The sequence below is a fragment of the Urocitellus parryii genome, chromosome 3 (genome assembly GCF_045843805.1).
Source record: "Urocitellus parryii isolate mUroPar1 chromosome 3, mUroPar1.hap1, whole genome shotgun sequence".
Lineage (NCBI taxonomy): Eukaryota > Metazoa > Chordata > Mammalia > Rodentia > Sciuridae > Urocitellus > Urocitellus parryii.
The window spans coordinates 145,188,301-145,423,405 of record NC_135533.1 but is presented as its reverse complement, the minus strand read 5'-3'; the positions used below and the strand labels follow the sequence as shown (position 1 = coordinate 145,423,405).

General features: G+C 43.6%; 4 protein-coding genes across 6 annotated transcripts; 3 read left to right on the top strand and 1 right to left on the bottom strand.

Moving 5' to 3' along the window:
* The first annotated feature begins 1,830 nt into the window (after positions 1-1,830).
* On the top strand, positions 1,831-6,187 carry Rplp0 (ribosomal protein lateral stalk subunit P0). Its single transcript, XM_026403438.2, has 8 exons — positions 1,831-1,877; positions 2,176-2,277; positions 3,338-3,513; positions 3,624-3,711; positions 3,829-3,975; positions 4,089-4,274; positions 5,266-5,406; positions 5,964-6,187. The coding sequence occupies exons 2-8, from the start codon at positions 2,224-2,226 to the stop codon at positions 6,123-6,125; spliced, it is 954 nt and encodes a 317-aa protein (XP_026259223.1). The 5' UTR covers positions 1,831-1,877; positions 2,176-2,223; the 3' UTR covers positions 6,126-6,187.
* Positions 6,188-8,086: 1,899 nt separating this feature from the next.
* Positions 8,087-70,156, top strand: Gcn1 (GCN1 activator of EIF2AK4). Its single transcript, XM_026403381.2, has 58 exons — positions 8,087-8,153; positions 13,356-13,458; positions 17,795-17,858; positions 18,846-18,977; positions 19,429-19,537; positions 22,882-22,980; positions 23,069-23,203; positions 24,030-24,098; positions 24,243-24,351; positions 25,085-25,159; positions 25,645-25,773; positions 26,299-26,349; positions 26,664-26,762; positions 26,999-27,172; positions 29,503-29,655; positions 31,327-31,419; positions 32,991-33,066; positions 33,211-33,370; positions 34,614-34,803; positions 34,901-35,025; positions 35,828-36,006; positions 36,304-36,397; positions 37,564-37,677; positions 37,796-37,994; positions 38,980-39,135; positions 39,523-39,704; positions 41,049-41,129; positions 41,422-41,565; positions 42,525-42,652; positions 42,817-43,006; positions 43,195-43,265; positions 44,211-44,376; positions 44,705-44,899; positions 45,873-46,119; positions 46,539-46,660; positions 46,983-47,097; positions 47,945-48,124; positions 51,607-51,827; positions 53,234-53,302; positions 53,484-53,622; positions 53,712-53,908; positions 54,055-54,197; positions 55,928-56,045; positions 56,147-56,362; positions 57,598-57,762; positions 59,096-59,257; positions 59,527-59,619; positions 59,883-60,026; positions 60,125-60,394; positions 60,630-60,743; positions 61,195-61,425; positions 63,364-63,557; positions 63,684-63,798; positions 66,182-66,278; positions 66,678-66,826; positions 67,294-67,401; positions 68,715-68,933; positions 69,469-70,156. The coding sequence occupies exons 1-58, from the start codon at positions 8,088-8,090 to the stop codon at positions 69,592-69,594; spliced, it is 8,064 nt and encodes a 2,687-aa protein (XP_026259166.2). The 5' UTR covers position 8,087; the 3' UTR covers positions 69,595-70,156.
* Positions 70,157-79,541: 9,385 nt separating this feature from the next.
* Rab35 (RAB35, member RAS oncogene family) lies at positions 79,542-95,762 on the top strand. 2 transcript variants are annotated; one of them, XM_026403429.2, is made up of 6 exons: positions 79,543-79,783; positions 84,970-85,020; positions 87,773-87,896; positions 92,365-92,489; positions 92,567-92,691; positions 93,755-95,762. In XM_026403429.2, the coding sequence occupies exons 1-6, from the start codon at positions 79,732-79,734 to the stop codon at positions 93,881-93,883; spliced, it is 606 nt and encodes a 201-aa protein (XP_026259214.1). In that variant the 5' UTR covers positions 79,543-79,731; the 3' UTR covers positions 93,884-95,762. The 2 variants fall into 2 exon arrangements, with proteins under 2 accessions (XP_026259215.1, XP_026259214.1); XM_026403430.2 differs by lacking the exon at positions 84,970-85,020 and having other exon boundaries at positions 79,542-79,783.
* A 2,122-nt stretch (positions 95,763-97,884) lies between these two features.
* Bicdl1 (BICD family like cargo adaptor 1) lies at positions 97,885-190,566 on the bottom strand. 2 transcript variants are annotated; one of them, XM_077795572.1, is made up of 10 exons: positions 190,135-190,566; positions 182,634-182,849; positions 123,459-123,575; positions 120,553-120,699; positions 113,437-113,616; positions 112,669-112,887; positions 111,242-111,385; positions 106,339-106,469; positions 100,936-101,056; positions 97,885-98,046 (listed from the first exon to the last, which is right to left on the bottom strand). In XM_077795572.1, exons 1-10 carry the CDS (start codon positions 190,564-190,566, stop codon positions 97,885-97,887), a joined length of 1,869 nt encoding a protein of 622 aa, XP_077651698.1. The 2 variants fall into 2 exon arrangements, with proteins under 2 accessions (XP_077651698.1, XP_026259228.2); XM_026403443.2 differs by lacking the exon at positions 111,242-111,385.
* Between the last annotated feature and the right edge of the window lie 44,539 nt (positions 190,567-235,105).

The following is a 235,105-nucleotide window of genomic DNA, read 5'->3' as shown; positions in this document are numbered from 1 at the left end:
AAGATAGGCATGTCAGAACTTCACCTTTAGACCAGCCTTGCTGGGGGAAAATTTCTAGACACAGAACTTGGGACTGTATACAGTTATAGCCAACTGTTTGTTGGTCATATATGGTCCAGATAAACTCAATGGAAATATCTAACTTGGTCAAGTGAAGAGGGTGAAGATAGGGTGAAACATCCCCAAATTTTTATTGTACAATTATTCAAGTAATACAATTATTGAAATAATTGTTCAACGTAATTATAAGGTAACATTTATTGACTTTCTTCTATCCCAGGAAATATGTTGTCTTAACCTATAATTAATCCTCATAACAATGCTAGAATGTGGGTATAATTATTATCCCTGTTTTACAGTTAAAGAATGGGAAATAGGCGGGGTGCAGGGGTGAACATCTATAATCCCAGTGGCTTGGGAGACTGAGGCAGGAGGATCACCAGTTCAAGTCTCAGCAACTCAGTGAGGTCCTAAAGCAACTCAGTGAGATCCTGTCTCTAAATATAATATTAAAAAGGGACTGGGGGCTGGGCATGGTGGCACAAGCCTGTAATCCCAGTGGTTCGGTAGGCTGAGGCTGGAGAATCGTGAGTTGAAAGCCAGCCCCAGCAATTTAGAAGGTGCTTAGAAGGTTCTCAGTGAGACCCTGTCTCAAAATACAAAATAGGGCTGGGGGTGTGGCTCAGTGGTCGAGTACCCCGGAGTTCAATCCCCAGTACCTAAATAAATAAATAAATAAATGAATGAATAAATGGGGCAGAGGCTGGGGATGTGGCTCACTGGGTTCAATCCCTGGTACCAGGAGTGGGGAAGGGTGCGGGGAACAGGGTCTGCAAGGTGGAATCACTTTTTAAGATGACATCACAGCTAGTAAGTGGCAGAATCATCTAGCTGCAAGTCCTGCATTCATTCATTCAGCAAAAACTTACTATATGTCTGCTACACCTCGCATAGGACATAAGTCTGTGCACTTGTGGAGTTGGAATTCCTGCAGGAAGAGGCAGCCAAAAAATAATGAAATAAATTATATAATGAATGAGAAGATGTAAGTGTATGGGGGAGGGGGCAGAGTGAGGGAGAGTAGGAGTGAGGGTTTTTTTTTTTTTTTTTTTGTAATTTTAAATACCGAAGTCAGTGTATGCCACATTCAGCAGGTGATGTTAGCCTCAAGACTTGGTGTAGGTGAATTCTTTGGGTGGACACTGGCTAGGAGTGGTCCAGATGGAGGAAAGAGCCATGCAAACAGCCCTAACTAAAGTCAGTAGTGCTTTGGAAAAGCAGCAAATTGAGAATGGTCTAGTTAGAAGTGAAAGTCAGTGGGAAAATACATGAGATTATGGGGTGAAGACTGGGTAAATTTTAGGCTTTTACTCTGAGTTAAGTGTGGAGGATTTGACGAGTTTGAGCAGATAAGGACTTAGGTTTTAAAGGATCCCTGTTTTGGTGGAATAGGAGGCAACAAACCATTTTGTTTCTAAGGTAGTTGCTATTTATTTCTCAACTCGTCGTCATACCCTACAGTTTGCCGAGTTGGTCAAGTGGCAATGGGACACACCGAGTCTTAATTCACACAATATAGCTCCTAGTCAAACGTAACTCCACCCCAGCAGGGGGCAGAGGCTCTGTAAAAGAGAGAGCTCTTCCTACATAAGGTAGCGTCTTCCTTAACTACCCTGCTTAAAGGTGGCTTCCGGTTGGCCAGAGTGGCAGTGATGTCATCCAATGGTTGCCTAGATTAGTTCGGCTCGTCCGGATGAGCGCCAGCACCAGCCAATACGCAGGGGTGCTGTCCTCGGCTTCTGATTGGCTCCTTCATTAACATATAAAAGACACGCGCCGGCGTGCGGCCCTTTTCTCGCCAGGCGTCCTCGTGAGAGGTTTGTGCTGCCGCCTGTTCCATGCGGTGGGCTGGTGGCAGGAAGCCTGGGATCTTTGGGTGATCGGAGTGTCTGTGCGCGCGCATGTGTGTGTATGTATGTGGTGGAGCGCTGTTTGGGGACTATGGGACCCCGACCAGTCCCGCCTGGGACCTCGGCGGCGGATTGCGCTCCACAGCTGATGGCGCCTGCTGGTCCAGGCCCGGCGGGCGCTGGCGCGTGGTTAGCACCGCAAAGGCCTCAGACCAAAAGGACAGGTGTCGGGTTGGCGGGGTCTGAGCTCCCTTTCTCCCTTCAGTGACATCGTCTTTAAACCCTGCGTGGCAATCCCTGACGCACCGTCGTGATGCCCAGGGAAGACAGGGCGACCTGGAAGTCCAACTACTTCCTTAAGATCATCGTAAGTGCATAGTGGGCTGTGGCCAACCATCATGTGTTCCTGGGCCCTAATAGGGACAGTCACCTGCCAGGTGCTGTTACTTGGTGACAGCTACTGAATTAGGCAATTTGGGGTATATCTCCTATAGTCTTAATTTCCCCTGATGACACCCCCCCCCCCCGCGCTTTGTTGATGGGAAGGCTCAGGTAAGTCAAATAGTTTATCTTAGCTCATGTCATACTTTGTTCCCTTGCCTACCTATTTAGGGAGATCTGAGACAAGGAGTGACTCATTGTAAAGAGCCATATTATTACACATTTAGGACCTGTCAGTCAAGAAATTCAGTGTCCAGTGACTTATTTTGAATGGCTTTTGAGGTGGGGCTTCCCTAGTCCTAAACTCTGACCGTGTTGCTCTTTAGGAACTAGGCCACATTGTAGAGCTTAGTCTGTATTTTAGTCTTGCACTTTTATCATGAAGGTTTTCAAACAAAAAACTTTAATCTGTAAGTACACAATGTACATTCTACAAGGGGTGTTTTGCAGTGTTTGCTTTATGTTTTGATTGCCTAAAGTCCATGTCATCAGATGATCAACTTATTGGGAACAGTTTTCTGTTAATGCAGCCAGAAACATTTCGCAATTGGAAAAAGAATAATGGAAACTAAATGTGTATTTATTTTTCTTAAAGATTTTTTTTTAGCTGTAGATGGACACAATACCTTTATTTTATTCTTATTTAATTTTTTGTGGTGCTGAGGATTGAACCCAGTGCCTCACACATGCCAGGCAAGCACTCTGCCACTGAGCCACAACCCCAGCCCCACTAAATGTACATTTAAAAAGCTTTGATTAAACATAGAAAGCTAGTTTTTAGTATACATAGCAAGCAAATCAGGATCAAATATGATAGTGTTACAATTCGGGAGGATCTGGTGGGTATGACTGGCCCAATATAGAGGGACTTCAAAAGGTAGGAAGAAAAGAAGATGGAAATGAGTGATTATGGGGTTTAGTTTCTACTGACATTTTTTCTGCCTTCCTTCTGCTAAACTTTGCTTGTTTCTGGCTTGTTTTTGTAGCAACTTTTGGATGACTATCCAAAATGCTTCATTGTGGGAGCAGACAATGTGGGCTCCAAGCAGATGCAGCAGATCCGAATGTCCCTCCGGGGGAAGGCTGTGGTGCTGATGGGCAAAAACACTATGATGCGCAAGGCCATTCGAGGGCATCTGGAAAACAACCCAGCTCTAGAGAAGTCAGTCAATGCTTCTGTCAACTTTGTCCTCCTTTCCTAGTGCCCTTCTCCCTTTTCCTGGAGAAGAATGGTGCTTTCAGGTAACATCTCTTGTGAACTTCTCTTTGCAGACTGTTGCCTCATATCAGGGGGAATGTGGGCTTTGTGTTCACCAAGGAGGACCTCACTGAGATCAGGGACATGCTGCTGGCCAATAAGGTAAGGGAAGAATTAAGTTAGATAAAAAACTTTTTTTTGAGTTTGGCTTCTTAAAGCAAAATTGATCTTTTCCATATTGTGTCAGAGGAGAGACTTTTCTCACTGTTCATTGTTCAGGTTCCAGCTGCTGCCCGTGCTGGTGCCATTGCACCATGTGAAGTCACCGTACCAGCCCAGAACACTGGTCTGGGGCCCGAGAAGACTTCCTTCTTCCAGGCTTTGGGCATTACCACTAAAATCTCTAGGGGCACCATTGAAATCCTGGTGAGTAGACTAGGCTCACCAGTGCAAGCTGGGCATATGGGGGGCTTCTCCTGGAGGCTGTAGGACTGCTGGATATCCAGGTATTAATTGTGCACTGTTACCTTATTCCTCAGAGTGATGTGCAGCTGATAAAGACTGGAGACAAAGTGGGAGCCAGCGAAGCTACCCTGCTGAACATGCTGAACATATCCCCCTTCTCCTTTGGGCTGATCATTCAGCAAGTGTTTGACAATGGCAGCATCTACAACCCTGAAGTGCTTGACATCACAGAGGAGACTCTGCATTCTCGTTTCCTGGAAGTATGTGCTACCCAGCTCCGCTCCTTCCTATGTTAATAGTTGGGAACATGACAAGTACCAGAGTTGGGCAGGTTATTTACTCTTGTATACTGTAAGATTATTGAAAGATTTAATGAGGATAAGGCCTTAGAAAAATGCTGGGCATGCAGTAAGGGTTATTATTCCAGGGCCTGCAATGATGAGACATGAAATTTTGAATAGTGTCATGACTTGAAAGAGAAGTGACAGTTTAATAGATAAAAGTTAACATTGCCAAGTGCCCTTTGTTGGGGATGACTGGTTGTCCTTATTTTTGAGATTGTCGTGCCTAATTCTGCCATTAAAATGTCTTTAAGGAATAATAATGATAGAAGATGTAATTCCTTTTTTATTTTATCTGTGGGTTCTGCATCTATAGGTTTAACCAATTCAGGTTTGCTAAAAAGGAAATACGTACTGAATGTGTGCACACCTTTTTTCCTTGTCATTCCCTAAACAACATAGTATAATAACTATATGGTATTTGCATTGTATTAGTTATTAAAAGTAATTTCAAGATGATTTAAGGTATAAGGAGGATTTTGTAAGTAATATGCAAATACTACACTATTTTCAATGAGGGACTTGAGTATCCACAGATTTTGGTATCTGTGGAGGGGTCCTGGAACCAGTCCTCCGTGGATATGGAGAGAACATTTGTATTTAAAGTTTTTATCTCATATATTGAAGTCAATGACTATTAACAGTTTTTTTTTCACAAAATGGTGACTTTTCAGGTAGCCACCACCAGCATAGTGTATGGAATACCTGGGTTTGGAATAAGTGCAAAAACATTTTATAACTCATCCGTTTGAATTGCCCTGCCAGGAGCATTTGGTGTAAGATGAGATGTCTCCTTTGAGATTGAGCTGCTATGAGTTGTATTTCCATATCAAGCTTTCCTTGGTCTTCACTGTTTTTTTTTCCTTTAGGGTATCTCACTAAAATGTAATCTTTCTCTCTTCTCCCACAGGGTGTCCGCAATGTTGCTAGTGTTTGTCTGCAGATTGGTTATCCAACTGTTGCATCAGTACCCCATTCTATCATCAATGGGTACAAGAGGGTCCTGGCTTTGTCTGTGGAGACTGAGTACACCTTCCCACTTGCTGAGAAGGTAAGATTTCACCCAGGACCACAGCAGGCCTGACAGGGTAACAAACAGTAGCTTTATTGAGTTAGTCCTTTTGTTACCATATCCAGGGGTGCTTAAGCACTGAGCTACAACCCCAGCCTTTTTATTTATTTTTTTGGTACCAGCCCTCTTATGTATTTTATTTGGAGACAGGGTCTCAATGAGTTGCTTTGCACCTCACTTTTGCTGAGGCTGGCTTTAAATTTGTGATCCTTCTGTCTCAGCTTCTGAGAAGCTGTGATTACAGGTGTCTGCCACCACGCCCAGCTCCTTTATTTAAGAGCTTAAAGAGATTGGGGACAAGGGAAATGTATTCTCACTTTAGAAATGATAGGAGATCCAGAGAGGTGGGCTGTGGGCAAGAGCTGGGCCTTAAACTCCCTCATTAGGCCATACCCATGTTCCCCTGCAGGGATTTGACTAGAAAGGCTATACTGGCTTAGACGTTGTAGTTATTTATTTTGAGCCATACAAAGGCAGGAAGCTTGTGGGTAGTAGAGGGGTGTGGATGACCACTTTGACCACTGACTTTTCTTCAGGTCAAGGCCTTCTTGGCTGATCCATCTGCATTTGTGGCTGCTGCCCCAGTGGCTGCTGCTACTACTGCTGCTCCTGCTGCTGCTGCGGCCCCAGCCAAGGTTGAAGCCAAGGAAGAGTCGGAGGAGTCGGATGAGGATATGGGATTTGGTCTCTTTGACTAATCACCAAAAAGCAACAACTCAGCTTTATATGCAAAACAAAGAAATAAAGGCTTACTTCTTAAGTTTCTGAACTCTTCATTTTCTACATTTTGAGATTTATAGTACTTAATGCTAAAAACTAAAGCAATGGTATGAACATGAGAACTTTGTATTTGGAGTTGATAATTGCATTTTCTTTTTGTCCCTTTTTTTGGAACTGGGGATTGAATCCAGGGCATTGTGCGTGCAAGGCAAGTGCTTTCCACTGAGCTACTTCCTAGCTCTGAGGTTGATATTTGGATGGGTTCTTTTTTGAGTCTGAATGAAAATACTGCTCATCTAAGGTATGGTAGTTCCTCCTCATCCACAGGGGATATGTTCAAAACCCTCAGTTTGATGTAAAAAATTACACATATAAGTGTCCCTCAGTATCTGTAGGAGATTGGTTCTAGGACCTTCTTGGATGTGAGTCTGCCAATGCTTAAGTCCTTTAATAAAGTTACATAAAATGGTTAGTATATGACTTATAGACACCCTCCTAACTCTAAATCTCTGGAGTACTTAATACCTAATACAATGTAATATGTATTCAGGGAATAATGAACACATGCTAAATAGAGCCAGCTTTTAAAAATATGTAGTTGGTTGGATCTACATGTGGAACCCTTGAATTAAAAAAAAAAAAAATTTACTTAGTTTTAGGTGGACACAATATTTTTATGTGGTGTTGAGGATAGAACCCAGTGCCCTGTGCACGCTAGGCGAGCATGCTACTGCTTGAGCCACATCCCCAGCCTTGAAGTTTGAGGGCTGATTACAGATTTTTCCTTACAGACCTAAGTTTTCATTTATGAAGTTTGGTACAATTAGAGGTTATTACTAATAAAATGGAACAATTAAGCTATAATTAAATTGGGGCCCTTAAAGCAAAATAAGGGTTACTGGAATATAAACCCTGGTTGTGCAGTGGGTCTTAAGATGGCTGCTGAGGTACCTTCAGTTTGGATAGACTAGACGGATGATTCATGTCCCAGTAGGGAGGGTGCAGTATTCACACTAAACAGCATGCAAGTTAAAACATGAAATGTTTCTGGGGTTTTTCTATTCCATACTTTCAGATAATAGTTGGGGTGGGGGAGAGACTGTTGAAAGCAAAACTGAAGATGAAGGGGGACTACTCTATTTTTACACTAGAATTCTTGTTTACATGGGTTTCTCTAAGGAGTATTTCACTTAAGATAGGCATTCAAGTAATGCCAGGTCAGTTCTGGAGAGCTTACTACTTGGCAATTGAAAGGATAGGTATTTTGTCATAAAGCTTCGAGTTCACGTACAGATCTGTGCCGGATCATGATATATTTGTAACTAGGGCTGCCAAAAAAGATTGAATGCCACTGCTAGTCCTGGACCAAACTAAACTGGAGATCCTCCAGAGAGCAACCATATTGGGTAAAACTGAGGCAACTCGCTAGGGCTTCTTCTACCCTCTGCATTCTCCCACCTCGTGATCTTTACTTTTACTCCCAGTCTAGGCCGTCCAGCAGTTCCCCAGGCCAGGCTTCTCGGCTCCTGCATCTTTCCTTGATGCCTTATCTACCTATTTTCAGGCCCTCTCTAAGTCATTCCCCAAGGAATTGCAAACTCCTCGCGGGCGAGAGACTGGTTTTCGAGGTCTGGGAGCAACATTTGTAGTTTCTCTACGGAATGCAGCCTACCAGGAAGGCCTAAGAGGGGGTGTCCTGGCTGCGCCTGCGGCTCTAAGTGGCTGGGGGCTGCAGGGCGGTCTCACCACGTTACAAATGCTCAGACCCTCGTCTCCCTCCAGGCCAGGCTGAGAAGCTGGGACCCGGGTCGGAAGAACAGACGCTGGCAGCCAGCGCCCTGGGTACCAGAGTCCACAAAAGCTGCTGTGGCCGCCATCCCGCCCGGGGGCGCCAAGGACCCAGTGCGCTCCAGGCCTCGCCCTGCCGCGTGGGCCCCGCTATGACCCGGAAGCGCTCCGGAAGCGGTTCCGGAGTCAGCGCCGGCAGGATGGCGGCCGACACGCAGGTGAGGTGGGCGGCTGCGGGGAAAACGCGGCCAGCGCTTGGGCGCGGACCATAGTCGTCGGGCCAGACCGCTCAACCTAAGGGTGCGGGGTATGGCGCCTGCGGAGGGTGCGGCGCAGGGGGCCTCGGGCCGGCTCCTCGCGGCTCCCGACCCGGCCCGGGCGGCGCAGACCGACCCCGGACTCGGGGAGGCAGGAGCTCCGGCTTGAGCAGCTGGAGCCCTGCGGGGCCTTGCCCTGACCTCTCAGTTGCAGAAGTTCACTTTTCGGAGTCTCCGCTCTGTTTTTCCAAAGCTGTGAGCTCCGGGCCAGCGCCGGGTCTTATTTAAACTTTGTATTCAGTATTTTTCGAGCACCTACTATGTGTAGGGAAATCTTTGGGTTCATACAGATTTGGGTTTGGGTCCCACCTTATCTATTTCTGTGAGACTCGAGACAAGGGACTTCACCTTGCCAAGACTCAATCTTTTCGTCTGTAAGAGGGGATTGAAATGGCACCTATTGTATAGGGTTGTTGGTGAGATTCAGTGCAGTAGTGGAGGTTTGGTATGTTTGGGTTGTTCTTATTAGGTGCAGGGTTACAGCAAGAACTGACCCTATCCGAGAAGAGTCTTGGCACTCTTGAGTGTTAACACCTGTGGGTTTCTTGTAGTTCAGGAAAGACTTGGGAAAACCATTTCCCTCCATCTAGCCTCCTTTGCAGCTGCATTTAAGGGTGAAAAAACAATACCAGGGGAAAAAAGAAACCAGTATTTAAAGGACAATTTAGCTCACTTGATCTCCAATTGAGAAGATTGATGTGTGTGGGTGCTCAGGCTGCGAGGCAGAAAAGTGATCACTTAACCTGAACATTCAGGAGAATTTTAATGAGGGTTTAATTTGTTTAAAGTTATGTTATACTAAATCCTAGGAAGAAAAGTATCTTAGTCTATTGGGTATTATTAGAGGGTGTAGAGGGAATGATATGTTTAATATGTAATGTTAATACTCAGGCGGAAAAGAATCTTTTTCTCTAGAGCTGTGTTGTCCAGTATGGTAGCCACTAGGCATGTGGCTTTGTAAGTTAGATAAAATAAATGAAAGTATAAAATCAAGGCATCTTGGTGCTCACCACTGGATGTGTTATTGTGTATAGTACTTTTTTTTTTCCTTTTTGGTGGGGAGGTATGCTGGGGATTGAACCCAGGGCCTTGCACATGCTAGGCAAGCATTCTTCTACTGAGCTACACACTCAACCCCTGTGCTCTTATACTGTATATAAAGAGGAAGCAAAGTATACTTCACCCTAGGCTCTGTGCCTGGTCTGTATTGTGAATGGGGAGTCAAGGAGTTGGGGGAAAAAAGTTAAATTCAAACTGGATGCATGGTGTATACCTGTAATCCTAGCTGCTTGGGAGGCTAAAGCAGGAAGATTGAAAGTTCGAGGTTAGCCAGGGCAACTTAGCAAGAGCCTGTTTCAAAATAAAATAAAAAGTTGGGCTGGGGATGTGGCTCAGCGGTAGCGCGTTCGCCTGGCATGCGTTCGGTCCAGGTTCGATCCTCAGCACCACATACTAACAACGATGTTGTGTCCGCCGAAAACTAAAAAAAATAAATATTAAAAAAAATAATAAAATAAAAGGGCTTGGTATCTAGCCCAGTGGTGAAGTTCTTGTCTAGCATGTGTGAGGGCCTGGGTTCATCCCCAGTGTTATTTAAAAAAAAAAAAAAAAAAAAATTTGGGACTGAGGATGTAGCTCAGTAGTCGAGCACATGTCTAACATGCAGGTGGCTCTGGATTTGAATCTCAGACACAGACACATACACACACACACACACACATACATTCTCTTTCTCTCATACACACACACACACACACTCTCAACTCAATTCCCATAAGGATTGGGAGAAGGGAAGCAGACAGCAACAGTAAACTTTTGGAAGCTAGAAAGTGTCAATGAGTGGTAAAAGATTTAGCAGATCCAAGGAAATGAATCCTGATCCTAGCAGGTAGGAAAGCTGAGAATCAACCTGAAAATACATTGTAGAATCTCTGAAAGTGGGGATTGATGGTATCAGCTAACCTTGAATCAGGGTTAGAGGAGGAGCTAGGTTGAGGAGGACTGGCTGAAAGCCATGTTCAGATGCAGTTAGATTCCTAGGTCTTTTTTTTTTTAATTTATTTTATTTTATTTTTTTAGAGATTCATTCATTTATTTATTTATTATTTATGTTTTCGGTGGACACAACATCTTTGTTTGTATGTAGTGCTGAGGATCGAACCTGGGCCTCATGCATGCCAGGCGAACCCGCTACCGCTTGAGCCACATCCCCAGCCCCTATAATTTATTTTAAAATTTAACTATATACATAAACACACATTTTAGTTGTCGATGGACCTTTATTTTATTCATTTATTTATATGCCATGCTGAGAATGGAACCCAGTGTCTCACCCATATTAGGCAAGCGCTGTACAACCTCAGTCCAGATTCCCAGATTTTTTGTTCCTCGCAAAAGACTAGAGGTTTTCTCTATGGAGACTGTAGAGCAGAGGACCACTGCTCTGGGAGCACTAGTATAGGACTAATATTCAAGGAAATTGTCAAGAAACTGTCTCTGAAGTGGGGGATGTGTTTCTAACCCAAAAGTTCTCAGCACAGTGGTAAAAATTGACTCAGAACAAAGTACATTATCCTGAAATTTAAGAACCCTGAAGCAAAGAGAAAATCCAGAAGCTTCTAGGGAGAAAAATCAGGTCTTACCCAGAGAATCCAAAGTCAGAAGCTGGACACAGTGGCACACTCCTGTAATCCCAGCAATATGGGAGGCTGAGGCAGGAGGATCACAAGCTTGAGGGCAGCCTCAGCAACTTGGTGAGACCCTGTCTCAAAATGAAAAGGCAGTAGATGTAGCTCAATGGTAAGGTGCCGCCGGGTTCAATCCCCAGCACACACACACACACACACACAACAAAAAAAGAATGACATTGGACTTCACAACCACAACTTGAGAGTTAGAACTCAATGGAAAAATGTCTTCTGTATTCTGAAGAAAAATGAGTGCAACCTAGAATTCTGAGTCTAGACAAACTTTGGTCACCTGTGAGGCGAGAACAGTTTCAGACTTGCAAGAACTCCTCAGAATGGAGGATGTTTATTCTTCACCTGGATAGTAATAAGAAAAGAGTACATTTTCAAGGTGATAAACTAGACTTCAACTGTAGAGGGTCACCTACCAGATTGTGGAAGGACAGAAAATCAAAAGACATTCCTTCAGGAGAATAAAATTTGCTGAAATTCCTGATCTGCTTAAATGTATCAAATTGAAACAACTGAAAGTTTTGAATTATTAGTAAGAATAGATAAAGCAAACTGAAGTGAGGTGAGATGGTTATTAACTCCAGAAAAATCAAAATGCTGGCAGGATAAGAAACAGTTATTTTACCTAGTGTGTAGGAGGCCCAGAGTTCAATCCCCAGCGCTGCAAAAGACAAAACAGTTAATGACATGGAAGTTGAATACCTATATATAACGCAAACACTGACCTCTTAGGTAGTCCCTATGACAACACTGGGAACTTACACTAAGGAAGTGTAGAGAGCCTGTGGTGGGGTCCAAGGAGGAAGGTAGAAAAACAGTGAAACTGAAAAATCAAGAAGAACCAGCATGAGCAACATTGCCTCCATATTTAGAGGTATGGACTGAGGGTAAAGACTGGTTTAAGTTAAAACCATCATTTATATAGAAGTTTGGACATCAGTTTGTTCATTGCCAAGAGAATTAGAACAGGGATTTAAGCAGAAAAAGAAAAAAATGCAGCCTCATTTTATTTCTCTGGCCCCATTGAGTTATACTACTAATGAGAGCTGCCTGTGAAATATCCTCAAAAATACCATGATGGCCCTTATGTGTTACCGTGTCCTTCTCTACTGCTCTCTCATGAATCCACAACCTGCCCACTTTGTGGCTTGTAGAATACTGCTCAGAAGTAGATTTTCTTGGGCTTTCAGAAATATATGCACACTGCTCCCCTCCCAGGGTCTTATGCTTATGTCCCTAGCAGGGGACTATAGCTGTGTTAACTCAGATGACTGTTGAAAGCTAAAGATTTGGCATCAGTTTATGCACTTACTTGGTTTCAGGCTTAGTTTCAAAAATGCAGATGCTGTGACTCTGGGCTGCACTCTGAGCAATGATTTCCCCTCTTGGAGGTGGTTCCTTCATCACTAATGAGATGGGGCTACTGATGCTACTCTTGCAATCTTGTTAGTGTTAGTAACCAGTTTGGGCTCAAGATGAGTAAGTGCTGTGTTTCTTTTTTTTAGTTTATTTTTTAGTTATAGGTGGACACCATATCTTTATTTTCACATGATGCTGAGGATCGAACCCAGTGCCTCACACATGCTAGGCAAGCACTCTACCTGTGGGCCACAACCCCAGCCCAAGTGCTGTATTTCTTTAACTCATTAATTGCCACAGCAGTCATATGAAATAGGTGCTATAATCTGTCCCGGATAGATGAAGAAACTGAAGATCAGGAGGTGACATTATTCGACTTGAGTTTCTACAGCTAATTAGGGGCAGAACTGGGCTCCAACCTTTTAATCTTTTACCTTTAGCCAGTGTACTTGTGCTCAGCTAGACTGGCCAGGATACTGACATTCCCCTGTGAGATGATAAAGTGGGATAATGTAAAAGGAAAATACTGGGCACATAGGCCTTCTCTAGGTTTTGGGTAGTTCTGAAAAGATATTTCTGTCGACAGGTTTTTGCCCCTTGCCTTCCTATTTTGGCCCAAGTCTAAGCAAGGTATATTGACTGATTGGATTAAAATGTGCATCTCAACTGGGCCATGATTTTGTTCCCCAGGAGTCATTTGACAACATTGGGAGATTTTGATTTTCAAAACTGCTTGGGGAAAGGGCTAGGGATATAGATCAGTTGGTAGAGTGTTTGCCTCAAATGCATGAAGCCCTAGGTTCAATCCCCAGCACCACCACAAAGACAAAAACTGCTTGGGGAGGAGAATGACTGCTGGTGGGTAGAGACCAGGAATGCTAGTAAAATCTTATAAGGGGTAAAGGCAACACACTCCCACAAAGAATTATCCAGCCTCAGTGCCAGTTGTGCACAGTTCCAGCACATACACACTCGTGTGCACATACACACTCATTGTTCTGTAGTCTACCTGGTGAAACTGTTTTTGTGGGCTTGGTCTTCACAGGTTTCCGAGACACTAAAACGTTTTGCGGGGAAGGTAACAACAGCCAGTGTGAAAGAACGGAGAGAAATCCTGGGTGAACTAGGAAAGTGCGTTGCTGGAAAAGGTATTTATTTACCATCTTATTGCCTGTATACTATTCCATTTAAAAATAATTTCTTCTTAGAGCTGTGATCTTTTTTTTCTTGCTCTGCACAACTTCTGCCTTCAATTTGTTTTTTATAATGTGCATTGAAACAGTTGAAACATATGGGTTAGTGGAGATTTTTTTCATTCAGGTGTCAAAGCTTTTTATAGTTTTTATACATTTCAATTGGAAATGTTTCTAGAAGATACCAACAATCCTTCTTTCTTTTTGTTTTTGGTACTGGGGATTCAACCCAGGGGTGTTTTATCGCTGCTCTATATCCTCAGCCCTTTATTTTTCTATTTTGACATAGGGTCTTGCTAAGTTGCTCAGAGGCTTACTAAATTGCTGAGGCTGGCTTTGAACTTGTGATCCTCCTCCCTCAGCTTCCTGAGAAGCTGGGATTACAGGTTTGCACTGCTCTACCTGACCCAACAGTTTTTCTTTAGAATATGGGTACAAAAGCATCCTGAGACTTGGAGCACAGTTTTTCTCAATGTGTGTTCATGCAAGTCAGCAAGATGGCAGCAGATGATTGAGCAGTAAAGAATTCCAGTAAATTTGGGAGATGTTTTCTCATACTCATCTGGGACATTTACAACAAACTGTTTTTGAAAAGAACACTTAATAGTGTTCTTTTCTTTCTTTTTTTTTTAAGTACTGGGGATTGACCCCATGGGTGCTCTACTACTAAGCTATATCCCCACTCCTTTTTGGTTTTTATTGAGACAGGGTCTTGCTGAGCTGTTGAGGTCAGCCTTGAACTTGAGAGCCTCCTGCCCCTAACTTCCTGAATTGCTGGGATTATAGGTGGATGCCACTGCACTCTTTTTTTTTTTTTTTTTTTTGCAATTCTGAGGTTTGAACTCAGGACCTTGTAGAAACTTGGTAAGCACTTGACTATTGAATTACATTCCTAGCCCTATTAAGTGTTTTTTAAATACAGTATTTTCATTGAACCTCTTTTTTGCTGAAAACTTACTTTCCCAGGGCCTGGGGAGCATGTGGTGGGAAACGCCAGGCACATCTAGTTGTCCTCATCCTGCCTACTAACTGACAGATCTCTCTATGACCTATGGGGCTGTGTAAGATCATTTTGCCTTCATTAAATAAATCCTCATTAGTTTTTTTAAATTTCGTCTTGATGTGTTTGTTTTATTGTACAGCATTGGTTGTCACAATGTGGTTCCTAGACTGTTAGCATCAGCATTGCCTCAGAACTTATTACAGAGATTCTCAGCTCCACCAGCAACTCAGAAACAATTCAGAAAGCCCTGGGGTGGGTTTTGAGCCCTCTAGGAGATTCCTGATTTGTTCAAGTTTGAGCTATGGCTGTGTGGAACTGGGTCTCCCCTTTTGTCAGCTCCTACTCACATTGGTGAAGAGCCTACTTCCCACCATTCTTCACCCCTGTTGGTTTTTTTTTTTTTTTTTTAAGTTGTCAATGGACCTTTATTTTATTTATTTATATGCGGTGCTGAGAATCTAACCCGGTGCTTCACACATGCTAGGCAAGCACTCTGCCACTGAGCCACCCCCAGCCCACCCCTATCCTCTTTTGATGCTTCTCAACTGCTGTTGTCTGAGCAACATACCCAAGCTTGTTAAAGTGGTGTATAAATGGAGTAAATTGCTGTGTGTGAGCTTCTGAGAACTTTGCCTGTGTATTAATCTTTAGTGTATGAGTTTACGGCCTCCTCAGAGGTTTTTTTCTCAACATGGTTCTAGTTATTAAAGACAGGTTGTGATGTTATCACTGTATGTGTGTGCGGAGCCATAATGGTTGACTCTCCCTGTGAAATGACTGCTGATCACTACATTCTCCACTTTGTCCCAGTTGTTGGGGTGAAGATATGGTGCTAAGGATCGAACCCGGGTCCTGCCCGTGCTAGGCGAGTGCTCTACCGCTGAGCCACAATCCCAACCCCTACTTAGGACCTTTTGAGGGTGGTTTTACTCTTCTGTCACCCTGAAATTCTACAGTTCAGGGTGAGCTGTGTTTGTGAAGTGCTTAGACTTTGATGTATAAGTTGATTGTGGAAAGTTAACCAACTCCTTCATGAAATCATTAATTCTCGGTATTCTTATTTTTGAGTCCAAGGAAAGGCTGTTGTATAGTGAGTCTTGCCTCCATTTGTTATGGTAACAGATAATCAAGTAAGTCAACCAAAGATGGGGTAAGATATTTCCAGCCAGGGTGAGAGGTTGAGGACTTTGTCAGAGCTGGCTAATCCTGGGGGCCATTGGTGCATATCTCCCAGCCCAGCCTGAGCCTGAACCTGAGGCCTCTGAGGCTGCTCTGCTCTCCCCACTCTTGTCTCCATAGACCTGAATGGAAGACTCACTGAGGCAGTGTTTCCTGTGACTGAATTTTTTTTTTTAAACAGGGAGAAAGAGAGAGAGAGAGAGAGAGAGAGAGAGAGAGAGAGAGAGAGAGAGAGAGAGAGAGAGAGAGAGAGAATTTTAATATTTATTATTTTTTAGTTTTCGGCAGACACAACATCTTTGTTTTTGTATGTGGTGCTGAGGATCGAACCCGGGCCCCACACATGCCTGGCGAGCGCGCTACCGCTTGAGCCATATCCCCAGCCCCAATTTTTTTCTAGTTCAATAATCAGTGATGAGAGGCTCAGCTGTGTTCTAGCCATGCCTTTGCCACATACAGGTAGTGTGACCTGCCCTCGTCACTTTACCTCTCTGAGCCTGTCTCTCGTCTTTGAACCTGAGATGGCAGTAGTACCTGTCTCAGGGTTGGTATGAGAAGTAAAAACACACCTGATGCTGTTTGACGCATCGCCTGGCTGTGGTTTGCTTGTAGGGTATATTAGCTGTTGTTCTTGCCATTCTTTTAGTCACCACCTGTTTCTGGCCCTGTTTACTCTCACTCTTTTTCCCTTAATTACTGCCATAGTCCTAAGTCAGACTAACAACACAGTATTAAGAGCTCTGGGAACTTGGTCCCTGTACCTCATTCATTTCTCTTTCCTCATTTGGGTGCCTGGAATGCAGGCACCTTGTGAGCCCTTCATGGATCTCTTGCTCTTGGGGGCCTCCCACTTTTGTCTGCGGTCTCTGGTCTGGCCTGCAGCACTTGTTACATCCTGGCTTCCTAACATTCCTGAGCACTCTTGTTGGATCAAACTGCTTGATTCCCTCTGGCTGGCCTGCTTGGATTCCTGTTGCTCATTTTCTTCACCTTAAAGAGGGCTTATTAATAATAGAGCCCTCTTTGTGGGAATTAAATCAGTTCACGAGTGTGAAGTGCTTAGAGCAGCACTGATGGAGTGCTGGGGGACAGCGGGCCTTCCTTTCAGTGCCCTGCATGTCTGCTCATGTTGCTAATAGCACTGAGCATGTGCTGCCTTCTCTTTGCACGTCTCTATTGACTACTTACAGGCCATCCTTAGGTCCTTTAGACTTTCAGAAACCACTCCAGTTAAGGTCTCTTTCCTTTTCTAGTCCTGGTACTTTAATACTTTCTTTCTTTCTTTTTTTCTTTAGGTACAGGGGATTGAACTCAGGGGCACTCTACCACTGAGCTACATCTCCAGCCCTTTTTTGAGACGAGGTCTCCCTAAATTGCTGAGCCTGGCCTCAAACTCAGGATCTTCCTGACTGAGTGTCCCTAGTAGCTGGGATTACAGAATTGTGCTACTGACTTTTCTTTGAGATAGGGTCTTGCTGAATTGTCCACGTTGGCCTCTAACTTGTGGTCCTTGTGCCTCAGCTCCCCAGGTAACTGGGACTGTAGGTTCACACCACCATGCCTGGATTGTACTGTGTTTTTAACTGTTTATTAGGATGTACATAAAGAAAAATACAAGCAGCTTGCTGAATCATTACACACCAACATGTCGTGTTACCAGTATCCAGAACAAGAAGCAGAATAGTCCAGAACTCCCAGACCTCTGCTCCATGGAGAGCATAGAGTATTTATTTATTTATTTTTAGGTTTAAATGGATACAATATCTTTATTTTACATTTATGTGATGCTTAGGATCGAACCCAGTGCCTCATGCATGCTAGGCGAGCGCTCTACCACTAAGCCACAATCCCAGCCCCAGCATGGAGTATTTTGAAACCACTTGTGCTTCCTTTCTTTCATTCATTTAGCAAATGTCTCCCTAAAGCTTTTCTGTACCAGGCATTTTCCTAGGGTCTGATCTTTTTGTTTTTTTCCTCCTGAGGATTTTATCCCACATGTGGGGAGTGTCAGCGTCCAGTGGCCAAGACCCTGGCTGGCAGAATGCTTGGCTTAAGCAAATGCTCACTTTGTCTTTTATTGATCCATTTCTGTGTGATCTTGGGTTTCAGATCTGCCAGAGGGAGCAGTGAAAGGGCTCTGCAAGTTGTTCTGCTTGACTCTACATCGATACAGGTGAATCCCAACCAGAGGCTCAGTGCCTGGAGCACTTGATACAGAGAGATGGTATGGGGTAGTGGTTAGACCTGGGTCCATATCTAGCTGCTGGGCAAGTTCTTAACCTCTTTGTGCCTCAATCTCTTCATCTACAGACTGGGAATGATGCTGTTGTCTATCTCATATAGGTGGTGGTAGTATAAAGGCATGGAACCATGCCTGCCTCGTCCTAAGTGCTCAGTGTATGCCATCCTTCATCATGCATGCTAAAGCACTTGGCCTGGTTGGAAGCCCTAATATGTGTTCCATGAATGTAGGTGCTGCCCTTATACTCTTTTTTTTTTTTTTTAGAGAGAGAGAGAATTTTAATATTTTAGTTTTCAGCGGACACAACATCTTTGTTTATATGTGGTGCTGAGGATCGAACCTAGGCCGCACGCATGCCAGGAGAGCGTGCTACTGCTTGAGCCACATCCCCAGCCCATTTTTTTTTTAAAGAGAAACTTTTTTAAATATTTATTTTTTAGTTGTAGTTGGATACAATATCTTTATTTATTTATATGTGGTGCTGAGGATTGAACTCAGGGCCTCGCATGTGCTAGGCAAGCGATTTATCGCTTAGCCCAAATCCCAGCCCTGCCCTTATACTCTTTTTTTTTTTTTTAATATTTTTTCAGTTGTAGTTGGACACAGTATCTTTCTTTATTTTTATGTGGTGCTAAGGATTGAACCCAGCGCCTCACACATGTGAGGTAGGCGCTCTACCACTGAGCTATGGCCTCAGTCCCTGCCCTTATACTCTTAATGGTTTATTTGCCCTTGTCAGCTACTTTTAAAACTCTGGGAGGAGGTGGATTTCTCTAGTTATTTCCTAATCCTGTCATCTGTGTCCTCTAGAATATAGTGTGATCATCTTTTTTCTGAGAAAGGCCAGTGCTTGGTTTAAGCAGTCCTGTCCCTGCCCAAGTCCACATACTCACCTTTCCCCTTCATTCTTTCTCTTAGAGATGCAGCCTCCCGCAGGGCCCTGCAGGCAGCCATCCAGCAGTTGGCTGAGGCCCAGCCAGAGGCCACTGCCAAGAACCTCCTGCACTCTCTGCAGTCTTCAGGCATTGGCTCCAAAGCAGGTGTTCCCAGGTAAGCAGTAAAGATTGTGGCTCCTTAGGGATTGGTGGGTCCTGCTCAGGTAGGCTAGGCTAGTGCAGATGAACCTCACTGGCACACCTTGTTCTTAGCTCTTTGCTCTTTGAATGGCCCTTGAGTCTTCTTGGAGTCAGCCTCTGGTGGAGGGAGGAGTGAGGATGGGCAGCTCAGTGGAGAATCACACTTTCCTGAGAAGCAGGGCTGGAAACTGGTGGAAGCAAGGCACTGGACAGGACAAGCCATCCTTTTGTTTTTATGATCGTAAGTGCCAAGAAATGGAACTTTGGTGAATGAGACTTGAATTCTGTCGTTAGTTGTCATAGGTGATTTAAAGGGAGTAGGTTTCTGCCCCCTTTGGTCAAGAGAGGGTCCTATGTACCAGGCAGGGCTGTGGGGGTGAATATTTGTTCTCTGCACTCACCCTCTCTTCCCCTCTCCTCTACAGTAAGAGCAGCGGCTCAGCCGCCTTGCTGGCTCTGACCTGGACCTGCCTTCTAGTGCGCATTGTCTTTCCCTCAAAAGCAAAGCGGCAAGGAGACATCTGGAATAAACTGGTAGGTTCCCAGGTCATTAGAGAAGTGAGGGTCAGCTTTCTGCATGGAGTTAGGGGTGTTTTAGTACCTTCGATGTGGCAAGTGCTCTTCCAGGTACCTGTGACAAGGAACTTGACCTACCCTGAGGCATGTGACTTTTGAACTTGGGCACAAGTGCCAACATAATCATATTCATCAATTCACAATATGGTTTTGAGCTTCTCTTTGAGGTACAGGAGATACAGTGATGCACAAGAAGACCATGGTCCCTGCCTTCATGGCATGTATGGAAGACTTGACAAGCTGGAGTGGGAAAGATAGCCAAAAAGCAAGCAAACCATAAACCATAGTAGTGTAAATAATTTTTTTTTCTTGACAATTATCCTTTTTTTTGTATTTGGATCTCAATGTTGAACTGGCTAGTGGAATAGAATTCTTGCCCTGCCTTTTGGTCCCTAAATTTTCTCCTCCCTTTCACATTCCCTACTTTTTGTTCCCACATGTCTACTTACTAGAGATGGCCTAAATAGGCTAGGTGGGGAGTTTCTTTTGAATGAGTAGTTATGCTTAGTATAGGTCAAGAGAAATGGTTTATGGTTTAATGAAAAAGAATATGAGAATCTTGGTATGGATCTGCTTTTTAGCCATGAGATTTGGCCAAATCACTTTTTTCTGAGCCTGTTTCCTCATCTGCAAAAAGGGAAAAAGTACCACTCACCCACACATCTCTAAGAGTCATTCTTGCTGGGTATGGTGGCATATTCCTGTAATCCTTGCAACTGAGGAGACTGAGGCAGGAGGATTGCAAGTTTGAGACTAGCATGGACAACTTAGTGAGTCCCTGTCTCAAAATAAAAAGGGCTGGGGATGTAGTTCAGTGATAGAGCACTTAGCAAGTGTGAGGGCCTGGGTTCAATCCCTAGCACTGCAAAAAGAAAAGGAGTTATTAAGAGAGACTCAGTTAGGGCTGGGGATGTGGCTCAAGCGCGGTAGCGCGCTCGCCTGGCATGTGTGCGGCCCAGGTTCGATCCTCAGCACCACATACAAACAAAGATGTTGTGTCTGCTGAAAACTAAAAAATAAATATTAAAATTCTCTCTCTCTCTCTCTTAAAAAAAAAAAAAAAAAAAAGAGAGGCTCAGTTAACACATGTGAAATGGCCATAGAAACTGTAGAGTACTTATCAGGTGACTGTAAATGACAAGTGCTGTTAGAAAGCCAGAAGCACCTCTCCATGAAGCAGGCAGCAAGTTAAATGGATAGATGGCTACATCCCTGGGAGCTTATGTAGTACCACACCTCAGGGGGCAGCCATGGAGTAGCCTTCAGCAATTAATTAATGATGGATTAAAACTCTGAAATCTCCCAGGTAGTGTATGTGCTGTATTTGGTGTGAGCTGGGACTCTCTTGAACCCCTTTAGATGGAGTATTTCTTTGTTACTAAAAGAGTTTCTTATAAGATGGTTCATCCTGGGTGAGCTCATGGCTTACCTCCAGTGAATTTTTATAACTGGTATCTGAGGTAATCATCCAGCTTGTGGGATAAAGAGGGTCAGTCCTGGAGTGTTGTGATATGGGAGGAACGCATCAGGTTTTTTGTGGCTGCTTGGTTTTTCTGTGTCTAGAATCTGGATTCTCCTTTGATGATTGGGTTTCATTCAGTTGCCTGAGCATAGGTTTAGGGCCTGTCATATGCTGGCGCTGTTCTCAAAGTGGGGGCTCATGTGTCAACAAGAAGGCAGAGAAGCACCCTGCTTCCATGGAGCTTATACTTTTTTTTTTCTTTTAAACACATTTTTAGTTATAGATGGACAAAATGCCTTTATGTTTTTTGTTTATTTTTTTAATGTGGCACTGAGGATTGAACCTACTGCCTTACATGTGCCAGGCAAGCGCTCTACCACTGAGCCACAACCCCAGCTCCAGAGAACATAGGAGTGCTGAGAGAAGCAGGGTGAGGGAATAGAATGGTTGCAGGTGGCAGGAGGGCTTCTCTAAGGAGGTGTCATTTGAGCAGGGACCTGAGGGATATGAGAGGATAAGCCATATCCAGATCAAGGGTTAGAACATTCCAGGAGAGAGAACAGCAGTATAGTTCTGAATGTGATATCAGCAAACTTAAAAAATTTTTGTATTATCAAAAAGTTCAGAATCCAGCAGGTATAGAAGGTTATATTGGTTACCCTCCAACCCCTGTGCCTAGCTACCTTGGTTCTTTCCCTTAATAATTTTTTGAATACAGGTAAGTTCTCTGTACATGTTTTAGAAAAATTTTTTGTAGTTGTTGTTGGTCCTTTATATTTTATTCATTCATTTACACGCTGAGAATCGAACTCAGTGCCCCAGGCATGCTAGGCAAGCGCTCTACCCCTGAGCTAAGGCCCCAGCCCCCAAATATTCTTTTAAACAAAATGATAGCACACAGTGAGGCTGGGGGTGTGGCTCAAGTGGTAGCGCGCTCGCCTGGCATGCGCAAGGCGCTGGGTTCGATCCTCAGCACCACATAAAAACAAAATAAAGATGTTGTGTCCACCGAAAACTAAAAAATAAATATTAAAAAATATTTTTTAAAAAATAATAGCACACGGTACATACTTTTCTTCTTTCACGTTTTTTAGTCTTAGATTTTGTCCCAGAACAGCATATAGTTTGTAATTACGTAATATATATACCTAGTCCTCTGTTGATACAATGCTACAGTGAATAACTTGTATGTGTGTCATTTTATAAATGGGCAAGTGAAATTCAGCAGCTTTGATTTCACAAGCATATCCATTTTCTCAGGGTGGCAAATCGCCCTTGCTCCCCAGTAACTTTGGGTGTCTTATGAAGCATGAAGTCTCTGAGGTTTTTTAGTTGGGTACCTCTGTGTGCCTTCTGGGTTGGATAATGAGCTTTGTGTTGTCTAGAATTAACTATTTTGAGCTTTACTTTCATAGTGTGTAGCATGGTGCCTGCTGTTTGGTCATTGCACAGCAGGCATTTATGGACTTAATGAAAGAAAGTCAGGGCAGATAAGGAGTATTTTAGACAGGATCCTTGTTTTTCTCCTGCATGGCACGTGTCTCACTGAAATTATGTATTCACTTGTGTCTATATTCGTTTAATATCTTTTTCTTTCTCAGTTCTATCTTGTTCCCTGTATGTCTTGTTTCCTTTTGTCTGAGTCAGAGTAGGCAACTTAAAATATTTATTAAATAATTGCTAGCATAATTAAAGGGCCTAGAGGGGGAGAATCAGGATGGAGTTGAACGGAAGAGGCCAGGATCTAAGGACCTGAGGAAGGTCTCTGGCAGACGGTGAGGGTCACAGGACCTCCACTTCCTTATCACATCCTGACCCATGTGTTTCCCTGTCTTGGCAGGTGGAGGTACAGTGCCTTCTCCTGCTGGAGGTGCTGGGTGGCTCCCACAAGCATGCCGTGAATGGTGCTGTGAAGAAGCTCACTAAGCTGTGGAAAGAGGTGACAGGGCTGGCAGGAGGTGGCTGGCAATCCTTCTTCCATGTCCTTGCTGCCATTTGAGACATCTGACTTCTGCTTTCTTGTTCAGAACCCTGGGCTGGTGGAACAGTACTTGTCAGCCATTCTTAGCCTAGAACCCAACCAGAACTATGCTGGCATGCTGGGTCTGCTGGTACAGTTCTGCACAAGCCACAAGGAAATGAATGTGGTCAATCAGCACAAGGTAAGTGCCAGGCACAGTGACAGTGGGTATTGTTTTGCTTTTGTGGCCTGAGCTGTTGGTCTCATCTCACATTGTTGGTTTTCTCACATGAGACCTTGGCCTTTTGCCATAATAACGAACTTCAGAGAATTGGAAAGTTTTCTCTGTAGTCTAGCTTGTGGTGAATTCTGGTGTAATTATTAGAATGGAAGTTTGCTTGTTCATGCAGGCATTTATTCACCTCCATTGAGCAGTGGCCATGTGCCAGAACTGCCAGGTTCTGGGGATGCAGCAGGGAGTAAGGGAGCTATGATTCCTGCAGAACTGAATCTGAAAAGGAATCTGACAGTAGGTGATGAGCATCTAGATAATCATAACTGTGATAAGTGCTACCAAGGAAAAGTGTGAGAAGCTGTGACACTTGCATTGGGGGATCCTGACTAGGCTGTGGCCCAGGGAACACATCGTGGGTGAAGGAACTTTGAGGGTGGAAGAAGAGTTAGTAGGTGAAGAGATGAGGAAGAGCAGAGAAGTCAGCTGGTGGGGGGAGCATTGAGGCTGATGGGGTTGGAGTGGCAGGTGTGGGTGAGAGAGGTGCAAGGTACAGCCTCCTGGGGGCAGGCAGGGCCTTATAAGCTATGCCACCATCTTTGGATTTTATCCCAGGAGCCATGGAGAACCTTGGAGGGCTTCTAAATGGATTGGAATGATCAGTGGGACCCTGTGCTTACCACTGAGATTTTGGGGTACTGATTTGTGTTTTTTGGGGGCTCCTTCAAGAGGATCTACACTGTAGGCCAGACACTTTTAAAGGGCCAGGGTCCATCCAGATCTTTATGTCCTCTAGAGTGCCCTTCTGGATTTCTACGTGAAGAACATTCTGATGAGCAAAGTAAAGCCTCCGAAGTACCTGTTGGTGAGTGGGTGGTGTACCTTACTCGCCTGGACAAACCTCAAAGTCCCATTTTAAATTATAGGACACAGCTCTGCCCTTTATTCTGTTCCTATTCCCATGAGGGCTGGGTGTCTTGACTCCTTTTTTTTTTTTTTTTTTTTGTAGGATAACTGTGCCCCTCTGCTCCGGTACATGTCCCACTCAGAATTTAAGGATCTGATTCTGCCCACCATACAGAAGTCCTTACTCAGGAGTCCAGAAAATGTTATTGAAAGTAGGTTCCAGCTGAACAGAATGATGGGAGGGGCGAGTTGCTGCATCACCTCTACTCCTGATGATTGGCAGCAGGAAGCATATTCGAGTTGGGAGTGGGAGATGTATTTATTCACTGTTACCTCTTTTGGACCTTGGGAGAGAGATCAGGATCCTTTTCAGAATATGCTGAAAGTCATGGACTTTCTTATTGAAAGAACACAAAAGGGCTGGGGATGTGGCTCAAGTGGTAGCACGCTCGCCTGGCATGCGTGTGGCCCGGGTTTGATCCTCAGTACCACATACCAACAAAGATGTTGTGTCTGCCGAAAACTAAAAAATAAATATTTAAAAAAAAAAGAACACACAAAAACATATCCACTTAGAATGCTGCATATGATTTTAGTGATTTAGGATCATTCAGGTTAAGAACCTTTTCTCCAGACAGTTTGGACTTAGTGTAAAGGTGTCACTTGAAACAATAAAGCGTGAGGGTTGAGTCTCTCCCTGACTCAATTGGTAATGTATTGTTAGAATGTTGGAGGGGTGATTTTTTGCTATTTGGGATGGGATAGCATATAACTTTTTAGCAGAGCTTTGGTTCAAGGGTGTGACTACTCTTTTATCCCTGTAGAGATGAAGGTGGTCATGTTTACATGTGGCTAGAGAGCAGACCTGGTGGCATTTGCTGGGGAGTAGGGCAAAACAGTTCTTGATCCTTGAGACTCACCTGACAATGCTTTCTCTCCCCTTAGCCATCTCCAGTCTGCTGGCATCAGTGACGCTTGACCTTAGCCAGTATGCCCTGGATATTGTGAAAGGCCTGGCCAGTGAGTATCCAGAACTCTGGCAGGCCCCTCAGTGTACCTTGGATTTTGGTTGTATTTGTTACATTTCTTGTTGAAAAGGGAGTAGGGGTCAGCTCAGGTTAGAATTAAGACTTCAGCTGGGCACAGTGGTGCATGCCTGTAATCCCAGCAGCTTGGGAGGCTGAGACAGGAGGATCACAAGTTCAAAGCCAGCCACAGCAAAAGCTAGGCACTAAGCAACTCAGTGAGACCCTGTCTCAATAAAATACAAAATAGGGTTGGGGATGTGGCTCAGTGGTTGACTGCTGCTGAGTTCAATCTCTAGTATCAAAAAACAAAAACAAAAAAAGAAATAAGACTTTAGCCACCTACATAAGTAGGGTTTCTTTCTTGAGGGCTCTAATGCGAATGGATAATGAGTGAAGAGCTGGGAGCCTAAAAGTAACACACTAAGGTATGAATGTTCAGCTGTCTGCAGCCCTTGAGCAATGACTCTGTGTGTCTAGATCAGCTGAAATCCAACAGTCCCCGCTTGATGGACGAAGCTGTGTTGGCACTGCGCAATCTGGCCCGCCAGTGCAGCGATTCCTCAGCCATGGAGGCCCTGACCAGGCACCTGTTTGCGATCCTTGGAGGTGAGCAGGCTTTCTTTGCTCTGGGAATGGCTGAGGTGTGACCCCAGCATTCTCTGGGACCCCAGATCTGGTGGGAACTTGGTTCTGAGTCTGCTTGTGACAGGACCATGTGGCCACGGGGACACTGAAGTGTGCATGTATGATGTGAGCAAAAGTACACTCAAGGAAGTGTAGATGGGTGATCTTAGTATTTTTAAGTATATATTCTTCTGTAGGCATTGCAAAAAAATAAAAATAAAAAACCAACTAAAGGAGATGATATATCAAGGTATTAACAGTGTCTTTTGAGTAGTGGGAATGTGGGTAATTTAATAATTTTTTTTCATATTTTTTGCTTCTCAAATTATTTTCTAAGAACATACTGGTTTTTTTTAGTCCGAGACTAGTAAATGTTATCTTAAACCCAGTTTTACACCAGAAAGGCTCCGTTTGGAGTCTGTAATGTATCATATGTCACCTCTTGACTGCACGGTTGTTGGGAAGTATAGCTGATGTGAACTTAATCCTTTGCTTCTCTCCTCTCAGGCTCAGAGGGAAAGCTAACTATTGTAGCCCAGAAGACCAGCGTCCTCTCAGGTATGGGATTTCTCTCCAGGCCCTAGAAGTGTGGTGCAGTATTGGGTGAAGTCTAACATATCCTTTGAGCAAGCCAAATCCCTTTTTGGATCCTGACATCTCTGGCTGTCTTGACCAGGCCAGTTTGCCTCCCAAGACTCTGCAACCTGGCCAGAGGCTTGGCTGCTATAAAACTCAGCACTGTGAATTGAGGGAGGGTCAGTAATAGACAGAGGAGAGGCATGGCTGCTGGGGAATCTGGTGGCAGTGGCAGGAAGACTTGCCTGATGTGGTTTCTGCAGACAAGAGGGCTAAGCAGGGAATCTGCCTTTCAGGGATTGGAAGCGTCAGTCATCATGTGGTGTCTGGGCCTTTCGGTCAAGTCCTGAATGGGACCGTGGCTGAGCTGTTCATCCCATTCCTCCAGCAGGAAGGTAATTCTGTGCAGCATGGGGAGCATGAGGTCTGGACTCATCCTTAACTGTTGTTTTCCACAGTGGGAGACTTCCATAACTACCTCCTGAAGGCACTCCTCTTTCGGCTGGGAGTAGTCTGAAGTATCTTTGCTTCCTCCCCTTAGTATTCTGCTGGCTTGCTTTCTTGTGTGGCTTGCAGTGATTTGACATGGTTATAACATATCAGACTCTTGAGACTTTGTTTCTTTCTCTAGTTCATGAAGGTACTTTGGTACATGCTGTCTCTGTCCTGGCTCTCTGGTGTAACCGGTTCACTACGGAAGTACCTAAGAAGCTCATCGACTGGTTCAAGAAAGCTTTCAGCCTTAAAACTTCCACCTCTGCAGTGCGGCATGCCTACCTGCAGTGTATGTTGGCCTCCTTCCGAGGTAAGATGCTGCCCGTGGGCCAGAGTCCAGGCCTCCTGCATAGGGGTGACTGAGTCTTCAGGGTATTATCACCATCCTAGGCTTTCCCTGATGGTTCAGTTTGTTCTGTATCATTTCCTCCTGTGCTTTTGGACCTCTTGGTCATCTATAAATCCAGAATCAGAGCCCAGTCTTCACAACTCCTGGCTCCTCCCCTTATCAGACTTTCAAGTCCAGAGGTTTATTCTGAGAGAACTCATATTCAGAACTTGTCATGGCAATGTCTGAGATCATGGAGAAACATCATAAGACTGATTTAAAAGGTTCATCTTCACGTAAACTTTACTCTAGCTCACCCTTTAGTGATGTCATGGGCATCCATTCTGTCCCAAGCAGACCTAGGAGAAAGTTGTGTAGGAGCTTGATCCACAATCAATCTATCTAATGATGATTTGTGTCTCTGAGATAGGCTTGTATTTAAAAAAAATTTTTTTTGTAGTTGTAGATGGACAGAATGCCTTTATTTGTTTGTTTTTATGTGGTGCTGAGGATCGAACCCAGTGCCTCACACATGCTAGGCAAGTGCTTTGCCTCTAAGCCACGGCCCCAGCCCAAGCTTTATTTTTTAAATTATTTTTTTATCTTTTGTTATTAGGGGTGCTTTACCACTGAACTACATCCTCAGCTCTTTTTATTTTTTATTTTGAGAAAGGGTATCACTAAGTTGTTGAGGCTGACCTTGAACTTGTGATCCTCCTGCCTTAGCCTACATGCTGGGATTAAAGGTGTGCACCACAGCACTCAACATAGGCTTGTGTTTCTTTTAAATTATGTTCATTTTAAATTTATAATGAGTTGTGTTTAAAGAAGTATCTAAGAGATTCTGGAACCTCCCTTAGAGAGAAGATACTTTTCTGTGAAAATGTGTCTGGACTGATGAGCTTTTATCCACACATCTCTTTTTTTTTTTTTTTTTTTTAAGAGAGGGAGAAGGGGAGAGAGAGAGAGAATTTTTTTAATATTTATTTTTTAGTTATCGGCGGACACAACATCTTTGTATGTGGTGCTGAGGATCGAACCCGGGCCACACGCATGCCAGGCGAGCGCGCTACCGCTTGAGCCACATCCCCAGCCCATCCACACATCTCTTAATGATTAGTGAAAAAGAATGTGACAGAAGAGATTTAACTCATCTCCTGTGGTGGTTTGTGAGGTTTATGCAAAGCCACAGATAATGCTGATTGAAGTCATAGATTCCTGTGGATGTCAATGTACAATTAATACATTGTCAGTTACCTTAGGGATATAATGGGCTCATATTCTTACATGTATAAAGTATATATTTAAATATCAGTTTGCATTTTTGCTGTATTGATCAGCCTTGATTTTTAGATTGACTTGTTGATGGTAGAGACTGACTTGGTTTAACCTTGTCTCTTCAGCTTGAGTTACTTCTGCAAGTAAACATAGGACTGTGGATGTAGCTTAGTGGTAGAGCACTTGACTAACATGTGCGAGATCCTGGGTTCGATCCTCATCCTGCAAATAAACAAACAATATAAATCATTAGAATAATCATTTTTTGGGTTCAGATGCATGATATTATAATGGTTTTACTATGACATGTTCTGATGTACTCAGCTAGTAATATGAAAACATGAATTTAGCTATAGTTTGAATTGGCTTTTTCCTTTTTAAAAATGGGTTTAATTTATAGATCAGCAGACTAATTCTGGTTTTAGAATTTGGATCCAGGGGTCGTCTGGTATAGGGAGAGCACCAGACAGAAACTGATAGGTTTGAAGTTGGTGCTGGCTCTGTGTCAACTAGCTGTGTGACTTTGGGCAATTCACTTAACCTCTGTTCCAAATCCATCAGGTGAATGGCTGGATAGTTGGATTGATAAGGATCCTTCTATGTCTAAATTTGTGGTTATTAAGTTTGAAATGAGCTCAGATTCTAATTCTAATTGTCTGTAATGTTGGATTTTGGTGGGGTGGGTAGTACTGGTCCAGTTCTTTAGAGATATTTGACAAAATCCTTCCCCCACCCCCCCAGTACTGGGGATTGAACCCAGGGGTGCTTTACTGCTGAACTACATCTCTAGCCCTTTTCATATTTTATTTTTTGAGGTAATGTATTGCTGAGTTGCTAAAGCTGACCTCAAACTTGCAATCCTCCTGTATCAGCCTCCTGAGTCTCTGGGATTATACTCAGCTAGATACTTGACAAATTAACCGAAGGGTTTTAAGTCATCAGGCCTACACCTTGGTGGATAACTGCTTTCTCAAGTGATCTTGTCAGCTCTGGAGGTCAGGATGTTCCTTAAAGTGTATGTCCTCTCTCCATAGGTGACACGCTGTTGCAGGCCCTGGACTTGCTGTCCTTGCTCATCCAGACAGTGGAGAAGGCAGCCTCCCAGAGCACTCAGGTTCTGACAGTCACTGAAGGCGCTGCTGCAGCCTTATTACTCTCAAAGCTTTCGGTGGCTGACTCACAGGCTGGTAAGGGTCCAGAGATGTCCAGACTCTTTTAGTGTCCTTGGGATGAATGCCTTGATGTTTAGGATCATCTCATCAGTTGCAGGGCTGCTTGTCACCTGCAAGAGTGGGGATACAGCCAGGGGACTTTGTCACTGTTCTCCTTTGCTCTGGGACATGATTTGTAGATAATGCCCAGAATGACCTGCTTAGTATTGGGACTTTTTTTGTCTTACCTTCTTATATAGTCATTGGGTAAAATATTCAAAAAGTACAGAAGTGTATAATGTGAAAGTTTCTCTATATCCTTTTCTTCCAGCCACTGTTTCTCCCTTTGGACAACATTGCCAGTTTTATGTCCAGATATAGTCAATGTGTAATGAAACATGCTGGGTGACATACCGTATACATCATATTGTATCCTGAGCTTATCTTGTAAATAATTCCAAATCAGAAGGACAAAAAGATGCTCCTCATTCTTTTTTTTTTTTTTTTTTTTTTTTTGTGGCTACCTAGTTTTTCATGTCTGTTCCCCACTCCCCCCTGCCCCGCCCAGTACTGGGGATTGAACCCAGGGCCTCATGTATGCTAGGCAGGTGCTTTTCCACTGAACTACATCCCCAGCCTATGTTCCATGCTTTCTTTAGTCCACCTTTATATTTGATTTCTATCCCTTAATCAGCTTAAAGAAGGGAAGATTTATATTGGCTTACAATTTTGGAGGTTTTAGTCCATGGTTGGTTGATCTGTTGCTTTTGCCTATGGTGAGACAATTATATTATGGCAGAGAGCAAAGCTTATGTGTACAGCAAAGCTGCTCACCTCAAGGTAGCCAGGAAGCAAAGAAGGGATAGAGGAGATCCGGGGACCCAATATCTCCTTGAAGAGCATGCCCTCAGTTGCCTAACTTACTTCCACTATGAGGGATAGTGAAATCTCCTGAAGGTTCCGTCATCTCCCAATAACACTCCAGATCCAAACTATAGCAACCTGTCATTCTGTATGTGCACATGCCTGAACTTGTTTCTGTGGTGAGAAATGGAATTCAGCTCTCTTGATATGTTATTGGGTGCCCACTGGGTGTATGCCCAGACCTTGGTCTACCTGGAGGATGCAGAGATGAACATGACCTCTCTTCTGCAAATGTCAGGGTGCTTATTACTGTATAGCAGGAGCAGGGAGATGCAAAAATACCTGTGTAGTTTAACACAATATGTGGCATTAGAGCAATTTTGAAGGAGAGATTGCTTTTAATTTAGGGGATGGGTGTTGGGAAATCCTTCAGAAAGTGGAAACATTTGAACTAGAGCCCCAAGGGTCTGGAAAGATTTTATTCTCTCATGAGGGAATGGCCATGTGTGAGTCCAAACAACCCCGGTCAAGGTTGGGCAGGGAATGCCACAACGTGTGAACTTCATCAAGTATTCCAGCTTGGTATCTGGGTAGGTGGAATTTCAGATGACAAGCAGCTCGCCCTGGCTTCTATGGGCAGCAGAGAACCACTGAAGGCTTTCGTACAGAAAGCAGTGCCAGAAGGACTGAGGTTAGTCCTCAGAACAGGAGAGCAGTGAGCCTAGGAGTAATTCACCCCCGTTAGGTCCTTTACAGATCCTGCTCGGCAGCTTCAGAATGGAGGGGCCCCGTCCTGGGGAATATGGTGCACTGCATTATGGGGTGACTATTGGTTTCTTGCAGAGGCCAAACTGAACAGTTTTTGGCAACTGGTTGTGGATGAGAAGAAGCAGATTTTCACTTCTGAGAAATTCCTGCTCATGGCTTCCGAGGATGGTGAGTTATTTGGAGATCTCTCAGTGCGTCTTCAGAGAGTATCCTTCCCTGACCACTTGTTTGGCCAGTCAGCTCTGCAGAAACCTAGATAGAGCAATCAGATCTACAGCTTTGACTGTGGTTGGAATGAACTCATTCCTGTAGGGAGTGTCAGGCTCAGGAAGTGGGGGGACTTTGGTGAATTGTGGAGACATAGCAGTCAGTGATGCTTGTGGAACTGGGATATTAGCTGTAATTATAGCTGATTGGGTAATTGGTGCTGTCTCGAGTTATGTTAAGAGCTGAGAAGCTCTAGTGGAGTGTGGCAGGCTCTACTCCCCCACCAGGAGACACAGAAAGAAACTACTAGTTTCTATCCTGGCAGAAAAGGAACAGTTGATCTCTAAATGTATATGTAAAATTCTAGGTCGCCTTAAGAGGAGTCTGCCACTAATTAGTGATTTGAAAAATCTTTTGACTCACAAATCACAACATCCTATAAATGAGCTACAACTATTAGTCACTTCCCGGCTTTTAAAAAAAAATTAGTTAGCTTTTGATTTGATGGTGTATTCATATAATTCAAAAATAAAAGACAAAGAGGTCTACACTGAAAATCATACCCCTGCTTGGATCTTGGGCTACTCTCTTCTCCTGGCCATCAGTCACCAGTGTTATCAGGTGCTTTTTTTTTTTTTTAATTCCCAAACATTTTTTTTTTAGTTGTAGTTGGACACAATACATTTATTTTATTTATTTTTATGTGGTGCTGAGGATCGAACCCAGCGCCTGCATGTGCTAGGCGAGCATTCTACGGCTGAGCCACAACCCCCCAGCCCCATCAGGTGCTCTTGTGTCCTTGGTATTTTATAAATACACAAGTAAATAACTTTATATGCTAGTTCTCTATTTTCTTTTACACAAATGGTAGTCTGCCTGCTGTATACACTGTGTATCCTGGGCTTGGAAATGAGTTCATGTCCAATATATAATCAGCATTCTTGTTCTTTTTTAGAACTGCATGGTAGGGCTTGGTAGAGTGCTTGTATGGGATGCACAGGGCCCTGGGTTTAATCCCCAGCACCCCAAGCAAAACAAAACAAAACACAAAAAACCCCAAACTGCATAGTAAATCAATCTATCGATCTATTTATTTATTTATTTTTTAGTACTAGGGATTGAACGGTGGGGGGAGGGTGGCGCTTAATCACCAATTTACATCCCCAGAACTTTTTTATATTTTATTTAGAGACAGTCTTCACTAAGTTGTTTAGGACTTTGTTAAGTTGCTGAGGCAGGTTTTGAATTTGCAATCCTTTTGCCTCTGCCTTCTGAGCTGCTAGTATTACAGTCATGTGCCACTGCATTTGGCTAGTAATTTTTAATTATTGAAAAAAGGGTATACTTTTCCACATTCTAAAATGCACTTGTCTATAATAAGCAAAAAGAAAGAAATATAAATGAGCTACAATTTCACATCCAGTGATAATCACGTTTACATTTTGGTGTTAATTTTCCAGTTCTTTTTGAGTGCATATATGCATATGTGTGTACACATGCCTGTTTTAAAAACTGTTTCTTGTCTATTTCAGCCCTGTGTACTGTGTTGCATTTGACAGAGAGACTTTTCCTTGATCACCCACATAGACTCACCGGCAACAAAGTTCAGTATGTGAAGCTTTGCTTATCTTGTCCCTTTGGCCAAACAAGGCAAACCCTGGCAAGAGTCTGAGAAGTGGGGTGTGTAAGAGGGCTGGCTGTAGAAAACCCTGCTCCCTGACCTCTCAGAACCATCTGCCCCTTTGCTTGCAGGCAGTACCACCGTGCCCTGGTGGCGGTACTCCTGAGCCGCACCTGGCATGTCCGCAGGCAGGCTCAGCAGACAGTTCGGAAGCTGCTGTCCTCTCTTGGGGGCTTTAAGCTGGCCTACGGACTCCTGGAGGAGCTGAAGGCTGTCCTTAGTTCTCATAAGGTGAGGACATCTGGACCCTGGAATTGGGCCACTTGAACCCACTCAGCCAACCCTGCTTATGCCCTGGGGTTTTGGCTGGGCGACTCCTGGGCTGTTGTCTCACTCAGATCCTGTGTGATGCTAGAACCTTCTATCCCGCCCCCCAGCTGTGGTAACGTCTTTGAACTTATTTTTCTTTTCAGAGTCTCTTCTTTCCCTTCCCATGTCTCCACCTATTGGGGATTAAACTCAAGGGTGCTCTACGTATGAGCTATATCCTTAGCCCTTTAAATTTATTTTTAGTTTTTATTTTGAGGCTGGGTCTTGCTCAGTTGCTAAGGCTGACCTCGAACTTGGCAGTCCTCCTGCCCCAGCCTACCAAGTTGCTGGGATTAGAGGTGTGGGCCTCGTGCCTAGTCCATGCCTTTTTTTTCTTTTTTTCCTGTGATGTTGAGGATTGAACTCAGGGTTTTACACATACTGGGCAAGTGCTCTACGACTGAGCTACATCCCCAGTCTCCTATCCCTTTTTCCCCCCTTAGCCCTTTAAAAAATTTTTAATTTTTGGACAGTGTCTTGCTAGGTTTCCCAGAATGGCCTTGAATTTATGCTTTCATGCTTTGGCCTCCTGAGTAGCTGGGATTACAGGTGTGTGCTGCTATTTCCAGCTTTCTTCATGCCTTTAGACATGCAGCTCTACCTTTTTCTCTTTGGATGTTTTCACCTTTATGCTTTTAAAGCACTTAATAATTTTTAAAGCATTTTTTTACCCATTCTCCCTTTGATTTTTCACAGTACCTATCAAGGCAGTTGGGATTAATAACTCTTGTTTTGTATGAACTCTCCAGGGTTCCAGGAGCTGAAATGATTTGCCTGGGTCTCCTAGCCAGTGAGAGGAAGACCTCTTTAGGGGAGACCCCAAGGGCCTGACTCCTATTGCATGCTCTTTATCTGTGCTTCACTGCTTTTCTCCCTAAGCTTGTTGGAGGCATGTGGGCGGTCTTACGCCAGGTCTCCTGAACTAATTTTCATTTTATTTTTCTGAAGACTTTTTAGGTGCATATCACAGGTGCTTTACCTTTCCAGGCACAGCTCACAGCCTGAATTTTCCAGTGAAAGAAGCTGGGCATCAGTCCCCCACTCCATCAGGGACCCCAGAGAACAATAGGAGTGAGAGGCGTGGTGTCCCTGGCATATTGTATCCTGGATGCCAGGCCTGCACAGGTCTCTGAGCAGTAGAGACTTACATGTTGTCTCCACACAGGTGCTGCCCTCAGAGGCTCTGGTGACTGATGCTGGGGAGGTGACTGAGATGGGAAAGGCCTATGTGCCTCCACGGGTTCTGCAGGAGGCTCTGTGTGTCATTTCTGGTGTGCCAGGGCTTGAGGGTGACATCACTAACACTGAACAGCTGGCCCGGGAGATGCTGATCATCTCCCACCACCCATCCTTAGGTCTGTGGCCATGGTTGGTATGGGAGAGATAGGGGCTCTGTTGGGCAGGTTGAAAATAGGCTGGGCAGAAAGCTTCAAAGAGCCGTGTCCCCTTCAGTGGCAGTACAGTCTGGACTCTGGCCAGCACTTCTCGCCAAGATGAAGATTGACCCTGAAGCCTTCATCACCAGGCACCTAGATCAGATCATTCCCAGGATCACCACACAGAGTCCCCTGAACCAGGTGATGCATGCATGAGCTGGTTCTGGCCTGAGGTTGGAGATGGGGGATGGACTTCCCTTCTATGGTGCAAGAAAAAGAGGGCTCAAAGAAACAAGAGGAGGAGTAGTGAAATATGGGCTTGAGCTCTTGGTTATATGTTCCAGAAAATGCAAACTGGTTTAAGCAGAAAGAGGGACTTAATGTTTCATATACCTGCACAGTCCAAGGACGTGACTAACTTGCTACAGGGACTCAGCAATGGTACCTTGATACTCAGGTACCATTGGATGGCGTGGGTGTTGTGTTTCTCACTTTGATCCATCTGTCTCTTACCCCTGCTTTCTATGCTGTGAAATCCACTCTCAGTTTTTCTTTTTCTGGTGGCAAAAGAACTAGTTCCAGACTTCTTGTCCCTCTGATGGCTCCAGTGGGAAAAGCATGTCTTTTCTGGTAATGTCAACTGGCATGGGGTCTCATTGCCTCCGGTAGATCTGATGGAGGTCCTGTGCTCATCCCCAAGCTTGTCTTTCTGGTCTGGGTCATGTGCCTACCTCTAGAAAGGGTGAGCACAGCTCCACCTGGTCTATGTAGATTCAGAATGTGAAAAAATTGTATCCCCAGGGTCAGACTATTACTCTGCTGTTACCAGACTGAGGGGTAAATGCTAGCTGAGTAAGGCAGGTATTACAGTCACCTGCTCTGGTGGACAGTGCTCAGAAAGAAAAAGCAGTGGCAAGAAGAAAGGGAGCCAACTGCCAGAGAATGTAAGCATGGCAGGACCCTCCTCTCATGCCAGCTCTGACTGTCTATATCTGTCCTTCAGTCTTCCATGAATGCCATGGGTTCCCTTTCCATCCTGTCCCCGGACCGGGTCCTCCCGCAGCTCATCAGCACTATCACAGCCTCTGTGCAGAACCCTGCACTACGCCTGGTGACAAGGGAAGAGTTTGCCATCATGCAGACCCCTGCTGGGGAGCTGTACGATAAATCCATCATCCAGAGGTAAGTGAGCTATGCTGTGGGTTCAATCGCCTTTCTACTCCAACTCCTAGTTTTCTTGCTAGGAAACGTTATGGAGATACCACTTCCTTTGTGGGGTTATTGTGAGGAGCAAATAAAACCTACTCATTCATTGGGCAAAAATCTGCTGTATTCCAGATCTGGCACTTAGGCCTTGGATACCAGAGTGTATGTAACCTCTGGTGCTGTCCTGGCACACAGTACCTGTAATTGCATAGCTGGCAGGAGGCTGAAGGGACTAGCGGCTCTTTTGTGCTGACTTATACCTCTCTGTTTCAGTGCCCAGCAGGACAGCATAAAAAAAGCCAACATGAAGCGAGAGAACAAAGCTTACTCCTTCAAGGAGCAGATCATTGAGCTGGAGCTGAAGGAGGTAAGTCCAGGAGGCACTTCAGTGTGGCTGCTGAAACTGAGCTTGGTGGTCTCTGTCTGCTGGCTGTCTCTGCTGCACATAGACTGTTCCCTGGATCATCCTCCAGGCTCATTGCACACTCCCCACTTGTCCTAGCCAGCTTCTTCTTCTGCCCCCCCCCCCCAAGAAAATGTGTTAGTTTCTCACCTGTTTCTGTAAAGGCTGGATCCTGTCTTGAGCCCTAACAGCTGGCACAGGCCTGTCCAGTGGAACCTGTGGGGAGTCCTGGTCGATTGGCACATTCAGTTTTGAACAGCTGGTTCTGGTGTGAACAGTGTACACGTGTCACCCTCACCTGTCTCAGACTGTGCTTTGCCCACAGTCTTTTGTAGGCTGAGTTCTTTTCATCTTTCTTATCTCAGCCCACCTGGGCCTTTCTCAGGGAGGCCACCTCCCACCCTGTCCTCTATCCACCTAGCTGTGGTGTAGGCCCTGCTCTCTTCCCAGTTTACATCAGACTCACTTCTTTCATAATATTTCTCATGCTCCACAGGCCTTGTGTCTAGTATTTGTTCATTTGTTTCTTGTCTGCCTTCACCTGCAGATTGTGAGCTCCACAAGGGCAGGGACTTCATCTCTTGCCCCTGGTATCTCTAGCATCCGGAACAGTGCCTGGGGCATGATGTCAGTGCTCACTAAGTACTTGCTGAAAAAGGGAGTGATTTCTCTGCCTTGTCATCTCTGGCTACCTGAGCGGCTTTGTCCAGGCTTCAGTTTATGCTGTGGGAGAGCTGCTGTTGGCAGGATCTGGGCCCAAAGGGAGGCTGAAGTTTTGAATCTAAAGCCATGTGGTCATCAGAATTGGCTTTGGAGTACATTGAGGGACCTTTTATTTCTTTATCATATCAGAAGTCCTCCTTGTCTTTGTTAGAGAATCCAGTTTCAAAAAAAAAAAAAGAAAAAAGAAAAGAAAAAAACCTGCTTCTCTACCTGTTTTAATTATGGAAACATCAAGTGACTGTCGACGTTATAGGGGGTGAGGGAGGCTGCATGATGGGCTCTGGGGCTCCAGTCACAGACGTGGAGCTGTCCTGGTGTTCTCTTTGGAAGCAGGTTTGCCGTCCCCTGGTAGGGTGGCAGGTCTGTTCCCTGGAGATGGAATTGGTTTGCTAACCCTGACCCTTCAGGAGATAAAGAAGAAGAAAGGTATAAAAGAGGAGGTGCAGCTGACTAGCAAGCAGAAGGAGATGCTGCAGGCCCAGCTGGATAAGGAGGCACAGATCCGGAGGCGGCTGCAGGAGGTAAGTGGCTGCCACCACCACACACCATGACAGGAGGGTGCTGGGCAGCACAGGCCCATTCCTTGCTGTCCCCCACTGGAGCCTTTCTGACCTGCCATCCTGGCTACTCTACTTGCAGCTGGATGGGGAGCTGGAGGCAGCGCTAGGACTGCTGGACACCATCCTGGCCAAGAACCCGTCTGGTCTGACCCAGTATATTCCTGTGTTGGTTGACTCTTTCCTGCCCTTGCTGAAGTCTCCCCTGGCTGCTCCCAGGATCAAGAACCCCTTCCTGTCCTTGGCTGCCTGTGTCATGCCCCCTAGGCTCAAGGCTTTGGGTTAGTCCTTGTTTGCTGGCTATGGGGATAAGCCCAGCAATTTGGGAGGTGGGCTGGGGATGCCCCCTAGTGGTTGTGATGAGGCATGTGATGACCTATGCTGCTGAATTTTGTTTCCACATGGAATCCATCAGTGAATCCTCAAATTGGGTATGTTTACCTCCTCTTTACTCTCAGGATCAAGTTGTAGAGCCTGGCCAGTATCTCATCTTTCTGTAGGAGTTTTAAAACTAGGAAGTCAGGTGTTCAGTGGTAGTAAGGTTGGTTTGGTACAATGTGTCCAGTCATTGCAGCTCAGAGCTTCTGAGCAGCTGTGTGTCAGTAGTGATCAGAGATTCCCTGTTACCTTTAGACTTTTTATTTCTTTCTTTTTTTTTTTTTTTTTTTTTTTTGTGGTGCTGGCCTTGTGCATGCAAGGTAAGCACTGTAGCAACTGAGCTATATCCCCAGCCCACCTTTAGCTTTCTGTTAGCTCTGCTCTGAAGAAACAAAGACCAGAGAGGGTAGCTTGGAATTATGGTGGCCTAACTTTATGGGTTGTTTACTGACCTTAAGCAGATTTCTTTCCTACCTTAAAAGGGATGGTCCCATGGGTGAGGCTGAAATCTGTGCATTGTTCTGAGTGGAAAAGTTCATTGGTTGTATGGAAGCTGCCAGAAGCATCACCTGGCTGACAGGGCTTACTACATAGAAGGTGGTAGCCCCATGTGGCTTGAGTTTTACTCTTGGCTGAATAACTCTTGCTCATGCTTCTCTCAGCACATTTAGAATTTCTCTAGTGTCAGAAGGGCAGCTCCTTGCTGACCTATTTATCCTGTGTCACTGTCAGAAAGATCAAATGAGAAATTAGGTTGGAGACATTTTTGTGAAGCAGAAGAGCTTATTAATTCAGAGGGAAGAGGTGTTTCTGCTCTGGGTCCCTTGTTTGTGCCAGGGCCAGATGCTGTGTCTTTGTGTGGGCTAGTCCTGCTGGGTCTCTTTGCAGGCACTTTGGTGAGCCACGTGACTCTGCGCATGCTGAAGCCAGAATGTGCTCTGGATAAGTCCTGGTGCCAGGAAGAGCTATCAGTGGCTGTGAAGAGGGCGGTGACACTGCTGCATGTCCACACTATCACCAGCAGGGTGGGCAAGGGTGAGCCAGGTAAGGGATGACATGGAACCCAGGGCTTAGGGCAGTGTGATCTGGTGTGGGGAATTCTATAGGAGCCATGGCAGTGTCACTGGGGCTTCCTGAGTCTTGGCCCTGAGTGAGTCTTCCCTCCTCAGCCTTGATTTCCTCATGTGAAAAATGAGGGATTGGACTAGTTGGAGGATTTCAAAGTCCAATCCTGGTATTCTGTGAGTCTTTGTGACCCTTTTGAGGGTTTACTTTGGCATCTGCTTCTCTGTTCATTGGCTTTAGTCCTGAGCTGCCAGCCACCATCCCTGCTGTGTGCAGGCATCAGGAGGGTCTCCAAGCTTTCCCCTGCCCCCCTGCCCTGCCGTGCCCTGTCCACAGGATCATCCTGTCTGCTACTTTCTCTGGCAGATGCTGCACCCTTATCTGCACCAGCCTTCTCCTTGGTCTTCCCGTTGCTGAAAATGGTGCTGACCGAGATGCCCCGCCACAGTGAAGAGGAGGAGGAGCGGATGGCTCAGATTCTTCAGATCCTTACTGTCCATGCCCAGCTGAGGGCCTCACCTAGCACCCCACCTGGACGTGTGGACGAGGTTGGCAGGGAGCTCTGTTCTCCCCTTGTTTTGAGAGGCTTTCTCCGGGGAAGGTGCTTGTAATACTTCTTGACCCATGAATAGTTTTGGTGGGAAAGTAGAGGGCATGTGTTTGGTTTTTTTTTTTTTTTAAATTTTTAAAGATGTTGATGGACCTTTATTTTATTCATTTATTTATATGTGGTGCTGAGGATCAAACCCAGTGCCTCACATATGCTAGGCAAGTACTCTACCACTGAGCCACAACCCCAGCCCGAGGGCATGTGTTTGTATTTACACAGCCACATACATGGTGTGACGGGCTTGCTGTTTCTTTTGTGACTCTGGATTTCTGTCTTATGTCAGTGTGTACAGACCTACTTTATTGATTTTACTGACTGTGAGATCATATGCTATACACGCATCATGTTTAACTTTTCACTTATTGATAGATATTTTAAGGTTTTTCCTGTTTTGAGCAGTACTATGATGTGTATGTGTATATATGCCCAGTACAACCAATGTGAGCATTTCTTTTCTTTTTTGGGGGGACTATGGGGGTTTGAACTAAGGGGCACTTGACCACTGAACCACATCCCCAGCCCTATTTTGTATTTTAGTTATAGACAGGGTCTCACTGAATTGCTTAGTGCCTTGCTTTTTGCTGAGGCTGGCTTTGAACTCAAAATCCTCCTATCTTAGCCTCCCAAGCCGCTGGGATTATAGGCGTGTGCCACTGCACCCAACATGAGCATTTCTGTAGGATATATATTGGATGTGGAATCACTGGGGTACATAGCATGTTTTGACTACCCTCTCACTGAGAGTTCCCTTTTCTGCTGGGTGTGATGGTGCATGCCTGTGATCCCAGCAACTGGGGAGGCTGAGGCAGGTGGATCACAAGTTGGGGATGTAACTTAGTGGTAGCGTGCCCTTGCTTTCAGTTCCTACTACCAAAAAAAGAGATGAAGAGAAAAATAAAGAGAAGAGTGAGCTTCCTTTTTTTCAAACCTAATTCAATCTCAGGTAGCATGAGTATTGCTAATGATGAGTGATGTATTTTATTTTGTTTCTTTACTTGTAAAGGTGTAAGTTCTTCATATACTTATGATCCATCTGTATTTCATAGTCAGTGAATTTCTCAAAAGTTTTAGAATTTATTCATATTTAATTCCTAAGGATCATGGTTGACTGAGGTTAGCACCTGTGGAGTTTGTTGTAAACCTAATGAGGTTTCACAGTGTAGTCAGTTATACGACCCAGAATGCTGTCCTGTGGGTGAGAGGATGCCATTGATTGCCCACCAAGGTTTGGTCATGGACCTTCCCCATAGCCTCACCCCGACTCATCTGCTCTTTTCTTCAGAATGGCCCAGAGTTGTTGCCTCGTGTGGCCATGCTGCGTCTTCTGACTTGGGTGATTGGGACGGGCTCACCCCACCTACAGGTAATCTGCTTTTCTTTTGGCTGATGCTGGGACTCAGTTTGTGACCCTGACTTTAGGTCCTAGCATGAATGGTTAGTTCATAGTTCTCTCAGCCCTCACTTTTGAACTTGAGTAAAGCCAGCCTGACTTTCTCAGCTAGTGAGGGGTTTCCCTTGAATCCTGCCACTGGCCTGGTGCCTGAGGTCTTGGGTGGGTGTTCTCAGTTTAGAGCCTTCGCTGGGCACCCCCAGCCCATTGCCTGGTCCCTTAGTAAATGATTTGTTGAACTGAACCAGTGGGTTGATATCTATAGGTGCTGGCCTCAGACACCCTGACTACCCTGTGTGCCAGCAGCAGTGGCGAAGATGGCTGTGCCTTCGCAGAGCAGGAGGAGGTGGATGTGCTACTTTGTGCCTTGCAGTCCCCATGTGCCAGCGTGCGGGAGACTGCACTCCAGGTATGTGCCCCCTCCCTCGAGGGGCCACTGCAGCATCCCTTGTCACTTTGCAAGTGTTTGAGCTATAGGATAGGCATAGGATAGGCACTTGAGGGTGGGTTTGGTATGCTTCTTAAAAAATGAAAAGCTAAGCAGATGTGATATATCACTGTCTGTTTTTTTCTTTACCTTGGAAGACTTTACTTAATTTTGAAGCTGGAATGTGGATTCTGGTATTGTTAAAGGAAGCCTAACTCTCAGCATTAGTGTATTTCCTCACCTGTACAGTGGCTTTTGGACCACAACTCAAGAGTCCCCTTGGAATGATGAGACCGGTTCCCAAATGATAATCTGTAGCCTCCTGCTATTTGCATGACAGCGTTTCACTAGCACTTGGCAAAATGTGAAAAAACATGGCAGTGTGGTAAATTATTTTTACAAATTCAATTAACAAAGGGGATGCACTTTTTTCTGAGCTTTAATCTGTTTTTCTTTTTAAATTTAGAGTTAAATTAGGTTTACATTAAAACAATTCTACCACCATACAAGCATCATTTCACAAAAGACAAAAATTTGGGTGTTCGTCTTTTCTGGTGTTGAATTGATCCTAGGGCTTTGCATATGCTAAGCTTGTGCTATTCCACTGTGCTACACTCCCAAACCTCTCCCCCCACCCCCCTAAAGCTGCCTGAGGAGAGACAGAGCAGATAATAATTTGAGCTGATTCTCAGCAATTTCTAGAGCAACAGTGTCTAGTGGAATTTTGTGCTGTTTTATGTAGTAGCCACCTGTAGCTATTGAACACTTGAAGTGTGGTGGTTACAACTGAGTAACTTAGTTACTTTTCAAATTGATTTAGCTTTAAATAGCCACATTTAGCTAGTGGTTATGTCTTGGATAGTTCAGCCCAGAGAGGAGGAGCCCGGGGGATGTTGGAGGCTGAGCCTCACATGTCCTACCCCTCCCTCTCCCCTTCCCAGGGGCTGATGGAACTCCATATGGTATTGCCAGCACCTGATACTGATGAGAAGAATGGTTTGAACCTGCTGCGGAGGCTCTGGGTAGTCAAGTTTGACAAAGAGGAGGAGATCCGCAAGTTGGCTGAGAGGTGAGAGCCAGTGGGAGACTGCTTTCTCCTGCCCTGTCCTCTCTCCCTTAGGAAATAACCACACCCAGTTTGCTCAGCCTCCAGAGAGAGAAGGACTGGCTGGGGCTGAAGGGGCAGGTGCTGCAGTAACTTGTCTGACCAGCCCTGCCCTTGGTCTGCTGCAGGCTCTGGGCGACCATGGGCCTTGATCTGCAGCCAGACCTCTGTTCCTTGCTGATCGACGATGTGATCTATCATGAGGCAGCTGTGAGGCAGGCTGGGGCTGAAGCCCTCTCCCAGGCAGTGGCGCGGTACCAGCGGCAGGCGGCTGAGGTCATGGGCAGGCTCATGGAGATTTACCAGGAGAAACTCTACGTGAGTGACCTGGGCAGCCTGCTGTGGTCTGGGTGGTGTGACATTATGTTGGACTTTGCCTTGCTCCTGACTACTCTAAAAAGGAGTCTTGGGTCTCATGGTGACTGGTACTGGTTTCCCACCTCACAGTCATGGTGCCAAGGCTATTGGTCTGCCTGGCTGGGCATTTACCAACTTTTCTATTGCAGCGGCCACCCCCGGTGCTGGATGCATTGGGACGAGTTATTTCAGAATCTCCTCCAGATCAGTGGGAAGCCAGGTATAAATCCTGTTCCGATCTTGTTCTCCTGCAGGCTTTCTGAGGTGTAGCAGGTTGGCTGGGGTGGGTGCCATGAGGAGGCAGCATGTGGCAGTGGGATAAGCGGAGGGAGAGAGCTAGACTGCTGTCAGGGAGACTGGAGTTCCAGTGGTGGGTTTTGTGTCAGCTGTGTGCCCTTGAGCATGGTCCTTCTTTTCTCCAGGCCTGTTTTCTCACCTGTCTGAAAGTCACAGTAACAAAACCTGCCTTGCAGGGTATCGAGACTAGTCCATTGACAGTGTGTGAAGGCTCAGTAAATGTTAGTTTCCTTCGCCTTGGTTCCCATAGATAGCAGCTGGAGGGTTAGGCAGGTGTCTGACAGCAAGTGGGACCTTGGAAGAAACTTACTGCCCACAGAGCAGGCTTCATGAAATATGTGGTCTTCTGAATGACAGGCCCTGCATGCTTCACTCCTGTGCTGTTTTGTGTGTCAGTGGGGAGTGGTGTATAGGCCTATCTCTGTTTCTTTGTTTTTCATTCCAGGCCATCAGCTAGGGATAGGACATAGATTCTTTCTCCTGGTGATCTTCTTACTGCTCTGTAATAGTAAAGAACAACATCACTTTGCCTTGGGAGAATATGATCCCTTTTGAAGGCCTTTATCAGTTTCTTTTAACTTTGTCCTCTGACACCCTGCCTTGGAGATAGAGGGGTGGGCATTGTATTCACATGTGGGGAAACAGGACACCTGGCAGTATCAGGTAAACTCAGGGCAGATGGCTTATCTCCATGGGTAGTTCTAGCACGTTGGACAAGCGCTGAGTTGTGGACTCTGTGCTGTGCCCTGCCTTGCCCTGGAAAGGGTTTTTACTATGCTCTGGCTCTCTCTGCTGGCACATATTTCATCAGCACAGGAGGCCCCTGGCTGGCCCTCAACCTGCCCACATGCTCCTGCCTCTTTCCTAGGTGTGGCCTGGCCTTGGCCCTGAACAAGCTTTCTCAGTATTTGGACAGCTCTCAGGTGAAGCCACTCTTTCAGTTTTTTGTCCCTGATGCCCTCAATGACCGAAATCCAGACGTCCGAAAGTGCATGTTAGATGCTGCTCTTGCAACACTCAACGCCCATGGGAAGGTAAGAGGGTTGTGGCTAACTGAGGAGATGGAACTGATCAGTGGGCACAGAGATGCTGAGTGTTAGAAATCCTGGCAGGGCACCAGCCCCTGATGGGAAATTTTATTTATATTTCTTTTGAGCCAAAAAGCCCCCGGGAGGATGTTAAATTCTTATAAGTCTCCTATAGTCCTGCCAGAAAACTGGAAATCCTGCTAGCATCATTGATTGGCTGGCTTGTGAGGATCCCTATCCCAGAGCTAGACTCGGGCTTGGTCATTGGCAGAGACTGTCATCCTTATATAGCCCTTAGGGTTGACCTGTAGCTCTGGGGGACTGGATTTTCCAGGAGAACGTCAACTCGCTGCTACCAGTGTTTGAAGAGTTCCTGAAGGATGCTCCCAATGATGCCAGCTACGATGCTGTGCGGCAGAGTGTGGTGGTCTTGATGGGCTCGTTGGCCAAGCACCTGGACAAGAGTGACCCCAAAGTGAAGCCCATTGTTGCCAAGCTCATTGCTGCCCTCTCCACCCCCTCCCAGCAGGTATCTGCCATCTGGCCTATGGCCCACAAGCCAGCTGGGGATTGGGCACCTACCTGCTGGGGATAGACTGTGGGATGCTAGGGGCTGAGTGGGGAGATCAGCAAGCAGTCGACTCCTCTTCCACAGAGAGCCTGGTTTGTAGTGGAGAGTACCTCTAGGGGAGGGAACTTTGTTCTAATGGATCTCCTAGGTATTTCATTTCTTTTTATACTCATTTGTTAGTACTTTTTTTGGTGCTTAGTATATAGTGATTTAAAAAGTAAAAATGAGTTTCCTCCATGTCAAGGCATCTCCTGGCCCTTACTTTGGTTACATGCACCATGGTGTAAAGCTTTTTTTTTTTGTTGTTGGGGATTGAACCCAGGGCCTTGTGCATGTAGTATTTTTTTTTTCTTTTTCTCTTTGACAAAAATGCATTTACATATAAGTTCTGCAATTTTGCATTTTAGGCCAACCAGAATGTCTTCAAAATTTATAAATGGGAACAAATTTCCAAAATTGTGGTCAGATCGTATTAGAAAGCTCAACCTGCAAAAGGGCTGCATGACAAGATTTGCTGATCTTGAGTTGAGCCTTATGAGCTATGACTGGAAGGCAGGAGTCTTTTGGTATCATCCAAATTGGCCTTGGTCCTATAAGGCCCATTATATAGAGGCTCAGAAGTTTACTTTTCTCAGATCTATTTTTCTGGGTGGGCCCATCTTTTGGGGTTTCCCATTTCAGTTCTTCATTTAGACTAGAAACAGTACCAGAATGTTCTCATCACTAATAGGTCATAGTGTGTGCCCTGATGGAGTGCATGTGTGGTATGAGAGTATATGAAATGCTGCTCCTCTGTTGCCTTGTGACATGTGCAGCAGTGGCTGAGATGAGGTTTGGGGTATCAAGTGGTGGCCACTGCATGGGGCTGTTGGGTGCCAGCAACCAGCCATTGTTGAGCTTGAGGCACTGATGAGGTGGGCCTCTTTGATAGGTTCAGGAATCCGTGGCCAGCTGCTTGCCGCCTCTGGTGCCAGCCATCAAGGAGGACGCTGGAGGGATGATCCAGCGGCTCATGCAGCAGCTGCTGGAGTCAGACAAGTATGCAGAGCGTAAAGGGGCTGCATATGGGCTGGCAGGCCTTGTGAAGGGCCTGGGCATCCTCTCTTTGAAACAGCAGGAAATGATGGCAGCACTGACTGATGCCATTCAGGATAAGAAGAACTTCCGCCGGCGTGAGGGTGAGCATCTCTGGGCTTTGTGCTGCCCACACGGGAAGTCAGTGCCCATTGCTGCCAGAGGAAGGAAGCTGGCATTTCCTTCCCAGCTGACTGGCGGGTGTGTGACCCATCCCAGCCCCATCCTTTCTGGTTTGGCTGGACTTTGTAATTTCTAAGTCAGCAGGACCCTTAGTTGAGAGATGTTTTGTCTTTCCAGTTGTTAATCCCAGGAAGTGATGATGGCTCCCTGCCTTCTTCTCCCCTCCAATCTGCCACATGCCTGCTATGGGTGCTGAAACAGTGATTGCTACACTCTAGTACCATGGCTTCCCTGAGTGTTTCCATAGAGTGAAGGAGCAGGAGGTTACTGACTCTTTTTGTCTCCTGTGGCAGTCCCCAGAGGACATTCTGTTCCCAGCTATCTTGCCTTCTGCCCCCAGGAGCCCTCTTTGCCTTCGAGATGCTTTGCACCATGCTGGGGAAGCTCTTCGAGCCTTATGTGGTCCATGTGCTGCCCCACCTGCTGTTGTGCTTTGGGGATGGGAATCAGTACGTGCGTGAGGTAAGTCCCAAGGCTGTGTGGGAGAAGCATGGTTGCTGGGTATGAGCCTTGGCCTGCAGAGCCTCTGAAATGACATAGAGCCCCCACCAGTGGAACCCCTCAGATCCTCACCTGGGGCACTTGTGACTGGTATGGATTCCCCTCTGATTCCCTAAAGTACTGAAGCTTTACAAGATGTGTTTTCACTGTCCCTGTAGGCTGTGGCATGGGTTCTGCCCACAGACCCATATGTGTTGTCATTGGAGAAGCATTAGTTTTAGCATCAGACCTTGTCCCTTGCTCGGGTAAGGACACCTCTGAACATCTTCTCTCCTCCCTTGAGGCTGCAGATGATTGTGCCAAAGCTGTGATGAGCAACCTGAGTGCTCACGGGGTGAAGCTGGTGCTCCCCTCTTTATTGGCTGCCCTGGAGGAGGAATCCTGGCGGACCAAAGCTGGTAAGGCCACTCCCTTTTGTGTCTTCCTTAACTTCTGCTTTGAAAACTGCCCTCAATAGGGATCCACAGTTCTTGTTCTGTGTGTGTGGTCCCCAGTGCAGGGGCAAGGCCAAGACTCTGTGCCTTTAGGCAGTAGGGCCCTTCTATGGTTTGTGTGTGTGTGTGTGTGTTTTTTTTTTTTTTTTTTTTTCTTTTGGTACAGGGGATTGAACCCAGGAGCACTCAAACACTGAGCTGTATCCCCAGCTCTTTTTTGTATTTTATTTAGAGTCAGGGTCTCACTGAGTCTCTTAGGGCCTCACTTAGTTGCTGAGGCTGGCTTTAAACTTGAGATCCTCTTGCCTCAGCCTCCTGAACTGCTGGGATTACAGGCATGCGCCACCACGCTTGGCTGGTTTTGTGTGCTATTATGCCCAGAACAGGTCTTTGACTTGAGCCACAGCCCTAAATTAGGAAATCCCAAGCATGAAAGCTGTTCTGTGGCTTTTAGCTGTTTACCTCCAGTAAATTCTTTTTAGAAATATAATCATGGTCTGGAACCCTAATATGCAAAATAGATACAAGCAGAGTTATTATGGTTTGGAGAGGAGGAAACAGGCCTGAGAATTTTAGTGAATTAGTCTGAGTGGTAATGCAAGGCTAAGCCAGGTCTCTCCCTTCCTGGTTTTGTCCCTTTGCCTCGTACTACCTGCCCCCTTACCTGGGACCCTACAGCTTAGCAGGACTCAGGGGCCTTTGTTGTCTCTGTCTTCCTTCCTGGACTGCTTGAGCACAGTCTGCAGCAATCATAGGTGATTTGTTGACCTGTGTTCAGTGATTCAGTGCTGAGCATGTATGCTGTCTGCAGGGTCAGTGGAACTGCTTGGAGCAATGGCATACTGTGCTCCCAAGCAGCTGTCGTCCTGCCTACCCAACATTGTGCCCAAGCTCACAGAGGTGCTGACTGATTCCCACGTCAAAGTGCAGAAGGCTGGACAGCAGGCACTCAGGCAGATTGGCTCCGTCATCAGGAACCCGGAGATCCTTGGTATGCCTCTCCCGCGAGGGAACTTGTTCTGGTGGCCCCCTCCCCTTTGGACACTGCAGGAAATAACCTCTAAATGCTAAAGTCCTTTTCCTAGAATAATTAGTTGAAAGGAGTTTGGAAGCAGTCTTTTCTTGCACTGTTCTGGAACAGGCATCATTGACTGCATGCAAAGGGACACTGAGTCACTGGCTCAGGAACAGCTTGGTTCTGAGAGTTCCCCATCCACTGAGCTGAGCCGTGAGGTCAGCAATGTGGACCACAAAAGCACCATTGTGAGTGTTAGATTATTGGGAACTGATTATTTCATCTCATTATAGCAGGCCTGTGATAGAGGGCTGGGAAAGGTGAGTTCCTTAACTATGCTGTTTAGTTTGATTTTTTTCTAAGGAATGGGAAGAGGCTGATTGCTAGGAACCAAATCCAGCCAGCCACCTGGACTGGCAGATCACTTTAACAATTTATTTATTTATTTGTTTGTTTATTTAGTGGTGCTAGGAATCAAACCCAGAGCCCCATGCATGCTAGGCAGATACTACCATTGAGCCACATGCCTAACCCTTATTTTAACATTTTAAACTTCAACTTGGGGCATCACTTGCCTAGTGTGTTTATTAGGTGTTTGCTAACTTAGAAAATAATGAAGGTTTTTAAAAAAAAAATTTTTTTTTTTTTTTGAGAGAGCCTAACAATGAGTTACGATTCCAGCACCCCCCACTTTTTTTTTAAGGAATGAGTTTGGGAGAATTGGATTTTTTTAAATAAATAAATCATTTATTTTTGTGGTTCTGAGGATTGAATGCAGGCATGCTCTATCACTGAGTTACATCCCCAGCCCTTGCTAAGTTGCCTAGGCTGGCTTTGAACTACTGTCCTCCTGCCTCAGCCTCCCACATTGGTGGGAATACAGGTGGGCACCACTGTGCCTGGATAGAGTTTGAGGATTGTTGTTGTTGTTTTTTTTTTTAATATTTATTTTTGTTTTAGTTTTAGTTGGACACAATACCTTTATTTTATTAATTTATTTTTATGTGGTGCTGAGGATCGAATTCAGGGTCTTGCACATGCGAGATGAGAGATCTACCCCTGAGCCACAACCCCAGCCTGAGAATTTTTTTTTTCTTTTTTTGAGAAAAAAAGCTTTCTGTAAGGTAGAGAGGGCCATTACATAGTGAGAAATATTTTCGTTTTCTAAGAAGATATAACAATTCTAAATTTAATACCCTTGAAATATATAAAACTATAGGGAGAAATTAATAAATCCATTGTCATAATGAGAGAATACAGAACACTTCTCAATGACTGATAGGGCAAACAAATAAAATTTAGTAAGAATGCATGCTTTTAATTTTTTTATTTGCTTTTATTTACATTTTTTCAGCTTTACCATATATTTATAAGTAAAAATTTATATGTTTATAGGCACAACATGATATTTTGATACATGCATATACTACAAAATGATTACCACAGTTAAGCTAATTAACGTATCTGTCACCTCACATAGCTTACTTTTTTTGTGGTCTATTTTCCTAACAAATTTCAAATGTACAACATAATATTACTAATTGTAGTAACCATGCTGTACACTGGATCTCCAGAACTTACTCACCCTACCCCCCTGAAGCTTTGTACCCTTTGACCAACATCTCCTTAGCCCTGGTAACCACTAGTCTATTCTTCACCTATGAGTTCCACTTTGATAGTGCCCAATAGCCCTGGGTATTTCTAAGGCCCCGAACAGTCTCATGTCTATCACATTAGGAATCGAGCATGAATCTTTTTTTTTTTTAATGGATATGTAATTTGCATAATTTCAAATTTACTCTTAAATTGTATGATTTGGTAGCACTTAGAATATTTCAAAATTGTTTAAACATCACCACCGTCCAGGGCAATTTTATCAGTTAGAAAGAAACCTTATGTCCATTAGCAGTCATTCTTCAACCCCCTCCCCCTCTTTAACCCCTGACAACCACTAATCTACTTTCTTTCTCTCTGGATTTTCCTATTCTGAACATTTCATACAAACCATAGAAGACGTAAGTGACCTTTTGTGTCTGACTCCAATCAGTGTGATGTTTCATCTATGCTGTAGCACATATCACTCCTTTTTATGGCTGAATAACATTCCATAGTTCAGCTGAATATATGCTACATTTTGTTTATTCATTTATCCATTAACATGCATTTGGGTCATTTCCACTTTTTGGCTTAAGCTTAATGCTGCTCTGAACCTTTGAGTAATAGTTTTTGTCTAGATGTTATGTTTTTAGTTTGGTTAGACACTTAGGAATAGAATTGCGGGTCATTTGACAACTCTGTTAAACTTTTTGAAGAGTTGCCAGACTGTTTTTCAGCGTCCAGATGGCTGCACCATTTGACATTCCCAACAGCAATGTACAAGGGTCTCAGTTGCCAATACTTGTTATTCTCTTTTTGATTATAGACATCCTAGTGGGTATGAAGAAGCCTCTCATTGTGGTTTTGATTTACATTTTTTTTAATTTATTTATTTTTTTTTAGTTTTTCAGTGGACACAACATCTTTATTTTATTTTTATGTGGTGCTGAGGATCGAACCCAGCGCCCTGCGCATGCCAGGCAAGCACACTACGGCTTAAGCCACATCCCCAGCCCCTGATTTACATTTTTAATGAGGTATTTTGAGTGTCTTTTCATGTGCTCATTGGCTGTTTATATGTCTTCTTTGGAGAATGGTATATTCATATCTTTTGCCCACTTTTTAATTGGGTTATTCTTTTTTTATTGTTGGCCAACATGGATCTTTTTTTAATATTTATTTTTTAGTTGTAGTTGGACACAATACCTTTATTTCACTAATTTATTTTTATGTGGGGCTGAGGATCGAACCCAGGGTCTCAAACATGCGAGGCGAGCGCTCTACCATTGAGCCACAACCCCAGCCCCGCCAACATGGATCTTTATAGTGATTAAACTGTTTGGGCTTGTGGAAAAGATAAGCAGGTATTTCTTTTGGAATTTCTTCTGCTGAGCTATTGATGCTGAATTTTTTAGAACTCGTTTTTATCTCACCTTGACTGTTCTAAGTATTGAGTACTTCATTTCCAACAATGGTTCAAGCACTTTCATTAAACAGGTTTTTTCACAAAACCACTATTTGGTTGCTGGTTCCCAATAAGCTCCCTGGTTCCTAAGAAACAACCCTGCTGAGGCGCAGCACTTTGGTTGTAGCTCAGTGCACTCAAGCAGCCCATAAGTGCTGCTTTATCACCAGTTGCAGTGCAGAACGGTGACGGCTGTCACCTCTACACAGTGACCTCCTTGTCCTGCAAGTGGAGCAAGGATTGCTTTCTGTAGGTAGACTGGCTTCTGCAGCTGACAACTGGTAGGGCTTTAGGGAGGAGGTGCTTCAGTCTCCCTGTTCTTTAGTTCTGCAGACACTGTGACTTTGCCACTTCATAGACTTGTATAAACCAGCCTCTCTCCTGTGTGGATCTGCAGCCATTGCCCCAGTCCTGCTGGATGCCCTGACGGACCCCTCAAGGAAGACCCAGAAGTGCCTACAGACCCTGTTGGACACCAAATTTGTCCACTTCATTGATGCCCCGTCACTGGCCCTCATCATGCCCATTGTCCAGAGAGCCTTCCAGGACCGTTCTACAGATACACGGAAGATGGCAGCACAGATTATTGGCAACATGTATTCCCTGACAGACCAAAAGGTAGCAACCATCTGGGGCTGGTGTGCAGAGGATCTGCCCACAGCAGATAAGAAGGAATGTGGGCATTGGGCCCTGATTGTGTTTACAGGCAGAATGGGCCATTTCGGGTAGGAGGTAGAAATCTGGGCTCTCTGGGGCATCTTCAGGAGTGTGGCAGTTCAAGTTTCCACTAGTTTAGTCCTCAGCTGAGATTGACCCTGTAGGTCCCTTTTACAGACTGAGGTGGAGGAAAGACCTTTTCCTTGGACCTTTCAGGAGTTTTAATAAAGTAGCCGCTGCTTTCCCTCCTTACAGTGGTTTTTTTTGTTTTGTTTTGTTTTTTTGTTATGAATGTTTACTACTGTAAACCTCTTAGAGGAGTTTGGTCTAGTTTGGGAGACTAGCCTCTTTTCATTTATTTGCTCCCAAAAGCTTGCACACATGAGTTCAGCATCTATCACAACTCTGCACTGATGGACAAAAGAAGATAAAGGGAAATGTAATGTCAATCCTGGAAAATTTGAGAAAATGAAAAATTAGAAAAACAACTGGGGATGGTGGCACACGCCTGTAACCCCAGTGGTTTGGGAGGTTGAGGTAGGAGGATCATGAATTCAAAGCCAGCCTCAGCAACTTAGCGAGACCCTGTCTCAAAATAAAATATAAAAAAGGGCTGGGAATGTGGCTCAGTGGTTGCATGTCCCTGGGTTTAATCCCTATTACCGAAAAAAAGAAAGAAAAACAAAATATTTTACCCTCAGTCCCCCAGCACTAAAATAATTAATGCTTTTACATTCTATTTTTTAAAAAATTTAGATTCCTGAACATTATTATAGCAATTTATTCATAAAACTGATTTTTAGTAGTTATATAATGTCCCAACATGTTTATATACCATAAGTTATATAATTCTATCATTGGTCCTAAGGGTCCAAGGTTGTTTTTTTTTTTAAAACTATTTTAAAGGAAGGCTGCAGTGAACATAAGGCATTTTCTATATTTAAAGTTATTCCCCAAAGTTGAACGCTACATCACGAGACATAAACATTTTGAGATGAAGAAAGAGATGATACAGAAATTCTGAAAGGAAAGTACCAGGAATATTTCCTAAGGATTCCAGAATTTTGGGCAGGCCTTGGTCCCAAGAGAAGGGCTGCAGCTGGTGGCTCTGTCTGACCTGATGGGGAGGGGCTGAGCATCCTTCATAGGTTTCCCTGATCATTTGTTTGCCTGGTGTTCTCACAGGCCTGGTCCCTTGATCTTTGCTAGTTATACCACCCGTTCTGTGAGAAGTTAAGTTTTCATGTTTGGGGCCCCATTAAGTGCTTTCTATTAACAGAAGGGTGAGATCAGAATCCACAACAGAACAGGGCCTAGAGAAAACAGGAATTGGGCCTCTGCCTGAGTTGTCTCTTGTGTTGTGGCAGGACTTGGCTCCCTACCTGCCCAGTGTGACGCCTGGCCTGAAAGCCTCTCTTTTGGACCCTGTGCCTGAGGTGAGTCTGGGGAGGGAATAGCTCATGATTTTAGCCCAGCCTCTAGAAAATTGTTTCCCCAAAGCTGCTTTTATTCCTGTTGGGCAAAGGGAAGGAGGCTTGGGGTCCCTCCCTGTTCCTTCATGGCTATCTCATACTGAACTACATTGCCTCACTGTTCCCATTCTTGGTTTCCTAACAGGTACGAACAGTATCTGCCAAGGCCCTGGGGGCCATGGTGAAGGGCATGGGGGAGTCATGTTTTGAGGACTTGTTACCATGGCTGATGGAGACACTGACCTATGAGCAGAGCTCCGTGGATCGCTCAGGCGCTGCACAAGGTAAGGCCAGAGCTGGCACAGGGGCCGGATTGGAAACGCCTTCAGGGGGCCTTCAGAACCAGTGGATTCATTCTGCATTTGTGTCACAGGGTTGGCTGAGGTCATGGCTGGCTTGGGGGTGGAGAAGTTGGAGAAGCTGATGCCAGAAATTGTAGCAACAGCCAGCAAAGTGGACATCGCGCCCCATGTCCGAGATGGCTACATCATGATGTTCAACTACCTGCCTATCACCTTTGGGGACAAGTTCACCCCTTATGTGGGACCCATCATTCCCTGTATCCTCAAAGTAGGTACCAGTGATCCCTCTAAGGACAAAGGAATGAGAGCAATATGCCCCTGTTCTCCTAGAGAGCCATAGCTGCCTGTCTCTGGGGCCACTTTGAGTCTGGGTGCCAATGGAAGCCCTTGCTGACCCACCCTCTGCATATCTAGGCTCTGGCTGATGAGAATGAGTTTGTGCGTGACACTGCCCTGCGTGCAGGCCAGCGAGTCATCTCCATGTATGCTGAGACGGCTATTGCACTCCTGCTGCCCCAGCTGGAGCAAGGCCTCTTTGATGACCTTTGGAGAATTCGGTGAGACCTTTGGCCAAAAGGCCTAGTGGGCCTAGGTTTTACAATTTAGGAACTCCCCTTGAGGGATGAGGGGCAGAATGTTGTCAGGAACTCTCTCGGCTATCTCCAGACTCTTGATTTTAACCATTTTGTCACCTTCGAATTCCTGGAGCAGCATCTTTATTCTGACTCTGTTTTAAACAGTTCTTCCTCATTTAATCCTAGTTTGTATTCAGATTTCATGGTGGGCTGGGGGGGTAGTTCAATGGTAGAGTGCTTGCCTAGCATTTGTAAAGCCCTGGGTTCAATCCCTAGAACTGCAAAAATATAAAGATTTTAAATGAATGCTCTTTTATCTCAAAATTCCATTTCTAGGAATTTATTCCAAGAACATATTTAGTTAAGTACTTAGAACTATATGCAGAAGGATGTTTATTTCAGTATTGCTTATCATTTGAAAAACTTTGGAGTTCAGTTGAAAAATATCATATGGCACATCTACAGACTAGACTTTTATTCAGCCACTACAAAGAATGGTATGTAACAATATTGGCCGACAGAGAGCTTGTCAACCTGCTGTTCACAGGACAGTGCAGGTAGTGGCCCAACCATGTGTAGTGTAGGCACACTTCACATGTTATGGGGTATGAGTGTGTGTCAGTGTAGACAGAAGTGCTTATCTGGTGGTAATAGTATCAAGATGGTTGCAATTGTTTATGCTTTCTTCCTTTTTTTTAATTTTTTTTTTTTTGTAGTTGTAGATGGAGCAGAGCTGAGGATTGAGCCCAGTGCCTTACACATGCTGAGCAAGCGCTTTGCCACTGAGCCCTGCCTTCTTCCTTTATCTCTTTCTGCACTTCTTGATTTTTCAGTTTGAATATTACTATTATTTTTCTAACCATTAAAAAAGTATAAAACTGGGGCTGGGGCTGGGGCCTTAGCTCAGTGACAAAGTGCTTGCCTAGCACATGTGAGACACTGGGTTTGATCCTCAGCACCAAGTAAAAATTAAACAAACAAAATAAAGGCATGTTGTCCGTCCACAACTATAAAAAAATAAAAAAAAAAAACCTGTAAAATGTTATGGTTTTTTGTTTTGTTTTGTTTTGATACTGGGTGGGTTTTGAACCCAGAGGAGCCTTATCACTGAGCTACATTCCTAAGCCCTTTTGATTTTTTTATGTTGAGACAACATCTTACTAAGTTGCTCAAGGCCTTGCTAGATTGCTGAGACCATCCTCAAACTTGAGTCCCTTCTGCCTCAGCCTCCCAAATGACTGGGATTGTAGGTGTCCATACCTAGCTATAACCCTAATTCAGTAAAGTTCATCCTTTTAGGCTTCTCCAGGTTTCTTCACTTGTAATGCTCTGTCGGACTTGTTTCTTGTTAATTCTTCCCTTTTGTCTCTTTCTCATGACTTTTATTATGGAAATTTTCACACAAGCTTCATTCCTTTTTTTTTTTTTTTTTTTTTGCAGTGCAGGGGATGGAACCCAGGGCCTTGTGCATTCTATGCAAGCACTGTACCATTAAACTACACCTTAGCCCTATTTCTTTTTTGTTCACTAGTGGAAAACTTGTGGAAAATATATGGGAGAGTGTAAAGAAATGGAAACTGCCTTAACTTACCTTTCTAAGACCACCACCTTGAATATTTTGGGCACATTTCCATCTAGTCTTTATTCTGTGTAGTGCTGGGCTGTGCCCCATACTAGAGGCAGTGTGACTCTGTTCTTGGCTTCCTTTTCAGGTTCAGCTCTGTTCAGCTACTTGGGGACCTCCTGTTCCATATTTCAGGGGTCACAGGGAAGATGACCACAGAAACTGCCTCTGAAGATGATAACTTTGGAACTGCCCAGTCCAACAAGGTGGGAAGTTAGCTTTGCTGAGCAGAGGAAACGCCCTGGGGCCTTTCTTTGCTCTGGAGGCTTCACCACCCATGTTCTCTGTCCCCTTCTCTGGGCTATAGGCGATTATCACAGCTCTGGGAGTTGACCGGCGGAACCGGGTGTTGGCAGGCCTCTACATGGGCCGCTCAGACACCCAGCTGGTGGTGCGGCAGGCGTCCCTGCATGTCTGGAAGATTGTTGTCTCCAATACCCCCCGCACCTTGCGTGAGATCCTGCCTACTCTTTTTGGGCTTCTGCTGGGATTCCTGGCAAGCACATGTGCGGATAAGAGAACGGTAAGCTTTCTAGGCCTTGTTCTGGCCCAGCAGCCCCTCATGCCTTCTTTCAGAGCTCCTTGCACTGCAGAGCCTGGGAGAGGGCCAAGGGTCCTCTGTTTTAACAGAGGAACATTAATTATTTACTTAGTCACTCAGCAAATGTTTACTATATGGAGAAGAAAGGCAGACTTAGTCCCTATCCTGAGAGCCTCATTCTGGTGGAGGAGATGCATGTTAACAGATGTTGAGTGCAGCTTTGGCAAGTGCAGCATGCAGTTATACTTGCTAACGCTAGAGGCGTGTGGCCTAGAGAGAGGGTCAGCAGATGCTTCTCAGAAGAAAGAATGCTTAAAGGTGAAAGATGAGTAAGCCCTAGCCAGCTGTAGTGGTGGTGAGAGAATATTCTAGATAGGGAATAGTGCTTTAGATACAAGGCCCGGGTATGAAAAGGTCCCATTGTAAGCAGACCATGGCACACAGTAGGGGTTAGGCAAGGCCGCTGTGGCTGGAGCGAGGAATCAGGGAGGAGCAAGCTTGGCATGAGAAGGCTTGTGCACCGGGTGGGACAAATGGGGTTCAGTGATTTTGAGAGCAGGTACCCAATCTGGGCTGATGACCACTTCTGCCAGTCCCCCTTTGGTGCACTTATAGTCCCTGACCTTGGGAAGCAGATTGTGTATTTGATTTGAAGAAAGGTTTGCATGAGACCTTAGAGAGGAGATGGGTTTTTCCCCTTAAAAACATTTGTTCCAAATTTGGCACCCCTTGAGTAACCAAGATACGTTTTCAATGATCAGGGAAACTGGCCTTGACCTTGCATCCTGTGATAAATTTCATGTTCATATATAAGGTGCCTGCTCTTGTTTTAGGGTATGTATATGTGTGTGAAACTGAGTTCTTTCATAGTGTGTTTTGAGCACCGTGGGGCTCTTTATGGTAAGACATTGAAGAAGGTTAGTGACTCAGATAAAGCCTGGAGGTTCTAGGTCCTCATTCTGGAGTTATTCTCTTGGTGCCCTGGGTTTTTCAGGGAGTTGATATTTTTAGTTTTTTTGGTACCGGGGCTTAAACCTAGGGTTATGTATTATGTTTGAAACAGGGTCTTGCTAAATTGCTTAGGGTCCCATTAAATTGCTGAGGCTGGCTCTGAGCTTGCAATCCTCCCTCCGCAGCCTCCCGAGTCTCTGGGATTACAGGCATGCGCCACTGTACCTGTCTGGGAGTTCATATTTTGACTTGATCTTTGTTGACAGATTGCAGCAAGGACATTGGGAGATCTTGTCCGGAAGCTGGGGGAGAAAATCCTCCCAGAGATCATCCCCATCCTTGAGGAAGGCCTGAGGTCTCAAAAAAGTGACGAGAGGCAGGGTGTGTGCATTGGGCTGAGCGAAATTATGAAGTCCACCAGCCGTGACGCTGTGAGTATCTTCAGAGGGCCCTGCAGTGCCTGTCTCTGGGTTAGGGTGGGGATCACAGGAGCCCTGCCCCCAGAGATTCACCAGCCTTACTCTGTAAGGGGCTGTTGGCAGCGGGGTGCTGGCCAGGCCACTTGCAGATTTTAGTTTTCTTCCTAGTTTTCCTGTCAGTTTTGCAGGCTAAGAACTAAGCCATGTGGAAGGCTCCTTGAGTGGCCTTTGGAAACTGGAAATGATTCAGTACTCCTGAGGTTGCTACAGAGCAGTCCCTTTCATGTGTCACTCTACCAGCTAGGTTAAAGTGTGTGGTGCCTCCTTAGTGGGAAGGGAAATGTGTGCACTCGAGTGGCTGAGGGTGGCACAGATGGGGAGGGGTGTGCACTTGTTCTCAGGAGAGGAGTCATAAGAGTTGAAGTACCCAGTGGGTGGAAATGTGTTGTCTCTAGCAGTAATTCTGTTTCCATAGCAGCAACATTCAAGGGGTTTGGAGTACTCTATTTCTAAGATTTGACCTTACTTTCTAAGGTCATTGATCCTCGAAACACTCCTAGAGAGTAGACTGGTAGTGTGTAATGGGCCTTGATTTGGTTGGCAATCCAGAAGCAATAAGTGGATGGCCAGTTAGAAATGTAAGCAAGCAGCCAGTTTCTCAGCCTCAGCATTCTAGTCTGGTTTACTAGTCTCTAGTCTCCTCTTGTGTCTTATTAGTGTAGGTCTTACATTTGTTTTTTATACTTGCATTTGGCAAAGAATCAAAAGAAATTCTGTCACCCAAGAGAGTTGTGAATAATTGAGAAGTTACTGAATCCTTCAGAGGCTGAGTCATGCCTGTGAGCTACCCATAGTCCAGTGGCAAGGCTGGCACATCAAAGTGAGCTTCGTTATGGTGGAACTGATTGCCTAGGGAGCAGTGCCATCATTGGGCTGTTGGAGACCCAAAGACTTCATAGAGGAGGAAGTCTTTAGGTTGAGTCTTGAAGAAGGACTTAAGAGTTTTCCAGGAAGATTAGCAAAAGAAAGAGTTCAGGGGAAGGGGGCCAGGTCCTAGAGGTCTTGCCATTAAAGCTCTTAATTATGAAGTTTGGGTGGGGCATTCATAAAGGTGTATTATGTATCCTCTGTGTGCACGTGTGTACACAGTTCTGGGGTCTGGCATGTGCTAGGAAAGTGCTCTACCACTGAGCTACAGCCCTGGTCCTCTCTGCTTTAACAAAAAGTCCAACATAGGGAGTCATGGCTTGACCGGCTTATAGTCCTTGGCCTGAGTCCCTTTGCTTATTCCCCCGCCCCCCCCAGGCTTTTTGTGCCTTAATATACTGTGCTTGCACTGTTGCAGGTACTGTACTTCTCCGAGTCCCTTGTGCCCACAGCAAGGAAGGCTTTGTGTGACCCCTTGGAAGAGGTCCGAGAGGCAGCAGCCAAGACTTTTGAGCAGCTGCACTCCACCATTGGCCACCAGGCTCTGGAGGACATCCTCCCATTTTTACTGAAGCAGCTGGTAAGTGGATCTGGTGCACACCTATTAGTGTGACTTTTACTGTCTTCGTAGCTGTAAAACTCAGTAGGTTGCCTTTGCCAAGGCAGTGGAATGTGGGCCTCCAGGGGGAGTGGGTGCAGCAAGACCAGAAGTGACTTTGTGCTTTTCCTAGGACGGTAAGGAAATATGGGTACAGTGGAGGGTAAGGAGGTAGTTGGTGTAACTGGTTCAGACATCAGAGATGTGGCAAGAGCCAACTTCTTAGGGTTGTCCTCAATGTCCTTCTGCAGGATGATGAAGAGGTATCAGAATTTGCCTTGGATGGTCTGAAGCAAGTTATGGCCATTAAAAGTCGTGTGGTGCTGCCTTACCTCGTGCCTAAGGTAAATCTCAACACATAGCAAACACCAGGCCCTGAATCCACCATGTTAGTCCTGGGCCTGCTGTGAAGACCAGTTCTGAGTGCAGAGGTTGGGGGCTGGTGGTGGGTGGAGTACAGGGTCTTGAGATTTGCTGGAGCAGGCCCTCATCTCTGAGTGGGGTGTGGGCTCCCTTACTTGCCAGTCCATCCTCAAGAGCCGGTGCCACTGCTGGCACTGAGCAGGTGCAGTATTCATCAGGTTGCTGTTGTTCATCATTCCACCAGCTGACTACGCCACCTGTCAATACCCGGGTGCTGGCTTTCCTTTCGTCTGTGGCAGGTGACGCTCTGACCCGTCATCTTGGTGTGATCCTTCCGGCAGTCATGTTGGCCCTGAAGGAGAAGCTAGGGACCCCAGACGAGCAGCTGGTAAGGGGGCCACGATCATTCCTCTATCATTTATTAGCAGCCATCCTTACCTGTCCCTAACGATCTGTGCTCAGCACACTTGTCCCCTGTGGTTTTAGGAGATGGCAAATTGTCAGGCCGTGATCCTCTCAGTAGAGGATGACACTGGGCACCGGATCATCATTGAAGATCTGTTGGAAGCCACCCGCAGCCCTGAGGTGGGCATGAGGCAGGCTGCTGCCATCATCCTCAACATCTACTGCTCCCGCTCCAAGGCCGACTACACCAGCCACCTGCGGAGCCTGCTCTCAGGCCTGATCCGCCTCTTCAACGACTCCAGTCCTGTGGTGCTGGAGGAGAGCTGGGACGCCCTAAATGCCATCACCAAGGTGAGGGGACCACTGTCCCCACAACAAGCTTTTTATTGGAGAAAATTCCAGACATTTATAATAATAGATTCTGACAGGATTCCTCCATGTACCCATCACTCAGCTTCAACACTGATCAACTTGTGGCTAGTCCTGTTTCTACCACCCCCCAGCCCTTCCCACATCTGCATTATTTTGAAGCAGTCCTGAGAGGGAGGGCTGCACATCATCACTGCTTTTTTCTGGATTCCCACAGAAGCTAGATGCCGGCAACCAGTTGGCACTGATTGAAGAACTGCACAAGGAGATCCGGCTCATAGGCAATGAGAGCAAAGGCGAGCATGTGCCAGGGTTCTGCCTCCCAAAGAAGGTAGGTCAGGGCCTGGAGGTGCAGGGTGCTGCAGCCTGCTGCCTTCCTGTGTCCTCACCCCTGGCCTGGGTCTGCAGTGTGCGCTGTTGCAGTGGCGGGTCAGTCAGTCTTCATGCTTGAGTATTCTTCAGCGCCTTCACATACAGCGTGCTTCTGCCATGGTGGCCAGATGGGGACAGGGTGTGTGCTTCCCTTGGTTTAAGCTGTCAAGGCCACCTCATCCAGACCAAATGGGTTGCAGAGGTGGCAGCAGCGTTTGTTACCTCTGTGTGCTTGGTCTGTTGGGGCTTGCCCTCTTGTCACCATTCATTTAAGCCTCTTCCCCAGCCAGCCTAAATTGTCATCTCCTAGTTGACTAGAGGATGACTGTCAGGAGCACTGTGCTTTGGGTGGGAGACACGTGGGCCTGAGGCCTTTGGTATTGGACTCTCAGCTGTGGTTCCCTTGTCAGGGGGTAACCTCCATCCTTCCAGTGCTGAGGGAAGGAGTCCTTACTGGCAGTCCTGAGCAGAAGGAAGAAGCCGCCAAAGCCTTGGGCTTGGTGATCCGCCTGACCTCCGCTGACGCCCTGAGGCCCTCTGTGGTCAGCATCACTGGCCCCTTGATTCGCATCCTGGGGGACCGATTCAGCTGGAATGTGAAGGCAGCTCTGCTGGAGACACTCAGCCTCTTACTGGCCAAGGTGAGTGATTGATAGTTTTGGTCTTTGGGTCTGCTCAAATCTTAGAGAACAGATATCTTCAGGACACTGATGTGCGATACCCTTGGCAGCAACGTGACAGCTTCATTATGGAGAAACGGCATAGCAGAGGGACTTGAGCCCATGAACTCAGACTACACTGTGTCCAATTCCAAGTCCTCCTCTTAGTAGCTACATGGCCCTTGGGAAAGCCATGTAACCTCTGAGCCTGCCTCTGACGTCTGAGACTGATGACACTGCCTACCTTCTGTGGGGCTTAGGTGAACTAATGCCAAACACTGTGCCTGATATACTAAGTACTCAGTACATGGTGATGGTTGTTATTTTGAAGAATCAGTTTTAAAGTAAAAATTTCAGGGCCATGTGAAAACAATGAAAACACTGTTAAAGTTGCTTGAGTTCTTTATTACAGCCACATAAAGAGAAACGCAAAGAATCTGGTGAGAGCATGAAAAAGACATTTGAGAACAACCAAAGTGACTTCAGTTTTTGCCAAAAGTATAAGAAGCAAAGATTTAATGTGGTAACTGTTTCAGATGTTCTTAGGGGGTAGTAATTAAACCCCTTAGACTTAAAGTATAAATGGAGCCAAAATTCATTATTTTAAAAAAATCTTACACAAGGTTTGGAAGCAAATGCACACTTAAGGTTTGTAGTTTTTTTCCTTTGGAAGTGAGAGCAACTCCCCAGCTACCAAATGGGATTGTATCAGCCTCATTTTGTGACTTTTTTTTTTAAAACAAAATTAAATATCATCTTCACCTCATATTCTGTGCTGTATTCTTTTCTGTGGTATTTTTGGAGCTCTAGACACAAATGGAGCTCCTACCTCATGGAGCTTGCCCCTGACCTGAGTCAGTTGTCACCCATGGGCAGGAGGTTTTTGATTCATATTTACCATCTTCCCCTATTGCGTGCCTTGGAGCAGCCTACAAATCTGTCTGAATCCAGTGTTTCCAGATGTTCAATGTTATTGGCTTTGAATCTTTAGACAGACACAGGGAGATTCCTGTTTTTACAAGAACTAAATTTTCACTGGCTCCAACTATGTTTTATCAAAAGTGTGCCTATTGGGCTGGGGGTGTGGCTCAGTGATAGAGCACTTGCTTAGTACATGTGAGGCACTGGGTTCCATCACTAGCACCACGTAAAAATAAACAGGCTGGGGCTGGGGCTCAGTGGTAGTGCACTTGTCTGGCATGTGTGAGGCACTGGGTTTGATCCTCAGCACCACATACAAATAATAAATAAAAGTCTATCAACAATTTCAAAAAATTTAAAAAGTAATTGTTCCATCTGCAACTATATATATTTATATGTGTGTGTGTGTGTGTGTATTTTTTTTAAGTATGCCTGTTTTCTGTGTATAGTCAGGGAGTGAGCTGGAGTTGTATTGAGGTGGGTGCACATGTGTATCAGGTGTCTCCAAGGTCATTTGGGTCATGGGCTTGTTCCAAGGGCTCAGTGTGGAGAGCTTGGCCTGCAAATCTATTGTTTAGTAGCTGGTACCTGCTGTTATGTGGACATCTCCCTGCCATGGCACGAGAACTGTACTTCTGACCATCAGCCGCCTACCCTGCTTTTTAATGGATTTAGAGGAGGAGGATTTGAGATGCTATCCTTCTAGATGGGTTTCACTGAGCTAAGCTATGATACAGCCAGGGCTGCAAGGCAGCTCCCTCTGACAGTCACTGCTCCACCGCCTCCTCTTCCTCCTGCTTTCTCTAGTGTGACGAAGGATGCTGAAAACAGATGAGGAGGCTGAGCAGAACCTGTCTCTGCTATTATTGCTAGCCTGTGTGAGAGCTTGGTTAACTCCAGGTGGTTTGTGATTATTGTTTGCTTTCATTCCTGTAGCCTTGGAGTGGCCTTGAAGTCCACCACAACTATGATTTTTGTGGGTGTGTGTTTTTCCCATAGGTTGGAATTGCCTTGAAGCCCTTCCTGCCCCAGCTGCAGACCACCTTTACCAAGGCCCTACAGGATTCCAACCGGGGCGTGCGCCTGAAGGCTGCTGATGCGCTGGGGAAGCTCATTTCCATCCATATCAAAGTGGATCCCCTCTTTACAGAGCTGCTCAATGGAATCCGAGTCATAGAGGACCCAGGTGTCAGGTAAGGTGCTTCTGAGGGAGTGTGTAGCCTCCAGGAGACAAGGCAGCTGCGTTGGGCTGTGCCTGTGCAGGTAGAAGGCAATGGTGGGGAAGAGGCAGGGGTTAAGTCAATGCATTGGTTCCCTAGGGACACCATGCTACAGGCCCTGAGGTTTGTGATTCAGGGAGCAGGTGCCAAAGTGGATGCTGTTATCCGGAAGAACATCGTCTCGCTCCTGCTGAGCATGCTGGGACACGATGAGGTACAGCTGCAGTGGATGGCTGGGCTGGGGGCTCTGCTGTTTCTTGTCTCCTTTGTTTGAGTGGCTTCTCCATGTTATATTATTACTTGGACCACTCTACTGATATAATTGATTCTGGCTTAAAAAAATTTTTTTTTTGGTGCTAGAGATAGGACCCAGGGCCCCTAGCCTGTTGATTCTATGCAAGTAATATTTGTGCTGTTCCAGATCTCTCACCATTTTGTTCTCTAATTTTAAGTCACTTTCCCTCTCTACCCTCATTTCTCTTTGTAAATCAAAGATGTTCATTTTTTGGTTCAGGAAACATTTATAGAAATGAAGGGCCTTGTGTATGAGGCCTCGTGGTTGTAGACATTTAAGAAATTTAAAAATCTGGTAGGATAAATCATCTTTGCTGTTTGTCCAAGAGAGAGGATGAGACTTGTCTGGGGCCACACTTTATCCAGTTACAGAATCAAAACCAGAATCCAGTTGGGCGTGGTGGCACATATCTATAATTCCAGGGACTTGGAGCAGGGGAATTGCAAGTTTGAGGCCAGTGTGGATAACTTAGTGAAATCCTGTCTCAAATTTTTTAGAAGAGTTGGGGGTGTAATTCAGTGATAGAGGCTTGCCAATCATACGCGAGTCCCTGGCTTCCATTCTCAGCAATACACACACACACACACACACACACACACACACACACACACACTCACACACACACTCACACACACACACACACACACACACACACACACTCTCTCTCTCTCTCTCTCTCTCTCTCTCTCTCTCTCACTCACTCACTCACACAACACACAACCCAGAATCCAGGCCCTGTGCCTCCTGATTGTGCCCAATACCATTATCCTTGTCCAGTCTGGAAGCATTTGTTAATTGGCTGCCAAGCACTGCAGGTCCAGTCGGGGGGTGGGTAAGACTTTTCTTTTTCCCTTTTAACAACAACAATTCTGTTGTGGTGGCCTAATTTACATTTATAGGGCTAATCTTAGGAGAACATGCCTTTGGGTTCTGTGGTTTCACACTTCGTCGTGTGCATACACCTGGGCCAGCCATTGCTGCTGTGTTTGTTCACACAGCTCTGCAAGGCTGGTCCTGGTCCTCAGCTGCCATCTGGCTGTAGCCCTGGCTTCTGTGGATACAGATGAGAGCATCTGTCCTCTTTTGGTCACAGTCAACAAGGGCTTTTACAGGGTCATGAACAACACAAATGTTAGTATTTAAACAAATTTGCAGTTTACCACAATGGAGCTTAAAATAGCTTGCTTTGGAGAGAGTGGGCATCAGAGCTGGCTTTGTCCTTGCTTACCTAGGCTTCTGCTTCTTCTTCCCCTTAGAACTTCCACTTGGATTGAAGGTGGCAGTTGGTGCTGGCCTGGCATCAGCTTCCCCGCAAATTGTTGGTTTGGAGGGATGTGTGTCAAGCTGGCATCTACTAATAATACAGCATATAAAATCCCCTCTGTTTTCTAGAGACAGTTAGCCAAGGTGGGAGTAACCAGGAGCTCTTTGTGTACCTGGCCTTGATTTTGATAGAAAACGCTCACTTAGCTGGGTGTGGTGGCGCATGCCTGTAATCCCAATGACTCAGGAGCCTGAGACAGGAGGATCTTGAGTTCAAAGCCAGATTCATCAAAAGTGAGGTGCTAGCAATTCAGGCTGAGGATGAGGCTCAGTGTTAAGTGCCGCTGGGTTCAATCCCTGGCACCAAACAAACCAGAAAACCCCCCGCATACGACATGTGCATACGTGCGCACACACACACACACTTGTACAGTCCAGAATCTAGGCTCTGACTCCTGGTTATGCTTGTTCCAATTCCATAATCCCTGTCCATTTTGGAAGCATTTGTCAAGTACCCATTGGCTGTAGTGACCCAGTAGAGGCAGCAGACAGTCATCTGGGTACAAGATGACACACAGATTTGTTGGGAAAAGGGGGCTTAGTGGTTGTTTTCTTGCTGCCTTCCCAGGTGGCCGTGGGCAGGTGGCTCCCCTCTTTGTGCTGCGGTCTTTCCCAGCTGTACCCCTTCTGTCTCAGGGCTGTTGAGAGTAACTGAGAGACTAAATGTAAAGCATTCAGATTTCCCGAGGAGAAAGGTGCTATGTAAATACAGTTATTGTTGCTATTGTGATGATGATTACCATATGCACACACACTGGAGTTTTCTATAATTACGTGAAGTGCTTGCTGGGCATGTAATTTTTAACTCTCCACCAAGTGGCAGTTGCAGTGAATGGCAGTCCCAATCTGGTACTGGGAACACAGTGCCTGGAGTAAGGCCTGGCTTCAGAGTTGCTGAGTTTATTTGTTCCATCTTCTTCTCTGCCCTCCCTCCTGGGCCCCGGCCTTACTCCCTATCACTCCCCATTCTGCTCTCCAGGACAATACTCGGATCTCCTCAGCTGGGTGCCTGGGGGAGCTGTGTGCCTTTTTGACGGAAGAGGAGCTTAACACTGTCCTTCAGCAGTGCTTACTGGGTAAGTCTCTTGTATGGAGGGAGTTCCCCTTCATGGGCTTGGGCCCCTTAGCCCCAGGGAAGAGGCCCTGGGCACCAGTCTCCCCTTCCCCTCAGATGATCTTGTAGCACCTGGAATACCCCTTCCTTGGGACCAGTTGCTAACACACTACTAGAAAGTAGCCCCGAGTATCTCTGCTCTAAGAATACAGCCAGAAGCTGGGAGCAGTTTGTGAGAGACTTCTCTGCTACTTTTTGGAACTTTTGCTACAAAAGTGGGGAGGTTGGGCACAGTGTGGCTTGGGATTTCTACCATGCCTAAGTCTGCACCATGGTCTTGGTGGGACTTGGCTCCCAGGACTCCATGAGTAGGGGTGTGCTATGAAGTTCAAGTTGACCTCAGTTGTGTCCTCCTACCCAGCGGATGTGTCCGGCATTGACTGGATGGTTCGGCATGGCCGGAGCTTAGCACTGTCTGTGGCTGTGAACGTGGCTCCCAGCAGACTCTGTGCAGGCAGATACAGCAGTGAAGTTCAGGAAATGATTCTCAGCAGTGCCGTGGCAGACAGGGTAAGACTCTCAGGCTGCTGGTTCAGCCCTCCCGTCCTCTAGCAAGTATTCCACAGCCATGGCTCTGCTCACCCAGCACAGGGGACATCTGTCCCCAGCTGGGTCTTCAGAGCATGGGTTCTATTTTACTGTGGCTGGTAACTTATTGTGCCCTGGGACCAGTTGGTGATTTCTTTGGGCTCTAGTTGCATCATCTAAACAATGAAGACTTTGAGTTGGAGGAAGAAGATGTCCATTCCTGGTCAAAAGTTCTCTGATCTCTGTTCCTGGGAACTAGTGACTTTGTTCATCTCCTCAACAGCCAGGGCAGCCCATCTAAATGAGAGATGTCAAGGTGTCCTTGGTGTAAAGTATTAAGGATGAGATGAGTCGTGAAGGGTCCTGGAGATTCCCGGGGAATCTGGTTCTGCCATGTTAAGGAGGAAGTGGGATGCCTCTGCCTGTCTAGCACTTTCCTTTCTTTATAGATCCCCATTGCGGTGAGTGGGGTCCGGGGCATGGGCTTCCTGATGAAGTACCACATCGAGACAGGAGGGGGACAGCTGCCAGCCAGACTCTCTAGTCTGTTCATTAAGGTGAGTAGGAAGGGGCCTTGTACAACCCACCAAGCCTGGCTCATGAGAAAGGCCTAGAGCTGAAAGACATGGGAAATATGCCCCTGACTAGTTGGATTCCAGTTCTCCATGAATGGCCTCCAGGAGACCTCTGGACCCTTGGAAATGGAGAGCAGAGTGTTTCTGTGTGTAATTTTTTCAGGATGAGTCCAGCGTTTTTGCAGATTCTCAGACCTGTGACCCCAAATTGAGTTAATAACCACTGTTTCAGGCATCCTCTGTAAGCATCTTGATTTTATAGAATTAAGGACAAACTTGGGTTCAAATATTAATAAATCTAGCTGGGTGCACTGGCGCACGCCTTTAATCCCAGTGGCTTGGAAGGCTGAGGCAGCAGAATTGCGAGTTCAGAGCTAGCCTCAGCAACAGCAAGGTGCTAAGCAACTCAGTGAGACCCTGTTTCTAAATAAAATACAAAATAGGACTGGGGATGTGGCTCAGTGGTTTAGTGCCCCTGAGTTCAATCCCTGATACCAAAAACAAAAACAAAACAAATATTAATAACTCTTCCCTTCCTGCCTCCTTTCCTTAGTGGCATGTCACTTATTAGTATGGTTATGGCATCCATTCCAGGCCCTAATAGGACAAGCCATGGAATCTAACAGTGGGACTCCCACAGACAGTGTGATGTTGCTTCTCAAGCAATTATGTGCCCAGAAATCAGAACTAGATTTTGCATTTTAATGGGATAGGGCCATGCCTGAGACTCTGCCTCTGTTACCAGCTCCTATGTGATTCCAGCTGTGTGCAGATCTTGTTGAGTAATGAGGTTCCAAAGATACCTGGCCCCCTACTGGGATTTCTAGGAGCCCTAATTAGATCTGCCCTCTGTGATGGCATCAACTTGTATTCACTTGTTCACTCAGCACTGACTGAGTACCCACTGTTGGGCTGGACCCTGAAGGAGTAGGGAGGAACAAAGTGGATGAGATCTTGGAGCCTATGGGGAGGGCCCTTGGATTGGGTTGTCAGGGAGACAGACCTTGGAAGAATGAGAAGGAATCGGCAGAATGAAGATCTGGGGGCCAACTTGGGCAGTGGCTTGTTTGAGGAAGTTAAAACCCTGTGTGGGCCAGAAGTAGTGAGCCAAGGGGAGGGTGGCACAAGATGAGGTGGGGAGGTATATGGGGCTGGATCATGCTGTCACCCTCTTGGGAAGGGACAACATTGGAAAGGAACAGAGGGTCAATGACCATGATGAAGGGAAAGTGTCAAGGCTGAAAATTTGGGCTTCTTTGAGATACAGACTGCATGTGTCTGTGTTCCTCTCACAGTGTCTGCAGAACCCATCCAGTGACATCAGATTGGTGGCTGAGAAGATGATCTGGTGGGCAAATAAGGACCCACTGCCTCCCTTGGAGCCCCAGGCTATCAAGCCTATCCTGAAGGCTCTTCTTGACAACACCAAGGATAAGAACACTGTCGTAAGGGCCTACAGTGACCAGGCAATTGTCAACCTGCTCAAGATGAGGCGGGGCGACGAGGTGTTTCAGGTGGGAACCTGGCCTGAGTGCCTCCCAGAGCATGCTGCGGCCTTTGGCTTGCTGTTTTTCTTCTGCATGATAGTACTTGGCCCCATTCTCTTCTCTGCCACCATGTAGGTTTCAGCCTTCAGGAGCAGATTGAGAGTTAGGTGACTGTCCTGGTGCCTGAAAATAGATTTATCTTGGTTTTCAGACTTTTTCAGAAGTAGAGCTCTTTCTTCAAATAAAGTCTCCAGGGCTTCCAAGCATGTATCACAGACCCCAGTGGAGTGGCCTTTTTGAGGCCCAGAGTCCTGTTCCCTCAGCCCCCTGCCCCTGCAGTCAAAGCACTGAAAGCTGTGACATCTGCTCCCTCAGCTTAGGAAAAACGCATCTAGCGTTTTCCTGAGCTGTCCCTGGACCCATCTGATTGGCTTATTTTTTTTGCCGGATTCAGCCTCAGTGGCTTGGTTCTGAGGTTAGCATATGTCTTTGTCTTGATTTGACTGGGAATTTGAAGCCTTGTTTTCTGACTATGTCTCCTCACGCCCACTCTTCCTTACAGTCCCTCTCCAAGATCCTGGATGTGGCCAGCTTGGAGGTGCTGAATGAGTGCAACCGAAGGTCCCTGAAGAAGCTGGCCAGCCAGGCAGACTCCACGGAGCAGGTGGATGACACCATTCTGACGTGATAGGCCTGGGCCCTGCTGTAGCGTTTCAGCTCCACATCTTTGTTCACTGTTTTCATTTTTGAAAATACGTTTGTTCCGATGGGGAGCTTATTAGATGGCATTCCCAGAAAGTATTTTAATATATCAACTGACCACAGCCAAAGCCTTAAATCAAACCCACACACAACTGAAAATTGCCTCCTCCATCCCACCCTTTTCTTTGAAGAGGAAAAGGAAAAGCACATGCATAAGCCTCAGCAAATGGCAGCCCAAGGCCAGCCATCTATCTCAGCAGGCCGTGTCTGGGATCAGGAGGGTCGAACTTCAGGTTCCTCTTCTGTGCTTGAGCTCTGGTTCAAGACCTGGCGCTACCAACCTTTGCCTAGATCCTGAGTGGGACATAGATCTGCAGAGCTCTGCCGAGTCTGGTATGTCTTGGCTTGGCTTTTCAATATTGTGCGGCCTGGTGGATCTGACCTCTGTTGGGTGAAAGTCATATGTAGCTCTGTCAGTTCCCAGGTCAAGGGAGGGTTTTTGAGCAGGCTGTTTGAAGGAGGAATGTTTAATAAAGGCTTTGATTTAATCTGAATAGAAGCAGATCTTTTATAATCTCCAAATATCCATTAATCATGAAGCTTCCTCATCTGGAATAAGGAAGGGTTTGCAACTGTTTTTGGTGGTGTTGGTGACACTGATTTCTGGGCATCCCTCTACCCTGCTTTCAGAAGTCTTTATCGATCCCTAGATCCTTACAGACATTTCTGCAGAAGGTGGGGCTCTGGTTGGCCACTTCCTGGCTCTGTCCTGACTTGGGAAGGTGGGAATCCCCTGGGGGTTAAGCTGTAGCGACCCATCCCCCGTGGAGTAATGTTCCTACAGTCCAGGGACTTGCAAGAGGAAACTGGAGTTGCAGTTCAGCATCTGCCTCTTTTATGAATGACTTCCTTCCTCCTGATTCTTAGAAGGCTCGTGACATCCACATCCTGTCTGAGGGAGCACACCCCACTGGGCCTTAGTGACGCAAGTTTTTCTGGGCTTTTCTCTGGTCACAATACGGAACAAACCTCTATCAAAATTACTGGCCAGGCCTGTAAAAGGAAGAGAAATACAGAGTGGTGGTAGTGAAAAACAAAAACAAGCATTGTTTATTAATAATGCAGCAGAGGTTGAAAGTAGGCTTGTGACTCAACACTTCTGGTGAATAACACAAGGTGACCTCTAAGGTGATTCTGATGAAATCCTTGCTTTCTATGCCTGAGTCTTATGTCACAGGACTTCCTATTGTTTTGCAGCAGACTTGGTCTCAGCTGGCTCTCAGTAATTGTAGAATCCCAATTGGGGCTGGAAAGGACCTTGAGAGGTCAGCTGAATTGGTCCCTACAGCCAGACAGCCAATGGTTTCAGCTTTTGGTAGCCATGGTAACTGTTCCCTGCTTTTGGGATTCAGATGGTCATCAGTGTCCTCCCAGCTGCCTAGGGCATGTATCCAGCAAGCTGTCTGCATATGTGTTCACCTCTCCCAGGCAACTGTGGTGAAGAGCAGGAAGTTTTCCTTACAAGGGGACATGACTGGGAAGCCTCCGCCGAGCTCCAGAGATTGTCTTCAGTGTTTCCTTCAGGGTCTTAGTTAGGTGCTTACATCTGCCTCTGGCTTTCAGTCCCCAGTCTGCAACTGGAGGGCAACATGACATGCTTAGAGGTGGAAGACATTCATTAAGCAAAATCCAAAGGAAAAACACCAGCTTCCAGTTCCAGAAACTGGAGGAGGATGAGATCTCTATGTTCAGAATAGATGGCTGGAGGTTGATTCACAGACGGTGATGACTCAAAGGCTCCTCGAGCATGGTGAATTGCATTCTCTTTAGTCTGGAGGGAGATTGTGAGCACTCAGGGAGTGAGTGGCAAAGGGCTGTCACAGAATGACAGTGGAGCAGGCAAAAGGATCTTGTCCGGCTGGAGTCATAGCAATCCTGGAGGAAGTGAAGCTTGCAGTGGAGAAGCAGAAGCTATTTGTCCTGCTGGTTGGTAGTGCTGTTTAGCCTTGGGCAAGTCATCTAACCTTTCTGGGCCAGTTCTCTCATCTGTAAAATGAGGAATTTGGAATAGAAGCTCTAAAAATCTATTGTTTTCAGTTATCCTTTAGGTGTTATTTGTACTTGCATCAGATAACATTCAACATCATTTCATTTAATCCTCTCAAATGTCCTATGAAGTAGGTTCTTGCTACTGTGTTCCGGAGGAGGAAATTGTGGCACAGAGGTCATTGGCCTAGGATCATATGGCCCCAAGATGGCAGTCTGTCCCCAGAGCTTACTTTTAGCCTTTCCCTCATCTCTCCTGGGCTGGTTAGACTTCAACATTTTTAGAACAAGTCCTCCAGACATTTCCAACTCACAGGAAATGAAAGTACATGTAGAGCACCCTGGGTAAAGGGATGTGCCAGCATCAGAAGACTGGCCCAGGGGTTCCATCCACCCCAGGCCCTCCCACCTGCTCTGCAGGTGTAGGGAGCAGTACCTCACCTCGTTTACAGGACACTGGCTAGGAAAGTCTCTAGAGAAGACAGGTTATTGTCAAAGACCTTCAGTGATTCTCTGAAGGGGAGACTTGTCCCATCTTTTTCTTGCCCATGTCTGAAAGTCAGTGACAATAGCGTGTCCTTTCTAAGCATAGAAAACCTAAATGGCATTCACAACCTTTTAGCTCAGGAGCTTCTGGGATCATAAGCATTAAGATGACTCTAAAGTGTAGGGTAGTGTGACATAGTTCAGATGCCCCTTCTAGGAACCAAACCTGCAGTTCTCTCCATCCACACTGCAATGCTAGGCGGCCTGGGAGAGGAACAGGGAAACTGCAGGACTGACACCATTTTGGATGCAGCAATTTAGAGACATTATTTTACTGATAGATTTTTGAACATGATAGGTAATTAGGAATGTACTAATTCACAATAATGCGGGGGGGGGCAGCTAGGAAGAATAGAGGAGTGTTTTTCTTCTAAGTATGGTTCTGTGTGGATATAACTTAAAAAAATTTTTTTTTTCGTTGTAGATGGACACAGTACCCTTATTTTATTTATTTATTGTATGTGGTGCTAAGAATTGAACCCAGTGCCTTACGCTGCCAGGCAAGGCGTTCTACAACTGAGCCACAACCCCTGCCTGTGGATTTATCTTAAATTGCTTTATGTCTTTCAGAATTAGAACATTAAGAAAAAAGAAGAACCAGTCTAATATGAAGGTCTAGACTCTAAAATATTTCAAAGGAAATGTAGACACCATTTTGCTTTAAAGCTATGGTATACTGGAGTCACAGGGACTTTGAAGTCAGATCTGAATCTTTATTCCTTAATATCAAGCTCTGTGTCTTAAGGCATGTTCCATGGACTCTCGGCATGTTGCCTCATCTTTATGGTGATTGTACAATCTCACAGGGTTGTCTGGATTGAATGACAATCCATTCTGCACAAAGCCAGGCACACAGGAAGTTCTTGATATGTGGAGGGTGTAAGAAAAATGTGTCTGGGAAAAGAGAAGCCTATTACCACACATAAAAACGTATTGTAGTACAGTATTTTCACATCTGGGAATTCAGTGCTGGACTCGGATGTATTCTCAGTTTCTTGAACCCATAGTTTAAAAAGCTAATAATGAAATCCATTTCTTTGGAAGACTAATGATATAATGATGGCCTTTTTTTTTTTTTTTTTTTTTTTTTTTTGGTTTCAGGGATTGACCACAGGGGTGCTTTATATCCCCAGCCCTTTTTAAAAAATATTTTATTTAGAGATAGGGTCTTACTGAGTTGCTTAGGGCCTCACTCAGTTGCTGAGGCTGGCTTTGAACTCGTGATCCTCCTGTCTCAGCCTCCCGAGCCGCTGGGATTAGAGGCGTGCACCATTGCGCCTGGCCTAATGATGACTTTTGACTACCCAAAATGCCAGATGGGGGCTGGAGTTGTAGCTCAGTGGTGGAGCACTTGCCTCATATATGTGAGGCACTAGGTTGATCCTCAGCACCACATAACAATTAAAAAATAAAGGTGTTGTGTCCATCTACAACTAAAAACAACAACAAAAAAGCTTTAAAAGAATACTAGGTGGAAGGTACATCAGCAAATGGAAGGGTCTCCACCGTGTACAGGTCGGAAGGCTTGGATATCACCCTTTCCACACAATTGCCATCTTTATTTTAGGAAGAGTAAAGTTAAGATGGGAAGGAGTATCTCTGAGGTCATGCAGCCACTTGGCAGCAGGACTAGAAAAAAAACCCATATTTCTTGATTCTCTGGTCACCAAGCCCCAGGGCCATTCTATAAAAAATAATTTGGAAGGTGAATTTAACAAAAGGAACTAGTCAGATTCTTGGCATGTGGCTTTGCAGAGTGACTGGATTTCACTTTTCAGGAGAAGTAGAGCCTGATTGCTTCACTGGGTGGTACTGAGCTGTCCCCTGGTTCTGCTATGAGGGCTCCTGGCTTCCTGGCCTGCCAGAGGGAAACTGGAAAAGCTGGCCCAAGAGTATTATTGCCCCAGTAGAATTTCTGGATAAGACCTTTTTGTACCCAAATGGAAGACCCTGGGCCCCTTCTGATACTATTCTAAGATCAGTTTCTCTAGTGAAAAGGCAGGCTCGTCACAGGGACAGTGAATGCATCAGAAGTTCCTCAGAGCTGTGCCATTGCTTTGAGAGAAAGTTGTGGACAATCCTTACCACTCAGGTTCCCACAAGAGAGAGGTGGGGAAGCTGGTGTTCCACAGTGTCTAATCCAGCCTTTCTCAAACATTTGTGCCTCAGGAGCCCTTTATACTTTTAGAAATCATTGATGACCCCAAAGGGTTCTTGCTTATGTTCATTTTACCTGTTGACATTTGCCAGTTTAGAAATCACATTCACATTATTCATTAAAAAATAACCCACTGTATGTTAGCAATAAATAACCATAACAGATATGTTTTCCAAAACAAAAACCATGTTAGTGAGGAGAGGAATTATTTGGCATTTTTATAAATCTTTCGTATCTGGATTCTCGTATCTGCTTCTGCGTTCAATCTGTTACAATATCATGTGTCTTATAAACTCTGGAAAACACTACATAAGTGAATGAGAATGAAAAGGCAAAAAAAAAAAATTTAAGTGTTATGAACATGTTTTCACTTCACAGATCCTTTGAAAGGGTCCTGGGAAGCTCTGAGATTCTCCAGACCACCTTTGGAAAAGCCACTAATCTATTCCAAGAGATGAAGGGGGTAAAAATCCTATTGAATGGTTTGGAGGACAGGAGAGGGAGAGGTTAGACCCCCTCAATTTGACCCACACTCCACAGAAAGCAAACTCAGAGGGTTCTAATAGATTATTTTTGAGATTCCTCCCAACTGTTAAATTCCACATGTGGCTTCACTTTAATTCAACAGACATCAAACACCTGCTATGGGCCAAGTCTCCAAAGGACATGAAGATGAATAAGACATGGTTCCTGCAATCAAAGAATTTGTTATGTAATTGGGGGTCACATAATGTCAGGGCAAGGCCCACTGCCAAATGTCTGGAAATAGCATCAGGCTAGCAGGTAATGGAGAAAGGGCTAATTTCCACTTCCCCATCAAAGGGAAAGACCAGATGCAATTTCCTTTCCTTTTGAACCAGCATGTTGAATAATGCCCCACTGGCATTCAAGGTCCCGATCATCATTTACCTATCTTTGAATTGATTTGCTACCCACTTTACCTCTTGTATGATTGCAGCATGTGTCCTTAGCAAGTTGAGAATCCACGATGCTGACCAGTCTGAAATCTGGCTGTTCCAGGGCCCGCCACCTGCACAGCACTGAACTTTGTTCCTGCTGCTGCTGCCCTCAGGGCACTGCTGTCTGTCTACAAGGCCTTGCCTTGAGGTCCCCCTCTCCTTGACCCCCTTAGCTTTCCCACTGGTGACACCTTACTTCCCAGATCTCCTCCTTGCCAAATTAAGCTCTTTGAAGTGTCCTTAGCCCATCTTCTCCTGAAATTTCCAATCTCTGTTGCTCACTGGCTGCTAAGCTTTTCTTCATTCAGCTCCATTGCTCCCTATCAACCCTTCTCTTCATTCACTGCCAAAACTTGTTGGAAGGGATGGCAGAGACCTGCCCACTCCCTGGCATCATTGTTCCTGTAAACTTCTGCATACTCCCTGTCCCCTTTACTCTGCTTTATTTTGCTAACACATTTGTTGCCTATGTTCTGTACCAGAATGGAAGCTCCCTAAAAGCAGGGATTTTTGAATTTTGCTTCTTGTTGAATCCCCATCATCCAGATAAGTGCTGGGCATATAGCAGGCCCTCATATTTTTGTTGAAAGAATTAATGACTCGTCTTTCCCCACTATACTGTAACTCTGTAAGGATGGGGGCTTTGTTTTGTTCATGTTTTACATTTATATCTTCAGCACAATGCCTGGCACCTAATAAGGATGTTTTGGATTAGTGAATGAATCCAGTTCCAGATAAATTATATATTTTGTTGTTGTTTTGGGGGACACCAGGGATTGAACTCAGGGGTGCTTGACCACCGAGCCACATCTCCAGCCCTATTTTGTATTTTATTTATTTAGAGACAGGTTCTCACTGAGTTGTTTAGCGCTTTGCTTTTCCTGAGGCTGGCTTTGACCTTGTGATCCTCCTGTCTCAGCCCCCCAACCCCAAGCCACTGGGATTACAGGTGTGGGTCACTGCACCAGACAGTTATTTTCTTTTAAAGTTGCTTTTGCCAGGTGTGGTGGCTCACGACTGCAAATTGGGAGGCTGAGGCAAGAGGATTGAAAGTTCAAGGCCAGCCTCAGCAATTTAGTGAGGCCCTAAGCAACTTAGCAACACCATGTCTCAAAAAATAAAAAGGACTGGGGATGTAGCTCAGTGGTAAAGTGCTCTGGGTTCAGTCTCCAGTACCCAAAGAAGCTGCTTGGGTTGCTATTGTTTATATATTGTCCTTTGCATCTTCCCCTTCCTGCTGTGACCTCCACCTTGGCTTTAGCAATAACCTTCAAAGCTCTGCAGCTGAAATCCATCCTGCACATGTTGCCACATTACTTAGCTAAAATAATATTCTGATATTGCTCTTCTGCTCAACAACTGCCAGTGCCTCCCCCTTGTAGTTTCTAATGTATAAAACAGACATTGTTGCAAGCTGTTCAGAACAGTGGAAAAACTTTCTCATTGGCACATACAGATCAATCAAGTCACAGTTCATGATGTGCATATATATATGGGATATATTAACACATATATACATATATGTATATACATGTTTTTTTTTTTTCATAGAGACTGTAACAGCTCGTCACTGAATTGTAGCTTAAACAAATGTAAAACAATGTTTCTAGAGGAAAATGCTCAGGTTCATTTCAGGATGCCAGGCACAGTTCCCTGCCTGTAGGGAATTCCCCCTCCAAGCCAAAATTGGTGATTCTTATGGGCTGTGACAGCGGCTGTCTAAATACACCTGACATTTAAAGCACTTTCATATTCCAGTGTCATCATGAAATCTTCATGATGAAATCTTTACCCCATCATTCTAGCCAACAGTGATAGTTTTCCTGATCTGAAAGTCTAGATGGCTTATTTGACAGCTGTTCTATCTACTATATTATCATGTATTTTTAATTCCTGAGTATGTCTTAACTCTGAAGAGACTGTAAGCTCTTGGAGGGAAATGGATCCGTTCTTAAATGCTGTACAATCTGTGGCATATAACAGTAAGCATTCATTAAATAGTCACTGTGTAAATGGAAGAATTAATGCCTATTGCATTCCAGATGACACATCCAGGCAAAATCAGGAAACCCATCTTCATAATGGCCATTTCTGAGTTACCTCCCTGCAACGTGTCCTGTAGCCCTAATATCAGGAAGCTGACTTGGAAATGTGTATGAGTGTCTACAATAGGAAATGGCTTAAAGTATCAGTGAGTCGGTGTGAAATGACCTTAATTAATGTTAGCTACTGTTTTTCACAGGCCTCTATGTGCCAGGTCACTTACATACAGCTATAGTTTTCTGTGAGGAAGCTGGAGCTCTAAGATAGTGTTATATGTCTTACTCAAAAACTTTTCAGGGATACAATTAGGATTTTAAACTTGGCATTGAAAACAAAGTGCTTTTGACCTCAGAGCAGGTTTTCAAGATGATGTGGAGTAACCTATTGTCTCACAGGCTGGTCAGGGATGGTATGCTTGTCTGAGGGCTACACTGAAACTTCTACTTCCTAAAACTTCTGGTTCAAAGGGAATGGTACTGTTTCCAGACCAAGGATTTTTCTTTTCTTTTTTTTTTAAACCAAGAGCACATGAGCAGTTTCTCTCCCCACCACTGCCTTCGGATTCCAAGCCCATGGTCATCTGACATCTTCTCTACTCTTGGAAAAACTCAAGACTTGGATCAACTCAGGCATGGTGGCACATGCGTGTAATCCCAGGGACTAGGGAGGCTGAGGTAGGAGAATCACAAATTCAAGGTCATCCTGGGCAATTTAGCAAGACCCTGTTTCAAAATATAAATAATAGGGTTGGTAGAGTGCCCCTAGGTTTGATCCTCAGTGCTACCAAAAAATAAAAATAAGAAAAAGGCTTGAGTCAGACACTCCATGTGCTGTTCAAGGATCTTGCCTGCAACATTGTTTATAACAACAAAAATAATGAACTACACGATTCCTTATTATCAGCAGAGTGGTTAAATGATAGTATGGTTAACCACTGGGTGAGGCTGATGCCATGCAGCATCAGAGAAAAAGCAAGATACACATGTGTATAAACAGGAAATTCACAGGGCATTTTACATTTACTATTTGTTAAGCATTTTAAGGTATCCAAGAAACAAACAAGGGTTGCCCGTGAGAAGTGCTTCAGAAGGAAGCACCAATAACTTGAACTTTGAGTAAGTTTTGTACATTTTTTGAAAACCAGGAGCATTGCTTTTTATTAAGTCAAAGAAAACGAAGATTGATAAAATGAGTAGAACTGTTCAGCAGATGTGTGACTAGTAAGGGAGAGTTATAACAGGTAATAAGGACATTAAAGTCTCCTAGTTCTACAGTGAGGATGACAGTGGTAACATCCTGATTTCAACTCCAAGGGGTAGAACAGGTGAGAACTCACTTGTAGAAATGGAAAAACCTGGGCTCAACTTTCAGCTGCTCGGGCCTCCCTAACTACAAGCTTTGATATGAGTATCTAGGTGGTGTGAAATTGGAGGGGAGAGGGGCCGCCTTCAGTGTCTGGACGCCTCTTACACAGTGGGTCACTCTTTTCCCAGGCTTTGCTTCAAGCTGGACGGATTCCGGTTCTGGAACTACTCTGCCCATTTTACCAAAGGGACATCTCAGGCCCCAAGGGTCACGGAGCTGGGATGTGATTTCGCCCCATCGCTGACCTCAAGGCCTCTCTCTAGTAGCTACGTTCCGGCAGGCCATTCCTGTCCCTGTTGAACTCGGCAGCCACCTGCCACCCTCTATGGCGGGCCTGGGGCACTGGGGGTCCCGAGCCAGCACCGCCGAGGCGGCGTCTACGCAGCAAGGGGCGAGGTGTCTTCCACAGCCACACGAGTCTGCCTTCACCATTCGAATCCCGGGACCGGAGAAACCCGGAGCTCGGCGTAAGCCCGCCCCCGGCCGCTGCGCGCCTGTCATTTCCTCTCCACAGCGCGTGCGGTCTCGAAGATGAGGGAGCGAGAACGTCCACGGCCAAGAAGGCCCTCTGGCACCCTCGGCTTCTGTCAGTTAGAGCTGGACCGTGACCCTATTCCGCAAGCCCTTGGGACCGCGAGCCGCGGCGGCGACGTTCCCCTAGGAAACGCGAGGAAGGCGGGCCCGCGCTCGCCGGGACTGTGCCAGAGCGCGTGCGCGGTGCGCGTGCGTGACGAGGGCGCGGCCGGTCGGGGCTGCGGCTGCGCAAAGGCGGTCCCAGGCCCTGCGCCTGCGCAGTGTCGGGGCGGGGCGGGAAGAAGGGAGGCGGTGGCACCGGCGGCGGCTGCTGAAGAGGAGGAGGAGGAGGAGGGGGAGCGAAGGGAGGTGTTTCTGTCAGTTCCGGCTGTTTGTTCGGGAAGTGGATCCGCCGCTGCCGGAGCAGCCCGGAGGGAGCTGCGGATCGCGAGGCCAGTACCGACCCCGCCCGCGCGCACCGCCCCCGCCCGCCATGGCCCGGGACTACGACCACCTCTTCAAGCTGCTCATCATCGGCGACAGCGGTGAGGGCCGCAGCGGCCGGAGGCGGCGCGGGCCCTGCCGGGCGCGGCCCGCGGGGGCCTCAGGCGGGCGGGCAGGCGGGCGGGGAGGTGCCGGCCCGCGCGGGGCGGGCGGGCGGGGCTGGCCGGCGGCCGCGGGCCCCAGGGGCGCGCCGAGGGGTCCGGGTCGCGCGGAGCAGAGTCGGGGCGCCGGGCTGCCTAGCGGAGGGGCCGGGCGCGCGGGGTTCACTCCCCGCGCCTGTTCCTGCCTCACGTGTGACCTTGGTCAAGTCGCGTATTTTCTGGAGTTGGAGAGACCTGGGTTCGAGTCTTGGGATTACCAGCTTCTTCACTCTGTGACCTTGGGCAAGTTGCTTCACCTTTCTGAGCCTCAGTTCCTGCATCTGAGAAGTGGGGACTTGCCTCGCTGGGTGGTGTGAGTGAGTATTCAGTGAGATAAAGTGGGCAAAGTGCTTAGCGCCCGTTCTGGCGTAAAATAAGTTCTAATTCAGTATTAGCTATTGTTATCATCATCCGTATCTTTTGTAAGACTCACTCCTCTGTAAAATGGGGATATTCCCAGACGTGTCTCATGGGATTGCTGTGAGGTTTAAATGAGGTAAGGCACGTGAAGGCTTCAGCATGGTTCTGCTGAATTATTATTAAATGTCTGCATTGTTCAATTTCCTCATCTCTAAAATGGAATAGTAGTAAATCCACCTCAGAAGGCTGATGTGAGTGTTCAGTGAGATCCTGCATATGTAGTGTTCAGTACAGTGCTTGACTAACAGCAGTGGTCTTTGCTGTCACCCCACCCTACTATGAACCAGAGGAAAATTAGGAGTGGGTTAGCCAATATTACAAATGTGGGCCACATGCACACTCCTTGAGTCTTCCTAGCTCAGATGGCTGCTCCATCTCTAGTTCCTAGAACAGTGCCTGGCAGCCAGTAATAGTTGTTGAATGAATGAACATTGAGTGTCTGCACAAAAGGTAGATTAAGTTTTGGCAAGAGTGAAGGGTTTTAGAAGTGTTGGGAGTGCGACAGGTGAGCAGGTTTATGGGTTGACCAAGGCAGGCCCCAGAAGGTTTATGGGAGTATAGCTGAGGTGCTGCGATTATATGATGTCCAGGAAAGAGGCTTGGGAGCAGCTAAGTTTACAGACCAGACCTGAGTTGAGTGTGGGGAAGCTGGTCATGTGATGATTAGAGGCAGAGGCCAGATTGGTGGTAGAGCCCATGGATTGCTAAGGAGAGAGGGAACCAAATCCCTTTTAAGGTTCAGAGTGTGCGGGTATTAGATGCAGTGTTATAGATGGGTGGTAGAAATGGATTGTTTTTTGGTCTCACTTATGAAGTGGGATTGGGAATGTGGTTGGTGGCTTAGATCTGGTGGAAGATGGCTGGGGTTTCTGTGGTTGCCGATGGAGGGGAGATGTAAGGGGAAGAGTTGGGGGCTAACCAACCAATAAGATGGAGGAGTCACTGTGGTTGGGGATGGAGTTAGAAAGGTGGAGGACTGATTGGTTATGATTTGAATGAAATAACTAGATAAGCTGTGATGCCTTGTACTTTGACATGGCCTTTGGCACTCCTCAAGGTCCTGAGGCTTATACCTTTATAGGATTTACTTTCTGCTCTGGCCTTGGTTCTGAGCAGCTGGCCCAAGGTGATTTCTCTCCTTTTGCAATTAAAGTTAGCCCATCATGGTCAAAGGTCTTTACCCCCTGCAAGTCATCTTCAGCTTGTGTGTTGACTCCAAAAATGAAAGGCCTAAAGTTAGCAAGAAGATGCAGCTTGCTGGCTTTTCTACCCCAAAAAACCCAGGGGATGATTTTGGCCTTCTTTCTTAACAGTGCACTTTGCCTGGGGTATTGATTTTGTGCTCAGAAGTCAGGTAGGGAGAAGACTCATGGGGTCAAGATTTATGTGGTCTGGCTCCTATTTCAGTATGAGCATGTAGGCCTGGCTTGTGGAAAGGAGCTAGATGCTTTGCTGTTTGATTTCTCCTGACAGTGAGTTGATACTCCAAGTTGAACACTTAGGAGACTGGGAGATGGTAGACTTGGGAGTTCAAACTAAGCTTTGCAGATGAGTGGGGAACCTGACATCCTCACTACCCCACACTGACCTCCTTGTGTGTGTGCTTCCTTAGGGGCGTATCAAATGATTTCACAGATACTTTCTCATCTGATTCTCACCCATCGCCCGTGCAGCTTGTCAAATAAGGAAACTAAGGCTCAGAGGAGGTGACTGGCTTGCCCAAAATCACACAGCTTATCAGAGGCAAAGCTGGGAATTAATGCACATCCTTCTAATATGGGTGAGAGCATCTGGTGTTAGGCTGGCAAACTGTAGGTCCTCAATGAATGTTAGTTTCTTTCTTTATAAATCTAGAGTTCTTCTTTCCACTCTGCCACATTGCACATGCTTCTGGAATGTATTCCCTCAGTTTTTGCATCTCTTCTTTTATGCCTGTGATTCTACACTTCTTCTTTATTTTTTGTGACATTGGCTCAGATTTGTAACCACATTTCATCTGCATCCACTGGGTCAGTCATCCTCATTCTTAGAACCTGGAGTGGTTTTCAGAGACCTAGTTAAAGCCCTTTACAGATGAGTAAACTGAGGCTCAGAGATGTGATGTGACTTGTCTGAGGCTGTACAGTGAGGCTGTTGCTAAGACGACTAAAATTGAGACCGCTTCACTTGAAGGTCTAAGGGTCTGCAACAGGTTGGAATTGAAGCAAAGAGGAGCAAGGGGTCAGAAGCCCAGGGTAGGACCAGGGCCAAGGTGAAGACTTTTGTGTGGCTGGCATGAGAAGGACCAGAGGCAGAATGCAGGCAAGTGCTGTGACAGTTGAGTGTCGTGTCACCCAGCTGCCAAGAGGCATTGAATGCTGCTGGGGCCTATTCTTCTGCAGGGTAGGAGATGATGGGATTTGGAGGTTTCTTGCTGGAGGTGGCCATAGGGAACCTTAGGCCATGGCAAAAGTAGGTTGATACCCTCTGCTTCTTCCCAAGGCCAGTACTGTAGGTAGCAGAGCGGTGTGTTTTCTCAAGAAAGCCTCCTCCTGGGATATTTGGGAGGGATCATCTCAGTGGGTTTCTGTTCCTTTTAGAGGGAGAGCAGTGTGGGATCTGATGTCAGGTCCCAAGCAGCAGACCATGCGGTGACTCTCGTGGCCTCTCTGCAGCCTAATGGTTTTCAGCTGCTCTGTAGAGGACCTTGGGGGATAAATGTAGGGGATGCTACTGTGACACTGCAGAGAGTACCACCCGCTGTCTTTTTGCAGATATGTGGATTTGGATAAATTTTAATTTTAAAGAGGATTCTGCTGCCCAAAAGTTTGAACAATGCTGCTTTGGCTCCTGTTAATTCTGCAGTCATAGCATTAGGTAGCATAGCTGTCAATGAGATTGGCATTTTTCCAGTCATAATTCATGAAGCAGTGTATTGTTGGTGCCTATTTAGTGCTGGGCCCAGTTTACACACTGAATTCACAGGGCGGATGAGGGCCAGGTCTGTGTACTAGAGGAACTCACAACCTAGTGGCCCAGACACAAGCATTTAGCTGAGTAAGCTGGTCCCAGAAGGCTCTAGGAGAAAGCGAAGGAGACAGCAGCGCCAATGGGGTGTTAGTGTCAGGCAGAGCGCCTGTGAGGACCCACCCCACTTGGGCTCTCCTTGGGCTTAGCAGGAAGCCTCATGGCTGAGCAATGAGGAAGTGGTGTTGAGCGAGAGCGCTGCAGGCCTGGGGCTGAGCAGCAGGTGCTATGGGCACACACCTGTCTCAGGGAGCCTCACCCCAGCCTGTCTTTGGGAAGGCAGACCTGGTTGTGCTCAGAGAAACAAGTTCTTCTGGACAACCCTGGATAACTCACTTGAAGTCCCCAGAGAGATCCTTAGAGGAGACTGGCCCAGGAGGATGTCAGGGGTTAGGTTAAGAGAAACACAAATGCTAGTGTGCAGCAGTGGTTTACAGCTTTGGGTAATAGGGAGTGGGGGTGGAGGCCCTGCCCTCTTTGAGAATCAGATTAAAGCCTTGGGCTTCTCCCACAAATAGGCATATGTACTCAAAATTTGCATGTAGTTGCAGGGTGTTTATGAGATCCTAGGTTAATATCTCATAGCTTTGATGGCATTTCCATTAAAAGTCGAGCAAGAGTGAGATGTAGGAGCCCACTGGGATCACTTAATTCTGCTTCCTGAGACAGGTGCTAGAAGGCTTCCCCAGCAGGAGGTATCAGGAGGCACTGCAGAGCCCTGGAGTTAGGATCTCTGCTCTGCTGCTTCCTGTGGTGGTGCCTTAGGTCAGCTGCTTGGCTTCTGGGAGCTGCAGCTTCCTCATCTGAGGGGATGTAGTTGGGATTCTGGGAGCAACAAAGTGTCCACCATGCAGACAGAGTCAGTGCATGTTAATTCTTTTCTTCTGAGTTTGATTGGACTTAAGGGTAACAGGTTGCGGGAGGGCAGGAGGTCACAGGATAGGTGCACTTAACAGGTTGTAGCCACCGTGTATCGAGATCAAGGGGAGCTAGGCTTCTGAGAGTTCTGTCTGTGGAATAAGCAGCCAGGAACTTCCACAGTTTGTGCCGTTGCCTGAGCACTTGTGTGCCGGTGGCCTGATAGGATCCTGCAGAGTCCACCACGCCACCCACCTAGCTGGTGGTGATTCAGTCAGGGGAAGGTGGCTGATGCTTTTAGCTGTGGGTCTCGGTTTCCCCACCTGCAGCATAGCCCTGATGATCTCAAGGGTTCTTTTCAGTTCTAAAATTCCTTGTTTCAAGCTCCTTGAAAACTCAAGCTCCAGATGTGGTGGGTGGTTTTCTAGAGACCATGTTCTGGATGCACCAGGGGGACCAGTCTCATTTGGTTGACCTTTCTCCTTCTGTGTCTGTCTGTCATCTCTTATCTCCCTCTGGACTGCCAGGACAGCTCTCAGCAGTGCTGAGAAGTGAGACCCTCTGTCATCTCCCCCAAGGGATTTAGGAGCAGCTTGTCTTACACGAGGATGAAGGAGAAGGTCAGGGATTGAGTGAAAAGATGTGCGTGGTGTATGGCTGGTTGGGGAGATAGGAAGCAGCCTTGAGCAGACAGCTGGCACCACGAAGCTCCTTGTGGGGACTCAGGCAGCAACTCCCTGAGGAAGGATGGGGCTGGAGGGAGGAACGCACCAGCCTGCTGATCGTGGTGCTCTCTCCTGCAGGTGTGGGCAAGAGCAGCTTACTGTTACGATTCGCAGACAACACTTTCTCAGGTGAGTCTTCCCCTGGGTGCTGGTGGGACATTTGGATTTTGAAACCCCTTTCCCTGGCACCAGAACACACTGGCTTCTGCCTAATGTGGGGAACTTTCTCATTCTGGTTTTCAGAGGAAGGAAGAAGAGGGCTGGAGGCTTAGGTCAGAGGCCTCTGAGTTCCGCCTTAATCCATCTTGTTGAAAATCTCCTTTACCACTCATCTTTTCCCTGTCCAGCATCATCTTGTGTTCAACTTTTTTTTTTTTTAAATTTAAAGTTAAAAAGATTTACAAGACAGTCATGCTTAAATTAAAATAAAATTTCCAATAGGAAGGACTTACTAATGTGAAGAATACCAGTTGTCCCTGCACTTGCCCCTCTGCTGCCCCAGGAGCCTGTGTTTATGGGGGATGTACCTTTCAGCTGCTTTCGGATTCCATTCCTTCTCAGTCTACCAAAAGTGCTTCCACGTTGCTATGTGTGGACCTCCCTGGTTCCTTTTAGTGCTCTCAAGTTCCCTGCACTGTGCGTGGATGTACCACAGTTCATTACCAGTGCTCTTGTTATGTGTGTGGTTTCTGGTTTGCTTCTGTTTTAATTGATGCTACACTACTTGGGATACAGTGTATATGTTCTTGTACATGCAGTTTCCATAGAAGTGGGGTTACTGGGTCACAAGATATATACATTTACAATTTTCGTAGATAATGCCAACTTGCCTTTCAAAGAAGCTGAGATAATTTATAGTCCCACTGAAGGGTTTGAAAGTATCCCTTGTCAACTTGATCAGGGCTTCATTTTTGTTAAACTGATAGACAGAAAGTGATGTAAAGTTTGAATTAGTATTTCCCTGATCACTGGTAAGGTTGAGCATGTTTTTGTTTGTTAAATACATCATGATACAGGGGCTTCAGGTTGGGTTGGCCTGCCTGAGTAAGAACTGAAGTGTGATTATCTTACAGGGAATTGCTCTGCTGTGTTTGAGGGCAAGCTACACTTAGGAAGTTATTACATGGCTAATGCCTCTCTCTTGGTGGAGAAGTGGAATTTTGCCCCTTTCCTCTCCCTGAAATGGCTCTGCAGCTCCGCTGGTGTTGGGGAATTGGAAAAAACTGGCTTCTCTCTGTTACCCTGATGTAGCAACTAAGCCTCAGTTCATCTGTGAAGTAGAAATTGTGGTTGTCCCTTTGATATAGATTGTTGTGGGATCTCCTGAGAGAGTGCACATCACAGTACTTGGAACAAAGTAATCACTGAGTACGCACCAGCTATTTGTGGTTGTCATTATCTTCTGTTCAAGGATGATAATTACTGATCAACCTCTAGCTGTGCTGGAAAACATTCCTCTTCCTCCATGAAGTCCCTATAACTCCCCATCAAATCTACTTTCCGCTCTTGGGTGACTCTTTTGCAGTCTCTCTTCTTTCTGAATGTGCTACCAGTAGCTTGGCTTTAAAGCGTTGGCTTTAGCTGGAGGCATCATGACAGCACTTGCCTTTGTCTCACGCTGCTGAATTCACTCTGCTACTCTCTGAATCCACTCATCTCTGGCAGGTTCTTTTCTCTGTTTAGTAGCCGTGGTGGCCCTCTCTCACCTGAACAGAGTTTATAGCAAGTTTCTCCACTTGGGGACTCTTCATACTTTGCATCTTGTAACTCTGTGTTGAGGGGCTGTCCTGTGTGTTGAAGGATTTTAAGCAGCATCCCTGGGCTAGATCTACCCAGCAAGTGGCCAGTTGCGTTGTAATAACCAACAGTGTCTCCAGACTTAAAAGTCATTCCTGGTTGAGAACCACTGGTCTTTATAATCTGTTTCCAGCTTTCTTTCTCTTATTGCTCATACTGCTTATTCTTTCTTTGGTTTTTAATTTTTTTTTCCCACTCATTCAACTACAAGGTGTTTTTTGAGTGCCTAACTATGTGAGGACTCCACATACCTTGGCGTTGTCCAAGACCAGAGGAGCACCAGGTGCATTCTGTTTGAGCTTTGACCTTTATCTTGCTTCACACGGTCATCTGTGTGTCTCATTTCCTACATCATGTTACATGGGGTGCTCCAAAGGGAGGGAGAACTTGTGTTCTTCTTTGTGGTCACTTTTGTGAGCCTGGACTGGACCGACTCACTGGCCATTCTACTCAAATCCATCTTTCACACAGATGCCCCAAGAAAGCTGCTTGACATGCAGCTCATGCCCCTGGTTAAAACCCTCACTGCCTCCCCATCGCACAAAGAGAGTCCAGATCTTCGAAAATGGCACAAAGGCCCAGAGACCTGGCCTTGGCCCTCCACCTGCTTCCCACCACAGGCATGGCCTCACCTGCACCATTGCTGTTTTGCTACTGTCTCTCCTGCCCGGAGCAGTGCTTTTCAGACTGTGGGTTGGGTCCTGTTTGTGTTTAGGATATTAATTTTGTGGATCCTTAAATTCTTTTTAAAAATAGAATAGAAAAGAAAAACCCAGAGTGCATCACAGGTCTGGCCCTTTCTCAGGTTAGATCTGAATGTCCCCACCCCTGGCCAAACGAACAGAGTCTGTCCCTCTTCCCTCAGTACCATCCTAGATTTTATTTCCTTTGTAGCATTTATCACTGTGAATTGTCCTTCTCAGTTTCTTTCACTGTATCCTGTCTCACTTCCATTGTGGGGTCCCTCAGGGCAGGCCATATCTTACTTGGGTCTCTGGGGTCTGGACTTGATGGGACACTCTGTGGGTGGGACAGTGTGAGACAGGGTCTCTGCTGGGCCTGGCTGATGTCGGTGTGTGTGCAGGCAGCTACATCACCACCATCGGAGTGGATTTCAAGATTCGGACAGTGGAGATCAACGGGGAGAAAGTGAAGCTGCAGATCTGGGACACGGCGGGGCAGGAGCGCTTCCGCACCATCACTTCCACGTGAGTCCCTGTCCCACTCCCACCTGCAGCCCCTGCCTCAGACACTGTGGATTTTTGCACAAAGTTGAGTAGAGTGCTGGTCGTAGAAATCACTGGGTGGCTCCCAAGGCTGTAGGGAACCGAGCTCTTTGATGACCTCAGTGGGTGGGGCTTGGCTGTGCCCTTCCCCTTCCTGAAGATGTCAGAGGACGTGGGGAAGTGCTGTGGCTGCTGTGGGGTAGGCGGGCAGGCAGTGGCTGAGCACCCTGGCTCTGGTGTCCGGCAGGACAGTGACTGTGTACCCTCCCCTTGGACACTCAGCTTTACCCTCAGAGTGGCAATAGCCGTGGTGTTTGCCTTACCAGGTGTTTGTGACGTGCCGGGTCCAAGTGAACACTGAGTCAGTGGCAGTTCCTCTTGGCAGGTGTCCATTCTGTGTGGGCTCCCCTCACTCAGGCCGACTCCTCGGAGGTGGCTCTCTTGGGAGGCCTGGAAGAACGTGGGTATGTGGGAGCCCCTTTCTCCCCGCAGAGCTTCGGCTGGAAAGTCGGTCTCTAGTGTGTCGCCCTCCCTCATTTGTCACCGCGGTGCCTTTGTGGTTCTCAGCTACAGACAGGAGAGAGCCAAGGCCTGATTCCAGGTCCTGTGCAGGGGCTCTTGGTTCTTAGGCTGTGGATGGGTCAGATTCCAGGAACGCAGGGCTTGAAGGCGAACAGTTTGAAATTTAAATTTCTGTTCTGCTGTGTGTCCTTGGGCAAGTTGCCTAAACTCTCTGGGTTTCAGTTTCCCATAGGGTTTATTTTTAGGATTTGTTTGAATGTTGGGACCTGTGTCCAGATCCCCTGCTTTGAGCTTTTTGTGGGTCACCTCCATTAATTCTCCCATAATTCTCTATGCTTGGTGCTACTGCTATCCTCATTTTACAGAAGTGGTCTGCTTCCAGTGATGGCAGAGCCCTGGTTCTACAGTGGGGAGGCTGCCTTCACCCCAGGGCAGTTCCCCTGAGAAGGCGTGGAAGGCTATGAGAAAGTTCCCTGGCCAGAGACCCCTGTCTTCCCTTCAGCATGGAAGCAGGGTGGAGCCAGGCCGGTGCCATCCCAGGCTCTTCAGGAGCCTCTGAGGGTGGGGAAGTGAAGGTGAAGCACCCGCGCAGTGGCAGCTGGGAGTGTGGGCAGAGCAGGGCTACTGGCTGGGCAGGAGGGGCAGTCACTTTGCCCTGTGCTGAGCACATGAATGTCATAGCCCTGAATGACTGAAGCCTTGCGGGTTCCCAAACCTGGGTCTGCCTGGGCACAGTCCTGCAGGACGCAGTGATTGAGCTGCCTGAGTGGGGGCTGTCAGCCGGTGTCCCTACAGTGTAGTGAGGACTTGGGGAGGGCTAGGTGTCAGGATTGATGTTGAAAACTTTGGGTCGCCTGGAGCCTATAGGCCCATGTACGAGCACCACTTGGGGCATCAGGGTTACCAGGTCTGGCCACTTAACCTCACTTGTCCTTACTCTGGGCCAGGAATGTCGCTAGGTCATCACCAACTTTATTTCACTTAATGCCAATGAAGAAGTTTGTGATTATCTTATTATTGTTATTATTATTATTTTGGTGGTGCTAAGGATTGAACCTAGGGCTTTGTGCATGCCAGGCACGCGCTCTACCAATGAGCCATATCCCCAGCCCCCTGGGATTATCTCCATTTTATGCACAAGAAAACATGCCCAGAGAGGGCAAAGTGACATAGCTCAGTTTCTTAGGATCAGAACTGAGGCCCATCTGATGCCAAAGCTCAGGCCTCTACCTAGTTCATGGTCTTATGGCCCCCCAGACTGGGCACAGCTCCTCCTTCAGTGTCTCCCTTCTGGGGTTTAAAACCAGTTGGGGGCTTCAGGGCAGCAGAGATAATAGACCTGTGACCTTGGGAGATGCTGGGGGCTGGGAGCTGGGCCCTGGGGCGTCTGAACCCTTCCTGCAGCAGAGGCTCCTGCTGCTGCTCCCCTGCCACACAGTCACTTTTTTTTGGCACTGGGTGGGGTGGGAAGAGGGACTGGCTCCTCCATTCTCTTGGGGAGATTTTGGAGGGGTCGCCCAGCTCCTGGGGCAGTGTGTGTTTTTTCCAAGGTGCTTGGGAAAGTGGGTGACTGCAGGTACTGGCAGCCTTTGGGTGCTGGCTAGTCCCTGGTGTCTGGGGATGATAAAGGTTGTCCTCATTCAGGGTTCCTTAGCCCCTGAGGTGGGAGGCATGCAGGGCCCACCCAGGAGCCACAGAGACTTGTGCCTTATGATGGCGGTTGACAAAGAAGGAAGGAGTAGGGAGGGACAGTCAGGGTACAGAATCATGACCTTTTTTGACCTGGGGCATTGAAAGAGAAACCAAAATTGCATCCTGTGACGGATGCTGAGGTTTGCTGCCCCTGAGAGGTGTGGCTGGGGGAGGGGTGGGATGGAGGGAGGAAGTGAAGAGGAAGAGGAGCCCTGGTGCTGGCCCAAGAGTCAGACCTGGGGACCAGGATATCAGGCTGGACATTCCACTCAGCCTTGGAGTCCTCACTGGTGAGATGGCTGTCCTGACACCTGTTGGGCCATGTTGTTTGCAAAGATGAACAAGGTGGTGGATGCAGAGTGCTCAGCCCTTGCCTGGCCTGGGCCAAATGTCTGCTGCTGGGACATGATTCCTGCTGGGCAGCGATTCCCACCGTGTGGGAGCCCAGAAGCACCAGAGCCCTGAGCCCCAGCTCCTGCGAAGACCAGAGCTCCACTCAGATTGAGCCTCTTCCCTGGGCCCCAGGGCCGTTGAGGTTCCCAGGAAGCAGCAGGGGTTTGTGCTGGGGCCATGGCTGGAGGCATTTCTTGGCATCTTAGCCGTCTCGGGCAAAGGAGGTTTGCAGAGGCTGCTAGCGCTTCCTCTGCTGGCAGGGGACAGTGGCCTGTCTTCATGGTTCCCGGCAGGCACTCCCGCACCCGCCCTGGAGGCGTCCACCAAGCTGGTTGGTGTGCTAAGCTGGCACCGGGCTGCTGTAGGGCCAGGGCTGGTTCTTGGGCCCAGAGCTGAGACAATGGGATTGTCAGGCTTCCTCAAAGCCAAGGAGCACTGCACCCTGGACAGAATGAGGCGTCCTGGGACATCTCCTGGGATGTCTGGGGGGTGGAGACAGACAGGACCCCAAGCATGGTGGAGGCTCCTCTTCCAGCAAGCTGTCTCTTGGTTTCCTGCCACCTCTATCTGGGGCCCCAGATTGCCATGGAGATATAAAGAGCACCCCAGTGTTCACTCTGTCTTACTCCCCAGCCCTGTGGTGGTGTGTTAAGTGCCTATATCCCCATTTCATAGTTGTGGAAACTGAGGCTGTGGCCGGTGGAGCTAGGGTTACTCTTTGTCCTCAGACTGGCCATGAATGTGAAGGCTTCTCAGAGAGCTGGTGGGCAGGCAGGTGACAAGCTGTACCCACCACCTGTCTGCTGCACCCTTTCTCAGCCTGTGCATCCTGTGCCACCTCAGAACCAGGGCTTGGGAAGGAGTTGCTTTCCAGGTGTGCTGCAGGAGCATGAAGGTGCCCAGGGCCAGGCAGGCAGCTGCTAGAAGGTCGGGAGGAAGCAGCCTGTCCCCTCAGGGTTTGCCTCCTGGGTGTCGTAAGAAGCCCCCAGTGACAGAAAAATCTCTGCAGCTTTGGGGAGGAGAGCTGCAGAGGGACACTGTTGGGGGTTACATAGTGCTGGGACAGGGTGCTTCCTGTCCTCTAAGGCCAGGGTTTCAGGGAAGTGTGAAGCTCCATCCTCTTGTTCCACGGTCTTCCATCGTCCCCTTGACTGTTGGTGTGAATGGGGCTGCTTGGTCTGAAGGTTCCTACCAGGTGTCTGGAGAGGAACGTTGATACCCTTCTTCCTTCCAGACCTGACCAGCTTGGGTCTGCATGTTGGGTGGTGGTGTAGCTGGCCTCCCTTCTAGGCACCCTGGTGCCCATGCAGCTCCCACACTGTCCCTGCCATTAGAATGGGTAAGCCAAGAGTGGCAGGAAGGGAAGTGCCACCTGCCCCTGAGGGAGGGGACACAGATATGCCAGGGCTCATGAATAGTGCAGCTTCTTGGATTGGCATCTTACTAAATCAGATTTGAGGAAGAAAAATTTTTTGAATGTTTAAACGGGGATAGTGATAACATGATGTCAAACACAAAAACTGTCTGAATTCTAAAAATAAAAGGAGAACTTTGTAGAAGTTTCCGGCTGGTGGCAGACTGAGTCATCTGGGGTGACTCTTTTGACCTGGTCTGCCACCTCAGGGCCAGCCACCCCTCCTCTGCTAGTATCCTGGAGACAGGTGTGAGGAGCCTGTGCTGCTGATGCAGGCCTGGCGTGGGCATGGTGGCCAAGGCCAGGTGCACAGCCCAGCTGCCGAGTGCCGGAATGACTGCTCTCCCCCGCCACTGTCCTGCTGTGGGCAGGCAGGTCATCGGGTCATAGGGATGGGCTGAAGCCCTGACATACACCTTGGCCTTACAGGTATTATCGAGGGACTCATGGGGTCATTGTTGTTTACGACGTCACCAGTGCTGAGTCCTTTGTCAATGTCAAGCGGTGGCTTCACGAAATTAACCAGAACTGTGATGATGTGTGCCGAATATTAGGTGAGGCTGGGGACTGTGGGGTGGAGGGTGGCGGGAGGTGGCCTTACAGGGACGGCTGACTCTGCCTTGCCTTGAAGTGGGCAATAAGAACGATGACCCCGAGCGGAAGGTGGTGGAGACGGAAGACGCCTACAAGTTTGCCGGGCAGATGGGGATCCAGTTGTTTGAGACCAGTGCTAAGGAGAATGTCAACGTGGAGGAGGTGAGTCCCTGGGGAGTAGGAGAGGTGGCCCTGCTCGACCCCCACATCCCTCTCCTCCCCCAGCTTGCTCACGGCCTCTGAGTGAGCAGTGGAAACATTATAGTGACTAACGTCTATCGGGTGCTTGCTGGGTGCGGGCCCTCAGAAGGTCTTAGCTGGTGTCTCCGCAGTCCTCTGAGACAGGTACCACATCTGCATTTCTAATGGGGGAAACCGAGGTTCCAGAACATCACTCAGCTAATAAGAGGCTCAAACTTAGATCTGCCCACCCCTGGCCCTTCCCTCACCCCTCCACTGTCAAATCATTCTGCTCTGGCTTTCCTGGGGACCCAGTTCCTTTCCTGTGGCTTCCAGAGCAAGCGGGGCTGGCTGGCCACACCATAGTGGGGAACACAGACTCCTCAGAGTCAGGCCAAGACCCCAATCCTAGAGCCACCTTCTGTGGACTTCATTTGTTCATCTGTAGCTTGAGGGGAACGTGAGCCCTGCCTTGCAAAGATTGAGTGAGTCGAGTCATGTCTTGTGCTTAGCACGAAGTACATGCTTGGCAGACGCTGGCTGGGCTTTTTTGTACCTTCTGCTCCCACCACTGAGGTTGCTGTTACCCACCTTTCTGGGTGGAGTGGAGAGGACTGTGCATTGGTACATGGAGCTTCACTGGACCCTGGAATGGTGTTGGGAGGTCCGGGAAAGTTTCCGGGCAGGACCTCTGGGCCCCACGTACACTGAGGTGGCATGGGGCGGGCAGACTGGGGTCCCCTCCTGTCTGCTTACAGGCCAGGGCAGCTCTGTGCTGTCAGAAGATTCCAGCTCCAGAAGAAAGGGGTTCTCCCGTCAGTGGAAAACCCCCGAGAGTGACTTCCCCTTGTTCACACAGTTTGTGGGTCTTTAGTGTCCCCTGTTGACCTTTCAGTAGTCCACCTCCTCCTCCTAGAAAGGGTTTGGAGGACACTCCTGCCAAGCCCTTCCCGAGCAGAAACAAAGCTGGGCCTGGGGGGCAGCGGTGCCAGCCTGCCCGGGCCTCCCGCTGGGTCTGGGCTAGTCCTACCGTGTCGCCTTGCAGATGTTCAACTGCATCACAGAGCTCGTTCTCCGAGCAAAGAAAGACAACCTGGCGAAACAGCAGCAGCAGCAACAAAATGATGTCGTGAAGCTCACGAAGAACAGTAAACGAAAGAAACGCTGCTGCTAATGCCCCTCAGGCCACGCAGAGACTGCACTGCGGTCCCTCCCCAAGCCCGAGGCCTGCAGGGGTCCTCGGGGGACAGTCTCAGTTTCGTGCCGTTATTTAAAGAATTCTCTCCACGTTTTTTATTGGGAGGCGCCATGGGCACTTCCTCCCCTTCCCTCTCGAGTGCCAAGAAGGTGTTGGACGAGCCCGCCCTTCCCACTGGTGCCCTCCTCCCTGCTGAGGCGCCTGGACCTGGTGAGGACGCTGCCAGCCAAGCGGACTGATTAACCAATTTGTACATAGTGTATATTGCTTTAACCAGCTGCACACCCTTGTTCTGCTCTGGCCTTGCCCTCCTTAATGCCACCTGTTGCAACAGACCCTCCCCAGCCCTCCCAGCCCTCCCCACCGCCAGCAGCTTCCTGCGGAGGCAGCGTCTCCTTCAAGCTGCGTCTGTGGCCGACCTGGGCTGGAGTGGGCTCTGTGTTGCTCACTCTCCTGCAGGTTGGTGGCTTCTGTCCCTGCCATGCAGGCTCTGACCCCTCTCCAGGGTCTGTGCCAGCTGTTCTCCTGACCCCACAATTGCTCTGGGAGCTGGGGAAACCTGGCCTTGAGGCAGCCCTGCCCTCTGCTGGCTCCATGCCTTTGGTTCCACAGAGGCAGGTAGTCTTGGCCTCTGGCTGACAGGTTTCTTTTCCTGCCTTCTAGATGCCTCTGGTACAAACCCAGAGGTGCTGTGTCTTCTTAGAACCCACACGTTTCTGTTCTAACAGAAAGGTAGGGGTGTGTTTGTGCAAAGATGGGGCTTTCAGGGGGCTATAGGAGCATTATTTTAACAGATAAAGAATATGAAGCCAAATCAAATGAATCAAGTTCCTCACAATTATTTTCTTTCCCTGAAGTTTGATTGGCACAGCAGCCCAAGTTGTGGCTGTCCCACTTTGGGTCCAGTGTTCTTATAAAAAGCAAATGGCTTTCTGTCCTTGTGGGGCTGGACTCCTAGCCCTTTCTTGGGAAGAGCCAGAAGTCTATGATACAGCACCAGGCACTTCTGGATGTAGGGGGTGGGCACTGGGGGCTGCTGAGTAATGGGAAGGACACCTCTGAACTGGGCCAGGAGAACTTGGATCACTGACGTAACTGTTGTAGTATGAAGGCGGTAGGATTGCTTAGCAGACGGCAAGGATGGTAGCGGGGCTGGCTGGGGCAGCCAGTTTTGATCTATCCCAGTCCCCTGGTGAAAAGCCAGGGTGTCTGCATTTGATTATTGTTCTCCCCTTCTGTGGGACACATCATTCCCCCTTCCCCTAAAAGGATCACGTAACCTGGGAAGAATTGATTTCAGCATCATGAAGTGTTTTATTAGATTTCCTTTCCTAGGCAATTTCCAGGTAAAGCCCTGATTGGACAATCACATCACAGATCACACTGCAGATTTTCCGTGTTAACACTGTGGATGGGTTTTTAATCAATAAAAAATGGGGGTTTCTTCTCACCTGTCTCTCCACTTGTCCAAACCGCCAAAAGCCGGGGTTCCATGGCAGGCCTTTGCTTTGGAGCTGTAGGCTGGGGTCATGGGGCCATGGGTGGTGGAGGCAGGGGCCGTGGAGGGTGCTGCAGGCAGCCCCATCTGGCTGGGGTAGCTGGGAACAGAAGTGGGGTCTCTGCCCTCAGGACTGTCCTGGCCGACCAGGAGCCTGTGGCCCAGGGGTCATACTTGCCTCTGAGCACTCAGGTGAGGCCGTGTGGAGTGCTTGCAAACTCAAGCAATAAGGGTGATCCTGCGAGCTTCCAGCCCAGGACAGAAGCTGCAGTGGCTTCTGGCACCTGGACGCCCAGATGCAGGTGGTGGGTTAATTTTGGTGACTACAGTGTCTGTCCCATTGAGTGTCACACGCATGAAGGGGGGGGGGTTGTTGGGTGGGGGTGGGGGACTCAGGGCTAGACCGTCGTCCTGGTGGACCTGATGTGAAATTCCTGTCAAACAACAACTTTTAAATGGTTTGCTAGGATTATTTCTGTATTGAAAGTTTCTAATTATGCTTTTTAAAAAAAATCACTAAAAATAAAGGTTCAAGCTGCCAAATTTTCTTTCAGGGTCTTTTTGCTCTGCTCTGAGTGGGCCTGGCTTCTTCCCACCTATTATGTCCAGCTCTTGTACTTAGCCTGAGTCTTGTACAGGTGTCAAGGCCCTGGGACACCAAGAAGCCAAGTCCATTTTCTCCATGAGCAATTGGTCCAGGGTCGAGCATCAGTCTGGACGGAAAGCACTGGCTGGGAGCACGCGTGGGCAGGTGCCAGGGGAGGCTCCGTGTTTATTCTCCACAGGCCAGAAGGACGAAGTGGAAGCTTTTACCTGGAATGATTTCTCTGGATGTTTTCTGCCAAGCCCCAGGGCCCTGTTCTCAGCCTGGGAGCAGTGCTGGCAGGGCTGCCTGGAGTCTGCACACTGGAGTTCTGGCAGGGAGCCCACACCTGATGGAAGAGGCGCAGGCCAGGCCAGGATGCCGCCACCTTCCAGAAAAGGAGCCCTTTCCAGGCTCAATCCATTGATGGTATCAGAGGGCAGGAGGTGGCCTCCCAGGTGTGGGCCCAGCCACTGCTACTCTTCATCAGCAGCAGCCAGTGGTGGTTCTGACGAGCAGGCCTCATTTGGACCAAATGACCCCTCCACATACCCAGTGACTGAGGCAGGAAGCTCTGTAGAAATTTGTTTTATTCTTATTCAGACTATTTTCAAAAGAAGCAGTGGTGCAGTTTTTCTAAAAATATGCCTTTATAGATTTATATATATGTATATTATAAAATCCATACATGTATTTACATGTTTGCTACATACAAAATTACAGCACTGTGGTATGTACATATCTATAGGTACATTCTTTCTGCTCATCCCTGCTGTGCTTTTCCCCTGGAGCGAGGGAGACTGAATCAGTGGTAAGCAGCTGAGGGCAGGCTGGGCCTGAAGAGCCTCGAGTTAGGGCCTCAACAGAGACAGTAGGGTGGCTGCTGTGGAAGGAGCAGAAGCAGCAGGGTTAGGCCCTGGCCCTCTGCAGGCCCGGTGGACAGTATGTGGAGGCTCCCAGTAGCCTCTCTTACACCCATGGTGTCAGTGCTGCCTTGGAGGAGGGGGTGGCTGGCCATACCCCTGTGAGGACATTCTGTGGCCAGGACTTGCTCAACTGGGCCAAGAAATTATATTTGAGGGGCAGGGGGCTGTGGAAACAAGATGAGCCCTCTCAGCCCTGGGCCTTCCACGAAGAGAGGACTGGACCACTAATTGATACCTGTCGCCAACCAGTGAGAACGCCATCTGGCCCAGGCCTCGCTAAGGGTAAAGGACTACTCTGGAGAAGGCTGGGGAGGAGAGTTGGGGGTGGCCAGGGGGCAGGGCCCTCCTTCCTCCCTGGGGCTTAGGATGGCCTCAGCTGAGCTTGGGTACACCCCAGCTCTTAGGCTCCTTGGCCGAAGGCTGGGCCTCCTGCCTGCAGAGGGGCCCCAGCAGAGGTGCATGCACATGGGTAAGGGGCCGCACCTCCCCTTACTCTGGGCCAGTGGCTGGGGCAGGAATGGAGGCGTAGGCTGGGCCTGCTGCTCTGCAGAACTAGGCAGGCCCCCGAGGCTCACGCCTTCCAAGGCATGCAGATGAGGGCCTCCGTTTCTTCTGTTGCCCATTATCTAAAATTGCGGAGGCAGCAGTGCCTGCCAGGTGGGCTGAGAACAAGTGGGTCTGAGCAGCAGAGCCCAACCCACAGGCTGCTCTGGAAGGTGGCCTGACCCCTGCTCGATAATGGGATCCTGGGAGCCCAGGCTTGGGCTTGGCTAGAGCAGCTTTCAGAGGCCAAGAGGCCCCTGCCTCTTGGTCTATCCACACTGACAAAAGGGAGTGGGTTCTCTGGGACCTATTGGGCCCCAGTGTGGGCGGGCAGTGCAGCTCCCCTAGGCCACAGGGGAGGCCCTTGCTCACACTGCCTTCTAGCTGCTTCCAGTCTGCCTGTCCTCCGTGGCCGACTCCTCCCAACTTAAATTTTCCTGAAGAATGAGAAGAGCCGTTTGCCTTCAGTGGTGCCGGGCTCATCGCCCCGCCCTGCACCGTGGCCCCTGGAGACGGCAGCAGCAGGCTGGCTCCGTTCCTTCAGGTGCGTGTCCATCAGTTGCCGGTCAATGACCCTGTGCATGTCATCCTGCAGAGGGGGAAAGTGGACAGGGCTGAAGGTCAACGCACGCCTGGCCCTGGGGGTGTGCAGGGAGGAGGCCAATGTTGGGATGAGAGATGAGGATGAGGATGAGGGTGAGGGTGAGATGAGTGAGCAGCAGCAGCCGGGGCTGCTGACCAAGAAAGCAGTGAGTGGGCATGATGCCAGGATACACGTAGGAGCCACCTGGCGATGTCTCCTCAGGGCTTGAGCTGACTTCTCACCAGTGTCCCCATGCCACTCCCTTGGCTGATCACTCAGATGCTGTCACAAAAGGCCCAGAGAACCATGTAGCCCTCACAGCACACGCAGCCTCCCCGGTGACCAGCACCTGTCTTGCCTCCTGATATGTGGTCTGGTTTGTTGGCCCCACGCTCAGAAGGCCCAGGGGAACCTGAGTGTGCCACTCTCCAGCCCAAAGCCTGGCCTCAGGGGGTTTCTGCCATCCCTCCTGCTTTCAAATTATTTGCAGCCTGGGCTGCTGATGCCCACACACTCCTGGCAGTCCTCACCCCACCACTGTGCCATGATATGCCATGATGCAGTGCCATGATGCTCGTGGCCTTCAGGGCTGTCTGTGCCCACTCTGGTCCAGTTCCATTAGCTTCTTTCCCAGGGTCTGACCTTATCCCTTCTAACTTTTTGGCTGCCCCAAAACTACCCCTGCCCTGTCCTACACAGCAGCACCTTTTATTCCACAGAGGCTTCTGGACAGAGTAGTTCCGCTCTTTCCATTCTAGTTGATCTGATTCTGTGTAAGATCCCACCTGACAAAAGGGCTCTGTCATAACACAGTCCGACAACTGCTGGTAAGACACATCCGTGGTCCCCTGCAGTCATCATCGGCAGGAAATTGAACAAGCATCTTGGTTCCTTCAGCCTGGAACCCGGCAGTGGCTCTGGATGTGCTGTTGAAAAGGCCCTGAGCCCTTCGAGTCAGCCATTGGCTTCTAAGCATGGGCAGGTGAGGCCGGGGTTCCGGTGGGGCCCCTCCAGGGGGGCAGATGACCTCTGCAGCTCTCAACAGCCACCACAAGATAAGGGCAGGAAGTTGGGATGTCTGAGCCTCTGCCTGACCAGCCTGTCCCTTACCTGTCTCACCCAAGCTTCCACCTGGAGGTGTCACCCAAATATCTTCAGGTTTCAGGGTGAAATGAAGAGACCTTCCTGTCTTGTCACCAGGTGGTGGTGAGTACTGACCTAATGTGCTGCACCCTGACCTCCTACCCACATCCCCAATCCTTCCTGGCACCTCTCCTGCTCACCTCCTGCTCTTGCCTCCTAGTCCACACCTTTCTACTCATCCCTCAAATCGGACGCTGGGCCAGGTATTTGCCAACATGTGGTTCCTACCTCCGAGGCCGGGTGAGAACACCGCACCCTGCATGTAGGACGTGTTCAGTAAGATTTCTTTTTGGTCCCAGCGATGGAACCCAGGGTGCATAACAACTGAACCACATCCCTGGCCTTCAGCTTGCCATCCTCCTGCCTTAGCCACCCAGGTCACTGGGATTACAGGCGTGTGCCACTGCACCTGGCAAAATCTATGCTTTTAAATACAACAGAGGAATGTTAAAGGGTCCTTCAAAAAGGATCCATTCAAAGCTACCAAAGTTTTTTTCTGGCACATTCATTACGAACTGCACTTTTATACTCTAAGCAACCAAAATCGGCTCACTAATGCCACGAAATGGATCTTGGAACTTCACAGACACTCACGTGCTGCTCATAACTCCACACCTGCTGCCGTTTCTGGGGGTAAAACAGTCCTCTACAACGTGGTAACACTGAGAAACCAGGCCAGCCTGTCACTGTTGGCCACATGCTGAGGAGCTTGCTGAACATGATGGTGATGGGAGGAGGGAGTCTGGGGCTCGATGACACGTCACACTGCACAGAGATGATGCCAGGCTCCAGCACACAGAACACAGTGGGCCACAAGGGGAGGTGGCAGGGGCAGGACAGCAATGGCAGTGGGGAAAGGGCAGGTGGGATACAGGGCTCAATCTCACCTCAAAGGCAGGAGGGGTGTACAACTAAAGCTGTTGATACGGGAACTGAGAAAGGCCACTAGATCAGAAACCAAAGGAGCCAGATAGTAAAAAGCCCTGAGGAAGCAAACTGTAGCCAGGAGAGAAGAGAGAGAACAGTGGCGGTAAGCTGGGGCCTGGCCAGCTGACAGCTGGACAGGAGCCAAGGGGCCAGTGACCAGCACTCTGTGGAGCCAGGGTTAATGCGGCTAGCCCCACAGGGCCCTGAGAGGAAGGATCACTGCTAACCTGCCCTCCAGAGGGGCTCACTCAGGTAGCTTTGCATCCATCTAGTGGGGATTGAGGAGAAACATCAGTGGCTATGCCACTGTCATGCTAGCCAGGTCATCAGTGCAAAGCCAGTCACAGCCTGGCCCCAGGGAGCTGCACTGGACCCTGAGAATGGTGGTCCCAGAGATGAACAGGGCAATTCATTCTTCCCAGTGCAGCTGATGCTCTTTGGGAAAGGGGCGCCGCAGGCCTTTGAGGAGGACCGCATCCAGCTGTGAATTTTCACCTGGTCACAAGGGGCTTCCCAGCACCTCCGTGTTAACAACTGTTTCTTTCTGTAGTTTAAACTACGCCCAAAAGGCCAGCTGAAATAGGGCCTCCTTCCAGGTGTGGGGGGCACTACAGCAGCAGCCTGGGGTTTGCCACTCCCAAAAGCACCCTCAGGAATTATCCCCAGGAAATGGGAGCACAAGAACTCTGGGTTTCTTCAGGTAAAGATGGGGGTTCGCCCAGTTGTGTGGGACCCTTACATAGCAAACTGTCCTTACACTATGCTCCATTCAAAGACCCTCCTGAAGTCTTTTGCCCTGGGGCTCAGGTTTTTGTTCTTTTTTACCTGCCAGGCCTCAAGCTGCTGGGAGAGGTTCAGTTTCTGCTGAATGGCGTCCAGCAGCTGGCTGTTCAGAGACATCATGTCCATCCTGCACTTGGCAAGTTCCAGCTCCACGGCATTCTTCCTGAAAACAGACAACAAGAGTGAGCCCACCAACACCCTGTGCCAGCCGTCCTGGGGATCGGAAGCCCCCTAGCTGTGGGTGGTCTGCAATGTGCCTTCACACATATTCTGTTATAACCAAGCTGCAGGGGAAAGGATGATTTGTCAACTCCATCTCACAGGTGAGAAACAAGGTTGAGCGCAGTTGAGAGGATGACATTTAGATGAGGACAGAGCCCAGAGGGAAACCAAGGCCTCACATGGCACCAAGGAGCCACTCATCTGCCCCTCGAGGCCAGGGCCTCCTGGGGGGTGAGGCTCTTGACCTCCTGGCATGGAGAAGGTGTCCCTTTAACTAAGTACTCTTCCCTTAAGGGAACTGTCCCAAAGTTATGGATGTGTGCAAAGGTAGCTACACAAGGACACCCATCATAGCTTGGTATCTGACGACTGGGAACTGGTAAAAAGGAAGATGGAATACAGTCGCCAGTAATAGTCACTATGAAACAGGGTATTTACGGACAATCACGATGTTGCTCTGTGGAAAAAAGATCCAGAAAACAAGTTCTAGATTTGTGAACTAAAAATCCCCAGCCGGTCGGAGGACAGACTCATAACCCTTGCTGGTTATCTGGGTATCGATCACTGATGGTGACTCCCCAGTCTTTTACATTTTCACATATCCCATATTTCGCGTGTTACTTCGTTTTCCTCCCTCAATATTCCTAAATGACAGCTGTTAAATGCTGGAGGAAATTAATCCTGGGGTGGGCGGGGATGGGAATAAAAGCGGAAGGGAGCCAACGGCAGCCTCTGTAGAGGAGGCACCGATTGCCCAGCCATGGAAACGCGCTTTCATTCAGCTCTTGCCACGTCTCCCACTCCCTCAAGTACTCAAATGGCAAAGCTCAGGGTCCTTGCTGTACACGGCGCAGGGCCCAAGGACAGTGAGAGGATCCGCCTGCAGAGACGGCGGGCTCCCCTGCTCCGGCCTGGAGACACTGTCCGCACTAGTGGCAGCCGGCAGGAGGGGCAGGTGGGTCCCGTTTAAGCGCTCAAGTCACCGCTGTGACCAGCACTTCCTCTTTGGCCTTCAGTCACCACCCGCCTTCCCTAGAGATGCGGCTTCTGGCGACAGTCCCCGCCAGCCCCGCCCACTGCGGCTGCCGACAGCCAGGATAGGACCTGAGCCTGCCCAATGGGCGTGGGACTCGAGGCAGTTCGTCACGCCCCTGCCATTGGCTGGCGGTGAACAGTGGAAATCCTCGAGTGGAGCCGGTTGCCATGGACGCTGGCCGTGCCGCAGTCCCAGCCAGAACGTCAGCACGAATCCTGGGCTGGGCTGGGCTGGGGAGTGGAGGCCTGAGCTTCCGCCGGCAGGTGGCACCGTGTGCAGCCGAGCCCCCAGGAATGTGCTGACTAATGCCGCTGCAGGGCCCGATGGCCGGTGGTGCGCCCCTAGCGGGGTCTTCTGGCCTCCGTAGCCCAGGTTGGCTCGCTACAGAATCGGGGTTTGTCATCCATAAGAAGCCCCAGACCGGGAGAGCACAGCTACAGAAGTCGCCCACTGATCAACATAGTAATCATTTTTTACAGAGGAATGTTTCCAGGTACGAGAAGGGTTCCTTTGTTTATGGAACCACTAGCCGCGCGGGTGGTGCTCGCCTGTAACCCCGCGGCTGGAAGGCTGAGGCAAGAGGATCACAGGTTTGAAGCCAGCCTCAGCAATTTAGCGAGACTGTAAGCAAACTAGTGAGACCCTGTCTCAAAATGAAAAATAAAAAGGGCTGGGGGTGTGGCTCAGTGGTTATGTGCCCCTGGGTTCAATCCCTGGTACCAAACTATAAAACCCACTAGTACCTCTTTTGTTTTTGTAAGGCAGATTCCTAGCCCAAGAATTACTTCTGTTTTTAGGGAGGGCCTTTCACCTCAAATTATTTAACTTTCTTGAAACCTATCTATTGTATAGGATAAGATACACTTTAAGGTTCCTACAACCCAGTGAAGAAAGAGACGTTATTTTTCTTAGGGATTTTCACCCCAAAGTACACATTAAACTCACTGGGTAAAGTCACCCACTACAGGAATTCAGACTTAACTGTTCGGGAGGGCTGCCCTGGTACCTGCAGGAGATTATTCTGATGTGTATGTAGCCAGTGTGGAGAATCCGAGGTAATGTACATGAAAGCATTCTGTAAACCAAGGTCCTAATCAATATGGGTGTGATTTCCACTTTAACTGATTCCTTCTGCCTGTTGTCTCAATTCTCCTAATACCAAGATTTTCATTTCCAAGGAAGAGAAAATGAACTAACCTCTCGACTCCCCACACAGTGGTCTATCACTCTCCCTTCCCAGCTAAGCCCTGCCTACAGGGGTCCAGGAAAACTGAGCCCTCACTCCAGAGTTCTTCCTTTTGTGGGGCAGGGGGAGGTTTCATCCTTCCAGGAAGGAGCACTGCAAATCTGGTGGAGCTCCAGAATGCTGGCTGGGCCTCCCTTAGTGGCAGGCAAGGGTATGTATCACAAGATTGGGTAGCTGCCCCTCCACTTTCTTTTTCTTTCGGAGGACTAGACAACTTTCTTCTTCTCTCCTGCACCTCACACTTTCTCTGGTTTTCTCTTCCACCTTCACGCTGTGGCAGAACATGGTCTGATCTTCACATCTTCACATTCAGCCTCTTCTCTGTTCTGCTGAGAGGATGACCAATGTGTCTGAACTAGTAACTTCATTCTGCTTTTCATTCCCAATGGGCTTTCTCAATTAGCATCTTAACTTCACTGTTTTATTCCTCATTGTTTTGGACAGTTTTGCCCTCTGCTATTCGTAAAGGTATGTCCCCCTTCCTATCACGCTGCCATTCAAGCATCCCAGGAATCCAAGGAACACACATTCGTAGACAGGTTTGTGAGCCTCACCGAGTAGAATTTCTAAAATGAACCAAAATTGACAGATACCTGTTATGAGGTTGTGACCAGACAGACAAGGGAACCCAAAGGTAAATTAAGAAATGGAGAAGATGAAAACATAAAGACACAGAGGAGAAAGGAAAAGCATGGGAAGAAATGAGAAAGGGGAAGGTTGCTACAGTGTGAGGGATTTTAAAGTCACACACTGAAGTGTGTGTCATTTTTGTTTTTTAAGAAGGCATATAGCAAAAGCCAGGTGCAGTGGTGTAGGCCTGTAATCCCAGTGGCTCAGGAGCCTGAAACGGGAGGATCTTGAGTTCAAATCGAGCCTCATCATGATAGCAAAGCCCGAGTAACTCAGTGAGACCCTGTCTCTAAATAAAATACAAAATAGGGCTGGGGGGGTGATGCTCAATGGTTAAGCACTCCTGGATTCACTCCCCAGTACCAAAAAAAAAAAAAAAAGCATAGAGCATCTAATTTAGAAGTTGTTTCAAAGGCGCTCAGTGCAGTTTCCTGATGAGCAGCAATGCAGAGGGGAGAGAACTCTGATGACCAGACCGGGAGGCCTAAAGACAGAGCCTGGTGAGTCTACTGGTTATGACCCTGAGGAAAGCACCTCTCAGTTTCCCTGTCTGTAAAACAGGTATTACAAAGGTTTTCCTTCGTCCTGAGGCTGGGAGGGTGAAAGGGTACCCTGCTGTATGACCAAGAACTAGACGTACAGATACAGCTATTAACAAGCTGTAAGTAAGAAAACACGTTGTTAGTAATTTTTAAAATTTGTTTTTTGTTGCAGATGGACACAATACCTTTATTTTATTTATTTGTTTTTATGTGGTGCTGAGGACCAAACCCAGGGCCTCATGTGTGCTAGGCGAGCGCTCTACCACTGGGCCACAACCTTAGACCGCATTTTGGTTAACTTTTATAGCCTCGCATGAGCTCGGTGAAGAGGGAAGATGGATTCCGTGATAAATAATTCACAGGGAGATGGGGAAGATGGGGAGATGGCTTGTGCCTATCTATTTCCAAGTTTTTGGATATAAGAGAATGCATTTATGCATTTCTTATCTGTAAAAGAAAACCCAAAACACTGTTTAAAAAAATGACTGATTTATCAGAAATAGAGAAGACAGAAGAAACTGGTAAATGACACTATGGGATGCAATCAAACCCAGAATGTAGAAAAACTAGAAAGACAATTTAATCCCATTTTTCAATAAATGTAATATGAAAAAGAAAAAAAATAAGAAGGGAGAGGTATTACATACTTTTGGGACCTACCAATTTAATAGAATATGTGGACTCTGGATTCAGATTCTAATAAATTTTAAAAGGATATTAAAGGGATAACTGGGTTACAAATACTGACTGGATACTAGATTACTAGATGTTAAAAAAAGTTTTTTGTTTTTATTTTTGTATTAGGGATTGCACCCAGGGGGCCCAACCACTGAGCCATATCCCTAGCCCTTTTTATATTTTATTTAGAGACACGGTCTCACTAAGTTACTTAGGGCCTTACTAAATTGCTGAGGCTGGCTTTGAACTTGAATACCCCTGCGTCTCTGGTGTTACAGGCATGTGCCACCATACCTGGTGAAATTGTTCTTTTCAATTTCACTGTATTGTTATATGTTTTAAGGAAGAAACTTTCTGGTAGAGACACACACTGAAGTGTTTGTGGATGAGGAGACTCTTGTGATTTTTTTAACACAATCCCATGGAGAAGTACAAACTGATTAGTGTTGAAGCTGAGAGATGGAGAGACAGGGGTTCCTGTTGATGTTTCTTTTGTGTACGCTTGAAAATATCCACTTTAAAAAAGTAAAAAAAAAAAATGGAATAGATTCATGTAATGAAATTGGAAAGCTAACACATAAGTGGGAAAAAAAAAAAGGCAACACATGTAGAATGTCATCCTGCTGGTCTGTTTTTAAAAATACACAACTATTAACATACACGCCTACACATGCATAGGACACCCAACTTTCTTTCTTTCTCTCTTTCTTTCTTTTTGATATCAGAGATTGAACTCATGGACACTTAACTACAAAGCCATACCCTCAGTCCTTTTTATGTTTTATTTTGAGACAGAGTCTTACTAAGTTGCTTAGGGCCTCTCTGAAGCTGGCTTTGAACTTGTGATCCTTCTGCCTCAGCCTCCAGAGTGGCTTGGATTATACATGCGTGCAGCCTCACCGGGGACCCAACTATTGAACAGTAGAATTTACCTGGGGAGAAGAGCAGGGTTGTGGGGGAGGGTGGGTAGCATGGAAACTCTCACCTTTGTATTCTTCTGTATGACTGAATTTTAAAAACTCAGCATGTAAACAATTGTATATGCTTAATTTTATTGTAGAAATAAAATAAAAAGAGACATCCCTACTTACTTTGCAATGGCCTCATCCCGGTCCCTGATGGCTTTCTGAAGCTGCTCCTTTGGCTCCTTGTCCTCAGATGTCACTCTGAGTCGGTCCCTCTCCTCTTTCAGTGCAGTCATCTCCACACTCAGTAGTGTCACCTAACAGGAGACCAAAGAAAGATGAGTGTGATAATACCACTGCTGCTGGCCGGGGTGACTTCCCTTCCAAGAGGGAAAAAGGACCCAGAACCTCCAGGCAGGCCTGGGTGTGTGGCGAGCGGATAGGTGTCCTCCTGTTGCCGCCTTGCTCCAAGGCAGGGCCCTTCTTTCCTGAGAAAGGAGCCACATGCTGGCATGTGACCTAGATTGGTCAGTCACTCCCTGCTCCTGGGAGGTGAGCAAGGCTGCAGGAGTGGGGATTATTCCCAAGGCAGCAGAATGGTTCTGCTGTCCCCTCCCCACAGCGCCCTCCTGTTTGGCAGCTGAGCTCTCCCACTTTTCTTCCCATGGGTTCCGTGAGCTATCAGAGTTAATTCTAATGCATTCAGAAGAAATTCCTGTTGTCAGCAACCAGAAACCCTGCCTGGTAGAGCTTCAGTAAGTGTGGGTTAGGCTGATAGGATCAGAAATGAATTGGGATGCCTGACCCCACCTTCTTGTTAAATATCACACATACTTTGACAATTTTCCAAAGGAGAATCAGTTTATTCAGAGCTGCCTCTCTTCCATATGGGGACAGATGTCACCTTTCAGCACCCTCTTCAGCTTTTCAGGTCTTGGGTCTAATCATCTTTAGATAAAATGAAACTGAGCAAAATCCCCAGGACTAAGGCTGAAGATTGAGCTCCCCAGACTGAAAAGGCAAGACTGCCAGCCCTAGGAGCACAGGCAGGGGCAGCCATTCTGGGAGAACTCAGAGGACCCTGAACAATGAGCTGGGGTAGGAGGACAACTTGTTGCCTTGATGTTGCAATGGACCGTGAATTCTGAGGAGTCTGGTAGGTAACTCACTTTTGGGTGGGTGGGGTGGGGAAGACAGTTTAAGTGAGCAGGGCTCCAAGCCTAGGGGAAGTACAGGCGCAACTGCAGAGGCCGGGCTCGCACTGCACTTGCCCTGGGGCAGACAAGGTGCCTGGAGACGCCCAGCCTCCTGCTAGTCAGCAGCAGATTGGTTCTGCAGCCAGATGGATGGAACTCAAGACCCAGAAAGCACCTGGCAGAGGCAGCAGGACCTCCTTAGACAGAGCCTCAGGCCAGGTGGTGGTTCAGCCAGATGTTTAAGGATGGGGAAAGCCACATGCTGGGCAGGAAAGGCCTGCATTTAACTGCTCCACAGAAAATTCCAGAAGAACTTTTCAGAAACCCTAGATAAGCCAGAGCCCACCTACCTGCCTTAGGAGAAGGGGCAAGGGACTTTCATGTTCGAGCCATATATACTTTCCACAAAAATTAGGAAAACAAAACAAAACACCCAAAACTATTTCTACCACCAAGTTGTTAAGAGGATCAAATGAGCTTTAGTTTAGCTCACCAAGGACCAGGGTGGGGTGGTGGGCTCCACTCTCTTCTCCTCCCAGCCAAGGTGACGTCAACAGTCATCGTGAGAACAGATCCGGCTTGACTACACGTGGTCTTGGGTAACATCCACCCCCTGACCCACTTTTTCCAAATGAGGTGGGTATCTGCACAATTAAATAGTATCAAAGACAATGCCCTGAGGCCATGTACCAAGGGCTGGATCTGCTCTTCCATTTAACAATTATTTGAGCGTCGCCATAGGCAGCCTTGGAATAGGAAGCTGAACTGGCCAGGGGCTCTCTTGAGGAAGGGACTCAGGAAGGTTTCAAGGAAGAAGTGAAGCCTGCCCTGGAACTTGAAGGGTAAGTGGGTGGAGATAAGAAGAGGTGAGAGGAAGGTAGGTAGTGAGCTGGAGAGAAGGCCTCCGTGTGGGGAACCTGAGGAGTGTGCAGCTCTGCCCTTTTAGAGCTCATGTTCAATTGTGTTAACACAAAAGCGGGGTGGGGGGGGTAGAGATGAGAGAGCAGGAGACTGTGGCTAGAGCGTAGCCCCTCTGTTGGCCACGGGGCCCAGGCCTCCCTGACCTGAGAATAGGAGCCAGCCACCTACAGGCAAGGGGCATCCTGTTTCCATGTCACTCTTTAGGAAGGTCATCCATCATGTGCAGGAAAGCAGATAGACTGCAGCAAATGAATGCAGGTCTGAAACAGGGCAGGGGCCGGGACAGTGGAGTGGGAAGAGCGGAGAGCCTGAAGAGGAGGGGTCACCACCTCATTCTGGAGCTCCAGGACACGCTCTCCTGGGCTCAGCCTCCTTCTGGAGTTGCTGGCAGGCGTGAAGGACCCCAGTGAGGCTGCACTGAGCCTCCTACCCCTGGACTGAACTGGAGGCCCCTGGAGGACTGGTTTTCACATTCTGCAGACTAATCTTAAAGACCCTCCTGCTCCTGGCAACTGCTCCACAGTCACTCAAGTGAGGGGGGCTGGGGCAGGGGGGGGGAGCCCGGAGGGGGGTGCTTTGCCACTGATATCATAGGAGGAGTTGGGCAATCTTCAGGTCTGCCCAGGGATTTCTGGATAACAGTCAAATTAAACTTGAGCTTTGTTTTATTAAAAAATTTGGGTAAGTTTCTGAGGGGGTGGGGTACCACTGGCCACTCACCTACACCCACATCTGACTTGTAGTTCCCAGGAGGGAAGAGCACTCTCACACAGGAGAGCAGCAGGCTTGGAGGATAGTTCATTCATCATATGAAGCCTGACCCTGGTCTAGGAGTTGTTGGCTAGAATCTTCGTCCCAGCCAACCCTGTCTGGGTGGGTCTGAAATATAGTAGGGGCCAGGAGAGTGGAATGGGAAAATGCTGAGAACTCCCAAAGGGTCCAGAGATGGCTCTGACTGCCCTTGTGACACTGTATAGTCTTGGACGGCAAGGGTCCTACACAGCCACTTTGTGCCCCTCAGGGTCGAGGCACACTGGTGGGCATGGCAGATGCCAAACTAACCCTGATGAGGAATGTCCTGCCCGCTGTGTTGGTCGCCGTTTCTAGGTCATTCTGGAACTCAATCTACACCTCAACTGCTGCTATTCTGGGATGTCAGCATGACTCCCATGGGACAGTTCTGGTAGATGTAGCATGGCAGAAAGGCTTTCTGCTTTGAGCATCTGGAAGAGATGACCTACAGGAGGAGAAGCCCAATCTATACCCACATGAGACGTGAGTCCAGACAGCTGCTGGGTGAGCTATGTGAAGAGGGTCCACGGGAATTGCCTAAACTGGTCATTAGCTGAACTCGTAAGCAGCCTCCTAGTGGAGATGGCTTCCTAAATAGTTTTGCATCTGACTCTTGGCAATCTGCTCTTTGCTTGTATTTCTGAGTGAAATAATGTCCTCTGGTAAATTTCTAGTTTTTATAATCCTGATAAACAAAACCCCCCAAACCAGTTAATACCAAAGAGCTGATAAGCAAAAGCTTATTTAAAATAAATAGGCTGGATGCAGTGTATGTGCCTATAGTCTCCACTACTCAGCAGACTGAGGCAGGAGGGTCTTGAGCCCAGGAGTGCAAGGTCAGCCTGGGTGATACAGATAGATTTTATGTCAAAAATTTTTAAAATTAGGGCTGGGGACACAGCTCAATTGATAGGGTGCTTGTCTTACATGTACAAGGCCCTGGGTTTAACCCAGTACCACACACACACACAAAAATTAAAAACTTATAAAAAGACATAATAAAATAGAATAAAATATCATTTTATTCAACACAAAGAACTTTCAGATCCTACTCTGTCTTGCATTTTATTGTTCCAGATTGGAAGATTTGTCCCTACATGTGAACTGCTCTCCCTTGCTCTGTAAGACTACCTGAGGATCTCGAGAGTTTAGGGAAGAGAATGTCTTTGGCTTTCCAGCTCACTCCCCAGGATCTGGCCAGGAATAAACCTCAGCTTTAAATAGCATCTTCCTGTCTTTGTTCAGTTGGTAGAGTGCTTGCTTTGCAAACACAAGGCCCTGGGTTCAATCCCCAACACCACAAAAAAAAAAAATTTTTTTTTTTGTATTGTAGTGATGGCAATAGGGGGGTCTCCCACAATCTTTTAAGAGGACCACACTGGTAAGATTACTTAGATGACCCAAAAAGACAGTTTACTTCTATTCAGAAATTTTGAGTGTAAGAAAACTAAAGGAAGAGCTGGCCCCAATTCTATCCCACAGAAACTTCACGGAGAAAGAAGGGAGGAGGACCCTTTGGACCAGGAAAGAAGAGGCTGAGTCAGGCAGGGTGTAAACCACTGTTTGCTGTGACCCCCAGCAGCCAACCCAAGGAGGACAGAACTGGCACCCAAGCATAGTCAAAACCAAGAGTCTCTATTTGTCTCATAGGACAGGCTTTAGAAGCTCTTCCTGGTTAGGACTGCTCCTAAGTCCTTTAAAATTTTTCAGATCCAGACTATAAATGTCTTTCTCCATGTTCACTCCATATTCACAGAGATTGGAGTCATGATCAAACAGGAAAGGAACAGCACAGGCAGCAGAAAATTCCCTCAAGCTGAAGACCAGGTTCGCGGTGGTGACGGCACTCACACAGAGGGCCACAGCCCCTTTCCTTACCAAGGGGCTACGGGGAACACGGCAAGGGGCCTGGAAGCAGGGCTTTCAACTGCCAGCTGCACCCATCAGCCTGGCTCTGCAGACATGTCACTGGAGGAGTGGAGAACCGGCTGTTCTCAGTCCTACCAAGGGGACTGAAGGCTGAATGAGAGGACTGGTTTCCTCTGAGGACGCCCCGTTCACCTTAACTTCAGTCACAGTCTCCTGAGGATATGATGGAGGAGAGTCGATTCTCACACAGAAGTGGGGGAGCTGGGGGACCAGTGCACATTCCCCACACAGGCTGAGGGTGGGGTGCTCACCTGACTGTGGAGTTGCTGCAGCTCTTCTAGGCTCTGCCTCAGTTTACCCCTCTCCCCCTCCATGAGCTCCCTCAGGGCTCTTGAGTCCTCGCTGGTCTGCCTTATCTGTTCTTCTAAAGAGTCCTCATCAATTCTCCTGGAGCTCTGACAGCAGAAGCCAGCCAGAGATGGAAAGGGAGGGATGGACAATGGGGAGAGATGGAAAGGAGATGGAGGAGAGAGAAGAGATGGTGAGGGGAAGGAGAGAGGTAGTTAGGGAGAGAGACTCTTGAGTTCATTTCAAGACACAGCGAGACATCCATTTTCATTTCAGGCTTCAGGGAGAGGAAGCTGTGTGTGTGAATCATGCTCTTGCTGATAGCCCCCACCTCCCACAGTGACCTGCACACTCACAGCGACACAGCCTGGCCGACACCCCCAGGCTCATCTGCCACCTTCCTCTTACTCCTCCTAGTAGAGGCAGAAAGACGGCTATTCTGCAGGGGGTGAAGCCTGAGAAGAAAGTTCTAGAGCTGGGCTGGGAATGCAGTCAGGGGGATCTCAGGAAGCTGAGGCAAGGCCAGTCTGCACAGAATGCACGTGACATCCCCACAGGGAGCCACATCTGAAATTCTAAGAGGGCCCTGGCATTGATGTCAGCTTTTTGTGCTTGCTTACACTTTTTTGTTTTTCTGGTACTGGGGACTTAACCCAGCAGTGCTTTACCACTGAGCCATATCCCCAGTGCTTTTTAAAAAAATTTTGAGACAGAGCCTCACTAAATTGCTGAGGCTTGCCTTGAATTTGCAACCCTCCCATTCCAGCCTCCTAAATTGCTGGGATAACAGGCATGGTCATTGTGCCCAGCTTTTGCTTACATTCTTCTGGCAGAAGCATTAGGTCTTCTAAGCTTGCCTATCCTTAGCTCATCCCACCACCAGGACCAAAAGGCTAAGAAGAGCAACCTGATGTTTTTACCTGAATACTTCTTTCTTTCTTTTTGGTACTGAGGAATGAACCCAGGGGGTGCTCAACCACTGAGCCACATCTCCAGCCCTATTTTTGTATTTTATTTAGTGACAGGGTCTCAGTGAGTTATTTAGGGCCTTGATAAGTTGCCAAGGCTGGCTTTGAACTCTTGATCCTCCTGCCTCAGCCTCCCAAACTGCTGCGATTACAGGTGTGTGCCACCATGCCTGGCTTGATACTTATTTGTCTATTCAGTTTCCAAGGGAAATCCTCACACTTGAGTTAACTCTTTACCCTGGTGCCTGCAGGACAACTAGGAGCCTCCATTCCCTCGCACTTGGCCCCTCTGCCTGATCATAGGTACTCAGTGTTCTCAGATGTAACAAGGGGAAGGAATTCTGACATAGACTAGACAGACTCTGGTCCTGTGGTTGACATCACCTGCTGCATTAGGCCCACCCCCTGCTCTCTCCTCTTACCGTGGGCTCCATGCCATCCACGATGCTCTGTATCAGCCTCTTGAGCTCATTGAGGGCCGTGCGCAAGCTGCCAGCTGGCACATCCTTGGCAGACGACGTTTCTGAAGACTCGTCCATGGAGGAGTCCGTGGACACAGCCGAGTCAGCGCTGTCATTTCCTCGAAGGTGTGAGCACAGATAGCGAACCTGGCAGTAGGCCTCCCAGAGCTGCAGTCTCAACTGTGTCACAAAGAAATATTCTTGACTATGGACTCCAGAGAATCCTCGCCATCTTTGTCTACTATCTGAACCCAAGGACACCAGTTCTAGGAGAAAAGATTTTGGTTTTGTTTTCTAAAATCATCTGTACCAAGAAACACTCATTTTAGGCCCACTATACCTACCCAGCCTGCCAACTCTCACCTGTCCTGCTCTCTTTTTTGCCACTTCTTTATTTTATAATCAGTCCTTAGTTGGAGTCAGGAAGTGACAGGGGAATGAGAGATTGTAGGAGGATGAAACACATGAAAAGCAGCCAACTGGGTGGAGTAAGGTTGAACCTTAGTCAACAGCATTTCCTCAGAGTACGAGGTGAAACCAAACAGGTGTGTCTCTGCCTCTGACACTGTCCTCTGGAAGCTCTGCTCAAGGCCTTGATGGACAGGTATGTGGGAACTAGAGGGCTGGGGACAGAATTCAGTTAGGGCCCACCTCATACTGCCCCAGCCTGCAGGCCTAGGGGCTTTCACCAAGCGACAGCAGAGTGTTGGGAGGACAGGAAGTCAGTACCTGCTCTCTCTCCTGCTCCAGCTCCTCAGCCTCCATGCTCTGCTCGATCTCCGACAGGAGGGATGCACTGGTGGCCGCAGAGCTCTGCAGACTCCTCTCCTCAGTGAGCTCCTCCACCTTCACCTGCAGCTGTCGGTAGGAGAGCCGCACCTCCTGCAGCTCCAGCTGGCTTTGGTGCAGCTTTCAAGGAGAGAGCAGAAGCTAGCGAGGCTCATCCCAACCAAACCAGCAAGAAGTGTCTGAGCCTGCACACTTCTAGAACCAACCCACAGAAAAACACAGAGGTATGAGGAGCGGAGCAGACTGCACCAGGAGGCCGCCAGCCAAACCCAGAGCTGGGAAACTCCCCAAGACAAAGAGCTCCATTTCCTCAATGAAGCAAAAGGAGGAAACTAGAAATTTCAAGCGGCATATCAACCAAATGCAATGTGTAGGCCTGTTTTAGTTTGTATCTTGATTCAAACAAAAAACATAAAAAATTATCACATTTATAGGACAATTGGAAATTTGAACATTCACTGGATTTTTTATGATAAGGACATACTGTTAATATTTAAAGATATATAGTATTGGGGTTTTATATGTGTGTGTGTATACATATATTTTTTTAAATATTTATTTTATAGTTGGATATTTCACTCATTTATTTTTTACGTGGTGCTGAGGATCAAACCACATATATTTTTTCAGTGAAAAAAGTATCTTCAAAGTACAAAAATTATAATTTATAGTTTAAAGATCTTTATTGGCTTTATTCTTGATTCTAGGATCAGGTAACACTTCACTCTGTAAAACAGAATAAGTATTCCATTGAAGTATCTTTTATTTACAACTATACTTATTGAAATCCTGGGACTAATTTCCAAGCAATAAAAAAGGAGTGACATCATGAAGCGGGAGCAGCCCAGCTGGGGCTGCTGGCTGTCAGAGCCGGCGGCAGAACACACAAGCTTCAACACACTGCTCCTCGGCTGGGTCTGCGGAACCCTCCATAATGAAAGATTCAAACACACCTCCCAAGTAAGATGCCATTTTGGGGCTGGGATTGTGGCTCAGTGGCAGAGCACTTGTTTAGCACGGGTGAGGCACTGGGTTCGATCCTTAGTACCACATTAAAATAAAGAAATACCAAATGTTGATGAAAGTGTGTAATAATAAGAACTGTCACTGCTGGTGGGAGTGGAAAACGTATACACACTTTGGAAAAGTGCCTGGTGGTCTTTATGATCCAGCAACTCCACTCTTGGTTGCACACCCCCAAATATAAAATGAGGACAAGAGACAGACACAGGATATCACAACAGTCATGACTTGGAGAATATCCAAATGCTAGTAAAAACAGAATGGATAAATTGTGGTATGTTCATATGTTGGAAAAACATATATAATAAAAAGGAACAGGCTGCTACCACAGACCACAACATGGCTAAAAGCCAGACATAAAAAGTACATAATATAAAATTCTGTCATTAAAAAGCTTCCATTAGGGGGCTGGAGTGGTGGATCAATGGTAGAGTGCCTGCCTAGCATGTGTGAGGCACTGGGTTCGTTTCTCAACACCACACATAAATAAATAAAATAAAGATCCGTTGACAACTAAAAGATAATTTTAAAAAAAGTTTCTATTAAAAACTTCACTGAGATAGATTGAACTTGAGCAAGAGGCTGGCTTTTGAGGAAGGGGTAGGGTATTGCTTGTGGGGAGCTGATAATATAAAAATTCAGGGGAAAAAATTCTATCTTTTTTTTTGTGGGGTGGTACCAGGGATTGAACTCAGGGGCACTCAATCACTGAGCCACATCCCAGCCCTATTTTGTATTTTATTTAGAGACAGGTTCTTGCTGAAGCTGGCTCTGAACTCGAAATCTTTCTGTCTCAGCCTCCAGAGCTGCTGGGATTATAGGCATGTGCCACCACACTAGCAATATTTTCTATCTTGACCCAGATGTGGGGAGGGGGTTAACAAATGTACATGTTTGTAAAAATTCACTTGACTATCTACTTAAGGATTTGTATACCTTACTATATGAATGATATGTTTTCATGAAAAAATTAAGGAGAATAAAGGTAGCTTGGACAGGAGCAGGGGTGGGATTTGGAATAACATGTAGGCAGTGATGCCAAAAGCTTTGCCCCATGGGAAAAAACAGTTTTTTCCTGTTTTCAGTGTCATACCTAACCATTTAAAAGAGGCCCTAGGGTAGAGGGCCAGTCTGCCTCATTCCCGTATGAGGGATTGAGCCACAGGTGAGGAGAGCTTTCCCAATACCACTGTGAGGTACAGCTGGACTTGAGACTCCCAGTCAGGGCTCTCACTTTCCACACACTTTGCTTGCTTGCCTCCAACAGATGAGCAGTTCCTTAAGTCTGTCTTAAGGACCTCTAAAGACGAAGTCCCATAGTTTCAGTTCTAACTAACACTTATGGGCAGAAATGTCCGTCACCTTAGCCTGTCTAACATTAGTCCTGCATCCTGTACAGTAAGCTGTTTGCTCTTTCCTGGTCCTTTTCTTTCTTTTTGTTGCACTGGGGACTGAACTTAGGGCCTTGTTCATGTTAGGCAAGTGCTCTACCATTGAGCTACATCTCTAATCTTTTTAATTTTTTCGAGACAGGGTCTTGAAGGCCCAAGGTTGGCCTTGAACTTGTGATGCTCCTGCCTCCGTCTCCCAAGTAGCTAGATTTATAGGTGTGCCCCATTGTGCCTGGCTTTTTTTGTCCTTTCTGAAGACTGGAGAGGGTTAATAATTACGTAGAGATGTTACTTTTCAAGAGCTTTTCAAATAGCTTCCATTTTGCAAGCCAAATATTAGATATATAACCTCTGACTTTTCCCATAGATTGCTTTTTGATTTATAAAACAGTTCAGAGATTTTCCCGTAAGCCTACATTTTTTAGAGCTGACAAGGCCCCAGATATCAATGAACCCAAGCATCTCATGTTCCTGACAATGAAACTGAGGCTCAGAGAAAGGAAGGGTCACCAGATGAAGGGAGGGCAGCCATGCAGGGTCCACAGCTTCTGGCAAGGCTCCTCCTTGCTCTCACCACCACTCCTCTGGCCCCTCCGCATTCTTCATGGAGTCCACACAGGGAACCATGCTCTGGTGAAAGGTCACCCCTCCTGCACAGGAGGGACCACCCAGTCATCACTGCTAAGTGCTGCCCTCTTCCCTGTGCACTCCTCACACAGCAGTCCCTAGCTGCAGAGTCCTCGCCAGTGTGCTAGTGGCCAGGCACAGGGACAGTGTTCTGTACTTGTCACATTCACAGATTCATGGACTGCACCTCCCCATACCTTAAAAGATGTTTTTCTGGGGACTGGGAGAAGAACTTCCTGGGGCCATCTTTGTTCCATTAAAAGGAGAAGGGGGCTGGGAGTGGTCTGCACACCTGCAATCCCAGTGACTTGGAAGGCTGAGACAGGAGGGTCCCAAGCTCAAGGCCAGCCTCAGTAACTCAGCAAGGCCCTAGGCAACTTAGGGAGACCTTGTCTCTAAATAAAAAAGGCCTAGGGATGTGGCTCAGTGGTAAAGTGTCCAGGGTTCAATCCCGTGTGTGTGTGTGTGTGTGTGTGTGTGTGTGTGTGAGTGAGAGAGAGAGAGAGAGAGAGAGAGAGAAAGAAAGAAGTGAATATGAATGAATATGCTGCACTGGACTTTCCAGACTCTTGGCCAAGTCATCTTGTGGCTCCTGAGAGAGGCAGACTCGGGGGGCACCAGCAGCAACTCAGAGCTCTGGCTCTCAAGGAGGGAACAAACTCCCAGGCCTGTAGCCAGTACTTTAGGTGCCCTGGGAGCCTCACCTTCACCCATTAGTGACAGGAAATGGTTGGTCAATGGAAACAGTGGCCTAAATGAGCCCCAACTAGAAGGGTTTGGAGCCTGGCTGCTCAGAGGAGGAAAAAGGAACTGGCAGGCCTGCTCTACCTGGTTCCCATGGACTAGCAATACCTGCTCACCATGGGGACTCCTCCAGTTCTGGTTCTGAGGAAATTCAGCAAGAAAACAATCAGGATTACTGGTGTGTGTGTGTGTGTGTGCGTGTTTGTGTGTGTGTGTGTGTGTGTAGGCATTCCTAGGAAGCATTTGGCACAGTTACAAACAGCATACTAAGCTGGCTAAATGCTTTACAATTATTTTCTAGACAACTCCATGTACATCTCAGCAGGAGAAGTTCTGCACAGACAAATACGGTTCTTATGCACTGGACAAAATTAGTTCAATTACTCATAAACCCTCAAAGGTGCTTAATTAGTTATAACAGCAAAAGAACAAAAGATCAAGAAAGGTCTGGTTCTCTAGTCAGAGATTCATTCAACCAGCTGGGCAGATATGTGTAGAAAAGCCAAAACACACTAGGGAAGAGTCCATTAACTGTGAGAACTCTCTAAAATAATAAGTATCATCTTCTGTACAATGAAGATGACACCAAGTATATTTCTAGGTATAAACAGGGATGACATTAAATGCTTTGTGTTTATACAAAGTTATGCTCATAGTTCTCAAGTGAGCAGAAGTGGGGGCACTTTCCTCTCTGACTTCAGTGTGAGGTAACTTGATGTACCTTAGGGCACATGGCCCCTGGTCACCTGCCTCCTAGGTCACCTGCCTCCTAGGTCACCTGCCTCCTAGGTCACCTGCAGTGATTGAGGGTGGGTGCTCTCCTAGTGAAACCCACCATGCTGGGGTTAGGCCCCATGCACATCTACGAAACAGGGCAGCTAAGTTGTCCTTAGAGGAACAATTCAGATTCTTTTTACTGGGTATTAAGAGCTTAGCAAAATGCTTGCTATAAACTCGGTACTCAGTTGTATCAGGTCAGTAGCTTAAAAATCTGTTTTTGACAGCAGGACCCCTAATCCCATAGTGAAAGAGATCAAAAGGGGACTCCCCTGGTGGAGGCAGGCCCATTACCTTGCCTGCTCAGAGTTCTGCTCCCCCTTGACTGAGGGTTTAAGATCATAGGATTAAATGCATTCCAAGGCCACTGGCTCAAATCTGGCTTAGGACAACTTCATGTTACCCGAGTAAAATGGAATTTTTACTCCTTTGTCAGGGCAGGTCATTTCAGGAACAGATGGGACTCTGTGGAGGGTACTTGTAACTACTGCTGCAGCTTAGGAAGAGTTTTTCATAAACAGGAAAGATAAGAATTTAGCTGGAAATGTGGATCTTCCAAACAAAGTGGGAACTGCCTGACTTGTCCTAACTCTCACTCTATAGTCTAGTCAGAAGAGAGTAGACAGGCAGATGGTGAGGATGTGCCTGTGGTCTGACCTGTTATTCTTGCTGCTACAGGAATCACAGCCCATTGTACCAGTAGTACCTGGGGGTCCATACTCGTCCTGGCCCTTTCACCCCATCTCTAAGTTCCCAGATACGGATTTGAAATAAGGACTTCTCTCTTATGAATTCATGCTAGACTAAAAGTCTCTCCAGGAAGGCACAATTTTTCTCTCTTTCTGTGCTTTTTTCCCTTTTCCTCTCCATGTTCCATCTCAATAGCCCTCAGCAGTGCTTAACAGGATAACAAATGATGGTCAAATGATGACTTTAGGGGCAGGTAAGCAAGAGGTCAACCAGGTGGAAGCGTTCTAGTCTCAATTCTACCAAGTATTTAGTATAGAACTCTGGATGATTTGTTTTCTCTAAGCTTCAGCTTTGCGATGCACGTGAAGGCCTCTATCCCTGCAGACAAGCAGTGTTCACTGCTACTATCACCATCAACCTTGAAAAATGAGAGACTTCTTTCCATTTAGAAAACTGCCCTGAGGCTTTAGTTAGCACCATTTTTTAATTTTTTTTTTTTTTTTTTTTTTTTTTTTTTAGGGCTGAGAATGGAATCCAGCGCCTTGTGCTGCAGCCCCAGTTTCTATTCAATGTCTACTGGGTCCTACTACATGAAAAGTTACCAGCCAAAGATATAAAAACCCAGAGGATAAAAACTGCTGATTAGGGCTGGGGATGTGGCTCTAGAGGTAGCGCGCTCGCCTGGCATGCGTGCGGCCCGGGTTCGATTCTCAGCACCACATACCAATAAAGATGTTGTGTCCACCGATAACTAAAAAATAAATATTAAAAAAAATTCTCTCTCTCACTCTCTCTAAAAAACAAACAAACAAAAAATGCTGATTAACTGTCCCTCAAAGGGGCTCAGCATTCAGGTGGCAGCTGATAGGTGATATTAGTGCAAGACATAGGCTTCCAAACAGCCTAACCGTGAGCCCAGTGGGAACTCCATGGCCTGGTCTTCGGGCAGGGACCCCTGGGGTGCTCAAGCATCACCTGGCCAGCCACCTCTGTGCAAACACTGCTGCAATCCAGGGTGCTTCCTGCCAGGCTCAAGGAGCCCCAAGGGCAGTGGTCTCCAGTCCCAGGCCAGCCCAGCAAAGCACCTTGGTAGCACATGTACACCTGCCTCTGGAGAGGCTAGGAATAAATGCACTTTTGTTTTGGGGGTTGTTTCTTGTCAAAGTTTTATTTTGTTTGGGGTTGTTTCTTGACAAGCTTGGGGATTCATCTGAGACCTGGTGGTAGTTCCCAAATAAGGACAAATATGGCTATGGAACCATTTTCTTTAGGAAGGTTAAAAAAAAAAAAAAGACTCATTAGACTCACAAAAGGGTCAGGCTGTGCCTTTCCTGGCAACTGGCAGAAACAGAATTATGTCTTGCTGTGTTCGGTGGGCAGCTTCTTGGTTTCTGTTCTGTGCCAGCCAACTAAAACCCCCACTAGAAAGGCAGCAGCAGAGAGCCCTGTGGGCTGAGGACAGCCAGCCCCGTGGGCTGAGGACAGACAGCCACAGGCTTCCTCTGAAATCTAGCAGTTTTCACAGACACAGAGAGGCCAGAACGACACTCCCAGTGTTCCAGCCATGTTAATAGCCCAGAAAGAACTGCATGAAACTGTCCAGGGGCCAGTGGCTCAGAACACATGGGAAAGATGACCTATGGTACACTTCTCTGGCCATGGGCTAGTGAGTGAGTGTCCTGGGGAATTACAACAGGTCCTCAGTGAAACCTGTGTCACTTGCTCCCACCAACCCCTTTTTTTCTGGCTAACTGCTCCTACTGTCTGACCCTGGTCCCCCAAAGACAACCTCTCTGCCCAGTACCTGCAGGTCTTTGTCATGGCCCTGCCTCTCCAGGATCAGCACCCGGTCCTGTAGCTCCTCCACAGTCCCTTGTAGCAGGTCATTTTCCTCTAAGGTGGCACTGAGACGATGCTCCAGCTCTCGTTTCCGATCTGACAGCATCTTGATCTGAAAAGGCGAAAAGCCAGAGGGGTGGTGTGGAGTTACACCTGGCACGGAAGAAGAGGGACTAGCCCCAGTGACAAAGGCACGTGTCTCTCAGTGCTGTGCCCTAGGACTCAGAGGGCCACCACCTCAGAGAGAAGAGTGATGAAATCCTGGGTTGAAGAGAAAGCCCCTCCCTTCTAGAAAACCATCTGGTGGGGGTGGGAGTCAGCGGAGGGCTGGAATGTGGGCTGCCAGGCAGAGGAAGGGATGGTTAGTGCTCTGGAAATTCCAGAGATAAGACAGAAAAGGCCCGGCCTCAGAGGCGGTGGGGAGAGCCTGATCTTCTGAACTATTCTTCCCTCAAGACATGAGCATGAGAGAATGCCCAGGTCAGCTTTTGAAGCCACTGTGTGCTCACAACTGCTGGCTCTCTTCTATCCTCATCCCACAGTTGGCTCCTTGGGCACTAGAAGTCACAGCTCAGACCTGGGGTGCTGAGTTAACAGAGGAAAGAGCAGGGTCCAGAAGGCAAAGTGATGCCTACATCAGCCCGTGCCCAGAAAGGACAGGAGAGGGACTGTGGGTAACTGATTACTTAGAGCGCCTTTTACCTGACCAAGTAATTTGTAAATAGAAGCAAACTCTCCTTTTGTGAAAAAGGCTGATTTAATTCACCCACTGAGTACCCAGTCAGTCTCCTACAAGCATGTTCTTGTAGAAAGGTCTGTCTACCTCCTCAATGTCAAGGAGAAAGCAGAGGAAAGAGATGTCTAGTCCTCTCTGGCCTCTAGGTCTGCAGGAAGAAAAGCTAAGCCAATGCTCCCAAGGCCAGCAATGCCTCACCAGAACACCACTCTGCTCAGGGACTCCGGAAAGCCCTCTCATCTTCTCAAGCAGTACTGGCTTTGGGGGAACTTTTGGGGTCCTGCAGGTCTCTGACCCCTCAGCTCCTCCCATTTATTAGCTCCCTGTTAGGCTGGTTTCGTATTCAGCTGCACATCTGTAATACTCCTTACGTGGTCTGGAGAATCATGCTTTTAAGTTCTGGGGACCAGCCTCAGGACCTTTTCAGGTTGAGACTTTGGAATGGCTTCGGATCTTGAGAACCCTTTCCCCCCTGCTTCTTAGCTGTTCTCACTCTCTGCACTAGAGTTCTGCTCACAGGGCCACCAATCAATCAGAGGATTCTGATCTGGGGAAAGGAGGTATGTGGCCTTTGTCCAGAGAGATCAGATGGCAGGTAACAAAGAAATACTGTCTCTCAAGTGTGCACCTGGGAAAAGACCAAAAGGAGCAAGCCTCTTTCGTGAATGGAACCACTATTCCTGACAGTGGAACACAGTGACCAGTATGAAGGGAATTCTCCCTCTAGCTCATTTTCATTTAAATACCCTCTGATCTTCAAGTTCTCCTTCCCATGGATCATCTTTGTTTCCCAAGTTTCCCTCAGTGGAGTGTAGAGTAACGAGGTAACGTGATTCTGGTATACAACAGACTCTTAGAAGTGCAGAGTTACATGAAGTAATATATTTGAAATGAACAATTTCACAGCGTGTCTTCCAGTGGTAGTGTCACTGGATGAAGTAAGGAACTGGCACTATGCTGCCAACTCCCTCACTCCACCCTACACACCCTGAAACACATGACCAAATCTGGCAATAGACATTCCTGGGAATGACCCTGTTCCTGAGGGTTTAGAAAAAGTGAATGAGCGAGTGGGGGAAAGAGGAAGACGGGCAACTGGAAGGAGCCAGAGCCCGGCCAGGGCAACTGAATGGCAAATCATGCACACGCACAGTCACAGACAGGCATGCCAAACCCCACCGGTACAAACTCTACTTACTTCAAGAACCTGCTGCTCAATACCAGTAGGAAAGCCAAGGGAAAGGAGGAAGGAAGGGGATGGGAGGCAGAAGAAAAGAGAAGATATTGACAGGCTTTAGGAAAAACATCCTCAGGTCATTTATGAAGCAGAGAAGGAGCTGATGAGGTTTCTCAGGCCCCACAATGGCTGATTCCTTGGCCCCAGTGGAGGGTGCTCGTTCTGTCTGGCTCTAGACTATCCCCCAAAGTCTGACTTAGCCAAAAGGGATCAGGGGTCCTTGGAACAGATTGGGTGGAAGCCTCCCCTGGGCAAGTCCCTGCTCTGGCTGAAGTGACCCTCATCCTCTCCTTACCCCCGGGCTGGATGATCAAGTACTGCTCCTGTAGTGTGGCTTTCTTCTCCATGACCCACTCAGGGTCACAGACCCTGGCCATCATGCCTGGCCTCTCTTGTGCTTTCAGTGACATTATTGTGTCCTGGGACCATACATAGTGCTTTCTATGTACTCAACTAGCAAATCTTCCCAAAAGTCCTAAGACACAGAAACTTCTATTACTTTTTTCACTTTACAGACAGGAATAATAGCAGACCCTACTAAGGTGGACTGAACTGGACTTAGGAGGAGTGGAGAAAGGGAAGATGCCCTCCCCAGCTTTTATGTGGGGCTGGCAAGGGTATTTTTGGAGGGATTGACACACTCAGTAATATGTAGTTCACCCATGGTTTCAACACCCTCAGCAACTCTCAGCACCTTTATTCTTCCAGACAACAGAGGAGCAAGCATCAAGTGCTCCTCAGTTTCTCAGAGAAACGTCTCTCTTCAGAGACTGTTAGTCCCTTTTCTAGAGAGCAGACTTTTTTTTCCCAGCTCAGACGCTCCTTATCCAAAGACTCTGGTGCAGAGCTTCCAAGGAGAAAAGCGCTTCCCTCCATGCGCGGCTGCCAGCAGGCTCACCTCGGCCTGCAGGCTCTCCAGCCGGATGATGTGCTGGTTGGTTGACGAGTTTTTCTCCCGAAAGTCTTCTCTGAGGGCGTGGACCTGCATGGAGAGTTGCCGCTCAACTTCTGATGCCTGCAACAAAGGAGACCTTCAGAGCCGATTTGGAGGTGGGGAGGAAGTCTGCCAGCATGCCTGCCTTTCATTTCTCAAGCATCTCTTTGCACTTTCCATTCCATAAGGAGTTCCGGATGAGAAGCTGCCTTCCCACCCACAATCCATTTGTTTTTGTAGCACCAAAGCAGGACACGCCCCACCCCTACCATCAATGACTGTCTAGGGCCAAGACCACCTTATCAACTAGAAGCAACAGGTCCAGGAGAAAGGGCTCTTAAATGTTATCATTATTATTCTGCATATTTAGAAACTCAGCAAACATCCTCACCTTAAGAGAAAGCCTCAGTATTTAACATGAAGTAATGACAGATACACCTTCAGTTTTAAGAGTCCTTTATTTCTCCAATCCACCCGCTTGGCTGGGTTCAGGCAAATCACCTCTGCCTGCATTTCTTACTTCCACTCAACACTGGTTCTATTTTGTTGTTGTTGTTGTTGTTTTGGTACCAGGGATTGAACCCAGGGGTGCTTAACCACTGAGTCACATCCCCACCCCTTTTTATTATTCAAGACAGGATCTTGCTAAGTTGCTTAGGGCATAAATTGCTGAGACTGGCCTCAAAATTGTGAGCCCCTGTTTCAGGCTTCTGAGATTCTGGGATTACCAGTGTGCACAAAGAGTGCAATAACACTGTCACTATTTGAAATTCCTTGTTGAATCTGTTAAGATTTTGGCCATTCCTTCCCCAAGAACATTTTTGTTTTGTTTTTTTGCAACATAATTCTGAGGGAGTGCTGACTGAGGTGCTTGCTTCTTTTCCATTCCACCCACTTATTCTCTAGTGTTGCAGGGGGTCCTCTGAAAGAAGATTCCCTTAGTAAGACATGAACTCTGGCCTCCTGAAGGCTCAGGCTGACCCCATTGAAGAGGGCTCTGCAGGCTGCCCTACAGAGAGCCTTGGACAAGCCAAGTAACTGCCTCAGTGATCTTCTGAGGCCAGATGGGGGTCAGTGAGCTTTATGGGTTCTTGGGGAGAGATCACCATGTACTGGGATGGTTAGAAATGGCTTTAAGGAGGTGGGATGGTGATAATAATGTTGAAATGGTTGGCTAGCTGCTTAATGAGCCTCTCTTTGTAATGGTCACATCTTCAGCAGTTCTCTTTATTTTCAAGTGCTATATAATTAATTGTCTTTTTTGGTTCCACAGATTCAGCACACATGGCCTCACTTGAGAGTCACATAAGAAACCTATTTCTATTTTTTTTAAACAATGAATTACAAAACACAAAACAATAAAACCAAATTAAAACACCTTTTTCTTTTATATTCCAAGTTTAATTTCAGACACCACTGGCTTGTTTTAGATGTCTCACTTAATCATTAGTTTAACATTAGTTAACATTTACTGAGTACTTATTAAGTGCCAAGAACTATTATGTTAAATGCTTTCAATGTCCTCTCTCACCTGTCACCCTTTTCTTCACCAACAAGGGAGTATATTCAGGTTAGTGAAGGAACCTGCCCAGGGCTTCCGCAGGTGAGACCATCAGGATAATAAACTCTGGGCTTCTCACTCTCAGAGTAGGACTGCAATATTGCCTTCTTGCACTTTTAAATAGCTTTTCCATTGCTCACTACCCAAACCAAACTTTACATGAGTTCAATTTAGTCTTATCTTTTTTTAAATACTAAGCAATTTCATTTAAGGCTCCCGGAATGTCTTCTAATGGAATGGAGGACCCTTTCATGTGCTACAGTTTCATTGCCTGTACATAATTCTGGGGTTTTAAACATATTTGAATTTGCAAAGCACTGGGTAACTCAGGTAGCTAATGGTATCCCTGGCACCACCCCCTTGACTTGACTCTCAAAGCCAAAGTGATGTGCTCAGTCTACAAATCAAGCTCAGCTATTCTAAGAAATGCTTCTGTAGACAAGTCTCTGCTCAAAGTGATCTTTCTAGAAATGGAAATCTGTCTCTTCTTACCAAGCAGTTTGACTTTTTTTTTTTTTTTTAAAGAGAGAGTGAGAGAGGAGAGAGAGAGAGAGAGAGAGAGAGAGAGAATTTTTAATATTTATTTTTTAGTTCTCGGCGGACACAACATCTTTGTTGGTATGTGGTGCTGAGGATCGAACCCGGGCTGCACGCATGCCAGGCATGGCGCGCTACCGCTTGAGCCACATCCCCAGCCCCGCAGTTTGACTTTTAAACCACTAAACTAAAAAACTATGTTTCCTTTTAATGCGTGACTCCTCAGATGTGCCTAGAGATGTACAACTTTCAAAGGCTTTTAATCTACATTTCTCTTGTGAATCTCTATTAGCTTGAAGAAGGAGGAATCACTGGCCTCTGTATGCAGACTTTTCCTGGGGGTGGTGGGAGGTTCATTCTTAAATAGAGTAGAAAATGACAGGCATGGTTTACTTCTCAAATCATGAGTTTTACTCACTGTCCCTGATTAGGCAGCAAGTAAGAGTTGAAGCAAAATCCAGCATCTGGGTAATTAGCATTTCCATTTCTCTCTCAGCACTTCATGTTTGTGCCTTTGAGCTCCTCAGTATACACTGTATACATGTATTGAATTATATGGTACTCTGTACAATTAAAAATATCATTAAAAATGAAACAAACAGGGGCTGGAGTTGTGGCTCAGCGTAGAACGCTTGCCCAGCATGTGGGGGCACTGGGTTCGATGCTCGGCACCATATTAAAAAATAAATAAATAAAATAAAGGCATCTGTCCAACAAAAAACAAAAACGAAACAAAAAAACCTTTCAACATCTGTAATTATGGGTAAATGTAAAATAGATGCCAAGATTTTAGTCAGATATTTGTCCTTTTCAAATTTCTTTCCCTTATAATAAAAGCAGCAGATATTCAGATTGAGGGGAAAAATAAAAAATTAAACAAAAGTTAATTTCCACTTACCCCTAGTCATTACTGTCACTCCCCAGAGGTAGTCACTATCACAAATTTTTCTTGTGGGTCTTCCTAGAAAGTTTCTATTCTATTCACACCTATGTATAACAATACCTACAACCTTCCCTTTAAAAATACATGTATTTTGTGCTGGGGATATGGCTCAGTGGTAGTGTGTATACACAAGACCCTGTGTTTAATACATGTGTGTATTATATATAAATGAACATCTTTTCATCTCAATATGTAGATCTGCCTTTTTTTGGGGGGTGGGTACTGGTGATTGAACCCAGGGGTGCTTAACCACTGAGCAACATCCCCAGCCCTTTTGATTTTGAAATAGGGTGTCGATAAGTTACTGTGGCTGGTCTTGAACTTGTGATCCTCCTGTCTCAGCTTTCCAGGTTGCTGGACTACAGGCGTATGCCATTGTGACCAGCTGTCTTATTCTTTTTAATAGCTAAACAAGTATATCATAACTTAAATTATAAATACATGATGATTTAACTATTTCCTACTGATGAACATTTAAAAGAGTGTTCCAAAAAATTTATTTTGCTATTATAAATATTGCTGCAAAACCCATTTTTGTTCACCCATCTTCATGCTTGTGGAATACCCCATAAGTAAATACATTCCTTAAGTAAAATCTCTAGGTAAAAAAATATGCACATTCATTCTGACAAGTCCTGAAAAAACTTTCCTCCATGGTTGTGGCATCAATTTATTGTACAAAATGCTTACTTCTCAATACTGTGCTGGGTATTATGAAATCATTTAATCTTTACTTATTTCCAGTATCTTTAAAAACTTAAATCTCTTTAACTTTCACTGTATGCAGAAAACAGAAAATGTTCTAGAAATAACTCTAGTTCTGTTAACAGAATGCCAAGAAGTTTAACACTCACATGGTCCTGACCTATCCTAGTGCTTGGGTTACTGTTACTCAACCAATCCTCCAGCGTGAAACACTCTGACAGTGAGTTCTCTCTCCCTGATGGGGCAATTCGGTCAGAGGACCACTGCAGACACATTACCTCCTCTATACTGTGCAGAGATGTTCCCCCAATTACTTTTCTTACTGACATGACTAGCAACAAATGAACATTCTCCCAAACTGAAACATTTAGATTAGGTTTGTTTAAACTGGCCAAGGCAAAACTGTTAACTATATGTTTTGTATTAAATGGAGGAAAGGAAACTGTGTTATTTACCCACAAACATTCATTCATTTGTCAAAAGGAAAAATAAAAAGAAACAATTAACTTAGAAATTATTGCAGGAAAGATCTATCATATTAATATTATGCTGGAAGAACCAAGTCTTACTTTAGTATAGAAAATTTCCATCTGTCTGCTACCAAAGCATGACGGACCATGGGCACCTTGGGAGTGACAGTGAGAGTGACAGGATGATGATGACAGCTATAGCAATAGTTCACACACTGAGTATCTGTCATGTGCTTGACCTGGATCTAAGTAGTTCACATTTACTATTTTGTTTAATCTTCATAATAATAAGTAGTAGTAGGAACCTGAAGTTTCCAATTTAAAGCTGCGGAGACTGAAGTAAGTCCTACTGGCAATGCTAAGTGCTGGATTTAGGGTTCTCACCTCAAAAGCCGCCTCTATTCAGACTTGACACAAGAGTGTCCCCTTTCCATTCCATTCCTCACTCGAAATGCTTATCAAACTGAAAGTGACATTACAGCAACAACCTTTAAAGTACCCTAATTTTAGTTAAGAAGAGAATTTTTAAAAAATATTGTGGTTGAGAACTACTGCTCTAGGACCATGTCGCCTCCGCTTTTTTTTTTGATACTGGGGATTGAACCCAGAGGCACTTAACTACTGAGCCATATTCCCAGCCCCATTTACTTTTAATTTTAAGACAGAGTCTCACCAAGTTGCTTAGAGCCTCACTAAGTTGTGGAGGCTAACCTTGAATTTGTGATCCTCCTCGTTCAGCCTTCCAAGCCACTGGGATAACAGGTGTGTGCCACCACATATGGCTCTCCACATTTTTTTATTTGTGCATATAGTTGTACATACTGATGAGATTTGTTATATATCCATAGATGCACACAATATCACAGTATAATTTGGCTAATATTACTCCCCGTTACTCCTCCCTCCTTCCCCTCCACCTTGATCCTTTTTCTCTACAGATCTCCCTTTGACTTTGAGATCCACCCCCACTTTTTTTTATCCTCTCTAGCTTCTGCGTATGAGATAAAACATACAGCCTGTAACCTGCTGAGTTTGACTTATTTCCCTAACACGATGGTCTCTAGTTCCATCCATATTCCTACAAAACACATTTCATTCTTCTTTATGATGAAATAAAACTTTACTGTGTATATATACCATATTTTCTTTAACCACACATCTGTTGATAGACCTATCTTAGCTGGTTATATAGTTTGCTACTGTGAATAGTGCTGCTGTAACCATGGGTGTGCATGTGTCACTAGAGTACGATGACTTCAATTCTTCCGGAACAAGGAGTGGCAGAGCTGGGTCATATATGGTGGTTCCATGCCTAGTCTTTTGAGGAACCTCCATACTGATTTCCACAGTGGTTATACCAACTTACAATCTGAGCAACAGTATAAAAGAGTTTCTTTTTCTCCACATCCTCTCCGCATTTATTATTAATTTTATGCTTGATGATTGCCATTCTGACTGGCATGAGATGAAATCTCAGTGTAGTTTTGATTGTGTTTCTCTAATTGCTAATGCTGTTGAACGTTTTCCATTTGTATTTCTTCTTTTGAGAAGTATCTGTTTGATTCATTTGCCTATTTATTAATTGGGTTATTTGAGTTCTTTGTGTCTTCTAGATATTAATCCTGTCAGATGAGTAGTTAGCAAAGATTTTCTCCCATTCTGTAGGTTTTCTCTTCACATTCCCAATTGTTTCCTTTGCTCTGCCGAAGCCTTTTAATTTGATTGGCATCCCATTTATTAACTCTTGGCATTACTTCCTGAGCTTTCCTGGGTCTACTGAGAAAGTCGATGCCTGTGCTAATGTGCTGGAGTGTTGACCTACATGGTCTTCTAGGGTTGCAAAGTTTCTGGTCTAATTTCTAGGTTTTTGATCCATGTTGAGTTGATTTTTGTGCAGGGTGAGAACTAAGGGTCTAGAGTTTAATTCTTCTACATATGGATACTCAGTTTTCCCAGTGCCATTTGTTAAAAAGGCAGGCTTTTCTCTAGTGTTTGTTTTTGGCACCTTAGGACACTTTTTAAAGAGTAATTAATTTGTTTGTTTTGAGGTACTGGGGATTGAACCCAGGGCCCTGTGCATGCAAGGCAAGCATTCTACCAACTGAGCTATATCCAAGTAATTAATTTTTAAAAAAGTTTAAATGTAACAAAACCTTCTACAGAATATAGGTATTTAAAAACATTGTTACATTTAGTTGATTTCCTCCAATCTTTCTGTATGTGTATTATTAGTTATAATCATACTATTCATACTTTTTTTCACTTACAACTTTTTATCAAAATCATTTTCAGATTACTATTGCTGATTAATTATCACTATATGACTGCATAATATTCCATCATGTAGATGGATTATAATTTCCTTTCCATTGGGTTATAATTACTTTTTCATGGCAATAAGTGCCATGAGCCTACTGCTAACAGCCTATTGCTAATATATTACAGGATAAGCCTCCCAATTGTTCAGCATCTGGGATATCCCCATATTTTGCAATTATCATGCACTGATAAACACATGTCATTGGGTGATAGAACTTACATTTGTGTAAGAAGTGGAATGGACAACCTCTTTATTGTGTCAGAAAGGTAGATGAACGTATATTAGAAAAAGTTTACACCAAATGTGAACCAAAAATGAGTTTCTGAATAGTTTTTGCTGAACTGCAAGTTCAAGTCAATTAACCATGACTGTATTTTCTGATTTTCAAGGTTTTACTATTAAAAACTTTCAATTTTGGCAATGGATACCATGAGCCTATTGCTAACATTTTATAGGATAAGCCTCCTCTTTACTCTCTTAGGTATTCATAGTAATAAAAATGATAGCTATCTACTGGATGATAAATAAATGCAAAAAATAGTTTACTATTCTTGTTAGGCTCGAGTATGCTAATTCTCCAAAAAGCCTTTCAAAAATAAAGCTCAGAAGTGAAGTCTGTCATGTATTTTTAGTTTACTAATACTTTTTTTTTTTTTATTCTGGGGATCACATGTAGTAGTGATCTACCACTAGGGTACATACCCAGTCCATTTTATTTTTGATTCGAGACAGGGTCTTATTAAATTGCTGAAGTTGACTTCAAATTCTCCACTCTCTTGCCTCAGATTCCCAAGTAGACGGGATCACAGGCATGTACCATTATACCCGGCTCCTATTTTCCTTAATGTTTGAAGACAATAAGATTTTCGAAGGAAATTCTTCATTTATGGTAATAAGACAAGGTTATTTGAACTGACCCTCCTACTGAAAAAATGCTAGATAAATAGAACACACTTAAAAGCATCAAAGAGTTGACAGGTTAATGACAGAGCCATGGGTCATGTTTCACACATGCAAATAATTACAACCAGTCAGTGGAACAATAACAGAACCAAACAAACTGAACTGCAGTACAAATGAGTAACATAACTACCCTTGAAGGGCTAGAGAAGAAAATACTAACCATATAACTCTGGAAACAGTCTGTTTTGACTGCACAGTACAAGGTTCAAGAGAAAAGATGCTGCACTGTAGTTAATTTGTTTCTCAGGAACATGAGTTAGCAATTCTGAAACTACTGATTCATGTTTATTAAAACTGTACAAATGAGTAAATATACCATGGATCATGAGAATCAGTGTTTTCTCTCACAGAAAAAGAAGTTACAAATAAGAAGGAAGGCTAGAATGAACCACACTGTACTGGAATGGAATCAGAGAGAGCAGCCATGAACTTGTGGTTTTTAATATATATGGAGAGACTGAGAAATGAATACAGATGTGTTTGTGTGTGTATTTTAGGGCACACACACTTATTTCTTAGCTCTGTCCTCTGAGAAGGCCTAAAAGCAATGACACCCTAGTAGCAATAAGCACACCTGGTGCTCGGATCTTAGTTTCTAGATACCACTGTCTAAAACATGAACCAAAACTCCCTGGAGAAATGATTGGTTCCAGGTTTGGGGCAGGAAAAATACAAGTTGCACTTGGAACATTTTATGGTACTAGACAGAAAGAAAATGCTTTAAAAATGATAGTGATACACTGAACTGACACAGAAGTCAACCCAAAGGAGCTCCTGATGGCTAAGGCTGGGACCATCATTATCAATACACAAATAATCATGTGGTTAAGATACACAGGATAACATAAATATTCATGAATTCACACTGACAAATGATTGAACAGAAAAATGGAGGGAAAGCGAGCTGTTTTTCCTTATAGGATTCTAATGAATACAAAGAAGAAATGATGGAAACAAAATCATCACCATGCAAGCATTACAGTAAAGACCATTGTAGGCAAGAAACAGAGAATGAATGCTAAAATTAGTGGGCAAAAATCTGATGAGAGGGCTGGGGATGTGGCTCAAGCGGTAGAGCGCTCGCCTGGCATGTGTGCGGCCCGGGTTTGATCCTCAGCACCACATACAAAGATGTTGTGTCTGCCGAGAACTAAAAAAAATTAAAAAATATTAAAATTCTCTCTCTTAAAAAAAAATCTGATGAGAAACAGGATATTTACAATGTCTCAAAGTATCTCCCCACAAGATAATTTCACAGGGAAAAATAGTAATTATACAGTGGGGAAGACTGGCAGCCACTACCTTAACCAAGAGATCAAAGTTAACATCACCAATAAAAAGACACAGCAACACTGCATATCCCCCATGTGATATGCCAAGAGAATGTAACTCTGAACCTCTATGCTACTCTTGGCAAAAACATATAACCTTGGCTTATCTGTGACACACAGATCCACACTGAGGGATTTCCTACAGAATTTAAACAATACTCTATCAAGTACAAGAAAAACAAAGAAAACTTGAGAAACTATCAGATTAGAGGAGAGAAAGGAAATATGACAACTAAATGCTATATGGGAGTTCACACTGGATCCTGGACCAGAAAGAGGACATTTTTGGGGAACTTGCAAAATTCTAGTATGTACATAGTTTTATAATAATGCTGCAATATAAATTTCCTGGTTTTGATAACCAGTATTATGATTACTGAGATATTAATACCCAGGGAGCTGGATACGAAGGCTGTATGAGAATTTTTGTATTGTTTTTGCAATTTCTCTTTAAGTCTAATTCTGTTTTTAAAATCCCAGATTAGTTGTTCCCCTAGATACTTCATAGAGGAAAGCACAGATCCTGTCTGGAGAATGATGCCCCATGAAGCTGAGCAGCCCTTCTCAATGGCTCAGCACACTGAGACCCTGAGAAGCAGAGGTTCAGCCTCACTCTCCCACAGGAAGCAGAAGGAAAGACTCTTTGAGCAGGGTGATCCCCAGAAGCCCTGCAAAGTCACTTCTGCAGATCTTAGATGCGGACAGGTTTCTAAATAGGCCCACTAGTGCAGCCTAGACCTCACTATTAGGCATGACACACCACACCTAACTCTGCCCAGTGGGGTGGCCCCACCTCATACAACACATGGAAACTGATAGGTACCCTATACCAGCAGCTGGGCACACTGTAACCGGATCTGCCAGCAAATTTTCCCCACTGAATGGCACTGCATCCCAGCTGTTGATGCATTTCCACAATTTCTGCAGTTTAGGCCAGAGACACTTGCAGACATTGCCAACACTGAGTATAGCTAAAGAATCTATATGGATAGTCAAGCACCCACCTGAGACTACAGCCAACACAACATACCCAATCTATACGTAGGATACATCTCCCCCAGAAAGACTTTTACTATGAAGACCACTCCATAGAGCTGATAGAGGCAAGTGACTTGCCAGATGGGCAAATACCAATGTAGGGACACAAGAAGCATGGAGAAAACAAGGCAACATAACACCTCAAGCAGGGCATGGTGGTATATGCCTGTAGTGTGACTCAGGAGACTATGGCAGGAGAAATCACTTGACCCAAGAGTTCCAAATCAGCCTGGGCAATACAGTGAGACACCATCTCCAAAACAACAACAAACTTCCAAAGAAAAATAGTACCTCTCCAGCAACAAACTCCAAAAGAAATGGAAATAGACAAATTGTCTGACAAAGAATTCCAAATGATTTTTAAGGAAATGCAAGGGGATACAAGTGAAAACAGAAAATTCATTGATATTACAAAGACAGTGCATGATATGAATGTGAATTCAGCAAAGAGACAGAGATCATACAAAAGAACCAATCAGAAATCTTAGAGCTTAAGAACTCAATAAATGAAATTTAAAAATTCAGTGGAGAGCCTCAATAGTAAAACAGAGATTTCTGAGCTTGAAGATAGAGCTTTTGAAATAATCAAGTCAGATTAAAAGAGAAAAAAAATTATAGCAATTGAAAAAGGCTTCAAGACCTACAGGATGCCATTAAGTCAACAAACATTTACACTATGGGTATTCCAGGGAGAGAAGAAAAAAGGGAAAAGACATAGAAAACCTATTTAATGACATAATTGTTGAAAACCTTCCAAATTTTGAGAAAGATATGGACATCCAGGTTCAGTAAACACAAAGGACCTCCTATATTTGACCAAAAAGATCCTCTCCAAGGCTTATTATAATCAAATTATCAAAAGTAAAAGACAAATTCTAAAAATAGCAAAAGAAAAGCACCCAGTCACTTGTAAGTGAATCTCCATTAGACTAACAGTAGACTTCTCTTCAGGAAACTTACAATGGGATAATATTTCTAAAGTCCCAAAAGAAAACAAATTGCCAACTCAAAAATAAATCAGAAATGTATCCTTCAGAAATTAAGGAAAAATAAAGATTTTCCAAGACAAGCAAAAACTGAGGGAACCCATCACCACCGGATCAGCTCTACAAAAAAAAAAAGAAAGAAAGAAAAGCCTAAAAGAATCCTATACTAAGAGCAAAAGGATATAACTTCAGCCAGGTATGATGGCACACGCCTGTAATCCCTGCCATTCGGGAGGCTGAGGCAGGAAGACCACAAGTTCAAGGCCAGCTTCAGCAAAAGTGAGGCACTAAGCAACTCAGTGACAGCCAGTCTCTAAATTCAATACAAAAATAGGGCTGAAGATGTGGCCTAGTGGTGGAGTGCCCCTAAATTCAATCCCTGGTACTCCCCGCCTCAAAAAAAAAAAAAAAAAAAAAAAGGAAATAACTTCAATCACAAAAAAAACCCTGAGGGACTTCTAAGTGCCCACATTTTAAAAACTTTTTTTTTTTCAAATATACTACATAATGGTGCAACTCAAGGAACTATAAAAGCAAGAACAATCCAAATTCAAAATTAGGAGAAGGAAAGAAGAAAGATTAGTGCAGAAATAAATAATTCTGAAACAAAAGAGCAGTCAAATGAAGAGCTGGTGGTGTTTTTTGTTGTTTATTGTTGTTGTTTGGTACTGGGGATTGAACCCATGGCCTTTTGCATGTGAGGCAAGAATTCTGCCAACTGAGCAATATCCCCAGCCCCCTAGTCCCTATGTCTAATTTTATTTGAGTTAACTTTGAAATTAGAGCACAATAACAGTTTTGTTGCTATCATCCTTTAAATCACTATCATTAATATAATCCTTCAGAAGAAAACATCAGCAACTCCAGCAGCACAAGCTTTAATTAAGGGGGGAAAAAAGGACAATTGTTAATCTGGTTAATCTGCTTTGTTTCAGAAAAGAGGATGATTATTCAAAGTCGGATCCCTGCTGCTAGTTAGTGAAAAAGTCTTCTGCAGTCAGAAAGAATAGATATTTAAATTTTATGTTTTAAAAAGTTCTATAAGAATTCATAAAATCGTTGGGGTTGTGGCTCAGTGGTAGAGCACACGCCTAGCACATGCAAGGCCCTGGGTTCTATCCTCAGTACCACATAAAAATAAATAAAGGTATTGTGTCCAACTACAACTACAAAATGAACATTTAAAAAAAATTAATAAAATCAGCCTCAGATATTTCCAACTTACTGTCTTCACAACTACAACATTTGATTTACTCTGAATTTTGTGTTTGCTTTTTTTTTTTTTTTTTTTTTAACCCAAATGACCCAATGGTGTGTTAAGTGGGTAGCCTAGCCCTTTGCACTAATTCCTACATGGATGGACTATTTGCTTAACTATGTTTTGAATTGAGGATTCAGAGATGAATAAGATATAGCTCTTGTGGGAAAAGTCTTCCAACCTTGAAATCTAGGAAGAATATGATCTTTCTTCTCCACATGATCTCAGGAGAACTGCTTCACTTTCCATGTCCTGGTTTCTTCAATATAAAATGAAGATAAAGTAGCACCTGACTCATAAGGTTGCAAAGGAAGTTAACACATGGAAAGAGCTTAGGACTGCTGTTGTGTTACTGTCTTCCTCATCTTCATGACTGCAAGCCACAGCCAGACTAACAAATTAAACATAAACAAGATACAGAAGAAAAAAGCTAAGGAAATCTGGCCCGAGAAGTGATGGAGGATGGAAAGAATGACTGCCCCCAAATGAGCAGTTGCAAGGAATTTAGGGACTCTTTCACCCATGAGAGATGGGTGAAATAGAGAAACCCTGAAAAATATCTAGGGAGCCAGGGAGAAATACGGCATTGCACAGTCTCCAAGAAGACATCCACCCTGGAACAGGCTTTCTTCTTTCCTCAGGGTAGAAAATACTCAGTACTATGGACTTCCTGGAATGTGAACTGTTTATGCTTTCAAAAGGAGATTACATGGAGATCCCTGGAAAAGAAACCCGAGAATCTTCTCATGGTAACCAGAAAAGCTGGGGGAAGGTCACACACTGAACAGCATTCCACACAGCAACCTGTGAGCCAGGACAGTGATGGGGACGGGCTGTGGCACACCTCAGCCTCCACCACAAGACACGTGATGTCACAGGGCCACATTTAGGACTCCCTCAGAAAATAACTGTCATATCTAATCCTAATAAGGAAAGAAAATTCTAGTATTTTAAAGTTTTCTTTTGGCTCTAGGACTTACCAAGGGACCTAATTAGACATAAAAAAGTGGTTAGAGTTTTAAAATATTCTTGTTTGGAGCTGGAGAAGAGTTAGGGAAAAACCACACTCTAAACTGGTGGCCACTTTCTTCTCATCATCACCAAACACACTAGACTATTGATCAAATTATGCCTTTTCTCCTAAGTGCCATGTCCCACGACTGTGCTTGTGGTATGCTGACTTTTGGGAAGTCTTTTCCCAAACTGTCATTTTAACAGCCCAGTTCAGAGGTGACCTCTATATGACCTTATCCTTTGCAAAGGTGAAATCACGTTATCTGTAGCACTATGATGCTCTGTTACAGCACATGTCACACATACTGTTTTCTCTTAGATCATAAAGGACACGAGGACAAGAACTCCATCACCAATTTATCTGTTTCCCTAATAAAGTACACAGCACATAGTAGGTGCTCAAATGTTTACTCTGTGAGATAAAATCCAAATCATGAATGAGTCCTTTCTGTGATAGTCCAGCAATGACTACAGAAAACAGAAATAGGATTAAGTATAGGGGCACCCCAGAAGTGCCCCTTTAGCAAGGTTCCACCAGGATCAACGGGAATTAATGAGGCAATTCCCTTTGACTTAAATAGCCCCTCCCTGGCGAAGTGCAGTTTCCTCCCAGGGGTTACTGCCATGGTTCCAGTAGATTTACTCAGGCTTTGATGTAAGTTACCCATGACCAATCCAAGGATTTGTTGCTCAGTGCTTCTACCTCTACTTCACCCTGCTTTTGCATGAGTAATCTTTTATTACTCAGAACCCCATGCCCTTTAAAAACCTCACTAAAGTCCTTTCTTTTATAAGGTCATTATTTTTATAGGAGATGGACTTGAAATCCTTTTTCTAATTTTTACAATGTTGGGGATCAAATCCAGGACTTCATGCATGCCTAGCAAGCACTGTACCCCTGAGCTAAACCTTTAGTCCTTATTATTTATTTATTGAGACAGAGTCTTACTATGCTGCCCAGGTTGGCCTCAAACTCCTTGGCTCAAATGACCCTCTGGCCCCAAGTGACCCTCAGGCCTCAGCCTCCCAAGTAGTTGGGACTACAGGCACTCCCCTCACCCACACACACCACTCCCAGCTTGAAATTCTTTTTTTTTTGGAGCTTGTCATTAAGTAGGCAACCCCCAAAAGTATGAGTAGACTATACATTCATCCTTGTTTCACATGAGAAGGGAAGGTTGTGTTCTGTTAGTTTGAGTTGAATGCAACTAACTACACCTCAGGAACTGGAAAATAAGAAATATTTATCAGGCGCTTTCTGTGTCCAAGCATTGTTCTGTGTAACAAGTTATTTCGATTTGTCTTAAAGCTATTGGATAAGAACTGTTAACCTATTGTACAGATAAAGATAACTGAAGCTAGAGTAAGACACATAGATAAGATTACTTAACTAGGAAATGATGGCGCTATATTCAAATGCAGATCTGATACCAAAGCCAATGATATCCAAGGGAAAAGACTGCTTCATGTCCTTTCAGGCTAGGTTAGCAGCAAAATCAGACATCAAATTGGTACTTTTTCTGAATGCTTGGAGATCTTCTGTAATGTGTCTCCAGTCCTGACTCCCCTGATTTGAGGCTCCTATATTTAACTGCCTTCTTGGCACACCACTTTAACAGCTAATGGGATTCACAAAACTCAACAGGTCCGACACTTGAACTCCTGATTCTAGGGCCTCCACCCCAACATGCTCCACATCCAGTCTCCCCTTCTTGGCAGAGGACCACTTCATTCTTCAGGAATTTCAGGCCCCAAACAGAAATCATCATTGATTCCTTGTCCTCCCCACCCTCATAAACTACATCCAAACAATCCACAAATCCTGAGGACTCAACCTTGGAAGTCCACCTCAGAGGATTGTTATGAGAATGAAACGAGCTGATATTTATAAAGCTGCTTGAGTAGTGCCTAACATATAAGTGCTGTATTTATTTATTTATTTATTTTTTATTTTTATTTGTAGATGGACACAATGTCTTTATTTTACTTATTTTTATGTGGTGCTGAGGATTGAACCCAGTGCCTCATGCATATGAGGCAAGAGCTCTACCACTGAGCTACAATACCAGCCCCTAGTGCTGTATTTATTAAGTAAATTAACATCCTACCACTTCTCCCTGCCTCCACTCTCCCACCCCAGTTCCAGCCATCAACACTGCCCACCAACTACCAACTGCAGAGCCCCCTAACCAGCCTGCAGTTGGTAGTTGGTGGGTTAATCCTGGTTATAATCCTAACCAGGATTATAAAAAAAAATCCTTTTTTTCCCATTTCCATCCTTGCCCTCCGACCCAGAACAGTCTTCTAAAATACAAGTAAGATCACATCATTGCTCAAAATCCTCTAGAAACTTTCTATCTCAGAACAAAATACAATACAGTCCTTATTATGGCTCATTGCGTTTACAAAATTCCTCCCCCACTGTACCTCATCTTTATCCTGCTTTATCCACCACATTCTTGGTTCCTGTCCTCAGCCCTGTGCAATGTAATCTTCTACCAGGATCCCTCAGCCTGGGCCTCTTTTCCCTCAGTATCCAGAAGCCTGTTCCCACTTCACTCAGGGCTCTTCTCAAACATCATCTCATCAAAGAGGCCTCCATTGTTCACTGTTATGGTTTGAATGTGTTGCTCAAGTTTTAATGTGTTGGAAATGTAATTCCTAAATTCTTATGGAAGTGGTGCTTTGGGGAAATACTGAGAATTAGCTGAGGTCATGAGGGTGGAGCCCCCACAATGGCATTAGTGGCTTTTGAAAAAGGAGAACTGGGGCTGGGGCTCAGTGGTAGAGCGCTTGCTTAGCATGTATGAGTCACTGGGTTCAATTCTCAGCACCACATATAAATAAATGAATAAAATAAAGGTCCATCAACATCGAAAAATAAAATAAAATAAAGCAGGAGAGCGAGCTGAGCGGGGACACTTGCACTGCCACACCACGGGAGGTAACATGAAGGCCCCTGCCAGATGCTTAGCAGGGGCCAAAAGCTTGCTCTTGGACTTCCCAACCTCCAGAACCGTGAGCCAAATAAACTTCCATTCTTTATAAATTACCCAAGTTAAAGGTATTTTGTTACAAAAACAGAAAATGAACTGAGACATTTCACCCTATCCCTACCTGTGTCAATCTTTATTCCCTTCTGTTTAATTTTTCTTCATACCATCTGTCATACTTGATATATAGTGTGTTAACTGAGTTATCGCCTCTCTCTTTGCCCTTGATATAAGTTCCAAAACGTTGGGCCTTTGTTTGGTTTCCTGCCATATCTCCTATACTCAAAACCACGCAAGGCCTATAGTAGACAAATTTGTTGAATACAGGAAAACAGTTTATATATGAACTCACTTAAGGTTGTCTAAAAAGGGGAACAAATTATGTAAAATACCCATATTACATAATGGGTTCCATTTTCAGCAGGAAATTTTTATTTTTAAATGTTAAGAATTTTATCTTTAAATCTTCCCCATAATTTAAGTAAAATGGGCTAAAGATTAATCATTCAATTTTTTACATTTTCACCCATTTACCTACCTACAATCATGAAAACTCTACTCAAATTAGATAAAAATCCTTTTTGTCCTATCAGATTTATCTCACTCACTCTGTTCATTTTGCATAAACTACTCAAACAGAATTCAAGCATAATGCCATTTCCTTACAGAAAAAAAATCCACAGCATGATTTTTTTCCCCTGAAAAGTATTTCCTACTAAATGTTCAAACATGGAAATATGGAAAAGCAGAATTTAGATTTTGGATATGGCAACTAAGTAGCCTGGTGATCTCCCAGTGGAACATTCTTCCAGGAAAAGTGGGCATTTATTGATGAAAATACTTCTAACATCTTGCCTCACACAGATTATGGTTCATCTGATGGTTGCCTTGGAAACAATAGTAATGCTAGCAAGGATTAGCCCCATAGGGTTGGTGCAGAACTATTTCCTGTGGAGTCACTGGGGAATCAACACAGACAGTATGTGGGAATTTTAAAAAGGCAGAGAGATTGCCTGAGAGTAGGAGAGCCCAAACTCCTCCTAACAGATCAATCTCATCTACTCCTTATCCTTATGCTGCCACTAAACTCAAGCCTCTGTCCTTTAAACCCTAGGTTTTTTTTTTTTTTTTTTTTTTTTTTTTTTTTTTTGTTGTTGTTGTTGTTGTTTTGTATCAGGGATTGAATTCAGGGCACTTAACCAGTGAGCCACATCCCTAGTCCTTTTTATTTATTTTTAATCTTTATTTATTTATTTTTATGTGGTGCTGAGATCAAACCCAGCACCTCACATGTGCTAGGCAAGTGCTCTACCACTGAGCCACAACCCCAGACCCCTTTTTATTTTTTTGAGACGGGGTCTTACTAAGTTGCTTAGGGCTTAAGTTGCTGAGGCTGGCTTTGAACTTGTGATCTTCCTGCATCAGTTTACTGAGCCACTGGGATTACAAGCATGAGCCACCATACTTGGCTAAACCCTACATCTTGCATGAAGCCTTTGCTTATAAATTTCAGCTTCCAGTTCTCATTTCTCTCAATTCATAGTTAAAAAAAAAAGGTCTTCCTATAATTTAAGCATCTAATGATAGTGTTTTGCATGGTTCTCTAGATGCAAAACGAATTATCAGTTACTGAACATTTACCCTGAGCAGGCACCCATGCCAAGTGCTGTTAAAGTATTTCATTAAATTCTCATAATAATACTTGTTAGACAGGTATTACCAACCCACTATTTATTTTTATTTTCCAACCTATTATTTTGATGAGGAAACTGAACTTAAGAGATCAACTGACTTCTCATTGCAACATTTTCCAATAAGCCTCCTCACTTACATTAATCTGTAGGTTCTTCAAAAGGTAAGAGTGGCTCGATTTACCCTGTGACCTCTCTACTACTCAAAAAGATCACAACAATCAGTCAACAAAAACCAAGAAATGATTTAAACAAAATCAACAATGAAAAAAAAAAAAAAAACTGGATGTGATCAGATAGGAAGAGGGAGATCACTGTTTTGTTTTTGTTTTTATTTTTGCAGTACTAGGGACTGAACCCAAGACCTTCCCCATGATAGGCAAGCTTTCTACCACTGAGCTATGTCCCTAACCCTCTTTTTTTGGCGTAAGAATTCAAATGTACTAAAAGAATGTGGACAATGTCCACATACTATTTTTAAAAATCTGAAAATGTTGGGGTTGGGATTGTGGCTCAGCGGTAGAGCACTTGCCTAGCACGGACGGGACCCGGGTTTGATTCTCAGCACCACATAAAAATAAAGACATTGTGTTGTGTTGTGTCCATCTACCGAAAAAATAAAAAAGATTCATATTCTCTCTCTCTCAAAAAAAATCTGAAAATGTATATTATATTTATGTAAATCTTTAATAATGAACATACTAGTGTCTGGTCATGATCAATTGTGAGATACATCACAAGTCATTTGTTTCTACTAATAAAGTAATGAAGTCAATCTTCTACTTAAAAAAAATTACTAAGCAAATTCAGAATGCTTACTATATTTTCTCCAATGGGGAAGAGAAGGTGTAGTTACAGGTAGCCCTTTGAGCAAACTGAATACTACAGAGCATTTTGAGCACCATCTTGAGAGAAAACAGGAAAAGAGGGGCTGATATAAGGAAAAAGTACTGGGACAGGGATCCCAAATTACTGGAATCTATTCTTAACTGCTGTTGGCTCACTGGGTGGACAAGAGCAAGGTGCTAAGCAATCTGGCCTCTGCCTCCTCGAGCCTTCAGAAGTGCAGGATGAATGGTGCCAGTTCATTCTTGGGGCAGCATGCTCCTTCTGGAAACTGCCTTGTGGACTGGCTTTATGGACATGAAACTAATAAGCTTTGATGTTGATTCAGGTGTTTTCTGAGAAAAATGGAAGGCCAAAGAATGAAATGTTCAAACAAATTCAGTTAAAAGGTGGAAATGTATTACGTAAACCAGAATGTCTCCATGATCTTAAAGTTGTTTCCAAGTGAACATCAACTTCTCAGGAGGAATTAAGAGATTAAAATCATCTCATTTTCTCAGCTATTAAATAAAAACTAAAAACCCATTTCATACTTTTCCAAGGTGCTGGCGAATTGACTAGTTAACGTCTGGGCAGACTATCAGGTATAAGGCGATGTCTCACTGCCAAACACCATTCTATTTAATCTTGCCTCTGCTTCCATTTTGTCAGTCAACTTCCATGTCTATCTGGGATGTCATGATGGAGAATATTAATGAACTGCATTCTTATAAGCCTGAAAATTCTCAGGAGCAGGGAAGCTTAAAAAGATAAAAATGAAAATCTGGAGCCTCCAGACTAAGGCTCATTTAAATGCCAGAATAATAATCTTCAAGCCAAAAAGAATCAGTGACAAACAAGATGTCACCTCAAAGCTCCCAGATGAGAAAGAAGGCACTCTATAAATCAAAATGATTATTAATAAATCTAACATACTAGACACAACAAAGACAACCATTCCAAATAATGAACCAACACCATTGAAAAAACAGGATTAATGAACACCTTAGGCAAGGCAAAGGCACACTGGCCACCAAATTAGACACAGCACTGCATTTGAATCAGGACCCCCAAAAACTTAAGTGAACAAATTAGGGATCACACTTGACAAAATAAAAGCAACAACTCAGAAGCACATACATTAAAACACTGAACTGGGAGAAAGCTGATTAAAACATTTCCTTCATGGGGCTGGGTTGGGGCTCAGTGGTAGAGTGCTCGCCAAGCATGGGTGAGGCCCTGGGTTTAATCCTCAGCACCACATAAAAATTAATTAATTAATTAATTAATTAAAGGTATTAAAAAAATGTAAGCATAATATATTTTAAAAAAATTTCCTTCATTATACATTTGATGATGGTGAATTTTGATATATTTCTATTCAATGAGACCCACCAATAATTCTAATCTTTTGAGGCAGTCAGTCATAATTACTACATAAACTCAAAAGAATGGGTTTTAGGGAACATAAAATACAATTCCAGCCAGGTGCGGTGGTGCACACCTGTAATCTCATCTGCTCGGGAGGCTGAAGCAGGAGATCGAGAGTTCAAAGCCAGCCTTAGCAACAGCAAGGCCCCAAACAACTCAGTGAGACCCTGTCTCTAAAAAAAGTACAGAATAGGGCTAGGGATGATTTATGTACTCAAAAGGTAAGAGTGGCTCAATTTACTCTGTGAACTCTCTAGTATTCAAAAAGATCACAACAATCAGCCAACAAAAAAATGATTTACATAAAATCAACAATGAAAACAACAACACTGCTGGATGTGGTTGAGTTCCCCTGAGTTCAATCCCTGGTGCTGCCCCCACCCCATATAATTAGAGATGAAATTCAGAGGGAGTTCATCTAATGCTCCCAGTACAAGAAAATTGATTACTGATTCAATAGCTTGTTTCTACAGTGGAGCTGGTTTACACTGCAGCAGAACTAGAATAAAGGCTACTTTATTAATGGAGTAAGTTCACAGTTCTCAAATCACCTTCCATGGTTACAACTCCTTCATTCCTTCCTTTATTCCCCACTCCTTTCTTTTCTTTTTGTACTGGGGATTGAACCCAGGAACATTTTACCACTGAGCTATAACCCGGCCTTTTTTTTGTATTTGAGACACAGTCTAAATTGCCCAGATTGGCCTCGATCCTCCTGCGTGGCTGGGATTACAGGTGTGCACCACTGCACTCTGCTATGATTACAGCTGATTCATTAATTTTACTACTAGGAATCTATCCTAAGGAAATAATCAGAGAAGCTGATTATGTAGTTAGAAATTTCCAAGGTGTATAACCTATATAAATGTGTGCTAAAGTGTACCTGAAGTCTTATGTATGTTATTTGTTAATAGCTAAAACCTATAATACCTATCACCAGTGAAACAGGCATGTTAATATTTATAAAACAGAATATAACACACCAAAGCAAATAAATTAACAAAGCTACATGCATCAACATGTATGAACCATGAAAACAAAATGTTCAGTAAAGAAGACAGAAATAAAATAATCCCCACTGCATGATTTATGTACATAAAACTTCAGAACAGGCAAAAAGATGGCATTTTTTATGGCTACATAGCAGGTGAAACTCTATGCAGCAAAGGAGAAAAATGATTCCCATGAAGTTGGGGGAGAAGAGGGCTGTACTCTCGGAGGTGCTTCTCAAGGGCTGGCAATGCTCTATTTCCCAACCTGAGTGGTGGTTACTTGGGTGTTTGCTTTTATTGCAGCATTTCATTAATATGTATGCGTATGTTTTATGCTCCCTCTGTATGTTTCACAGTTGTGATAGGTTTTATAAAAAAAGATTCAGGCATAAGGGCATTCCTTACAATAAACAGTTTAGTCAGGGTTGAAGAGCAGCATTTCAGGGTCAAGCTGCCTTTGATGTGGATCCCAGCTCAGCCACTGTTTGCTGTGTGCTTAGGCAATACTTTTTGCATCTTGTTTTGAAGAAATAGGAGAAGAATGCCCACCACACAGGGATGACATGGTAATCAAATGAAAGTGTCTACCACAGTGTGTGGTACTATGCAATATTTTTCTGCTGTTATTCTTACCCTGGATGAACAGCTACAGAAACACCACAACCAAGAGCACCTTCTTTGTGTAAAGCACAAATAGGCAAAGCAGAAATGGGGAAATCCACACAGTTCCAGTGTATTTCCAGAGAATTGACAGACAATAATTCAAATAAAGGTCAAAGGTTAAATGAAACTGAGACACTGGAAATAGCAGAAAGCTGTGCTCCTGCTGGCCCTGAGAAAGCAGCAGACAGCTGTGCCAGATCATAAAGTCATGGCGCTGCCCTTTCCAAGACCTAATGCCCCTGTGCAATCTCAGTGTTCCCTCTCCAGGAAAGGAGACCCACTGCCAGACAGTAGCTCTCAAACTCCTTAGTGTTCGGTTAATTTGCGTATAATTTTAGTTAAATATAGTCTAGCCATGCCTTTCTGAGTTACAAAGTAATCTTGATTGTATTTTGAATGTTCCTAAGTCTGTATTAAATGATAATTCTTGGTTTGTCATTTCTTTTTTTTTTAAATGTTTTTTTTTTAGTTATGGATGAATATACAGTATCTTTATTTATTTTTATGTGGTGCTGAGGATCGAACCCAGTGCCTTACACATGCAAGGCAAGTGCTTAATCACTGAGCTACAGCCCCAGCCCCTTGGTTTGTCATTTCTAAAGATGGTAGATCTCAGATTTATTTTATAAATTTTCCCAAATTGATTTAAGCATAATTTCTACTAGTCTATAATTTTGGTTCATTTTCTAAAATCAGAATCAGCAAGTTACATGGACCAAAATCATGTAGTAAAGTTACATTTCACTAACCAAATTACCAAAGTGCTCAATGACAAGAAAGAATGAGAAATTGGGTTCCAGCATTTGTTGGTTTTTCAAAGAAGAATCTTTCAAAGCCAACACCTGAATGCTCCATAGATTAGCTCTTCTTATCAAAAGGGGGATAATGAAACTGAACAATGGAGACTCTTATATCATCACAATAGTTCAGGGGTTAATCGTACTTTCACTGAGGGACAATCAGTTACCTGTCCTCTGATGTAAACTATCAGAAAGTTCACAGCTTCTAGCCAAAAATGTTTGATCTGAATCCAACAAATCCTCACATACAAATCTCTAGTTAACTGGAAGGACCAGGGAACAGAAGAATAAGCTAAATGTCACCATGAGGATGCAAACAGGCAAACTGAAACGTCGTAACTCTCTGCAGGAAAACTGGACCAGTTACTTCAACATGCACTGGGCATAGAAAAGGAGCAGGGTTGTCCTAGAATAATACTTAAGGGACCAGGCAGGATGCACTAGACACAATGCTTGGTTCTGGATTAGAGTCTGATGTGTAAAACTACACAGGACTTCCTAAGGTCCATCAGGAGAAATTTGGATATAACTTAGAATTAAAACCACGAAAACTATTGAAATGGAAAGGTGGAGGTCACTATTTTAAATGCAGACTACAAAATAGTTCATGCAACATATTATATAAGTTTGTTTTTAAAATTCATAGATGTATTTTTATGGCTAGAAAGTCACTAAACATCTAGTCTGAGCTGCTTCAGTAGTGATCTCGAGAAGGTGTTAAGTGTGATGCTGTTATTTTTTAATTATGTGTCTCCCCCTCCCCAGTGCATATGTACTGGTTTTTGTAATAACAGGTTAAAAAGTTAAATAAAACAAAATCTCTCCGAGTAGCATATGACTAGTGCTAAGTAAATGATGAGTTCAGAAAATGAAGCAATTATCACTGTGTGCTAGAATAGTGAGGGAAGCCTTCATGGAGGAGAGGAATTTTAGCTGACTCTGGAAAATGGGTAAAATTCAGGCAAGTAGAAACTAAAAATTCTTTATTCCACCAGTCAGTCTAAAAATCATAGGGCTATATGAACAATGGGTTGGCTAGCCATGAGATATTTAGGCCAGTGGGGGAGGGAGGAAATTAATCTTCCTTTTAGTCCTATCCAGCTACTTCTGTTTCTATCATTGTTCATGACCCCAGAACTTCTTTTCATTACTACCATGAAAAGAAGCAGCAATGTATTCTGGCTTCATTTTACTAAAAGATTTCTTCTTCCTGTCTCCTCAGAATGGAATGTTTTGCCTTTGAGAATGGAATGTTCTAACACAGGTATGTGTGGAGTCCTGTGTATATGGAATGAAGTGAAGGGAAGGTGTGGTGGAAGGAATTTTACTTTGAGACTGTTAAGACAGCAGACATGAAATGGCCTTTTCAAACTACATAGTGTCCTGCCACGTTCATAAATGTATAGGCTCCAGTTGTCTCTCTCATATTTGATAGGCCTCTACCATGTGTCTGGCACACAGGGCTGGGAATGTAGCTCAGTGGTAGAGTGCTTGCTTAGCATTTGCAAGGCCCTGGGTTCAATACCCAGAGCACATACACACACAAAGGAAAAAAGAGTTAAACATACAAACAAAAAGGAAACTGTAAACAAACATCAAGCTCTAGCTCATGATATACATTCCAAAGTATTTAGGAGTGACAAGTACTGATATCTTCAATTTACTCTGAAATGCAAAAATATGATGAAGTGATAGACAATACAGGTGAGGAAAATAATAAAGTAAAATACAGGAATGGGCACATGATATTCATTATTCATTATTTCATTTTTTCAGTATGTTTTTTTGTTTTGTTTTCAGTATGTTTGAAAAATTTCAGAATAAAGTGTTGGGGGAAAATAAATATAGCTTCATACCTTACCTATAGCTGATACTCTTCAATAAATATTTGCTGAATTTATGAAAACCCAAAGTAAAAAAGTTTAAACACAGAAGGTTCTAAATGCATGCCTGATTAAGCGTGGTAGTGCATGCCTCTAAGGCCAGGGACTCAGGAGGCTGAGGCAGAACGATTCCAAGATCAAGACCAGCCTCAACAACTTAGTGAGATCCTGCCTCCAAATTTAAAATAATAAAAAAAAAAGGACTGGGGACATTGCCTGGTGGCAGAGTGCCCCTGGGTTCAACTCCTAGTACTACAATCAATCAATCAATCAATCAACTCATGCCTTGAAGCATCTTCTTTAAAAGAAATTTTAAATTTAGTCAAGTCCAACAATTTTAATCCTCTGAAAACAAAACTCTAGCCTAGAGACAAGCTGGGAATTTGCTATATCCAGGCCATGTTCATTGTTCACAGAAGTAGCAAAAACAAACAGAACCTAGGGTAGAGAAGCAACCAGAAGTACTCAGGAGGGAGAAAAGAAAGTAAATGGGAGACAGCATAGAGAAAAGCCCCTGGTATAAATGTGATGTGGGTATAAAACTTGGATTTGGAACATGGAGCCCGGAGTCCCACATACACCAGCTTTACTGTTCCTAGCCATGTCATTGGGCTTGGGCAAGTCATTTACTCTGAAGTCCCTCTCTTATCGAACAGGAACAATATCTACCTTTCTACTGCACAGGTTCTGACCAAAGAATAGTGAGTTTTGTAAGTCTTAGAGCATAAAATAAATGGGAGGTACCTCAACATCATGCTAACTCCAAATGACACAGGCCTGTTCCATTTTCCAAAATACAACCATCTCTTTGGGAAAATACAGCAGACAGTCATTATCAGTGCCTTTCTGGGGTTTATCTATTGCCTTAAAGAGAGTTTGAACTTTCCTCTAAATAATGGGTGCCCCCTCTCTCTCTCTCTCTCTCTCACACACACACACACACACAAAAAAAAAAAAAAAAAAAAAAAAAAAAAAAAAAAAAAAAAAACACACACAAATGGTAACTAAGTATGATGAAGGAAGTGTTAATTTGATTGTGGTAATCATTTAAATATGTATACATGTATTAATTTAATTTTCATTTTTCAACTATATCTCAATAAAGCTGGAAAGAAAAAACCCTAACTTAAGTTAGTAGGTATTAGCAACAACAATAAGAACAATAAATTAGCAACAAAAAAAGTATCAAAAATTTCAGAAAACACTGGGTTACAAAAGCTTTTAGTATACAAATATGTACTGCAAATCTCCAAGAGAGGTATAGAATGTTACATGTGTTTCCTGGATTCATTCAAGAACAGAACCTTTTCTGTTCTCAGTTTCTTGAGATTGAGGCTACAAGGAGCACAGTTTGAAGAAAGTTGCTGTAAACACTTTTGAAAATTCTAAATAGACCTACATTTCAATTCAGGATCTATGAATGGCAACCAAGTTAAAAATAAAAAGAACACTTAGTTGTAATAATCACCAAGTCACAGAATGAAACTAAGGGATCTTTGTCCTGCCTATGGAGGGGAAAATGGTACTAACCTTTAAGCAAAGTGACTGCTATGAACTTCTACTCTATTCCCCATCCTCCTTGTTGTGTGTTAGCATTAACATATTAGAGAGAACATTCTGCCTTTGGTTTTTTTGGGACTGGCTTATTTCACTTAGCATGATAGTCTATAGTTCCATCCATTTTCTAGCAAATGCCATAATTTCATTCTTCTTTATGGCTGAATGATATTCCATGGGGGGGATGGAAATGGGAAAGACAGTAGAATGAATCAGATACAACTTTCCTATGTTCATATATGAGTACACGACCCGTGTATCTCCACATCATGTACAACCATAAGAACAGGATCCTAATTAGAATAAGTAACTATATATATAAATACACGCTACTGTCATGCATACCTAAAAAGAATAAATAGAAAAGGTTCTTTTAAAATTTTTTAAATAAATTCCTTCACCTAAAAAAAAAAAAAAAGAAAGAAAGAAAGACAGCTACGTAGTTCAGAGCAGGGAGCAGAGTCCTGAGATTCCACAATGTATTCTGTGTGCACCTGAAATGATCTTCACTCATGCACACTTGCAGACTTAGAGCAGGATCCACTTTGGGTCTCTACCACAAGCATCAAGAGCCACATTCTAGGGTCCCCACATCCTCAGTACAGGGGTGATTTCTGCTCCACATGTGTCCTTGTGAGAGCCTCCTCATGGATATCTTAGACCTAAACTCAATCATCCTTTTTGCAGCATGCTTTTTTTAAAGTCAGCTGCTACCTTTCAACTTGACTCCCTGTCTACCTATGACCATGGGATCAGGAGATTCTGCCTAAATAACTAGGTTCCTGTCCAGTCCTGACCCACTTATGTTTTGTTAATTTTCAGTATCCATCCTTCTGCTTTATTATTTCTTCCAGAGTGCATTATAGATGTACATAATGGTGGGATTTGTTGTTAGTATTTGTATACACACACAAAATAGGCCTGTCCTTCTTTGTTTTAGCAGGGGCAATTCCTGGATAGGTATTTGACAATGGGCCTTTCTAATAAGGTAAAGAGCGAGGGGCTAGGGTTGTGGCTCAGGGTCAGAGCGCTTGCCTCGTGCATGCGAGGCACTGAGTTCGATCCTCAGCATCACATAAAAAAAATAAACAAAGTAAAGATTAAAAAAAAAGGTAAAGAGCAAAACACATAACATCAGAGATGTTTTCTTATTAAAACTCTAGTGAAAAGCAGACTTGGAGAGACTTCCATATGTATTTCTAATAAAGCTTGTAGTCCTGGATAATGACAGAGCTACATTCCAATTCCAGATCCTTGACTAAACAGTCAGGACCCTGATGATCAAACATTATGAGAAAAACAAAGCCAATGGATAGCTAGTCTTCAAATAGCAAATTTCCTGGATGAATTCTGAGTCATTAACAGCATAAGGGGATGGAAGGAAAGGATGAGATTAATACCAACCGCTGCCTCAATTAAAACTTTGCCTTTAAGAAAAAAACATTTAGGAACATGACAATCAACATTTTAGTGCCTCTGAATCTGAATCTTTTTCGTTCATCCATTTTGTATTATAAACACAAATTAAAAGTAAACAGGTTTGCTAATTAGGAATGTTGTTGTCAGCCTCTATCTTAGATAAAAACAGCTGAACTTGTCCTATGGGGACCAAAGATATTTTGGATGCTTACTACATTATACCCAAGAGAAAATTCTAGGATATAAATTGTTCTACAAGAAAAGTCATATTTTCAACAGTACCTGAGGAATACAAATTGGATTTTTAGAGATCTCAAAGAAGTCTGAAGAAAAACAGTCATGACAGCTGATCAACTTGTGTCCTTGCCTTTACCAGTGGGATAACAACACCTAATTCAGTCTCTTTACTGCAAATAAGGGATGATAATATCTAACTAATAATACAGTTATGAGTCTCAAATGAGATAATATATGAAAACAGCTCAAGTTATAAAGCACAAAAATATACGTATTACTAAGCATTTTCAAGACAAAGTGGTACCTCGAGAGGAATGGAGGGAGATTCAACATAATTTCAAAGGGATGTAAGATGACATCACCATTCCAATTCTCTCATTTCGAGCCGGAAGAGCCAATAATTCAAATTCTTTATGTAATTCCAGTTCCCCATGGAATTCCCACCTCAATTTAACACCAACTCCAATTTAGCTGGATAGGGCGGGGTGGGGGTGCTTACTTTCTGTAGTTCCAGATCTTTGTCATGCTATAGCACAGGATCCCACAGTCACGCTGGGCAGGTAGGTGGAGCTCAGCCACAGAGTCATCGAGGAAGCAAAGCAGACACACCAACACATGCTGGGAGTATTGGGAAGCTGCAACCGTGACTAGGCCTTCCTTCTGTAGGTGCCTATAAAACCTTCTGAGCCAAACACAGCTTTTGCCTCAGTTGTTATTATATTTCCTTGTTATAGGCATTTAAAAATCTACTGTGTTTACTCTGTTCCTCAAGAGTCCCTAGTTCCTGTTGGTCTAGACTTGGCAAAGCCTTCTATTTATCATCTTCCACATTCTCACCTATTTAGCTTATAACCCACTGCTCTAAGTGATACTATTTTCTTTTAAATTCATCAAAATTTTTTGATGGGGAAAAAAATTTAAAAATATAGAAAACTAGGGAAAATAGTCTATGAGTGCTGGCATGCCCAACACATCAAAGTATTAAATGTTAATGTTTTACAGTGTTTGCTTTGTCATTTTTTCCTAAAATAAATCATAATAAGGATATCATCTCTACATAATCAAGTTAGGATGTTGTCTCTACAAATGCATATTCATGTGAATTTCACAAAAAATTGATAAGCAGCACTTGTGAATTTCTACAAAAATCCTTTAATATGAAGACTTAAGAGACAGATATGGAAAAAGGAATGTGGTTTTTACAGGACACATACTATAATACCATTTCAATCTATAAAAAATAAAAAAAAAATTCCTTAATATCCTGATACCCAGTGAGTATTCCACTATACTACTATATCTTATTTTAAAAACAGTGATATATAATTGATACATGATAAACTGTACATCTTTAAAGCACAGGTGGCAGAGGTGATCAGCAATCAATGGCATGGGGTCTGAGTGTCAGTGCAGCAAAGAAGTCTTCAGAGCACAGAGTGATATGGGTGCTCTAGTTTACAGGTTGAGAGAGAAGAAAGGACAAGGGTACAATCCCTGCAGAGGGGCCACATTCTGGGACATGTTCCACCAGATGTCCTTACATACATACTTCTGACCTCAGCCTGCACCAGAAAAGGCAGAAATAGGAGCTTCTGTTTCCTAGAGGCTCTCTTCAGCAACCTGCACTAAGAAAATTTAACATCATGACTTACATGGAATTATTTTAGAGCACATACTGAAGATATTTTAGAGTATACATCAGGAGCTAAGGGGTAGAAAACTGATAACTGACATAGTATAGTTCTCTTGAGTTCAGGGTTTATGGAACTTCTTGGATCTATGGGTTTATATTTCTCATCAAATTTGAGTAATTTTCAGCCACTACTTCTTTAAGTATTTATTCTGTTCCCCCTTCTATTTTGAGACTCTAATTATACTCATCAGACTACATGAAGTTGTTCCATAGCTCACTGACATTTTTCTCCCCTCTTTTTTCCTTTCTGTGTTTCATTGTGGTTAACTTCTATTGCTATGCCTTCAAATTTACTCATATTTTCTTCTATAGCATCTAACCTGCCACTAATGCCATCCAGTGAATTTTTCATGAGACACTGTAGTTTTCATCTAGAAGCTGGTCTGTGTTTATGTATTCCACATTTCTAACTTCTGAACATACAAAAATGCAATTATAATAACTCCTTTAATATTCTTCTATACTAATTCTACCATCTGTAGCTCTGGGTCAGTTTCAGTGGATTGACTATTCTCCTTTTCATGGATCACATTTTTCTGCTTCTTTCCATGCCTGATAATCTTTGAATGCTGGCTGTTACAAATTTTACTATGTAGGGTGTTGGATATTTTGTGTTCTTACAGCTTTTCCTGACCTTTCCTACGGGATACAGTTAAACTACTTTAGTTTGATCCTTCAGATTTGTAGGCTGGGCTGGGATTGTGGCTCAGCCATAGAGCGCTCGCCTAGCACGGGCGTCCGGGACCCGGGTTTGATCCTCAGCACCACATAAAAATAAAGGCATTGTAGTTGTGCCCATCTACACCTAAAAAATAAATGTTTAAAAAAAATAAAGATTTGTCAGGCTGGTCCAGAGAAAGTGCTCATTCTGGATCTAATTACTTCCTACAACTAAGGCAAGACCTTCCAAAGTATTCTCTACCCAATGCCCCATGAATTATGAAATTTTCCTGTCTGGCTGATAGCAACAAGCACTTTTGTTATTACCCCGTGAGCACTGGACACCATTTTATTCCCTTTGCGTTCCCAGTCTTGAGTCATTTGCTTACATGGATTTATTGATCAGCATCTCAAGAGAGACCTTCTGCAGGTCTCTGGGGTTCTTGTTTCTTGTCATTCTGGTACCCTGCTCTATGCCCAAGAATCAGTTCCACATCAGCTTAGGGAGTCCACTGGGCTCTGCTTTAGACCCTGCCTCTGGTGCCTCAGCCTGGAAAGCCTAAGAAGCTGAGGGAAACTGTACACCTCACCTCTTATTTCAGGGATCACTATCCCTCACTGCCCAATGCCTAGTGCCTTAAAAAGACTGTCTCATATAGGTTCTGAGGTTTTGTTGTTGTTTTGGTAGGAAGGCAAATTTGGTTTGTTAGTTCAGCTTGGCTAGAAGCCGAAGTCCCCAATATATCTTTGGAAGCTAATTTATTCAAACAATGATCCACATATTGTATTTGGCTTTCATGTCTCTGAAATCCTTCTTAAATTCCCATCCTATGTCTCTTTTTCTATGAAAACTGAATAGACCCAGGTGCCTGTCCTATGGGATGTCCACTTTCTGGATTTGTTTGGTTGCTGTTAAGTCAATAGACTTGTTTCTCTAACCTAGGAGTTGACAAGCTTTCTGGGAAGATACAGAAAATAAACATTTAGCTTTGTGGGCCATAGATTACCTCTTTCACATGGTCTTCTTTGGTTTACTATATTTGTTTTGGTTGTACTGGGGATGGAACCCAGAGCTTTACACATGCTAGGCAAGTGCTCTGCCACTCTGCTATACCTCCAGCCTTGGGGGAACATTCTCTTTTCTGAATATTATTATAAACTTTTGGATTTTTCTACATGTGTATGTTTAAATAAACTGCAGCCAATTTTCCAGTTGTCCCCCCCTTTGGCCAATAAAATCTCTTTAAACTGGCTTCTGTATTCTTTTGACACAATCTCATTAGTTTGTTTTAAATTGAGGAATGATCATTCCATAGACTGGAAGTATCCTTGCGTCTGACACACATGACAGCTAAGGCTCAATTTCTGTTTCAGACCTGGAATTAGCTGTTTTGGTGAGCAACCTTAGCTCCTTTCAGTAAGGAATAAATAGAATTTAAGATCTGGTACTACAGGTGCCCATTACTCCTACTATATCCAACCTAATCCATTTTGACCTCTTTACTTTTGAGGGTATTTCCTCCTGCTATCCTTCATAGTCATTCTCTTACTTATATCATACTTGTCACTACTGAAGCATCTCTTGCTAAATACTAAGGTACTACTATTTTTGTCCCAGGTTGCATGACATTACATAATTTTGAATGAATTAATGAATTTCATTAAACAAAAATGAAGTTATAATGCCATTAAAACAATGGGTAGTATCACTTAATTGCTGAGCACCACTGTTATAATGCTATCTCTGTTAATTACTTATCCGTTGGATTTTTTTAAAAAAAGAAATTAATTTTCTGCTTTCTACATCACCATCAAGTTTTATAACATTCTGAGCTCAGGATACAATGAATAGCACTGGAGATACAAATAAGTCTAAGACAGTCCGTAGTTTCATAGTCCCTGAGCTTTAATACCTAGTTGGTGAGATGCAACACAGTAGCTCAAATACAGTTACTATTCACTAAACCAGGTAAGTACTTATACCATCCACAACTCTAACAACCTTGAAAGGCATCCTGCATGATTCTTTTACTTTTTTATGATTCCTACTTTTTCAGATGAGGAAAATATACAATTTCAAGCTCCCTGAACCTCAACCAGCACAGTCAGTAAACAAAAGAGCTAAAGTAAACCCTGATTCATTTAGTACTCAAACCTGTGCCCATTTCACTATGCTACACTGCCTCTTAGAAAGAGTGACAGATGAAATACGCCCTAATTTCAGCAAGGCTTAAGGTTTTTGCTTTTATTCTACACAACTTCCTGGCCAGACACTGACTGTGGAACTTAGGAGGAAGAAAAGTTTACTTGGGAGGGTCCTCCATGGCATGGTGTCAATCTAACAAAAAAATCCAAGAGTCCATTTTGTTCCTTACAGATGAAGGAATTAATAAGACACTTGTAACATCAGCTGCTGAAACTCAATCAGGCAAGAACAGCTGACCCCAATCCTGGTTTCATACTAAAATAGTAACTCCCACTCTTGGCTACAAGATATAATCACCTGATATTAAAAATCCCAATGCCCAGGTCACATCCCAGAGCAGTTACATCAATTCTCTGGGTTGGCCCCAGTGATGGGTATTTGGCTTAACATCTCCTCAGCTGTTGAGCAATCAGAAATGAGAATTACAGCTTTAGAATAAAGAATTATTATTTACTAAGTCACTCTGAAGAGACTGAGAAAAGATTCCTATTAAGAAAAAAAAAGGTGAAAATAAGTAGATACAAACAGCAATCTGAAGTCAGAGGGATCAAGCATAGAAACAAGTATTTGCAGGTATCTATGAGTCTCCATTCCAAGAGAGCTTTGAGGAAAGAGATCATTATGGGTCTAGTCTGACTCAGGTAGTCAGAAAGAATGTACCTGATGGCTTCTCAGCCCACACTTCCCACCAACAATAGCCACCACTGACTAAGCAATTGTCAGGAGGCTCGACACATTTTCATGTAGTCTTCAATTTTACAATGTAGGTTTCTTTTCTTTATTTGGTGGTGCTGGGTATTGAACCCAGGGCCTCATGCATGTGAGGTAAGCACTCTACCAACTGAGCTATATCCCCAACCCCCAATATAGGTTTCTATTACACAGATGATGCATAAAAAAACACAAGAGGCCGGGCAAGGTGGTGCATGCCTGTAATCCCAGCAGCTTGGGAGGCTGAGGCAGGAGGATTACGAGTTCAAAGCCAGTCTCAGCAATATCGAGGGACTAAGCAACTCAGTGAGACCTTGTCTCTAAATAAAATACAAAAAAGAGCTGGGGATGTGGCTCAATGGTTGAGTGCCCTTGAGTTAAATCACCAGTACCCGCCCTCCCCGCCAAAAGACCTAAGATACCTTACATTTATTTCTAAACAAGTCATCTATCAGGGGTTCACAATTTAAAAGCCATGGATCCTTTGACGATACCAAGCTGCTCTGAGTGAAGGTAGTGCAGATTGAGCACACCCCCTTGACAGATGCTGCTGTGGTTACAGAATACAAATCCTATTGAGAACATACCCTAACAATGTATCACTTGGCACTTTTTTTTAAATCAATCTATCGATGCTAACACATCTATTAAAAATATCAAGTCTACAATTTTTTATGTCTAAATGTTCTTTTGTGAAAAAACTACCTCATATATTATTAGTGGAAATGTAAAATGGTACAAGCTTCTTTGAAAATCAGTGTGGCAGCATCTTAAAAAAGTTGAGACAGGGGTTGTGGCTCAGCGGCAGAGCACTTGCCTAGCAAGTGCGAGGTGCTAGGTTTGATCCTCAGCACCACATAAAAGTAAATAAAGATGTTGCATCCAACTACAACTTAAAAAAAAATTAAAAAGACATACCATACAGTAATTCCACTCCTAGAATTTCACAAATACACTAGTGAAATGAGTCAAACACAAGACTACAAGAGTACATATTGCCTTATTCCATTTATATGAAATAGAAATGGGAATCAGTATAGACAGAAAGCATATCATTATTTGCCTGGGAGTGCAGGTGGGGACAGGAGTGAGGACTGACTGCAGAGGTACGAGGGAATTTTCTGGGGTGACTGAAATATTCTAAAACTATTTCAGCAATGGCTGCACAATTCTATACATTTGCTGAATTGTAATATAATTAAATTATACTTCAATAAGGCTGTTTCAAAATATTGTGAAAAGTCATTGAATTAGTTTTAAAAAGCAGGGAGTCTATGCTGAAAGACTGGGAATCAGTGATGGAGAGAAAGGCAAAAGAATTCAGTGAGTGATTATGTGTTAAAGGAAGTAAAACATTAATTCTCTGATGAGTAAAGCTTTTAGTAAACAGTCCAGTGCACTACACAGTTCAACTACAGAACTAAGTAATACACGCTTTCTGACTCCTGAGTCTAGTTCTAACTCTTACAGAACTTTGAGACAAGGTGCTGAGCCCTCAGAAGGAGGTGCCCAGAGAGCAGAGTCAACAGGACAGATGCAGAGTGTAAAAAACAAAAGAAAGGTGCGAGCATAAAAGGCCACACGAAGGAAATGGAAACTGAGCTTAGCCTTGGGGGCCCAGGGAACTTCCGAAGAGGGCGGCTGTTACCAGGTACTGGGGGGGTGGGGAGAGGAGGAGGCAGGAGGATCATTGCAAGGTCCAGGTCAGCCTCAGCCTCAGCAACTTAGCAAGAAACTGTCTAAAAAAATCAATCAATCAATCCTTCAGCAAAGAAGTATGCCAGTGAGAAGGGAAGGGGGAGGGGGCAGACTCTTCAATTCTCTGGCCCTGGGTGGGTGGAGAAGTTCACTTTGAATTACCCTAATAAGTCAGTCTCTCCAGCTGACAGTTTAATTCCCCAACAAACACCTTTAAAGGGCCCCATGTTTTGGAAGACACATTGTCATTCATTCATTCTTGTTTTTTGTTTTTAAACAAAAAAGACTATCATATACACAAATTCCTTTCACTTTAAGGATAAACCATCACAAGAAAAGAAAGGCTTTTTAATTCAAACTCTGTCAGTTTTGAAACAGGATGTTAATTTTCAAAGACTGGCCTTAATTCTACCACATTGTGTTCAATTTCAATTTAGTTTTGAGAAATAAGTCAAATATTTAAGTAGAAGGCAAGGCTTTGAGTTGACTTGAAATAATAACTGGTATGCTCTTCAAAGAGCTCCTGTTAAACACTGAAGTTCCTCTTCAATAATATATGTCTATCTGCAGCCTTTTATGTAAACAGACTGTATAAAACAAAACCTTTTGTTTCAGTAAACATTTTTTACTGAAAAAACTGTTAACCCTGTTATTTGACAAAGATTTTCATAACACATTTGCATTGACCATAGTTTCCCTGGCTCTCTGACCTTTGATGAGTCATATCCTCTTGGGCCTTAGTTCTTTCTTCAACTGTGAGATGAAAGGGTCAGGCTAGATTACACAGGTTAACCTCATCCTTCAACAATCAAAACACCAAGGGTTCTCACCTTAAAATTTAGTCAAATTAGTAATCGCCTACTCTTTCAGTCTTCAGAATAAATTCATAGCCTTTTTTGGATCCCTGCCAAATGCATGGCACTAAGCATTGTTGGGGATAAAAACCAGTTAAAGACACAGTCTTTGCCCTTCAGGTTATCTAAAACCTAGGAGGAAGCCGGGCATGGTGGCATACACCTGTAATCCCTGTGGCTTGGGAGGCTAAGTCAGGAAGATTGGGAGTTCAAAGCCAGCCTCAGCAACTTAGTGAAGCACTTGTAACTCAGTGAGACCCTGACCGTAATAAAATATATAAAAAAGGGCTGGGGATATGGCTCAGTGGTTAAGCAACCCTGGGTTCAATCCTCGGTACTAAAAAACAAAAAACCTAGGAGGAAAACAAACATGAGGTACAACATTAAGTGACAAAAAAATTTAGAAAACAAAAACAAAATACAAACAAAAATTCAGACCATGGGCTCTATCATTTAGATAAATTAAGAGTTTGATATAAAGCATCCCCAAATATCCCTACCTTTGGTGGGCAATGCCAAGGATAATGATTATGTTCCATGTACTGCCACCACCGTAGGTGGTGGGATGCTGGTTTGTGGGGACCATGAGCTGGACACACAGTACAGCAGGTCTCATATTCATATCTTATAATTAGTCTTTTTTCTGTACAATAATGATGGAAAACAGGTCCTAAGTGATAAACTGTGTTAAGAATTCAGTTCAGGCTTTTAATTTATATATTAGAATATATGGAAGCAATATCTGCCTTAATGTAAAAGGAAAGACCTGCTATGACTTCTCTGACATCATAGTTACGTCTTGCCTGCACTCTGAACCTGACTAGAAGTGTCACAGGAGAAGGAATAACTGGTATCCATAGCAACATCACCAGAAGGGAACCATGTAGAAAGCTGTAACCTAGCAACTGATGACGAGAGGTGTGTAAGGGGAATTCTTCCAGCTCTGCAAATGACAAACATATAGCACTGAATGCAACTAATCATATGAGGGCCATGTGGAAAATCTGACTTACCTGTGGATAGCTGGGGAGTGTCAGCCTCACAAAACCTCAGAACTAAGACATACAGCTTCAAACAGGAAAAGCATAGCCACACCTCCTCACTCCCAATACCACCCATCATATGCATGGAAAGTACTTTATGTGTCATGAGTGGAATGGAAAATAAATGTTGGTGAGACACAGTCATCTCAACCTCTACTTTCTCCATATACAGAGGCAGTGAATTTGGATGAGAAGACACCCCAGTCTCAGAGAAGTTGGAATATGTTCTGCATGCAAAGAAAGTGGCATCACAAACCTGACAGATTTACAATGTACTATATCACATGAGAACCCCAGCCCTCCACAATCTTCTTTCTTCTTTCTCCTAAGCAGCACAAAATTCAGATGTCTGGAGGGTCACAGACAGGGAAACTGAGGTCCAGAGTGAGGATTTATTCAAAGTCAGAAAGCTAGTGACTAAGCAGGGGCAAAAACCCAGGTCTTCTGATTTCCAGGCTAATTCTTTCCATTAAAGCACAATGCTACTTTTCTTCTTATATTTAAACAGAAACTCTTAATAGGAATGAAAAATAAACTCCTTTTATGTGAAGCTATTGAGATGGTAGGGCTTAGCTATCATGACAGTTGGTGTTACCCTACCTAATGTAACTATGAATAGGTCTATCCTACCCTAAGGCAATCTGAAAAAGATACCTACTTTTTTATTTTAGGGATTCTGGATCAATTTCCAAAGAATTTATCCAACTCTGTGATTATCAGATATTATCTGAGTATAGAAGACTAAAAGGCTTCTCTATTTGGGATAGAGCAGTGTATGTGTACATACACTATGTCTGCCTTGGAATCCTACCTAGTTAGAAATGAAAAGATTTTGTAACCTGCCACTCTAACCCCTTCAGAAAATTCAAGCCCAGGAAGGGAATTTCAGGACTCTACTGATACTGATGTAGCCGAGGTTCTGGTTGTTCACCTATCCATTCCTTCTCCAGGACACAGAGCAGGCCTATATTTCCCAGCCTTTCTCATAACTGAGTATGGCCTTGTGATGGAGACCTAACCAGCCAAGGATCAGAGCAATGTGCACCATTTCCAGGCACAGCCCATAGAAACCTTCCAAGCTTTTTCCTTTCTTCTATGACCTTGGAACCACCTGTTAAAGATGGCAGTCACAAGACAGAAGGGGAGAGCTGCCTGAAGTGAGCACAGCTCATCAATCAGGAATATCATTTTTAATTCCTTTGTTAAGCTAGTAAGACTTGGTTATTTATCTGTTACAGCAATGTCAATATTAACTGACAAAACCATAACTATGCTTACCTCTACAAAAAATGAATACAACCCTTTTCTTTTTTTAAATACCTTTATTTTATTTTTATATGGCGTTGAGGATCGAACCCAGTGCCCCACACATGCCAGGCAAGTGCGCTACCACTTGAGCCACATCCCCAGCCCATCTTTTTTTTTTTTAATATTTTGGTTTTTGTTGTAGTTGGACACAACACCTTTATTTATTTATTTTATGTGGTGCTGAGGATCGAACCCAGTGCCTCACACATGCAAGGCAAGCGCTCTACCGCTGAACCACAATCCCAGCCCCATGAATACAACCCTTTTTCTTAATCAGAATTATTTATCCCCACAGAGATGACTTGTTTTACTTGTTGAGCCAATAAAAGCCCCACTGGAAGTAGTAAAAGACTAGGACTTCGGACTTAGCAAGTCACTTAACTTCCCTGGGGGCTCATCTTCCTTAACTAGTAATAGATTAATGATTTGCAAATCAGTTTTTCCTTTTAATACATAGCTGAAAAACTACCCTTTTCCCCAAATAAAATATTAAGCAGAACTTCAATATATAAAACATAAAAAGGGTCAGGCTGAAATGAAAATGGGGAAAGGAGCAGGAATTTGCCAGCTTAAAGTCTCCTTCAGCTTCTCACAACTGTTCCTGAGGCACCTCTTGGAGACCTATGACTCCCAAGAACCACTGACCTAAACCAATGGTTTTCTAAATTATGTGGCTGTTTTGTTGGCAACCCAGCCCTTTTCCATATGAAATCTGATGAGAAGTCTCAATAAACAGAAAAGATAAATCAATCTTATATTAATGTTAAGTATTTAAAAACTTTAAATGAATAAAGTTTATAAACTCAATAAAAGCAAAGAGGCCTTTTCAAGTTGATTTGAAATTGAAGGACACTGATAATGAGTGGCAATCTTATTACTGATATATTTATGGATTTAGTTTTGGTTTTAAACATTGAAAACAATTTTTTAAAAATTCAGATGCAACCAGTTGTGTAATGCTCACAATACAATATTTTTTAAGAGAGAGAGATAATTTTTTAAAAATATTTATTTTTTCAGTTTTTGTTGGACACAACATCTTTATTTTTTTATTTTTATGTTGTATTGAGGATCGAACCCAGCGCCCCGTGCATGCCAGGCGAGCACATTACCACTTGAGCCACATCCCCAGCCCAACAATATGCTTTTTTAATTTTTATTTTTTTTAGTTGTGTGGACACAATGCCTTTATTTTATTTATTTATTTTTATGTGTGCTGAGGATTGAACCCAGGGCCTTTCACATGCTAGACGAGCGCTCTACCGCTGAGCCACAACCCCAGCCCAACTTGACACTCTCTAGTTAACAGAGATGGCAGAGGCCTCCACAAGGGCAAGATGAGCCACAAACAGGGCAAGCTGAGCCATAGACAAATCTCTCACAAGCTAAGTGAATGTGTGGCCGCTATCACCAGGGAGCACATGACGTCTGTTTTGGTATGATTCTTCAAAGTGTTACAAATTTTAAAAACAATAAATTTGCATAACATTTCACATATCACTGATCCAGATATAGACTAGAATTTCTCTTTTAACTCTAAATTGTAAGATAGCACTGGATCTTTGTCTCAGACTAATGAAGAAAAATGGGGAAGATGTAGTCAGTGTCAAAGTATCACCTGCTTTTCTGCTGAGATTGTTTATTCAGTGAATATTTTATTATTCAAAGCAATAATATTTAGGGACCAGATCTAGAGGCTGACCAGCGTAAGTAGGTAACCCAACAGCGTGTGGTCTGCTACCCATATTTTTTTCTCTGACTATAAACTCCAACTTTCCTACCATCTACAACCCAACTGGCAAGTTCAAAATTTGGGGGTTCCACCTTACACCAGGCAAGGGCAGCTCATTCAACTGTTTTACCTCTCTGATATGATCCATTGAGCTGTCCACAGGGACTTAGGTATTCAATGTCAAAAAGGCAAACTGCCATCATATTAAGTTGATTTTATCAACATGAAGATCTATTTCTAGAGGAATCTTCAGCCTTATACCCTCCAAAATTAAGACTTAATATGCTTAAACTTTAGGCTCTCCTCTTTTAAAAAAGAAAAGCAGAACTATATACAGCTATAACCAATAAAACCAACCTGAAGATTCAAATCAGGCATGGCTCTCCCGGGTAAATAATTAAGAACAGGCTCACATAATCAAGAAGACTCTACCAATAAATACACCTACATGCTCAAAGAATAAGCAGTTACCAGCCAGTGTGTTTAACTACTAATTAAAAACAGTTCCAGTCTAGCAATACTGAAGTGCCATCTCCAGAGGACACTCCCACTCACAAAAGCACCTATTGTGTTTCAGCTGAAGAGACTGTCTCAGCACACTGCTTTTAATCCTTCTGGCACACCTTGACATCAGACAGAAATTGCTAAAACAAAATCCCAAACCTCTATATTCCTTTTACCCAGTGACTTTGAAGTTAAAGGGCGTCCAAAACAGTATCACCCACAGCAAATATCAACTAAAAAACCAATGAAACTTGCCCTCTTCCTCTCTGCCCTTTTCCTCTTCTTTCTCTCCTCTCTCTTTCTGCCCCCCTCCTCTTCTCTCTGCTCTCAACTTCTCCTTTGGGCAGCCCCCCAATAAAATCTCTTGGTTGAAAAAAAAAAAACAGTGAAACCAACAAGATAGAAAAAAACACACAAAGAGGTATTTTATTCTGATTGACTACCCATCCTTGAAAATGTACAAAAACCAATTTTCAAGCCAGTAGTTAATTTGTAACCATTGTAAGGCCCTGGGAAAGGGTCACTAAATTTTTGATCCTCAGTTTCCTTATCTGCTAAATAATGATTACCACCCCTTCCATTGCAGGTGGTGATGAGATCAGAGAAGGTCATATATGTGAGTGACCTTTGGAAAAGTCACCATTATTTGGTTAGAAAATAATCTGTTTTCTTGAGCAGTGCTGAGTATGGAACCCAAGGCCTCATGCATGCTGGGCAAGTGCTCTACCACTGAGCTGCATCCCCAGGGCTTATAAACTTGTTTCCATAACTTCTTTCAAGGATAGGTTGGCTGAAAATTATCATGTCTTTTCCCACAATATCATCTGTAAGTGAAGTGAGCTTTAAGAAAACAAGTAATATGGCACCCACCTGGAAAGGCATCAAAGGCCATTTAGCAATTAACACCACTTTTGATAAGCAGCTGTTTGTTGTTCACTGTAAACTGTCCCAGAAACAAGGAGAGCAACATGTCTCCCAACAGAGGAAAAGTAACACTGTTAAAGCCTTTAACCTGAAAAAGGAACCTGAGAGATTTGCTTCAAGGAGTGCACCCAATGCAAAGCTGCTAATCCAAAATGAGCTGTTTACTCTTCAGAGGAAAATTAGTCTTCTCAGGACAGATTAACTTCAGCTAGTGTGCAAACCATGTTCTCTGTCAAGACAACACCCAACAGGCAGGAAACAAGGCACCTGCTTGCATCAACCTCCCAGACAGGATCCCAAAAGAGTGGCTCTTCTAGGAGCTAAGAGTGTGGGGATTGGGGCAGAGCTGGAGTGGGGGTTCTTCTGATCTGTAGTCAGAGACTCTGAGTAAGTAAATTCTTGGGTGACAAACTAATGGGAGTACCAGAACAGTCTCAGCTCCTGAAAGACCTCAGATGTTGTAGAAATTAACTCAATATTCCACCTCCATGCAACAGAATTCTTATTGTTTGACTCATTTGACACTAAAATGAATGTTTAAAGGGAAGCCCAAACAGTCCAAAAAGAATTATTTGATTCTATACCTCAGCCTACCCCTCTTCCCTCCTCAAGTCTTTTGTCTCTCAAGTTAATAAAGCTCCTATTCCTCCAGCAACTCAAGACAAAAATCTAAGAGTCATTTTGATTATCTTTCCTTAATCCCCCTTCCCACACCCATTTGTTCTATTAGAAAACTTGCTGGTTCACTGTCAAAACATATCCAATCTAATGGCTCTCAACACCTGCGTGATCGAAGCTACCATCATCTCCACTTGCAGAGCTGCTGCTTCACAGATCTTCATGCTTCTACCTTCGGCCCCCTGATCCATTCTCCCACAAAAGCTAGAATAACCCCTTCATAACATTTATCAGGTCACAATGTTCCTCTGCCCAAAACACACTGCTGATTCCCAGCACTCAGACCCCCAAAAGAAGCCCAGCTCTGTATCTCAGCTGGCAAGGCCCTACAAGATGCAGCCACTGCCAATCCTTATGACCTCATCTACCCTCTTCCAAATTGACAGCACCCTAGTCACAAGAACCTTTCTATTCATTCCTAGGCTTTTACATCCTGTTCTCTTTGCATGGAATACTCTCCCCCTTTTTATTCTGCTCAAACTTCACCTCCACCCAAATTTCCTGACAACCCTATCAAAAACCAGCCATTCCTACAGTTACCACTCTCTGCCTCCTACCCAGCTTCATTTCACTCACAGTACTTATCACTACCTGATTAGTATTATTTATGTGTTTCCTTCTTTACTGTCACCCTCCCTTTGGAACATGGAATTTACCTTCTTTACTGCAATCTCTCTTTGGCCAGAACATACATAGTAGGTGTACATTACAAATATTGTAAAAAGAATGACTGATTTTTTTGTTGTAAAATATAACATGTCAATATATAAAATATATTATTTAACAAATAATTATAAATCAAATACCCATAGAATAATCACCAAAGTCAAGAAGTAGAACATTGCAAGCTCTCCAGGAGCCTCCTTCCCAGGCTCATTTCCTGACAACAATCATCCCCTAGACACACACACACACACACACACACACATACACGCTCCCCAGCAACCATCTTGCTGAATTTTGTGATAATAATGACCTGTTCTCTTTGTTTTTATACTACTTTCATATGCAGAATGATAGGTTTTTCAGTCTTAACAAGAGACATCAGGGACAAGAGTATAGACAATTAAAATATTCTTGGAGGGCAATATGAGAGCAGCTATTAAAAACTTCAACATGTGTATCCTTTGATCTAGCCACTCAGTTTGTAGGACGCTTTTAGAGAAATGCTAATAAGAGTGCAGAAAGTGCAAGGATGCTCAATGCAGTAGTGCCTGTGACACCAAGTCACTATTAACAGTACATATACTCCTCAAAAGCAAAGTTATACTGACTGTAGCACACCCATATACACTGTATAGAATATTTTATACAACCATTAAAAGCATGAAAAAAGTACAAGATCAAGTATGTAAAAAAAATAAAACCCATTTTGTTTTTTTGGGGGAAAGCAAGAATAGAAAAATTATGCCTTGTTGCCTAGCATGTGTGAGGCACTGGGTTGATCCTCAGCATCACATAAAAATAAATATAATAACAGTACTATGTTTATCTACAACTAAAAATATTATACACACACACACACACACACACACACACAAGATTAAACCTGAGGGCCACAACATGGCTCATTGGTAGAGCTTTTGCCTAGCACACCCAAGGCCCTAGGTTCCCCCAGTATTGCAACAAAAATGAAAAAATAAAAATTATGCATGTGTGTACATGTGTATCATGCATGGAAACACATAAAAATTTTACAGTAAACTGTCATTAATTTTTCTTTAGGAAAGAGTCATGGGAAATTTTCACCATTTACAAACATTTCTGTACTATCTCAATTTTACTTTATTGTGCACATGAGTTTTTTTGCAATCAGAAAAAAATAATAAAGGTACACATATTTTTAACTTAAAAATATATAAAACTTAATAAACGTGGGATAGAGGCAAAATTAGGATTTCTTAATCTCTACAAAGAGCTTAGTTCCTTGAGAAGCCACCCCATCCTAGCCAGATGAGCCAAAGCTCACAAAAACAACCTCCCACTGGGCACCAAGCTCTCACGATGTCAAACTGTCTGGCTTCACCTGAACCACAATGGATCTTTATTTCAATCTCTCCATCACTGATCTTTACACAATCCTTCCAGGTATCTCTTGGTCTAAGCGCTTCCAGTTTAAAATGCAGGCTTTGGTTTCTCCTGGCCTTGGACCTAGGCCTCCTAAGTTCCTGTTGAAGGCTTTTACCCTTTCCCATCTCAGTGATTCCAGTGATAGCCCTTTTTGGCTTCACTCAGCCTTTGGAACAGCACTTTCTTATATTGCCCCAAATACAGCTTTTCACTTTGACACTATTAGAAGCACTCAAAGTCAAAGTGACCAGTTTTGGGTGTGAGGAAATGGGGAAGCACCTGTAGGAAGACAAAGGGGGAAAAATAGGACTAATGGAGAGGTACATAGGAAAATAAAGACAAAAAGAATACAGCATAATACCTAACCAGCTAAGGGGTAAAATATGATTTTAAGGTGGATTCCCAAGAATTTTACTCTGGGAAGAAGCCATCAGAGTCACACTGGGAGCAGCTATAAATCTTTGATGGCGTCTGTTCAGCAGCAGTCACTACTCAGCTTTTCAAAGGAGAAGCTCTGGCTGCCTCCTTTCCCAGCTTCTGACCATTCTGGTCTGTAAAAACAAAAAAGATGACATATAGTCGGAGACAGGGAGTTCTTCTGTCCAGTGTATGCTTCCAGGAAGGAGGGGAAGCAATAATAATGCCCAAATAATGGCCAACACACCCGTGAGATGAGAGTTTTTTATAAAAGCTAAAATACTCATTTTCACATCCATCAGCAAGGTGAGACTACATATGGCCAGTCACTCGGTACCCGCTCAACCCACAGACCACTGAAATATAGTATCATGCAACACAAAAGGACCTGAGGTTTTAAGTCAGGGTACAAGGGCTCTACCTGTACTCTTTTCAGTTCGTGGAAGGTGAGGTTTTTATGCAATTCCAGGATCCATGAAGGCAACACTAGCTCTGGGGGCAACTGAGTCACCATTATCTACAGTTTACTTGCTAATGCAGACATCCACAGTATCTCTGGCTATTGGTTTTCAAACAGCACATGTATTTCAGAAATGTATCATTTCCAAACATTAAGTACCTTAAAAATAATCATTTGCTAAAAACACACACACACACACACACAAAAAAAAAATTCAACAATCTTTTATCAACTGCCGATTCTGCTAGATAACAATTTACAAGAAAAAGACAGAGGTAGTCTCTGCTCTGAGTTTACAATCTAATAGTATTCATCTAAGAATGTGGGTTCCCTGGGCTGGGGTTGTAGCTCAATGGCAGAGCACTTGCCTAGCGTGTGTGAAGCACTGGGTTTTCAATTGTCAGCACCACATAACAATAAAGGCATTCTATCCATCTACAACTACAAAAAATTTTTTAAAAATGAAAAAAGGTGGCTGGGGTTGTGGCTCAGTGGTAGAGTGCTTGCCTAGCACATGTGAGGCCCTGGTTCGATCCTCAGCGCCACATAAAAAAATGAAGTAAATATATTGTGTTCATGTACAACTAAAAAAAATAAATATTAAAAAAAATGAAAAAAGAATGTGGGTTCCCTGACTCTTCCATATTGCCCCCAAAACAGATTTTCACTTTGACACAATTAGAAGCACTCAAAGCCAAAGTGACCAGTTTTGGGTGTGAGGAAATGGGGAAGCACCCTTCCAGTCTCATCTCTAATGTGATCTCCTCAGAGAAGCCTTCCCTGTTCCCCCTTCTTCTAGTCTCCATAAATCACCCTTCATATCACCTACAACTTGTGGGTTTATTTATAGAATCTCTTTTTTAATGGCTTCATAAAATAGAGGTTTTGTGTTCTTTACTATATTCGCAGTGACTTGCTCGGTAAATATTTGCTTTTTTTCTTTTTTTTTTTGAGAGAGAATTTTTAAATATTTATTTCTTAGTTTTTTCAGTGGACACAACATCTTTGTTTGTATGTAGTGCTGAGGATTGAACCCAGGCCGCACGCATGCCAGGCGAGTGAGCTACCGCTTGAGCCACATCCCCAGCCCCTTGCTGACTGTTAAAGATTAAACAATAGCTGGGCATAGTGGTATATACCTGTTATCCCAGCTACTGGGGAGAATGAAGCAGAAGAAATCACCAAGTTGAAGACTAGCCTGGGAAACTTAGAGCTCATCTCAAAATGAACTTTCAAAAAAAGGGCTAGAGGGCTGGGGTTGTGGATTAGCGGTAGAGCACTTGCCTGGCATGTACAAGGTGCTGGGTTCAGTCCTCAGCACCACATAAAAATAAATAAATAAATAAAAGTATAAAATATTATTTAAAAAAAAAGGGGGCCAGAGATATAGCTCAGTGATAGAGGGCCTGTAGATTCAATCCCCAGTACCACATATAAATAAGCAAATAAGTACATACAAACATAAAGGTTTTCACTATTTTATTCAGAAGAATGAAAAGTAGATCTGGCATTAGAAAGGAATAATGAGAGGCAGACTTGAGAGTTTTTCAAAGAATAAAATAAAGGATTCTAATGTCTTCCCGTTGACCACTGCAGCCCTTAGACATATATCTTCAGCATGTGGATGTTATTGATAGTAAAGGATCCCAATGAAATGGCACCACTGTGAATACCTCCCATAGACAACACTCGCTAGGATCCCTTGTCCCTACTGGCAAGATTCTTATTATGGGTTGAATTGTGTCCTCCTCCCCTGTTAATATATTGAAGTCCAAACCCCACTCTTCAGAATGTGAGACAGGTTCTTTAAAGGTAATCAAATTAAAATGAGGTCCCTAGGGAGGGCCCTAACTGAATATGACTTGTGTTCTCATAAGAGGAAATGTGGAAACAGAGACAGAGAAAGGATAATGTAAAGAAACATAAGACAGCCCTCTGTAAGCCTAGGACAGGCCTCACAGCCCTTCCAAGGAACCTAAACACCTTGATCTTGGATTGCCAGTCCAGAATTGTGAGACAATAAATTCCTGTTGGTTAAGTGCAGCATTAGCAAATAGTACAGTTTTCTAAAATCTTCTAAATTTAAACTTTTTTTGTTCCTATTACTATTCTTTTAAATTTATATTTAATTAGAAAAAATATTGAAAATTTTAAATTATACTGGCTCTTCAATCAAAGGAATTTTTTCATTTAAAAAGGGCTAGATCCCTTTGTGTTCAAAACACTAGTAAAACTAGGAATAACAGGCACATACCTCAACATTGTAAAGGCTGTCTATGCTAAGACAACAAGCCAACATCATTCTAAATAGAGAAAAATTGAAAGCATTCCCTCTAAAAACTGGAACAAGACAGGGATGCCCTCTGTCACCACTTTCATTTAACTTAGTTCTTGAAACTCTAGCTAGAGCAATCAGATGAAAGAAATTAAAGGGATAGGGATAGGAAACAAAGAACTCAAATTATACTGCTTGCAGACTATATGATTCTATACCTAGAAGACCCAAAAAATTCCACCAGAAATCTCCTAGAACTAATAAATGAATTAAGCAAAGTAGCTGGATATAAAATCAACACCCATAAATCAAAGGCATTTCTGTACATCAATGACAAATCCACTGAAAGTAAAAATAGGAAAATCACTCCATTTACAATAGCTTCAAAAAAAAATATAAGATACTTGGGAACAAATTTAATGAAAGAGATGAAAGACCTCTACAATGAAAATTACAACACGCTAAAGAAAGAAAAAGAAGACTTTAGAAGACGGAAAGATCTACCTTGTTCTTGGATAGGCAGAATTAATATTGTCAAAATGACCATACTACCAAAAGCACTATACAGAGTCAATGCAATCCCAATGAAAATCCCAATGGCCTTATAGAAATAGAAAAAGCAATTATAAAATTCATTTGGAAAAATAAGAGACCCAGAATAGCTAAAGCAATCCTTAGCAAGAGTGAAGCTGGTGGCATTATTACAGACATAAAACTATACTACAGAGCAATCATAACAACAACAGCATGATATTGGCACCAGAATAGATTGTAGACCAATGGTACAGAATAGAGGACCCAGAGTAGCCCATATAACTTCAGTTATCTTATACTAGACAAGGCACCAAAAAACATACATTGGAGAAAAGATAGTCTTTTCAACAAATGGTGCTGGGAAAACTGGAAATCTATATGTAACAAAATGAAATTAAACCTCTCTCACCATGCACAAAATTCAACTCAAAGTGGATAAAGGATCTAGGAATAAAACCAGAGACCTTGCACCCAATGGAAGAAAAAGTAAGCCCAAATCTCCGTCATGTCAGATTAGGTCCCAACTTAATAAAGTTCCTGTAACGCAAGAATTAAAACCAATAAATAAAACCAATCAATAAATGGGATGGACTCAAACAAAAAGCTTCTTATCAGCAAAATAAACAATCAGTGAGGTGAATAGAGAGCCTACAGAATGGGAGCAGATCTTTACCACAAGCACATCAGATAGAGCACTAATCTCTAGGATCTATAAAGAACTCAAAAACCTTAACCCCCCCCCCAAAAAAAAACAAATAACCTAATCAATAAATTGGGCCAAGGAACTGAACAGACACTTTTCAGAAGATGATATATAATCAATCAACAAACATATGAAAAAATGTTCAACATCTCTAGCAATTAGAGAAATGCAAATCAAAACTACTCTTAAGATTTCATCTCACTCCAGTCAGAATGGCAGCTATTAAGAATATAAACAACAGTAAGTGTTAGTGAGGGGGAAAAAAAAAAAAGACACATTTATACATTGCTGGTGGGACTGCAAATTGGTGCAGCCAATCTGGAAAGCAGTATGGAGATTTCCTGGAAAACTTTGAATGGAACCATCATTTGACCCAGCTATCCCACTCCTTGGTTTATACTCAAAAGACTTAAAAACAGCATACTACAAGGACACAGCCACATCAATGTTTACAGCAGCACAATTCACAATAGCTAAACTTGGAACCAACCTAGATGCCCTTCAGTAGATGAATAGATAGGGAATCTTTGGCATATATACACAATGGAACATTACTCAACATTAAAAGGAGTAAAATCATGGCATTTGCAGGTAAATGGACAAAGTTGGAGAATATAATGCTAAGTGAAGCAAGCCAATCCCAAAAAACCAAAGGCCAAATGTTTTCTTTGATATGAGGATGCTGACTCATAATGGCGATGGGGTGGGGGGAACATGGGAGAAATGGAGGAACTTCAGATAGGGCAAAGGGGAGGGAGGGGAAAGGAGGGGGCAAAAGGGTAGGAATAATGGTGGAATGAGTTAGACATCATTCCCCTAAATACATGTGACGGGAATAGTGTGAAAATACTTTGTATACAATCAATGTCTTGAAAAATTGTGCTCTAGGGCTGGGATTGTAGCTCAGTGGTAGAGCACTTACTTAGCAAGTGTGAGGCACTGAGTTCGATCCTCAGCACCACATAAAAATAAATAAATAAAAATAAAGCTATTGTGTCCGTCTACATCTAAAAAATGTTTTTTAAAAAAGAAAAATTGTGCTGTATATGTATAATATGAAATGAATTGCATTCTGCCATCATGTATAACAAATTAGAATAAACCTTTTAAAAATCCAGAGCTGTGCATGGTGGTGCATGCCTATAATACTGGCTATCTGGAAGGCTGAGTCAGGAGAATACTAAGTTTGAGGCTACTCTCAGCCACTTAACAACCCCCCCCCCTTTTTAAACCTTTATTTATTTATTTTTATGTGATGCTGAGGATTGAACCCAGAGCCTCACATGTACTAGGCAAGTGCTCTACTGCTGAGCCACAACTCCAGGCCCAAATCCCCATTTTAAAAAAAAATTGTTCTAATTAATTATACATGACAGTAGAATGCATTTTGACATATCATACATAAATGGAGTATAACTTCTCATTCATATGATATAGAATTACACCGGTCATGTAATTATATATGCACATAGGGTAAAACTGTCCAATTCATTCTACTGTCCTTCCTACCTCCATACCCCCTTCCCTCCTTTCATCCCCTCCATCTAATCCAAAGCACCTCTATTCTTCCCTAGACAACTCCTTATTGTGAATTATCATCTGCATAACAGAGAAAATTCAGCCTTTGGTTCTTTGGTATTAGATTACTTCGCTTAGCATGATATTCTCCAGCTCCAACCATTTACTGTTTACCAGCAAATATTTCATTCTTTAAGGCTGAGTAAAATTCCATTGTGTATATATACCACATTTTCTTTTATCCATTCATCTGTTGAAGAGCACCTAGGTTGGTTCCATAGTTTAGCTATTGTAAGTTGGGCTGCTATAAACATTGATGTAGCCGTGTCACTGTAGTATGCTGACTTTAAGTGCTTTGGGTATAAACTGAAGAGTAGGATAGCTGAGTCAAATGGTGGTTGGTTCCATTCCAGGTTTTCTAAGGAATCTCCATACTGATTTCCATTATGGTTGCATCAATTTGCAGCCCCACCAGCAGTGTACAAGAGTACATTTTCCCCACATCCTCACTAACATTTATTGTTGCTCGTGTTCTTGATAATTGCCATTCTGACTGGAGTGAAGTAAAATCTCAGTGTAGTTTTGATTTGCCTCACACAGGCTAGGCGAGCACTCTACCACTGAGCCATAACCCCAGCACTCATTCATATATGTATATTTTAGTTGCAGTTGAACATAATACCTTTATTATTTTATTTGTTTTTATTTGATGCTGAGGATTAAACTCAGGGCCTCGCATGTGCTAAGCGAGTGCTCTGGCACTGAGCCACAACCCCAGTCCTCATATATTTTTTTGATTTATTGTATTCCTTCTTCTGTGAAGTGTCTGTTCAATTCCTTAGACCATTTATTGACTGGGTTATTTTTCTTTGGTGTTAAGTTTTTTTGAGTTCTTTATATATCCTGGAGATAATGCTCTGAGGTGCTTGTGGTAAAGATTTTCTCCTATTCTGTAGGCTCTCTTTTCACGTTGTTGATTGTTTACTTTGCTCAGAAGAAGCTTTTTAGTTTGAATCCATCCCATTTATTGATTCTTAATTTTACTTCTTGCACTTTAAGAGTCTTAAGGAAGTCAGATCCTAGGCCTACATAATGAAGATTTGGGCCTACATTTTCTTCTATTAGGTGTAGTATCTCTGTTCAACTTCCTAAGTCTTTGACCCACTTTGAATACAGTTGTGTACAGGGTGAAAGACAGGGGTTTAATTTCATTCTGTTACATGTGGATTTCCAATTTTCTCAATACCATTTGTTGAATAGGCTACCTTTTCTCCATTACATATTTTTGGCACCTTTGACTAGTATGAGATAACTGTATTTATTTGGGTTTGTCTGTCTTCTATTCTGTACCATTGGTCTATGTGTCTGTTTTGGTTCTGATATCATGCCATTTTTGTTACTATGGCTTTGTAGTATAGTTTGAGGTCTGGGATTGTGATGCCTCCTGCTTCACTCATCTTGCTAAGGACTGCTTTGGCTATTCTGGGTCTCTTATTTTTACAAATGAATTTCATGATTGCTTTTTCTAATTCTATGAAGAATGTCATTGAGATTTTAATAGTAAATGCATTAAATCTGTATAACACTTTTGGAAGTATGGCTATTTTGACAATGTTAATTCTGCCTATCCAAGAGCATGGGAGATCTTCCATCTTTGAAGATCTTCTTCAATTTCTTTCTTTAGTGTTCTGTAGTTTTTTCATTGTAGCAGTCTTTCACCTTTTTTGTTAGATGAACTGCCCCATTTTTTTTTTTTAGGCTATTGCGAATGGGGTAGTTTTCCCAATTTCTCTTTCAGTAGATTCATTACTGATGTATAGAAATGTATTTGATTTATGGATGTTGATTTTATATCCTGCTACTTTGCTGAATTCATTTATTAGTTCTAGAAGCTTTCTGGTGGAATTTTTTGGACCTTCTAAATATAGAATCATGTCATCAGCAAGTAGTGACAGTTTGAGTTCTTTTCCTATTTGTACCCCTTTAATTTCTCTCTTCTAATTGCTCTAGCTAGAGATGAAACCCTTTCTTAAAATAAAAAATAAAAAGGGCTAGGAACTGGGAATGTAGCTCAGTGGTAGAATGCTTGCTTAGGAGAGCAAAGCTATGGGTTCAATACCCAGTACAGCCCAAAAGAAAAAAAAATCCATACAGTGTTAAGAATCAGTGAAGAGATAAATAGTTTTGATGGTAATCCATGTAACAAAGCATATTGAATTCCTACATCATATTAAAAAATAAATTCCAGATAGTTTATTTCTTACATTCAGATATTTAGTCTAAGTTTTTTTAATGAATATGGAAAAATATCCTTATGATCTAGAGGATAGGATTAAGCAAAACACAAAAGAACAAATCATAAGGAAATGAATGATAAATTTGATTTCATTAAAAGTACATACTTTGGGTTAGCAAAAGTCTCTACAAAGTTAAACTATAGTAGTATTAAGCATGAGCTAAATTTCTTTTTTTTTAAAAAAAAAACCTCTTACATACTAATAAAATAGGTGAAGAATATAAACAGGCAATTTACAATAAACAAATAAAAGATGCTCACTAGTAACTCATGGAATGGAAATTAAAACAATAAAAATTCCATTTCACAGGGCTGGGGTTGTAGCTCAGTGGTAGAGTGCTTGTCTAATATGTGTGAGGCACTGGGTTTGATCCTTAGCACCAAATTAAGAAAAAAAAAAGTATTGTGTCCATCTACAACTAAAAAAATTTTTTTTCAAAAAAAAAATTCCATCTCAAATTGGTAAGAACTTTTAAAATCTGACAGCAACAAAGTGTAGGTAATGTGAAGAACACATACACTAGCTCTTACACTCACTGTTGGTTAACCAGCATTGTTAAGAATATAAATCTGTACAACTACTTTGAAGAATAATTTGGCTGTTATCTCAAAAAGTTTAAGAAATATATACTCTTGGACTCGGCCAATGCCTCTTTTAGGTTTATCCCCAGAGTACACAAGAAGAAAAGGCACAAGAATATTCATTACAAGACAGGCATGGTGGTGCATGTCTGTAACCCCAGCTATTTGGGAGGCTGAGGCAAAAAGATCACAAGTTGGAGGTCAGTCTGGGCAACTTAGTAAAACTGCCTCAAAGGGCTGGGGTTGTAGCTTAAGTGGTAGTATGCCTGAGACCCTGGGTTCAATGTATCTCTGTCTCTTTCTGTCTCTGTCTCTTTCTTACTCACTCACTCACATTCACACAGAGATATTCATTGAAGGGAAGTTTATAATAGTGAAAACTAGAAAAAAAAAACGTTTACCAACAAAAGAATACATAAATATATAATAGTATATTTACACAACAGAATACTAAACAAGAGTTAATATGAATGAACTGAAAATGCATTTATTAACATGAGTAGAACTCAAACACAGCATGAAGTCAAAGAAAATGAGTTGCAGAATCATATGTATATTATACTGCCATTTATTATACATTGTTAATAGATGCATGAGATACATGAGATATATGTCATGTAGATACATGAGATATATGTCCATGTACATACATATACATACTGTAAGTACAAAAACATGAATGGGAAGGAAGCTAACTGGAAAAGTGGATACAAATGAAAGGAGAGCTTCAACTATTAAATAATATTTTATATCCCTTAAAAATCTGAACTAGGACAAAACAATACTTTAAAACCTGGATTTATATTATTCTCTATATATAGTTTTCTATATGCTTGCAATCTCTTATCATTATTTTTTATGTAATTATAGATGTAGGAAAGCCCTCTACCACTCAGCTACATCCCCAGCTCTTATTATTTCATTCTGAGATAGGGTATCTTTAAGTTATGCAGGCTGGCCTTCAACTTGGGATCTTCTTGCCTCAGCCTATTAAGTGGCTGGGATTAGAAATGTGGGCTACCACATCCTGCTTCTCATGATTTTTCAAACAGACAAAGTGAAAATCTACTTAATAATCTCCAAGAGTCACTAAAACTGTATATATTCAGTGCTGTAGGAAACCAAAGCCCTGGTCCTGGGAAAGAAAATGGGATTAGAACCAAACACATGGTTCTTTGGCTAGTGGATTATGGTGAGGGAAGGAAAAGGAAAGATGTGGCTGATATCACATAAAAAACTACCTGAGAAAAGTGTAAGAAAATGTCCTTACCAGTTTCTACAAACTCTAGAACTGTGCATCTTGCAGGAAGAAAACCTCAGAAGTCCCCAAGCAATTTTAAATTTCATTCTCTACTAGAAATCAATTGGTTTTTCCCATTCTTTGGTCAACTGGTGCTCAAGTCTGCCCTTAATGTTTCCAAGATTATGTGAGCAGCGTTTTAATAGTAAGAACTGTGAAAATGCCTTCTTTTACCTGCTATTGAAGTTTTTATCACTGAGATTCATTTTGAAAATGCCACCTTATTCCAGCTGCTTGTGGAAAAGGCTAAATAAGAAGCCTATCTTGGGGCTGGGGATGTGGCTCAAGTGGTAGCGTGCTCGCCTGGCATACATAAGACACTGGGTTCAATTCTCAGCACCACATAAAAATAAAGATTTTTAAAAAATGGTCAAGATGGTAAATTTTAAAAAAAAGCAAAAGCCTGTCTTACTGCTATCATTCTTATGAACAAAACTGTTTCTATATCATTCAAATCATGGCTTTGGCTTGCAGCTGCACAAATAGATTCTATAAGCTTTCCATGATGTGGAGGTTACATCAGCCATAAAATCACTTGAGGATTTACTAACACTGATCAGAATCCATACTTCTGCTGCAGACAGTTATGTTATATATCAGGATTCTGACAAATCCTCCACTTTAATCTTTATATGGAGACACTCAATCTTAGGCAACAAGCATGGTTCTGTGTCTCTCTCCTCTCCCTGAAAGCAAGTCCTACTGTACTCTTTTGATAGTTAGAAAGACACGTCTAACAAGTCTTACCAAACTCTACTGTCAATGCCATAGTCCTATTACTTTCTAATTTAGAAAGTGACTTAACACTTTCCCCAAAAATGTCAGCCCGAGTTTCAGAAAATAATACAAAATCTTAGTAACTGAAAGACAACTTAGAGAACTTGTCTAAACGAGCAAATAAACTGGGATAAAGATAACCCCAGAGTATATGCAGCAGAACTCAGTGGATACTAGATATCATAGACTAAATCTGACTCAATTCCTGGGAGGGCCAATTTTATGTAAGTATTTCAGAATATCAGTTTAATTGGTAAACAAAACACTGTGCACTGATGTGTTAAAACAAATAAAACATATGGATTAAAATGCAAAACTCAAGGTGGGAGGCAAGGGAAAAATAAAGGAACTTTGGGCAAAGGGGAGGGAAGTTAGGGAGGAGGTATGGGGGCAGGAAAAATGGTGGAATAAGATGTACATCATTACCCTAGGTACATGTATGACTGGACATATGATGTGACACTACATCATGTATAACCATATAAGTGTAAAGTTGTGCTGCAATTGTGTACAATGAATCAAAATGTATTCTGCTGTAATATATACCTAATTAAAATAAATAAATTTTAAAAATACCCCCCAAAATGCAAAACTCACATGAATTTTTAGAATAAAATATTTTTTTTTACTTCTGCATCTTAGAGTCTTATGCTCTTAAAGAGAATCAAGCCAGGCACGGTGGTGCATACCTGTAATCCCAGAGGGTGAGGCAAGATTATAAACTCAAGACCAGCCTGGGCAACTCAGCAAGACTCTGATCAACATAAAAAAAAGGGCTGAGGATGTGGCTTAGCGGTAGAGTCTCCTGAGTGCAATCCCCACTACCCCACTTCCCAAAAAGAGAATCAAAGAATGACCAGATATAGCAATCCACTTACATGAAAAGGACATGGTAATCATAATGATAACCACCATTTATCAAGCACTTACTGTATTCTAGACACAGTGGTTTGAGTCTTACATGGTTTATCTCATTTAGTCCTCATAATGTTATCAGGCAATTTTAATAATATAGTTCTTTCCAGTAAATACAGGAGGAAGCAAAAGGTAAAATAACTTTCCCACATTTGCCCAGCTAGTAAATGGCAGAATTGGTGTTTGATCCCCAGGCTGTATGGTTTCAAAGCCTGTGACCTTAACTGCTGCCTGAGAAGCTTGAAATTGAGGCACAGAAAATCTGATTAGTCTTGAACTGAAAGATATTTAATCAAATCATGTATCTTTCTGTTACTCAAGTTTTCTCAGATGCAAAAGAAGAACAATGCTTATTCCTTTCTTCATCCTGATGAGGATCCAGAAGCTCATGGATATATACAAACAGCATCCTATTTTAGAGCTAAAAAAATATGGCTACAGAAAAACATGTATGAGTATTAATGACAATTTTATTCACATTAGCCAAAATGTGGAAATTACCCAAATGTCCATTGGCTAGTAAATGGATAAACAAAATATGTTATATATACACAACAGAATATTCTTCAGCTATAAAATGAAATTAAGTACTGATATATGCTACAACATGGATGCATACTGCAAATATGATTCTAAGCTAAAAACGTCATGTGCACAAGGTCATCCATGTACAATTTCAATTATATGAAATGTGCAAAATAGGCAAATCCATAGTGACTGCAGGTGGATTAGTGGTTGTCAGGGTTAGGACGTGAGTGTTCTGGGTAATAAGGAATGAGAAGTGACTGCTCATGGGTGCAGGGTTACTTTTGGGGGAAGGTGAAATGTGCTTTAATTAGATAGTGGTGATGACTGCAAAACTCTGTAAATATAGCAAAAAAAAATCACTGAATTTTTCACTTTTAAAAGGTGAGGATTATGGTGGGTGTGTGAATAAAGCTCAATAAAGTTTTTAAAAAAATATTTTAAAGAACAATTAGCCAGGGGCTGAGGATGTGGCTCAAGCGGTAGCGCGCTCGCCTGGCATGCATGCGGCCCAGGTTCGATCCTCAGCACCACATACAAAGAAGGATGTTGTGTCCATCGAAAAACTAAAAAAAAATAAATATTAAAATTTAAAAAAAAAAAAAAGAACAATTAGCCAAAATAAATGTAAAAATACTTTGGATGAAAGTTTCACAAACATATTATACTACATCTTAAATATTACGAATTTCATGCTTATAAAAATACATCATATACACTGCACAAAAGCATGGCCTTCTACTATCTCTGCTTGGCTGCCATCTTGTCCTAGGAGAATCTTAATTCACTTCAAAGTACTTAACTCCTCTAGTTCCTGAATACCCGGTTAATAAAATGATAATAAAATGCAATCTAAACTTCTGCTGATGGAAACCCTAGGGACTTGTCCTGCTTTAAAAGAGAAAGGGAAAGAAGCCATAAAACCACCAAGGGCCTATAATCAAGGCCATAGAAGATAACAAGACTCTAAATCTAGTGGAAGTGCTATCTTCCTATATTCTTTTTTTTTTTTTTTTTTTTTTTGGTACCAGGGATTGAACTCAGGGCACTCGACCACTGAGCCACATCCCCAGCCCTATTTTGTATTTTATTTAGAGACAGGGTCTCACTGAGTTGCTTAGTGCCTTGCTGTTGCTGAGGCTGGCTTTGAACTTGCAATCCTCCTACCTCAGCCTCTCAAGCCATAGGGATTACAGGCATGCACCCCCACACCCACCTCTTCCTATATTCTTCTGGGAGCAGCTTATCAGGATTTTCTATAGTGAAATCAGGTAATGGAACAACTATAAGATATTGCTTTAATAAAATAACCATCAACACCAAAACAAACCCTTACCTTCATATGGTGCTCAACAAACACACTATTCATTTTCACCTCAATAGTACTCATATATAGTATAAATTTTTACCCCCATTTTAAAGATAAGGAAACTAAAGACACAAAGTCATCCAGTTAATGAGAGGCAGAGTCAATTCCAAGTTCTGTGGTTTTGTATCATGCCTTGTTAGCATTTTTCTCTTCATCCATCTTGGTACCTATTTTTTACCAGATTAGAAAAAAAGGGTTGAGTCTGCTTTCACAACATGAACTTGGCCCCCAAGAATTCTTAATCTCCCCTTTGCTTGTTTCGATTGGTTGCATTCATTCTGTAAGTCTCCATATGAAACTCTTGCTGATAGTTGCATTAAACAAATATTTTTCAGCAAATAAATCAATCTGGCCAGACCTCTCTCATTAATCTTTCATGAATAATGAATGAAAAGACTCAAACTCATAAAATTTTTATAAGGATAGAGATTCCTTTTCCAGTTGCTGAAAAAGGTTTTAGAATTGACTCAGAAATGCTTTTACTCAGTGGACCTGTGAAATTATTTCTGGAACTGTCCAGTTTTTGCTTTCCAACCAATCAAATGGTGATTGGCTATTCTAGATGGGAAACTCACAGGCAAGACCTTCAGTGCTGGAATCATCACCTTTCACACACATTCTGATATTTCCATGCAACTAGATGTTTTTGAAGTTATTATTAAGCATCGTTTTCCTTCTTTTTTCCTCCCTCCTCTACTGGAAGCATACTTTCCATTTCCTTGTGAGGCATGAAAGTTTTCACCTCTCTCAGAATTCCAACAGGAAGCAACTATGACACAAATGAAATTACTTCATACAGTGTCACTCATCAAATCAGTGGAAGATCCAGGGATTTAGCATACACTGCCCTAGCTAAGCCTTTCTCCAAGACCAACACACTAACCACCACCACATGGACCGGGCAGTGCTCATGAGAGCAGTAGCACTTAGGGATGAAGTAAGAGAAATTCTCGTTTCCCTGATAACTGAAGAATTAGTAGTTTTATTTTCAAAACCCAAGGAAGACTGAGGTACTGATTTTCAGAAGAAGGTGGATTTATTGATGAAGGCATTAATAACATTCCTGGATTTGTTAAAAAGGTATGTTCTGTATTGTGTGCATGTATGAATATATAACAATGAATCTCATCATTATGTACAACTATAATGGACCAATAAAAAACGTGGAAAGAATTTAAATTAGATTTCTACACATTCAGTCCTTAGCCTTCTTTTTTGCAATGATTTTATAGTCTTGACCTTGGTTAATTAATTCTTTATGATACCACCTTACAAAGGCATAAGAATTTCTACTTGATGTGGAAATAAAACAAAAACTTTAATGTAGATACAATGTCTTCTTTCAAAATGCACATTCACAAATGTAATATAAATGAAAAATTACTTGCTCTAGAAAATTTCCCTGAACTACTCAGTTTAAAGATAGCACCTTTCAATATTTGAACTAAATGAACTTACATAGTTTTACCAGGAATGATAGACTTTCTCTAGCAAAGGAATCATAAATCATATACTCTGAGTTATAAGGAAGTCAGACGTCATTAAGCACAACAGCTTCATTTTAAAAATGAGAAGATGCTAAAGTTAAGACTCGCAAAGTCTTACAGATGTTTAACCACAGGCCTGGGTCTTGATTCCTGACTCCTATAAATTCTTTGAGATGGATGATACTTAACTTGCTGGTATCTATTAAAAATCAGAATGTATAATACAAAGAAGCTGTTTCTGCTTTTAATATTTTAGATCATAAATTCTTAACTTGTGACTCACCCTGCTGAGTTGATCCAATAACCTTTGGTTCTGCTCTGATAGCTCCTGGACAGCCCGTGTTTTTTCTCGATCTGCTTCCCGAAGATGAACTTGTTGCCTCTCCAACTCATCCTGTAGCTGTTTCACATCACTCTCCAGCTCTGACACTCGCCCTTCCCACTCCCCTTCTCGGTTCTCAAACCGTCTTCTCAGTTCATGTTTCTCTTGTTCTAAGTGCTAGGTGAAAAGCAAAAAAGGATTAAAAACTTTAAAAAATCCCAGTCTTTTTTGTCTTTTCATATTCTTAACCTTTCCTCTCCCAGTCAGTGAGGACAACAAACCACCTGCCACGGAGGATTAGTTGCCCAATTCACAGCTACATAAATACTCCCTTCAGAGCAAGGGAGGAGCTGGCTTCACAGGGGAAACATCATTTGTATTAGAAATACTTAATGTTTACTTTCCTTGGCATGCGGTTCTAGACTTGGGAATTCACTTGGGATTCAACAAGTCAACTCATGATTTGGTGAACTGTATATTTAAATGACTAAAAATGAGTCCTATAATAAAATATTCATAGTTTTACCAGGGATGATAGACTTTCTCTTTTGATTTTGGGGGTGCTGGAGGTAATCAGGAATTGAACTCAGGGCCCCTTGACACTTGGCCACATCCCCAGCCCTACTTTGTATTTTATTTAGAGACAGGGTCTCACTGAGTTGCATAGCATCTCGCTTCTGCTAAAGCTAGCTTTGAACTCTCAATCCTCCTGCCTCAGCCTCCCAAGCCGCTGGGATCACAGGTATGATTTACCATGCCCGTCCACTCATTGCTTTTTAAAGGGGTCTTCTTGGGAACCATTTATTATGCATGCCTTAATATCAGACCCTTACAACTGCAGAATTTTCAAAGATGCTTCAGATTAATCATTTCTTCTTACAAATAAGGCAACAGAGGCAGTTAAGTGACTAGTTCAAGGTCAGTACTAGTAAATAGCAGGGCTGGGATTTGTGTCCAAGTCACATGACTAATGCTCTAAATTATAGCTTAATAAATATATGTTCTGTATTTTATGTATTTCTGTATTGTTATATATTTCAAAGTCATTAAGACAAGTTCAGATTCAGGTCTACTTTAAATTATGGCCTATTAATAAGCCTTGCATATTTATTTCTGGTCCATTCATCCATTCTTGAGAGCTATGTTCCTGGGGACATGGTGATGAACAAAACAGACAAGCTTCTTGCCTTTATGGAGTTTTAATTCCAATGGGAGAGACTGAAGAAGTAATAAACTGTGTGTGATAAAGGGTATGCAGGAAAAGTACAGATGGTTTAAGTAGCAACTCAATAAAAAAGATCCCTGTGGATTGCAGGAAATATTTTGCTTCTGTGAGACAAATACGGATACCTCTTTTCAGACACAAGTATATCCTCCTACTTAAAAAGCATGTTATGTACAATAAAAAAGTGCATACTTCAAGCAAGTTAAAGTAAGAATCCTCACCTTTTGGTGCTCTCAGAAAAGTTCTAATGATTGTTCAAAATATATCACACCAGGGCTTGGGATATAGTTCAGTTGGTACAGTGCCTGCCTTGCATGCACAAGGCCCTGGTTCAATCCCCAGCAACACACACACACAAACATATTTGTGTATGTATATGTGTGTGTGTATATACATATATATGTATATACACACACACATATATACATACACACACACACACACACACACACCACACCACATCCCCACTCCTAAGATTGTAATTCAGCTGGGAATGAAATGAGGTCTAGACATCTATGTATGAATATAAACACAGGTACATGTATTTGATTTTTACAGAAAATTCTGCTGCCCTGAGCTGTTGTGCTGTTTCAACCTAAAATGAGCACATGCATTCTCCTTTAGAGTACTCAGTCATCTCTTCTTAGACAGCTACACTCTTACTTGATTGAAGTTCTCAGCTTTCAAAATATTTTTGGAATGCTTCTTTTGGGAAGCCTCAGGGATAGCTTATCCTCATGTAAGAAAATCATTCCCATTGTTTTACATATGAGGTATGTCTAAAAATGAAATTATCCCATTTCACCCTGCTATCTAATTCCCCTTACTTTGCTCTGAGTGATTTATGAATGTTTCTGAAAGTCAAATTTACCCCCTCCCAGAGGAAAATGTGCCACAGATGAGGGCAGCGAAAAGAATATGTTGAAAGATAAAAACAGCAATCCAAAATTAAAATTCTGATCCCATTAGCAAAGATTTTTCTCTCAGAGCTTCCAAGATGACTACTTTAAGGAGACCACTCGTTTGGTTACTGCTGGTATATTGTAGTCACATCACTTTACTTTTATACATAATACAATCTCAGATTGGAGCATGTGGAAAAAGGAACAAGGCATGGACTTCTACTCACCAGCTTGAGAAGTTTTTGCTCTGTGTTTCCCTGACACTACTAAACTTACAAAACTGAGAATGATTTAGTCAATATAGAAATTTCATAAAGATAGAATGCAGAAAAAATGCTAATTGCAATACTAAAACTGTGATACTTGGTTTATTGAATTTTTCCAAAATGAAAGACCGAGCAGAAGGCAACAGCAAGAACTCAGTAATCAGTGTTACTGAGAGGCCAGATAAATTAGGCTTGTGTTCTAAAAGAACAGAGAGACTTAAAAATATTCAGCAAACAGCTGCTAGAGAACAGCCCAACCAAGCAACTAAAACAATCCAATCCACGTGGGGGGAGGGGCTGAGGACAGGTGGTGCTGATCAGTCTAATCTGTCCTTTAACAGGAGACAAACTCCCTATTTCTTCGGGAATTATATATTTAAGTGCTAAATTAGCCAGAAAATTCTAAGCAGAATGTTGGAAAGCATAGATATCAGGGTCACCTATGCTCTCCCCTTTTTTCAGGGTTATATAGTATTTTAAAAGTTAATATCAAAATTGTCAAGTTCATCAAAATAAGGAAAGTCCAAGAAACTGTCACAGCTAAGGAGAGCCTAAGGAAACAAAACTAAATATAATATGGGACCCTGGATGGGATCCTGGAATACCTAAGGAGACAAAAACCAAATGTAATGTGGTATCCTATATCAGAAAAAGACATTAGACAAAGGCTAAGGAAATCAGAATACGGTAAGGACTTCAGGGGTATCATGAATTGTGGCAAATGTATCATACTATTGTTAGCAAGAGGAAACTGGATGCAGAGTCCATGGAAACTCTCTGTACTTTCTTTCCAAATTTCCCATAAATCTAAAACCAACTGTTCTAACAAACAGTCTACTTAAAACTCCCCAAACCCAAAAATACCATTAGCATACATAAAATACATCTTTACCAAAATATCTCTGAAAAAAATTAAAAAGGAGTAAGAAAAAAGTGTCACTATGATCACAAGTCCAGGACATGGTTCTTGAAAAATACAAGGAGAAAGAATTGTTCTCTAAGAAGAGCAAGCACTGGGCTGGGGATGTGGCTCAAGCCGTAGCACGCTCGCCTGGCATGCATGCGGCCCGGGTTCGATCCTCAGCACCACATACCAACAAAGATGTTGTGTCCGCCGAGAACTAAAATAAATAAATAAATATTAAAAAAAAAAAAAAAAAAAGAGCAAGCACTGAGTGCAAATCAGTACCCTGAGGTTTGTGCCTCTAGATCTGGTAGTGACTCCCAGATACACATTTTCAACCCTCTTCCCCTTAAAAAACCAAAAAACTACAATAATCATAAGAATTGGCTGAGAGTGGAGGAAGGAAAATATAACTGAAGGAAGAGACTACCTCTGTGGTAAGGGATGATCCACTCTCAGCCATAAGAGAAAAAAATTGGGTACTGTACAACAACAAATATTTTAATCCCTAAAGAATACAAGTATAGAAATACAAGTTAGTTTCTTAGTTCATATTCTGGGGAAAAAATTAAGGACTTGGTTAGATATGTTTTTAAAATCAAAGGGGCTTATAGATGCAGTAGAAACAAAAAGTCTTTAGAACTTAAAGCATATGAAAATCTGATTCCATGAAAGAATATAGTCTTGTTGATTTGAGGATGAGAAAAATGGCCAAAACCTAACAGTTTTTCTAGTTAACTTGAACTTTCATTTTAAGAGAGACGTACAGCTAAACAACTTCTATGTTAACTTTTAAACCATTAAAGATTTTAAACAGTATACCTTTAATTAGAGAAATGTAGGCTCAGGTACTTGATATTTGAAATGAAACAAAATTTTGGGTTTGGCACAGAACTGGAGAGTTACTCTATGAATTCATGAATAAGTAGGAAAAATCTTGAAAATGGATTGTTTGGCGCTGGGGCTGTAGCTCACTGGTAGAGCGCCTGCCTCATACATGTGAGACACTGGGCTCGATTCTCAGCACCACATAGAAATAATTTAAAAATAAATAAATAAATAAATTTTTAGAAAAGGCTTATTTGTCCTGAGGGCTTTTTTTTTTTTTTTTTTTTTTTTGGTACTAGAGATTGAACCCAGAGGCGCTTACCCACTGAACCAAAACCACAGCCATTTTTGTTATTTTATTTTGAAACAGTCTGGAAAAGTTACACAGGGCCTCACCAAGTTCCTGAGGCTGGCTTTGAACTTGTGATCCTCTTTGCCTCAGCCTCCCAAGCCTTCCTGCCACTATATCTGGTAGGAAGGTGCCAATTCTGAAGTAGCAAGGAAACAGATGGCACTAAAATAAAACCCATCTAGGGGCTGGGGTTGTGGCTCCGTCTCCGTGTTAGAGCTCTTACCTAGAATGTGTGAGGCACTGGGTTCAATTCTCAGCACCACATAAAAATAAAGGTCCATTAACAGCTAAAAAATATTTTTTAAAAAATAAAATAAAATAAAACCCATCTAAGAGTAAACTACCATTCTGTGAGTCCACTCATTTTTTGTTGTTTTTGAGATGGGGTTTCAATTGTTGCTGCACAAGCAGCCTGGAACTCATCTTCCTGCTTCAGCCTCCCTAATAGCTAGTAGCATAGGTGTGTGCCCTCATGCCCAGTCTCCACTCAAATATATCTTTCAAACCAACCTGTGAGAAAATGTGTTTGATTCCAATGTATGAATTTTGGGAAAATCATAAATCCTTCTTAAAGAAAGGGCTCTTTCTTTACTCCCAAATGTTTAATTTGATTGAAAACACAGTAACTGTGTTTTCAAAAACTATACCGTAGGGAAAACTCATTTGCAGTTATCAAATGAAACAGTCCAATGTAAATTCGAGAGTAGCAAAACTGATTAACATTAAAAGAATTAACAAGGGCTGGGAGTATGGTTCAGTGTAGAGAGCTTGTGAGTCCCAATCACAGCACCATGTGCACACACATACCAAAAAAAAAAAAAGCAACTAATGGCAATATTTTTAAATGTTAATGTTTTTAAATGTTAATATATTTTAAATGATTTTTAAAACATTCACTAAAAAATTGGAGCTGGGTGCAGTGGTGCACACTTGTAGGTCTGGCTATACAGGAGGCTGAGGAAGAGGAATTGCTCAAGCCCAGGAGTTCAGGGCCAGCATGGGCAACACTGCAAAACCCTGTTTCAAAAAACAAAAAAACTTAGAATACTTTCATAATTTCAACTATATCTAGAAGAACTAACATAAATAAATTTGAAAATTTTTAATTTGGTTATTTTAAAATTGTGGTAAAATATACAATTTACCATTTTACCCATTTTTAAGCATATAATTGTGTTGAGTACATTCATGACATTTTGCACCAATGTCCAGAATCTAAAAAAAAATTTATCACTACTGTTCATATGCTGACTCGCAGAAGAGTAAAGACCTTAAATAATAGTTTGAGAGATTAAAACGTTTTTATTTTTGCCCATCAAACCAATTACAAAATGTCAAAGTAATTTGTTCTTGTACAATAACACTTTTTGTTGGCGTGGAATTTTGAAATCTTTTTCCTTTTGAAGAAACGTATAAAGACTCCACATGGAAAACAGGATGTAATTGTACACTCAGGATTACTATGAAATCTATCACTAATCAAACTGATACGATGTTCCTTTCAAGTCAGCTGTCTCTTCAATCAAGTTATCTCACTGAAGGAATTTCAAATCTCAAGTATAAATCTCAGCAGTAGTACTTCTTTACAGACTCGAGTAACTGAATCTCTTTAGGGGAAAGAAGACACCCTTTTATTTCTAGACCTCTACTTCAAGTGAAATCAAACAATTCAATTCATTAGGTTGCTTTTTGGCAGTCTCCACATAGCTTTCACAAACAACTTTTCAGAGATGAATCTTGAGTTCATAACAGGCAGACCCAGTTAACAGGCCAGCTGAATCACAGGGCACTCACTAGTTTCCTTTTTTCCCCGATTTTACTTTTGATATGCCTCTGGACTAGACACACAAAAATCTTATTATAGAAATGTTTCTGATTCCACCGACTGTTCAACCAGTAGCAGTGATGTACATGAAACCCAACTAGGGTCAATTTCAGACCTTATTCGGGTCTGTACTTTTTTTTTTTTTTTTCCCTCTCTCTGGTAAATAAAGAAAGAACTGGCAGCAATCAGTAACTGAGTAACAATAGCAAATGCAGTCAGAAAAGAAAAAGCTTGTCTCCACTATTATAGATGACAACCCCTCTCCATTTTTTTTTTGCAAATGTAATTTTCAGAAATGCTAATATTTGCCAATGCTAATATTCTGTACTTCATCTAAGGCTCTTTTCTGGTTAAGAATAAGAAAACAAACAAGCATAGCTCTTAAAGACTTTGGTCTAGGAAACTCAAAAACATTACAGATACTTTAAAAGATATTTATTTATAAAAGTTACAAGTAATACAGTTCTCATAGGTTGCACCTGGCATACAACTGCAAGCCTGAGACCTAGACCATGGAAAAGTATGGCTTTTTACAAATAAATATTGAGGCCCAAATTAAATCCACTACCAGCAGTCACATGTTGAACCCCTTGCCTGGTTTCTGCAATGGAACCACATTTCCTAATCCCCAAGTATTTGAAGGCTATATAAAGCTTCTGTATGGGCACTTGTTTCTCATAACTTTGACCTGCCAGGAAGTTAAGACAAGGGCATCTGGAGACCTTAATGCCCAAACTGGAAAGCTTTAGGCTAACACCCCGATTAGAGATTAACTACTTCCCTGAAAACCTGGAGCATATCTTAAATGCTTACCGACTTTCTCATTTCTCTGTGTGCAGACATCGTCTCAGTGCTGTATAAATTAGTCATACTGTAAGCTCTATTTTAGATACTGTGTACTGTACATATACAGAACGGCAGTGAAGCCATGCACGGACCCATTTGCTGTGAGCGGGCTGGGAAAGTCAGGTTGGTTCAATGAATATCCTGAATTAATAATTAGAAACCCTCCATCCTACCTCCTGTACCAGATTATTTTCTTTGAGGTGGCGTAAGCAATGGAAGGGGAGAGAGTGAGTGGCTCCCCAAACTGCCTAGAACTAGGGGTACCTAGGTACCTGGCCTGCTCCTACTTCCCACCCATTCAGAGAGATCCTCACCTCCAGCTTGTCCGTCAGCTCCTTGTGCATCTGCTCATACTGCCGGCTCATGTCCTGGTTCCTCTCGAGCAGTGCCTTGCCCAGACGAGCCGCCAACACCAGATCCTTCTCCTTCTGCCGTATCACCGACAGCAGCTCAGGGTCCTGGGCAAGCGGCGGCTGTGGTCCGGCCCCCTCGGCAGGAGGCCCGGGCTCGGCCTGAGGATGCTCCCCGGGGTCGGAGGGCCGCTCCCCGGTCGCCAGCAGCGCCAGCTCCTCCTCTAAAGCCAGTTCCAGCTCCCCAGGGCCCCCGGGGAAGGAGACGAGGGCGGCGGCGGCGGCGGGGCTCCGGACTGCGTCCCCGGCCGCGGCTGGCAGCTCCATGCAGCAGGCGCTGTCCGGCTCGGCGGGTGCTGAAGCGCGGCCGGCCAAGCCCAGGCAAAAGGCGGACATGGCCCGCGCGCGCGGAGCCCGCAGCGGTGCGGCCCGGCCGGCGCGCGCCAGGCTGCAGGGGGGAGGGGCCCCGCCGCGCCGCCCCGCGCCCCGCGCCGCGGCACGCGCCCCCCGGGTCCCCGCGAGCCCTGGGCGCGGCGCGCGTCGGCCCGCCCCTCCCCCGCGCCGGCGGCACGCGCCCCCGCCCCCGGGCTCAGCTGCTCGCGCGCGCCGGGGGGGGGGGGGGAACGAGAATGGGGGGTAAGAACAGGAAGGCCAAGGAAGGGAAGGCCGAGGGGCCGAAGCGGGAGGGGAGGTTGCGAGAGGAACGCCGCCGCCGCCGCCGCCACCGGGTTCTCAGCCGCCCTGTTGCTGCTGCCGCCGCCGGACAGGCGGCGTCTCACGGGGCGGAATGCGCTCCGCTGTCGCTGCGACGGTCGCTGTCGCTGCTGCTGCCGGCGGCCGTTCTCTGCAGCCGCGCTCCATGTCCCTCGACTCGGCGGCAGCCCCAGCAGCAGCGGCGACGGCGGCGGCTGCTGCTGCAGGGGCCGAGGCGGCGGCTCCACATCGCGCGCCGCGCAGCCCTGGGAGCTCCTTCCTGCCTTCTCGGCTCCTCTAGCTCACCGGGCCGCCAGCACCCCGCCCCGGGCTTCCGGCCGCGCCCCTCTCCCCGCCCCTCGCCGGCGCCTGACGCGCGCGGGCACCTGTTCGCCGCGCCCGCGCGGGATTCGCCGGCTCGCGGGTCTCCTCAGCAGCGCCCAGGTGGCGCCGGCCGCCGTAACCCCTGCGCTGCACCCGCGGCCGGCTGCGCGCGCCGCCTGTGAGGGTGAGGGCGCACCACCCCTAACGGTCCCAGCTGCCCTCGGGCACGGCCACGCCCCCGGTCGCGGCCCCACTTTGCGGCGCGGCCCCGCCTTCAGCCTGGCTCCGACCGCGGGCGCGGCCCCACCCCGTACGCTCACCTGGGGTGTGGCCTCGCCCTGGTCCCGCACTCACTTTGGCCGAGCGCGGCCCCGCCCCCGGCCTCGTTCCCACCCCGGCGCGCCCCCTCCCAGTCCTCGCTCCCACGGGTGGCCTGGAGCGCGTCTCCAGGTTCCACTCTAGTCGCTTAGGTGGTCTGTGGGTCAGCGAGACTGGGGACATTCCTCCAAGACAGGTGGCGAAACCCCGAGAGATTCGCAGTCCCGGAATCTAGGTCTGAGCCCCCACCAGAGCTAAGCAGTCAGGAGAGGGAGCCCTAGAGAGCAGTAGGAGGAGGGATGACTTCGGAAACCCGGCATCTTAATGATGATGACTCAGGAATATGAAGGACCAGATGCTTCGGAGAGAAAGGGTTCATGTGGAGACATAACGGAAAAAACTGCTCACAGATGGGAATACGAAACAAAAATCCCCCTAATAATAGCTGCCCCCCCTTTTTTGTCACTTCGTGTGTGCCAGTGTCCGTACTCAGTGCTTTTTATGCATTTATGCTTTAGGTAATCCTTACAAGGACTTTATCTAAAGTACCGTCGCTTTCCCCAATTTACAGTGGGGGAAACTGAGGCCTAAAATTCGAATCCAGGACCGCTGATTCTAGGGTTCACAGAGATCACTATCCTTTACTTTCTTCACATATGACCGGTCTTCAAGAAGATAGTGGTAATTTATGACCAAGATGGACTGGCTCAATATAGAAGCAAAGCTTTTTGCAAGGATCTAAAGGATTGAAGAGTCCACTGGCTGACTTCCAGCCTGCTCTTGCTTTTACCTCATTGGTGATGCTCTGTGTCGCCTGTTTTCAGAAACAATTCCATCTGAAGCCAGTATTGGTCCTTATTGTTTCTTTTTCCTCTTGGATGACAACACGTTTTTTTAGTCACATCATACGTAGATTTTTGTTGTTGTTGTTCCAGTGAGGTGGAAATTTCAGAATACCAAGAAGCTGAAGTGGGTCAAATGGTTTCGGTGGTTCTTATTTCTTATTAAATGCAGAACCCAAACAATATTTGGGTATCACAATCTATCCTCTGATGGAAAATTAAGAATCCAAAAGGTCCTGAGCCTCAGGGCTGGCTTTGGAAAGGAGATAGACTGAACAGAGGGGTTGCCACATCTCTTAGGGCTAAATGTGTGCACAGGCCCTTGCTGTTGAAACATTGGAATGTTCTCACTTTTTTATTATGGTCTCCTCTGAGCAGAAATTGTGGGCCCTGGGGAGATCCAGTTGCTACTTCCTTTTGTCTTGTTTGAATGACACAAGGACACATTTCTGTCTATCTTAATAAGAAGACAAATGTATGGAGAAGAAACATGGTTTCTTATCAGTAGGGGTTTCAGTTTTGTTTATTTGTTGATGTTTTTTCCCTTCATGCAGACAGGCAGCCTGCCTTTCCAAAAGAGACCTTGGCTTGACTCCCTTTAACTCAGTGGTCCTGATCTATTAGACATGGTATGAAAATGAACTATTAGCATGCTAACTCTAGCTCCTAAATGTTTTCCCTAACAATCTTCTACTGCCTACACTGAATAGGAAACAAGCATTTCTTACTGTAATTTTGGCCCTAAGCACTATATTCCTGAGAATGGCCAAAGGAGAATCAGTTTGTTTGGACAACTATTTAGAATAATGGTTCTTAAACTTTTTGGCCCTAGAATCACTTTACATTCCCCCAAATTATTGACAACATCAAAAATTTTTACTTTACATAGCTGTAGATATTGATATTTGATTTTTTTTTTAAACCGGGAATTGAACCCAAGGTAGCTTAAACACTAGCTTAAACATTCTCAACCTGTTTTTTATGTTTTATTTTCAGACAGGCCTCCTTAAGGACCTCGCTAAGTTGTTGAAGTTGGTCTGGAACTTGCAGTCCTCCTGCCTCAGCCTCCTAAGTTACTGGAATTGTAGGTGTGCATCACTATGTGCAGCTAAAATATTAATATTTAAAAAATTAAAATAGTAGGCATGGTGGCTTATGCCTATAATTCCAGGGACTTGGGATGCTGAAGTAGGAGGATTGCAAGTTCAAAGTCACCCTCAGCAATTTAGCAAGGCCCTAAGTAACTTAGCAATACTCTGTCTCAAAAAAAAAAAAAAAAAGGCAGACTGGGGTTATGGCTCAGTGGATAAGTGCCCCTGGATTCCATCCCTGGTACCAACATAAATAAATAAAAAGTTAAAATACAGTGCTGGGAATGTAGCTCAGTTGTAAAGTGCTTGCCTAGCAAGTACAAGGCCCTGGGTTCAATCCCCAATATCACACACCAAAGTTAAAATATGGAAGAATTTAAAATATTGATTTATAATAAGCCTATGACATGTATGAAGATATTTTTTGAATGATAATGGTATATTCCCAAATTTTAAACAAATGAATGAGAAGGTTTGTATTATTTTATTTTTGCAAATAGAGGATGTTCGTAAGTGATACTAGCTTTCTCTTTTCTTTCCATGAGCATGTGGGCATAAAGAACAAACAACGTGTCTACCAGTGCACTTTGGTACTTATTATAGTTAGGATCTTAAGTGTCCCCCCAGAGATCCATGTGGTAAGGTCTTGGTCCCTAGCTATTGGGAGGTTGTGGAACTTTTAAGCAGTGGTGCCTAAAGGGAGATCTGTAGACCACTGAGAGTGTGACTTTGAAGGGGATTTTGAGACCCTTGCCCCTTCCCCTTTCCTCTTTTTCTTCCACTGAGGTGAGCAGTTTTGCTTCTCCATACGTTCCTGCCATACTGTGCTGCCTGCCCGTAGTAATGGAACCAACTGATGATGTATGGAAAACTTTAAAACTGGGAAATAAACTGTTTTTCCTTATAAGCTGATTATTTCAAACATTTGTTACAATTACAGAAGTTTGACTGTCTTAATTTATATTAGAGTATCAGTAATGTTACCCACTAGTGTTTTTGGATCATCAGCACAAATGACAACAGTTAAAAAATAATATTTGACAATTGGCGTTATTATGAAATTAACTTTATGATTATTAAATTAAATTAAAATTACTGTCATTACAATTATTATGAAAATAGTTTAAGCGGCCATCCCCACCCTTGAAAAGGCTATTAGAGACCTTATTAGAGGGGGTCAGCGTGCCATATTTTGAGGACGGCTGATTCAAGGCCATTCAAGACCATTGGCCAGCTTTGAGGTAACAGAATAAGCAGGTACCTGCCTACATGGAAATTAGTACAAGATTTGAAACTTATCAAAACAAAGATATGACAACTCTCTGGCTTCTAAGAAGCTTATTATTTTGTTTATTCTGCTTCATGCTAAAACAAAGTATTATGTTCCAACTTCTTTATATAACATTATCTTATTTAATCCTCACAACAACCCTATAATGCTAGTGTATAACATCAATATGTACTATAGACTCCTACATGAGAACTGTTACAACACCAAGGGCCAAAACATAGATTTTTTTTTCTCTTCTTAGAAATCCTGATATTTACAAATGTGACAACATGCTTCCAATTTTCCTAAGTTGTTTATTTTTTATTAACATCTTGGTCTGTAAAAAGCTGGAAAGTGTAAAAGACAAAACATTTTCCAGAAAACTTTGTTTTTGAAAAGTCAAGTGTTGAAGAAATATGAGGAGCTGGCAAAATGTGTGATAAAAACAATTCTACGCTTGATATGTTCATTCAACAGTGGGGTATGTGCATGCGTGCATACACATGCGCACACATGAGTGCCTTCAGTTGTATATTTTATTTATTAACTAGTCATAGAAATATGGAAGTCTCAAAAAATTCTGAAATGTTATCCGAAGCTTCTCCATGTGTTTAGATATGAGTTGACTCAATATTTTGCAAAATGTGGTATATACACACCCCTGTGGTTCTCTAGTTCATTTTTAGAGAAAAAACATTAACTTCAGTGCCTGATGCTCATCAGCATCGGTTTTTATCAGAGGTCCTGCCTGCCTGGTGTGGATGATGCTTTCTTTGCTACCCAGAAGGTAAGTCTAAGCCTCATCTTGCCCTTACCTGATACACCATGAGTCCCTGACTTCTTTTCCACCAGCTTCTATTCCTTTCCACCATCACCCTGCCCAACTTTTCTCTTCAAGGTAAAAACTCTGTTACAGTTTGGATAAATGGCTTCTCAAGACCCACACATGAAAGGCTTGGTGGTCCTATAGGGAGTTGGTGGAACCTCTAAGAGGTAGGGCTTTGGGGAGGAAGTTGGGTCATCCAGAGTGTTTGTCTGAAGGGGACTTGGAGACCCCAGCCCTTTGCTCTCTGTTTTTCACCTCCTGGCCACCATGAGGTGAGCAGTCTTCTCCTTGTATTCCTATCATGATATACTACCTTGCCACAGGCCCCAAAGCAATGGGGACAATGAACCATGGATTTATACCTCCAAAATAAACCTTTCCTCCCTTTAGTTGATTATCTCAGGTGTTTTGTCACCTTAAGAGTACAAACTCTTTCTGGACTGGAACCCTAGTTCTCTCACTTAGGAGTTGGTTGTGCCTCAGTTTCTTCATCTATAAAATGATTGCAGTGAGAGTACTTATCTAATAAGGTGGTTCTTAAGACAAAAATATTTCATATACCTAAGTACTTAAAATGGACCCTGGCACATAGTAGGTATAATACAGGTGTTTAGTAAATACATAAATGCATAAAATAACTGAGCACAAATCTCTCCTTCTGATGTCATGATCTTTGCTAATGTTTATGTTCATCTGCTTTTCCCTTATCTACGAGTTTCCTTTCAAAATAAGTTTATTAGATTAAAAAATGAGTCAATATAAATAAAAATACAGGTGGTATCAGGTAAAAAAGGGTTATTATGGTGGTCTGCAAATAACTAAAGTTAGGGTACAATGGAGTATTGAGAGTGAAAAATCTGGGGTTTCTGGGTTAGATTTGCCATTAAGTGATTGTGTAGTTTGGAGCACAGCAGTTAATGTGCTTGGGCTTTGATTTCCTCATCTGTATTGTAATAGGTTGAGATGGATCATCATCCCTTCATTCTGTAAGCCAGTGGTTCTTAACTCGGGGGTGACTTGTATGTGCATGCATACACACACATACACACACACACACACACACACACACACACACACATATTTACTTACTTCCTGGGAACATTAGGCAATATGTGAAGACATATTGTTGGTTGTCACAACTGGATGGAAGGAAGTGCTACTGCCATTAACTTTTTATTTATTTATTTATTTTGGTACCAGAGATCAAATCCAGAGGTGCTTAACCACTGAGCCACATCCCCAGCTCATTTTTTATATTTTATTTAGAAAAGGGTCTCACTAAGTTGCTTAGGAGCTCGCTAAGTTGCTGAGGCTGACTCTAAACTCTCGATCCTCCTTCCTTAGCCTCCCCAGCTGCTGGGATTACAGACGTGCACCACTGCACCTGGATTGGCATTAACTTGGTAGAGGCCAGGGATGCTGTTAAACACCATACAATTCATGGCTCAGCCTCTCACAACCAGAATTTTGGGCCCCAAATGTCAGTAGTATCAAGGTCAAGCAACTGATTAAAACAGGCTTCTCTGGTGCACACCTGTAATTGCAGCAGCTCAGGAGGCTGAGGCAGGAGGATTGCAAGTTCAAGGACAGCCTCAACAACTTAGTGAAACCATGTGTCAAAATAGAAAGATCTGGGGGTATAGATTAGTGGTAAAGTGCCCTTAGGTTCAATCCTCAGTACCAAAAAATAAAAGTAAATAAATAAATAAAAAACAAAGAAACAGGCTTCCACAACTTGACCATAGGGTTTGTTGCCTGAACAAGATATAAATGGGCTTGACTGTCACCCAAAGACCTAAGGGATTGGTCTCCAGGGAGAGACCAATTGAGAGGTAGTGGAACCTTTAAGAGGTGGAGCCTAGCAAGAGGTCTTTAGGTGATTGGAAGTGTGCCCTTGGAGGTGATTGTGGCACCTCAGTCTCCTCCTCATTTTCTTTTGCTTCCTGGCCATGAACTGAACACTTTTACTCCACCCTGCACTCCCATCATGATGTGCCCAAAGCAAGGGAACTATTTGATCATGGACTAGAACCTTCAAAACTGTGAGGAAAAAATAACCCTTTTCTCTTTATAACTTAATTATCTCAGGTATTTCATTATAGTGACAGAAATCGGACTCACCCAGGGCTCTATATGAGAGAGGCCACAATGTCAACAAAAGAGTGCTTTTGGCTGTTTTCAAAGGTTTTCTTTGGGGAAAACCCAACTCTTAATAGAACCACTCCACTTTGGTAAATAAGCAAACAAAAAACCCTTTTGACTGAGCATGATGTCATGAACCTATAGTGTCAGCTACTCTGGAGGCTGAGGTTGGAGGATCCCTTGAGTCCAGGGACCTGAGGCCAGCCTGGGCACATACTGGGGGGGGAAGCCCCACCCTGCTTTGGGCTGAAATGCTTCCAATATTGACTAAATTACTCCCTACTCTACCCCTCCCTGTTCTGATGATTTGACTGTTTCCATTACCTGAAGTCATCATAAAATAACTGTTTAACGCTCAGGTTGGCTATTTTTGGTTCTTCCAATACCCACACCTAGAAAGATTTGTGGTTTAATTTTCTGTGTGTTCACATTTTCCTGCTTCTTTTCAACGATCTTGGCCCTAAACACACTGCTCATGTGTTTTGCTACATACATCATTCATCTGAAGCTATTTTAAAACATTTCCTAGTTTTATTTCATTTCAAGAATTTGCCAAACATTTGTTATATCTTGTTCTTTCTGCATCACATTCTGGCTTAATCTCTTGGCAGCCAAGTTATTGATATCTATTGATACTGCTCATACTAACACTGCTTTTTAAGTGAATTTTCTCCTGTTTTTATCCTCTATTTTTCTTTATCAATTTCAGAGAAAACTGTAGGGATAGTATATCATTAACTTGCCAGGACAACTAAAAACTTTTACTGGTAGGTAAAATGTCTTTAATCTGTTTTACTTTTTATTTTCTTTTTAATTTTTTTTCCTTCAATACCAGGGATTGCCACTGAGCTACATCCCCAGCCCTTTTTGTTTTTAATTTTGAGACAGAGCCTTGCCAAATTCCTGAGGCTGGCCTCTAACTTGTGATCCTCCTGCCTCAGCCTCCAGAGTAGCTAGAATTATATGTATGCACCACAGCAACCAACAGTAATAGTTTTTCATAGTTTGTATTATCATTGCTACTACTTTATTTTTTACTCTTAGTAAAAAGCCTTTGGGGGCTGGGATTGAAGCTCAGCAGTAGAGGGCTCTCCTAGAATGGGTGGGACTTGGGTTCGATCCTCAGCACCACATAAAAATGAAAGGCATTGTGTTGTGTCCATCTACACCTAAAAAAATAAATATATTTTTTTAAAAAGCCTTTGTGGACTTCTTGATGTCTTTCTGTGATCAGAGGAATTGCACCTTTCTGAAGGGTCGAAGACAAAATTGCCTCTCCTGGGAAACCTAACTATGTTTTATCTGGGGGGTTTGTGTAGGTGTGGTACGTATATGCATAGTACATGTTCTGGGAAGATGATCGGTCTAATCCACCAGCATATAGTGCTAATTTAATTGTATCTGACAACAATTGGGAGAAATAAGTTTTTACTGGAGATTAAATATTTTATGACAAATTAATGTAAATTTTAAAGTTCTCAAGTTTTAAGGAAATCCAATGGCTTATATAATTACCAAGGCAGTTGACCACAAAATATTTATTGAGGAACCCATAGGAATTGGTATTGATAGACCTAACCTGATCTTTTATTAAAATTGGGAGCCATCTTGCCACAAAGCCATGAAAAGATAATTTCGGCTTTACTATAAATTACTACAAATTCTGAACCTGCTTGGAATGCCTGCCCGTGCCTTGAACTCACCCATGCCTGGCTCTCTGACCAGATAGCAGCCCTCTCTGAAACTTTAGTGACACCTCATAAATATTGGCCTTCCCTGGCCAGACAACGACCCTCTCTGAGGCTCTAATGGTCCTCATAAATTCTGATGTTGGGGCCAGCAAAAAAAATAAATAAATAAACTACCATTAGTGTGATGCTTGTCAGAGTTCTGTTATCTGTAACCCCTCTTTGTGTAACTTTCTGGGCTATAAAGCTGGGCTGCAGGAAAGGTGGGGTGGCTGTCTTGTTCCCGCCGTTTTGGGAGGGAAAGGCAGTCTGGCCAGTCGAAATAATAAGCTTGCTTTAATTTGATTTTAATTGGAGTCAGTGGTCTTTTCTTGCATCCTGGTCTAACAGTATGGGTTTGGAATTAGCATGATATGACAACATTATGAATTTTTAGAACATTTTAGAAAACATGATCACAAACCTCAAGGAGGATTCCACCAATGTTTGCGTAAAAGAGTGTGGGTATTGGTTAGTCTTCTGGCTTGTTCAGAGCTCTCACTGTAGGAAATAGAATAAAATGGCTGAGAACATGATTTCTAGAGTCAGCCCTGGTTTCAAGACAACACTTCCCCAGTTACTCGCTGAATGACCCTGGGCCTATTTAGTTGACCTCTGTGTCAGTAGGCATTGTATAAATTAAAACAAAACAAAACAAAACTTTGTTCAGTATGGAAGTTTAAGGCCTGTAGAATGTGCCTCCATCCAGTAGGAGCTTGGTACATTTTTATAATAAATGAATAATGTGTATGAAGCAGCACATTGCTGACACAACACTCACTCAATAAGATGTTAAAAACAAACCAACCAAACAACTCCTTGACCTCAGAATGCCAGATGTATTACACACTAAAATGGCCTATATAGTTTGTATTAACTGCTTCATTAATTGAGAACATTTATCACATAGAAACCATTGTGTTGTATATTATGTGGAATAAACAAAGATTTTCCATATATATATATATATATATATATATATATATATATATGAAATGATCCTTGTCCTCACAAAATTTATAATTTAGTAAAGGCTTGACAACATGAACAGAAATAACTATAATTATTGGCAGTACTGGAATTATATTAAACAGTATATTAAGCACCTTATAAATTATGCAATGCGTGTTTCAGGATTCAGAAAAGAGAGATGGTGCCAGATGCAGTGGCATAAAACTGAAAACCTTATTATTACTGTGTACTGGCAGTGCTAAACCATGTCAGAGGCAAGATACTCCCACCCCTCCACCTGCCCGTCACCTCGCTGTTCCTCTGACTTCATTTGACCATGAAAGTGTGGTCATACCGGGTATTCCCCAGTCTCACCATGACTTGTGCATTGCCACATCATAAGATAGAGAGCTCAACATGGCTTCCTGCCTGTGGGAATGGAAGTACCTCTCCTTTATCAGACCATTGTAAATTCAGGTAAAATGACCATTTCTCCTGGCTTTTCTGACCCCCTCATCTACAGCAGATCACAGTTGGCTCCTTTTCCTAATATCCCACTCCACCCACTCATTCCCAGTCTAATAAAGAAAGGGATTTGAGAGAGAAGCAAACCTTCCTTCCTGATGGGTTTAGAAAGTAATTGCATAGGAGAAAGCTGTGCGCATGTTTTATTATACATTTATATTTACAGAAATCAAGAATTCGCAAAGTCTTATATTCCAGAAGACATATGAAATCACCCAATTAAAAAAAGACATGGCAAAGACTCAAAAACTGGTTATATAATTTAATTTAATTGAAGAAAAACCAAGAAATACATCAAAGGTTTAAATCTGCATTTCCCTGGGGTCTCACTCAACTCCGTGATTCAGCCTTTTAAAGTAAGTGGGTCAGAAAACTGCTAATCCTGTAATGATTTTGTTCAACTGTACGCAGCTGGTAGATTTATTTCTTGCAGATCTAAAAAAAAAAAAAAAGTATGTTAAAATTGTCAATGTTGGTGTCAACTCCAGATCACAGTGTTTTGTTTATGCATTGTGAGTACTATATTTATTTTCTCAATTGACATTCTGTCCTTTTAATTGGCAGGTGGTGACAATACTGTTTGGGGCTCTATTTTGAAATGTGTTCACATTGAACAATTCTGTGGCTCAGCTGATACAGTGACACGAGAGAATAGGACGCCTCAGACTGAAATTCAACTGGGGAAAAAAAACAAAACCCTTGCAGGACAACAAGAGGACAAACACAGGGAGGCGATAGATTGATTTTGTGGAAGCAGCTCAAGTTTAAAATCATGAGCTACCCGTCAGCATGGAAAAGCTACTTCTTTTCAGTTGCAGTAAAATGCATGTAACATAAAGTTTGCCATTTTGACATTATGAAGCATCTGGTTCAGTGGCGTGGACTGATTTCCCATCATTGTGCCCCCCTGTCACTACCATCCATCCACAGAACTCTCTTCGTCCTACAAAAAGTGAATCTCTATGCCCATTAGATGACAGTCCCCCTTCCTTTCCTCCCCTGACCCTCTGGCAACCATCACTGGATTTTGACTGCTCTAGGGACCTCAAATAAGTGGCATCAAATGCTATTTGTCCTTTCATGACTGGCTTATTTCACTTCACATAGTGTCCTCAAGCTTCACCCATATTGCAGCATATATGAGAATTTCCTTGATTTTTAGGGCTGAAAGATATTTCATTGTCTACCACATTCAGTTTACGCAGCCACCCATCAGTGGACGCTTGGGTTGCTTCCACCTTTGGGCTGTTGTGAATGATGCAGTCATGAACTCGAGTGTACAAACATCTCTTTGTTTGAGTCTCTACTTCCAATTCTTTTGGGTTCATACCCAGAAGGGGAATTGCTGGATCATATGGTAATTCTATTTTTGAGCATGTTGAGGAAGCGTTTTCCTTAAAAACTGCCATATATTTTTTTTCCCCATAGTGGCAGAAGAACTATTTTTAAGTCGTCTGACATTGGGATGTACCCACTTGTACCTTCGCTCTCATTCTTTCAATAAACATTACTGAGCACTGGCCTTGTAGAATGATCATGTTAGGCTCTGTGAAGCTTATAAATAAGTCAAATTTGGAGGGACCAAATGAAGAGATAAATTTAAATATATACGAATAGAGAGAGTCACTCCTAAATTGGAGCAAGGCTTGAGTCCAGGGGTTCAACAGCATCAATTTTTTGATGCTGGGGAGTGAACGTAGGGCCTTTTGCATAAGATATTTATGTATCAGAAGGGGAGATGGATTATTTGGAAGCAGAGGAAAAGAAGCATACAGAGATAAATATTGGAAGTCTTGTTTAAATATGGCTCAGCAATGAACTTCTGGTGTACTGACTCATTGGTGGCTAGCCCCAGAGTGTATTAAAAAAAAAAAATCACTGACACTGGGGCTTCAACAAATAAGCATTCTACCTCTGAGCTATATCTTAAGTCATTTTTATTTTATTTTGAGACAGGGTCTACCTAAATTGCAGATGCTGTCCTTGAACTTGTGATCCTCCTGCCTCATCCTCCTGAGTCATGGTGCCTGTAATAGGACGTCATCTAACCCTTCTTATTCTAATTATATGCTCTTTAAGCTGTGTTCTGATTGCAGTTTGGCTTCTCGGCCCACAAAGGGAGAATGCTTTTGGTCCTGCCAACATTAACATTTTAGTCTTCAAGAGCTTAAATTTCTTATCATAAATTAATAATTTGGATCCTAGTTTTAAGCATTGGACTTAGTCCTAATTAATGTGAGTCCAATTTTAAAACATGAATTCTCTCTTGATGTGCTGGCAAAAGCAGATTTCTCAGACCTTCAGAACATAGACTAGGGCCAGGCAAATAATATGCACTCTGTCAGTGTTGAATCTTGTTATCCACTGGAAATTCTGCAAGGTAGTACTATCTCATGAGATCTCTTGTAGACAAAATCTGAGCTCATAAGGCACACAAGCTTCTTGTCTACTGAAATCTCTACAACTCATTCTCAAAGTGCAAACAATGTTAAGAGGATTTTTCTTGGTTGTCTTTTAAATTCTTTTGGTGTCCCTTCCTCTGCTTCCAAGCAACCAAACATCCCCAGAATTTTCTATGATGGTGAGACAGAGCCAGTCCCCAGGTAGTACCCCAAGCTCTGACCTTCCCATGACCCAGCAGTTATCATAACCAATTTGAGAGATTCATTGATGCTAATGCTTTCATGACTGATAATTACTATACATTATTACTCTATAGATTACTACAGATTTTGGGGGGGGGCAGGGACTGAACCTGGGGACACTTTACCATTGAGCTATACTCACAGTCCCTTAATTTTTTTTTTTTAATTTAGAGACAAGATCTTGCTAGGTTGCTTAGGACCTTGCTGAGTTGCAGAGGCTGGCTTCAAACTTGGGATCCTCCTTCCTCAGCCTCCCAAATCACTGGATTTACAGGTGTGCTCCACCACACCTGGTTACATACATGTTTTACTCTTGCTGGAAATTTACGGTATTCCTCCAAAGAAATGCTCTCAAATTGTAGCATTTAATTGACTGGGAGAGGCCAATAAGGGCAAAATTTTTTGATCATATGAGACCCTTTTGCCTTTCTTGGTCTATTGTTTTTTCTTTGCCTCTGTAAGAACTCTGGGCTCATGACAGAAAGACAGCTCTGCTTTCTCTCTCTCTCTCTCTTTTTCTATGAGATAGGGTCTCCCATAGCTGGCCTCAAACTCCTAGGCTCAAACAATTCTGCTTCAGCCTTCCAGGTAGCTGAGGACTGAGGTTCACACCACCACACTCATCTAAGCTGCTGCTCTTATGTGACCTCAAGGGGTTTTATGAAATCTGCAAGGCTTTGGGTAAGACTAGGGAAAATACAGGGCTAAATTTGGAGTGTGGATGTGGGAGAGCCACTGAATAGTAAGAATAAGGTACTTCAGGGCCAGGGAAGAAGAACAACATGAAACAGAGCTGATCAGAACCTAGGGCAGATACTGTTTCTTCTGTAGCACAAGTAGGCTTGGCCCAGGGGAACTGAAGCAAGGAGCTGGACTAGACACCATTCACTTTGCTACTTTCTAATTACAAGTTAATATACAACGGACAGAGTTTGCCAATAAATTGACAGAACTGGAGATTATCATGCTAAGTGAAATAAGCCAGTCCCAAAAAGTCAAAGATCAATTGTTTTCTCTGATATGCAGAAGCTAATCCAAAATGGGATGGGGGAATGAAAGAGACATAAAGGGAATAAAGGGAGGGGAAGAGGGAATTTCATCAAAATAGGGGAAAGAAGCCCGAGTGCGGTAGTACATACCTGTAATCCCAGTGGCTAGAGAGGCTGAGGCAGGACGATCTCGAGTTCAAAGTCAGCCTCAGCAACAGCGAGGCCCTAAGCAACTCAGTGAATCCCTGTCTCTAAATAAAATACAAAATAGGGCTGGGGATGTGGCTCAGTGGTCGAGTGCCCCTGAGTTCAATCCCTGGTACCAGAAAAAAAAATAGAGGAAAGATCAATAAAATAGATAAAGGGGATTGAGGAGGAGGAGGATGAAGGAATGGGAAAAGGGAAGAATAGATTGAATGTGACCAAATTTTTGTACATGTATGCATGGGTGTGGCACCGTGGGTCCCTCTTGACACTAATTAAAAAAGAAAAAAAGCAATGTAAATGGATTGAAGAGGGATCTGTGGAGTGAAAGTAGGGGAGCATGGGTGGATGGGGTTCTGGGGACTGAATTGGACTGGTTGTGTTCTGTTGGGGGCTTCGATCAAGTCAAGATGGCACCTGGCAGTTAGCCAGGAGGAGTGGTTTGTGAGGCAACGCCACCGAGCCATTAAGATGGTGGGGATTCCTTATTGGCTGATTGCTGTATCTGGATGATGCTAACTGAGTCAAGCTGTGTGTAATCAGTTAGGTATATATACCTTTGCTGTTCCGCAATGAAGCAGTTCCCGCTTCAACCTTCAAGTTGCTTGTCACCTCCGGGTTATTTTGCCCAGCCGGACTGCGGCCGTGTTCCATGCTTTTGTGGTTATGTGAGGGTATATCCTGGTATTATATATAACTGAAAAGAATAAATTACAAAACTAGCTCATGGGGCTGGGGGTGTAGCTCAATGCAGAGTTCTTGTCCAGCATGCATAAGGCCCGGGTACTGCCAAAACACCCTAACTGATGGTTCAGAGAATCCCCAGATATGATTAAAATGGCATGGCACACTAGAATATGGCTTAAGTAAGATGGTTTAGGTGTGGTCCTGGCGAATGTCTAAGTAAGAATGAATGATACACAAACAAACTTATCGTTTATAATTTGGCCATAAAAACAAAGCTTCATCTTTGTCAAGCTAGGCTCATCTGCTGTATTGGCCATTTACGTCAACCGGTAATAGCAATATTCTCAAGAAAGTTCTTGTGCTTAATTTAACACTTAGGTTATGATGGTAACTGGGCTTCTTGAAGATGTCTAAAAACAGATCCAGATGGTCTGTTTCAGCTATGGGAAATTTTGAAAGCAAAAAAAAAAAAAAATGAAGGATACAATTTTATACCAAATACAGCTGCAACTTTCAGGGTACAAATTACTTTTCTTTTCATCCAAGTGGAATTTAAGACTAAGATTGACTCTCCAGGACTCAAGCTGAGTTGTGGATGCTCATTAAATTCTTGTGTAATAGATGTTCCAAATTTAGTCTGACCACAAACTGTGACTCTAAGAAACAAAGTCTTGACCATTTCCTAGAGGTAGGGAAGTTTTTCTATGTTGAAGCTACTTGGAAAAAGAGTGAAAAATGTATTATTCATACAAATCCAGGCCACCAACCTCACTGACCTTCCATTCATTTTTCCCTTGAAACTCTGGGTGACGGGGACCCTATCCTGTTTGGATGGAAGCCAAAGGAGAAAGGGCAGAAAATTTAAATGAGGAAATCAAGTAGGGTATCAGATTAGTATCAGGTTTCTCAGTAAGCTAGCAAGCTCCTATAGAATCAGAAACTCAGAAACCTCTATTTTTCAACTTGCTTTTTTCCTTATCTTGCTTTTGGTATTTCCTTTGTTTATTAGTGAATCTCCTTTTGAAAATTACAGATGATCGCATCTTTGTTAAGGGGAATAGGGATAGTGGGTTTTAAGCTTATCTGTGTTTAGGCTAGTGCTTAAAAGGAAAGATGTTTGTGGAGAAAAATGAAAGATACACTAGGTGGTTGTTGTTGTTGTTGTTGTTCTTCTTCTTCTTCTTCTTCTCCTCCTCCTCCTCCTCCTCCTCCTCCTCCTCCCTCTTCTTCTTTCATTGCTTTTTTAAAAAACACATTTTTTTTAAAAAATTAGTTGTAGATGGACACAATAGCTTTATTTTGTTTATTTATTTTTATGTGGTGCTGAGGATCAAACCCAGGGCCTCACATGTGGGAGGCAAGTGCTCTACCACTGAGCCACCACCCCAGCCCTTTCAATACTTTCTGCCAATTTTTTTTTTTCTTGTTGAAATGAACGTCAGGCAAAGAGTCACGGCAGGACATTGAAAACCCCATGCAACATCACATACAACTGCTCTCACAAAGATGGCTAGCCCAAGAGGATAAAGTTAGCGACTTTGTTATCCTAGGCTCACTAAAAATTGAACTATAACTATGTAACCATTAACTGGACAGATCTTTTCAGACCTGGTCCTTAGGAGCTTCCAGCATGGTCATCTGATATTATTTCAAATGCTGATGAAAAAAATGAGTCTTCCTAGAATGAAACCCTGCCTGTTATTTATAGCTTAGCTTCTTCCCACCCCCCTACCCCCCAACACGGTGGAGTCTTGCTTATTTTAGGAAACGTGCATACGATTTTGCCATTAATGTATTCAGTATCAATTATCCCCTTGCACACAGCTCTGTGTGGGTGAATTTCAGAGTTGAGAATTCCCTTAAGAAAACGGATTCTCAGTTTTAAGTTGACTTTGATCAGTTTCCCATTGCAGCTGGTTACCTGCAGTGAAGGAAAGCTCAAACGATCTGATGCCAATTTTAACTTTTGGTTTGATTCATGCTGATTAGGTTTAGCCTTAAAAAAAAAAGTGGCAAGAAATAAACCCTGAAGTCTCTGTGTTCATCCTAATCTATAGGTCCTAGACAAGAAGCCTGAGCTGATTTTAAAAATTCATAAAGAATGCACATTTCATTTCTGCGGTTTGAAATCTCAGGTATTGCTCAGTGTAATTCTATAACCAGGCCAACAAAATGATGTATTATTAAGATTCTTGGCAAAATTTTCTTCAACTGTTCAACCCCCCTCCTCCCTGCCCTACCACCATCTCCCTATCCCTTATCACCAGCTCCTGCTGTCCCCTCATCCACAAAATACCCTCATCAATTTCAGTGTCATGTAAAGAGCTGGTCCCCCGCCTGCCTCTCAGTCTTATTTTCTTTCATTTTAGAGGCTATTTCCCCATGTCCTATTTGTGATTAACTAACCTTGGGGGCTGGGATAACAAAAGGTGAAGCAGGTTCAAGCAGGATGTGGGGAATTTCCTTTACAGATTTTTTTTCCCCCACCCCCTTTGGTGGAAAAAACAGAAACTACTAGATGGCCTACATTGGCTCAAAATTAATCATGAACCACATTTAATATCCATCAACCTGACCCAGTCAGAGTGTTCTGAATTAACAGACTTGCCTCCCTAAGGAGATGGTAGGTAGCTCACGCTCACCTCTCTCTGGGTCTAGACGGAATTAAGCCGATCAGACACGAATCTACCACGGACAAAACATTCCAGATCTGGGTGTATATCCCAGAGAATTGAAAGCAGCGTTGCTATGATCTGAAGGTGGTTTGCCTCCAAAGGTTCAGATGCTAGAAGCTTGGTCCTCAGCGTCATGATGTTGAGAGGTAGAATCTTTCAGAGGCGGGGCCTAGAGGGAGGGTATTAGATTTCTTCCTTCCTTCCTTCCTTCCTTCCTTCCTTCCTTCCTTCCTTCCTTCCTTCCTTCCTTCCTTCCTTTCCTCCTCCTCCTCCTCCTCCTCCTCCTCCTCCTTCTTCTTTTTGGTTGGTTAACATCAGACGCTTTATTTATTTGTTTTGGTAAGAGTTAAAGCAGAAAGTACTTCTTTACCTCGCTGACTCTTGTAGACTGGAATCTCCTTCTTTTATAATTGAAAACTCATCTACCTGCTTCCTTAAAGTTTCAGTTTGATTATTAACACCAGTGACTCCATTTTGGTTTGGTCTGTTCTGTTGGTGCCTAGTGAAGGAGCCCAGTAAAAACAATGGCCTCCATATTTGTTCTTTGAGAGGTTGCTGTTGTGAATTTCTGGAATGTCTGTGCGCCTCTCTTCCCTCTTCTTTAGTTTCCTCCCCTGTTTCCTACTTATTTTCTTCTCCTTTCCCTTATTCTTGTGTGTTGTCCTGCTGTACATTTCTAAATTGGTCTCTCTAAATCCCACGGGCCGGACTGATGAGCTGATTCTGATGACCCAAGATTACCTGAAACCTGAAACTCCAGCAAACGAGAGCACAAATGTTCTAGTGTTAGAGATGGGAAACACCCCCGAGAGGAGAACACTTGAATACCTGCCACCCTGCACAGAAGGGTTGGAGCTAGGGAGGGATGAACATTTCCTTAGGGGAGTACATTCTCGCCTTTTTTAGGACTTCCTGCCAGTGGTTACCAAAAGAGCAAGACTGGCCCTTCTTTCTTGTCTTGCTATGTGATTCCTTGTGCACACAGCTATTTCTAGTTCTACTTCTCTGCCGCATTGTGATGCAGCCAAGCGGCCTTCGCAGGATACCAGCACCATGCTATTTGGATCTTCCAGCCACCAGAATTATGAGCTAAATAAACCTCTTTTCTTTATAAAATATTCAGCCTTAGGTATTTTGTTATTGCAGCACAAAATGGACTGGGGTCTTGCTCTATCCTGCAGAGTGGCCCTGAACTCCTGAGCTCTAGCCATCCTCCTGCCTCAACCTCCCAAGTACCTGTGCACCACTGCACCTGGCTAGACCTGTATGTGTTTTTGTAGATCCTACTGGAGCATATGTTTGCTTACCTTTTCCAGCTTCTAGAAACGGCTCACACTCCTTGACCAGTGGCCCTGTTCTCCATCTGAAAATGCAGCTGTGAAGCATCACTCTGACCCTTCTTCTGCCAGTTAATGTGTCTCTCTGATTTTAGGGGCTCAAGTGATTAGATTGAATCCATCTGGAATATCCAGAATCCTCTCTCATTCTCCAAGTCCTTAACCTTCATCATATGTGCAAAACCCATTCTGCCATGGAAGGAAACATATCGACAGATTCTAGGGATTAGGATGTGGAAATCTCTTGGGAGCCCATTATTTGATCTGCTACAGATGATGACTTTTTTCTTTAACCCTCTTGCTTCAGCCTTCCTGGTGTGGGTGACCTGCAATCTCCGCGAGAGACGGGATTTACAACTGAATGTACTTGTTCCTTGCCTCTCTTGAGGAAGAACGAGGGCAATTTTGTCCTCACAGACAGAATGATGGTCCCCAATGGAAGGACATGAGAGGACATGAATAGTATAGGAGGATCGCATTGCACACAAACCTTACAAAGCTCCCCAGCTCCCCCCAACTGCCTTCTTCTTTCTTCTTCCCTGGTGGGAAGCCTACCCACACTGAGCTGCTTCTCTCCTTGTGGACTTGATACCAGGCCATGCCAGGCCATGCCAGAGGGATTCTCTACCAGGGTATTTTTAAGGTGGTAGTTACACAGCTGGGGAGTGTGGGGTAGTTCCTTTCCCAAGGCATAAATCTTGATTATTGAGAAGAGAGAGATGGGAGAAAGCTGAGAAGGTATAGTTCCTTTCCTCTCTTGCATTTATTGGTTTCTCCTTGTGGCCTCTCTGGAAAAGACCATACCAAGCAAGCAACCCTGCTGAGCTAGCTGTGGGTGGATGGATGGGATCAGTCACCAGTGTGGAAACGCATCACACATTTGCTTTCTCTTGAACTCCTCTCTCTCTTTTGTTCCTCCTCCTCCTCACCTTCATAGGTTTTCACACCTCTGTTTTCTAACCAGGATAAGAGAGTAGGGCCCAGGAAAATAATTTTTTTTTTATTACAATAAAGGCAAGGTCCATAGCATCTTGTCTCTAGATGCTTGTGAAGAAGGTGATGAGGTTGTAGACCCTACTAAAGAGGAAAGTCCTAAAGACAGCCACTGACTTAACCATTCTGTTGGGCTCTAGAATAGGTGATGAAAGAGGGAAATTGGCTCAGACATACACAGCAGTGACACAGAGAAAGACAGGGCAGTAGGAATTCAGAACTTGGAGTGTGTGTGTGTGTGTGTGTGTGAATTCTAGGACGACGTCTCTCTTATAAGCTACAACCCTGTTTTCTTTCATCTATCCAGCCCATTTATCTACCCATCGACACATCCCTCTTTCCATCCATCCTTCCCTCCCTCTCTAGGGCACAGTGGAGACACAGACAATGGTCCTGGTCTCCACAGAGTTCACTGTTTATCAAGGAAGACAGAAAAGACTCATCTACAGGAGAAATGTAGGATTCAAGTGGAGAATTTGGTTTAGGAGATTCTGGTGCCAAGAGACAGATTGTCTTCTATTACTGTAAGGATATTAATGGAAATAAGAAGGCAGGAATCTCAAAAGGCGGCCAGGCCTCCTGGGAATCCAGGTAAGAATGTACAGCTCAGCTTCCCTTGGCCTATCCAATCGGAATCCTGCTGGGTTTCCAAATGACTGCAAAATAGGCAGGAACCAGAATCAGCATAGCAATGCCAGCTCTTATTTTGTGGATAAGCTACACTAACAACCAGTCTGCACCTCAGAAAGGGGGTTTAGGCGAGTTAGACACGTCTTTTGTTGTTGTTGTTGTTGTTGTTGTTTTCTAGTCCATAGATAAGGACTGGTTTAAGAGATCAGACAGTTTTACTCCATGGAGCTGAGTAAGGACCCAGGTTCCTTCACCGTTGTGGCTCCGCCCTTCCTCCCGCAGGTGCTGCTGTCTTCTGGATAGCACAGAAACAGCCACGGAGCCCAAAGAAGGGGGAAAAGAGAGGAATTGGGTAGGCAAGCTGCAGGCAGGACTGCTTCACTTCTGCTCATATTTTACAGGCCAGAACCCAGTCATGTGTCCACTCCTCACACTAAGGAGGAAGAGAACTGTGGTTTCTAGCTAGCTGGCTAAGACTCCTGGGGTGGGAGGGACTATTCATGGAACAAAGAAAGGTAGACTAGATAGTGGGTATGGCTGCCAGACTTATCAAACAATATCACAGTGTTGTAGGAGATAGATGAGGCAAGGCACCAAAGTGAGCAGGAAACAGTTTTATTTGGCTGCAGCCAGGTTCAGAGGGCACAGCTTTTGTTGTAATCCATCAATCCCCTGAACCCCGAGTTCAGGGAGTTTCAGAGTTTTATACCCAGCATGTAAGGGGAGGGGCTCAGAAGTTCACAGTCTGCAGAAGTTCACATAAAAACAGCTTTTTCTTTCACTGTTCTGGGCACGTTAACCCTTCAGGGACAACACCTGAGAAGGGGAGAGCTTCTTCTCCCCTTTCTTTCCTCCCCTGACAACTGTTACCATGGAGCCCGATTGGTAACTTATCTTAGAAATGTAGACATCTCTGTGAAGCCCAGCTCAAGGCCAGAGTCCTTGTTAAAGGATTTGTCTTCTTATTATCACATTTTGCATTTGTAAACACACTTCTACAAACTACTATACTGGATAAATGTTTGTGAAAAACTAGTAAAGGGGTGTTCAGCACCTGGAGTGCTGATTTCTTCTAGGCCAATGGCCAGATAAAATAGAGCAACAGGAAAATACAAAGTTTACCTACATTGAACTCTTTTTTGTAGAGATTCTCTTGCTGATAGTCCTAAAATCAATTATGGTGAAGATTTCTGGAGAAGCTTAGTTAAGATTTTCTGTGGAGGAGGGGGGTGCCACGACAACAGGACATCCAGCTACCTTTGAATTTCAGATAAACTAAAATCATTTTTTTAGCCTATGTGCCATTTGGACACATTTGTTGTAAAATGATCCCTTGTTTATCTGAAATTCAAAGTTAACTGGGTACCTTAGAATAATTTTTCAGATTCATGATGTTCATGGCAGTGTCTGCATGCTACTGAATTTCCATAATTTACTCTGATATTTTCCTTTTCTAAATTAAAAAAAATTAGTGCATTATGATTATCCATTGTAGAGGGCTTTATTGTTACCTATTCATACAGGCACATAATACAATTGGTTCATTTTTATTCCTCGGTACCTTGCCTCTCCCTCCCTCCCTTTCTAAATGTTGGTGTCCAACTTTTCCCTTGCTTCCATAAAATATCTCTTGTATCCTTTCATTAACTTCCTCCTTGCCCACCCCCACCCCCTTTTTCATCTTATGCTATCTACTGGACATTTCTGTTACTTGCAAGGAAAAATTTCAAATCACAACATTACATAAGCCAAGTTTCACCTTGAAAGAGGCACAAGTGACAGCAAGTCTTTGGAGAATATTTGTCACATCTTCTGAGGCATCTTTAAAAGCCATCACTTGTCAGCAACAGGATGGAACGGGCTACCATGGTTTGTATTTTATTGTGAGGTGGTTTTTAAAGACGCTACCCAAGGTCTGTGCTACAAATAAATAAGAAAACTATAGATTTATTCTGATAACTATCACCTCAATATTAAAAAGGGAGAAATTCACTATTGGGCTGGTCAAGAAAAATCTGACTAATGCAAATTTTATTTTCTTCTTTTCTCCCCAAAAGGATAAAGGAGAGAAGAACAAACAAATAAACAAATAAAAGCAATGGGCAACAAGAGAGAGGAAAAACAGACCAGGCATTCTACAAAATGGAATAATCATATTGAGATGTAGAAGCATTAAGAATGAGAAAACACTAAAGAAATATCTCGAAAGTGTTCTGATAGCCAAGAAGCAGTCATCATTGAATGAAATCAGCCTCAGCAGAGAGGTTTAAAAAATTAATAGGAGAGGTTTTGATAAAGATTTAGAGACATACTCTTGATACCTGAGAAGTGTGGTTTGTGCAAAGGGAAAATAAGAGTGGTTGTGGATCTTTATCTCTGGGGAGTTGAAAGAAAAGGGCAAATTGTTCTTTTTCATCTGGGATGGACCAAGTGAGCTCATCAGATCCCTCTGAGTCCTGTGAATCATCCTTGAGGTGTCTTAAGGTTTTGCACCCCTAATCATTCTCACTGCTCTTTTAATATGTGTTACATCGAGCTCAGGGCCTGCCCTTCACGAGCTTCTTCCTCCTGTGCCACCCTCCAGCTCCCTGGAGATGAGGGCCGCTGCAAACCATAAGTCAGACTTGGAAGCACAGACCACAAGCTTCTGGATGCCTCACGCCCTTCAGAAGAAATTATTAAAGAATCACAACATGCTCAAAAGCGTGGCAAACCTAACAATCTGTCACCCAAAACGTGCTAATCATGTGGAACAGTAGCAATCAAATTCATGGCTACCTCTTGTGAAATACAAACGTGACACTTCAGTGGTTGCCAGGTGGTGCTTAAATAAACTGGGACACTTCACCTTGAGAGCTTTTGGAAAGGGCTGGGAAGCCAAAATAGAGACAAACAATTCCGAAAGCTGTAGGCTGTGCATACAAATAATCTATCCTCATGTCCCAAGATGCCATGCCAAATGATGTTGAACCCTTGGATTGTGGCTAGTGTGACTGAGGAACTGAAGTTGTAATTTTAAGGTTTATTTTAAATTTTTTATCAAGGTGTGAAATTCACATAACAGTTTAAAATGAACATTTTTTTGTGGCATCTAGTACATTCACAATGTTATGCAACCACTACCTTTACTTAGTTCCAAAACATGTTGATTGACCCAAAAGAAAACCCCGTATCCATTAGCATTCACTTCCAGTCTCCTCTCCCCCAGCCCCTGACAACCATCAATCTATGTTCCATCTCTAGGGTTTACCTTTTCCAATATTTCTTAAAGATGGAATCATAAAATATGTAACTTTTAAAAAAATATTTATTTTTTAGTTGTAGGTAGACACAATATCTTTATTTCATTTTTATGAAATAAAATTTCATAAAATTTTATCTTATGAATTTAAATAAAATTCATTTTTATGTGGTGCTGAGGTTTGAACCCAGTGCCTCACATGTGCAGGGCGTGCACTCTACCACTGAGCCACAACCCGAGCCCCAATATGTGATATTTTGCATCTTCCTTCTTTTACTTAACAGAATGCACTTAATATAATGTACTTAATTATATTATTTACTTAACATAATGCAATTAGTATCCATTTTAAATTTAAAAACTGATTCTCAGGTTATTGGGAAACCTAAGTATGTTTGGAATACATGAGCATATGAACCTATTTTTTTCATGTGTAAGTTTCATGAACTCTTAATACAGAGGAATTATTTTCAACTCAAATTTAATGTCAGTTGAGATAGCTTGTAGCTTATTTAATGTCAATTGAGATAAGATATAAGTGTGATTTTATTTTCTTAGTGATTCTGACTCTGTAAGAGCATCAGTAGCTGTCAGAAGAGGAGGAAAACTCATCAAATTCCTGAAATTTGACCCATAACCAGTTTCTGTCCCAGGCTAACATCAAAGAAAATGTCCATAAAAGTGGCACACATACTATTCCTAACCAATTTTTCCATTTAAGAGCAAAAAACATACAAGTTCACAGTAGATGCTAAAAAAAAAAAAATCCCTTAAGTTGGTGTCTGGTGTCCAGTTTGAGTCCCACCTTTTGACTAGAATATCACTGTTGATTTTTATTTTTGAATGCATATTTTTAATGCATTTTTTTTTTTTTTTTGCTGGGGATTGAACCCAGGGCCTTGTGCATGTGAGGCAAGCACTCTACCAACTGAGCTATATCCCCAGCCCTGATTTTAATCTTTTTAAATGGTGCTACAGATCAAATGAGGGCCTCTGGCATGTTAGGCAAGTATTTACCATTGAGCCACACCCCCAACTCCCACTATAATTGTCAGTTTACACTTAAATTTCAAAGACTTAGTACAAAAAGGGAATGTAAACTATCTCATTGAGGGCTGGGGATATGGCTCAGTGGTAGAGCACTTGCTTAGCATGCATGAGGGCTGGATCCCAGCACCACACACAAAAAATAGAAATTAAAAAAAAAAAAAATCATTGAACATTTGTATACTGACCACATATTGAAATGATTGAAATGAGAATATTTTAGCTATATTTGGTTTAATAAAATGTATTATTAAAATTAATATAAAATAACAGTTAAGTCAATAATTTAATTTTAAATTAATTAAATTAATAAATAAAATTAACCTATCCTTTTTTCACTTTTGTTACTGTAGCTAATAGAAAAATTAAAATTAGGAATGTGGCTCACATTATATTTCTGTGAACAGTGCTGTTCTGGTCAAAAGATCTAATTCAAACTGGACACTAAGTTCTTTTTTAAAACCCAGGGATTAGGGGCTGGGGATGTGGCTCAAGCAGTAACATACTTGCCTGGCATGCTCAGGGTGCTGGGTTCAATCCTCAGCACCACATAAAAATAAAATAAAGATGTTGTGTCCACTGAAAACTGAAAAATAAACATTAAAAAAATTCTCTCTCTCTCTCTCTCTCTCTCTCTCTTAAAAAACAAAACAAAACAAAACAAAACAAAAACAACCAGGGATTAAACCCAGGGACACTTAACCACTGAGCTACATCCCCAGCCCTATTTATTTATTTAGAGACAGGTTCGTTCTTCTAAGTTACTTCGGGCCTCATTAAGTTGCTGAGGCTGGCCTCGAACTTGTGTTCCTCCTGTCTCAGATTTTCGAGCCACTGGGATCACAGGCATGCACTACTGTGTCTGGCTAGATGCTAATATTAAAAAAAAAAAAACTTTTTTGAAACAAAAAACTTTTTTTGAGGGCTGGGGCTGTAGCTCAGTGTCAGAGCACTTGCCTAGCATGTGTGAAGCCCTGGGTTCGATCCTCAGCACCACATAAAAATAAACAAAAAAAAAATAAAGGCATGCTGTCCATTTGCAACTAAAAAAAAAAATCAAAAAACAATTTTTTTGAGCCCCTACTGTGTATATTTTTTTTTTTTGCTACTATGTGGAAAAGTTGGTTAGGAATAGTGTGTGCCACTTTTATTGACCTTTCCTTTGACTTTACCTTGGGACAGAAATTGGTTATAGGTCAAGTTGCAGGAATTTGATGAGTTTTCCTCGTCTCCTGACAGCTACTGATGTTCATGCCAAATCAGAATCACTAAGAAAAGTCTTATGATACAGTCATTGAAAAAAAAATATTTTGAGTGCTGGGAATTGAACCCAGGGCCTTATGTATACAGAGCACATGCTTTCCTGCTGAGCTACACCCAGCTCCTACGGAAGTGTTTTAAATGAGGAGAATATGAAGGATAAGTACTGGTTTCCCCGCTTTTAAACTTATAATTTAGTAATATCAGTTACCATCAGTTTTGCATGAATCAAAAGTTTCTGCTTTTCTGCCATTCAGACAAAAAGATAAACCATTCCTTATATCCATTCCTTCACTAACAACGTACTGAATAGATACAGTGTACTATGGTAGATGCTTGGATTTTAGGAGCAATAAGCCAAAGTCACTGTCTCAAGGAGCTTAGTTCCAGTGAGAGCAGACAGAAAAGAGACGAATAAGAGAAACACAGATTCTGATAATTTCTGGGGGGAAAAATGGCAATTTGACAAAGAGTGACTTTATCAAATGTTGGGGAGCAGGGGGCTCTACTTTAGATAAGGTAGCTGAGCAGTCTCTCTAAGAAGATGACATTTGAGTTGACATTTGAAAAATAAGAAGGTGTCAGTCATACAGAAAGAGCCATGGGAAGGGCACTCCAAGCATCAAGCACAGGAGAGGCTTTTTGTGTGTGTGTGTGTGTGCTGGGGATTGAACCCAGGGGCACTAAGACATATCCCTACCCCTTCTTTTGTATTTTATTTAGAGATAAGGTCTTGGGGCTGGGGATGTGGCTCAAGCGGTAGCGCGCTCGCCTGGCATGCGTGCGGCCCGGGTTCGATCCTCAGCACCACATACCAACAAAGATGTTGTGTCCGCCGAGAACTAAAAAATAAATATTAAAAAAAAAAAAAAAAAAAGATAAGGTCTCACTGAGTTGCTTAGGGGCTTGCTGAGTTACTGAGGCTGGCCTGAATTTGTGATCCTCCTATCTCAGCCTCCTGGGTTGCTGGAATTACAGGGGCTACCGTGCCCCACACCATTGGTTGTTTTAGAGCATAGAAGTAACTAGATGCATTTTTCCCCCCATTCAAATGTCCAGGATTGGTTTCATGGACAACCAACCACTTTTCCTAATTATTGCCAGAAGGAAAACCTAAGAACTGATTCTTTAAAAAAAAAAAATTTATTTTTTGGTGTAGATGGACACAACACAATGCCTTTATTTTTATGTGGTCTGAGGATGGAACCTGGGTCCTGCCCGTGCTAGGGGAGCGCTCTACCGCTGAGCCACAATCCCAGCCCCAAGAACTGATTCTTTTTGGTAAATGTCATCTAACATTCAACAGTGTTTTAGCGAATAATCCCATACCCAAAACACCTTTTACACTTTGCATGGATCCTGTTTGCATTAGGGACCCAGAGACCTCTCAGGAGATAACTCATCAGAAGGGAAGACAAGTTCAATGAGATGAGTTTGACTCAAAACAAGGCTTACTTGGCTGGAGCTTAGGTGGGTGATATTGGAGGACAGTACAGTACCTGTCACTCAACTAATTCTCAGGACCAGTCCTTAGGAATTTCCCATGCCTGAGATTTTTGTGGTCCTGGTTGTAAGTAAAAGCTAAAGGGATTTTTAGGGATTATGTATTGAAAAGAGAGCTATTTATTGAAAACCTACTTTTTGGTCCCAGGCAACCTTATCTTAACATCTTGTCAATATGACAGAACAGTGTGAGTAGGAGATAGGCCTCTGTACTGAACATCACCATTGAACATCACATAACATTAGTACCTTGGGTCAGTTGGTACCCAAATAGGAAGCCCCAGAACCTGATAGGAGAGGTGGTACTCAGTGGCTCAAGTTCAGCTAGTCCTTGGATAAAGTGGAAGTTAATATAAACAGCAGAAATAGGAGCAGGCCTGGTTGATGTAGGGGGAAAGGAAACCTCTACAAACGTAGTAGGTGACTAGATTGGTTTATGGGTGTGTGAGACCTCCTCCTTCCCATTTGCAGAAATTCCAAGCAGGGACCAGGGATTGAAGTCTGCAAGAGCCTGGAGTCCTACAGTAAATAGCAAAGAGAACATGGTGAGCTCGCTTGGGGTTGGGCTCCCCAAGAATCCTTGCTGAGACAGGATTCCAGGGTAAGAAGTTTACATGGGAGGTGATCCGAGGAAACAACCATATGGGGAGAGGGAAAGAGAAACACCAAAGGGAGGACAGCCAAGAAAGGGTGACAGTCACCACTGTAGGCGACTGGTGTTCGGTCCCACTGGGGCGCTCTGGAAGACTACAGAACATGCCCAAGTGTTATGGCACTGGAAGGGAGAGAGCCCTAGGGTATTGTTATAGTTTGGATCTGGAATTCTTCCAAAAGCCCATGTGTTCCAGTCTTGGTCACCAGACTATGACACTCTTGGGAGATGGCAGGATCTTTAGGAGGTGAGGCCTGGTGGGAGGAAGTTAGGTCATGGGACCCCCTTCCTGTTTTTTTCTTTGCTCCCCAGCTGCCACGAGGTGGTGGTGTTCCCACCACCACGTATTGTGCCTGTACTAGCCCAAAGCAACAGGGCCAAGTAACCATGGACTGAAACGATGAGCCAAAGAAATCCCTTTTTTCTCCTTTAAGTTGTTTATTTCAGGTAGTTTGTCATAGTAGCAGGAAGATGACTAACATGATTATTTACCACCAACTCCCATTCATCACTGGGAGGAGGCTGTTTCTAGGATCATGAACTCTTAGGGACTTCTGGAACATCTGGTTCTGCTGGCTGAACAGATGTGCTTCCACAGCTAGGACAAAGTCCCCATTCAGAGAGCTGGTAGATAGAGATGAGTGTTGAAGGGCTCTGCAGGGTCCCAGCAGCCCCAAGTGGTTACACCAGGCTAAGAACATGGAGGAATTCATCATACCATCCCTGCATTAGTGTAATCTCTAGCCCCATTTCAGTCCTCAACCTTGGTTTGTTTTCTGCCTTCTTTCCTGCTTATAATTTATACTAAGTTTTAAGGATACATAAGTAGTTTTACATCTTTTCTGGAATACTGGAGGCTATAAATAAATACTAATGAGGTCTAGCATTTTCTTTCAGTTTTGATAATTTTTTTTCCTAGTCTTTCATCTTCTTGAAACAGAACCAATGCCTAGCACTGTGTTGAGCACATCTAAGTCATTTGATTATTTTTTTACAGAACCACACATAGTGCACGCACACACACAACTGTGTATCAACTGACTCTATGATCGGATGCAGATACAGAAGCATAATTTTCTCTGCCACTTTCTATCTTGACCCAGTGCCTAGAATAGTGTCTGTCACATAGTAGCTGATCAGTAAATATGTGTTAAATGAATTAATGAGACTTAATAGGACCCACATATGAGAAAGCCTTGTACCGACCACCAGTTGGAAATTCTCCAACATACTAGAATTGTGTGTTTCATAAGGTCAAGGTTGCCCTTGAAATTACTATCATGTGGATGGGCTTATTTTCATGAGCCCAAGCTGGGAGGTGGGAACTAAAGATAGTCCTAGAGATAGAGTTTTAAAGCGTATCCCAGCAGGCTATGTGCATCTAAGAACACCCAATGGTAATTCAAATGCTGTCTGTTTATGAGCCTAGTCTTTGCTTGTGGGTGTCCTGGCAAACTGTTCTTAATAACACCCCTATTGAGAAAAGAATTACCAGCAATGTTGGAAACTAGGCTCCCTGGGAATCTCAGATGCCAGAAATTGAGATCCGCTTTACATCTCATGAATCAGAAAGAAATTGTTGTTTAAGTGGTAGGTCACAGGCATGTAGGTGTCTGGGGTTTTGTGCTATAATATTTTCCCCTTAAGAGGCAAACAATCGTTTTATTTAATAAAAACACTAGCTAGAAACTAAAAATTATTTTAGACTTTGATAGACAAATTCTTGGGATTCAACAGATCAGCACAACCCATAAGTAGATGCTTTCAGGAAGCTCTGAGTCCACGTAAATTTTAACAGAGGATGAGAGAGATGGTCTGACACTTCTGTTAGGTGTTTTTAAGGAGGTATGGTTCACATAATATGAAATTTATCTTTTTAAAGTGTACAATCCACATGTTATACAACCATCACCACTATCTAATTCCAGAACATTTCCATTACCTCCTCAGAAACCCTGCACCCATTAGCAATCACTCCCCATTCCTCCCTCCTCCTATCTCCCGGCAACCACTAATCTATTTTTTCAATATTTTTTAAATTGTAGATGGACACACAATATCTTTGTTTATTTTTATGTGGTGCTGAGGATCGAACCCAGTGCCTCACACATATAAGTCATGTGCTCTACCACTGAACTATAGCCCCAGCCCCACTAATCTATTTTTTAAAATCTATATCCTGGATATTTCTTTCTTTTTAATTTTTTTTTCTTATTGTTGATAGATCTTTATTTTATTTATTTATACGTAGTGCTGAGAATCAGACCCAGTGCCCCACACATGCCAGGCAAGTGCACCATACTGCCAAAAGTGCAATTACTATTAAGTGCAATTACTACTAAAATCCCAATGATATTTTTCATAGAATTAGAAAAAGCAATCATGAAATTTATTTGAGAGACCTAGAATAGCCAAAGCAATCCTTAGCAAGAAGAGTAAAGTGAGAGGCATCATAGTACCAGATCTTAAACTATACTACAGAGCCGTAAAAACAAAAACGGCATGGTATTGGCACCAAAACAGATACGTAGACCAATGGTACAGAATAAAGACACAGAGACAAACCCACATAGATACATGTATCTCATACTAGACAAAGGCGCCAAAAACATTCACTGGAGAAAAGATAGCCTATTCAACAAACGGTACGGGAAAAATTGGAAATCCACATGTAACAAAAGGAAATTAAACTCTGTTATCTCACCATGTACAAAACTCAACTCAATGTGGATCAAAGACTCAGGCATTAGAACAGAGACCCTGCAAAAAGTAGGCCCAAATCTTCACTATGTCAGCCTATGATCTGACTTCCTTAATAAGACTCCTAAAGCGCAAGAAGTAAAATCAAGAATCAATAAGTGGGATGGATTCAAATGGAAAACTTCTTCTCAGCAAAGGAAACAATCAAAAACATGCAGAGAGAGCCTACAGAATGGGAGAAAATCTTTTACACCTTTTAATCTTTTAATGTGCACCTCAGCACATTAATCTCCAGGATATATTAAAAACTTAACATCAAAAAAACAAATAACCCAATCAATAAACAGGGTAAGGAATTGAACAGACACTTCACAGAAGAAGAATCAAAACTGATCAAAAAATATACTAAAAAATGTTCAACATCTCTAGCAATTAAAGAAATGCAAATCGGGGGGCTGGGGTTATAGCTCAGTTGGTGGAGTGCTTGCCTCACATGCATACAGCCCTGGGTTCAATCCCCAGCACCACTATCAAACAAACAAACAAACAAACAAACAGTAAGAAATGCAAATCAAAACTACTCTAAGATTTCATCTCACTCCAGTCAGAATGGCGATTATCAAGAATATAAGCAACAATAAGTGTTGGTGAGGATGTGGGGAAAAAGTCACTCACACATTGCTGGTGGGACTGCAGATTGGTGCAACCATTATGGAAAGCCAATACTTCCATTTTTATGGTTAAAGAATATTCTGTTGTTTGGACATACCATATTTTGCTTATCCACTCATCAAACTTGGGTTGTTCCTACTTTTCTCGTTTCTAGGGATAGTACTGCAAGAGACTCTGGCATACAAGCATCTGTTCAAGTCCCTGCTTTTAGTTTCTTTGTGGATAAACCTAGGAGTGGACTTGCTGGGTTAAATGGTAAGTCTATGTTTAACTCTTTGAGGAACGACTTGTTTTTCAAAATGGCGACACCATTTTGTGTTCCCATCAGCAATGTATGAGGGTTACAATTTCTCCACACCCTTGTTAACATTTTTAGTCTGTGTGTGTGTGTGTGTGTGTGTGTGTGTGTGTGCATGTGTGTTTAAATGATAGCCAGTTTGGTGGGTGTGAGGCTGTATCTCATTGTGGGTTAACTGAAACTTGGAAAGAAGGAGTGAGAAGAGGAAAGAAGAGGGAGAGGGAGAGAGTGGAGCTGGTGAGATGGCAGGAGCCCTGTTGTAATTTGTTGTGACCTTTACCTATGGTCCCCTAAGTCACCAATAGTCTGGTCAAACCCATGAAATTCTTGTGGGAAATGATGAAAAGGTGAGTTTTGTGTGTAGATTGATAAGGTAAAACAGTATCAACTGGCACTGGAGAGAGAAACACCAAGTTTAGAGAAGATAACAAGTGAGAATTGACAGTCTTGGCCACTGTCACATGATCAATCTATGGAAAGGTAGGGGTAGAGGTGGCTTTATGGGCAACTAAATTCACCATAGACTTGTTCTGTGGACTGGCTTCATTTTCTCACATTCTGCCACCTTGGGAAGACCTTGGGTTTTAGTTTTGATTGGTTGTGCTTTGATCCATCCCAGGATTTCCAGGATCCATCTTTCTATCCTGGAGAAAGGTACATGCCTGGTAGACCAGATGGTTGGAATGGAGAGACAACCAGTTCTCCCAAAGGACAGTGGTGGATCAGGATAGATATGGCCATGGGAAAGAAAAACAGGAGCTTCTGTATACCAGGCAGCCACCCCAATTTGTGTCTGATGTGGTCAATGATTTAAAAAATGATAGGGAGACTATCACCAACAGACCAAATCAGAAATCTTAAATTTTAATTAGAAGATAACAAAAGGGTCACAGAGTGTAGAGGATCAACTACCATGGCCTCCGATAAGTTCTGTCTTCTGGAATCCCATCTTTGTGTCATGCCTTTCCTATGAGTGTGTGCAGGACCTGTGATTTGCTTCTAATGAACAGAATAAAAAGTTCTGGGATGATGAGATGTCACCATCTGATTGTGTTGCCTAGGACTGTAATGTCTGCCTTGCTGGTAGTCTTTGTCTCTGGCTGGCTTTGATGAAGCAAGTTGCCATGTTAAGGAAACTCATGGAGAAAAGAACAGAGAGCATCCTCCAACCACCCACCCTCAAGGTCAACAGCCAGGAGGAAACTGGATCCCTTGGTCCAACAGATGCAAGGAAATGAATAACACCATACATGAACTTAGAACAGGATCCTTCCCAGCTCAATCTCGGAGAAGACTGCAGCCTGGCTGACACCTTGATTTCTGCCCAGTTAAACTGTGTTCAGACTCTTGATCCATAGAGACTGTGAGATAACTAGTGTGTGTTGTATTAAGCCACTAAGTTTGTGACATTTTGTTACATGGCATAGCTAATGTATTTAGTTAACCTCCTACCTAGTTGGGGAACCCTCACTCCAACATTCCTGATGGGTGAATGCCATGAGTCATTTGAATCCAGCCCAGGAAATAGAACGGAAATCTTGCCTTAAAGGTGAGACCAACTCATAGAAAGACTTTCATCTACTTCAGGGACTTTGAAGAAGTCCTGGATGGTCCTATTACACAATAAATTCCATTCTATCTCTACAGCAAATGGCGTCACCAGGAGTTTCAGGGTAATTCTATCAGGGGACATTTCTAGGTAGATTTGTGATTTGAGATTCATTATCTGTGCCATTACTGTAGATGACAGATAAAAATATCTAGTGCCTTTTTCTTCTACTGGACGTGTTTACCAAAGTTGCTTAGGTACGTATCACAAAGTGATTTCAGTGTAAACTAAAGGTGACAGGTTTGGGGGTCCCTTAGAAGAACAGTCTGGTAGGAAGGCTGGCAGTGTCCTACCCCCTCCCCCTCACTTGGCCACTTTGCGGCACACTGTGGGAACCTCCCCTACCAGCCATTGCATAACTCTGCTGGAGAGCTTTCTCTGGAAACTGAAGCCCACTTTATCTACCCTTGTAGCAACAATGGAAGTGTAAGGGAAGTAATGGCCCTAAGGGTGATCTGCAATCAATCACTTCTAAGATTTGATACAGAAATACAAATGGTCCCTGAATGAGGATGGTTTGACTTGTGATTTCTGGACTTTTGATTTATGATCTTTTCCTTGTATTTGATATTGAGTATAGCCTCCTCCCATGAAGCTGGGTGGTGACACTCAGTTCAGCACCCAAGAAGTCACATGATCACAAGGGAGAAACAACCAGCACTCTACAGTGTGTTGTGTTGCTAAGCCATGCTGTTTGGTAGGTCAGATGTATTAAATGCATTTCTCTTTCTTTCTTTCTTTCTTTCTTTCTTTCTTTCTTTCTTTCTTTCTTTCTTTCTCTCTTTCTTTCTTCTTTCTTTCTTTCTTTCTTTCTTTCTTTCTTTCTTTCTTTCCTTCTTTCTTTAAATCAGGGGTCTTGCACACTCAGGGAAGCATACTACCACAGAGCTACATCCCCAATCCTTTAAAAATAATTTTTTATTTTTAAATTTTTAGATGGGCTGTCACTAAATTGCCCAGACTAGCCTGGAACTGGTAACCCTCCTATCTGTCAGCCCACTGAGTGGCTGGGATTACAGTGTGTGCCACCGCATCCAGCTTATATGCATTTTTTTAATCTTTATTTTTATTTTTTTGTGGTGCTGAGGATTGAACCCAGTGCCTCACGCATGCCAGGCGAGCGCACTGCCACTTGAGCCACATCCCCAGCTCTTAAATGCATTTTTGAAATTTTCAGTTTATAATAGGTTTATCCAGATGTAACTCCCATTGTATTTTGAGGCATATCTGTACCCCACTCCTTTGTCTCTTGTTGGGGTATCTATCTCTAAGGTGCATATTTTATTTGACTCCCTCAAATGGTCTCACCTTTTTTTTTAAAAAAAAAAGAGAGTGAGAGAGAGGGAGAGAGAGAGAGAATTTTTAATATTTATTTTTTAGCTTTTGGCGGACACAACATCTTTGTTTGTATGTGGTACTGAGGATCGAACCCGGGCCACACACATGCCAGGCGAGCGCGCTACCGCTTGAGCCACATCCCCAGCCCTGGTCTCACCTTTAAGGCAAGATTTCCATTCCATCCCTCTGCCGGATTCTAGTGACTCATGGCATTGACCCCTCAGGAATCCTCTAGGTAGGAAGCTAGTTAAATATATTAAGTATCCACTGCCATGTAACACAGTATCACAAACTTAATGGCTTAATACAACACACATCTCATGGTTTCACAGAGGGAATGATTCGGGGTTGGGGGTCTCTGAAAGCAGATGTTTATATGTCTATATGGGGATCAAATGCTCATTAGGGATTAGTGCTCATGAAAGGAAGGCAAGGAAGCAGAATTGGGCACAGGGACAAATCCAGCTGCAATGAAGTCTTGAAAAAAGTTTGGCCAACCCATGGGGGAGCTCTGGAGCAAGGACTGCCCACCAAAGTGTCCCCTATCAGGCAGAAATGGCCAGACTTCATGTTCTTGCCTTGCTCCGTCACGGGATGCAGGTTACCCTGGGAAGTGCATAGCCTTGGACGTGGCAGCTCTCTGTAGCTGAGGCTAGTCCTAAATGAACTGACAGTGGAGGCCACTTGCTGACCATACTCCCCTGCAGCTGAACAGTAGTAAGTCCTTCTTTTAGGAGGCCAGGGATGTGGGTGGCCCCTCTCTTGGACCACCACTGGGCTCACATTCCAGCTGTCTCTCTTCCCTTGTCTCACTTCCCTACTCTCTTAAGTGTGTTGCTTTACCTCAACTACTCAAACCTAAATTCTTGTTTCAGAGTGCGAATCTCAGACATGTTGAACTCACTTTTTTTTTTGGGGGGGGGATGCAGATTGGGGATTGAACCCAGGGGCACTTTACCACTGAGCTACATCCCTAGCCCTTTTTTTTAAATTTTATTTTGAGACCTGGTCTTATTAAGTTGCTTCGGGCCTCACTAAATTGCTGAGGCTGGCCTCAAACTTGCAATCCTCCTGCCTCAACCTCCCGAGGCACTGGAATTACAGGTGTGTGCCACTATGTGTTCGCCACTATGTGTTCCTGTGTTCCTGGGCTGGGAGTGTAGCTCAATCATAGAGCACTTGCTAACCATGTGCAAGGTCCTAGGTTCAATCCCAGCACTGAAAAAAAAAATTATTTTTTAAAAAAAGTATAGCTGTGTTCCTGTATGGGGCCCACTTTTTATAAATTTCCTTTTCTCGAGTTGCCTGTAACTGGACAACTGAAGTCCTGGTTTGCTCAATATAATTCTTATTTAATCTGTTGTGCTGGTATTTTGTTTTGTGGGTCCCCCTCCCATTTTTTTCTTAAATATATTTTGCTTTGATTGAATATATTTTACAATCATCCTACCACTTTTGGAAATGAGTGGTCCTTAATAAGATACAGGTGATGGACTGGGCGAACTGGTGAGTTTTTATTTTTATTTATTTTTATTATTATTTTTTGAAACATTGATTGCCACCAACTCATTTTGGGTGAATCATCCAATTTTAGAGCTGGAAGCAATTTGGGGCACTGGCTAATCCACGGACCTTCCTCCTTTTTTCCTGCTCCAGAGCTGGGCCTCCAGGTCCACAGGGCTCCCATGGGAATTCCCTATGTGCTGACAGTAAATCCACCCCTTTACCTCCTACCTGAGAAAGCGTATTAAAGGCTGGCAAGAATTCGCTTGTTATAGGGCTAATGTATTATTAAAAAAAGAAAAGATGACTCATTCTCAAGCCCTAGTACTTTAACCATGAGCATCAAATCAGTCATGACACAGTTCACGATTGATTGAATTTGAGAAGAGCTGAGCTCCTTCCAAACCTGTGAATTACATAAAAAAAGTGGTTTAGCATCACATTGTCTTCATTTTCTCACCTGGAGGTGGGGATGGCAAGACCTCCTCTGGCTGGTGGAGTTGTGGTGGAAGGCAAATGATATAAGGAATGTGAAAGCGTTGGAGAATATAAAAACCTAAACAAACTGGCACTACTGCCTTGGCTATCTGAATACAACAAGAGGGTTTTTAAAACTCACAGCTGCATTTATGAAATAGGCCCACGGGTGAATTTGCATTCATCTGGTTTGCACAGGGATTCTTTCCTCAGGACATATACAAGTTAGAATTCCATCTGGGCTCCTCATCATTAAGTTCCCAACTGAGTGTGCTCTTGGCGCTTTTTACCAGAAGAATCAGGGGGATGTACAAGTGAAGCAGAAACCAGGCTCTTTTTTTTTTTGATACCGGGGATTGAACCCAGGGGCGCTCGACCACTGAGCCCCATCCCCAGCCCTATTTTGCATTTTATTTAGAGACAGGATCTCACTGAACCGCTTAGCACCTCGCTTTTGCTGAGGCTGGTTTTGAACTTGAGATCCTCCTGCCTCAGCCACCAGAGCCGATGGGATTACCAGTGTGTGTCACTGTGCCCGGTGGAACCAGGCTCTTTGTTGGGGCTTCTGCTGGAGCAGTAACACAGCTCTGACTTTGAGTGTGTCAAGCAGGCTCAAGCAAGGGACAAAGGTGCTCAGCTTTTCTGCTGTCTACAGAGTAGGCAGGGACAGAGCTCTCCATGTCATCGGGTGTAGCAGTGGAGCTTGAAGTGGGTCCACCTCTCTTCTCAGGACTCTTCATGCCATGGAAGAATAGGTTACCATGCCATGTGTCTGTATCTTGAGTTTTACTGTGTTAATAAAGGTAAATGCATGTTATTTCAGTGACTATTCTGCATATGTATTTGCCCCTCACCATCTTGAAATTTGCCCCTTGTTATCTGAGAGATTCCCTAATATTATTTTCAGAACAGTGTACACTAATGTCCTGTCTCAGTGGGTTTGATTTTAGCAAACTGGTCTGGTTCTGGCTTCTAGGTATTTCTGCTGACTACATGGTCCCAGTTCTTAACTCCATAGGCTTGAGGACGGGTCCTGGTTTTGCTCATTTGTTTCTTGCAGTGATGGGTATTGAGTCTAGGGGTGCTCTACACTGAGCTATACCCCCAGCCACTTTTATTTTTTAATTATTTAATTATTTTTTTATTTTGAGGCAGGGTCTCCAACTTGCGATTCTCCTGCCTCGGTCTTCCTAGTAGTAGGGAATATAGGGGCATAACTACTGTGTCTGGCAAGACTGGTTCTCTTTTTAACTCCTAATTTTCTTTTTTTTTTTTTTTAATCCTTTAAGAACGAGAGCTAGTTTGCCTCTCTCGTTTCCACCGGAGAGATTTCCACTCCCTTAATCTTAAAGGGTCCTGTTTTTCATGGGAGCGGGGGAAGTTCCTGACTGCCTCATGATGTAAATTTTCTGCATCTTGCCAGGGTGTCTTAGAATCCCATGGTTGCAAAGGAGAGCTACCCAGTATGAATTAGCTGGAATAAAAAGAGGCAATTTACTGGATCACAGGAGGGAACCATGGGAATTTCCTGGTTGGAAATGGAGCGGCCAGAACTCCAGATTTAAACATTGTTTCAGAAAATCCCAGGGTAGAAGAATCAACTGTCAAAGGCAAAAGGTGTCAAGAGACCAAAGAATGAGGTGGGAATATCCAGGATTGCAGAGTGCTGTTTATAAGGGACTTAAACAGAAGCAGGTTGGGGCAGCGACAAGACAGGAGAATTCCCCACACCCTAAGGCAGGAGGAGGGATTTTCATGCTAAGCTAAACAAAAATGGAACACAATCAATCAGAAAGTACCCGGACTTTCCCAGAAACTATTAATATGCCCGCTATCAAAGCGTCAGGGGCTGGCACCAAACGCTTGACTGGTTATCTTAATAGCTTCGTTTATCCTTCAAGGTTTGGAATGTACGCTGGGGTCATCTGGTGGGTAAAATGGCTGTAGTCATGTCAAGCTGGATGCCTGTAAACACCACAAGGATTCTCTGTGCCTCTTACCCACGATGCTCTCTGTATATTGACTTCATTTTCGCAGATCAACTTCTTGATGGAAGCATGGCTGTTGGACAGGGTCCCCATCTTTATAACCTTATGGCCAAAAGAAAAGATGCTGTCTTCCCCTGGCTTGCACCCTCAGCTTAGTTAGCAAACACTAGGGAAGTGCTATCATTGGCTTAGTGCATTCAGGCTGCTTTAACAAAATACCTTAGATTGGCTAATATATAAGAGAATGTACTGCTCACAGTTCTAAAGGGTGGGAAATCCAAGACCAAGGTACCAGTCGATTGGGTGTCTGGTGGGAAGTCTATATGCCCATAAATGAAGCCTACTGTGTCTTCACAGTATGTAAAGGCAAAGGGGCTCCTTGAGTCCTTTTTTTCAAGGGCATCCATCATTTGTGCGGGCTCCACCTTCATGACATAATTACCTCCCAATACTACCCCCTCTCCTTTTTTTGCAGTTAAACCGAGGGAGACTCCATTGCTGAGCTACATCTCCAGCCCCTTTGTTCTTTTATTTTGAGACAAGATCTAGCTAGCTTGCCCAGTGGCTTTGAACTTGCGATCCTTCTGCCTCAGCTTCTCGAGCAGCTGGGATGGACAGGCGTGCGTGCAGTGTCCAGCTAAAAGTCCTACTTCCTAATACTATTCCTTTGATTAAATTTCAATACATGAATTTTGGAGGGGCATGAACATTCAGACCATAGCCCTGTTGGACTAATCACCTTAATCCGAGGGATATTGTGTTGATAGAGCCAGTTAGGCCAGATGCCCTCTGTTTAGCTAGACTGATGAATTGCCTAAGAGTTTTCTAGTGCACATGGATGCTTTGGGGACTCTTGGGAGTTGGCAGCCACTGAATCTCTGTCTATCACTTGGAGAAAATACAGTCTTATACATTGTCAAACCTTTATTCCTAACGAATCATTTAGAATTTCAGGGCTATAAATAATAAATCCTTTCCCTTTCCTTCCAATGCAAATATTTTGAATATCTTAATAATTGCTTTCCAAAGCCTACTTTCAAAATCACCCTTCCAAAGGTTTGTGCCAATATACACTCTCACAAACAGATGGTAGTGGGCATTCTTCAACTATAAGCTGTCATGGATCTACACTGGGGTTCCCAACTGAGGGTGATTTTTGCTTCCCCAGGGGACAATGGCAATGGCCGGAGACATTTTTGATGATTACAACTGTGACAATGCCACTGGCTTCTAGTGATGGAGGATAAGGGGCTGCTAGCTGTCCTACAATGTATGAAGCAGTTCCGACAGTGAAGAATTACCTGGCCCCAAATGCCAATAGTGTGGAGGCTGGGAAACCCGAATGTGTACCAACAGTGATGGTCCCTGCTCTTGGAATACAAAATAATCTCAAGAGGAATCCTTTGGCAGCCCACACAATGGCAGGTGTTGGAATAGTGAGGTACACTTGAGATCCTGTTTTCCCAAATTGTGAGGATGGCATCGAACATGGCAGGGAAAATTTCCACCGCATCCAGCTAAACTGCTTAGGAAACTCTTCCTAGTCCTGGTAGACTCTTTAAGGATAGCATTTATTGAACTTTAGCAATACGTAAGTAAGTAAGGAAGGAAGGAAGTAAATAAAGTGGCTAAGATTATAATTGAATATGAGAGTTGCCAACATTTGGTTTATTTCTATTCTGACCCCTGGAAAATAGTGGTCATATACCACTATGAGGAAATTTCATGCACGACAGAATAGAATTGAAAACAACAACAACCTGCTATTAACAGGGTCTGGTCTTAGCAAATTCACACGACAGAAAATAATTTAACTTTCACTTTCCTTATTTTGTATTTTCTCCACAGTATTCCCTCCCCGCCTCTGCCCATCAACTCTATCTAATGGTACCAAATACTTATTTTCAGAAGCAGTATAATAAAGGAATTAAGAGTGAGGACCCAGGCTGCCTGGATTCAAATTTTGATTCTTACTTCTTCCTGTGGTTGTGACTTTGGGCAAATTATTCAACTAATCTTAGTGTCCTTGTCTGTCAAATGGAGATGATGATAGTACCTCCTTTTAGGGTTGCCGTGGGAGTTAAATAGTTCATACACAGAGAACCTGGAGGGTTGGGGACATAGCTCACTAGTAGGGCACTTGCCTCGTATGTCTGAGGCCCTGAGTTCAATCCCCAGCACTGGAAAAACAAAACAAAACAAACTTTGAATGGAACATAACCAAGTGTTTCATAAATGCTAATAATATGTTCAATTCTCTATCACTTTCTTGAAACCTGATGTTAGATCCATACCCAATACTGAATTTTAAATAAATGGTAACGGTGTAGTATGGGTTGGTGGTGGTGAGGACCTTTGGGTTTAAGAATCTGAGACCTTAGGCTGTGGCTCAGTGGTAGAGCACTTGCCTAGTATGTTTGAGGCAGTGGGTTTGATTCTCAGCACCACATATAAATAGAAAGTCCATTGACAACTAAAATAATAATAATAATAATAATAATAATAATAATAATAATAATAATAATAGAATCCGAGATCTTGCTGGGTGCAGCACAGGAGGCTGAGGTAGGAGGATTGCAAGTTCAAAGCCAGCCTCAGCAACTTAGCTAGGTCCTAAAGCAACTCAGCGAGACCCTTTCTCTAAATAAAATATAGAAAAGGACTGGGTGTGTGGCTCACTGGGTAAGCACCACTGGGTTCAATCCCTTGTACAAAACCAAACCAAAACAAAACCCAACAAAACAAAACAAAACAAAAAACCCCTGAGGTCTTCACAAGGACAGTACTTCCCATACAATTCAGTGAACACATTTGCAGTTGAACATGAACCTCCTCTGAGAATAGAATTATTAACGACAGCCCACAGGGCAAATCTCGCCAGCCTTCTGCTTTTGTAAATAATGTTTTATGAAAGCATACACTCGTATTTTATATTTTTATCTAAAGTTGTTTTGTGTTCTAGTGGCAGAATTATGCATTCTTAAAGACAGAGAGTCCACGGCAGACGGTGTGACCTTCAAAGTCTAAAACATTTACTCCTTTATGGAACAAATTTGCCAATCCCTGCTCTAGACCTTGCTGCTCAAGATATGGTCATAGGATCAGCAGGTCAGCATCATCCGAGAGCTAAAGAGAAATGCAGACTTGAAAGGGTCAGGTATCATGTGACTCCATTTATCAGAAGTACCTGGATCATCAAATCCATAGATACAGAAAATATAAAGGGAGTTAGTTACCAGGTCTGGAAAAGGGGGAGGGTTGGGGGGTGGGGGTGTTGTTGAATGGATATGGCGTTTCAGTCTATGAAGACGAGACAATTCTGGAGATGGATCCTTATGAAAGTCAACTGTTAAGAGAATACTTTAATGCTACTGACTGAACACTCAAATATGATTAAAGTGGTGAATTTTACATTCAGTATATTTTGCCACAATTTTAAAAAATGGAAAAAAAATACAGAATCTCTTCCCAGACTGACTTAATTAGAATTTGCCTTTTAACATGATCCCAAGGGGACTTGTGTGCACAGTAAGATCTGAGAACTCTATAGCAGACAGTTACTTTGGAAGAAATTTGTGTGCCTTTTTGGGTTCCTTCTAACACTAAATAAACTTCAGGTGAAGAATACAGTCAATTCTTATGTGCCACTTATTGATCAGTACCTTAAAACTTGTGGCTATTACTTACAACCAATAAATTCAGAGTTAGAAGAAATTAGAGATGGAATTTCTTTCTTTTCTCTCCTTGTGGTCCATTTTCCTTTCCTTAGTGTCTCACCAGGGTCCACATAGTCACAGAGTGGCAGAAATGCAGTAAATCTGAACTTATTGTTATCTTCTATCCTGAGAAAAACCAAGGGGCTAATGTCTGTCTTGTTGTAGTTAGTGAACCTGGGTTCCAGTCTCATATGAACTCTGCCCTTGACCTCTGGCAAGGCCCTGTGCAAGCTGAACCTCAGTTTCCTAATCTGTAAAATGTCAATAATTTTACCTGCTTACAGTGTCCCTCAAAGGGTTGCTGTAAGAATGAAAATTCCTCATGGATGGCAAAGGAATGTAAAAATGTAAGGGACTATTTATAGACTGCCTGGCACAGAACGTTGAACACAGTAGGTGCCACATTATTGATGGGTAGAGCTTTTTCTTTCGAGATCTGCTCCAATGATAGCCACCAGATGGCAGCAAAGAGCAAGCTTCCCCTTAGAGGCTCCCTATGGTCATCAGAAGGGGGAATAAGATGGCTGAGAATGGTTCACTTCCTTGTCCCAAAACCACCCACAAAACCATCCACGTGTCTTCCCCCTCCCCTTCTCCCAATTCCTTCCATGGGAATGATTTTTAAAAATATACCGAAGGACAAATTGGAGGTGACAACCTCTGTCTGAAAGTGGGTTGGCAATGGAGATTAAATGAGAAGGATTTGCAAAACATGTTTCAGGCAAAATGGGTGAAAACGGATGAGGGGATTGGGAAAAAATGAAAAGTATTTAAACAGATTACTTATTCTCTAAATCCTGTCCCAGTTATATCCACCCATCATCCAGGCCACAAACATCTATTCCTGGCATGAGAATAGAGATGTAGTCTCAATCCTCATGGAGAGAGGGAAGAAAGTTTGGGACAAGTAATGAATTACACTAAGCTAGTCACAGAGGGAGCCACAGAGGTGCAATGTGGGGATCTAATTCTTGGAAGAGGTCAGGACAGGCCTCCGTGGGGGAAAGTGACCTCTAAGCTGAGACCCAAGAAGAAGTAAGAGTTGAGTAAGCAAAGAAGGAGGGCAGAAGAGTCCTCCAGGCTGAGGGAACAGTGTGCTCCATCGCCCATTGACCTCCATGTCATTTTAGAGTACTCTCAATGAGAAAATGCATCATTACTAAAAGTTGCCATGATTCAAGGACACTTAGCGGATTTTTAGCTCATTTATTACAGCATCGTCTGTGCATATTTTGAAAAATTCTCAGGCGTGCATGCAGGAGGCAACTTTAACTCAGGCTGTAGTTGGTGGTGGATTGCGTTGATTTCACAGACGCCTTCTGGGGACTCTATGATTCCTACTCCTGGGATATAAGGACACCTTCCTTGTCCCCTGACTGAGAGTTTATTTGGAACAGTGGTTGCCTCCTTGCATGCTCCCTTTGTCTTAACAATTCAGTGCAGGTCTTATGAAACCTTTCTGTATCTTGGTCATATTTTTGTTATGGGTTGGATAAATGAAGCTACTTCTTCATTTTTGCTAAATTCTAACGGAAAGTCAGCCTTTCTCTTCCCATTATGAATGTAGATGACAAACCAGGGCTACCCAAGGGCCTCCTACCTACAAAGTATGTAAAAACTCAGCAGAACTCAAGAGTTCCTTGAACCTGGCCCCCAACACTCCTTTCTTTGAGTGGACTCAGGACCCCATTATGGTTTTTTTTGTGCCTGACACTTTTGTTGCTTTCATGGACCCCTTCTCCCCAAAAGATATTGACAATTATATTTTTTTCTGCATCGGTATAAAGGCAAATATTATCCACACTGGATTCACCGTTATTATATTTATTTGTTTTGTTCTGATCTCAAAAGCAATTAAGACATTTGTGGTCCTGAGGCATCTGCTGCGTCTGATGGAAAAGTCGACCTTGAGTGAACTCATCCATTTCTGGTTCTTTAACTCTTGCCCATGTTCCAATGAAGATGGCTTGCTCCGTCTCCATCTCCAGACCTAATCCTTCATCTTGAGTGGTAAACTGACCACCCAGTCACTTCCTGGATCTCTCCACGGGCCATCCCTCCA

What these genes read in the sequence shown, in the direction of transcription:
- Rab35 (XM_026403429.2), top strand. Translation starts at nt 79,732, where the DNA reads ATGGCCCGGGACTACGACCACCTCTTCAAGCTGCTCATCATCGGCGAC. An exon ending in TTCCGCACCATCACTTCCAC is followed by an intron (nt 87,897 to 92,364) that starts GTGAGTCCCTGT and finishes TTGGCCTTACAG; the next exon opens with GTATTATCGAGGGACTCATG. An exon ending in AGAATGTCAACGTGGAGGAG is followed by an intron (nt 92,692 to 93,754) that starts GTGAGTCCCTGG and finishes GTCGCCTTGCAG; the next exon opens with ATGTTCAACTGCATCACAGA.
- Rplp0 (XM_026403438.2), top strand. Translation starts at nt 2,224, where the DNA reads ATGCCCAGGGAAGACAGGGCGACCTGGAAGTCCAACTACTTCCTTAAG. An exon ending in AACAACCCAGCTCTAGAGAA is followed by an intron (nt 3,514 to 3,623) that starts GTCAGTCAATGC and finishes TTCTCTTTGCAG; the next exon opens with ACTGTTGCCTCATATCAGGG. An exon ending in ACATGCTGCTGGCCAATAAG is followed by an intron (nt 3,712 to 3,828) that starts GTAAGGGAAGAA and finishes TTCATTGTTCAG; the next exon opens with GTTCCAGCTGCTGCCCGTGC.
- Bicdl1 (XM_077795572.1), bottom strand. Translation starts at nt 190,566, where the DNA reads ATGTCCGCCTTTTGCCTGGGCTTGGCCGGCCGCGCTTCAGCACCCGCC. An exon ending in TGGAGAGCCTGCAGGCCGAG is followed by an intron (nt 120,700 to 123,458) that starts GTGAGCCTGCTG and finishes TCGCCTTTTCAG; the next exon opens with ATCAAGATGCTGTCAGATCG. An exon ending in TGCAGCAACTCCACAGTCAG is followed by an intron (nt 106,470 to 111,241) that starts GTGAGCACCCCA and finishes GTCTCCTGTTAG; the next exon opens with GTGACACTACTGAGTGTGGA.
- Gcn1 (XM_026403381.2), top strand. Translation starts at nt 8,088, where the DNA reads ATGACCCGGAAGCGCTCCGGAAGCGGTTCCGGAGTCAGCGCCGGCAGG. An exon ending in CCTGTTTGCGATCCTTGGAG is followed by an intron (nt 25,774 to 26,298) that starts GTGAGCAGGCTT and finishes CTCTCCTCTCAG; the next exon opens with GCTCAGAGGGAAAGCTAACT. An exon ending in CTCCCACCACCCATCCTTAG is followed by an intron (nt 34,804 to 34,900) that starts GTCTGTGGCCAT and finishes TGTCCCCTTCAG; the next exon opens with TGGCAGTACAGTCTGGACTC.